Source organism: Peromyscus leucopus, chromosome 19 (genome assembly GCF_004664715.2).
Source record: "Peromyscus leucopus breed LL Stock chromosome 19, UCI_PerLeu_2.1, whole genome shotgun sequence".
Taxonomy (NCBI): Eukaryota; Metazoa; Chordata; class Mammalia; order Rodentia; family Cricetidae; genus Peromyscus; species Peromyscus leucopus.
Window position 1 is genome coordinate 28,087,751 of NC_051079.1, and position 288,358 is coordinate 28,376,108.

The following is a 288,358-nucleotide window of genomic DNA, read 5'->3' on the forward strand; positions in this document are numbered from 1 at the left end:
TTGCCAGCTTCAAAATAACCTCACAGATGCTTATTATTAATTATAAATGATTGGCCAATAGCTTAGGCTTGTTACTGACTAGCTCTTACAACTTATATTAACTCATTTTTATCAATCTACATGTTGCCACATGACTTGTGCCATTTACCCATTCTCTTGCTTGTCTTGCTCCCTCTCTGTCTGGCTGGTGACTTACCCTTCTTCTTCTTGCCAGCGTTCTCTCAGTCTTGATCTCCTGCCTAACCTCTTCCTGCCTACCCATTGGCCAGCTGGCTTTTTATTAAACCAATGAAAGCAATATATCTTCACAGTGCACAAAAGGATTATTCTACAGCAGTTGGCATGTATATAGTTTCTGTTTCAAAAGGTTGAGTAGATACATGAAAGAACTGCTTTTCAGTTTTCATCAAGAGGTTATAATTTTATTTTTGTGTCATTTTCTCTGATCCACTATTGTCATCCTACTGACCAGTGCTGCTTTCAGCCATATTTGCCCAACTGGCTCTATTTCCTTTCTCTTTTTGTGATATTCTAATTCAAGTCATAAAGGGATGTTTTCCAGGGAAGAGGCACTCACTGATCTAGAATTACATTACCTAGATGCTATTGATTTTTCCTTCTCATTTTTGGGGGAGAGAATAAAGACATATCCCCTTTGGCCTTAATGGCTTCAGTCCCAATTCCAGGTCTGAAGGAGAGATAAACTATTAAGGTCAAGCCCTGGCCAGGCTTGAACTACACACATGTGGGGTACAGATTATGAGCCACTTCTGACAGAGACATAAATACAAGTTTTATGTCTTCTGCACAGTGTGATGCTGGCTCAGGAGCCTTTGGCCCCTCTTCATTCCTTCTATTTAGTCTTCAAGAGTTCTGAGCTGGCAGAGTACTCACTACTCCCATTTCTCTTGGCACAGCCCCACAATCAGACTAGGCATTCAGTGTCCCTAGGTATGGTTGTCCATCTGTGTATATGCTGGTGTCCTTTCCTTACTTTTCAGCATAATGCCCTTTGGAAAATTAAACATTGCTTCCATGTAAAAACAGAACACTGGGAGGAAATCACACTTGTTTGTACATTATTGGAAATGTTGGGAGAAGTGGGGACATCTAAGCTAATCTTAAACCACATGTTGAGTCTTTGGACATAATGCTCAGTGTTGGTAGAGTGCATTTGCTGGAGCTTTTTGGAAAAAAAAAAAAAAAAAAAAAAAAAAAAAAAAAAAAAAAAAGCTATTTGGCAGGATATATCATGACCCTTGAAAGAAGATCCTCACCTTTTACCCACTAACTTTACTTCCAGGAATTTATGCTAAGGAAACAATTGGTGACACAGGCAGTGATCCTCTGCAAGGATGTGATGGCAGCACTATTTATACTAGCTAAAAGGGCATAGCAATCTGGATGTACACACAGAGAGAATAGCTACATAAATCAGGTATACCATGCAATAGAATGCTCGGTAGCCAATGAAAAATGTTCCAAAGCCTATTAAATGGCATTGGAAATCCCTATATTGGGTAACTTAAAAAAATAGCCCATTAGCCATGTATATAATATTATGATAAGATGTTAATAGTGATTATCAGTTTTGCAAAGTATATATAATTTCATTGCTATTTTGTTTTCAGTATTTTTCCATTTTTCTGCAAAGCCATAAATTGGTTATAAGAATTTAGAAAGATTAACTTACTTCACTCCATGCCTCCTTTGCTGTGGATTGAACCCAAGGCCTTGTACATCCTAGATAAACACACTACAGCGTACACCCCCAGCCCAAGATAAACTTTCTTTTTATTGGCGAGCCTATGTCTCCAGTAAGAGCACCCTCGATCTTATACAAGCTCTGTAACAGTGGTGTGAAAACTTGAAAGGGTCTGCTGCATCTCTATTGGGATTAGGAGGAGCCTGCTCAGGTAGCTCTATTCACAGCATGGCCAGCATGCCCTGGCCAGTGCATCACAAGTTCCATCATTCAAGTGAGTCATCGCAGAAGGGTGTCAAGCTAATGACATTACTACACACTGTACTTGAACTATCAGCTACAACCTCACAGGCTGCCAAGCCTTGGGCTTATCTTCCTAAACTGTTATTTTCTCACTGTGCATAATGTCAAAGGAACTGCCTAGGCTGACAAGTCCTTTTGAGGACACCATGGGCCAGCATACTACAGCTGATGCAAGCCTTCCAATTGGAGACAAACCAGCCCAGCAAGTGTCTCTTCCATGCTAAAGTTGAAGCTGGTACTGCTGTAGTTGGGCCTTGATGAAGGCTTTGGCAGGACTCCAGAAATATTTAGGGTAAAAAATATGCTGGGGTGTTCAGCTGGGTAATCAACTGGGAAATACCCAGCTGGCTGAGGGGTGTAAGAAATCTTTAAGGGTCATCTGCTAAAACTGGAGTTAGAAAGTTATTTCCTCCTGTTTTTAACCTTGATTGTTTGTTGTGTTTGGCTTTAGTAGTGGGAAAGGAATGGAGAATTTTTTATTGGAGGCTTTAGGGCCGAAGGTGAAACTGACCAATTTTTGTTGGCCTGGTTTGTTTGGGATTGTTATGGTGTGGGAGTTTTTGTTTGTTTGTTGTTAACGCTTGTCATTTTAATAAGTAACGGGTAACCAGTCGCTGCTGTAGTGAAGAGGATATTGATAATTATGCACAGATGGGCTATCATTGTCATCCCTGCACATCGTAAGTCCCTTGTGTATGTTGTATGAATTCCATCAAAGCTAAGAGAGTGTCTCTCAGTGTCTGTTAGATGATTGCCTCTATGTATACGACCCTTCTGTTGTTATAAGCATCTTCAGTATATAATAAAATGTGGACTGGTGTTGTTGATAGGGACATTTGTGATGTGTCCCTGAAGTATAAATGAAAGGCATAATAGCTTTAATAGTTGAAAACATCAGAAAAAGTACTGTGTAGTATGCAGTTTATTACTTCATGTACGCCAGCACAGTGGTAATAGATTTTAAATTGTGGTCATTTCATAGCAAATAAATGTTATTGCTATGACTAAAACAAACAAATAAAATGCTGTTAGACATTAGAAAGTGCAGTTAATATTTATGGCAGTTGACATGGGACTTGAAGAATCACTTCTTACAACAGTTATGAATGCCCTGAATTCCAACCTCACCCCCAGATAATTCAGACATGGTTTCCTGGCCAGGAACTGGTGAGACGTCTGAGGATGTAAAACAAGATTCAGAACCCCGTATTGTGTTCCCAGACTATGCTTCCCTTACAGATGACATAGGAAGCTAGAGGTGTTTCCTCAATATAGAAGTAATTTTAAACTACTTTGTAGATCCTTTTGAATTACCCTATGGTATTATAACAGGAACAGATTAGCCAGGCCTCTGAGCCCACGTTGTTCTCTTGACTCTCCCCTTGTTTCACTGTGTTTTCTGGTTTGGGCCCTGATTCAGGTGTTCCTTCCAGGCCTTACTGCCTAGCACGTTATATAGTGGGACAGAGAGAGGCCTGAGAAAGCATGACCTCAGGTGCTGGCCCAAGTGCCAAGGAAGACTGCACGGCATAGGTGATGGTCAGCTGTTCCTGGACCCAAAGTGAGAGTCCCCAGGAGTAGATGCTAGCTCACAGTATAGTCACTGACCTCCCTCTAATGATTCTTACTGTCTCTGTTGCTGGTTTTCTTCTTAACCTATTACATCTTGTCAAATATACTGTAAGCTCTTTAAAGCCAGAAACTTTGGCGAATTGTTCTTATTGTCTTGCTCATTCTGGGTGCTCACCAATGAGTCTTTGATAGATTGAAATCTACTCTTTGAATTTTATTTCTTCCCTTGCATGACTCCCATCTGCTGTATGAGTCTACCAGACAGGATAATAGAGGCTGGACTGTGGAGTCTATTGGAATTTACTATGTGTTGAGTCCTACTGTGTCTGCTGCTTTATTTCCATTCTTTGCAAATGTGGCAGGCATCTGAAGGAAACTCATAAATCAGTGATTAAGAGAATTGCTAATGTTGGGCCTGGGTCTGTGAAGCTTTTCAGGCCTGGAGGAGCAGAGGAATGCCTGCTTTGCAGACAGAGAACACTGACAGCGGGAGCCCAGGCTTTGGGTCGCGGCACTGAGTGAATCCTGGCCCAGTCACTTAAAGGCTGGCAAGCCTGGCCGTAGCCCAGGGTTTCACATCTGTGAGTGGAAGTTCTAGCAGTGCCTGTCTCTGGGCTTGTTTGGCAGCCTAATGAGAGCTGCTAGTTTACTCACTAGTTACCTCTTTAATCCCTACAGGAATTACTTAGACAACCCAGCTACCGTGAGAGGAACAAAACCTCCTCCCTTGTGGGATACATATGCTAGAAATATAATACTCAATGATGACATTTAATAAGTGTTTAATCAGATTCACTGGAAGATATGAACTTTGCACAGAGTTTTCTCTGAATGCTGCCACAGGCATTCATGTTACAGCACACACACACACTCACACACACACACACTCACTACCCGTATCAGGTCTAAACTGGTGTAATCCTAGCACAGTCCCTGATCTAGGACATGCATGTATTCCTGCTCAGTATCTGCAGCTGTCTTCCTGGACATTTCCTCCCCACCCCCCATAAAGAGCTTTATTTGGACAGTCCAGCAGCCAGCTAAGATTCGGGGCCTGAAGGTGGTTGTATGGCTAGCTAGTCTCCACATCATGTCAGCCATCTGTGTTTGCACTTTCTGTGACATTATGTAATTTCACCTAGGTGCTAAGATGTTTGCATAACCTGCGGAAATAAGTCAGATGGCCAACGTGGCCAACTAAAATCTACCAACCAGATTGTGATAATTTCAACCTTTCCTCTCAAAACGTTTGGTCAGCTGCCCATCGAAGTATAAAATGGACAAATTTGAGGTTTGGGCTCCTTTTTCAGAACTGTATTTTCACTGAGGCTGTTCTTTGAACATCAGAATCCACAACAAGAGAAAGACCAGGCCTGACAGCACAGCCCCAGGGAGCTGCACACAGCCCTAAGTGCTGTCTCTGGAAGGTGTGTGTCTGTCCTGCCTCTATTCCCTAGCACGTTCCTAATGCACACTCACATCTCCCATGGCACACAGCCCGTGTCGTTAAAAATGTAAACAGGAAATTGTTTTCTGGCTGAATGGCCTTTGTGGCCCAGAAAAATATTCATTTCTGCTGAGATGTAACTTTAAAAGCACGCAACAGTGAAGGCTAAAGGCTGGCCGAGAGTGAGGTCAGTGTGTAACAGAGCAATCAACAAAACACAGAGATGCAGATTCACGTGTGTGGGTCCAGCGCATGTTCACCAGTAGCCAGTGGTACAATAGATAGTAGAGAAGCTTGAGTCACCTAGAAAGCCCTTGTGACATGGGGTGAAAGGGCATGCTTGTGCATCCAGACATCAGGTAAAATGCACTCCTTGGAAGATGCAAAGGACCGGCCTGGAGCATGGAGACTAGGCAGCATGCCTCTGGCCCTCGGTGCTCCTGTGTTCTGCTGCAGCGCCCTCTCATTTGGCCTCCCATGAACCTCCTGCGCTCCCATCGTGGTTTCCCTGTGTGCTGATGAGTTTTCTGGTTGTTATGTCTTGCAGCCCCCCGAATCCAAGCCCAACTTCACCCCTCTCGCCATCATGGCCCATGTTCTCGGCGCCATCCAGCCCTATGCCCACCTCATCCACGTCCAGCGACTCATCCCCCGTCAGGTCTGTTGCAGGGTTGGTTTGATTTTCTGTTGCTGCTGTTGTTCTCTCATTGGCTTGGTCCTCTCTTCATGCAGTGTTCAGCCTCCTCGTCAACTTTGTTCCCTGCCATCCAAACCTGCACTTGCTTTTTGACAGGCCAGAAGAAGCAGTTCATGAAGACTCCAGGTAAAACTACGGATGGTGACTGACCTGTTCCCGTTTATGCAGAGCTGGTCAGGGACACTGGGGGCCTCCTCTGCTCTCATATGATTCCGTCCTAAGAAACGAAGCCAAGAGGCACAATACGCATGGCCTTGCATGGCATTTTTAATACTCTTTCTAACCCTTACCCACATTTCTGAATTAATCTGGTGCTTGGATTTGGGGAATGGGGATCTCCAAAAACAGCACTCCTGTGTTGAATTATTTTCAGAACCATGTGGACTCTCCATGTTTTGGTTGAAGACAACATCCTAGGGAGCAGTATTCACACACACACACACACACACACACACACACACACACACACACACGTCTTTCCTTGTCACATGTTTATCAGGTAATATCTGGCAGCATTTGCTTGTGGGTCAGGCCAATAGCCCTGAGCACTGACATCTAGTCACAGACCAAATCTGTGGAATGAGAGGAGAATATAACACAGACTAAAAGACTGAGACATGAAGCACTTGCTCTTTAGATTGCTCAGGGCTTCTGCCTTCCTACCCTCCACCCCATGTACTCCAGGAGTCTCCTGGCCTCCCAGCCCACTTTGGTCTCTGTAGATCGTGAACTCTGACTCTGAGTGCACATGGAAACGGGTACTACTTTTCTTTTTGAGGGTGAGTGGCTTGGCCTAGTTCTTCTCCCAGAAGACCATGCCTCTATCCTGTCTTGGAGAACTCCACAGCTAAGTGTCATGGGTTTGCTCTTGAGCTCTCTGTAGAAAAGAAACTCTTCAAATCCAGGGAAGGATGGAATAAAGATCCTACAGACTTCCTCTGCTGTTTGGGGCACTCGCTGGGGCAGCTCTCAGACTTGGCCTCCGCCCTCAACAGGCCAAAGCGCAGGGTCCAGGTAGAAGCATCCCAAGCATTCTTGATGTTGACGGGATTTTTGCACACTGCCCTTTCTCCTTAGGAGTGGGTCCATCAGCGAGGACAACCCCCTTTATAGAGCTGACTCTCACCGTTTAGGAAAGCTGTGCTCTCTCTATATGCAGGCACATGACTTCTTTCCCTCTGGGCATCTTCACATCGGTTGTGTCATTCGATACCCAGATGAGAAGTGGCCTGAAGCACACTGTGGAAAAAGAAAATGGCCACTTCATCGAATGAGTTCCGTGGCAGAGTCAGGAGTTCTTGCCGTCTGCCCAGCGTTTTTATTCTAGACCTGGGCAGGCCAGTTAAGTGTCTGTGCCATCCCAGCCCTCGGCTCTGCTGGATGAGACGTGGCTTTCCACCTAGTTTAGTTCTGGATGATGGCAAAGATGGCGGGGCCATGTATTGTTTTGTCCTCACCCCCTAGATAAAGTAAAAATTAGATCCTGTTTCTTGACACTTTAAACTATTTGTGAGTTATTTCTTAGGCAACTGCTAGGCACTTTAGGAGACATTTACTTTCTAGCACACCAGAAACCATATAGATTATTCCAGATAGGTCCCTCATTGACTCACAAGGACCTTGAGGGAACAACTACCATGCCTCATTTACTTAGTAAATAGTCTTGGGCATTAGGGGAATGGGGCTAGCCTAGACACAAGTCAATAGTCACTCAGTACTGCCCCCTCTGGCGTCTGTTAAAAGGGCACTATTGTGAAGATGTCCCACGATCCTTGTCATTTTGAAATAGACAAGCCACGATAGGGCTTGAATTTGGATGTCACTGAGTTACATGTTTATGCTAAGATAAACACAGATCAGAACCCTGCTGGAAAGATAGCCGACTAGGAGACCAGAGGTGGGCTATGGTCCCTAATGGCTGTTACAGTGTATAACCAAGAGGTGAGGGTACACATCCATGGTTCAGGTCTAGTGTTGCCTTTCTCCAAATTGACTGACAAAACATAAAACCTCAGATTTCTTTCCTTTGGCAAAGCTTTTAACAACAGATTATGAATGAGACCTAATTAGGAATCCTGGAAACCTACAGGGGTGGCTTCTTCTCTCCATCGAGTCTACTTTTTGAGCTTCTTGTTCTAAGCTCAGAAGTAGAGGTGCCTTTTACAGTGCAGAAGAGGTCGACACTGGAGGAAGCCCCCTTTGACACTTGCCCTTGCTTTTTCTATTTGCCCATCCACTTTCCAAGAAGCCCCCACATTGGACCCCTCATTTGTATTTGCACCCGGGCCCTGGGAAACTGCATTAATGATCAAGTCACCACAGGCTGGCTCCTCCCCCAGTAGCATGCACCACAGAGAGTGGGTTGTCATTCTGCAAAGCTTGCAAGGGCATTTGAGGGAAATTCCTCTGAGTGTTTTCCTGGCCCCGTTCCATGCTCAGAGGCAAAAATTAAAAGTGAACCAGCAGAAGGTTCCAGAGTTGCTCATGCCCTTGAAGGCCCAGCTGAGAGCTAAAGAATGCTGGGGTGGGAACTGCTAAAACCTCCCCCAGCTGTGTGCAGTTGCCGAGTGGGGAGCCAACCAACCCAGGGTGCTGCTTCAGTCACAACCACAGCTTCCCAACCCAAACCTTTCGTCGACGGGATCTCTCTGCTTCGGTAGGAACCCTTTTCGTAAAGCAAATGCCTTAGAAATTTTCAGAGGGAGCTGGCAGGTACTAGGCTTATAGCAATGGCAGACTTTTAACAAGACAGGACTTCCCCAGTTAGAGTTGGCAGATACGCAAACCAAATAAAAATCCAACCTACTCAGTTAAATTTGAATTGAAGATAAATTAAAAAGACATTTCTTAGTATATGGGTATATAAAAAGGATACATTATTTATATGAAATTCAGATTTGACTAGGTGTCCCTTACTTTCTGGTGACCTTACTTCTGGGGAATGGGAACACCCTCCTTTAAAAGCATGGCCTCTAAGGCTAGAGGTGCAGATTGGTGCTTGCTTACAATATCCATGGTACCCTAAGCTTGATCCCAGCACTATGAGTGTGCACGTGTGTGTGTGTGTGTGTGTGTGTGTGTGTGTGTGTGTGCAAACATACACAAGTCCTCCCCTTTCTGCACCCCCCTCTATTTTCTGTACACCATTAGACAGTCAGGGAAAGATCTTCCCATCAGCTGTCAGTTACCTGTTAGAGAAAAACACTCTCTTTACTTTTAATACATCTTTACTTTCAACACACTGTTTTCTTGGCATTTCATCACTAAATTGCAAAAATTTAATATTGGTGGAAAGTTAATCCCTTCTACTAATAGTTGTGGGTAATAGAGACCATGGCCCCTGCTGTCTGCTTGCCAGACAGTCCTACTGGTTTCCTGGGCGGCTCCTGTTCGGTCCTCTTACCTTGATTTCATAAGGTTAATGAGTAACCTCTAGGAAAACCGCATCCAGAGAGAGAAGAGACCGTCTCTGGTCTCTTCACACTGTGCCCACCTGGGCTGCTCTGTCCTCAGACGCGGCCCTCCCTGGTCTCAACCTTGGCTCCCCTGGCCTGGATTCTCCTTCTACCCTGCATGTTGTGCGAGGCTCCACAGGCTGGACAGTGTAATGCTTGGCTAGTTTAGCCCCTTTCACGGCCTCCTGGCTGCTCTCTACCCATGGTCAGGGCAGGAGGTGGGGAGAGAAGTGCACTTTTTGTCCACTGTGAAGAGCTATACATTGACTGCTGGGCCCTTGCCAGCCGACACGTGCATTTGTTGTTTACTGAGATTAGACCAGGAGAGCTGATTTCCAGCTGAACTGATGAAAACCAGAGGCTTTTCTCCCTCCTCCCCAGTGTCCCTGTCTTATTTTCTTCCTCTTTCCCAGCTCTCCCCTTCCCAACATCATCCCGTGGCTATGAGAAAACCAGCGAGAGCTACAGGAAACTGTTATTTCCCTGGCCACACACTCTGGATAACCACCAACTCTGCTCACCCTCCTCTACAACAGACTCTTTCGACCGTATGTCTTTCCATTTTCACGCACCCAAGACTGGAAGAAATAGTCCCACTCTTGAGTTGCCATCATCCATGACTCGTCCTTCCCAATGAGTCCTTGCACTAAGCAATAGCAGTTTCAGCAGACCCAAGACACCCCACCTCATCTGAGACCAGACCCCTCTTCAGCCACTAGAAATCAATGCACCCCAGGAGCTGGGGCATTACCAGTGCTGTGAGGCTCTCAGACTGTCAAGTGAAGAGAAATTTAATGACCCATCTCTTGACTGTGGCTTTTTAAAACCCATGCTTCTAAGTTCCAAAGTGTACTCCCTCAGATGACTTGGAGAGAGAAAGCCACTTGTGGCAAATAAAGACCAGCCCTTTTGACAGTTAGATGTCATTTTGACCATTGAAAAGTCTACGGACTGCTGAGAATAGTCGGGTGCCCAAGTCAAACTTGACAGAAAAGAGTGAAATTACCCTGTTCTTACAAATGACCGTGAAGACACACAGGCTTGCACCTTGTATGGCCTGTGATGGTCAAACTCTGCCCCTACTTTCTGGTAGATAACTTTTGACTGGAACACAGCCTCCCTGGTGTGTTTCCATGTTGTCCCTGGCTGCTGTGCGCAGCAGGGCAGCATGAAGTAGTTACGACAGAGACCACATGCCTTCAAGAGCTCAAAGATTGGCCCCGGTACCGCAAAAATGTGCCAGCCTCGACTCTAGCTGTGTGTAATAATCACTCGGGAAGTGACATACAAACACTTCAGTTTCAATTCTGTCGCTCAGAGTTCTATATGCAAGTTGATAGGACATTGAAATGCCCTCAAGGGCATTCTGATAACATGGAGAGAGAACTGTCAATAGTCACTGAACAAGAGAACCCCAAGCAGAACACAGACTCAACCTCTGCCCTCCCTTTCCCCCTCCTCTGCACACTCCCACACTGGTGCGCACACGTGTACTCACACACTACCTCACACTCCTCCTCCATCCTTGCCTGCCCTGGGGGCCAAAGAGTTCCAGCTCTGGAATGCTGCCCCACCAGCAATGGAGAACATCTGGGGGAACTCACGGCCACCCCCGCCTGGGCTGACACCTGGCTCTGCTGGAGTTTCTGCTGGATTCACTGGGTTTTGCCAGCTTGCAAGAGCACTGTTGGGACTATTCTGCAGAGCCCTGTGACCCCTTCCTCCCCCCAGCACTCTGTCTCTGAAAGCCCCTCCCTCCCTCCCAGGCCCAGCTGTCGTAACTCCCAGGTAGAGTTTCTCTGGGGCACAAGATGACCTTGGAGAGCTGTTGCTTCTTAAGAGTGTGGCCTTTTCCTGACTCTTACTCCGTTCTCTCCTGTGGCCTCTACGACTTCCCACCTCCTGCTTGGCCATCTGGCCGCCTTGTCCAGACTCTTCCCAGGAGGGGAGGACTAGGTGGCTTGCAAGAAAAGGGAAGAAGGAAGATGAACTCTCCGGTTTTCAGGGTGGAAAACAATGTTAAATAAACTCCCCTTTCTACACAGCACACCGTTCCGGAAGGCAAAGGCCTTGTACGCCTGCAAAGCCGAACACGACTCAGAGCTTTCGTTCACGGCAGGCACCATCTTCGATAACGGTGAGTTTCCCATCATCTCACAACAGTGGGGGGGGGGGAAGCAGATGAAGGAAGTTCCTACCTGGGGTAGGGGGAGTCTTTCCCCCAGGTCAGACTTCTGGAGGCGTTACCTTGGGTAGACCCACGTCGACACCTAGTCACTGAGGTGTTTGGAACTGTGAGTGAGATTGTACCTGGCCTTAGTGTTCCACATTTGTGCGCTAGATGATCAGAGACGGGAGAGGAATACAGGTTGGTGGCAGCTGGGCAGAGACATGGGTCGAGCTCAAGGTCACCTGTCCTGTCATTCTTTACCCTTGGGATCTGGGCCTGCATTGTTCTCAGCAGGCTCGGCTCACACCCCAGATAGCCAGGTGGCCAGTAAACCTCTTTCTGCTCCTTCTCCTCCTCCTCTTCCTCCCTTGAACTGGTGAGCACAGAGCAGAAAGCCCTTATGTGACATCACACCCCAGCAGTGGCCTGCTGTGGCATCCAGGTGCAAGAATGTATTGGGGCCCTCCATAAAACTGTGGTCCGGACCTCTGTGGTGCACCGTTTTCCCAGTTCTTTTCTGTCTTCCTCCCTAGAAACATAGTTGATAGTGAGAAGTGAAGTTGTGGTTTGGCATAATTATTTACCTAAGAGGAAAATCTGGACCCCTGTGCAGACACCAAGTTTCTGGGATGGCTGTTTTCCCTGGGTAAAGTTCTCCTTCAGGGTTAAAAGCAGTTCGTTCTGTTTGCTTCAAAGGAAGACAAAAAGGCAGCAGCCTGTTTCCAGGACCCAGATATTTGTTCTGGCTACCCCTTGCCTTAGGCGCAGTGAAGGCAAAGGTCACACCAATCTGACTGAGCACCCCTGCCTGGCCCTAGACCCGCCTCTCCCCACGTGACTGAGAAGCAGCAGAAGTATAGGGCAGCTGAGGTGCCTCTGCAGCACAGGAGCGCCTGACCCTAGAGCCAGGCCACAGTGCGTGTCCCAGCCTGACCACTTGTTCTGATGTGACCTCAAGGGGTGACGTCACTCCTCTGTGCCCTGGCTCTCCTCTCTGTCACAGCCGATAACACGCCCACTTTGCAGGGTGTGGTCCAATGACATCAAGCTGATATAAATTGTGGGTATAAAATAGTACTTGAGGAATAGGAGGTATGCAGTATGCTGTGCCTATTAGTGTCAAGAGCTTGTGTCCATCTTAGGAAAAGACCATGGCACTGCAGTCCATTAACAAGGATGGCTTTTCCTTTTTGGCTAGCATGGCCCAGCCTGGTGAACTGTCTATCAGCTAGCTGTAGGCACTGTTTATGTCTTTGGAACCTGTCGTCACAGAGTGCCTGGCACCAGGTGTATCCCACACCCTGCATTCTGCCCACCTATTAGTCGGGCTTGAGTAGACACAGTGGGAAACACAGCGCATAAGGCAGGGAGATTCCCAGCCCGGACCTCCTGGGTCAGCAGCAGCTAGGACAAAGTTGAAACTGCATGTGTGCTGATGAGGCTGTGGTCCACCTCCATGCTTCCCCGAGTCCAGAGCACCGTGCTGGAGCTTTGGCTCTGTGGACTGTCTTCCGGGTGCTTTGCAAATCAGAGCGCGGGAAATAGCTAGGGCAGCCACCTCTCCTGTCAGCAGCGGGTGCTCGAACACCTGGCAGAGCAGCATGCACGGCGGGTCTGCTGAAGACTGCCCCGAACCGTGTCGCGGTGAGTGTGCCCTGCCCAGACCAGCTGGAATAACATGGCACAGCTTTCCCCGACAGACAAATCAGAAGGGGGGTCACTGCTGGGGCAGCTGTGCTCCTGACATGGGTGAGTAGTGTATTCAGAGTGAAACAACCCTCACCGCAATCTAATTCCAGGGTATCACACCCCTTCCCACACACACCCCCAAATCACAAGGTGAGTACCATACCCTTTAGTAATCATGATGCTTTACCCCCAAACTTTGGATATTTCATACAAATAGAACTACATAGTTTGTGGTCTTTGTATTTTCTTTCTTTCTTTTTTTTTTAAATGATGTTTTGCAAAGTTAATCCATGTTGTAACGTATGTCTGCACTTTATTCCTTTTTATGGCCAAGTAGTATTTCATCATATGGCTATACCACAGTTTACTTAGACATCCACCAGTTAATGACGGGATAGCTTATTGTCGCTTTTTCACTGTTAAGAATGATATTCTGTTGACACCCGTGTTTGAGTGTTTTTAAAAGATAAGTTCTCCGGGGAATGCTGGGTCCCGTGGTAACTCTAGATGTACTGTTGGAGGAAATGCCAGACTGTTTTTACAAGGAGGTTGTACCACTCTGCATCCCCTCTTCCATGTTAAGTCCCATTTTTGAAATAGCTTAAGTAGTGAACAACAACAAAAAGTCAGGCCAACACCGCCCGCCCATGAGTGTGACTTGCCAGGACCTTCCTTTCCCAGCGGGGTGCTCTGCCCTGCAGGTGCTGGGACTACTCCCACCAGGTAGGTAACCTTCTCAGTTCCTCTAAAGACAGATGCACGTAGCAAGAAGGAAGTCTGGTTCCCTTCCCATGCTGTCCTGTGATCTCTAGGGTTCATTTCCCATTCCTTTGTACCTGCCCTCTGCCCATGCAACCTCCTCCCACAGAATAAAATAACATTTAACAGGAAATAGGAAAAATCAATCTCATCATGGAAGCTGTAGTGTGGCACAGTGAGTCATGTAGTAGACCGTTTTATCCATATATATTTACTTGCAAGTGTTCATTGCAAAGTGTCACTGGTCTGGGTCGAGGCGTCTGGCTTCTGCTACACTATCCATGCTGGCCCTCACTGGGTCTCCTCTTGGATAGCTTGTTGTTGCCCTGTGTCATGGAGATCCTGCAGCTTTGGATCTGCAGGCTGGGCCCCTTCACTTGCTCCAGCAGATCACAGATGGGGTGCATGTTGGGGTGGGCCAACTCATAACCCTGGTTCTGGGCCTGGGTAGTTGCAGGGTTGATGGGCCCACCAGCTGTCCCTTGTTCTCATCACCAGGGTGAGCTCTCCAGCATCGCCCTGACTAGTTCACCCCTTGCAGCAATGGGCAAGGGGCGGGGCCAGTTCTCCTCTTTTACACCCTCAGGGTTGGTTCTCCCACACCCGGGCTAGCAGGGCCAGTGCTACTGTGTTACCCAGGCAAGGTGCAGGGGCCACTCTCCTGAGTGCTGCAGCTGGTGAGGGGCAGGGACAGCTCTCCCACTCTTATGACCTCAGGGCCGGCTCTCCTACCTGCCACAGGTGGTGAGGGGCAGGAGGTGGGGAGGGCATCTCTCCCCCACCCACACTACCACATGGCAGATGAGGGGCAGGGCCAGATCTCCCAAGCTCATTCTCAGGCTGGTTCACCCACACCCTGTCAGCAGGGTCAGCTCTGCCTGTGCTGCCCAGGTAAGGTGCCAGGCAGCTGGTAAGGGGAGGATCGGCTCCCTCACCCACCACAGGCGGTAGGGGCAGAGTGGGGAGGACATCTTTCCCTCACCCTCACCATCACATGGCAGATGAGGGGGGTGTGGCCAGCTATACCACTCTCACACCCTCAGGGCCAGCTCACCCATGTGTCAGCTCTACTGTGCTGCCCAGGTGAGGAGCAGGGCTGCCTGCCCAAGTGCTACAGCCGATCAAGGGGAGGATCAGCTTCCTCGATAGCTGGAGGTCGTGGAGGGGGGGGGGGGTGTGGACATCTTTCCCTCGCCTCCACTGCTCCACCACAGACAAGGGAGGTGATAGCAGTCATGTCTTCCTCACACCCGCAGGGCTGGCTCACCTGTGCCCCTGGAGAATGTTTCTCCAGTCAGTTCCTTCCACCTTTTTTTTTGTGACGCAGGCTCTCTCTCGTTTCTCCTGTGTGCTGCAGACTCAAGGCCAGCTTCCAGCCAGTTCTCCCTCTGGCTCCCAGCTTTCCATAGGAGTTCTGGGATGTCAGAAGCACACTACCACCTTGACTTTTCACTTAGGTTCTGGGGATCAAACCCTGGTCTCAGGCTTGCACAGCAAGTGTTTTGTCCTTTGAGCTGTATCCCTGGCCCCTGGCAGAAGTTCTAACCCACTTTCTAGGCTGTTTTGCCGGGGAATATTTCACCAGGTTCTATCCTAGAGGAAAAATCCTCTTCTATTCTGTCAGAGAAATTAGGCAGTGTAGAAGAAAATAATTAAGATGTTAGGTGGAGAAGTGGCCTTTTCTGACTGTTCCCTCCTGTACTGACTCTGAAGAGATGAGGTAAAAGGCTGTGTAGCCTGGATGCTTACAGCAGCTGTCAGGTTAAAGCTTCCTCCTGACGGTTTTTGAATATGTAAGCTGTTGTCACGTGTGTGCTGTGTTTTGTGTGTGGAATAAGGAAGAGAAGGGAAGGGTGTGTGGGGGTGAAAGTCTGCTGTTTTGTAACCATTGATCTCTCAGCCTTGGATTCCAGGGGCCCAAACTTCGCCTCTGGGGCAGCAGCTTAGTCAGCTCCTAGACTCTACGTAGTGGAGGATTGATGTGCAGTACTGGGAAATATCTCCAGTGTTAGCTCTTGCCAGTGTACCAGGAAACTGTCCACCCTGCTAGGAGCACCTCAGACAGTAACTGGAAAGAGAAGTAATTTGTGTTCTCAGGAACATTAGTCACCCAGAAGCAGTGTGATTTGTGATACCTAGAAAATTCACGTGGCAGTTGCAAAAAAAATGGGTTCTTGGGATACTCTTTTCAAGTTTTGGGATGAGGATCTGGAAGACAGATCTGTAGGTTAACATGGTTGCCATGTGGACATGAGGCCCTGAGTCCCACCTCTAGTGTCCTCATCAAAAGCCAGGTGCGGTCATATCCCAGGAATCACAGTGCTGGGCAGGCAGGCGACAGGAGGGTCCCTACAGCTTGCTAGCATCCACTGTAGTTAAATCCATGGGTTCCAGGTTCAAGGAGAGGCCCTGTCTCAGGAAATAAGGTGGAGAACAGCGGAGGAAGACACCAATATTGGCCTCTGGCTTCTGCACACACAAGCATATGTGTGCACACACATCCATGCACACATGTGTGCCTGTGAACGCACACATTTGAGATGAGCTAGATTCTTTCATTGTGGTATGCGACGAAGCATCGTTGCCAAGCCAGGCTGTCCCAGGTCCCTTGCAGGTAGACGGCATCCTCACCAGAGAGACCACGAGCTGCCCAGGAGTGGGGTGACCCGAGAGCTTTTCAGGCTAGTCTCAGCTCCCCCACGGTTGCACTGCCACACCAGCATCCAGCCAGTTTTGCCTCGTCACCTGCATGTTCCCACCAGCTGCCGGGCAAGCCCTGCCAATCACTCTTGCCTCTGAACCCATGTCTGCATACGAGCTAGAGTGATCTCCCAAGTCCCGTCATGATAGTCCCCGTTTAGAGCACTTCCATGACCTCCTATTGCTCTCTGAGGTACCTCTGAGGCCCTCTGCGTCCCAGCCCTGCCCCCTGACCTCTCACCTTCACTTTATACACCACAGCTTTGGAGGACATGACCGTAAACTGCTGGTCAACTGCCTCTTTTTGTAATTAATGTTTCTCGGAGCATGGCCACTCATGCTTTTGTTTGTTTGTTTGTTTTCTATGACACCACAGGGAGTTGTCATATGCTGTGCCCGTTATAGGGCGTTTACAGACCACTGTTCTGAGACCACACCTAACTTTTCTGTGTCTTAGGGCCTCCTATCTGTGCTAAGCACTCCTGGCTGATACTGTGAGAACCTTTAAGTTGTAACTTTCCGAGTTCCTCCCCTCCCCCCAAATCCCATCTCTTCTCCCCTTCCCTTCCCCTCTCCCTCCCTCCTCTCTCTCTCCCTTTTTCCCTGTCACTATGTTTATTGATAAATTGCTGCTCCCCAGACATATTACAAGAACCTAGCACAGTGCCTGGCCCCTGATAGGAGCTCAGAAGTCATTTGTGTAATGAGTAAATGCCTGCTAATCACACAGGTCTGTAACTTTGTCCAGTGGAGGCTTCTTTCCTCTGGGGGTACCCAGCCATTGGAGATCGTAGTCACACACTTGCCCATTGTCCATAGTGAATTAGCAGAGAAGAAAGCGTGAGCTGAATATGCCGGGGACCTGTGGTGTACCTAAGGCTGTAGCAAAGACAGCAGTTGGACCCATGTCAGCAGCAGCTTATAGTTTACGTCCACTGGGCTAGATAGCCACCCAGGCAGCTCCTTGCAATGCACGGTGCTTGCAATGCACGGTGCGTACAGAGCACATTGACTGGTAGAGTGCAGCCTGCCAATCCCTAACTGAGTACTTCCCCAGTCAGCATACTGAGGCAGGCACAAGCAGAGTTCAGACGGTGGGCCGCGTGGTCAGATGTCCCAGGCCTGTCGTATGCCTCCACTGTCTACCAGCTGTGCAGTCCTTGGCAGGCTGCTTAGCCTTGGGGGCCCTCGGTTTTCCGTCTGTGGATGAGGAGAGCAGCAGAGCCAGCTCTGCGTTCCTACTGAAGCTAAGTCAGGTGGAGTGCCTGCTGGTAGTGTTCCTGCTACGTAGTGTGTGCTCAACCTGTTCACACCATCAAGAAGCACCTTCTCCTCTTGAGCCAAAGCAGGATGGGAGCGGGGGAGGGTTTGGTCTCTGGGTTCAAATTCTGGTTTTACTCTCATGACTGTGCAAATTAATCCGTCTGAAATTCTGAGCACGTGACACACACACACACACACACACACACACACACACACACACACACACACCCATGATACTCAGCCTCTCCACATGCTGGGTTGTGTCATAATGGATGATGCAGAGGGGAATCGCTGAAGGTTGTTGAACCGGATAGTTGATAACAAACCGAAATGTATTGAAAAGTCAGGTAGGAAAGCATTTTAGCAGTGTATTAATAGGACCATAAACGCTATGTGGGATATGTATGAATTTTCCCCAAATCAGGAGGTGGGAGGAGCAGGCAGAAGCAAGTCCACAATTCTGTTTATGAAGGAGTTACCGCTGAGCCATGTGAGGCCAGAGAAGGGATTGCAGCAGGATGGAGTGAGGCGTCTGGGCTCCCTCCTCCACCAGCCAACCACAACTCAGTTCTTAACTATCATTCTTAACTATCGCCTTCATTACAAAGGTATTTTGACACAGAAAAGTCGTAGCTTTTAATTTCTACAGGCCTGTTAAAATGCAGGTGCCTAGGGCCCAGGGATCTGTAGGTTCTGTAAGCATACAGTAGGGCTGGTGCATTGTCTAGCAGGAGGCTCTAAGGAACCCTGGCTCAAGGACTCTTAAGGGCTGCTTCATCCCCTGAAATCCATGACACATCTCTAGGTCTTCCTGGTCCCCTCTGGTCCTTCCCGTAGTCTGCAAATTCCACCCAGGTTTGTAGCCAGGCTCCTCGGTACTTGTGCCGTTTGAACAACTGTGGGAAGGAAGCAGACCCATCCATCCACCAAGCAGCTCTGCTGTAGAGTGGCAGAGCTCTTTTGGTTGTCTTTCTTTTAGTCAGATGGTTTTTTTTTTCTTTTTAACTTGTTTAATTGGTCTAATTTTGGTTCTGAACATCTAAGGTTTCCTGAAGCTTTGGTGGGTGCAGATACTAAGCCCTTGCCCAGACCGGCTGGTGGAAGGGCCCTGGGGTCCTCCTGTCTCCACCTCCCCATGCTGGGATAGTGGTGCACACTCCCACGGCTGGCCTTTCACGTGGTTTCTGACAAGCTGAACTCAGTCCTCACGCTTATGCACCAAGGGCTTTCTCCAATTTGCTGCCATCTCCTAGCCCCTTGGCCGTGTCTTACTGGAGGGAGGTCCTCACTTACAAACCGGCCCTGGGAGTTAATGATGCACTTGCAGTGTCTCCTTGAGCACCAGAAACCACAGAAACGATTCTGCCACCATTGTAGAGGTGTAGAACTGGAAATGGTCTTGACAGCCTCAGCTGGTAGCCAGGCAGAGGACAAGCCTCTTTGGTGTTCCTTACAGGCTGCCTAGAAAGACCCGTAGTAGCTGGAGAGGCCAGGCCACCCCTAAGTGCTGCAGACTCCTCCCTGTGTGGTTGCTGTGGCTCTGAGCAATCTAATGATAATCTGCTTAGGCTTCATTCTTCAGGCCTCGTGGTAGGAGGTTATGCAGAGTTTTGGAGGCCAGCTAATAGGTGTCTGACCATGTCCTCATCTAAGGAATGCCTCTACACACACACACACACACACACACACATTAGTCCTTCTAGAAGTCTCCGAGCCTGTGATTTTGTTTCCTCCCCGCTGGCCTCCGTCAGTTTCTGTTCTTCTTTCCCTACAAACCGAAACTAGAATTATACAGTAGTGGTGGGTCGGAAGTGCGTTTCTAAAACAAGCTCAGGAAGTCACTTAATTAGCCCGGGAAAGGCACAGGGGGAAATCCATTCTCTCCAAACAGTCTTGGATAATTGGGGTTTCCTAATTCGCTTAGAGTGAGTACCCTGTCCCACCCCAGAGTGACTTGTGCTTGTACAGCTGGTTCCCAAGTAGGAAGACCCCCACTTCCCCATACACACTCGTCACGGAGGCTCACAATCCCCTCTTCCCTCCCACTAGGCTGCACTTCACAGGCTCAGCCGGATTTCTCCATATCTTCGTTATTGGTGGTTTCCGGAGAGAGGGATCGTGACAGAACAGAACAGGGTCTATATATTCTGTGGATGTTGAAAAAAAAAATCCAAAGTTGCAGTAAAGGAAGCAGACAGACAGCTTTCTGGCTTGTTTATAGGCAAAGGAAAAGTTCTAGAGTGTAGAAAAGAAAAGTAAGGAAGGGCGTGGGTGGAGCAGAAGGGAAGCATTCCGAGTCTGCAGCGTGAAGGAAGGATCTGCAGGGAAAGGAGACGCAGTGGTGAGGATTTAAAGGTACAAAGCAGATAGGTCAAGCTGGGCTGGGTGGCTCATTCTGCTGCTCGCAGGACTCCTAAGGCTGAAGCAGGAAGATGGCTGTGAGTTCAAGTCTAGACTACCGATTAAGACCCTCTTTCACAAAGATAAAAACAACAATAAACAAACACACAAAGCAGATAACGAGTAAAGACTAGTTCTTAGCAAACCTTCAGGGGCGTGCCATTTGGTACATAGCCGATAGTGAGTAGGATGGGTTGATACAAATACTCGTGTTTGTGTGCAAGGGGGGGGTGGGGGGTGGGGGGGTGGAGCATCCCAACTGTTGACCTCTAACCTAAAAGAATGTAAAGCTGTTGCACGTAGTTTAAAACAGGAACTTCAGAAAATTCATTAAGCCCCTGAAACTGCATGTAAAAATGTGAATGTCCGAAGGTTTCCCTTTTGGTTGTGGCAAGAGTTCAGAACAACCTTATCAGAAGGGTTTCATTCCACAGAAGGTGAAGGACCTCTGTTTCCAGCCAGTCCTGGGATTACATAAGAAGCAATTGTACTCATTCCCCAAACTAACTTCCCACATCCTCCAATGCATAGCACACCCACCTCTTGCTCTGCCCATGACCTCATCTCCTCCTCACTCTCTCTCCCCTTCCTGTACAGTTCATCCATCTCAGGAGCCGGGCTGGTTGGAGGGGACTCTGAATGGAAAGACTGGCCTCATCCCAGAGAACTACGTGGAGTTCCTCTAACCTGGAGCCCCCGGCAGAGCTGCTGAGCTTTACGTGGTCTCCATGACAACTGCTGATTCTGGTGTTGTGGGCCACTTTTCATTGCCACTGAGAAAGCAGGGAGCCTGACTCTTGCTTCCTGCCAACACGAATGCATCTGGGAACTTGTGTCACGTCTCTCCACGATCATCTCCGCTGACGACACCACAGTGATGCTGCAAGAATCGAAAGTCAATGAGCAGAGGAGGCCGTTTGATTTGGATAACCTAGAGGAAGGCTTGCAAAGCTGTTTTCTCATGAGTACCCTAAACAGCGAGCCCTGATTTCGTTTCAACCATCATCCAAACCCCTAGGCTTCTGGAAGGAGGAGACAGGATGAGAATAGTCTTACAGAAAGGGCAACATCGCTGAGTTGGACAAGGCAGGTCCAAGATGCAGGCTGCCTCGACTGCTGTTTCCAGCCAACACTCTCTCTCTCTTCTTCCTCCTCCCAGAGACACAGTGCTGCAGGCAGCCGGGCCTGTCGCAAGCACACAGGATGAAGGGGTTGCCGCGCTGTTTACGGAAGGTCCAATCTCTCACCATCTCCTGAGCAGCTGTTGGCCTACACTCAGCAGATTTCAGTCCAGTCCTCTCATGCAAAGAAGCACATGCCCCTCACGTTCTCTGCCACTGAAGGCTTCCATCACTGCCATCACCTAGTAACCATAGCAACCCAACCTACTTTAAAACTAAGCCAAAAATAATACTTCTCTTTGTATGACAACCCCCTCTACCAGCTCTGGCGGTTTTTTTTTTTTTTTAATGGTCTTCCAACAATCTGAAGCAGAGGATTAGACCATTAGGGTGGTCTCTCTGGGGCAGACAGGAGAGCAACTGGGGACGGTTCCTTTTCTGGTAATGTCAACATCATCAGCATAGGTTTGGAGCAAACTTTAAGAACCTGTTGAGATTAAATCCCATACACAGTCAATACTTCTGTTCTTCGTGTAACGAGTATTTGCTTCAGAGGGCAAGATGCTGCCTCTCTCTAGGCTAGCATCTAACAGGTCCCCCTCAGTTCTCCCCCCACCCCCTCTCTGCTGCCTGCCTTTGCCCTTGCCAATAACCCCCAAACAGTTCCCTAGAATGCTTTTGCTACTGAGGTCCTGTGGAGTTTAGAGATGATTCTTGGGCCAAACCTATAGCCTGAATTTTAAAAGGACATTTGTATTCACTGCCACCCGGAAAAGAGGGAATCATTAACTAGGTTGTCCAGGCATGAGACTAATAGAGACCATTAAGAATCTGGAAGACACCAGATGTTGAGGCCTGGGGGCGAGGTTGGGTGCCTTCTAGGAGAGGGAATTCCCACTTAAAAGGCTCTGGGTTTTAACTGTTGTGCATGGGAGACCACATGGACATTTCAACGTCACATGACCTCCAAAGAACAGAATCATGGTATCTTCACAGATGAATGCCCTTATTAGAGGGACTCTGGACAGACAAGCTGCCCCACTCTCCAGGAGCCCCTTGGATGGCAGTGTTGCTCTGGAGTGTCTTTGGCTCTGGGGACTCCCTTAGGGTTCTATAATGAAGAAAAGAAAAACTTGAATTGTGTTGAATTACTGTATCTTTTGCTTTTTTTTTTTTAAGATAAACTTGTAAATAGAATGATTTGAAATATTATATGGTAAAGTTTTATATTTGATATTCTTTAAGCTAGTAGCTCCATACAGTTAGTATTTTGATTGCTGAACAAGTGTATTTAAAGGGTGCAAGAGAGGCAGGGTAGATGAGTCACGGTCATGTCCCCTCTCTGGCCCAGTGAAAGAATGTTTCCCTGTGATTCCTGTCGGAAGCCTGAAAAGTCCATTGTATTCAGTTTTCTTTATCTACGTGTGATTTCAGGCTTCAGAGTTCAGAAAGTGTTTTCAGGTAATGAATTTTCAAAGAACTCCCATCTAACAGTAAAGTGACACTCAGGATTTAAATCGGTGGGGCAAGGGGTGACGTGTTTGTTTGTTTTTGTTTGTTCTTCTCAGGTGTATTTCTTGGTACCCCAGGATGTCCAGACAAAAGGAGATGAGACAATTACTCCTTTTCTTCCACACGCCCTAAGGTTTTTTATAACTATAGCCTAGCTGGTATGGAAATGTGTCTCTCAGTGCTAAGAACAGAACAGGAAAGCCAGCGCTGTGCTTCTTAGTGTCGGTGCGCATTACTCCTCCTGTGGCTGGGTCTGCACTTCCCTCTCACCTCCAGATTCCCTGCAGCTCCAGAGGAAAAGAGTCTGCCACGAGGGATGGAGACTGCACCATCACGGTTTTTAGAGCGCCTGCAATGTTAACAGGCGTTCACTGTTGTGACTCAGTATTGACTTTACCAGCTACAGGATTGTACTGTTGTCCCCCAGGAACTCAGCCAGGAGGAAGACTCTGCCCTGCAGTCAGGGAACCAGGCTGAAGCAGAGCAAGGCGAACAGAGGACTCAGAACTGCCATTGACATTGATGCTGGGTGTGATGGCTCATGCCTTGTAGTCTTAGCACTTGTGAGGCAGAGGCAAGAGGACTGCTGAAGTCCTAAGCCAGCTGGGGTCGGGGGTGGGGAGAGGGATTGAAAACAGGAGGAAAGGAAACAGACGCAGGCAGGTTCCAAACCTATTCCCTGTGAGCTTGAGAACAAGGTTGGAAATAGGGCCTGAAGGACATGCACGCTCAAGTAGCATTGAAAGAGCCCAGCATGATACTTTTAATATGTCTGATGATTTAAATTGTCACCTGCCCCATCATGAGTGAAGTGTTCTTGTAGTCAGGGCTCAGCATGACTGCTTGGATACATATCCATCTCTCCTGAGCTGGCCTTGGTTTGAAGCTGCTCTCTGAGGCTGACCTCCTTCCAGTTTCCCTGAGGCCATGTGTGGCCTATGACAGATGGTCACTCTGGTTCCCTCTGTCCAGCTAGGCCTCCCTCCTCCTCATCAGCTAAAGAACTGGGGAGATGAATATGAGCCAAGTGAACTGGAAGATTACAAATGAAATGTACCCTTTCTGCTCGCTGAACACCCCCTCAGCTCCCATGAATAAGGAAAACTGGGGTAGAATGTGGGGAGTGAGTTATCAGAATGGGAGTCCATTGACTAGACTCACAAAGGTTTCCCTGGAGCATTGAGCTCCTCTTATAAGGCCCTGGGATTAGGCGGTTGGGACCTGAATTTGGGGGCATTATGATTGGCTTCACTCCACCTCGAGATACAAAGTTCCATAACTGAACAGTGCCATGCCTCAAGAAGGTAATAGGTTTCAGACCCCTGTCCCCAAGCAAGGAAAATCAGGACTTGCTCAAATGGATGAAAGTCAAGATCAATGTATAAGAGTAAACTCCATTTAGTGGACCCCCCCTCAGTAGTCTATAAGTCTTGGAGTCAGTTTTTAGTATTTCTAAAACCTATATGTGAAGGCTTGTGGGTGCTTTTTTACAGGGAAGCAAAAGAAAAACAGCATAAATACTTGCAGACTGGCACTGGTTGGTAGGACTGAACCATGCTGGTTTCTTGGGAATTGCAGGCACTTGCCCACAACTCCAGACATGAGTGTGCCATACCTGGATCTCAGAGAGAAATCTTTGTCAGCTGCATTTTCTTCCTGAAAATGGTAGTACCAATTATACCAAAAGCTGTTTCTCAGCCTTAGAGGTTTCCGAAGCATCCATTATCAAGGCATGGGGAAACAGAGTAAAGATGGTGAGATCGTCTGTTCATGGCTGGCTGTTGACACCTTTCATCCTCTGTCATCTGCTTCCAGAGACAAGGCTGCTCTTCTAGCTTCATAGCCATGGAGCTCCCAGGTGCACCAGTGACCACCCCGGCACCCCACATTTGCTCTGTCACTCACCACCTCTAGTAGATGAGGGAACCATGCATCTGCTTAGATACCTAACATTCAAAGGAATCTCCTGGGTGTCTGTGAAGGGAATTATCTGCCACTTCTGGCAAACTTGACAGTGATCACTTATGCTGACAGCCCTGCCCCATGGCCCTTTAATCAGCCAGGTGCCCCTCACACCCCACAGTGGTGTTTGAAAAATGTCTTTTGTACTCAAATATTTCTGCAGCCATGTTGATCTTGTGGTTGTCTGTGAGCATAGCATCAAAATGCCAAGAAGAGAGCAGTGAGCCTTGCACATTCCTCCAACACACCTGAGACGAGACTCCAACAAGTAATAATTAGCTTTCTTCCTTTTGCCGCCCACGGTACTTGTCTAACTTAAAGAGTTTCCCAAAGCAGACAGAGATTCCAGGTGTCACTCAGAGACAGCCCTGTGTTCATGGGAAGAAAAGCATAGATACAAATGCTCCAGGACTGGAAAGGGAAAGTGAACAACATTGAGGAGCCCCGGGTCTTTAAAGAGTGCTATGATACTGCTCTTATGAGTGAGCAGTAAGTATGTCTTATGAGGGGGTGAGGGGTGGAACTGGACTACCACTGGAAAAACTTCACAACTCATAATTTTTCACAAGTCTGTAGGATATTACAAAATGAAAATACCCTTCATGGCAGAATGTTTTATAGAGCAACTGAGCATAGTCCTAAACCATGGAAGATGAGTCAAGAACTATTGTGTCAAAATTAGTGTAGTTGGTGGGGACCAGAGTATGGGTAATTCTGAGTAACCTGGAGTAGCTTCAGCCAGGCTGGGACATTGTGTGTCATCCCACACCCACAGTTCCCATAGGCTTAACATCAACAAGACAAACAGCGTTCCTGGGGGGGTCAAGATGCCAGGACCAGTGTTGTGGCTGTGAAAACAGACATCTGGTGATTCCAAAAGCTGTGTGTGCATGTGTTCTTGTGTATGTGTCATGTGTAGCATATAACTACATGTGTTAAGATACAGCCTCACGTGTAGACATGCATGAGCTGGCACTTCCAAAGCTTTTACAGCCTTGGAGATTTGGAAGGAGGGTCTCAGAGGAATGAGAGGCTGATGATTTCCATGCAAAAGATCAAAGATATAAATGAAGTGCCATCTAAACCCCATGTTCATATTTATCACGTAGTTATCTGCAGCTGTGTACCTTGGTGACTTATTAAAAGTCATGTTAAAAACTCAAACCATAAATTCCCAATAGCTAATGCTAGGCTAGTGTTCAAAAGCACTCTAAAAGACATTTAGTCCATATTTGGGGAAATAAACTATTTGCATGTTTAATTCATCTTTTAGGCTACCTTTGAGTATACTGTACAGTGCTGTGTGATATAATATCAATAAAGTACTTATAAATGGCACTTTAATATTTTGAAAAATTATAAGTAACACACTGTTGTAAATTTCAGTATTGAATATTGACTGGTGCATAGACTCAAATTCTGTAATTAAAAAGTAACCTGCAGCTAGGATAGAACATTATCCTGTTGTTAAAAAACAACATTTTGCCATGGTCAGGCTTTTTTTTTAAAAAAAAAAAATGTGTTTCTGTGCCATTGTGCGTATCTATAAAGAAAATACAATTCCTGTTAAGCACCTCTGAAACTTGGCTTTTTTATGTTTGGTTTGTGTCTGTGGTAATCTCTATAAAGTGAGTGGAAGTATGACTTTTGAATTAAATGATTTTTCCATTTGATAATGTGTTCATTTCTTGAATTTCTGGTTAGTTTTGACACAACATATCTTAATTTCTTCTAATACGCACTGATCAAAGGTCACAAGTCTAGGCCCTTAGCAGTTCTGAATGTCAACTACAGGGTTGGCTTTTTATGAGCTGGGAGTGGCTCTGTGTTCCACTGGCCAAGAGGTCAAATGCTGCTATCCTTGAGTCGGCTACTCAGGCCTCTCACACAGTTAAGCCTCATGTTGTCATATCCCATATAAAACTAATAATTGTATCTCTTGGAACACATTATAAGTTTGAGCCTTCCAAACTTCAATCCTCTGAGTAGTTAACCTTTTCTAGAACTTGACGCAGAACACAAGCAGGCTGCCGGTGCTACTGAGTGTTCTTGTTTCTCGGGCCTCCCAGTGATGTCCTGAGTTGTGGCTTGGGATCCGGGTTTACAGTGAACGTCTAGTCTGAGTTCAAGTTCCAAAGACTCATGGATGCCTCTGAAGGAAGGGGATCTGGGGGCCTAGGGCAAAGCTTCTCACCAGATACTTGCCCTACATTGAGGAGGAGAGAGGGGGGGGATGTTCCTTTGGAGCCAGGATTTCAGGAGGAAGCTATTTGAATGTATGGATCACATGGGAGCACTCCACGCCGTCCTCTTCTGCCAAGCTTAGCCTTGGTTGAGCTCTGGGAACAGCACAAATGTCCCACATCTGTCGTCCTCCCTGGGTGTGCAGGGCCTCTAGAGCCACTGAAGTCTTGAAGCCTTACACGTGTGACATGTTTGGTCCTGAGCTGAGGCTTTCTGAGTCCATAAGCAGTTTGGGGAAGAACGGATTTATTTGGTGTACAGGTTCCCAACATAGTAGGTCATTAAGGGAAGCCAGGTCAGGAACTCAGTCAAGCAGGCGGTGAGGCAGAGACTGTGGAGATAAGCTGCTTACTAGCTCACTTGCTTTAGCTTCCTTAGCTACTTATCCAGCTCAGGCCCAGCTGCTAGGGATGGCGCCACCCACGGTGGGCTAGGTTCTCCTGCATCAACTAGCAATTAAGGAAATGCCCCCACAGGCCAGTCCGTTGAAGGCAATGCCTCCATTGAGCTTCCCTCTTCCAAAGTGACTCTCTTGTGTCAGGTTGACAAGAAGCAACCAGCCCAAGCACACAGTCTTATACTGTCACCAAGAGAGTGAAATGTGTGTCTCTGTTTCTGTCCCGTCTGACCTTGTCCTTTCCAACAGGCTTCCCAGTCACTCTGACTTTCGCGTGTCTTCACAACGTGAAAGGTCTTCATTTTTGGTTTGCCTTTAGCAGCCACCTGGAGCAGAACTCGAATGGCGTCACGTCCAGTGGCTTGCTGAGGCTGTGCTCATGTTAGTTCTGGCAGTGAGGCTGGTTGGTTGTAAGAGCGCTGTGGTTAGATATAGACTTGATTGACAGTTGAAACTAGGTGACTGTTTGTGGGTGAGAAGAAATATTTTCTCAGGCCCCAAATAAGTGCCAACTCTTGAGAATTATGCCATGTCTTTCTTCTTTCCTCAGGTCTTCCTCAGACTTCACTCAGATGCCACATGTCTCTCACTGCTTTTAATAGCACTGAGTTATGCTGCAACTAATTGTGTGCTGAACTAGCCATTGCCAAGCTGCCTTTGGCCTGCTCAGCAGCCAAGGGATGCCCTAACCAAGGCAGTAAGTAACTTCTCTGGTGGGCGAGACTCCTAGCCTGGGAGAGCTGTCCTAGGGGAAAGGGTACACATACCAAGGTACCGGAGTTCAGCCTTGGGATGCTCAGCCATTTGGGGACCAGAACCAGGATGGCTTTCCATTGAAATGATCAAAAACATATCTCACAGCAGTTGACTGTCACACTACATAGCTATCCAGTCTGCTATGTAATTGAGCCCTGGGAGCCTGGCCACAGCCTCTGCTAGTGAGGTCCAGCTGCCTAGAATATGCCTTCCTGAGCCCATCTAGCAATCCAGTGAAGATCTGAATTCATGGGGTTCTTTCTGGAGACATCAACTCCTATCTTACCATGTCCTGTGCCCACCCTGAAGTCCAAATGTGTGTTCTGGCACTATGGCCTGATGTCCCTTGCACATTTATTAATTTAAATATAGGGTAAGTGACCCCTGACAAAACTCATTTGCTCCTAGGCTCAGAGTAAAGGCTGTAGGACCAAGACTTTTCTGCCTGCCACTCAGGCCCGCAGAGCACCCCTCCCCCCAGGAACCCCTCCCCCAGTACCCCCTTCCCCCAGTGCCCCTCCCCCCAGCTGGTGATCTCAACTAGTGCTCACCACAGTGAACCCTCTGGATAACCCAATAACCAGGAGCTAAAAGCCCCTTTACTGTCCTCTGGGTTGCTGGTGACTCATCCTAAAGTAGAAGCCCATTCAAGAAAACTCAGAATCACCCCAAACATTAAAAGCGCTCCTTCCTAAGGACCCATCAAGGAAATTCCACTCTGTCCCATGGGACCTGGTCTGCTATCTGTCACTCTCGCTAAGGGAATTCTTGGAGTCTGACTGAAGTTTCCCATGGTGCAGCTGGCGCCCATTTCCGCACTGGCTTAACTCACTATTTTTATGCTTCCACCCAGTCGTTTCCTCTTGACCCACTCACATGTCAGGAGCCGCTAATGCTGGGAAAGGAGCACGCCCCTGGCCTTAGGGAACTCAGACAGGCTTCACCGAGGAAGCTGGCTGGGTCTTTGCTATGAGAGATAGAAGTAAGAACCAGAGAAAGCCTGGAGGAGGTGGCCTTCAAGTTGGACCTTGATACATGGAAAAGTGTCCCAGTCCTCCCAAGTGGGAAGGCATGAGGACCAAAGCATGACAGGGTGTTACTGAAGTAACTGCCTGGCCCACGATCAGGACAAATCTCTCTCACCCGTTAGTCCCACAGCCACTCAGACCCAACCGAGTAAACACACAGAGACTTATATTGCTTACAAACTGTATGGCCGTGGCAGACTTCTTGCTAACTGTTCTTATCTTATATCTTTTTTTTTTTTTTTTTTTTTGAGACAGGGTTTCTCTGTGTAGCTTTGTGACTTTCCTGGAACTCGATTTGGAGACCAGGCTGGCCTCAAACTCACAGAGATCCGCCTGCCTCTGCCTCCCGAGTGCTGGGATTAAAGGCGTGCGCCACCACCGCCCACCGTTCTTATGTCTTGAATTAACCCATTTCTTTAATCTATACTTTGCCACATGGCTCATGGCTTAGCGGTACTTTACATCCTGCTCCTCATCATGGCGGCTGGCAGCATCTCCTCCATTCTGCCTTCCTATTCCCCCAATTCTCCTCTCTGCTAGTCCCGCCTATACTTCCTGCCTGGCTACTGGCCAACCAGTGCTTTATTTATCAATAAATCATAGCAACATATATTCACAACACACAGGACATCCCACAGCAACAGGGTATGGCCAGGAGTCAGGTAACCTCAGTGAAACTGGACCGTGAGGAGACAGGGCTTTCTGGAAGTCGCAAATGACTCACCCTCACCTCCTCCCACCTTGCCATTGGGTTTCTCTTTTACTGCCAAGCGGACAAATATACTTTCTTGCTGGTCATAGTTAGCACCTTGCTAGATCCCCCACTAAATCCTCAAGACATACGAAGCACTGTCTAATATGTAATAGAAATGTTCATGGAGGCCACACAAGCTGGGATGAGGTGAACGGACAATTCCAGTGTAAGGCCTGTCTAGTTCTATAATCCTTGTGTCCTTTGAAAACCTTTTTTAGAAATCCCTTCATACGTGATCTTGTCTCAGTGTATGCACAGTAATTACGTCCCACACGGGACTGTTTCTAAGTTCGGTAGAGGGCTGTCCTTCCCTGTTTTTGCTTTGGCTCTCTCACCCCACCCCCATTTCTGTCTTCAATTTCCCTGTAAGTGATGTCAACAGCCTCCTCTTGGCCTTCTGGACCAAGAGCCTCTCAGAGAGCACAGCCTCTGGGGATGCTGGGCTTCGGCTCTGCAGCAGGATGAGAGCCGGGCATGTTCGGGGACAGCCTTCTTTCCTCTGGAAGCCTCTTATCCACTCATCCTGGGCTCAGGGCTCCCCAGTCGCTGAGCTTTCCACACATACTCTTGGTTTTCAGGTCAGCCCCCCAAGATTCCAGCTGCGATCGTCAGGCCTGCACTGTGGAGCGTCTACAGAGGCCCAGCCATGTTTGCCTGACTGGAAATATACTTGTGAAATTATTTTTAGATTTATTCTGAAAACTCTCCCTCTGCCACCCCCACCCTGACCCCCTACCCACCCCCGCAACCTGGCCCCAGCAGCTGAGGACAGAATGTCAGGCCAGGGAAACCCCACAGACGTGTGCCTTCTTGTGGGAGAACCACAGACGTGTTTCCAGTCAGCTCACCGCCTGTTCCACAAGGGAGCATTCTGTGGCGTTCTAACTCCTTGAGCGGAAAAGTCAGAACTAGTAAAGGCAGAAGGGGACCCACAGGAGACGTCAGCTAAGGTCCTGGGGCACAGAGAACTCCTGACTTGTACTGGGTTCCTCTCCTAGAGTGAAAAGCTAGTCCCTAATAGGCCTACCTCGGGTGTGAGGTCTACCTCAAGTATGGGGCCTGCCTCAGGTGTGGGGCCGACCTCAGGTGTGGGGCCTGCCTCAAGTATGGGGCCGGCCTCAGGTGTGGGGCCGACCTCAGGTGTGGGGCCGCCCTCAGGTGTGGGGCCGCCCTCAGGTGTGGGGTATACCTCAGGTGTGGGGCCTACCTCAGGTGTGGGGCCTGCCTCAGGTGTGGGGCTGACCTCAGGTGTGGGGCCTACCTCGGGTGTGGGGCCGACCTCAGGTGTGGGGCCGGCCTCAGGTGTGGGGCCTACCTCAGGTGTGGGGCCGACCTCAGGTGTGGGGTTGACCTCAGGTGTGGGGTTGACCTCAGGTGTGGGGTCGCCCTCAGGTGTGGGGTCGACCTCAGGTGTGGGGCCGCCTCAGGTGTGGGGCCTGCCTCAGGTGTGGGGCCTGCCTCAGGTGTGGGGCCTGCCTCAGGTGTGGGGCCGCCCTCAGGTGTGGGGTATACCTCAGGTGTGGGGGCCGGTGGGGCTGACCTCAGGTGTGGGGCCTGCCTCAGGTGTGGGGCCTACCTCAGGTGTGGGGCCGACCTCAGGTGTGGGGTTGACCTCAGGTGTGGGGTTGACCTCAGGTGTGGGGTCGACCTCAGGTGTGGGGTCGACCTCAGGTGTGGGGCCTACCTCAGGTGTGAGGCTGACCTCAGGTGTGGGGCTGACCTCAGGTGTGGGGCCTACCTCAGGTGTGGGGCCTACCTCAGGTATGGGGCCTGCCTCAGGTGTGGGGCCGGCCTCGGGTGTGGGGCCGGCCTCGGGTGTGGGGCCGGCCTCAGGTGTGGGGCTGGCCTCAAGTGTCAGAGAGGCCTGAAGAGGACAGAGCAGTTCTGGGTTCAGAGCACACTTGCACTGCTAGGCTTCACACTGACTCTTCCCCGAATCCACTTATTTAATTCTCAAATCGGCCCCGGTGAAACAGGTACCTGCTGTTATTCCATTATGCCCGTGAGGAAGTCAAATACCAGATTAGGCAACTCGTTCAAAGTCACACGGTTAATAAGTAACAAAGCAGAGCTAACCCCAGCTAACCCCAGCCCTGACACTCACAACATCCACAACTGTCACACTGGAGCAGGCCCAGCGGCCCCGCCCCCGCCAGGCCCTTCACTTCCCCACCCTGAGAGAATAGCTGTTCTTACCTGCTGACAGCCAGCACCCTTCCTACTGGTAAGAGCACCCCACTTGGGCCTCAGAGAGCCACATGCCCCTTACCCTCTGGTCCCAAAGGTTTGTGTGGCCTGGCATCAACTCAGCACCCAGCGGTGACCATGTGTTCTGGTGTGAGATGGAGTTTGATTGCTTCAGGAATGGATCCAGGGTCTACAGTCCCACAGCTTTGGCCTGGAGCAAGGTACACAGAAGCCAGCCCCGGACAGCATGAAACCTGTGAGGAAGCAAAGCGCCACGAGGCAGCCTCAAGTGGCTTCCCTGTATCACTTCTTCCTGTCACGCTCGTTATCTGAAGGTCCAGGATGAGGCCCTTTCCTTTCTGTAAACTGCATGTTGACACTGAAGAGTGCATCTGTTGGAGAAGTTGCCTCAGATAGCAAACAGAAACCTGTGTCTGTGGTGGTGGAAAGTGGACAAGCACTGTCCTGGTTTGAGCAACCCTGGAACGGGCTCACACAAAGGAGAGCCTCACGCCTGTCTCCGTGTAGCAAGCGAAGCTTAGTGTTACAGTTCCGACAAGGGGTCTCTTTTCTGAGCCAGGAGAGGCTGTGACTACATCTTCTGAGGACAGGGAGGCATGATGTCTGTCAGAGCCCTGGACAGGAAGGTTTTCCCAGCCCCAGCTGATTCCCCTTGTCACTGACTGATTGGCCCTGCAGGGGCGCCTCAGTGTTGAGCCAGCTGCACCCAGAGTTCTCACAGAGGATCCCGGGGGCAGCTCTAAGCAGGAATGGCAGTAAATCATGGCCAACCGTGAGGTGGAGTTGGGTGCCACAGAGCTCATCTCAGAGAACTGAGCACACCCTGAGGCCGCACCCAGACCTGCTCAGCAGTCCCAGGAACACAGGCCTGAGAAACTCCAGACACCCAGTTCAGACCTTCACCTTTCCTTGGGTGGGGCAGCGTAGCTGGGCCTCTAGAGGTACATGGGTGGTGTATCTCCTCAGCCTCCCTTGGAGGCCCTGCTGTGGCTGTGGTATGCTCGCAGTGTCATGACTGCCAAATAAAAGTAAAATTGCCAGCCTTGACAGGAAGGCCCACAGGCTGGGAGTGCTTCTGGTCCACCCAGGAGCCTGCTTTACTTAACAGAGTACTGTAACACCCTCAAGGCTGTGTGGTGTGTGTGTGTGTGTGTGTGTGTGTGTGTGTGTGTGTGTGTGGTGTGTGTGTGTATGGTGCGTGGTGTGTTTGTATGTGTGTGTGTGGTGTGTGTGTGTGTGGTGTGTGTTGGGGAGTGAGGTGTGTGTGTATGTGTGTGGTGTGTGTGTGTGGTATGTGTATGTGTGCGGTGTGGTGTGTGGGGGGTATGGTGTGTGTGCGTGTGTATGTGTGTGGTGTGTGTGTGTATGTGTGTGTGGTGTGGTGTGTGGTGTGTGTTCAGCAAAACTTCAAAACTCAGTCCCACACCTGAAGGAGGGAGGAAAAGGGAGAGAGGGGAATGGAAAGATGAAAGGAGACAGAAGGGGGATTAAAAGGAAGAGAGAGAAGAGATTAAAACTTCAGAAGCTCCTGTGGAGGGAAGGATGAACCCTAGCTCCTTAGCACTTAGGATTCTTCCCAAACCGGCCCCAACCTTTTTTTTGAAAGATTGCTCCCGAGCTATCAACTCTCCACCTCTTACATGGTATGGACCAATGCTTGTGTTGTTATTCGCTTAGCTTTTATGAGGCGTCTGTGGTATCCATGTCTAAGTGCTAGGTGCTGTCTTCCCGCTTGTGGACCAGAGGCTGAACTAGGCCTGAGTGCCCTTCATGTCTTTCACTCCAAGGGCCTGTCAGCTGCCATTGCCTCTTTGTGCCATTAACTTTCCTTCTGATTGGAGCAGATTGTTTTCTTTTGGGAAGCCCCCTCCTGCTCTTGGGACCCTTGGTTTCATGGGTTGACATCTGTATTAGTCAAGATTCTCTAGAATAACAGACTTTATAGAATGACTTTCTCTGTCTACACACACACACACACACACACACACACACACACACACACACACGAGATTTATTATAATGACTTACAGGTTGTGGATCAGATAATCTAGCAATGGCTAGCTATAAATGGAAAGTTCAAGAACCCAGTGGTTGCTCAGTTCAGGAGGCTGGATGTCTCAGCTGGTCTTTGATAGATATGGGAATCCTGAAGAAGTAGGCTCTAATGCCAGTGAAGGAATAGATGTGCTAGCAAGACAAGAGCGAGCAGACAGAGCAAAAGCTTCCTTCTTCCATGTCCTTATATAGGCCTCCAGCAGAAGGTGTGGTCCAGATTAAAGATCTGTGTCTTCCCGCCTCAAGATCTGGAATAGAATGATTCTTCCTACTTCAAATTAAGCAAAAATTCCCTCACTGGTGTGCCCCGCCCCCCCATTTTGGATTTTAGTTCATTCCAGATGTAGTCAGGTTGACAACCAAGACTAGCCAACACAGCATCAACCCTGGATCTAAGGTCAGTCACCATGTGGCTGGTCAGGCCTCTGAGATCATAAGACCTATCTAGTCAAACTGACTGGTTGATTCAGGAATGGGCATGGGTGTGAGGGAGATCAATTGGGGGTTTAAGGTCAGTCATAATAGACTTTCTCTGTCTGACTAATTGAATCATAAGGACAATTGGCAGTCATCTTGGCACTTGGATGGGGAAGCCTAGGGGAACACTGAGCAGCCTGGGTATAGTGCTGTGAAAAGCAAAGAACAGCACTCCTCATCACTGGAACAGATACTCCCCAGCTTTTCTAATACATCAGCCAGTAAATTCTCATTTTCTTCAACATGCATTGCTGTAGGGTTTTTCACTTGTGACCAGATTTCTAGGAAAAATACTGCAATCATCTCTATGGCTCTCCTGTGATGAGGATAGGACACTGGCCTTGCTGGAATGGAGTGTGGTTGAAGCATTAATCTATTTAATCTTTTTCAATAAAAAATCGGGAGTCAAATATTGAGGTAAGAACCTGAAAGATCAGAGAACAGGGAGCAGCCACAGTTGCTTCCTACCTCTACAGTTCCTCCATCCAAAAAGGCCAAGATCCTCTCTCAGCCCCGCCTTACTACTTCCTGTCTCCTCTCTGTCTACAGTTCTCCAAACCTCTATGGTCAGCCAGTGGCTGGCTCTGCCCTCTGACTCCAAGCAAGCTTTATTTGTTAGAACCACCAAAATATTGCACGACATATGGCTGTTTCTAACTATGAGACCTTCAGGCACACCTGTATCTTCTCTGAGTATCAGCTTCCTCAGCTTTAAATTGAATATAAAGAAGCTTACCTTCTGAGGTTACAATGAAGTAGCACTAATGTTGTGCACAAAGTTCCTTGTCCTTAGACTTCAGTATTGCAGTATGGAGTTCCCCAAAGCCTTGCAAAGAGTTGGGAATATCTAGATACTGATTATATTATTCATGGCCATGACTGTAATAGGCCAACCAGGGTTAGGAGGCATCTGGGCTGCATGAGTACTGCCCATTACTCCTTGGAGGACCATGCCACCATCATCTATTTCTCCACTTGATTCCCTGGCCAATCTCAAAAGGACTAGATGTAAACAGACATCTGTGCTGAAAGGTATCAAAATGACAGTGGTCTAGCCTAACACAGGACATGGACCAATCAGACTTTGGCTCCTGAAAAAGGGGAGATGTACTTTGAAATGGGGACAGAAGATAGAGAGCTCCTGGGATGGAGCTGGGAATGATGCCTGTGTCATGTAAGGTACACATCTGAAGACACAATGAGCCCTGTGTGCTGAGCAGGAGGCTTTGCAGACAACAGTCAGAGCCTTGGGAAGAGAAAAAGTCCTGACCCACTTTGCAATTCCCTAGAGGGACCAGTTGTGCATTGAGCCTAGAATCTAGAATCCCAAATGATCATTATGACCTTAAAACTAACAAGTTCATGTATTGGGTGAATGATTTCTGTTTCTTAAGACCAGAAGAGAGTTTCCTAGAACCTGGAGAAGTCTCAACTGGCAGCAGAGAGCTTCTAGTAGCTGGATGATTGGCCCAAGGTCATGTGGATTTTTCACGCTGAACATACATGCAAGGGTGTTAGATGAGCAGGGCCCATTACCTTCTCTCTCTGGGGCCTTACGATCTTACTTTTGGTGATGTCTGAAATGGCTTCCTAAGAAAGGTGAACCTGAGCATCTGAGCACTGGAAAATCTCAATCCCACTGCCACAAGCATGGTTCCAGGACCCTGGAGAGAAGGGTGTATCTGGAGAGGAGGGACAGGAAAGGTCATTCCACAGAAGCCTAGCTGGCCAGCCATCTGAACCGCAGAGTCAGCTCTGCCCATCCCTCCTCAGGCCCCAAACAAAGCCGATGAAACATATTCTTGGAATCCACAGAGGCCTGTTCATCCAGGCTCTCTACAACTAGCCAGTAAATGTGCAGGAATCTTGGAGCTGCTTGCTGGACTGCTAGGAGTTTGGAATCAGCGTTAGTGGGATACTTCATTTTGGCAGAGCCAAGACCACCAAATGCTACAGACCAGAGCTCCCCAGGAGCTGGTTGCTCAATGCTACCAGCACACTGTTGCTGAGTCTGCCTAGGTGCTGACCAGCTAGGCGACCCTTGAACTTGGCTTGGTCTACAGTCTAGATGGTTGTAATGTAAGAGGGGGAAGGGATGGAAGAACTGAGGGCAGTGCATAGAAATAGAAAGAAGCTGTAAATCCCTCATTTGGAGCAGTGCAGAGCTCCACAGCTGACTTGCTATGGAGATTAAAAACCAAAAAAAAAAAAAAAAAAAAAAACCCAAAAAACACCCCTTTTCCTAGTAAGATAGCATGCAGCCCTTGGAATCAACAGCTGGCTTGTGTTTATTTAAATCAGTCTTAACAGGACCTAGAATAAGGGATTTGTTCCCCCTCCCCCAAGGAAACTTCTTAGAACTCCGTGAGAGCTACAAGGAACTTCATGCAGAGCTTGTACATCAGAACACGCAGCAGAGAGGGTTCCCTCTTTGTAGCAGAGAGTCGGTTGGGAACCCAGCCAGATGGGAAATGCCACAAGCTACTTCCCAAAGGCCAGCGCAACTCTTAGTGACCACTCCAGGCTTCTTTGGGAGTGGAGGAACCATTCTTTCCTTTGGTAACTGCTGTGGGCAGGAGGCAGAAGGATGAAGTGATAAAGCCAGCGTGGTCCAATGTCCATGGGAGCCAGGCTTTGTCAGAGGCCCCGGCACACCCTGCCACCATAGAAAGCATTAGAGTTCTCAGGGCCTCCTTAAAACCAAACAGCTGTGTGTGTGTGTGTGTGTGTGTGTGTGTGTGTGTGTGTGTGTGCAGGATGCTGCCCTAGATTCTGTGTTTTCAGCAGGCATGTGAGGTGGGTATTAGTGGTCCTCAAAAGTAATTCCAAGGTCATTGTGGGGGGGACCATTAAAGCCAGACATGATTGATGTGTTAACACATGTGTTTTTCCTTTGATTAAACATTGAGATCTTCTGATTTGTTTTACAATATTATTAGGAAGTTTCCTTGGCTCACAGATGTATGAGTGAGAAGTTTCTTTATAGTGATTTACACACACGAGTAAGAATGGAAAAATCCATATTTACCTGGAGGATAAATCAGAGGGTAATGATGTGACAAAAGACCTCCCCAGAGTTTCCTCTGCATGATGACATGAATTTACTCACTGCAAGAAATTGACTTTCCAGTAACCCAATTGCCATAAAGTAGCTGAAGTCCACCAGGGCTCTGGCGGGATATGCATGGCCACAGCTCTCTCACTTTGCAGCTGATTGGAGTCCATGTAGTTTTTGGTCAAAGCGGAAACCATCACAAACACAGGCTGTCACGAAGAAAATCACCGATTCTGCTTTTACCTGTCCTGAATGGACTCACCTGAGCATCAGTAAAGCCCGGATGTTCACATACTCCATCTGCAAAAGGAAGGGCCATGTGCTCAGCTGGCCAATAATTCGAGATTTTAGTGAGCCCCTCCAGCTCTCAACATAGCTTTTGTAACTGTTTAGCCTCTCTGAACCATTATTTTAAAGTCAAGAAGGCGAGATGTGAAGGTAATTCCTATGTGTAGAGACATCAGGAGGATTAGGAAAAACAATCCACATGCACCCACCCCTACCCACCCCCCCACCCACCCCACCCCCGCGCGCGCGCGCACGTGCGCGCACACACACACACACACACACACACACACACACACACAACTTCAAGCATATGACATAAAAAGTTCAGAGACCACTAGTTAACTGTTTGAAAAGTTAATCTTGATGAACTTCTTTCTTTCCTTTTGTCTCCAAAGCAGGAACAATCATAATCCCAGAAGCAGAACTGTTTCAAGAATTAGATGAAATGATTTAACTATTCACATGCATCCAGAACTGTTGACCACCAAATATAAAGTAACTAGCTGAATAAAACATTTCTGAGTCTTAATAGTAAAGGTATGCAAGGAAGTTCTTTCTCATACAGGAGTTGAAAGCCAGCTGTGTGTAGAAGGAATGACAGGATCTCAATATTCCCAACCACAGTACTAGTAGCGCTTGAGTGAATCCAGAATCATCAATGGGTGATTCATATCAGATATTTGCATAATCTCAAAATATCTCTTTACAAAATATTCATCCATCCCGAAGAATAAAGTGCTGTGTGTCTTGTACACTGTAAAGATTTGTCACTTGAACTGATTTAATAAAACACTGATTGGCCAGTAGCCAGGCAGGGAGTATCGGCTGAGTGACCAAACGAAGGATGATGGGGAGGAGAAGGGTAGAGTCAGAAGTCTCCAGCCAGACACAGAGGGAGCAGGAGATGAACATGCCATGCTAATAAAGGTACCAACATGTGGCAGAGTGTAAATAAGGAACCCAGGTTAGCTTAAAATGTAAGAGTTAACTAGTAACAAGCCTGAGTTATCAGCCAAGTATTTATAATTCATATTCAGCTTCTGAGTAAGTTATTTGGGACTGGGCAATCAGGACAGAAAATATCCATTTACAATAAAGTAGTTACTTTGTACTGGAATCTAGCAGACACAGACTTTTTATTGTTTGAATTGTGATCTCCAGTCTGTCCTTGTACTCCTGGGCTCAAGAGATCCTCCTGCCTCAATCCTCCAAACACCCAGGACTATGTCTGTGAACTGCATGATAAGACTAAGTCCTAAATTTATTTTTTCTGTATATATGTACACGTGTGACTCAGAGTACACTTTGGGGTATCAGTTCTCTCCTTCCACCATGTGGGTTGTAGGGATAAAACTCAGGCCATCAGGCTTGGCGGCAAATACCTTTACCTTCTGAGCTATCTCATTGATCCTAGGACTAACTTTTAATGGGACAGACCAATAGTACGTACCTCCTAGGAGACTTTGAGGGGGACTTAAAAAACCCTTCCAAAAATGTATATTCTAAACAGCACCTGATAAAGACAAATCAGTGCAGAGATATTTAACAAAGTAACTGAGTTGTTCACTTCTAAAAATGTCAGATTTCAGAACAATTCTAATGCCCCAGGACATGAAAAATGGGTGCAATACATACGCTTGATTTCCACAGATAGAAAGAATATTATAGGGAAAACTGGCAAAAATCTGAGTAAGGATAATAGACTAGATAACTACACTGCATAAGTGTTCATCCTGTGATAGAGATAATTGCATTACAATTTGAAAGGGTAGAATTTTTAGCCAGACTGTTACAGAATATGTGTAACTAAGGGTAAACGGCATTCGTCTACAATTTCCTCTTAAGTAACAAGACAAAAAATTAAGGCGTGCTTAAGGGATGGCACAGCAGTTAAAAGCCAGTATTGCCCCTGTATCAGGCTCGAAGTTTGGTTGCCAGAACCCATGTCCAGCAGCTCACAGCTGCCTGTGACTCCAACTCCAGGGGATCTGATGCTTCTAGCCTCTGGGTGTGCCTGCACTCGCGGGCACAAACCTCAACACAGACACATAGTTAAAAATAAAAGAAATCTTTTAAAAACTAAAGAAAGATAGACGGTGCATGAAGCAAATGTAATCAGATACTAACATTGGACATATTTGGGCAAAGCGCATCTAGGAATTATTGAGGTTTATCACTTTTTTTTTGTAGCCTAATATCATGCTTAGGGAAGTATGCAGCCATGCCAAACAACTAATAGCATTTGTTGTTCTATCAGTTAATGTTGGGCACAGACACAGACTCTGTTCTCAAGAGTTTGGAAGCTAAAAACAAAATGAGTACAAAGTCAGGATGGGAACTCACTAGGAGACACTTTGAACTTTTAGGTTTTTTAGCGTGAAGTGTAAGTCTGCATCAGCCACTGTCATTCATCTTGATTAATTCCTCCTTGTGGTTCCAGGAGTGTGGTCCAGGTGGACTGTGTGGCCTTATGGAGTGTTCCCCTTGATGCTGCTTCTTAGCTCCTTGTGTCTGGAAAAGCTTCAGTGCACCAGACACTGGGTCTGGCTTCCAGCCCCAGAGAAGACTGCAAAAAGCCATTCCAGGCTAAGGGTTTAATCTTGGCTCTGTCTGTCAATTTGAGGATATAAGTATAAGAGGGTGCTTTTAGCAGCACAAAGTGCCCTGTGAATACATCAGCCATTTGCTGTGTGCCTTGTGGTGGGGTCTGTCACTTTGTGGTTAAGAAGGCAGGCTCCAGAATCAGCCAGACTGCTTACAAATCCCAGAATCACTACTTGACTAGAGAGGTGATTTGGGGTGAGCCATTTGACACCTCTGTCCTCTACTTTCCTCATCTATAAAATGGGGGTAAGAACCATTATATGGAATTCAACTCAGACAGATGGTGCAGCTGAAGAGCCTGCCTGCAAAGTGATGGGCTTTATGGCCAGGCATCGTTGAGTGTCTCCACTGTGATACTATCCTAAGATGACCCCGAACCAGAACAATTTCTCTAGGACATTTGGTGATCATCCTGGCACTTTCTTTTTCCTGTCTGGGCCAGCCTACCATCTCAAGACACACATTGCTGATTACTTTGAATGTTGAATTTTCTCCTGGCACTCAGTCCTTCTGGGATCCAGAAGGAAGAGCCAGGGAAGAGAGCCGGATCCTCTTCCCCATCTTAGGTTCCTGCTTGCCAGCTGAACCTTGGGAACTAAGGGGCTTCTTCAATCCTAGGGGAACACACCTCACCTGGGAGACACGCAGTTGGAGCCAGACCTTTAGTGCCAGCCCAGAGCTGTGTCCTCGGTGTGACATCTTGCCAGGGACCCCTGAGTCTCCACACACTCTGCTCCTGTGCAGGCGTGGGGAAGGCAGTGGCTTTGCTGCTGAGGTTGTGTAAATACACCCAGGATCTCAGAGCAGCACTTCCCCCACCAATCCACGGTGGCCTGAGCCAAACCTCAGCAATGGAAGCTGGACAAAAATGTGTCAGAGGAAAAATATGCCCTCCAAGTCCTCTCTCTCAAGTTCCACGCCCATAGTTCTGCCAGCCTGTTGGACATCTCTAGTTAGATGACCCGCGGTCATGTCCTCACCAAAACAACATGTCCACAGTGAGAGCGGACCCTTCTGTATCCCCTTTGTGCCAGCCAAAGTGAAGAACCCTGAATCCTGCCACCTCCACCCATCTGCCCCTTCAGTTAGCAGGTCCTCTCCATTGAGAATCCACAGTGACATAGGTCTTCCTCCCCGCTCTTTGGGCCTCACATGTTGACCACTGGGGCCTCAGGATCCTTTGCTGAACTCCCAATCTCTCTGAACGAGTCTCCTGCCTCCACTTCATCCCTGTTAGCTCTTTCTCTACAAGAAGAACATAACTATTACCCAACATGGTGAACCGTACATTGCTTCCCTTGCAACTCAGGAAGAGAGGGTGGAGTCTTCCATAGCCATGTTCATTCGGCCACCTCCCTGGCTTCCTCTGGCACTGATCACCCATCTCTCCAGCATCCCAGACTTCTCAACGGGCCCCCAACTGCTTCGTACCCATTTCTTACTAGCTTTTGAGTAAGGTCTTCCCCTCGTATGGACCCTTTTCTTCCATCATGTAACCTGGAAGAGTTCTACTTACCTTCAAATCCAAATTGAAAGCCTCCATTTTAGGAAGGCCATGGTCCTCCTTAGTCCTCTCTGCCCATGTTTTCAGCATGTTGTTTATTATAACTGGCTGTTAGTTTGCAGATGATTGTTTATGTATTTACACTGGATGCTTATATGGCATTCCAAGACTGTATGTTATTCCCCATGGACTTCTGTACTCCTGGAAAGAACAGAGTATTATTCGGGAAAGGGACCTATGTATCATACATCTGTGGTACCGGAGGGCAGCACAAACAGTTAGCATGGCACCTCCTAGACACTAGAATTCCCAGAGCCACCACAGCCCCTGAAGCAAAGGAGGCCTGGAGACTCGGCATGGTGGTGGCTGCCACCAGGGTGCTGGCCTCCTTTCAAAGGAGAAATGATCAGGAACTTGGAAGGAAACTCAGTGTGGAAGAAACGAGCACGAAGACAGTTAAGTGCCAGGGTCAGTCTAACCCTGGTACTAAATATCATGCGAAGATGACCCGGCATGGGAATGGCTGCCTCAGGAACCAGCATTTTAAGCTCCTGACCGCATGTTCTTGTCAGTGGCTCCTCTGACTAGGAGGTTGATTCTGCAGCAGGCCGTGAAGGGGCACTTCCTCTTTAGCCGAACGTGGAGTCTTTTTCCCTGGTGTCTTTCCTGACCTGTCATGTTCTCAGCAGATCTCTGAGGGATATCTTTTTTTTTTTTTGCCATAAAGAAGAAGAAAAAAAAAAAAAACCAATGTATTCTGAATTTGCAGGCCAGGGGAAACAGGGAATGGGCTTAACTGCCCGTGGTTTCAGAAACTCTTCTATTTCAGAGGAGCCACTGACAAGAACACGCGGTCAGGAGCTTAAAATGCTGGTACCTGAGGCAGCCGTTCCCACGCCGGGTCATCTTCGCATGATATTTAGTACCAGGGTTAGACTGACCCTGACACTCAACTGTCTTCGTGCTCATTTCTTCCACACTGAGTTTCCTTCCAAGTTCCTGATCATTTCTCCTTTGAAAGGCGGCCAGCGCCCTGGTGGCAGCCACCACCATGCGGAGTCTCCAGGCCTCCTTTGCTTCAGGGGCTGTGGTGGCTCTGGGAATTCTAGTGTCTGCCAGGTGCGGCAGACGCAGGGGGCAGGCCCCCATTCTGATGAGGCAGGCACCTCCTGCGCGGGATCTCATTTTTTTCTCCATCTGCACAGCTATTTGGGCCCCAGGCCCTGTGACTCACACAGTGGCTATCCATCTGCCCGTTTACTCCAGAAAGGGAAAAGGGCTTCTTTGCACGCAATGAGTCATCCTATGATAGATGAGTCAAGCCAACCTGCCTGACTCAGTCAGTAGCCGAGCTCAGTAATAGTGGGGCTTCCTTCCACATGAGGATGAATGGAACGTGTCTACTATCCCTCCACCCCTAAACCAACCCAAACTCCCACCTCCAGCCCACAGCGGGATGGGCTAAGGTTGCAGAGCCTCTAGCATCCTTTTCTGCGCTTGCAGACACCCTGATTGGCTGACGAGACAAGTGTGAGCCGGAGCATGCCAGCAATGAGCCCTCACAGCTCAGCCTCAGACTTGGCCCGTGAAAGGAACAGCTAGTCATCCACTGAGGCCAGAGTGGGAGGAGCGGACTGTTTCCAGGTTGAGGACCGTGGTGTTAAGATGGCTGCATTTGTATTCTCAGACAGTTGATTACCTGATGCAGAAGCATGAGGGATACAAAGGGAATACACTCACGGGAAATAAAACTTAAGATATAAAGAAGAACTAAACAGTGAGAAGCCCTGTTCCTACCTCAGTTCTGAGGACAGGGCTCGAGAAAGAGAGAGAAAGAAAATTAGTTTTCTAGGTTTAGTATAATGAAGTGCCAGGAACTTAAACAATGGAAATTTACTGTCGCCTGTCTCTAGAGGCTGGAGGCTGAGCTTGAGGCTGCAGCCTGTGAGGGAGGCTCTCTTCTCGCCTCTCCACTAGCTTCTGGTGTTTTGCTGTCAGACTTTGGTGGCCCTTGACTTGTAGAAACATCACCTGACCTCCATTTTTTTGTTTTCATTTGACTTTGTCTCTGTGTGCACGTCTGCGTCAGAACGTCCCTCTCTGTAAGGACTGATCATACTTCATTAGGGCCCGTCTTAGCGCCTTCATTTGAACTTGGTTCCTTCTGTAAAGACTCTGTCTCCAGGTGACACAATCCAACCTATGAGAGGCAAGGCTTTGTGTCTGTACTAGATTTTCCTGGCCTCATCTCAACCCTGTTCTGCCTCCAGCTTTTCCCTGTAAGGCTCCTTTTTAGTCACACATATTAGTTATACATTCCAGTGGGGTTTGTTGTGATATTTTCATCCATGCTCACAGTGTGCACTGATCGTACCCAACCACCCTCTTCCCAGGCCCTGTACCCTTCCCAGTCCCTGGTCATCACTGTCCTAAGGTCACATTGACCTGGTAAGTCTCACATGGAAGTGAGAAAGTGTGGTCCTTGTTTTTGTGTGTGTGTGTGTGTGTCTGGCCTGTTTCACTTAATGAAATGTTCTCCAGTTCTATTCCTTTAGTTCCAAGTGACAGGATTTTATGCTCCATTGTGAGTAAAATTCTATTGTTGATGCACGCATGCATGTATGCAAGTGTGTATGTTTGTACATGTATGCATGTGTGTGTATTTACATGCATGTGTGTATGCCTGCCTGTGTGTGCATGTGTGTCTGAATGTCTGTATGGATGCCTGCATAGTGTGTGTCTGTATGTGCATATGTATATACCTGTGTGTGTGTGTGTGTGTGTGTGTGTGTGTGTGTGTGGTCTGGGTGTGTTTGCATGTCTGTATGTGCACCTGCCTATGTGTATTTGTGTGTATGTCTGTGCACTCACAGCCCATCTTTTCTTTATCTACTCATCTATTGGTGAGACCCAGGCTGACTCTCTACTTTGACCATCTCATGTGTTAGTATGGAGGCCTGCCTGGTCCTTTCTAGACCTGCACTAAACTATAGCTGACCACCTGGGAGCATCACTGTTAATGGATCTTTATGCTGATGATTAAGGCCTTCCCATCTCTCCCTATAAAAGTTTCTGTGGATGTCCTTGAACACACACCCTCACACTTTCAAGGGAAGTATATCTGCAGCATACTTTCTTAAGTAGAATTGCTGGTTCTCAGGGTAAGAATATTTGGTTTAGATATTCATGAGACTCTTTAAATGATCCTCTTCGTCTGTGCCACACAGAGCTGCCTTTCTGACTCTGCTGACCAGAGACCATGTCCTCATCTCTGAATATGGTGGATCTGGATCCAGAGACTCTAGAACCTTCTTCATAACTGAGGCCAGGAGCTGGGATGACACTGGCGTGTAGAAATGTTAGGTAGGAGAGGGACATGGAGGGTGAGGAGCAGGCTGCCGACACAGGCCTGGTGTGGACATACTTGCCATTATGATTTTTTCCCAGATGCATTTCCTATGGGAATACCTGTTCGGCTTGGCAAATGCTAAGTTTCAGTTCGGCTTGTAGGACTCTGAGACTCTGTGTGGCATGAACACATGTGAAGTCAGCCAGTCAGAGGGCAATGAGGCATGTTCAAGAGAACTCCCCACTGAAGACTCGCAAAACTCCCCCAGGCTTTGCCTGTTGTTAGAGACTCACTCTCAGGTTACTTACCAGTAACTTACCCTTGCTCCTGGCTCTTTCCGGCCCTATTCTCACTAGTGCTCAGCATGTGAGCACCTGTGGTAAGGGAATCCAAGGTCTAGTCTTTGGTTACTGGAGAAGCTGAGGCACAAAGTGGGGAGGTGACCCGAGTTCGCATGAGGAGGAACAACAGAGACTGGGCATGAACTGTTCAGGCATCTGTTGGATGCCTAAGTGATGATTACAACAGACCCTACTCCTGCTCTCTGAATGCACAGAATCCGGTAAATTAGCCAGTCACGATGGGAATGATTTGCATTTGTAAAATATACACAAACAGGGAACTTATAAAAAACAGAAGCTGTGAGTGCTGTGAAGGGGACATCTGCGGGTGCTAAGTGTGTTGGACCAGAGGCTGTTCCAAGAGGACCTAACTGTAGGCTGTGCCCTGCAGAAGCCGCCACCCAGAAGGAGCACCACTTCAGAGGTGGCCTTTCACTTGGTCACCCTGCCTGAGGCAGGTAGGCAAAAAGCCATTCCTCTCAAAGGAGGAAGAGAGAAGGCCTCGGAGGTTGGGGAGGGACAGTCTCCCACTCAAGCCTGATGTAGGAACTTGAGGGACAGTTTGGAAGATTCTTCAGGTGACTAAAGGAATGTTCCCTGACTGCTCCAGCTCTCTGCCTCCTCTCTGGGAGGGGTCCAAATACCTTCACTCTACTTCATTGTTTAAAGAGAAAGCAAAAAACCCAGACAGGATGACTGGAGCTCTTCACTTACAGTCACTGCTTTCTCCCAGTCAGTGAGGGAGCCCTGCTGGCCTCTGCTCCAGCCAGGACAAAAACAACCGCAAAGAGGACTTTCGTGCATTCAGCCTGACATTTCTTAGACCCTGCTGGGTGTTTGTCGTCTTTCTTGAGTATGTGTGGAGGCTGGAGGACACCCTCGGGTTTTGTTCCTTTTACTTGAGATGGGGTCTCTCCCTGGCCTGGGACGTGTCTCAGAGTCTGCTTTCTACTGACCACAATTACCAGCTGATATGTCCCTGATACACTAGAGTGGAACTTGGAGCCATTCAGGACATTAATGCATGTCTGGGACCCAGAATGTCTGGCACTTGCTTCTGGGTCAGTGGCCCGGCAAGTGCACACTGGCCTATGTTACTAGATCTAGCAAGTGTGGAAGGGGAACTTTGTGAAAAATCATTTGAATTGGGCCTATAATTCCAGCACCATGAAGGCTGAAGGAGGAAGATCTTGGGTTCAAAGCCATCCAGGGCTACATGGAGACCCCATCTTGAAAGAAAAAGAGTTGTTATGGTTGGTGGGTATAGGGAGGCATGAGCTCTCTGGCCTCCATTTCACGTTGGTGCTGTGTGGGATCCACAAAATCTACCATTAAACCCAGATTCGGTGGCTTGCCAACGGGGCAGAAATGCACAGCCCACTGGGTTCTGTTTTAGCAGTCTGTGTCTCTGTGGGTTAGCCACACATGCTGTTCTTACCTGAGTTGACAAAGGAACAAACTTCATCAAGACCTGGGAATTCCCACATCCACCCCTGCTGTTTTTCCCAACCACTTCTTCTCCCTGAGAGGAGCTGCCACCCTGATATTATTATTATTATTATTATTATTATTATTATTATTATTATTATGACAGGGTCTCACAGTGTCACTCTGGCCAACCTGGAGGTTTTAATGTAAACCAGGCTGGTCTCGAACTCAGAGATCCACCTACCTCTCAGGCACTGGGATTAAATAAAGGCCCGTATCATCACACCTGCACTATCCCAACTTTTAACACCACAGATAGATTAATTTCTTCCTATTTTCATAGATGAATACTTTTAAAAAAAATCATGAACCAAGGCTGTTTTTTAATTTTAAAAATCAGAACATGAAAATTTTCTATTTTGCTAAGTTCTTTGTAAGCATATTTTTAGTTGTTGCATGATCCTATATCAAGAGCTACCATAATTTAGTTAATGATTGCTTTTTTGCTGCAAGTTAATCTTTTGTGGATAAGGCCTTTGATGCTGGCTAGGGAAGTCTGTAATGTACAGGGTACACTAGAAATCTCAGACATAAGGGGACGCTGCAGCCCACAGGAGAGCTTTCTTTACCAAATAAACCAATGCTCTGCTCTCCAGGCCTTTCAAATTATTGACAGCCCTCATACGCACTCTGAGATTTTCTGGGATAATTTGCTTTATTAAAGACATGGGTTATAAACATTCACCATAAGAAAAAATAAACGTTCACCATAATTTTTTTAAAATCAACTTTATTATTTTCGTTGTTTTTTTTTTTTTTTTTTTTTTTTTTTTTGAGGCAGGGTTTCTCTGTTCTCTGTGTAGCTTTAGAGCCTGTCCTGGAACTTGCTCTGTAGACCAGGCTGGCCTTGAACTTGCAGAGATCCATTTGCTTCTGCCTCCCGAGTGCTGGGATTAAAGGTGTGTGCCACCGCCTCCCGGCTTTAATCAACTTTATTAAAGTATAGTTTATAAGTGATTTCATGTACTCATTTTCATTAAAAAAGTTTAATGAGTTTTAACAAAACTCCTTTCTTGTAGCTTATCACTACCACACTCAGGATGTCACCTTTCTAGTATGCCTCAAAATGCTCTCCTACTTTGTCACCCATTAATTCCTGCCCCAAGCTCTGACCACAAGCAAACACAGATCTGCTTTCTGCAACTGTAGATTAGTTTGTCTTATCTAGCATCAGAAATAAACGGAATCAAACAATATGTGGCCTTTGTGTCTTGCTTGTTTCAGAATGTATTTTTGGGACGCACATCTTAGAATTCATTTTATGAATTAACTGTAGGTTGCTGCTTATGAACATTAGGTTGTTTGCAATATTTTTATTACTGTGAGCAAAGCTGCTATGAACATTTCATGTAAAAGCCATTGTGAGGGCTTATTTTTCCATTTCTCTTGACTAAATGTACAAATTTCAAACAGAAATCTAGCAGCACCTTGCCTCATAGGAGTTGGAGAGTGTTGGCAAATTCAGGGAGTCCAGGGTGGGATTTGTAGAACCGGGGCAGCTCCCCTAGTGGGCAGCCTTTATCTGAGAGTGGCTTGCCCACCGGATCCTCTCAGCTAATACAAGGACTATTATAAATGGCTGTCATTCCATCTATTGTGTTGTATGAGTCAGAGAAAAGTCGTCTTTTCCAGGGTCACCCACAGTTTATAGGAAGCTAAGCTGATTCAGGATGGATTTATTATGAATGAGAATAATGGTTAAGATTTATTAAACACTCAGGGTGCTGAACGCTATGAAGAAGGAACTGTTTTTCCCCATTTGGCAGAAGCCTGGAGCGGTTAGGCAACTTGCCTAAGACGGCAAACCTAGTAAACAGTAGAGCTAGCATTTGAAAGCTCTTGGGCCCAGGCGTGTTCATTCGGAATCCAGTACGCAGGCTATGCATTCTGACTCACACCTTTTACCTGGTAGGATTCATGGCAGCCCACGTTTAATGGTTGAAAGCTCTCCAGAGGTTATTTGGGAGTATACTCAGACTATTCAGTGTTTAATTATATAGAACTCATCAAAAGCAAGTCTTCATCCGTCCCCTGGCCTGCCTTAGAAAGAAAAAGGAAAATCTTCCTGCCAGGGCGCAGCTTCCAGTGCATCATAGACCCAGCCACTCATGAGACTCCATCCCGCCCTCAGCAAATATTTGCAGAGAGCTTTGTGGTGGACACTGCGGAAAGCCTCCCCTTCTGCCTCTGCGAGGCTGTGATGCGAGCCTAGGAGGAAGAGTCGGCAGCTGCGGGGCGGGAGGGCAGCTGCGAGCCAGTGCGGGCAAGGAGAGGCCGCAGGGCCTTCTGGGAGGGAGCCGCCCCTCACGCGGGGGCCATGTTGAGGCAGCCATCTTGCCGCCTTTGGAGACGCCAGTTCGATGGCCCTGGGCTGCACGGGAAGGAGAGAGCCCCGCGTGGAGTCCTGCCTTCTGCTGCTGCAGTTGTGTGAGGTACGGCTGGCTTCTCGATTTCATGGTTTGTGAGTGTGGTCTGAGCGGGATTTCCAGCTACCTGCGGCCGCTCGGGGCCCACGACCAGGCTGCTGCCCGGGTGAAGGCCCTGGTGGCCTTTGCGTGCTCCAACCCTGCTGCTGGTGATGCCGTGAGGTAACAGGGCCTTGGTTTTTCTTGGTAGCCTGGGGAGAGGATTTGCATCACCGTATGCAGGTGTTTACCACATGCAAAAACCCGCGCTTCCTTCTGACATCCCCCAAAGACAAGCTACAGTGAACAGGTCCCATTTTACAGGTGAAAGATCCGGGCGCCTAGACAGACCACTTAAGTTCCCATAACGAATGACCTGAAGTCTGAAATTTGACAAGTCTCCTTAAAAATCTTTCATAGGCAGGTGCATAAAGTAGATTGGTAACGGGTTTTCTTGGATTCTACTTTCGCAGGGGCAGAGGGGTAGGTCAGATTTTGGTTTTCATCACATACTAATCAATTAAAATATTTTTGGCCTAAAATACAACAACAACAACAAAAAACCTTCCCCCAAATTTATTGGGATGTAATTGGCAACATTTTATATAATTAAGTTGTATAATGTGATATTTTGTTATATTCATATGTCATAAAATGATAGCTACAACAGAGTTGCTTCTTTTGCCCCCAGCCTGTGTCGACCACTACTGTGGTTTTGCCTGTACAAAACTTGTGTCCAGCGTCTGACACTTAGCTTTTGAGATTCACCCAGGTCAAAGCATATAGTCCTTGTTCATTTACTCTTATTACTAAGCATTATTCAATTGTATGAATATATCACAGTTTATTCTATTGTGGGTGGATATTTTGGTTGTTGTGTAGAGTTTTGTTTTAAGCAATGATGCTAAAATGAATATTCATGTACGAGCTAACATATATGTATGGACATAGAATATTTTCTTTTGTGTTGGTACAAAGGTCTAGTTGATTGCCTAAATCACATTGTGCACATATATTTGACTTTTAAGAAACTACCATATAGAATATATTTCTCTTTATACACACACACACACACTCAAGACCCAGCCATACCACTCTTGGGCATATACCCAAAGAATGCTGATACATACCATAAAGATACATGCTCAGCTATGTTCATAGCAGCACTATTTGTAATAGCCAGAACCTGGAAACAACCTAGATGCCCATCAACGGAAGAATGGATGAAAAAAATGTGGTACATATACACAATGGAGTACTACTCGGCAGAGAAAAACAATGAAAGCATGAAATTTGCAGGCAAATGGATGGAACTAGAAAAAATCATCCTGAGTGAGGTAACCCAAACCCAGAAAGACAGTTATGGTATGTACTCACTCATTGGTGGATTCTAGATATAAAATGAACAATCAGACCACAACCCATAGATCCATAAAGGCTATATATATATTGAAAAAAAATAGCCAAATGAATGGAAACACATGAACTATGAACCAAAGGCTGAGGGGCTCCCAGCTGGATCAGGCCCTCTGAATAGGTGAGACAGTTGTTTGGCTTGATCAGTTTGGGAGGCATCTAGGCAGTGGGACCAAGTCCTGTGCTCATTGCATGAATTGGCTGTTTGAAACCAGGAACTTATACAGGGACACTTGGCTTAGTCTGGGAGGAAGGGACTGGACCTCCCTGGACTGAGTCTACCAAGTTGATCACAGTCCTCGGGGGAGGACTTGTCCTGGAGGAGGTAGGAATGGAGGGTGGGCTGGGGGTATGGGAGGGCGTGGGAGGGGAGAGAATAGGGGAACCTATGGCTGATATGTAGAACTGAATGGTATTGTAAAATAAAAAATATATATCACAAAAAAAAGAAACTACCATATAGAATATATTTCTCTTTATACACACACACACACACCACACACACACACACACACACACATTACATGATAGTAAAAGGGGGCCTGTGGGGGGAGAAAAGGTGTCCAAAGGGAGGAGAGAAAATGAAAGGATAGTAGGGAAAGACAAATTAGCACATGTTTTCTCTTTTATGTGGAGTCTATATTGAAATATATATATATATATACATATACATATATATATATATTTGTATACACACATTTATATTCATGATAGAGCAGACTATGTGAGGAGAAAAAAGGAGCCAGCAGGAGGTGGAAGGAGTGGTACGTGTACTATGGTGGGAGGGTGTATTGGTTAAGGTTCTCTAGGGAAACAGAACTGATAGAATGAAAATGTACACACACACACACACACACACACACACACACACACACACACGATTTATTAGAGTGGCTTACAGGTTATGGCCTGACTGTTTCACAATGCCTGTCAAATGGAAAGTCAAAGAATCCAGTAGTTGTTCAGTCCAGCAGGCCGATTGTCTCGGCTGCTCTTCAGTGTGCGCTACAGCCTTGAAGAAGTAGGCTCTAATGCCAGTGAAGGAGTGGACTTGCCAGGGAGAGTGAGGACAAGCAGACAAAGAGCAAGTGCTTGCTTCTGCATTGTGCTTTAGAGAGGCTGTTACCGGAAAGTGTGGTCCAGAGGAAAGGTGGGTTTCCCCACCTCAAAAGATCCTAATTTAGGGTGGATCTGCCCATTTCAAATGATTCTATCAAGAAAAATCCTTCCCAGGTGTACCCGCTGCTTGATTTTTAGTTAATTCCACATATGGTCACATTGACAACCAAGAATAGGTATCACAAAAGGCAAATATAAGAAAAGTAAAGTGATGCACATGAAGTGTCATAAGGCAAATATAAGAAAAGTAAAGTGATGCACATGAAGTGTCATAAAGAAACCCATTATTTTATACCCAGAAAACAATTAAAAATAAAACCCTGTCATATGTTTCCCTATAGTGATTGTACCATTGTGCATTCCTGTCAGTGGTCAATCAGAGTTTCCATTCCTGCACATGCTTGTTAACACTTGGTAAGGTCAGTCTTTCAAATTTGGAATTGTAATAGATAGGTAGTGGTTTATCATTTAATGTAGCCTGCATTTTCCTAGTGACTAATTGCCATTTTTTATAGTTTTCTATATCTGCACATTTCATGACTTCATTGTTCTTTACAGCTGAATAGTACTCATTGTGTATGTATAGATATAGATATCATATTTTTGTCATCCATTTATCAGTTGAAGGATATTTAGGTTGTTTCCATTTCCTAGCTATTGTGAATAGAGGGGCAAGTATCTGTGCAGTAGGATGTTGAGTCTTTTGGGCATATTCTGAGGAGTAGTATAGCTGGGTCATATAGTAGATTTATTTTTACTCTCTTGAGGGTTTTCTATACAGATTTCCAGAGTAGCAGGACCAGTTTGCAATCCCAACAATGGTGAATGAGGGTTCGGTTCCCTTTCCTCACACGTCCTCCCAGCATACGCTGTCAGGAGTTGTGTTGATCTTTGCATTCTGAGTGGGGTAAGATGAAATTTCAGTGTTGTTTCTATTTGCATTTCTCTAATTCCTCAATATGATGAGCATTTGAGCTATATGTTAGCAATCTTTATTTCTTCTTTTGAAAACTCTCTGTTCAAAACCATAAAAATATATATTATTTTATGCGTATGGATGTTTTGCCTACATATATGTCTGTACCATGTGTATACAGTGCCTGAAGAAAGCCAGAAGAGGGTGTTTAATCCCCTTGAAATGTAGATGAAGGTTATGAGTCACAATATGGTGCTGGGAATGGAACCCAGCTCCTCAGAAAGAGTTGCCACTGGCTTTTAGCCACTGAGCCACCTCTCTAGGCACCATAACTCATTTTTTGAATAGATCTTTTGCTTTCATGATTTGTTTTTTTAGCTTTATATAATCTGAATATTAATCCTCTGTCAACTGTATAGCTGGCAAAGATTTGGTCCCACTTTGGGATTCCTCTTCACTCAATTGATAGTTTTCTTATTTGTACAAAAGCTTTTTAGTTTTATGAGATTCCATTCATCAATTTTTGACCTTAATTCCTAGAAAAATTAAGCCTTATTAAGAAAGTCCTTGCCTACACCTATATCTTGTAGTGTTCTGCCTGGTTTCTTCTAGCAGTTTAAGCTTTCACATTGAGGTCTTTGATCTATTTGGAGTTAATTTTGTACAAGATGACAGATAAAGGTCTAATTTCCATATTCTACATGTAAACATCTAGTTTTTTCAACACCGTTTGTTGAAGATGCCATCTTTTCTCTAGTGTACACATTTGACATCTTTGTCAGTTGTCAGATAGCTATGATTGTGTACGCATGTTTGGGTCTTATGTTCTGGTTCATTGGTCTACAAGTCTGTTTTTTGTGCTGGTGCCATACTGTTTTTAATTACTATGGCTTTTTAATACGTCTTAAAATCTGGAACGGTAATCCCTCCAGCATTGTATTTTGTTTTGTTCAGGATTTCTTTGGCTATTTGACATCTTTTGTAGTTCCAAGATTCTGTGCATTTCTTGTATGTGTATGTGTTTCCTTGGTTTGGAGTTTCTTCTATAATGGTGATTATCTGGCCGATGACATTGACCTGGGATTCTTCTCCTTCATCTGTGCCTATAATTAAATACTTAGTCTTTTTAGGTATATGAGTGTTTGCGTGCATGCATGTCTGGGTACTATGTGTATGATTGATGTCCTTAGAAGCCAGAAGAGCTTGTCAGATAAATGAATTAGTCCACACAAGCAAAAATGAAAACTTTAAAGATGTACAGAAGGCAGTCCTTTCAGATCAGTTTTTCCCCTTTTGTAATGTATATTTAAGACTTCTCTGTCTTTTCATGGCTGGTAGCCCATTTCTTTTGTGTTGAATGACTGTCTTAGGGTTTCTATTGCTGTGAAGAGACACCATGACCACAATAACTTTTATAAAGGAAAACATTTAATTGGGGCTAGCTTACAGTTTCAGAGGTTTAGTCCATTATCATTATGGTAGAACATGGTGGCATGCAGGCAGAAATGGTGCTGGAGAAGCTGATAGTTCTACATCTTGACTGCAGGTAGCAGGTGGAGTCTGTGAGGGCCATAACTATTCAAACCACCATGATACCCCACTGTGTGCAGGTTATCTCACCCACGGAAGCCATCTCAATGCTTCTCTGTGTATTGATGACTATGACTAAAGTTGCTGTAATAGATGTTTTTGTGTGTATATGTTTTGAATTCCCATCTAAATACACACCAACCCATTGATTAAATGGTAAGAGTATGCTGCATTTTGTAAGAAACTACCCAATTGTCTTCCATCATGCCATAGCAATTGATTAGCAGCCAGCAGGAGTTTATATTGCTCCACTCTCTCTAGCTTTCGGTGGTGTAATTGTTCTGGATTTGGACCATTCTAAAAGTATGGAGTGCTATCTCATTTTTTTGCTTTAACATTTCTTGGGTAACCTATGATGGGGGCATTTTTCATTTACTCACCACCTTTATGCTTTCTTGGGTGCTTGGTCAACTTTTACACTGGTTGTCTATCTTATTTTTGAGTTTTAGGAGCCTTTGTGTTTTAAATATTCAATTAGGAAATGTCTCTTGCACATATTTTCCCCCAGTATATGGATTGTCTTTTCATATTGTCTCTAGCACAAGAGAAATTTAAATTTTAATGGTGTCTAGCTTATTCTCTTTTATGGATTTTGCCTTTGGTATCATATCATGTAGACTATCCTGTGTTTTTTAGTTTTTTAACTTGTATTTCACATTTAGTTTGGGGTCCATTTTGAGTTTGTATTTGTTAAAAATGTAAAGTTTGAGTCTAGATTTCTCTTTGGCATGTGATGCCCCATTATTTCCAACATCACTTATTGAATTCTTTCCTTTGCCGTGTAGCCTTTGTCCCTTGGTCAAACATCAGTGGACTGTATTTATGTGGGTCTAGTTCTTAGCTCTCTGTTTAGTTTAGATGACTATTAAAAATAATAATTTAAAAGATAATTTTACATATTTAGTGCCAGTACTACTCTATCTTGATTACCATAGCATAGATACATAATTAGTTTTTACATTGATCTGATACTCTAAGAATCAGTAAAGATGGTAATATTTTTGACTTTGCAGACAATATGGTCTCTGTTGGAATGACTTCATTTTTCAGTTGAAGGAAAGTTGTTTTGTTGATCCCTGTTGTATCCTGTAGCCCTGCTCAACTCAGTCATTAGTTCTAGTAAATTTTAAAAAAGTAATGTTTATTAAAGTAAAAGTCATATAACAAAGTCAACTACTCAAAAAATAAAGGTAACCTGATACATGTTATATAACAACCATTTATGCCTCATTCCAGGATATTTCTGTAAATGTAAAATCCTTACACATTAAGCAGTAACTCCTCATTTTCCTCTTACTCCAAGACCCTGACAATCATCATCCTATATTCCATCTATAGATTTAATCATTCTACATTTATCTGGTCAATGGAGTCAATCTACATGTCACTATGTCTGGCTTTTTAATCATGTTTTAGATATTGTTTCATCTTAAGTACAGGTCTGTACTTCATTCTTTCCCAGGCTGAGTAACAGTGTGTTGCTTGTATGTGCTGTGACTTCTTTATCCATTCATCCCCTTGAGGGACATTTGGGTTGTTTCTCCCTTTTGACTATTGTTAGGAATGCTGCCATGAATAAATATGCACATGCTTGCTTGGGCAGATGTTTTCAGTTCTTTTGGATATCTATCTACAAATGGAATAGTAGGTCAGATGGTCATTCTTTTCTACCTTTTGAAATTTAATAGTATCCTTTAAGATGTCATAAGAATTTTTACTTAAATGATTATACTTACAAATAATGAGCCTTGGTTTTTCCTTTGTGATTTAGATGTCTTTTTATTCCTATTTCTTACCTTATTACATAGTCTACAGTCCTCACATGTAATATTTGAATGGAAGTGGAAAGAGTACATATTTTTTTTTACTGATCTTAAGAGGAAAGTCGTATCTTTTTCCATTGAGCATGATGCTGAGAGATATCTTTTGGTAGGTGCCTTTTCAGAAGGTTGAGGAGGTCTTTATATTCACCCAATGCCTTTAAAAAATTAAATGTTGCATTTCATAAAATATTTATATCCATTTAACCAGTTTTCTCATTTGATTTTTTTACCATTGTGAATTATACTTTGTGTATGTGAATATGTGCATGTTGCTGCTAGCATGTGTGGAGGTTGGAGGAGAACTGGCTGGAATTGATTCTCTCCTACTATATAGATCCTGGGCATGGAACTCAGATGGGCAGGGTTGGTGCCAAGTGCCTTTACCTGCTGAGCTACTTTTCCAGCCTGGACTGATTTTTAATGTTAATATAACCCTGCATTTGTGGGATAACCTATTGGACATGGTGTACTCTCCTTTCAATTATATTAGATTTTATTGCAAAGACTTTGTTTAGAATTTTTGCCGTCTGTGTTCATAAGGGATACTAGCCTGTAGTTTTGTGTGACTTTTAATTTTTGTCTGTTGAATATAACTTATCAGGAGATTGATAAAGTGGCCTGCAGAGTTTCAGGATTAATTTGCATCCACCAAGCTGTGTAGTCATCACTGTAATCAGTTTTAGAACACTCCATCACCACTAAAAGTTTCTTCAAGTATTCACATTCATGGCCCTGATGCTATCCCCAGAAATAGGCAACGATGGAATAACTTTCTGGTTGTATACATTTGCTTTTTCTGGGCACCAAGTTCTTGAGGTTTATGTGTATTTACAAAGTGCATCTGTATTTTAGTTTTAGTGGCCACATATAATAATTCCATTGTATGCTTACCTGTTCCTCAACTGACAGACATTAGGTTGTTTTCATTTTTGGCTGTTTTGTTCCTATGCACGTTTGCATATAAGTCATTGAATGGTTACATGTTTTTATTGGAGTAGACAAACAAGCGGAAATGCCAAGTCATTGGGCCTTCACCATTAATTCCTTGAGGACAGACATGTGTTCATGGATTTTTAGTAATGCCTTGGTGGTCTCTGAGTGGGAACAGCTATATACTTGCCAACATAATGAATAGGTCATGAAACTGATCAGAAGTTATTTGTAACATGTTCTCATGTGAGCCTCTAGTTTTTATGAATACTGTCCTTCCCTCTTTAAGGAATTGTTTCTTTTTTTTTTTTTTTTTGAATTTTCTGCTTTTGCGTTTTGAGCTCACTTGTGACTGCTGTTCCTGCTCTTCTCTTTTAAAGTGCGCAACGGCGAATTGTTTCTTGATTCCTTGCAATCTTCTCAAATAACCCTGCAGATTTTACATGCCCTCCATTTGTGTCTCCATCAGAACCCCATAGATATATTCAGAAGTACTTTATGAGAAAAGCCACATAAGTAGAATAAAAGAGGCAGAGCCTTGTTTCCCTTGGCTCCAGTTAGCAGTGCTGCTGTGAATGTGTGTCCACAAGCTTTGGAGGAGCACCCAGTTTTAGTTCTTTTGTGTTTACATGTAGGAGCAAGTGACAGGGACAGATGAAAACAGCTTGAGAAACAGAAACAAAACCAAAAAATCCAGGCCAATATGATGGTTTAACAGGTAAAGGTGCTGGCTGCCAAGGTGGACAACCCGAGTTCGGTCCCTGGGACCCACACGGTGGAAAGAGAGCATCAACTCCTGAAAGGTGTCCTCTGATTTCCACAGGTGCGCCATGGCATGTGCACACCCACCTCTCCCAAAGAATGATAGAATACAAAAATCAGATCCAGGGTGATACATGGCACACAGCAGCACACGGTGGTGCATTAGTGCTGGGTGTCTTCTCTTTTGTCACTGTTACTTATGGAGTGTGTACAGTTTGCTTTGAACACAAGGCTACAGAAGAAGCCAAAACCAAACAGAAACATGTCCCATCCCGGTAAACAAAGGGAAGGAAACAGACGATTGACTTAAAACTTGAAGTTCTGATTCTCTTTGTAGTTCTTGAGGCTTCTGTTCCTGACACTGCCATTAAACCCCTGGGACTGCTGTTGCCTAGTGCTTCTGCCACTGTATTACCCTGATGATGGCTTATGGGATGAACATTGTGTAAATAGCCCTACTCCAATGGGCTGGATACAGTATACAACTGTTTAGGCATCTGATGTGGTCTAGATGAACTCCTTTGTTTAGAGATTCAGGTCTGGAAACAAGCAGGGTAGCATGTTCCCTTACCAAGCACTACCTCATTTTAACTAAGAAACAGGAAGCTTGATGGAGCCTGGAGGCAAGAGACTTTTAGCATAGAGAAGGTAGTATAAAAACTGTTGGGAGCCACTCACAAGATGAGCCAAAGTCTACAAACTGTTTAGCTGGTACAAAATGGCTCTCCATTTTCAAGTTAATCTTTTTAGACCCAAGGTTTAGATAGTGTTTTTGTTGTGGCTAAAGTAGGACCAGATTTGACTCGTATCACAGTTTCCATTTGTAAACAACTTTCCTCCTCAGCTAAACGGTCACTTTGCATCTTTTCGCCTGAAGGTTTGTTGATTTGCTTTGAGTGCTGTTAAATGACATAGAGATTCCTTGTATGTTTGAAAAACCAAAGGGTTTGCTAAAATCTCTCTGGAGTTAGTTTTTCACCCTCAGTCTCCTCAGGAGTCCAAAAATAATTAGCCCTGGAAACATACATACAAGTCCCATTATATAGACTGAGCAGGTTGTCCTTATATATATTTAGGAATGCTCACACATGCATGCTCGTACACACACACACACACACACACACACACACACGCATGCATATAACAATAGTTAATGAAGAAAAGAGGCCATGAATTTGAAGAAGAGCAAAGAGGGTTACATGGGAGAGTTTGAGGGAGGAAGAAGAATGGGAAATGATGAAACTACAGTCTCAAAAAAGAAAAGAATTAAGAAACTGACAATGGGATTGAGATCATGTCAGAAGACAAGGACTCAAAGGCTCAGCTGCTGTACTTAGGAGCTTCTCATTCCTCTGTCCCCAGAAGTAGTTAAGAACATGAACTCCAGAGCCAGGTGTCTATGTCAAGTTCTCCTCAGCCATTTCCAAGCTTTGTAAGTCTCAGAAGATTACTCAGATTTTCAAGCCATACTTCCCTCATATATGTGAGAATAAGAGTACTACTTTATAGGGCTGCAAAGATGAAGTAAGATAACATATTGTAGCATGTTATCTGACACATAGTAAGTGCTCAATGAAGCAGTAGACAAATGAAAAGCAGAAAATATCAGTTGTCTGTGAGGATGCCAGAGACTTGCTATCTGATACCTGATAACTAAAGGGCTTCATTACAGAGGTTTCCATTGTAATTTTAGAAATTGAGTTACTAACATTACTTGTCTTCATTTATTCATTGAGTGAAAATTAACTGGTATAGTACGTGTAAAGGTACTTTACAAAAGCAGGTTAATACTTGAAAGTAAACGGTATAACAAGAATGGGTATGGGTGGTTGGTTTGGCTTAGTAAGAACTCTCGCTCTGACACATGGATATCTGAGTTTGAATACCCAGAATCCATGTAAACAAGCTGATGTGGACATACATGCCTGTAACCCCAGCACTGCAGGGCAGTCAGGCAGGTCCTGGGAGCTCACTAGCCAGCCAGTCTAGCTGAACCAGTGAGCTTCCGAGTCACTGACAGACCTTGTCTTAGGGAATAAGGCAGAGAGCGATAGAGGAAGACAGTGGTGTTCCCTTCTGGCTTCTGCATGTGCATGCAAAAGTGTGGACACTGTAGACACTGGTGTCATATCAAGGCTATCTGTATTGCACCTTAAGATACCAAGAAAGGCGGTTCTGGACTGCCCAAGCTCCAAGTCTTAAATGTTTTAAGCATTGCCATTGTCCTTGTATTTATATAGTAGACCTGCAGCCAATAGCTGGACTACATAAGATAGATACAGAAAATGTACTTTTTAAGTTAGAATGCTTTTTTATCATAATGATAGCAGTATCCCGTGGAAAGGTATGGGAAACATGAGCATGTTTTAGAAGATACTGATAGATAGATGGATGGCTTTCCACTTCCACAGCCTTGATCTTCTGTATTGTACATTTGCTGTGCTTACTTATTTGCATTTCTAAGAGAAAGCTATTAATCTTTCTCCTAGATAACACTTGTTTACATAAAAATGTCATCTTTTGGAATAAAGGCTGTTATATTTGAAGCAGTTACAGGAGTCAGTTTCTCTTGCATTTAATATCCTGTGAAATCATAAGCACATGAGCATTGAAGACATGGGTGAGATAATCTTTTAGAGTTGTAGGCATCGGGGTTAAGCTCATTTTGAACAAATGTCATTTTCCTATGCACACACTAGCTGTCACATTGGCGTTTAAATGTCCACCTTATCGAGTTCTAAATGGGAACACTGTCAGTAGAGTGAGGAGAAAAAAAAAGTTGTAACTACATAAGTTCTATGAAAGCATGTTGGGAGTCACATAATGAAAAAGCAGATATTTTTATTATGATGTTTATCCATATTTGGCATTGCTGTAAATGGCTGACTAACATTTACTGCCAATTCAGTACAAATGTGTGGTTTGGGAATACCAGAACAGCAAATTTAAATGAAAAATAAAAGTTAAACATTTCCACACAAAATTTTACAGTCTGACATTTCACTGTGTAGGTAAAAAGACAGTTTTTAAACTACAGGTTATTCAGCATGAATAAAAAACTACAACTTTTATTTTTAAACAGGAGTCACTGGTTTTTAATTTTTACACATTTAAAAATTACTGTGATAAAAAATAATGAAAAAGCTTCTTAATAATGCCATACACAGTATAATATAGATTTGTCCCCATTATATAGCATTTGTTTAATATACAAAATAGAATATTGACACACTGAAATCTATATGTAGTTAAGCAGGTTATTTAGAAGGGTATTTTCATACAGCCATTTATCAGAAAATAAAATCCTTTCAGGCATGTTCTAGACAGAAGCCAACCCTTTCCTGAAAAACCTGGTTATCAGTTCTGATGGACCAGGCTGACTGAAAGTCTGGAAAGTGAGGAAACTTCCATCTGAAGTGGTTTGCAGTGTCTCCTGCACACTTTTATTTCACCTTCTAACACTGAAACCAGGCACATAAGAAACACATTCAACTACAGCTTATTGTTGGGTGACCAACCAAGATGTAAAGCTCACTGAAGGCTACCATGATCCTTGAATGTTGACAGAAGCAAGCATGATACTGCGGTTCATCCCATGGTGATACAGTCTCAGTACAGAAGACGGTTCATCCCATGGTAATACGGTCTCAGTACAGAAGAGGGGGCAAATACTGAGACGAGTGGCCAACTGGAATTGCTTGTCCTGTCCCATCCCTGCCCTGGCCCTACTCTGCAGTGCTGGGGAGGCTGGCTTCTTAACATGCTCACCAGAGTTCACCCTGCGCTCATTGTCAAGGACTGCACACACTAAACATGTCCCTTGTCCCTTTGGGGTGGTCTCACTTGTTGTTTTGTCTTTCCTAAGAGAAGGCTTACAATCCCTTCCCTTCCCAAAGCTTCCTGTCTTCTAACTTCTGCTTCTACAGTATCCCAAGTCAATGCCTAAAATACCCACAATGTCCCTTTTTGTCCTACCAGTAATTAAAGATAGTTTTCAAGATCTGTTGTAAGTCATGTAGACATTTCACCAACTCTCACTGAAGTTATTATAAATCTAAATAGTTTGGAATGGTATGAAACCACACACAGAAATCGAAGCTGCTCTCAAACAGTACCAAAGCTTTCTCACATCTACTCAATCAAAATGAGGATCGCTTTCTTCTTTCCTACAGAGCGAAGGCTCACTTTATCCATTTAATAGAAAGCTTCCTATTGTAGTTTTATGAATGTCTGTTGCCTTCTGTTAATAACAAAGCACATATATCTTTTTCTTTTCCTTTTTTCTTTTTTGGAGCTGTAATTTTTTTGAGAGCCAAGCTGGTTGGGACTGAAAGCAGATTTTTTGTGTGATGTGCTATTTGGTTTTAACCATATAACATTCCATAAATGTACAATAATCTATTTTTGAGAAGCTCATTTTGAAACTTAACACTGTCATTGATAATATTCAAGTGGTATTTCTTAGGCACCATAAATTTCACATCCAGCTGGGTTACAATTATCTTAAAGTACTTTGAGACCAATTTAAACCATTACAAAGTGAACATTCCCTTTTAGAGAGAATTAAAAAAGCAAAGGATTACATTTTTTTTATTAAATAATTTCTGCAAAATACTGAAAATAACAACATTCAAAAAGCATTCAAAGAAAACAAACATGTCCTCATTTTACTTGGAAATAAACTATTGTAGGATGGAAAGGATTAGTGTATTATTGATGACCTATGGGATTCTGTAGTATTTACATATTGCTGGTACCTCTATTCATATTATTGCCAAACTTCTAAAGCCTCTGTTTCTGTTAACCTGTGGGGAGGCTGCAATAACCCTGTTACTAGATGGTGCCTACCACTACATAAGCGCCATCTTTCTGTCCTCTTTATGTACGTTAGCGCAAGGGGGGATTTAATAAACTAACCCTGCACTGGCAGGGTCATGGTGGATAAAAATGGTTAGAATGGGAGGTGGGGAATTAGTCCCCTGGGATCTGATTGGGTCAAAGCCTCAACAACCCCCACTGCACACAGGGCCAGTTTCCATCTCCCTCTTCCTAGCTTAGAGCAAACCGGTTTTGACTTCCAAGACCACTGAAGCCTGTATGGATGCTCTCACACACTATAAATCATATAGGATATCCATCAACATTTCTTTGACCCCTACAAAAAATATATAACATGTCATGATAAAACAATCTCATCTAAAAATCATTCTTATTTTACACTATACAGCTATTTTACAATCATTTTAATAAATTGCATGTAAAGCTGCAGTAGCCCTTCCCTTCCCAGATTAGTGAATACCAATATGATATATATCTGAAACTATAACTAAATATAAAAATATATTAGAAGTTTCATATTTTTAATATTAGATTTTCAGTTTTCTATTACACAAATAATTTGGCCACCTTAAGTAGAAATCAAATTGTTTGTGGCTTAGTAAGTGTGTTAAGCTTTGAGTTTACAGAAAGTTGGTAAGGTGCACACAGAAAAGGCTACTACAGCTTCTGTTGTTTAAAATGAGAATTCTCAATGTGAAGAAGTTCACAAGACCTCTGTTAAATGCTATGGCACATGGAGGGATGTGTGGTTGGACAAACATGGATGCCTGACATTCAGTTCTAAATAACAAAAATCAGTAGCTGATTTCCTGTACCACCAGGAAAGCTAGACCAATTGGTGACAGGTGGGGATGTGAAAATGGGTGTCTAGCCATTCTTGATGTATTAGCGATTAGCTTGGGGGTAAAGTTTAATGAGAGAAGTAACTTGGGCTGATTTAAAACAATCTCTCTGCTTTGTCACATGATCTGGAATCATAAATTTGAAGCTGTTACACAAACCACTCCAGAAGGTCCTGAAAGAGTTGGTTATAAACTTTGTTGCCATCTCACCATTGTAGAGATGGAGCATTAGGTGAAAACTGGGCCTTTTGGTAGTTACTGTCTTACAATCAATCTTTTGTGACCATCATCCACAGTTTACCCAGAGGGTCACTGACTAGGTAGGTGCTCTACACCAGTTAGGACGGTAATCTGCACAACCTATCTAATTCTCCATGGAAGCAGATATATACAAAATAATAGCTTTTGACAGAAATACTGGAGATCTGAGTCAATTTTTGTGGTCTTCTGATAGCTAAGTGCCATCAGGGTAGAAGCACCAACCCATTTTCACACAGAAGATTAATGTTTAGAGTTTAGGAAAGCTATGAACTAGCTGCCCATCTTAAACAGCTGTACAATAACTTGAATACAAAAATTATTTAAGAAAAAAATGAGCAAGCATAGTTCACTGAATATAAAGGAAATTGTTAAAACCAGACAGTAATAGCTATAAAAGGCACAACTTCCCTTTTCTGATATACACTTGTAAACTTTTTTCAGGTTTCCATGCATAAATCAAAAATGCTATCTTAACTATACATGGGAAAAATACACCAACAGAAAGTCTAGAAGTTTTATCCAGCCAACTGAAAGTATGAGCAGAAAGCTGATCACATGGACTTTGGGCACTGGTGGTTTAGGTGCGGTCCTTCACCGATAGTGGAGATAGTGGCCATGCCTCCACGCAACTGTTTTTAGTTTCTGTGATACACCAACCAATACACTTCCCTGTCTGCTTCCCCATCACCTCCAAGTGATGGCTCAACTGCTTCTGTTGCCAAGTCTTGGCCCTCTAGAAACCACATGTAGTGCGTATTTAAAACAAAACAAGACAAAACCAAAAAGAACAACAAAACATCTACAAGACCAGTTGATAAGTTTGTACAGTAAAAGCTATAAATTCAACTTTCTTTAAGGCAACCTTTCTTAGTAAGGCAGTCATTTTTGATGAAACAGAAGCTTTTTGATGTTTCCATTCGTATATTTTGGTATCTGATTAGTGATGATTTCAGCTAACATCTCTGGGAATTCAATACTCATGGACTTATCCAAAAATGTTTGGAAGCAGTAGCTAAGGAGGTTCTCAACCACCTGCAAGAGAAGACACAGTCCGATGAGGCTTCAAAGCACAGCAGTGTGAGTGGCTTGTATCTGTTGCCCCTCCTTCCCCCCTCTTATCGAAAGTCGATTCTTTTGTCATACAGTATATCCTGACTACAGTTTCCCCTTCCTCTATTCCTCCTAGTTCTTCCTCCCCTCCCTCCTCCCTGGATCTACTCCCTTTCTGTCTCTCATTAGAAAAGAACAGGCTTCTAAGAGATAACAACCAAACATGACAGACTAAAATATAATAAGATAAAACAAAAGTTAGCATATTGGAGTTGAACAAGACAAAGAGCCCAAGAGAAGGAATAAGATTCAGGGACCCATTTGTTCACACACTCAGGAATCCCATAAAAAACACTAAACTGGAAATCATAATACATATGCAGAAGACCTGGTGTAGACTCTGTTCATGCTCTGTTGGCCTTTTTAAAAATTTGATCTAAAATATATCAGTATTTATTGGAATTCCCAGAGAAGAAAACTTATTGAAATAAAATGAGCACTTAAGTACAAAGACATTTTAAATTTCTTTGACCGTGTGCAGAATGAAAGCCTGGCACTTCCGGAATCCGAGCACTTAGCAGACTGAGGAGCAGGAGCAGGGGAACCTGTGACTTTGAGGCCAGCCTGGACCAGTACTGAAATACGGGAAATAAAACTAGTGTAATTTAACAGCTCTTTTGTGTAGAACAGGGAAATCTACTAAAAAAAAATAGGACTATTAAACTCTCTGATAACATGGTATTTTCATGGAAATGACTAGAATAGTAAGGAATAGTAAGACTTAAGAGAAATGTGTACAAAATTGAAGTCTACAAATTTAACTTGAATGATCACTAAAATATATAAACTGAGAGAGGTGGAATGACTTATTGGTATATAATTACATAATATATATGTGTGTGTATATATATGTATGTATGTGTATCTATATATATATATGTATATATATATATATAAAATGTACTAATTAAAACATATCTTATGTCCCACAAGATTATTATGTTTCTCTCTGTCTCTGTCTCTGTGTGTTTGAGACAGGATCTCTCTATGTCCTGGAGCTCATAGAGAGCCACTTGCCTCTACCTCAGCCTGTACTATGATTAAAGGCATGGGCACCACACCCAGCCTATGTTTTTCTTTTTGTTGTTGTTTTGGCTTTGTGTTTGATACTTACATCATGCATGGAGTCCAAAAGTTTTGTCAGTTGATAAAACCGCTGCCAATTCTGACTGGAGTTTCCTTCCCTTTTGACAATGGCTTTTCCAAGCTCTTTGATATAGGTCATTCGAATCTCATCAAATAACTCCTGGCTCTTCAGACCTTCCTTAGGAACTAAAAGGTAAGGTGAAGTTGGTTAAAGAATTTCCTTGCTGTAACTTGTCATGCACCAAGTAGGACATTTCATGCATACTTCATTGTTATAATGGACTTTTAATGCATTCTAAAATCCATGCATTTTCAAAGGACTGGGGGACTACAGCGAAGTGGAAGTCTAGGGTAATTGAGAACTGGGGGTCATAACCATGGGCAAGCCAATTGTTTTTTATCTTATAAAATGGGAGTTGGAAAAAAATGGGAGTTGGTGATGACAAGCCTCTTTTGAAGATTAAATAATAACTGATGATTTAGTTAACTTTGGCTGGTATTCTTCACTTTCAGTTACTTCTGTTTCCAGGTAGAAGGCTTTAGCAACAACTTCTATCCCACCAGCTACATAGTAAGCATATGTATCACATTGCTAGTTAATTAGAACTTAAACTTAGCAGGCACCATTAAAAACATGTTAGCATACTAAAATTTTATGATTATAAGAGGAAAGATGATCTTTACTTTGTCATCCCCTACATACAGGCCTTTCTAGGGAGCAAATATCTGTTTCTGTGCCCTTTTAAGAACTAGCCATACCTCTTGAAATCTGGATTGTAATATTGGGGTAACTTTTTTATTTTCATATTACTCTCCAATACTCAGTGGTACTAAGGGCTGATCATAGTCACTTGCTCTCGTGGTGTTACAATTTCTGTAGATGGCTACATTTCTCAAAGTGTGCTCCTACAAATACTGCTGTGGTAACATTGGTTAGGGGCAGGAAGAGTTGGGTAGTTTAATACAAAGATCTCTGAATGCCAGTACTTTTCAGAGACCCTAATCTGCATTCTCCAGATTTAGGGTTAGGTACTGTGTAATCCATGACTGTTGATGCCAGAGGGCAGACTGAGGAGCTGTGATAGAAGTTATAAAGTTGTAGATATTCACTGATGGCTCTTTGCACAAGTTTGCTATCCTATATATTGCGAAGTATCCTTTTACTACAGCTATTCAGTGTCTTCATTTCGTATTTTGTAAACACCATAAAGCTGGGAGATGTTTAAAAATCCTCTTTAAAATTATGCTTCCAGCATTCAGTTCATCTCCACTTTTCCTGACATTATGGATATATTTGAACTTATTTGGACTCCCTTATCTGGCATCTCTTACCATGACCCATCTTGTCCTCCTCTTGCCTTCCAGCTCCTACCTTCCACTTCTCATTGTGTCTTGTTGCACCCTCCACTGTGCCCACAAAAATTGGTAATCTGCATACTCTAGTTGTCATCCTTGAAATTAAGCATCTGTTTTTACCAGATTCCCCTTTGGGTTTATTATGTTTTTTTTTTTTAAGTTGTTTTTAGCCCACAAAGATATTTGTTATTTTCTATATAGGCAAATGTCAGTTTAAATGTATCTGTTTCCCACTCCCTTAGTCCTTTATTCCTTAATAAACGTGAGTTGCTACTTGCTTCGACCTAAGTTTATCCTGTAATAGTGTCTTGGTCAGAGTCCATGGTGGCGAGCACTTTCATCCTGGCTTCTAAGAAGCCTGCCGTGTTCTGGCTGTCTGTATTTACAGTGCTTGTTGACAAAACTGATTAGAACCTGCCTTGTCTCTAACTTCCTCTCCTCAGCATGCTTGTGCTTTGCTTCCTTTCTATATTGGCCTCTTTTTGCACCTTTGATGTTTTTTAATTTAAAAAATTGTATTTACTTAAAGGCACAGAGGATGTCAGATAGCAATCCATTTTTTAGTCACACAGTCGCATTTGGCTACCAGGATAATTATTTTGTGTAAGTCACGTCAGAGACTCCTGAGGATGCAAACACTCCGTTTACAACCTCCATACTGTACCAGCTGAGGTAGGAGCTGCTGAAAATACCACCAGGACAGGGGTGTCTACAGGCATATTAAGTGGTGTGTCAACTATCCCTGAGCTGGAGAGTTCAAAACAAACCTCACACAGCCTTCCATTGCAGTTTTTTGTTTCCCTTAAAGGAGCTGTTTAATACTTTATTGACAAGAAAAAACCAAAGTAGACCCAGTTTATTATTAATCATCATCTTCCTCTTCCTCCGTTTTTTTAAGCTTCACCATCTTTTTTACTGCATCTCCGCCCTCCCTCCATGCCTGCAGGCAATATTCTTTTCCTATTTTTCCTTCACTTCAGTGGGCTGTCCCTCATCCCACAGCTTCTCTGCAGTGCCACCAGGGAATTCAGCCCAGACATTCTCCTTTTTTTTCCTCTTTTACACTGGACTTTTTTATTTCCCTTTTAGGAGGGATGCAGGTTTTCATTTCTCTTTCTTGTCCACCTTTGTCCTGTCTGTAGTTTTTCATTTCTTAGCTGACATGCCTCCCATGAGCACATTTTACAAACAGCCGGAGGAACTGACTGAAGCTGGCAGTTTTGTACTAAGAATGCAGTTTTCTTTTTTGTTTCTGAGGATTGCCTTAGCTCATATGTAGTAGTTTCTCCTCTTTGCATAAACAAGGTGGGAGCAGAGAGAAGCCTTGATCTCCAGCCCTTGCCCCGAGATGTATTCCTGTTCTGATGAAGTACATCAGGTTTGGAGTTTATTCAAGCCAACAAAGATGGGAGACCCAGCAGCCCTGCCCTGCCCCTTGAGAGGAAGGGTGTGGGTTTTAGGTTTGGGAAAGTTGGGGTATCTTGCATGTGAGACAGACTTCCAACCCCTAGAATTTGGCCTAAGGCTTACTGCAGGCTGTCACATCAGCCTTCAGTTTTCATGAAATACTTCATGATTCTGTTTCCTTTGACAGTTTGAACTCTTTTAAGTGACTACTGTATCATCCACAGTATACACTTTCAACTAACCTATTTATCCTTCCACAATACACTATACCACTTCAACAGGCAATGTCAATGCCAGAGTAGTCCCAAATCTTCCCTTGTAACTGCTGTCGTTCACTTTACATATCCATGCATTTCAATAATCCAGTATTTGATTATTAATTAACTAAAAACACATTGTTTTGTGTGTGTTTGGGTGCTTTGCCTGATATGTGTGTGCCCCACAAGTCTATATGACAGAAGTCAGAAGAGGGCATAGGATCCCTGGGACTGGGGTTACAGACAGTTCTGAGCTGCCATGTGCTGCTGGGAACCAGTGAGCCATCTCTCCAGACCCCTGGTACCTGATTATTGTTACTCTCATAGTTATTTAATATTAAGACAAAAGTGACATTTTACCTCATGCATCCCTTTTCTAATATGCTTTCTTTCTTATGTAGCACATCCATAATTCTGACATATATTTTCCTTTCCTCTGAAAAACATTTTAAAATAGCTCATGTAAGATAGATGTAAAGGTGTTCACAAATTCCCTACCTTTTTTGTTTGTTTTTTTGAGAAAGTTTTTATTTTATCTATTACTTTCTTTCTTCAGATAGTCTTGATAGGTAGCCATGGCTGGCTTGAATTCCAGCCCTTGGCCTCTGGAGTGCTAGTATTCCAGGTGTCTGCTATCATGCCTGGCCCCATCTTCATTTCTGAGGGGTAATTCTGTTGGCTCTGTTGTCTGAGGTTGGTGGGGTCTATTTGTGTATTTGTTTTTGTTTTTCAACACTGTAAATATTTAACTTCAAATTCTTCTTATTTGCATGGTTTCTGATGTACGTTATAGAGTTGTTTTTTTTTTTTTTAAACTATGACTCTTTCAATATTTTTTTCATTTGTCTTTGGTTTTCTGTAATTTGAAGAGGATATGCCAAAATGAAGATTTTTTTTTGGGGGGGGGGGCTGGTGTTCTCTGAGCTTCCAAGACCCACATTTTGGTGCCTGTCTCTAATTTTAGAAATTTCTGAGCTTTTGGGACTTCTCCCTTTTTCCCTTCCCACTTCTGATGGTCTCCTCCAACCCTTTTAATTCTTTTTTTCTCTTTATAGTCTAGAAGTTTCTGTTGACCTCTGTTCACTGTTTCCTGGTTGCACTACAACTAATGATAATGCCTGTTGGAGCATTCTGAATCTGCATGCCAGCATCTTTTGTTTGTAGCATTTCCTTAGAGGAATGATTCCTTAGCAGTCTATGAATCTATTTCTATGTAGTGTCCTTAGCATAAACTGTAGTTATTTTAATTCCTACCTGATAACACCAATGGCTTGGGATCAGATTTAATGCTTGCTTTGTTTCTTGAAATTTGTGGCTTTTTATTGCCTTTTAGTATGGCCTTTCTTTTTGTTGAAAGCTAGACAAAAATTATCAGGACTGATGAAATTAGACATTTTGTGGGAGGCAGTATGTTAATCTGGCTAGGCTCTGGGTTATGTTTAATGTTGTTTATGGTACTGTGGTAGTTTGAATACAAATGGCCCCCATAGGCTCATATAATTTTGACTTTAGTTACCAGTGGAACTGTGAAAGGATTAGGAGGACTAGGAGGTGAGGCCTTGTTGGAGTGGGTGTGACCCTGTTAGAAGTGTGCCACTGTGGGGTAAGGTCTCCAAAGTCCACAACAGGCCCAGTCTTTGTCTGTCTGTCTGTCTCTCTCTGCTGCAGATCAGGATGTAGCTCTCAGCTACTTCTCCAGCACCACGCCTGCCTTTCTGCCCCCCCCCCATCATAATGGACTAAGCCTTTGAAGCTGTAAGCCAGGCCCCAATTAAATGCTTTCTCTTATGATTACGTTTCAGCTTTACTGACTCTGAACATTTCCTAGAAAACTATTTCCCTCTTTTCTTCCCTGTGAGTCAGGAGGGCTCTTATAAGGGGTCTAGTATCCTCTATTTGCTTTTTTCCAGGTCAGATATGGTCCTGATGAGCAGTTTCTCCTATAGGGCAGGCTTTGCTTTTCTTTGGAAAAACACTGTATGTACTTCCAATGCGTTCCTCCCCCTTTCTTACTGGAAGAAAAGTGAGTTTTCCTCTCCTCTTCACCACAAGTACCTGGTAGAATTTCTGAAGAAAGGCTGGACTGCTGGGCATGCTGAACATCAAACTATTCCTCATAGCCTCCCTCAGTTCCTTGGCATTGATGAACCTCCCTTTTGATTTTGTTAACTGTTCACAATTTATTAGAAAACAAAATCTCTAAACAGATAGCTCCCAATTTCTAATTCCATACTTCTTTTCATTCCTTTAAGAATACTGATTTGGTTTACACATTTTGGCAAATAATTATTCTGTCCTTACCCTTGATTTTATACTTTTTGTACAGTTGTTCACTTTTACCTCACTATTCTGTATTCCTATTGAGTTGGAAGGTCTTCAACAAAGAGAAGTGTATGTACCTTTTCTCTATTCCCTACAAGTGTGAAATCCAGTTGAAGTATTGAGTGAAAAGTCACTGAGCACGGGGTAGGGTTCAGTTCAGCTGTTTGTGCCGGGACTAAGAACTAACTGTTTTACCATAGGACAGACTGCTACCAAGTTTGCCTCTAAGCTAGCAGTGGGACCACTGTGAATGACATTCGGGGCTAGTGAGAAAAATCAAGGAAGTCAGAGGGGCCCTGAGAGAGGCTCTGGGAGAGGTTCTGGTGTTCTGTCCTGCCGTGCTGTCTCAGAAACCCTAATGATTCTTAGATTCTTTCTTTTAAAAATTACTCCTGATTCAAGTTTATTAACATGGAACCAAAAGTAAAACAACAAACAAGGTAGAACACATAATACCAAAATGAATTTTCAATATTCTACTTGTAGAGTACAATAATTTAATTGACAGATTTAACAATAAAATTCTGTCTGAAAAGATTCCTGTGGGGCAGAATCATAATCATCTCTGGCCCCTGTCCTCACTTTCCTTGTAAGAAAAAAAAATCAGTTTCCATGTTCATTTCTGTGTAATGAGCCATGTCCTGGTGAAACATCTCCTCTCCCTCATCCTTGATTTGGTCATTATGTTCTTTGCCATTTTCTCTTTATGGGTCATGAATTATTCTTGGGACATGCAAAAGTTCCTTTTAATAGCAAGTAACATATAATTATAAGAAAATACATCATGTGCAGTATATCAATGAGTGAATCAAGGCATTTGTAAATTTTTTAAAAAATGATATGTCTTCAGACCAGAAAGACAACTGAAAGTCAATGCTATCATTATTTTGATATTGTCATCTTTTAATCAAACATTAAGTAATATACCCGAGACAAAAAGGAATTCCCAAAGGTGGCAGTAGAATTGGAACTACACTTCAGGAAATGACTCAACTTCAAAATCCAATACATTTTTCTTCTTCCAACAGACTCAGTCATTCAGGTTCATGTGACTATGTATGTATGAATATGAACCTTTTCCATAACATTAATAAAACTGGCTTAAAGAAGTTCATCTAAAATATAATGGTCCCTTACATATAAAGACATATTTGACTCAGCTCTAGTAGGTGACAAAAGCTTTTTCTGAATTCTTTCTTATCAACGCCTAGATTCTTTTTTTTTTTTCATTTATTCAAACAACCAATATTTCATTGGGTACACCCTCCATGTTATGTTGTAGACTTGGTGATCTAGAGAAAGGATGGATACTTAGGACCTTGTAGTATTTATTTATTTTACATCCCTCCTGCAGTTTCCCCTCCCTCCTCCCTGTCCCCTCAACCCCCTTCCCACCCCCAGTTCACTCCTCCTCTTCTGTTTAGGAAAGAACAGGTCTCCCATGAGTATCAACAAAACATGGCACATCAAGTTGCAGTAAGACTAAGCACCTCCCCATGTAAAGGCTGGGCAAGGTGACCCAGACTGAAGAGTAGGGTCACAAAAGCCAGTAAAAGAGTTGGAGACAGGCATGTTCCTGCTGTTAGGAGTTCCACAAGAGGACCAGCTACACAACTGTAACATATATACAGAGTGTCTAGGTCAGTCCCATGCAGGCTCCTTGGTTGTAGGTTCAGTGTCTATGAGCCCCTATAAGCCCAGGTTAGTTGATTCTGTGAGTTTTCTTGTGGTGTCCTTAACCTCTCTCGCTCCTACAATCCTTTCTTCTCCTCTTCTGCATGATTTCCAGAACTCTGCCTTATGTTTGGTTGTGGGTCTGCATCTGTTTCCATTAGTTGCTAGATGACACCTCTCTGATGAGAATTGGGCTAGGCACCAATTTGGTCACAGATGGCCAGTTCAGGTTACATATCCCCTATTCCTAGGAGTCTTAGCTGGTGTTGTCCTTGTAGATTCCTGAGAGATTCATTGTTACTTGACTTTGAAATGCCACTCCCCACCCCTCTTCAGTATTCTCTTTCAGTACTCTCCCCATACACCCCTGCCCCAACCCCAACCTGATCACTCATGTTCCCATCCCCATCCTCCCACAGTCCACTTGTGAAATTTCTTCTATTTCCCCTTCCTAGGGAGATCCAGTGTCCCCCGTCCCCAAGAACCCTCCTTGTTACCTAGTCTTTTATGTGTCTGTGGACTGTTTTACAGCTAATATCCACTTATGAGTGAGTACATACCATATTGTCTTTTTAGGTCTGGATTACCTCACTGAGAATGAATTTTTCTAGTTCCAGCTACTTGTCTTGAAATTTCCTTGTTTTTAACAGTTGAGTAATACTCCATTATGTAAATGTATCACATTTTCTTTATTCATTCCTCAGTTTGAGGGACATCTAGGTTGTTTCCCGGTTCTGGCTATTACAAATAAAGCTGCTATGAACACAGCTGAGCAAGTGTCTTTGTGGAAAAAAATGAGCATACTTTGGGTATATGCCCAAGAGTGGTATAGCTGGGTCTTGTGGTAGACTGATTCCCAATTTTCTGAGAAACTGCCATACTAATTTCCAAAGTGGCTGTATAAGTTTACACTTCCATTAGAAGTGGAGGAGTGTTCCCCTTACTCCATGCCCTTGACAGGATGAGCTGTCACTTGTGATTTTGATCTTAACCATTCTGACATGTGTAAGATGAAATCTCAGTCATTTTGATTTGCATTTCCTTAATGGCTAAGAATGTTGAACATTTCTTTAAATGTTTCTTCTCAGCCAGTTGAGATTCCTCTGTTGAGAATTCTGTTTAGATCTGTATGCTATTTTTAATTGGATTATTTAGTTTGTTGGTGTCTAGTTTCTTGAGTTCTTTATATATTTTGGATATCAGCCTTCTGTCAGATGTGAAGTTGGTGGAAATATTTTTTCTATTTTGAGTGCTCCTATTGTCCTATTGATGGTGTCTTTTGCCTTAGAGAAGCTTTTCAGTTTCACGAGGTCCCAATTATTAATTGTTGATCTTAGTGCCTGCTATATTGGTGTTCTCTTCAGGAAGTGTCTCCTGCTAATGCATTCAAGGATATACTCTTCTCTCAGGTTCAGTGTATCTGGATTTATGTTGAAGTATTTGATCCACTTGGATTTGAGTATTGTGTAGGGTGATAGATATGGATCTATTTGCACTTACACATGCTGATGTCCAGTTGGACTAGCACCACTTGCTGAAGATGCATTCTTTTTTCCATTATGTAATTTTGGCTTCTTTGTCAAAAAATCAGGTGTCCATAGATGTGTAGATTTATGTCTGGGTCTTTGATTCCATTAATCCCCCTGTCTGTTTTTAATGCCAATACCATGCAGGTTTTTGTTTTTGTTTTTAAATCACTATAGCTCTGTAGTAGAGCTTGAAATCAGGGATGGTGATACCTCTGGAAGTTCTTTTATTGTACAGGATTATTTTAGTTATCCTGGGTTTTTGATTTTCCATATCAAGTTGAGTTTTGTTCTTTCAAGATCTGTAAAGAATTGTGTTGGGATTTTAATGGGGATTGCATTGAATATGTAGATTGCTTTTGGTAAGATGGCCTTTATTACTGTGTTAATCCTACCAATCCATGAACATGGAGAGGTTTCCATCTTCTGATATCTTCTCCAATTTCTTTCTTCAAAGACTTGAAGTTCTTGTCATAGAGGTCTTTCAATTGCTTGATTAGAGTTATACCAAGATATTTTTATATTATTTGAGACTATTGTAAAGGGTGTTGATTCCCTGATTTCTTTCTCACCCCATTTATTTGTATATAGGTGGGCTACTGATTTTTTTTTTTTGATTTAATCTTGTATCCAGCCACTTGACTAAAGGTGTTTATCAGCTGTAAGAGTTCCCTGGTAGAGTTTTGGGGGTCACTTATGTATACTATCATATCATCTGCAAATAATACTTTTTGTATCATCTTGATCTCCTTTAGTTTTCTTATTGCTCTAGCTAGACTTTCAAGTATTATATTGAATAGGTATTGAGAGAGTGGATAGCTTTACCTTGTTCCTGATTTTCGTGGAATTGCTTTAAGTTTCTCTCCATTTAATTTGTTGATGGGATCCCTCTTAAGAGATTAGCTTCTTTTCTCTTAATGTATATTTAAGGTTCATTGATGTCTTTCCTTGGCACAATAGAGTATCTCTTTTCAGTCTTGAATAATATACTATTATTTGGATGTATCAATTTATCCATTCACCTACTGGAGGACATCTCATTGCTCCCATGTTTTGTCAAATATAAATAGCTTGGCTATAAATATCCTTATTGATATAAGTTTTCGGTTACTTTGTATTTGATCAAGCAATTGCTACATCAAATGGTGAGACTATGTTTCGATTTTATAGGAAACTATCAAACTGTTTTCTGAAATGGTCATTCTACTTTGCAGTTCTTTTAGCAGTGAAGGAGAGTTCTGTGCTCTGTGTCCTTACCAGTATTTGGTGTGCTCAGTACTCTGGATTGGCTCATTCTAGATAGGTCTCTGCGGTGTGTGACAGGCAGCACCGTGTCATGCTGACTTTCTGTCTTTATCTCCTTTAGTAAGGCATCTTTGCATATTCTCAGTCCATAAAAACCAGGTTGCTGTTTTAGTTGTTGACTTTGAAGAGTTCCTTGTATATTTTAGAGAATGTCAGGTAAGACTGTCCTTTTATTACTTATTTAAGATGTCAAATAACTAATATAGATAAGAGTCTTTATATTTTTTTGAATTTTTCTAGTTTGATTATTTTTGCTAGATGAAAGCAATTTCATTAAAGTCTAAATGTCATTAGTCTTGTTCAAACTTTTGATTGCTTTGATAAACTGTTAGTTTTCTAGGCTTTTTTTCCATACATGGTAGTACTCACTAAAGACAAAAATAATGCAGTAGAGAAACAGAATTATTAGGGTTATCACCCTTTCTCGTCTTACACAGTGATGTACAGAAGATGGATGGGTAGAAGGAAAGACGATAGACACAGATCCTGAGGCCGATCTCATACTGATTTCTACAATACCTACTTATTTTACTAATATTGGCAACACTTAACATAGACATTTCTGACATTTTACCTTTCTGAAAATCATTCTGCTAGCCAAACACAGTGGAATTGTGTATAATTGGTATAATTACTACAATATATGCACAGAACAATAGTTTTAAAACTTCCACACCCCATGCATTTGCCATATTCAGATATGAAACTTAGAAGTGAGTAGTTGGTCCACCAACCTGAGGAGAGAAGCAGTAAGGTTTTCATACAGAGATACTCTTCATAGGATACCTGCAGTCTTTGTAATTCAGAGGAGATATACAGCATGTGTTTACATTGGTCATACATGCAGGGTAGAGTCATTCTTTGCCTGTGAGACACAAATACAAGTGTGAGTTAGAAAGAAATTGGGCTAGTCTAAAATAATAGCTAAATTTTGGTTTTCAAATTTGTGAGCTCCTAAGTGAAAGCGGACCTATTGCTGTCACTAATCTCTTACAGAACTAGAATGTTGGAGAACGGGAGAGAGACTAGTCAATAATACCCCTTTAGAGACACTAGGTTTGCCGGGCGTTGGTGGCGCACGCCTTTAATCCCAGCACTCGGAAGGCAGAGCCAGCCGGATCTCTGTGAGTTCGAGCCAGCCTGGGCTACCAAGTGAGCTCAGAAAGCGCAAAGTTACACAGAGAAACCTGTCTCGAAAAACAAAAAAAAAAAAAAAAAAAAAAAAAGAACACTAGGTTCTTGTTTCAGAACCGTGAATGCTTTGCTATACTCAGAACTCATTAAGCTATATAATTCTGGAGTGCCCACAGGCATGCTTTAATGGAATCATTAGGATTCAGTTATTTTTACAGATCTTCTAGTCTGCTTATTCCCTTTTAAATTATTTTATTTTTTGAGATTATAATATAATTACATCATTTCTCCCTTCCCTTCCCTCCCTCCAGACTCTCTCATATTCCCCTTCAAATTGATGGCTTCTTTTTGCATTAATAGTTGTTACATATATGTATATTTATTTATATTCCTAAATACATAAGTACAACCTGTTCAGTATGCATACTGACTGTCACTTGTGTGTATGTTTCTGGGGCTGATTAGTAGTACTGGATAAGCAATTGCTGTGCTCTTCCTGGGCAAGACTATTTATTGCTCCAGCTCTCAGCATTCCTTAGTTGCCTGTAGTTTTTTGTGTAGGGTTGAGGTCTTGTGAGCTTTTCTTCATCTATGTGAGCATGTCTTTTGTTTAGCTCCTTTTTAGGCAGGGGCACTAGTTGTCTTCATACATGGCAGATATTATTTCCTTTAGCATTTAAAGGTTATTACCAGTTACTTATTTAAATCAACATTTGGCATTTGACTAGTCAGATCTACAACATAGTTTTTTGATCTTACCATTTAAAAATCAGAAGCCCCCCCCCTCTGTTAAATAGTATCTCATCCTAAAAACAGTTGTGTGTGGAAGTTATGCTGAAGGGGCAGCATTAGCACTTGACATCTTCTCAGTCTTCATCATATTTTTTGAGACAGAGTTTCTTACTGAACCTGGAGCTTACTTATAGGCCACACTGTCTGTCCAGAAAGCCCCAGGGATCCTCCTGTCTGTAAGTCCCTAGTGTGTCTCCACTAGTAACACAGAAGCAGCTGAAGAGCAGGGACCATTTCTGCATTCTGATGGAGTTAGGGTGGAGCTCAGTCTGTAGACTGCTTTGCCTAGCACTGGGCCCAGGTTCAATCCTTATTCCCTTCCCTCTACCAAGACTAAGAATGTTATACGTTGTTATTTACCTCTAATTCAGGATGCTTATTTCTTGGCCCTAGAACAAAATCTAAAGTCTATTTCATGGACTGCGTGATTTTGTTTAGTCATTATGCACTCCTTTCAACTCTGCCATACCCTTGAGGGCCTTCTTTCAATTCCTCACCTGGGCCAAGCTTCTTGTGTGCTCCAGTTCTTCACACTTGTTTCTTCTGCCTTGAATGCACTATACTTCCACAGTGAATGATTAGAGCTATTAAAGCCCTCTGGGCTCCAAGACCTTCTTTATCTCCACACACACCCCTTCACACTATTTTATTATGGCTCCATGAATCCCCTCATCAGATTGTTCTAAGGGACCTTGTTTGTCTACTATTTTACTCCAACTTTTCATAATAGTGCTTGGCTCTTGATAAGTATGTAAATACCACTTAAAATATGGCAGGAGAAAATTACAAGTACCATTAGTAAAGAATCAAACAATATTAACTTTAACTGGGATGATTAACTGCTTCAGCTTAGACTTTCTCTACTACTTTCCCAGCTATCAGAAAATCTCTGCTGTATCCTGAGATGTGTGTCCCAGAAATTACCCAGTAGTAGCTCACAGAAGAGGTGTCTGGATTCTAGGGTTACCTGGTAACAATGGCTCTGGCATACTCCCTAAGAACCTCTCCTTAGAAGTACCTGGGCTATCTCATCCGGGCCCACTAAAACATCTCCGATAAAAGGAGCTTATGGATATCATTGCTCCAGCCTCTCCCATGAACTTTTAGCTCAAATAGATGCTTTTCTGTAACTCTACACATTTTTTTTTTTTTTAAAATCTGGTACACACAGTAAGGAATGCTTGCTACATTCTCGTACAGCCTCTTTAGGCTGTCCCAAATGCTCTCCAATTCCCTTTTCTCTAAACATTCCATTCATTAATCAGCATTAATTTCCAAACTTATTGCCATTCTGGACACATTTCAGGCAGTCACTCTTACTCACATGAAGTATAACTGAATGCTCTTCTGCTAATGGGGCTTTATGGGTTCATTACTTTTGGAGGAACTCTTAATAGAATCTATAAATGTACAATAAAGGATAATCTATTTTCTTCAGAGAATACTCCTTGGACTCTGTGTATGAACTTATGCACATTCTAGGAAAGGATAAGCTACTGGCCCAAAGGCTAGTGCTAAAAAATAGAAAGTAAGAACAACCAGGGCTATATGGAAGAGGTTATATTTAGTCTCACTGTGAACTAAGAGGGTATGGTTTGAAGAATGACCAGTTTAAGTGTCGACAAAGAACACTCAAAAGGAACAAACAGAAAGTAAGGATGCATTGGATGGCCCGTGGATCAGAACTGCACTTCAGGAGGAAAACATTAGTCGACACAAAGACAGTGACAATGGAGGTAGAAAACCAGTGAACAGAACAGCTGCGTGAGGCCGGAGGGTGAAGAGCTGCCATTATTCACGAAAACTGCATAGGCCTACAGGGTAAGACAGTGGCTGACTTATAAAACTGTGAGTTGTGATGGTTCTTCAGTTAAAAAAAATCACTGTTTCCTCATATACATTCTTCTTTTTTTAGACAGGGTCTCATGTGGCCCAGGCTGGCCTCAGACTTGCTATGTAACTATGGATAATCAAGAAGTTCTGATCTTCCTATGTCTACTTCTTCAGTGCTAAGGTTACAGGTATCCACACTGCACCCAGCTTCTGCTGTGCTAGGAATCAAATGGAAGGTTTCATACATGCTAGACAAACACTCTACCAACTGAGCTACATACATCCCTAGCACAGGTCTCACAGTCTTTCCAGGGCCTGGATGTTATAGCCTTGCCATGCAAACAGATACCTCTTGTCTCTGCATCTGTACCGCCTCACATCCACTCAGTGGGGACAGCCTCATTGCTTTTATTGACCCCACATGAGTTTTCTCATACTTATTTTGTTTTCTTGATTAGGGTTACATAATTCAAACAATAGTACAATAAGATTATTGTTATTATTGTTTCTTGCCACACTGTATTGATCTCAATACTCCAGAGATGCCCAAAGTGTAAAGGGTTTTTGTTTTTTATTTATTTTTTTAAAACATGGTCTTCTATTATGTAGCACAGGCTAGCCTGGAACTCAAAGAGATCCACTTGCCTCTGCCACTGGAGATCTGGGATTAAAGGTGTGTACCACCACATCCAGCTGGAGTAAAGGTATTTTTAAAGTTACCTTGAGACAGTAATAATGGTACATATATGCATATTCTTCATCTTACAATTACTCTGCCTCAAGCACTAATGAACAACTTTGCTTCAAGTTTGTTTAGATCCTAGATAGCTGGTAGGATTGATTCAGTACCACATTATTATGATAGCCCACTGGGAAAACATCAGCTGGTTGAAATACTGTGTGAATCTAACTTACTCATTAATGATCAGATCAGGAGCAAAACACAGCAGGTTTGCACTTGCTTGTCTGTATGATCTCCAACCCAGGGCAAATGCCATGAGGAACATCCATGAGTACTGCAGAAGGGTCATTTGGTCATCCAGGTGTAAGTTTCGGAATCCTAATTGAAAAGAAAGGTGTAAGGCAATACTTCAGTTGATCAGTTGGCCTTGTTTGGGGGTGGCCGTTAATAGATAGCATCTTTCACATCAACACCTAGGTACTCAGAACTTTTTAACAGTTTAACAAAATGTATAAATAGCTGTTTTTTTTTTTTTTTGTCCCTTTTGCCTATTTAAGTATCTTTTATATAGTAAAAGAGAAAGCCAAAGGTCTTGGCTTAGGATAAATTCTTAATAGATTTAGATTTTAAATTTCCTGATATCCATCTCCTTTCCTTTGCTAAAATGGTGGGGGTGATGGGAACTTAGCTTACTTATTCTTACTCTGCCGTGTGTAGCTATAAGCTTGCCAATCCCCTCTATCTGTAAAATCAGGACTGATGCTTAACATTGACTTCTACTACACCAAAATTCCAACATGAAACTTTTGTTTAAAAATGCCTTAGAATTTAGATGAAAATTTATATTACATGTGGCATTTCATTTAATGAAAAGCAAAAATGATTTGTGTTAGTAAATTTTGACAAATTCAACACACCCACTATTTATCAATTTCAAAAACAAACAAAACAAATGGAATTCCTAAATGTTCTCTTCCAGGTGTCAGAGTGAATGGAATTTGAGTTCATTCTGGTAATAGATGATCCTATCTAAAATGAAATGCTATGGGCGACCTGAAAATCAAGGAATAGTGTCTATGGTTGACTCTGGATCTCTCATTTGTCCTTATGAGCAAGAGAAGCAAGATTTGCTGTGAGATTAGGATGCTATACAACCTAGAGAGCCCTAGAGCAGCTTTATTTTTGGGGGGTGCTGCAGATTGACCCCGGGGTCTTGTACATGGTAAGCAAATGGCATACCACTGACTTAGTTATATACCAAGCCCAACCCAGAATGCGGCTTTTGTTTACAGGAAAACACAAACGTTCACGCTCTAGCCCCGCCGCCCTAGCCCCGCCGCCCGTTCATTCTTTGTGTCTCACCTGGTATTGCCTTTGCCCATTTCACCGCTGCAATCACCTGGCGCCCACCTAACATGTTGAGTGTGGACATGATTCTCCAAGCTGAGTCTGGAAGAGAGCTGTCATAGCCTGCATATAACACCTCAGGTTCAATCACCTCCAGCAGTGATATCAGGGTTGGGGTAAGTTGTGGTAATGTTGCAGGAACTACTGTTTTGTTAGGATTTTCAGAAGTGTCTTGTGAAACTCCTGTAGTGGCCTGCTGAATCCCTTTTATTTTTTTCTTTGTTTTTCGGGCTGTGGATATTGAGAAAAAAAAATAGAAATGTACTGAATTAACTTTGTAGCCCAAACCTTCTAATTACAAGAGGTGTTTAATTTCTGAAATTATTATTGAAAGAAGTAACCTATTTTAAATTTTTTGGTATGTGTGGTAGTTTGAATGTAATTGGCCCCATAATCTCATAGGGAGTGGCACTCTTAGGAGGTGTGGCTTTGAGGTCTTTTGCTTAAGCTTCGTTCAGTGGCTCAGTGTCGCAGTCGACTTGCCTGCAAGGTGTCCAACTCTCAGCTACTACTCCAGCACTGTGTCTGCTGTCATAATGACAATGGACTGAACCTCTGAAACTGTAAGCTAGCCAACAAAATAAAATGTTTTCTTTATAAGAGCTGCCATGGTCATGGTGTCTCTTCACAGCAATAGAAACCGTAAGACAGTATGTATATGTGAATGAATGTTTGTGCATGCACATGTGGGAGCATACACCTGTGTATTTGCTCAGGGTTGCTCAAGGCCAGGGGAAGAAGTTGGGTGTCCAACCCTCTTACTCCCCACCTTATTCTTTTGGAGGTAGGCTCTCTCATTGAACTTGGAGCTAGGCTAGCAGCCAGTAAGCCCAGCTACCCTCTGGTAGCCACCCTATCTCTCAAAGTGCTGGGGTTAATTTATGTGGGCACTGGGACCCACACCTGGGTCTTCATGCTTGCCTAGCAAGTGATCTTACCCACTGAGCCCTCTCTCCAGCTTCAGAATTCTTTTATTAGTAATTATGGTGACATGGCATGGAAAGGGAGAATTTGTTTGTAGAAGGGAAAGATCCATTGAAGTTCACTCCCATCATTTGTTTCCTTTAAAAGTAACCCAGTAGTTTACTGTTTGCCTTAAACTTCTGATCCTCCTGCCTCCTAAGTGCTAGATTGTATTGTTTTCCCTCTCATTTTTTAATTCTTTCAGAATTAAATATTAAAATATTTTGATATTTACTCCTTTTTCTAACTCCTCCCAGATCTATACCTTCTTCCCAACTCTATTCTCACCTATTTTTTTTTTTTAAACTGTAAGGTACAATTTGTGTTGCCCATTTGTTCTTGGATGTGCGGCCTTCCACTGGAGTGGGGTGACCTATCAGGGCCACACTCACCAGCTGTTTAGCTAGGGTGCAGGACTCTGTGTCTATTCCCTATCTCCATGCTGGGCTCTGGGCTGGCTTGAGCTTGCCCAGGTCTTCTTGTGCAGCTGTCCTAACGCCATGGCTGAACCACTGTTTTCTATAGTCGTCCACTGCCTCAGACTCTTATAGTCTTTCCACCCTCTTTCTACAATGATCCCCGAGCCTTCGGAGGAGGAGGAGGTTTGCTATAGATGTCCCATCTAAGACTGAGCATTTTGCATTGAATACAAACTGCATACATTTGAATTCTCTTTTGTAACCTTTGTAGTTTCAAGAAAGTAGACAACCGTTATTTTATTTAAAGAAATGTTTAATGTGTTAGCACTTGGCTGTCAATTTTAAACAATCTAGATGGACTGGGGAATTTGGACTCTATATTTAGCAACACTCTATGGAAGGCAGCACTGAGAGTCTCTTCTATGAAGGAAATGAATACCATTCTCTCAATATCAGCATCTTTTATTCAAATTTTAGCCTTTTAAAAAGGTTTTTTATTTTTAATTATATATATGCATTTATCTCTGTGTGGAGTATGCATACTTGACTGCATGTCAGATACCCTGGAACTGAGTTATAGGCAGTTGTGAGTTGTCAAATGTGGGTACTGGGAAGTGAACTTGGTTCCTCTGCCATTGATCCATTTCTCCAGTCCGAAGACTAATACAAATATGACCATGTCACTGTCATTCTTGTTTCTTTAATTCCTACTCATTGTCTATATTTACAATTCAGTGCTACTTCCTGAATGACTTCTGACCTTCAGGAAGATGACCTTCCCTATTAATCCTATAGCATTATTCCTTTTGTGGCATGCCACTCAATTTTGTGATTGATTTTGTGCCTAAATAGAAAGTAAGCTACTCAAACTCAGGTACTGAATTTGTATTCTCTTTATACTTGTTGAGTGCTTGCTAAATGAAGTACCATAATAACGATAAACACTAAAATGAGTTAGTAAGAATGCTGATTTCAGAGAGCTTGCTATTTCAACTACAGCATAATCCCAAACTTTTCCAGAGGAAAGTTTTTAAATGAGATTAAGTGTTGATTATATAACTTGTTATATAAACAGTGATATCAAATTCTAACTTACACGTAGTTTTAGTTTTCTTTTGTACTTAAACCACAAAGCCATCCCCTAATTCCTTTTTTTTTTTGCAGAGTTGTAATAAAACATATTTTTCAAGTAAAAGGTGTGGTTTTTTAAAATGCAAAAGAAAGAGAGAAACATGAAACAGATCTCATACACAATACTTTTCCAAACTTAGGGAATGGTTTTGAGTTTTAAAAAAAAGGAGTAAGATGGATGAAAACAAAGTTGCTTCGAGTTATGTAATTTTTAGTATTATGTAATTTATTTAATATATACTTTAGCTGTCCTAAATTCAATGTATATAACACAATTTATGTGATAAATTAACACATAAATGATAGAATCATGGAAAAAAATCCAAAATGTTTTACAATATATTCCACTGGACAATAATATAACATGATGCTAATTAAGCATATATAAACTGAGTTCACTGAATGATTCCATCTGCTTGCTTATATAAAAAGGAAAGGGATCAGTTTTCATGTGACAGCTAGATAGTTCCTTCTAGGTATTTCCATTACCTTCAAGGTTCATTCCTGCTTGAAGACATTTTCGATAGCGACATGCTGGGCAGTTTTTTCTTCGAATTTTATCAATGATGCAATCATTTCTTCCAGCACAAAGATAATTGTGCTGTCCTAAGAGAGATAAAAAGGGGCACTGTTAAAATTCCACAGATCTTTAAGGATATTTTTATGAGTAGCCTAGTTTCTTTATGTTTTTATTTTGAGCAGAATATGAACAAGATACAAAGTCACCGATTAAGGAAAGCATTGAAATAGGAAGGTAACAGTATGCTTGTCTACATGAATTACAGTGTTGAGAGGACTTGGTCTGGTCAACAAATTTAAAAGTTAATTCAAACAAGTTTTACTACAGTGTTTCATATATAGATGTGTACAAATCGTAAATATACTTTAAGATTAAGAGACAGAACTGTATCCTATAAACCCCCTTGTGCACAAAGTCAGCACTTTAAAAAACTGCTTTGTATAGTTCTTTCAACAGTTATAGATGGTGTCTGTAATAGTTGTTTTATTATTAATTCTGACCTATTGTTGAAGCGACTAGAGAGAAAGGCTTAAAAATATTTGGGAATTCCTAAGGAAAAAATGACTTTAATTCAACAGTCAACATTATACCTTCACATGTAGGTATAATGTGTTCATCCCAATTTTAGACAAAGTGAAACGTTACAGATTGCCAGTAACTGGCCACATAAATCACAAACTTGGCAAACTTACAAAGACTATTTAATAAGCTTTTAGAACATAAGGATGTTTAGAGTCACTTGTGGCCTCAAATACTGACTTAAAGAGTGCTAGTATCTAAGTTTTCTGGTACCCAGTATTGAAGAACTGCCGTTCTCTCCTGTCAAAAAATTTTAAAGACATTAAAAAGGAAAAGACTAAAAGTGTTTTTCATCTCTCACATGCACATTCTCCTTGTCTTCTTTTAATCTGAGTATTCAATGTTGATGAAAACAATTGAAAGATCCATTTGCCTGGGGAAAAAGTAGAAGTTTCCTACACAAGACTTGATTGTTTATATAGATATATCAATAATTAACATTCCGTGTTACTTATACTAGATGAGATGGCAAGGCATTGAGAAATGAAGGTCGTTTCTCAAGAATAAATCATATTTAAAGAAATGAGAAAGAATTACAATGATCAGCTTACCAGGCTGAATATAGCTAGCCCTGGTTTCTAAGAAGAGACTTCTTTTTCTTTGATGCCTAGGGCAACCTAAGACTTGGATTAAAAAATATTTATTTTTCCTGATATGATAAATCATGATGCTCTTTTAAAAATGAGTACAAGGTTAACTGTATCAGTTCAATCTTTTGGGAAGCTGAGGCTACAAGGTTGACTAATAGTTACACACTTAGCTTTATTTCAGGGCTACACTTCAATGCCAAATATCTGGGCTCTTTCAAATCCTTTCTGTATTCTGTAAGCTTCCTGGCTTCTTGGACACAAAATGGAAGAACTAACCCAATAAAATCCTATTATATGGGAGTGAAGAGAAGGCTCCACAGTTAAGAGCACTTGCTGCTGTTCCTTTCCCAGCATCCACATGGCAGCAGCTCACAACTGTCTGTAACTCCAGTTCCTGGGAATCAGATGCCTTCTGGCCTCTGTAGGTATCAGGCACGTATATGGTGTTCATGCAGGCAAACACTCATACACATAAAATAAAGCTAAATCCTTTTTAAAAATCCCATCATGCAGCAAAAGGAGAAACAACAGATTGCATCCACAGCTAAAGTGCTAAAATTTCACCCCCTAGGAACATCCTCACATCACTGTCTCACAGAATATCCCCACATTAGTGTCCTGTAGTTACTGGGAAAAAAATTACTTCTAAAGTAGAAGAAATTCAGTGTTTGTTCGATGTCCAACTAAAGGATTCAGCTATTCATATTATGCTGATACTGATTTCTTTGCCCAGGGTGGAGTGTAACTGAGAATCTTCAATAATAGTCTCAGGTTATCATAATAGTATGATGTTCAACTAGTTGATTCCTCCCTTATTATAAAACAAGAGATTGGAGTTAGTGTTAATATTTCACAAGGAATGGCCATGCACTACTAATAGTAATTTAACAACCATCCTTTTAAGACAGGTATCTGGAGTTCCTGTTTCCTGCCATCTGGTAAATTTCCTTTGAACTTCTCAATGTTAAGTAAGGAACCTTCAGATCACCCAAAGCCTCTTATTACTGCTGGTACTGGTACTTTGGGCTAAAATCTACTTTTAGCATGTGACTGTGGCTTGCCATTAATGATAGGTGGAGCAGTCAGACTAACAGATAGCCAGTGTATCTGTCTCCTGGTACAGAGTAGTGCCGTCCCTTCCTGTATCATACCAGGGCTGGCTTCTGTGACCAGTAAAATATTTCATAGACCCAACTGGGATGGGAAGTGGGAACACAACAAAGAGCATGTAGAACACGCAGACTACAAACTGTCCTGGGATAGGCATGAAGTAATACAGTCAGCTTAAACTTCTACAGTGTTTCTCAGCAGCAGTGTAGTCTAGTGGGGCGTGTATTAGTGGGATGCCCAAAAAACTGTCTGTGAAAACATTATCTTTTTGGAGTTTGTTCTCTTATGAAGGGTTGAAAAATATGTAAATCTTAGAGATAATTGTGTAGATGATGCAGTGTTCAACACCCCAGAAGTTACTCAGTGCATGGTAGTGATTAGTTAAATGTCTTGTGATTACTTTTATTTCAGCATCTACCTATATTATAAAGTGGCAGTGTCAAGGGCTTGTCATATGCATCTTTGAGAGTCAGTGTCCTGAGACAAAGACCTTACTTGGAGACTGCTTTGTTGGAATCCCAGCTTTGCCACTTCAAATCTTCCAACCTGACTTCTCATCCTAAGAGGAATCTAAGTGCTCACAGGGCCATAACTGATTTGCTATGTGTGTACTTCACACATGGAAAATGGAGTCATTGGTAACTGTCCACTTTATATTATTGACACTGGGGGTAAAATGAACCAAGAAGAAGGAACTGGCAGGGCATAGGAGCATATGGAAAGGAAATGGAGTACTCTCAGGATCTTAAATAAAAAAAAGAAAAGAAAATATCTATTCTCTGTACATCTTACATAAATAACAAATGTTTAAAACTTACTCAGATTTATGTTTGGGTATTTATAATGCCAATATGGGGGCTAAGTATAATTTCTAGTATGTGTTAAAAATGTGATGTTAAATATATAATATACCTGTCTTTTAAAAAAGAAATGCTACAAACTATGTGTAGGGATTTTACAAGTCTAGATAAAAATTTGAGTTAGAGTACCAAAATGGATGGAATTTTAGAGGTGGGAAGTGCCTTTTCTTACTAATCGTGGAATCTAGCCACCATGCTCTGCTGAAATCATTAAATGATAAACAGTTTTTTAAAATAGTGTAGCCAATACTAATTTTTACCTAAAAATAAGTGAAAGAGTTAATTTTAAATAAGAATTAAGAACAGTGGACGTAATGGTATTATATTTCAGAGGTAAATTTGGCTTTATTTTCTGGTTGACTTCTATTAAGATGCTTTTTGGTAAGGTATATAAAATATCTCTAATACTAATCTTTTCCCCTGGGTGTGCACCCACCAGCACATGGTCACCCTGAATCATTTTTACAGTACAATCACCTTCAAGATTACCTCTGAATGATAACCTCTGTACTTGGAATTGTTAATTCAGCCTTTACTCAAGTGGACTGTGACCTCTCTGAGGGCAGATCAGGTCTTAATGGTTTTTGTAGTATTCAGCATGACCTCCTACTCAGCAGAGAAAATGAAAGAATGCTGTTCCTCCCAGTTCTAGTGTCACTCATTTTTGTCTGACTGGTACAGCTGGTAGCTTTGAAACCAGCTTGGTTATAGGGAATGAACACCCACCGTTCTCGAACTGTCCAGACTTAGCAAACTGTCAGTTCACACAGCAGTATTCCTTACAATGTGTCCTTTAGTTCTTTCTCAGACTGGACTTTATCAATTTAGTCTAGTTCTGCTCCTTCCTCCTTTCCCTTCCTCTTCCCAATGAGCCTTAAGAGCTGCCATGCTTGCCCCTAAATTGATGTCTAGCCTTGGTGGACTTTGCATACAATAAGCAGTTCAAATTTTACTGTGAGAAATAGAAACAAAGTAAAGCAAAAATGAAACAAAATGAAACTCTTCAAAACACACACTACCTTCCACTGCTCTTTTGAAGAATACTTTACAACTCCCACAGGTTAACACCCCATAATGACATCCGGAAGCTTCATCAGAGCACACCAGGCAGAGTTTGGGAGGTGGTCCCGCTGCTGTTGAGGAGCTGGATGGAGGAGAGCTTACATCTGGTCTCATTCCAGGGCTAAATTAGGAAGAGGAGAAACAGTGTTAGGATTGTCACCACGATGAAAGGAATGTCAGAATATATTTGTTTTCCCTTTTCATTCCATGTTAGTATGTATACAATGAATCTAAGAAGCACCAGAATACCCTATCTAAATATATTTAAACATACTATTTTTCTATATAAAGTATGAAATGCAGGAGCTGGCAAAATTGCTCAGTGGTTAAGATCCACCTGCCCAGCAAACATAAGGACCTGAGTTCAAATCCCTACCACCTTATGCAAAGCAGGGCATAACTGTGCATGCCTATAATCCCAGCACTGGGGAACAGAGATAGGTGGCTATGAAGGGCTCCCGAGACAGCCAGCCTAACAGAAACAGTAAGGTTCCCAGTCAATGAGAGACCCTGTCTCAGGGCAGAAAGGTGGAGAGTCACAGAAGATACAGACCCTAGGAACTGCTTTGGTCTCTACCTACCTGCATACTCCCATGCATGTAAAACATAAACATACAATGATAATCAAAAAATAAAATATGAAGTGCAATAGCAAAATCTTTTTGTGGCTCCTAAACAGAATGATGTTGTAGTTCACTTAGAAAATAATGCATATTATTATATTTAAATAGCAGTTATATTCTAAGTGTGCAATTAGCAAGATATTTTTAAAAAATGGATTAGACCTGTAACTACCATTAAAAATCAAGAAAGACTATTTCTACCACGCCCCTCCCCCCAAATTCCTTCTATCTCTTTAATTGCTTAGGACACCAATCTTTTTTCCTCATAATTTTAAGATCTCACATTAATTAAGAATCATTATCATTCTATCCATGCTCTCTAGTATAGAAAAAAGTTACATACCAGCTCATAAATTGATCCTAGCTGAAATAACAGTTTCTTATGCCTTGGAGAAGATTATTCCAGAAACATTACTGTATATACTGGAAAAAAACTCTAATTTTCAACTTGGAGAAGGACCATCCTGCTCTCTCTCAATCAAAATACCTTTAGGCAAGCAATGTCAAGTGTGAGTCTGATGCTCTGACTAGACCCCACTTTCCATTTTGCAAACTTCTTACCACCACAGAATGTATAAGGTGTAGTGCTTATTAGTTTAAAGTTGTTAAACTTTCAATAAGAATAATGGATGTTTATCTTATTTCATATCAAGCAGTGATGTTGAATTGTCATAAGGAACAAGAGTTCCTTACACATGCTGACTCTGAAACTAAAATTACACACACACATATATGTATGTATGTACGTACGTATGTATGTAGCTAATTAAAAAGAATCTCCAGCTTCCTGCTTCAAATTACACTGCCTGTTCCTTATCTTCTTATGTGCTCTCAAACAGGCTTTCAAAAATATGGGCAGTATCAACTTGTTGGGTGTAGAACTCTTCATGTTAAAATATGTTGTTTATCACTTTCATAAGACAGTTCACAAACATAAACACATTCTCTCTGAACTTTGCTCACTTTATTCCCTAAGAGATAGCATTTTGGAATAAGCTGGAGTGGATGTGGACTGTCTCTTCATCCTTTATGCATGCTTTTATTTCAGCCCAGGACAGTACTAAATCTCAAATGCAAAAAAGATTAATACATTGACAACTACAATAATTTCTTTAGTTTGCTCTGTTACTTAGAAATAACAAGTAAATATCTTTCTGTTGCTAAATTTACTTAGGAATAAAAATTAAAAAGTATTAACTGTAGCTGGGAGCTGTTACTTATCCCTCTAATCCTAATACTCAAGAGGCTGAAACAGAAAGACTGCTATAAATTTGAGCCCAGTCAGGGATCTTCCAGTTCTGGGAAACCCTGTGAGACCCTGTCTCAAGAAACAAACAAACAAACAAAAAATGTACTGTAATTCTAGTAAGTCAGTCATTAACCCAAGGTTCACCCTAAATTTAATCCTCAAATGAAGCTTCCTGCATTTAGCCAACTGTCTGTTTACCTAGCGGCTTAATCAATAGGGCAGCATTCCCACCACTCAGTTCTGGGAATAGGCTCAAGGGTTTCACATTGTTCTCTGAGCACTGTCAATAGACTTTCTGCTTGTTTCCATATCACAAGGTATTGATTCCTTGCTAGATTTGGGCAAGTGGACTGACTGCATACTACTGAGAGCCTCTAAGAGAAGAGAAGCTCCTGAAATGACTGATGTGGTTGGGCATACCCTCTGGTTAATGCCGACTTGTAAAGCTATTGCTCTGGGCCAGAGTTCTCCATTGGAGTAGGAAGGTCCTGGGATGAGCACAGAGTGTAGCAATGTGCTAAGGGAGCAAAACTCCCTAGCTTCTGTTCTGAAGATGCTCCTATTCCTGCCCAGCCAATCTCTTCTCAACTGACATCTATTTTTAGGGAGCAGCAAGTTGCTTGTATATTTAGTTTATGGAAAATGAGCACATTGTTTAAAGATTTTTAAGGTCAATTCTACAGAGTTTCCGTTACCAGTTTTATATATGGTATTCACATATTTTGTAGTATATCATGGTATAAGAACAGTGCCATGAAGAGAATCTCATTTAGTCTCTCAATAACCTTGTGATAAGATGTCACCATCCCTAGGTGAGGTCATGAAAGAGTGGCATGTAGTTAATGAGGGAGAATACTGGTTTGTTTCAGATCTCAGCAGTCCCATTTGACAGCCTGTAAAGCTTCTGGAAAGTGTCTACTACTTTGAGCTTTAGTTTTCTCATCTGTAAGCTGAGAAGCATCACCCGTGAATATGTTCTGAAACCAAAATAACTCTAGTGTATAGTTCATCCTTGCAGCAAGGAATTGAAGCATACATGTTCATTACTTTCTTAAGAAAAACAGAAGACTTAAGTCTAAAGTCTAGTACAGTGTCTCCAAATTATCACACAGAATTTAGAATATATGAAAAACATGTTGAGACTACTTAAATATGATTAATAGATGGGAAAATGGAGTGAAGAATCTAGAACCCAACTCAGGCTTGGGGAATCATCTGAACTACATTAGATAAGAACTCAGTACATGGAAAGCTGCAAGTCATAGACATTAGTGTGGGAAAAAAGTCAGCTTTTATTACACAGAAGGAAACTGAAGCCCAAACAGATGAATACAGCTGGAAATGTTATTTGTATGATACTGCTGAAAGGGCTAAGGGTCAACAAAATGACTAGATCCCCAAGGAAAATAACAGATATCTTCTAATAAAAAGCTATGGCAGAAACTAAAGTTATATTGTAGTAACTGTGTATTTCACCTGCTTTTTCTTATGGCTACTATCAAGTGCTAATAGCATAAGTATGCTGTGGAATCTTTGTACACTGTAAATATTTATTACTCTCATTGATTAATAAAGAGCTGATTGACCTATAAGTAGGCAGGAAGAGATTGGGGCAGGAGAGTCAAACTAGGAGGATGCTGGGAAGAAGGGCGGAGTCTGAGAGTCGCAAGCCAGATGTGAAAGAAGCAACATGGGAAGTTCATAAATGAGGTAAACAAGCCTTGGGGTAGCACACAGATTAATAGAAATGGGTTAATTTAAGTTATAAGAGCTAGCTAAAAACAAGCCCATGCTATTGGCCAAGCATTTATAATTAATAAGTTTCTGGTTATTTGGGGAGTGGCTGTAGGGACAGAAAAGTCTACCTACACAAGTATTTATATCTTTTCCTATTTTGTCACATATTAAAAGATACATGTGTTGATATTTACATAATTAACCATTTTTTGCTTTCTCAAGGATGCTCAGTGGACTTGACCTTTTTTTAACTATGAGGTAATAGTCAATATAATGCTGAATATATGTTAAGTTCATAAGCGCAAATATCATCACAAAAATATTCTGATAGGGTCTTTGGGACTCCCATGGATGCTTAGAATACACTGTGAGAATTTGCTGTCATGGAGAACATGGGGTGATAACACGATAGCTTGGTAATAATTTAGTATCTTTAAATTCTCAATTGTTCTGTTTCTAAATGGGAAATTAATGAACGGAACAAAAAAATGGTATTATGTACTAAACCTGAGGCTTTTCTCTAAAGGATAAGGAGATATTAAACTTTTACAAACTCAAGTGTGGTGGTTGGCTTAGCCTTCAATTTAAGTGAATTTAATCAATAATTTTTCAATGTAGTGCAAGATATTCACCTCAGAAAACAAGTATTAACTACCATGGGAAAATCTTGGAAATACAGCTGCCTCACTGGTTTAATTTTTAACAACTACTAATGGAATAGGTGTATTCTCATCAGCTTGTCAGATTTGTTCAAATGCCACAAGGCAGTAGTTCTCAACAGGGGACAATTTTTTGTTCGTAGGGGAGATCTGGCAATGTCTGAAGACATTTTTATTTCTCACAAAATGGGGGAAAGCTACTTTTGTAAGAGATAAAGGTCCAAGATGCGATAAACACCCTCCAGTGTACAAAAACTCCCAATAACAGAATTACCTAGCTTCAGATGTCAGCAATGCTGAGGTTGAGGAAGCTTTGCTAAAAGCTTGCAGCACATAAATTGGTATGGGTAAATAAATAAAGTCTAACAGGAACCAGAAACATTAAAGTGTGTGGTGCTCATTCTCAATTGATGAAATCTAGATCACAATTCTTACAACTAAGACTCAGAATCTTGGAGAGGGAAGAGGAAGATTGTAACAACCAGAGGACATGGCATCTACTGTGAGGTAGTGTCTTCCATACGTACAGGAGAGCTGTGCCCATGAAATCTCAAGGATATGGTTTTCTAAATAAGACCTGAATAATGACAATACCAGTTGACATGCCAATGTGGAAGGAGGGTATCTCACAGGGTCCTACCCCTAGAGACAATCAGTCTTCCTGAGTGATATTCCCTCTAATTAGCTAACACCAAGTAGTCAGCCCTAAAAAGTATACATCTGAGCAACAGTAATGTACTCACGTTATATTTTATACACACACACACACCTGCCCGCACTCACCCAAGCACCAATAACTGAAGGAAAACAGACCATGAATTTGAGAGAGCAGAGGGCTGACATGGTGGAGTGGAGGGAGGAGAGAAATATTATAAACACTGTAGTCATATAAAAAATTCTCAAAACAGTAGTAAAATTTTTTAAAGGAATGATTGCTTTATTGAGGTAGCCACTGTTGTCTTTTAGTCCAGACAAATCCAAAGAAAGGTTCAAAATGGAGTTGAAGCCAGAGAATACGCAGGCCTGGCTATCAACGATAGAATTAGCTTGGGTCAATAATTTAATTTTTCCCTCTAGGGCCAGCAGTAAAAGGTGGATTTTACACATTCAAGTCACCTGCACTTTTCTTATCTTTGTTCACTAGGACAAATGTAAATACTCAGCTGCACACACCAGGTGACTGTATTTTCTGTCTCTGTTTATCTTTGCTTTACCCCAAAGATTACTGATTTGTTTAAGAATATGCTATGTAATAGCTTTCAAACCAAATGTAAAAGTACTCTAAGGGAAGATTTTCACCACATTTCTGTTCTATGGTTTCAGTAGGACACATTTTATCTTATTTTAGCAAGGCAAGAAAGACTGGTTATTTGTTCTCTGCTTTGCATTTATGGAGAGAGGTTTCAACTTTAGGTGTACATAAAGAAACTTTCTCTAAGGTTTTGATAAGGTAGGAGGGAAAAAACATGTTTCTTTTGAAATACTTAATTTCTCACTTGCTGCATGGATCAGAAAGTTATTTGGTGAGAATTCTGAAAACCAAATGATTTGTATCCATGATTAAAGGTGGGATGAGATCCAATTTTCTCTCCTAATTTTTCAGTTTAAGCTAAGAATTATAGGTTAATGTGGAATGAAATCATCTGTGATATATTATGTTCATTTATCAAATGAGCTGTTTGGATGTTGTCCATTTTTATGTAAAATATGAAATAAAGATCCTATCTCCACACTGTTTATCATTTACACCCATTTATGTATGTCAGAAGCTACAGTAACCAACCTATGGACAGTAATAGCCCCAAGGATTTTCAGTGAGGAGGGGCAAAAGTGGAGAGTTCCTCTCTGACTTTGGACACACCAAGGGCTTGTCACGGCAGTTCTCTGGGTTTAATCTGCTTGACCATAAAAATCAAAATCTTTAGCTAATATACACCAAATATGCAGGACACATTTTCCAAGTGGTTTTGAGTAGTAAAGGATACACTTTGATCTGTAAATGACTTTTGGGATCCTGTATATTTATTTGAGAATAAATGGTCACCCAAACTCTACTTCACAGAAAAACAATGTATTTTTTTTTCCTCATGAACAGTCCATCCTGAGTCCTTAGCCATTATGCTAAGTAATTTAGCTATTAACAACTGTGTCACCATTCATAGAGGAGAAAATATTACAAACTTTGTAAACTCCACACACCCCCTTTCTCAGGCTGTGTTCTCAGTTCTGTTAGCTTAATTTGCATTACAAAACTTGAGTTTTAGGGAGGAGCAAAGATGTTTTAAATAGTACATCAAGATGAAGATTGGTTAAGGACAGTTTTGGTAAAGAGGAAGATTGGTAAGGACACTTTTCATTACATGGTTATTTCTAGAATGAAGATTTTCTTTTCTTTCTCTTTGATGTTTCTTTACTATTCGGAACACACAGAATAATAAATGGTTTACTAGGACCTGAACTGTAAATGGCTTCATACAGAATTTTGAGCATGATATCTTCAGAGAAGGCAAGAATATGATGGAGACAATGATAAATTATTGCTGGCTTCAGACATATACCCTCATATCTTTGAAGTGTTTGTATTTCTACTTGAAATAGGATGGGAACTTGGTTTCACCTTTTTTAATCTGTAAAATAATTTCAAACAGCCAACAGTGTACATGTCTGAAATCATACCAATATTATAATCTTGCAACTAACACTTAGTAGCCAAGGCTGCCTATGAACTTGCAATCCTGCCCCAGCTTCCTCCTGAGAGATGAGAATATAGATGTATACCATCACATTCAGCTTTCTTGTCTGATTCTTAGAGATCTGATTCACTTACTATGCTTAGTAGCCCACACAGAAATAAAGAGATTTTTGCCAATTTTAGCCATTTCTCATATCCTACCTATAATTTTGTCATTGTTGTCTTGGACACAGTCTCATAGCCTAGACTCTATTTTTTATTCTTATATACTATGCCAATTTTCTCTTTCCTGTCCTCTCTATGGTCACCTTAAATATATGCTTTCACCTCTGCAGTGATTTGTCCTAAGTTGTCCTATTCTTAGCCTCTTCTCTTTCCATTCCAACCAATCTCTGTGCTGCCAAAACATCCATTCCTGTCCTAATTAAAAGTCTAGGGGCTTCTCCAATGTGTACAGTACAAGCACAATATGGCTCACAGTCTGGCCTCTTTCTTTTTTCCAATCGTATGTCTTTCTACAAACACAAACCATTTGGTGTGTCATTTCAGAGAACCTGTGTTGTATAAATATTTACAAAGTGCCTAGTGCATACCAACTTTTTCCTGGGAGTCTTTGCTGAGACCTGTTCCCCTATCCTGAAGCATGTACTGTGGCATTTCTGAACCCACAAGATTTTGGGACTCAAACATTGCCATTAAGATTTTACAGAGGTGGCCTTGGTACTTTGTGATGTGTATGTGTATGCTCTTCCTACTAGTAATTCCTTTGAAGAGATACAGAACCCATGTCTTGAGCCTCTTCATACAATGAGCCTCTTCTACCTGGTTCTAATAAAGATGTGAAGTATAAATATGCTAAATAAAATACCCTATCTTATCTGGGGAAGAATTTGAAGCGTAGGTGTTTATATAATTATGCCCAATAAAGGTGTAACCCTGCAGCTAAGTACTGCACAGTATTCTTTATGAAAGGGACTGAGTAGAACAGCATACATAATCTTATGATATGGACACTGTTGTCAACATTACAGATTTAGATACATTGAATTAATTAGGAAAGTCCAATCATGTCTTCCTGCTCCCCTACACACTTGTATGGTCTTTCCTACACTAAATTAACGTTGTGAACCAGTCTTCTACTTCCACTATGATAAGGTGACGAAACTGTGATCTTAAGATTGAGGAGCAATGCCTTCTACTTCATGTCTCAGTAACACAGAGTAAAAGCAGGAATTTCCCCGTGTTCACTTCTAATCCTAATTTGATTTTTTTTAAGGCAAAGAGTTGTTTTATAACTGTGTTAAATTTTCAAATATTCTCCAAACAAATGCCTATCCAGTTAGCTCCTAAAATTTCCAGAGGTATTTCTAAGAACAAAAGGAATGAAAAGGAATGGAATAGTATGTCTATATTTAGCACAAAAGAAGGAAAGAATCCCTCAGAACAAGCTTCGACTTCATTTAAGACCACATTCATTCTATCCCATCAAAGGCTAAAGCTTAATTCTCATGTTAGTGCGAGGTGCTAGTTTCTGAGATGCCAATCTACTAACAAATGAGTCTCTTTTAATCCTCCCCTTAGTCCCTCAATATTCACAGTAGTGACTGTGATAATAATATACATATCTGATAACTAGGGAGAGACACATTTATTAGAATTCTCACTAGTAGATCAAGAAATACACAGGTAGTCTTTTGAATGGATGAAAAAGCTACTTATAGGCTGAAAGGATTTTCAGTCAAACCTCGACACAATTCTGCAGTCACAGCAATAACCATATTGCAAATTACATATTTTAATTCCATATTATATTCCTAACTAGGAACTTACATACACAGTACTAAATTTAATTTACAGACTGAGAATAAAGAAATTAAGCTATTTGTTCACTGAGTTGAATCATAAAATACCACCTGGATTTGAATCCAGCTATGCCTGATAGTTGCTTAGTAAGGATTCGGAAGATAGTAGCCTTTAAAGTTAGTAAATTTTTTAAAATGATGTGGGCACCAAGAAGATACTACTGAGGTAAATATAAAAATTCAGTTCTAATTCATCCTCTCCTGTCTGTGAATAAAGTACAAATTATTTATAAAAGTACACTTGTAACTTACAGGTCCACAAACATCCAGGGTGTTTACATTTTCCTTAGATCCTTATTGTGTTGAATTACTGTAATCATGGTGAGCAGTATCAACGATCCAGAAGCAGAGACATGTCTTATGCACTCAGCACCATCCTTGCTCTCAGAGAAGCTCTGAAGTACACTGTACATTGGACTCATGTATTGGGCCCTGGAGTTTTTCAGAATACATCTTTAAATAAAATAAACTACTCCGCTAAGGTATCAAGTTGGATATGAGCAGTTACAGGGAAGTCATTTCTAAGCTAGAACAGAAATACTAAATAGTTAATTGAAGTAAAATGAAGTCAGTGTTACACAGCCTGAGCTGGAGGGGAATGGCTAATCAGACTGCCAGATCTGTGAGTGGAAAACACACCTACTATCAGAAAAGCATTAGGGGTATGTTAATTTGTTAACTGATGTTGAACAGACTGACAAAACCAAAAATTCTGATGCTTCAGTTTAAAGGTCATTAAAGTATCAGAATTTATATATCCGACTCAACTGTAAGATAATAGGTACCATTTATTTAGAAGTTTTCTGCTAGGTACTTGATACACAGATTCTGTGATCCCCGTAAGCAACCCCAGAGACAATGTCACTGTTGACATGTAAAAGTGTGGAAACTAAGACACAGGGATGTTTTGAAAGAACACCAGTCCCAGGGCACTCTCCATGTAATACACCAGTAGGAGGGAATATCTGAATCTGAACTCAAGATTTGAGGTTGACTGCCATTTCACTTTTAGCACATATCAAAAACAAATGTTTGGCTAACTACAGCAGAGTAACATAGAATATTGTATCCACTTTTAGGTGACTATGGTAGAGTAATGGTAATAACTGCAGGATGGAGGTCTCCTATTCTACAAAACTGTACTAAAGTCCTCTTGGTAAGTTATGTAAATGTCAAATTATATAGAGGAAAATAGTGCAGCGTGCACATGTTGCATGTTTATATATATTCTGATTTATATACTCACCCACATATATATTCTCAATAATTCAGAAGATATGCAATATAAGCTATCATGTAGTTTTACTTCTATAAATTTTGCAATCAAAAACAAATTTTTTGTTTCGAGTCCAAAAAAGTTTAGATTACTATTGTTCAAATTAGAATATTCCTATGACAATAATTTGTGTTTCTTCTAAATCTGAATTCACTAACATTAGAAACAACATGGGACTCGAAAAAAATTTAAAAATAGGTGTGATTTTTGTTGGAGCGTTTTACTGAATGTCAAGCTCCATGGGCACAGATGATGTTTCTTGAGAAGGCATTGTGCCTGGTAATGCAATGGGAATGTGCTATCTGCAGCTTTGAAAGTGGTAAGCATTTATAACCAAAGAACAGCAATTCTGCTGGCTTTTAACTATCCCCCCCAAAACTATTCAGAATATTTAAGAGTAAACCCAGGCGCTGGAAGGTTGGCTCAAGGATTAAGACTACTAGGTGCTTTTCCAGAGGACCCAGGTTCAGTTCCTTGCACCCACATGGTGGCTCACAGTCATCAGTAACTCTGGTTCTAGGGGTTCTGACCCTCTCATGACCTCCATGGGCACTAGGTATGCACATGGTACATATACATACATGCAGTCAAAACACCTATATACAAATTAATTCTTTTTAAAAAGCAAATGAAAGCTGGGCAGTGGTGGCACACACCTTTAATCCCAACACTTGGGAGGCAGAGGCAGGCATATCTCTGTGAGTTTGAGGCCAGCCTGGGCTACAGAGTGAATTTCAGGAAAGGTACCAAAACTACACAGAGAAACCCTGTCTTGACAAATCAAGGGGGAGGGGGGGAAAAGCAAATGAAATACTATAGTGTCTGAAAAAAACTATTAAAGCTCAAAGTATATATCTTCATAGACGTATTAAAAATCCTTTTTTAACTAAATCCTGTCCTGAAAAGTGTCATCAGAATGCCTTCTTATGTGAGTGGTTGGTTCTGTGCACAGGAAACAAAGCTACTAAACACTACACTGTTGATAGGACATTTTTGTCAACACCAGCTCCCAAACCTGAGACATTCTGAAAGTACAGTTCACTATTTAAAAACAGCCAAAGCAGTGTTTAAAACTGCAGCTTAAAAAAATCACTTAAAGTCACAATTTGAAATTACAAGTAATATACTTTAATAGCAACGAACATTTCACTATTTAGAGATTCGTGTTATAGCAAGCAGATGGAATGGCATGCTGGTTGCACTTTGAGAAGAAATGTTTAAAACCCCTTGTGGACTATGGAGAGCTCAGAAAAACTAGCTGCCATTAATGAAACAGTAAGGAGGAAGGCTGTTAGGAATTCATCTCCACGACTTCAGTAAAACATGGCTCTTTGAAGAAATGAGGTAACGGTTTCTTCTGAGTTCCTGAATTTAAAACAATATATGTAGAATGAGCTTACTGGGCAATGTTACCATGTTTACTATTTTCTACAGAAAAAACATTCTCGGATTTATCAAATAACTCAGCGAACTATGGTGTTACAGCCCTTCTGGTCTGGGGCAGGTTGAGCTATCTGTGTAGCCGTTGCTTTGCAGTTGTACATAAACTGTTTCCACATTGAAATGAGTGAATGTATAAAGTCCTGCAGTAGGCCATAATAAAGTAAAAAAACATTGCAGAAGTTGTCTTGGCAGGGGAGGTGAGAGGGGAGAAGGAACCAAAAGACAATGACTGTTCCAAAAATTTTATTCATGGTTTAAAACAGAATACAAAACCACTTGCTAAAACCTGGATCACACAATCGGAGGACAGGTCATTGATTTAGCATTTACATCTTTGACAACTGCACACCAAACATTTTACTGTTGGTAAGTGATTCTCTAATATCTTTAATATTGGAAACTGACAACCACCGTCTATAACATGAAAAGCATTACCAGGTGAACTGTAAACTGTTAGATGGACATTACTGCAGGAGTTTGGCTATACCGAGACTATTATTCAGTCTGAGTATTTATTACCTTGTTTGTTTTGAACTTTCCCAAGACTTTCTGTAAGAATCAAAGACTAAACTACACTTGGTGGCATATAACTGTAACGCCAGTACTTGAGAGGCTGAGTCGGGGGACTGCCCTGCTTTGAGGCTAATGTTGGCTACAGAATTACAGTGTATCATAACATTTGAACCTTTAGAATTAAGAGTACAGAGAGAAATGAAAAGAAAGTATTTTAAAATTACAATGGAGTGGTTAGGCAAGGCTCCTGATAAACATTAGGAAGGAATCTGTCCACTCGTCTTCTATGAATAGGGAAGAGGGTAGGAATATTCCCTGAGGACCATCCTTATTTGAGTGTTGGTTTTCCTCAGAGTGCTCAAGAATGTGACCAATGCAAGGAATAGTTTCTGTAATTACTGAAATAGACACAACTCTAAAGCCAAAAATAATGAGGAATGGTAACTTAGGGGAATTCAACAGGAGAGGAAACAATAGGCTCACATCTTGCCACTGCGGTGGAAAGTTGAAATCAGCTGGGTAACTGTATTTATGGGTTACAGGATCACATTCTGAATAGATGATTTAATTTTCTTCTTGCTAGCAACAAGAAATAGTATCATATACCATTAGAATGATACATGCCAAAGCAATTGCATTTTTTCAGCCAGGTAGGAAGAAAAAAATGGAATGAACTCTACAAAACTACCATCCTCATTCAGAAAGCCTAAAATACTTTTCTTATTTCTTTATATTCAATCCACAATCTATGCCAAGAATATTGTTTCAAATCCATTTAGAAATGTACATTGAGAAATAGTGAAAAAATCTACTAAATTAAGCTGGATTAGATAATAGTAAGAACATTTAGAAAATAAAGAAACCTCCATTCATCTGTCAGAGAAACCTAACTATCAAAATCAAAAGACTGATCAAGAGTTTGGTTAGAACATTTGTAGATTTCTTTTTTATAGAAATAGTAGGCTATGTTACAGGTGTCCAACTCTTATGTGAAAATCAGAATGTTGAATAAAATACATCTATTTATCCTTAAAAGTACTTGTGAGCAGACAATGAATTAAGCTATGTCTAAGAAAAAGAAAGCACTCCAAACACAGAAATTTTAGGCTTAGTCAAATCGGAGTTTCAAATTAAAGAACTGGAAACTCACTTGAAAAATGGACACTCTTTCCCCTACCTCAAATAAACAGCATAACACACATATACTTTAGAAACCAGGAACTCTAAATAGCTAGTAAACAAGTGAAAAAAGTCATTCAGCTTCATTAGTAATTCTGAAGTTTCAAATTTAAGCCACACTGAAAGTCCATTACATACCTAGCACCCTGGGAGAAATGAGACATTTGACAATAAGAGGGAATGAAGTTTAGGGGTACAATTAGTTTGGAAGACAGTTTGGCATTATCTTGTCAAGTCTGGTGATCCAGCAACTCCAACAGTGGACGAGTAGCCACAAAAAAAATTGTATACAACAAACCATGTAAAGATGTTGATAGTTGCATTTTTCACTGTGAACTCAAACTGGAAACTAATCAAATGCTCACAACTGTGAAATAGATGCCCTGCCTCTAAGGATATAGTTCTCTCATATGAACAAACCACAACAATCTTCAGTGTTGAGACAAAGAAACAATACAAAATGACATTGTATTCCTAAGAATTCACACACAACTCTTCTATTGATATGAAATCTCCAGACAAAGGTTTAAGTATAACATATAGAGTAGCTAAAAAGCAAGAAAAATAAGTATCCTATTTGTTAGGGTGGTGGTGATTTATTGTAGAATATTATTTTAAGATGTGTTACATTGTTTAACCTGTGGAACATTTGTTTAATGATGCAAAGATGTGTTGTATTGTTTTATGTTGCATTTGTTTAACTTTGTGAAGCTGTGTTACTTTGCTTGTCTAAAACACCTGATTGGTCTAATAAAAAGCTGACTGGCCAATAGCAAGGCAGGAGAAAGGATAGGCAGGGCTGGCAGACATAGAGATTAAATAGGAGGAAAAAGAAAGAAGCAAAAAAGAGATCAAGGAGAAAGAGAACAAGGAGAGGACACTAGGGGCCAGCCACCTAGCCACACAGCCAGATACACTGTAAGAGTGAAAGTAAGTAAGAAAAAGTAGAAGCCCAGAGGCAAAAGGTAGATGAGATAATTTAAGCTAAGAAAAACTGGCAAGAAACAAGCCAAGCTAAGGCCAGGCATTCATAAGAAAGAATAAGCCTCCATGTGTGATTTATTTGGGAGCTGGGTGGCAGACCCACAAAAAAGGAGTAAAGAGTCAAAAGAGTAAAAAACAAACAACAGTTATTTCCATGATGATAATCCTGTAGAGTCACTCTCGAACCCTCCAGGGTGTTGCTAGGATTGCTTGTTTCTGTTTCTTACCCTGACTAGGAATTACAAGACTGCAAGCTTCATAACTATTCTTATATATAAATGTTTGATTCACAGAATTTTATTAGTAGTAGTTTTTTGTTTTGTTTGGGGGTGTTTATTGATCTGAGACTAGGCTTCACTGTGTTGCCCTAGTTGGCCTGGAACTCTTGAGAGATTTGCCTGCCTCCCAAGTACTGAGATTTCTTCCCACCATGCTGGAATCCACTGAACTTTTACAATTCCAAATAAATAAGTGGGAAATCTCTACATTATCTCCTCTATCCTAGTTTTGATGACTTCCTTCCTTTTACGTCTTAGTCATTTTTTGTATTTTCTTTCTTGAGTTCCTAGCCTGGCCTTACTTTCCTATATTCTTTCCCATTTTCTATGTCTTTTATTTCTGGGTCATCTTATTTTTCTGTTTCTCCTGTTCTATTGACTTTTCATCTGTCACTGTCTTAGTCTCCAAGGGCTCAGTTGCAGTCTCAGCAGGTTTCTTTAAAAAGCACCACACTGTTATTTGATGAATACTATTCTTATGTCTGAACATAAAAATGATAGTTTGAGGGAAGTTTCCTTTTCCCTGAATGCTTTCTATTTTCTCCTAGAGGGATTTTTCTTTCTGTTTGATCTCTGTTGCAAACCCGGAAGCTCTCCTTTTGTTACCTCACTCATCCCCAGCCCTGTGTAGGCAGGAAAATTCAAGGGCTTTCTCTATGAAGATACAAACGGCAACAGTGGACAAAAGACAAGATTCTCCTCAGTTAAAGGTGGGGACCCTAACATTGGAAGTTCACCTTCTACTCCTTGCTGAAGGCAGAAGCTTGGTATGTATTAAGCAAGTTACAGCTCCAAATGAAGAGGAGCAAGGGGATGATAATGCAGTGTTAAAGGAAGCAGACTAAGTTAATGTCAACTTCCCTTTACATAAGACTTAGCTGAATCTGTTAACTCAATAATTAGAAGTGTTCTTTAATTTATGACGTTTTCTTTTTACTACTTTTAAAAACATGCATGCCAATAATAATATAAAAATAACTATTCACCACTAGTCTTTTAAGAGACATCTGTATACAAGGATCATAAACACCCCAAGTCTCATCTCTTTCAAATACAAAAAGGTAAGTCTTCAATTGCAAACTGTTCTAACAGAATATGTATCCTGTACTGTATATTTATAACCAGAGTTGAAATTACAATGACATTATTCAATATTAACTTGTTATTAAATATTCTTAAGTAGTATTCAAAAAGTACAATTGTTAGGAAAGACAAAAACTATTTCAAACAAGTTACTGTAGAATATAGACTTATATAATTTACAGTGAATAATATGTGCAAATGTCCTCAGTGTTTAAAGTCAACTGAAATGTTAGTGCTCTGGGCTTAACTTCAGTAGAGGTTCATAGTAAACAAAATGGAGAAGAGGGTAAAATATATTTTATCACACTGTATTCTGGCACACATCCAGCTGATGTTTGTCTAAGATGATGCAATGGTTGAGTCATAAGTAGCTCACTGATGCCATGTTCAAAAGTACAGCCACAGTCCAAACAGTAGGAATAACAGAAATATTAGGTAGGTAGAACTATATTATGCTTTAAGAATTTTAAATAACTTTCCTTTTAGTGATTTCACTTGACCTGTTAATGAATTGATGCTAACTCTCACTGTGGGGGGGGGGGGGGGGCTGTATCATGACTATTATTTATCTTACATATGACATATGCTCTCATGTGTGTGGGGGCTGGCAGGGCATACATGCTCTGTATCAATGACCTCATTATTTTATCTTGACATCATCTCTGAGAATGATTGTTTTAACATCTCCATTTTGAGGATAAAGGCAAGACTAGTAAACAAGTTCCAGGGGCCAAGGTCACCACCTTGGTATCTTCCTGGCAACAAGAAGCTATTTTCAAACTTACAGTCCAGGAGTTTATTGCCTTCTATTGGTGTTCTGCATGTTGATGCCATACGGATACAAAGGTTACCATGGACATATATTGATAGTCACCTTTGAAGAGAAGTTGGACATCTCAAGTAAAGGTTTATGGCAGTAAACTACCAAAACATTAACAACAAAAAGACCCCGCAAGCTGTTGGAGGACTGAATCAGAAAGTCCTGAGCAAAGGAACACGGGAAATAAGGTTCTGTATCAGAAGTCAGGAAACATGCTGTGTGCTTCAGACCATGCGTACAACTAGTAAGACAAGAGTTTGTCTTTATGAAGCATCAGTAGTTCACTGTGGAAGATGTAAGGAAATGTAAGTTATATATATTATGAAAGGTAGAGGGGGGCCTTAACAACCAGACACTAGCACAGTCTATAAACCGAGCAAATTAAAGTTTCCCAAATTTAAATTTGGGACATTTTCTGGATTAAGAGAGGACAAAATACTGTCAGATGTCAGATCCCAGTTGTGGTCAGAATAATGTTTTTTTTTTTTTTTTTTTTTTTTTTTTTTTAAATTTTGGTGCCAGGGTCTCTCTACAGACCAGGCTGGCCTCAAACTCACAGGAAATCTTCCTGCATCTGCGTCTCAAGTGCTGGGATTAAAGGCAGGCACTACCATACCAGGCTAAGATGAAATAGTCTTAAAATATGTCAAAATCAAAATAATGAAAAGAAAAATCATTGATACAGAGCAGCAATCTGTATTGGCCCTGGCTACTGAGCCCTCCAGCCACGACACACAATAGTGAAGATCATTGAGCAGTATCTGTTATATATGTGCATATATCAAGATAAAATAATGAGATTATTGACAGGAAAACAATTGAGAAAAAGAGAAACATTGTAGTCACTCTGTAGTATAAGAGTGACATTTTCTCCACGAATAGAAAGCATTTAGACTCTGATAATCAAGTAAGATTGTTTGCTAGGGACATGTTACCTAGTTGTGGGAAACTGACTTCTGGCATTTCTAAAGCAGTGTTAAGAGGGTGGCTTGTATATGGTTGGTCTCCATGAGTTACAATAGAAGCTGTGATTAATTAACTTTGCAGAGGCCTTTCTAGGGAGATTGAAGTTCTTTATGATGAGAAGTTCCCTCCCTCAAATGTGACATTACTTAAAATGCAGAAACTTACATGTTCAAAGATATGCAAAAATATTTTGTAGTAATTACAGTTTATTTGAATTGTTTTACCAAGGTAAAAAGTAGGAAGTTCAAAATCTTCCCATGTAACAAAAGGGATGTAATTTGTATTATCTTTCAAGTTGTAGGCTTTAAGATATTTTTTATAAATTTGTATTGATCTGCATTAGCAGCACAAAATAATGGGTTTTAATCATGACATTTGTCTTTCCAAGTCTGGTTTATTTTGCTTAGCATGATGATTTCTGCCCATTTCTATATAAGCAACACAATATCATTTTTTAGTGGCTGCATAATACTCAAAGAATACACACATGCACGCACACACATGCATGCACACGCACACACGCGCACACACACACACACACACAGACAGACACACAGACACACAGACACACACACACTCTATCTCTCCACTGGTGGGTGATTAGGCTGATTCTGTGACTTGGCTATTTTGAGTTGTAACAAAATAAACATGAGTTTGTAGGCACCTTTGTTGTATTCTGACTTTGATTCCTGTTGATATGTACTGAAGAGTGATAAGCTCGATCACACAGTTTCTGGTTCTTTTTGTTGTTGTTAAGAATCTCCATACTAATTTCTGCAGTGTTTGACCTAATTGGGAAGCTTTGGATCTGAGAGAACTTAGAGGAAGGAGTGTGGGGTAAGTATGATCAAAATACATTGTATGAGAGTCTCGAAGAATTAATAAAGTATTTTAAAAGAAATAAATATTACTGCAACTCAGAATAATCTCCACAATATAACAATATGTAAGGGGCACTCCGCCTGCCCTCCTTGCTAGCATTTGTTTCGAAAACAGCATGTGTACGTGTGTACACAGATACACATGTACTGACGTTGGGCATCTTCCTCAATCACTCCTCACCGTATTCTTTGAGACAGGCTCTCTCAATGGATTTGAAACTCACCAATTTGGCTAGATTACATGACCAGCAAGCAGCAGTGATCCCTGTATCTGCCTCTGCATCCCTGAGATTGTAGACACATCTCCACACTTGCCTTTTTCCCCATGGGTGCCAAAGAGGGACTCAGTCTTCACTATTGCAAGGCAAGTATTGAGTTCCTTGTTTTCTTTTATTTTTCAAGGTCCAATCGTTTCTTATTTTAAAGACTTATTTTTGACTGGACTCAGACTCAAGAGTAGAAACTCGAAGTGAGGACAGCCTATGTCTCTTGGCGGTCTGTTCCAGGTATTCTTTGGCTTCTTTCATTCTCTTGGCTAAAAGTTTAGCGTGCCCCACAGCCTCCTCCTCAGTTTTCGTAGTGCACTGTTTCTTCAGAGCAGTATGTTTGTGTTACAGGACATGTGGAGTAACAAAGACACTGATTCTTTGGTGCTTTGGTCTTGGGATTAACTTCTTTTTTAAGGGCTTTCTCACAGCATGTTGTTGGACATCACCTTCTTTAGAGAGGTTAGAAATGCTTTCAGATTCTGCTAGTTCTTTTGAGACTACTGAGCCCAAATAGTATCTGTCAGTTCAGGAATATCCTTCTTTCCCCTATGCTCCCCCCCCCTTTCAATAACCACATTGAGAACACTCAGATTGGCATCTATGAACAGACTCGTGCTTCCTCTCTTTAGTTCTCCTTGGTCTGTAGCAAGGATACTTCTTACTCAACATCAGGCACACTGTGCTCTGGGTCAAGATGCCTTGCTTCATGGGAAAATCTTGTTTGTTATTCCTGCCACTGATTCTGACCTCATGACCTTTCCACTCTTCACCCAGGATCTCAAGCACCTACTTCTGTGGCCATGTATTTCTCATAGAAAGTATGAGGTTTGCGTTCATCATCATTTTAATGGGTTTCTGACAGCCAGTGCCTGGAAAGGAGCTATTCAGCTTCATCTTGTCATAGTCAATCCTAGGAGGCACCACAAAAAAGTGCTTGTTTTCTTGATGGTACTCATCCTGACTAGGGTAATTTGCCGTTCTTAATGTCTAAAGACACTGAACATTTTTTCCCACAGATTTATTGTTCACTTGTACTGTTATAATTATTTTAAAAGTATTTGTTCCTGATGTTTAACTTTTTGAATTCTTCTAATATTTTGGATTTTACTCTTTGGTGACTAGCTGGTGAAGACTTCCTTCCACTCTGTAGGCTGTCTCTTTATGTTGAAAATTGATCCCTTTCCTATTCTGCCTCCTGATTTCATGCAATGCAACAGCAGTTTTCTATCACTTCTTGGATGTGCTGGTTAGTTTTATATTAACTTGACACAATCTAGAGTCATTTGGGAACAGGGTACCCCAATTGAGAAAATATCCCCACAAAACTGGCCTGTGGGCAAGCCTGTAGAGACATTGTCTTCACTGAAGGTTGATGTGGAAGGTCCTAGCTCATTGCAGGCAGTGATAGGCATTGGCACTTGGTTCTGGGTGAACAGGCTGAGCAAGCTACGGTGGGGGTGAGGGGAAGCAAGCCAGTAAGCAGGACTCCTCCATGGCTTCTGCTTCAGTTTCTGCCTTCAGATTCTTGTCCTGAGTTCCCTGGATGAAGAACTACAAGTTCTGAGATGAAATAAACCTTTTCCTCCCCAAGCTGCTTCCGGTCATGGTGTCTCATCATAGTAATAGAAATCTTAACTGAAACATTAGACTATTACAGTCCTTTTCAAAAAGTCCTTGCCTGTGCATCTATCCTTCAATGTTTCCCTCTGTGTTTTCCTGTAGTAGTATCAAACTTCAACTAGGTCTTTGATCCATTTTGAGTTTTGTACAGGGTAAGAAGTAAAAATCAAGTTTGAGTCTTTTACATGTGGATATTCAATTTTCCTAATAACTTGTTAAAGAGCATTTTTCTTCAGTGTGTGTTTTGGCCCCCATGTGGATCAGATGACTACTGCTAGCTATGTTACTGTCAGTTTATTTCTGGGTCCTCTGTTCTGGTTCATTGGTCCACGGGTTTTATTTTCACACCACTGTCATGGTGGTTTTGTTACTTTGGCCCTGTATTATAATTTGAAGTGAGGTACTTTGTTGTCCCTTAGTACTGTCCCCTTTTCCTTTAAGATTACTTTGGTCCTAGTTGTGGGAATAATGTCATAGGGGTTAGCTATGGGGCTTAACTGCATCAAATCTGTAGATGACTTTCAAGAATACAATCATGTTATTTCATTCATTATTTCTTGTATTTCTGATTGCATTTGGTGAATTAATTTGCTCAGCTGTCACAGCCCCTTTTGTTCCATGGTTAACATGAGTCTGGTCAGCAAAGCAGGAGCCCTATAGAGTTGGGGGATCCTAAGGCAATGAAATGATGGGGTTGGAGCTGCATGTGGCTGCCATCTTGAGCAAAAGAAGACAAGAGTAGGATACAAGGAACATACCTAAATGTAATAAAAGCAATAGACAGCAAGCTGATTGCCAACATCAACTAGATGGAGAGAAACTCAAAGCAATTCCACAAAAATCAGGAATGAGACAAGGTTGTCCACTCTCTCCATACCTGTTCAATATAGAACTTGAAGTTTTAGCTACAGCAATAAGGAAACCAAGGGAATACAAATTGGAAAGGACAAAGTCAAAGTATTCACAGATGATATGATAGTATACATAAGTGACCCCAAAAACTCTACTAGGGAATTCTGACAGCTAATAAACACCTTTAGTCAAGTGGCTAGATACAAAAATACCCCCACCCCCAAATCAGTATCCCTCCATTATACAAATGATAAATGGGCTGAGAAAGAATCAGGGAAACAACACCCTTCAAATAATATAAAATATCTTGGTGTAACTCTAACCAAGCAAGTGAAAGACCTGTATGACAAAAACTTCAAGTCTTTGAAGAAAGAAATTGCTGTAGATACCAGAAAATGGAAAGCTCTCCATGTTCATGGATTGGTAGGATTAACATAGTAATAATGGCCATCTTACCAAAAGCAATCTACATATTCAATGCAATCCCCATTAAAATCCCAACACAATTCTTTACAGATCTTGAAAGACTACTCAACTTCATACGGAAAACCAAAATAATCCAGGATAGCTAAAACAATCCTGTACAATAAAAGAATTTCCAGAGGTACGACCATCCCTGATTTCAAGCTCTACTACAGAACTATAGTAATAAAAACTGCATGGTTTGGCATAAAAACAGGTGGATTAATGGAATCAAATTGAAGACCCAGTCATAAATCTGAACACCTATGGACACCAGATTTTTGACAAATAAACCAAAATTACATAACGGAAGAAGAAAGCATCTTCAGCAAATGATGCTGGCATAACTGGATGTCAGCATGTGTTAGTACAAATAGATCCATATCTATCACCCTGCACAATATTCAAGTTCAAGTGGATCAAAGACCTCAACATAAACCCAGATACACTGAACCTGACAGAAGAGAAAGGGGAGAATAGCCTCTAGGGCATTGGCACAGGAGACAACTTCCTGAACAGGACACCAATAGCAAAGGCACTAAGTTCAACACTTAATAAACTAAAAGGTTTCTATAAGGCAAAAGACACTATCAATAGGACAAAATGGCTGCCTACAGAATGGGAGAAGACTTCACAAACCCTACATCCCATCCAACAAAGGGCTGATTTCCAAATTATAAATCTCAAGAAACTAGATATCAACAAGCCAAATAATCCAATTTAAAAACAGGGTAGAGATAAATAGAGAATTTTCAACAGAAAAATCTCAAATGGCCGAAAATCACTTAAAGAGATGTTCAACATCCTTAGCTATTAGGGAAATGCAAATTATTCTGAAATTTTATCTTAAACCTGTCAGAATGGCTAAGATCAAACACAAAGACAGCTCATGCTGGAGAGGATGTGGAACAAGGGGAACACTCCTCCATTGCTGGTGGGAGTGCAAACTTGTACAACTACTTTGGAAGTCAGTGTGGCAGTTTCTCAGAAAACTGGGCCTTAATCTATCACAAGACCCAGCTATACCACTCTTGGGCATTTACCCAAAGGATGATCAATCATACCACAAGGACACTTTCTTAACTATGTTCATAAATGTTCACAACAGCTTTATTTTTAATAGCCAGAATGTGGAAATAACCTAGATGTCCCTCAACCGAGGAATGAATAAAGAAAATGTGATACATTTACAAAAAGGGGTATTACTCGGCTGTTAAAACAAGGACACCAGGAAATTTGAAGGCAAATGGATGGAACTAGGAAAATTATCCTGAGTGAGGTAACCCAAACCAGAAGGTCAAAAATGGTATGTACTCACTCATAAGTGGATATTAGCTGTAAAACAAAGGATAACTATGCTACAATCCACAGACCCAGAGAGAGTAGGTAGCAAGGAGGGTTTATGGGGGGGGGAACACCTGGATCTCCCTGGGAAGGGGAAATAGAAGGAATTTCATGAGTGGACTGTGGGTAGGTGGGGATGGGAACATGAGTGATCAGGTTAGAGTGGGGGTGTTTATGAGAGAGTACTGAAAAGAGGGGAGGCATTTCAGGGTTAAGGTGTAAGGGAATCTCTTAGGAATCTAAAGGACAACACCAGCTAAGACTCTTAGGAATAGAGGATATGTAGCCTGAACTGGCCACCTCCTATCACCAGGCAAGACTTTAAATAGAAACCGACCCAGGTTTGACACACAATCTGTCCTGCCTATGGGATGTGCTGGGGTAAGGGTGGCCCAGAGACTGAGGTAGAGGCCAACCAATGAACAGTCTAGCCTAAAACCCATGCCAGGACAGTAAGCCCACCCCTGACGTAGCCTCAAGTACCAGGACCCACAGGCTGGATGACCCAGAGACCTAGGATAGAACCAAACATTACTGGAAGAAAAAATGTCAATGGTGGAGATTGAGAAATCCTGCAAAAGTGGGGGAAAGGATTGTAGGAGCCAGAGGGGTCAAAGACACCACAAGAAAACTCACAGAATCAACTAACCTGGAATCATAGGGGCTTACAGAGACTGAACTGACAACCAAGGAGCCTACCTGGGACTGATCTAGGCTCTCTGCATATATGTGACAGTTGTATAGTGGAACATTATCAGTGGGATCAAGTGCTGTCTCTAACTCCTTTGCTGGCTTTTGGGACTCTATTCCCCATACTGGGTTGCCTTGCCCAGCCTTAATACAAGGCTTGGTACTTAATCTTACTGCAACTTGATATGCGATGTTTTGTTGACATTCATGGGAGACCTGTTCTTTCCTAAACAGAAAAGGAGGAGGAGTGGATTGGGGGGGGTGAAAACAGTTGTGGGGCTGGGAGAAGGGGAGGGAGGGAGGAGAAACTGTTACCTGGGTGTAAAATAGATAGATAGATGATAGATAGATAGATAGATAGATAGATAGATAGATAGATAGATAGATAGATAGATAGATAGAGGATAGAGGATGGGAGTAAGCACTCTGCAAGGCTGCCCTAGCAGAGGACTCCCCTCTTTGCAGGCTCACCTTGAAGATTTCAAAGAAAACTAGAAGCAGTGTCGTCTCCTCTTTTCTTCTATTTTAAAAACAGATAAAATTTGCACCGGCAACTCACACCTTTAACTAGTGCCCTAAGTCTGAAGCCCAACTCTGATAATTATTTGAAGGGTATCACAGTGTCAAAGGGCTAATAATGTTCTTTACTTTTAAATGCCATTATACTAAGTGCATTTCTAATATCTACTAGAGGATACACAGTGACTCTTTGGGCAATTAATTTTATTATACAAACAAATATTAACCAATATAGATGTTGTACATCTTTTGGTACTCAAGGAACAGCTTGAAAAAGCTGTTCTCTCAAATTACATTCCCATTTAGAAACTTAGGTTAAACTAACCTTAAAGACTACAAATTGTTAATGTGAAAAGACGTTAATAAATTCAGGCAGGCAGCAGTGTATATTTGATAGGGATAACATGCTGCTCACATGCAATCCCTCAAACTTTTTTTTTTTCTCTAAATTTTCTTTTGTCCTTCAGTTTAGAGAATAAAGTCCTTCAGTTTGCTGTACAGCTCCACTGTCTGTCCTGTCTGCCTTTCTAGAAGAGCCTTCCTTTATGCACACAGCAAGGTGTGGCTTTTGAACTCTTGCCCAGTGGAGACTGTCTATCTGAAACCCCACATCCTACCTTGGGTAACATGACCAGTATTCACTGTGTGGTCCTTTAGTGTTCACCTCAGCCTGGGCTTTCAAAGAGGTTCTTAGCCATTCCAGGTAACAACTTTTTCTTTTAATGGTGTTTTTGAGATGGTCTCTCACTAGCCCAGGCAGGCCTTGAACTCTCAAAGTGTCTCCTTTTCAGCCTCTTAAATCCTGGGTTTACATGTGTGTAACACGGTGCCTGGCTGCCAGCTTGTCTGTTGGCTTTTCCTCTATCAGCTAACTTCTCAGCTAACACAGTTTGGAACTCTAATAAGATTTGAATGTGACTTCTGATAAAAGTTTTGAAAATGCCCACTGGCAGTATAAACTACAACACTCAATTATTAAAAAGCAGGATAAGGTTAAAGCCAGGCAATTGGTAAGTTTATTCAGTCCCAGCACTTGGGAGCTGAAGGCAGGAACATAAGGATTTCAAGTTCAACCTTATCTATGTAGTGAGTTTGAAGTTAGTCTGAGCTAAATGAGACCCTGTCTCAGAAAAACAAATGAACAAAAGAACCCCAAAAAACCACAACCCATACACACACACACACACACACACACACACACACACACACACACACACACACAGGACAAGTTCATAAACTCTGGCAATCCTATTTTTAGACACTGATATAATGATCACAATTTATTTTAATTATACCTTGATATCATATTTGCAACTTGGCCTATAAACTAAAATTTATTTGTAACACCCAAAATGAAGTGTCATCCAGGCTATATGCATATAAGCACAGAGTGTTGAAAATTTTGACTTGACTGAAGAACACATTCCAGAGAGATAAGAGACACACTGCTTTCCTGTTTTCAGGCTCATACTACAAATGTCTGTCTCATGTATTTAGTACCACATTTAGAATTTAATTACCATGGATAATGAAAATCACCTACATAGCTAATATGATACAGTGTTAAACACTTACTTAAAAGATTGTATAGCTCTCAATCAATCCACATCTGTCAGCAAAGGACTACACAGTAGAAGGTTTTGGAGCCTTTTGCCATTCCCTCTTGTATTTTATAATCCTTTAAAAAAAATCATTCTTAGTTCATGGCGATTGAAGGGCCAGATGGATCTGGGACTATAGTTTGTTAACTCCTGATGCAGAGTTAGTTGCATTACCATGAGGAATCACCACAGAACACTACATGAATATAAAGAAATTAAAGAGCTTAATAAATAAAAGATGTAGATAGAATGAGTCCTATATTTGCAGGTAGACACATTAGAAATGTGTGACTGTAAAGAAATAAAAATATGGTGATTACACAAAAATATGAGAATATTCGTGAAATAAAAAGTTGTACTAGCTAGTTTTATGTCAACTTGGCACAAGTTATGTCATTTGGGAAAAGGGATCCCAGTTAAGAAAATCCCCTCACCAGACTGGCCTGTGGGCAACTCTGGGGGTCCTTTTCTTGATTGTTGATTGATGTGAGAGGCCCCAGCTCACTATATAGTGGGGGCTGCCTCTGGTGGTCCTAGGTTCTACAAGAAAGCAGGCTTAGCAAGCCATGAGAGGCAAGCAATTGAGCAGCATGCCTCCAAGGCGTCTGCATTAACTCCTGACTCCAGGTTCCTGCCCTGTCCTGCCCTGACTGCTCTTGGTGACGGACTGGAAGCGTAAGATGAAATAAACCCTTTCCTTCCTAAGTTGCTTTGGGTCATGGTGTTTCATTACTGAAATAGAAACCTAATGAAGACTGGTATTTGACTTTGTTGCTATTTTTTTTTTTTAAATTGTGTATGCACGGCATATGTACGTGTGTGTGTGTGTGTGGTGTGTTGTGTGTGTGTGTGTGTGTGTGTGTAGGGCTAAGCAGGCCCATGCTTGTGTTGAGACTAAAGGAAGATGTCAGGTGTCCTATCTGCCTTATTCCCTGAGACAGGGTCTCTCACTGAACCTCAGCTAGGCTGCTGGCCACCAAACCTTAGTGATTCTCCTGCCTCTACCTACCACAGCACTGGGGTGATGGGTGGGTTCATGCAGGACCACACCCAGCTGGGATTCAGACTCAGCTCCTCATGCTGGGATTCAGACTCAGCTCCTCATGCTCGTTCAGCAAGCGGTCTTAGCACTGAGTCATCTCCCCAGCTCCTCCTCTGTGAGTTTTACATTAAACCTTATTCTTCTTTAAAAGAAGGTAGTAAGTTTAACTCTAAAAGACAACTTTACTGTACATCCTCCTATCTACCCACTCACATTTTCATGTGTTCATCTATTTAACTAGCTCTCCATCTAATAAAGATTTTGTGAACATGTACTTTTTGTTATAATATTGATAGCACAAATAATATACTAAACACTCTGACAGGGGCTATAGCTGTAGTTTACTGGTCAGAGTACTTGCCTTGCAAGTAGAAGTTCCCAAGTTCCATCTCTACTACTGCAAACAAATAAGCAACAAAAACTTGGAGAGCACAATTTAAAACTGTGTTATAAGTACAGAAAAAGGCTTTATGTATTAATAAGTATTTTCAGTGGATGGATGACAGAAAATAGTATCCCCATGCATTTCCTCCCTATGTATTCCACCCTTAGTGACATTTTATGCAAATTCCTAATTACTGCACAATCAGAGGTGTGAGAGAAAAAGCCTCCTATACTATTTTTTCTTTAGTTGAAATACCATGAGATAAATACTACGCTAGGGAAATGCCTTGTGTTGTGATGGTACAGACAGGAGCATCAGGGATAGTCTTGCTTGAAGATGTGCTATTTAATTAGGTTTTGGAGAATGAAGAAGGGATGGTAAGAGAGTAGGTTAGAGGCAGAGTGAAGGCTAAGGGTCTGGATTATAGAAAGGGACTGCAGCAGGAAAGAAAGAATTAAAAAGCAGTTTAGAAACTGTATCCGATATCTAGGACAATGGTGTCACAAACCTGTGGGAGTAACCAACCAATGTCTGATTTGACTTAAGGCTTACTCCATGAGATGGAACCTATACCTGACACTGCTTGGGTGACCAAGAACCATACTCTAGATAGCCCAGGGAGCTAGAGTAAAACCAATTTAAAAAAAGAAGAAAAAACATATTCAATAAAAAGCTTATCAAATCTCTTCTGTTTTTTGGAGGTGTCTCCCCTCCCATTGATTTCTTTTTCTTTTCAACTTGACATAAAGAGAGTTACCTGGGAAGAAGGAACCTCAATTGAGACAATGCCTCCATCAGACTGCTTGTGGGATTTAATGTGGAAGAGCCCAGCACACTATGGGTGGTACCACCCAAGCAGATAAATGGTCTTGGGGTATACAAGAAAGCAAATAGAGCAGGCCAGGGGGAGCAAGCCAATAAGCAGCACTCCCTCGTGGCTTCTGCTGCAGTTCCTGCCTCCAGGCTCCCTCCTTGATTGACTTGCTGCCATGACTTCTCTTTATGATAAACTACAACCTTAAGTGAAATAAACCTTTTCTCCCCAAGTTGCCTGTGATCATGGTCTTTATCTCAGCAACAGAAACCACAACATAAGCCACATAGAATGCCTAACTGACCTGAGAGGCAGTGAGGACTGTTCCGCTCTTTCTTATAAACAGTAGTGATCTGATCTTATCTGTATGCATGAAAGCTACAGGTACAGAACAGAAATCACTGGAGATGAGAAGGATGCCAGTCAAGATGTTTTGGTAATCCACTTAAAAATTCATTGTAGCTGGGCAGTGGGGGCGCACACCTTTAATCTGAGCACTCAGGAGGCAGAGGCAGGTGGATCTCTTAGTTTGAGGCCAGCCTGGTTTACAGAGTGAGTTCCAGGACACCCAAGGCTACACCAAGAAATCCTGTCTCAAAAAAATCATTGTAGCCTTCCTTAAGGTAGTAATGACAGGTAGTAATTGGGGAGCTGAGTGTATCTCAGTTGTAGAAAATTTGCCTTTCCTTTATAAGACCTTGGGATTGATCCTCACCCCCCTCCACACACTATGAGGGAATTATTCATATCTTCAACACTATGGGCAGAGGAGAAAAGGACAGTCGAGGACTGTCCAGATTGCAGCTTTGGGAAGGGGATTGACAGCACATAATGTACCTGCCCAGGTACTGGCTATATCAGCAAGAGGAAGTCGAGCTTCTGATAAGCAGGAAAAGCATTTTGGACATGATGAGCTTGAGAGGCCTGTTAGTAAGATAAGCTACTCAGTAGGTAGTTTTCCATACAGGTCAAGAGGTGAAAAGACCGCATTGGAGCTGGAGACAGTCAAGATGAAGGGGTCCTCGCTTCTGATCATTTGTCAACTGATCATTTGTCAGGGAGAGGAATGAGGAGACAGGAGAGGGCTAGGACAGAGCTCTGCAAACACTTAAGGTAGAGGAGCTTATAGAAAGGAGGCAGAGAACCAGAGAGCTGGACCCCAGAAGTCTTAGGAAGAAATCTTTCCAAACAGGTCGCTGATAGATAGCATGGAGCTACTGTACAGTAGGTCACCGGATAGTGTCCACTGAACTTAGTGACAAGAAGATGATTGGTAGCCTTAGAAAAGCCAGTGTCGATGAGCAGCGATAGAAACCAATGGTCCTCCAAGGTCAACCGACTGCCTCCCTCCTAAAGCCTTCCAAACACTGCTCTCCACCCCCTTTGCTGCCACTCCAGCTCATACTCATTATTTCTTATCGGACCTTTGGCAGTCACTCTTACAGTTACCTTGCTGTATGGTCTCTTTCTAAACCCCACCCCCAATATATATAGTTTATCCTACAGCCAACTCCAGCTGCCAGAGTAGTATTTCTCAGGTACAGCATGGAGCAGAACAGTCTGGCTCAGAAACATAATCGTTCCCTGCTGCCTTTATAAAGTTGTACAGCATCCCTCTCGGCTTCAGTGGGCGCTGTATTCTGCATCCTTACTATCCACACATACACATATGATTGGATCATTGCTGTTAGTAACACCTTAACAGTCCTCACTACCCTCAGCTCTGTTAGGACAATTGTATGTGGCTCACAAGGTCTCACGATATTGGTAAAACCTAAACACCTCTACATGATATTCAACCCCACCCCATTACTTGTCTCAATCTTCAAGTCCATTCATATCGCCTACAATTCAAAAATCTGCCTTAAAATTCTAGCTCTAAAAAATTATCTACATTTAAAGAGTCAAAATGTAAATTATGGTCATGCAGATGAGAATAATTTTCTTCTTAAGATATGGGTCTGGGTCTCCAAAAAGTCTGACAGACTGGATAAACAGCGTCTAACAGAAAACTTGTCATGAAATATATTCCTTGTTGTATTATGAAACACATGGCTAACAAAGGGTGGTGTATAAGCATTTAATAATGGATTTCATAATATTAATCTGTTACAGAAAACATTTCTATCCTGTTATCACTGTCTATTTTCAGCTCAGTAGAATGACAAGAAAAAGAAAAAAGGCACACACACACTTTCTATTTTAAAGAAACAATCATCTTGTAAGTGTGTGGTGCTTCCCAACTGGAAGCTAGTAGTCTAACAGACTAAACTGAACTAACTAGTGCCATGACTTCCCAGCTGTAGAATTATAATAAGACAATTGAACTCCAGATAGATCAGAGGCCTCTAGCAACTCCTAGAGGTGATAAAGATGATGTCACAGGCAAAGAAGGATACATTACATAATCATATACCATATTCCTTGTCTTTGTTACTGTTTGCTATTGCTTTCCAGTACTTTGCATAATCACATGTGTGTTACATAAATCTCATATAGTGCAGTGGTTATAGACTACACTTAGCAAAGATGCTTCCCATCTATACTTACTTTGTGCCTTGGGACTGCCCTATAATATATGGTTGCAAAGTAATCAATCCTAGGATCAGTCCTCAGAAGGTGATTCTGCACTTGTAACAACTATTAGAAACAAAAGATCACCTTGCCAGAACTGATACTTTGAAATTTTACCATGTTGAACTCAGAACTTCATGAAACAGCAAGAATGAACTATCCCAGATGTATTTTGTTGGCTTATAAAGGAATGCCAAAAGACTTGTTCTATTTTAATTAGAATTTCTCATGTTTTCAATTAGAGAAAAGTTACTTTCATTCATATTTTAGAAATCTAATGTTTTCTTGATTTTAGCAAGATGTTCTTTGAACCACAGAACAAACAGTATAGATGACTGTTATCATAGTGCTTAATTACTTGTCAGTCTCAGAACATTCTGAGGCTTTCCTGGAGGCCATCTCCCAGACTCTGCTTTGGGACGTCCTGTATCTAGTGAGGACTTCTGAGTTGGTGACTAGCTGTGAGATCCACTTTGCACTCACTATAGTCTTTCACACACGTAGTGATGGAACATGCACTCAATATGCTACATGTCCAGTCAAGCTCAGTACCTTGATTTATGTCCTTACACTGTCACCTCCTGTGGACAAATCTGGAGGTCTAACAACTATTTTTTAGAATAATTTACATAATCACCTATGCTCATTATGCTAATAAAGTATTAGCATAAGCAATGACACAGCGAATCAAACTTTGACCTACATGTGATGCATTCCCCCACCTGGGTGAATTGAGAGTTCTACAACCCAAGAAAGCCTGCAAATATTGGTACTGATAACAACAATAAAAAGCTCACTAAAATATACTATAGCCTCCAAAAATTATTTTCACATTTTAACACTGAGCAGATGTCTTAGGGTTTCTATTGCTGTGATGAAACACCATGACCAAAAGGCAAGTCGGGGAGGAAAGGGTCTATTTGGCTTAGACTTCCACATTGCTGTTCATCACTGAAGGAAGTCAGGACAGGAACTCAAACAGGGCAGGAACCTGGAGGCAGGAGCTGATGCAGAGGCCTTGGAGAGTCAGGCTTGCTTCTCCTGGCTTGCTCAGCCCACTTTCTTACAGATTAACCTAGGACCAGCAGTTCAGGGATGGCACCACCCACCATGTTCTGGCCCTCCCCCATTGATCACTAAATGGAGAAAATGCCTTAAAGCTGGATCTCATCTTGGCGTTTCCTCAGCTAAGGCTCCTTTCTCTGATGATTCTAGCTGGTGTCAAGTTGACACACAAAACCAGCCAGTACAACAGATAAAACGACCATCTAAACTGCAGTGTCCTTCGTGTGTATCTAGAAACTATATTAGTTTGTATTCACTGAAAAGTATACCAACTCATGGTGCTTTAATTTGTTCTAATAATCGAACCTGTCTCCCAGAGTATCACTGCATGGAACAGAGCATTTAAAAGTAAAAGAGCTATAATGTAAATTACTATATTACATCATGTTAAAAATCTTATTGTGAAAAACAAGTGCTTTTCTTAGATTTCAGGTTTTATACATTTGTAAATTTCAATGTGGTAAAATTCCAGTCTCCATTTTACCAGTAAACAGGTATGTCTATGACCTTACTTCCTATTCTACAGCAATCTTCAGAAATTTTCGAGTCAATAATTTGGTTCCATGAAATTCTCTGAGTATAGTGTTTCCTGAGTTGCAAAATAATTGGTAGATTATTCAGGAAGATCATTATCTTTTAACTGGTTTTTCAAACAAACAACAACAAAACTACCTAGAATCCTGGCTTCCACTTTTTATGTGGGAATGACACTCAGCTAGTGTAGGTAGTTAAAGTGGTTCATCAGCTCCAAACTAAGCTTTAGGTGGGATGTGTCTTTGCAGGCCAATACGAAGTATTTTCCTCTTTTTCAAGGTATCTATTTACTTTATCACTCAAAAAAGATGAAAAAATCCTCAGTTCCTAAATATTATACCTTCCCCCTCAAACAGTGCTAGGCAGTAAGTTGAATATATTAAAAAACAGGTCAGAGAAGCTCCCTGTATGACTCCAAGTACATTCGACAAGGGAAAGGGTAAGCTGATTGCAGAAATTCTTTTTAAATATTAAAATTGCCTTTAAAAAAAGTTAGAGAGTTTGAGTTCCAATGAAATTACTAATAACTTCTAAGACATTCCTGACTACTTTGTCAGCATTACAAGATCTTGTGAGGAACTTCATAAATTAGAGCAATTGTGCCTCCCCCTCAAATTTAAAGAAACGGAAATGAACAAGTTAAAAAGCATTTTCCTAACCCTGACTGTAAGTCACAAGCTTGATGCTGCCTGGAGCCAGCTGGCATTGGGCCCATTTACAGTGGTTGTTTACTCCCTGTCTACCAATCATTACAGAGAAAGAATGCTTACAGGCACAGTCGGAATGCCTTCCAAAATAGACCGACAGAGAAGAAGGCTTAAGAGCTTTATTAACTTTATAGGTATTATTTGGAATGTTCCAAAATCTTTGAATCCACTTTTCATAACTCGGCATTTTAAAGTAATCCTCAGTAAACAATCTTAAAATGAGCTCATTAGTGGAATGGGTAATTTTCTACATTTTAAGTAAATTTTAACTATAATTTTTTTAAAGATCCCAACATCTACCTTAAAACAGATTTTAATTTAAATAATTTGATTGAAATTGCTATTACTAGTTCTTAGCATAAACATAAGAGTAAGAAACCATGGCAGAATATATAGAAAATAGAAAAGTAAGCTCTGATTATCACGGAAGAAGTACATCAGAAAAACAACCGAGGGACTTGGTCAATGCCTAGCAGCTACAGTGATTGGTGTTAAGCCCTTGGAGAGCCTCTTTCATCCCCCATTGTCTAGTTTAATTCTGAGATAAACAGGTAATACAACCCTTTCTCCATTAGAGTATATCCCAAGTTTGTCTCCTCAAGGTTACATGCTATATTTAGTATCAGCAGCCATGGAAAACTTGAAAATATAACTTGTCTCAGCACTCAGTGAATGTTAAAATGAGTGACAGGCAGGCAGGAGGTTATGTCTCAGGTATTTCATAGTTATCACCTTAATCCTAGAATCCAATCAACAATGTAAACAAATTCTACCCAAAGGACGTTAGGAATAAAAAAAGACTTTTTAAGCCCTATGTATTCAGTGAAAAGATGATGAGTGTGTTATGTAGGAAAAGGAGGAAGCTTCTAAAACCTCTGAAGCACCCACAGCTCCTAACAGAAGATACACAGAACCACTGTGTAGTATCTGCCTTCGCTAGCTTCTTCATTATAATTTTCAGTAGGTTTTAGAACCCTATACATCTCTTACTGTACTATACACAAATCATTCCATGATATCTATGTTGTTGTACATAAGCAGTTATGTTTAATAACCAAGTCCAAAGGGCAAAACCAATCACTTTGCCAGTACCACAAGGATGCTGAGGTTTAATTTCTGAGCCCCTCAGAGCCTGGTGGGGTCTGGGTTGCTCTGCTCCCTGAGCACATCTTTTGTTAATTATCTTCAGTAATTTGGTGGTTCCAGCTCCTGCCATATGTTGGTCACAGTGTATCTGTTTCTGTTTTTACTTTTGTGTTCTTACTTGTGATTTGTTTCTTTCAAAAAGAGATCGCATGCTAATGTGGTTTACTTATTACTAAATTATAGTAAACTATTTTCTAAACATTTGTTTTCTGAAAAAAGCTTACAGCTAATTATATTTAGGTTAATTTTTCTTCCTCCCCCCCACCCTCGTCCCTCTCCCTCATCCCTTTTCTCCTTCTCTTATCACTTCTGCCCCCTGCTCCGGGATGGACTCCAAAGCTGTACATGCTAGGCAAGCCTGCACTATGGCACTGAACTACATCCCTAGCCCATTCCTTTTAGGAGATGAAAAATAAAGAATGTGCACCTAAAATGCTGGGAGTAACTGTAACACATACTGTATCGGTTATTTCTAAATTCTAACTAGGGTATAAAATTTAAATAAGACATTGATCAGTAGGTAAAAAAATAAAATAAAATTCTTCCTAGTGCTTCCAGTAGTTAGTAACTGAGCAGGTACAACATTCATGATCCTGAAAATGCTGTAATTAATAAACAAGATTGGAAAATACTTCCATGGTAGGACTATAGAGATGACTCAGTTGTTAAGAGCACTGGCTACTCTTTTCAGGGAACTTGGGTTTGATCCCCAGCACCCATATAACAGCTCACGACTGTCTGTAACTCTAGTTCTAGAGGACCCAATGCCTTTTTCTGGTCTCCCCAGGTACCAAGTATGCAGGAAGTGGACAGACAGACACACTTGCAGGCAAAATATCCAAACACATTAAATAATAAAATTACAAATACTACTGCATCAGCAGGGGTGCTTGCTAAGATCTGAAGGACTAAAGAAGCATCAATTATTCATTAAATGAGTTGAAAGTTTTCTATCTATAATGTATTATTAGTATATTTGCTACAGAAAAGCAAAGTGGTTTGTCGACACAAATGTTACAAACTTGAATTTGCACAAAGGAAATTGAAATTTGACTCGGTAAATACAATAATTATAACAGTAGTTCCACTTGTTAGGCACATTTCTAGCTTCTACTTTTCAATTTGGTAGTTGAATGAAAGAATATATATTTGCATAAAATTGAGTATCACAGCATGAAAAGCTAAAACTGGATAAATTTGAAAGATGAGTGTTTTACTCAATAAATGAAAAATTCTGAACAATTTTGGAAAAATTCTATAATCCTTAGGCTTGTAACTGAATTACTGAAAGTCAACTTAACCCGATCTCTTAAACTACAAATGGGGAATGCCACGCTTTGATTCTCCTTATCACCACCCACACTTCTTTCCTCTTTTAGTTTTGCAGAATACCACCTCTAAAATAGCATTTCTAACACTCAACAGAACACAAAAATGCTGTGCTAATATCTTAGTTGTCTTCCCTGAAAAATATATACTTTCACAGTTCCATTATACTGTAACCTCCTCTTCTTTTAAGTAGTATAGCTACCAGAAGTTCCTAAGGCATTTTTAGGCCCCTCTCATCTCCAGATCCCACCTTCTGTTGACAGTTATGACTTCCAGAATCAAAACTGAGTGTGAAACTTTGGTTAATGGCCGACAAAAACCCCCAAGACCCATAACAGAAACCAGCAGATGATGTGTTGACCAAACACCTGCCCAAGCCGAATGAGAAGTGCTGTCGTCTGCAGACAGCTGAGAAATTTTCTGTTTAGCTTGCATGTGTTCACTAAGCAGCCTGAGGTTCGGGTCTGTATCTCTTAACGCTCCATCTTGCTTACAGCACCACCATTCCCATTCACCACTTCAGTAAATGAAATGTTTACACATTTAAAATTTGCCCTTTCTCTTTATTAATCCTCTCAAACTTTCTGCTGACTTAAAAAATCTTATTTTATATGTATGGATGTTTTGTTTGCATGTTTCTCTGTGTGCCACATGAGTGCCTGGTATCAGGTATCAGGTCCAATGGAACTAGAATTACACATGGTTGTGAGCTGTCATGTGGGTGCTGGAAATCAAACCTGAGTTTTCTGGAAGAGCATCTAGTGCTCTTAGCCACTGAGCTATTTCCCCAGCCCTTACTGACATATTTAATAGATATTTAAAAACATTTATTCTACAGCATCCTCTCTAGCAGAGAGTCCCCCCACTTAATCCTATCTGGAGAACTTCAGGTCAGAAGAGGATGGTCACTGTCTACATTACAGGGTATACTGCGGCACTACATAAAGCAAGGTCTAAAACTAGCATACGGAAGTCTATACCTTTTTAAAGACTAAGTAACAGTCCAATAGAAAACAAAACAAAGTGCTATTTACAGTTGTAAAGAAAGAAGTAAGTGGGAATAAATGTCGTCATGAAGTTAAAGAAGTACACACCGGAAACCATAAAGCATCAAGGAAAGAAATCAAAGATGTAATGCAAAGGCTGAATATGTTCATGGAGGGAGTGAAAGCAGTAAAGATTTAGGGCAATCTATCAAAATGCCAAATTGTGGTAGTCATAGAAAAAGAAAATAACCCCAAAATTGATTGGGGGGGGGCACACCTAACCAACACTAAGAAACCAAGTTAGAGGCTTCATGACTGAATGCTGCACCTCAAATTCAGTAAAATAACATGGCACTGAGATAAAAAACAAAACAAACAAACAAACAAACCACCACCACAGAGGAGACTGACAACAGAACGGAGAACATAGAAAGAAACAAACTTCTGACAATAGCATCAGAAAATATATAAAAGACCTGGGAAACCTAGTTTACATATCCTCCCTGCTCCCTGCCAATAGAATTTAGCTAGGTGCTTTCATGATACACAAAAGTCAACTTAAAATAGGACAAAAGACCAATGATCAGAAACCATAACCTCAGAGAAGAATATAGAGGTAAAATGACTTGAAATTGGTCTTTGTAGTTATTGTTCTATACCATCAAATGTTCCTATTACAAAAGCAAAATTACTGGACTGGAAAGATGGCTCAGGGGTTAAGAGCACATGCTGGTTCTGAGTTCAATTCCTAGCAACCACATGGTGGTTCACAACCATCTGTAATGAGATCTGGTGCCCTCTTCTGGTGTGCAGGCATACATGCAGGCAGAACATTGCATACGTAATAAATAAATAAATCTTTAACAAAAGCAAAAGCACATAAATATAACTCCATTAAATTTAGTGTTACTCATAATAAAGGAGAAAACCTCAACAAAATAAAAAAGCAGCCCACAGACTAGTAAAATATTACTTGCAAACAAAGTATATGATAATGTGATAACATTTATAAAATCTAAAGGGAACTATTAGGGGGTTAGGGAAAAATCTGGTGCTAGGGAAATCTTCAGGAATCCACAAGGATGACAATAACTAGGACTCCTAGCAATAATGGAGAGGGTGCCTGAACTTACCTTCTCCTATAATCAGATTAGTGACTACTCTAATTGTCATCATAGAACCTACATTCAGTAACTGATGGAAGCAGATGCAGTGATCCACAACAAGCACTGGGCTGAGCTCCTAGACTTCAGCTGAAGAGAGGGAAGAGGAATCAGAGGAGCAAGTGAGGTCAAGATCATGATGGGAAAAATCACAGAGACAACTGACCTGAGCTGGTGGGAGCCCGTGGACTCTGGCCTGTCAGCTGGGGAACATGCACGGGACTGAACAAGCCCCTCTGAATGTGAATGACAGTTAAGTGGCTAGATCTGTTTGGGGAGCCCCTGGTAGTGGGACCAGGACTCATCCTGGGTGCACGAAATGGCTTTTTGGAACACATTCCCTAGGGTGGGATACCTTGTCCAGGCTTGACACAGGGGGGAGGGACTTGGTCCTGCCTCAACTTAGTATGCCAGATTTTGTTGACTCCACAAGGGAGAACTTACCCTCTCTGAGGATTTGATGGGGGTGGGTGGGACTGGAGTAGAGGGGCAGGAGGAGAGGGAGGGGGAACTGGGATTGGTATGTAAAATAAAACTTTCTTAAAAAAATTAATTAAAAAAAAATCTAACCCAGCATCATCCCTAACAATAGTATTTGTCCATGTTCTCACAGGTAAGAAAACTACAACCAATCAAAATGCAGAGCTGTGGAGCCTGGTCCCAATGGATACATCTGCACCTAAGGAACTTTGTGGAAGAGGGGGCTGAAGGACTGTAAGAGCCAGGGCATCAGAGAGTTTGCTATGAGATTGTTGTCTCCTAAGTAACGTCAGAAGCTCCCCCCATACAGATTTACCAACATGGCTATCCAAACATGAGCTGAACAAATACCGCACCAAAGGACATGCCAAAGTGGATGGGGAAAAGCCCAGGAGGCCTCAACCCTACACAAAGAAGTATATGCAACTGTGGGAAGCTGGGAACAGTTGAGATGGTCTTCCTGGGAAAAAGTATGCCAGTTGGTTGTCCAGTGCCCAATGGTCAGCCTGAAAACATACACACAATACATACAAATAACATTATATGAACTAAGCTGGTTATATTTAGGAATATAGACACACATATACATACACACACATACATGCAATAGCAATCAATGAGAAACGAGGCCATGAATTTGAAGGAGAGTTGGGAGGGGTTTGGAAGAAAGAAAAGGAATGGAAAAATGTAATTATAACCTCAAAAAGAAAAAAAAAGTGGACAATTCAATAGCAGAACAAATAACCCAGTTTTAAGAATGAGCAAAGACTCTATATATCCGTGCCCCTCCCCCATGACATTATAATTCTTTTGAGAAGCAGCAAGACTGCTATGAGTTTGAAACCAGCCTGGGCTAGCAAGAGAGAGCTAGTACCAAGGGAGGGGGGAAGAGAGGAGGAGAGAAAAACAACACAAAACAGGACAGACTAAGAGATACTACCTTACACCCTAAGGATGGCCGGCATAAATAAGAGACAGACAAATACTGGTGACCGTGTAGAGAAAAGGGCCCCTAAGTGACTGCTGGTCAGGGTGTAGATCGGCATGGCCATATGGAAGTCAGTGTGGACATTTCTAAACAGGTTACAAATGGAACTTCCCTAAGCTCCAGCAGCGATATCTGGGTGATGGAATTCACCTCTTGTAAAGATGATGGTACTGCCATGTTCACTGCAGTAGTACTCAGACAAGATCTGGAAACAGCCCAAGTGCCCACCAAACTGACAAACGGATAAAGAAAAGCTGCCACACAGCCCCAGACTACTAGTCAGCCATACAAAAATGATGCTGTGATGGTTGTAGTCTGATGGACCAAGAAGACACTGTGCTAAATAAAATAAGCAGATGCAGAACTTAAAGCTTTGCAGGTTCTCAAGATGGAAAAGGGTTTCAAATGTATATACAAGGGAGTAAGGACAATGGAGAAGTGGCCAAAGGATGTAAAATAACATGTAGAATGAACAAGTTAAGATTTCATGGACGATATGAAGTCTAAACTTATCAGGATTTTGTTTTATTAGATTTTTATTTAACAGATTTTTTTTGGGGGGGGTGGTTTCGAGGGTTTCTCTGTGTAGTTTTGGTGCCTGTCCTGGATCTCACTCTGAATACCAGGCTGGCCTTGAACTTACAGAGATCGGCCTGGCTCTGCCTCCCGAGTGCTGGGATTAAAGGTGTGTGCCACTACCGCCCGGCTGTTTAACAGATTTGAATTGCTATGTGACATACAATGTTATGTAAGATGGCAGACAGTAACCATTTTATCTTCTATGAGAATCTCCTTATATCCTGTGTTATAAGCCTCAAATATAGACACTAAAATTTATTCTGAATAAACTCCTGGTAATCTCTGACTTCTTTTTTGGTTCTTGGGATTAAACTAAGGGCCCTTACACATGCTAAGCAAGCCTTCTACTACTGGTTAAGCTCTTAACCCTTTTTTAAGTTTTAAAAGAGAAAGTAGCTAAGTAGCCCAGGCTGCCCCTCAGTTTTCTCCACGGTACAGGCAGGCTCTGAATGTTCAAGCTTCCTGCTTCAGCTTCCCAGAAGTACCCGAGATGACAGGCCAGAGTCATGAGGGCAGATTAAGTTGGGCTTTGAGCTTCCTTTGTTGGCCAGTCACTAAACTGAAGCCTAACTTAAAGGTTTTGTTGCCACATACAGTAACACTTCTGATCAGGAAAGAAGTATCTAATCTCCAAGGTGTCAAATGGTCCCTATCCTATTTAGTGAATGCACACCAACCCATCTGTGCATGGTTCTAGCCTCTCTGGTATCCAGGGACTCTTCAGGCCACCAACAAGTAGTCAGCAGTAACTGCAAGTGATACAGAAACACACGGCCTGTGGTCACTTGTCCCCAGCAGAGGCTGACAGCTGCTGCAGTAGGGGACCTGCACACGTTCATCCTGAACTCCAGTGAAAACAGGAACAAGGCAAAAGCATGCAGTCTACAGCAACACATCCTACACAAGGAACAGGGAGGAGGTAGAGTGACCAAGTGGTAAAGCAATTCTGGATGAACACGGCTTGGCAGTGAGCAGTGTACTGTATTTTTAACTCAGAAGTGGTTGAGATCTATTTTCCTAAGTGCACACCTTTTCTTCCTTGATTGTAGGAGGCAATATCCCTGAATGAAGACAGCGCAGGCAGCAGCAACCCAGGAACCTGCTTCCTCAAGTTAAATCTGTGGTCTGGATGACGGCATAAGCTAGACTCCCTTACAACTTCAGAGAGTCACAAAAGGAAAGGGAATAAAAGATAAAATTTCTGGAAGCTTTTTATGACTTATTTTCTAGAAAATGAAGAATCTTGATTTAGTCCTAAAGAAATTCTGTATTTCTAAACACAATGCATTCTTACAATCATTTGTGACTGGTCTGGGGAATACTCCATTTCAAGTCTTAAACAGAACACAAATTTATAGCATTCCTAATTTGTTTAGCTATAATCTCGAATGATATATTTCTGCATTTCACAGATTTTTCACTCTTTATTAGTATACAAGTAGTTCACTGAAAACACAGAAACTCTTGCTTTTTAAAACAAAATTGACAGACTTTCACTATTTAGTTGTTTAGGCTGTACTATAACCCCAGACTGGTGATCCCTAGTACAGCCTCCCAAGTAGCTGTGGGTATCCTGTGTTACTGTGCCTAGACAGAAACCTTCTTATCATTAGTTTTAATACTTGACATTTTAAATTTCCCTTTCTTTAAAAAACAAAACAAACCAAAACAAATCTCCCTGGGAAGGGGAAATACAGGTGATTTTGTGAGTGGACTTAGGTCAGGTGGGGATGGGAACAAGAGCAATCAGGTTGGGGGGGCAATAAGGGAGAGGACTGAAAGAAACTACTGAAAAGGGGGAGCATTTCAGGGTCAGATAATAACCCAGCACAAGGGAACTTCCCAGGATTCTACAAGGATAACCCCAGCTAAGATTCCTAGCAATAGCAGATATATAGCCTTAACTGGCTATCTTTTGTAACCAAATTGGTGCCTAGCCCAATTGTCATCAGAGAGGCTTCATCCAGCAATTGATGGAAACAGATGCAGACCCACAACCAAATATTAGGTGGAGTTCAGGGAATCCTGCAGAAGAGAGAGAGGAAGGATTGTGGGAGTTTGGAGGGGTCAAGGACCCCACAAGAAAACTCACAGAATCAACTAACCTTGGCTCATAGGAGTTCACAGACACTGAACAGACAACCAGGGAGCCTGCATGGGACTGACCTAGGCACTCTGTATATATGTTACAGTTGTAATAGCTTGGTCTTCTTGTGGGACTCTTAACAGTGGGAACAGGGGCTGTCTCTGACTTTTACTGGCTTTTGGGACCCTACTCCTCATACTGGGTTGCCTCACCCAACATTAATACATGGGGAGGTGCTTAGTCTTACTGCAACTTGATTTGCCATGTTTTGTTGATACTCATGGGAGACCTGTTCTTTCCAGAACAGAAAAGGAGGAAGAGTGGGTTGAGGAGGGGAGGGACTGGGAAAGGAGGAAGGAGAAATTGCATCAGGGATGTAAAAATACACACACACACACACACACACACACACACACACACACACACACACACACTAGTTGACCACTCAGTGAAAGGAAGAGATGTCAGGATATTTACAGTGCATACAAATATAAGCTTTAGAGACGACCTGAGGACAGGCCCTAAACAGAGACCACCACAACTGCATGAATGTACTACAAGCAAAGCACCTCTTATCTGAATTTCCTGGGTCCAGAAGTTTCAGGTTTCAGTTTTTCCACATTTCTGGAACATGCACACAGTTATGCTGGCTTAAAAACCTCTAAAACAAGGATATGAAATCTGAAATACTCCAGAATCTTAAACTATCATGTTAGCACTCAAAAGTATTTAGATTTTGGATTTCAGTTTAGGGATCAGCCCATATTAAAATATCTCACTTTCAACAACAATAAAAATACAAGATATAAAACAAAGTACAGACAATGCACAAGAAAAAAGAAACCAACAGAGAAATACTGCCTTGGAAAGCTTATGCATTGTAGTATTTCAAATATACACTGACATAAAGCAAGCAATGTCTAATGAAGTGAAATACTGGTATAATTTACATTGAAAATATTAATACAGCAAAGGAAAAGATGAAATGGAACCAACACAGAAATATTAAGGCAGGGAAGCATTAAAACTAAGTTCACTAGAAAGGCCAAATAGAAGCAGCAGCAGGAAGAGGGGACCATCAGTGATCTAGAGGTAGCTCCCTTGAGATTATGCAGCCAGAGGAACTGGGGAAAAGAATTAGGGGGAAAAGTACTGCACAGAGGCTTGGGGATCTGTGGGATGTCATTATAACTAAGATACAGCTATTGTCACAAAGAGAGGGAAAGCGTAACATCTGGAAAAATAACAACAAAACAGCCCCACATGTAATGGAACACATTCTAACACCCAACAAACTCCAAATATGTTAGAATTTAAAAGATCCACACTTAGGCACATCATAATAAAACTATCAAATCTATAAACAGAGACTCTGGTAGGCAAGAGGAGACAATTCATCATACACAAATACTGAGCAGCAGAACCTCAGAGAAGACAGCTGGGTAAGCTATTCAAAGTATGGAAAGAATGAACTGTCAGAGCCCCGCACTCATCGATGCTACACTTTCAAAGTGAAGGGGAAATTAGAATATTCTAATTCCGTTACTGCAAGAGTTTATCATTTACAGACCTGCCTTCCAGCAAATACTAACGAGAATCCTTCAAACTGAAATGAAAGAAGGAAATAACGATTTCATGTAAAGAACACCAGGCAAGAGCTGGGTAGACGAGCCAGTTGGTAAAACGCCTGGTGTATAAACATGAGCACCTAAGTTCAGACCCCAGAACCCAATGAAGAACTAGACATGGTGGCATACCGAACCTGTAACTACACAACTCTGGTGAAGAAGAGTGAATTCACTGGCCAGCCAGCTAGGTGAAACAATGAATTGATTCAGCTTTGCAGAGACACCCTGTCTCAAAATGAAAGGTGAAGAGCAAATACCCAAACACAGGAGACAGCATTGAACAAACACTGGACACTGGAAATACAAGAGGGAAAAAACTGAGCACTAGAATCAAATGTAACATTCCAGAATACCATGTGGGACACAATAAAACAGCAGGAAAGTCTATAGCTCTGAGTGTCACACAGGATAGACATGACAAATAATGTAATAATACATCACACAGTCTCACAAAATAGGAACAAACAGCTTAAAATCAATAAAAAGGAAAAAAATGACAAGATGAGTTCATCAATACATGAGGTAGCGCCTAAGAGGACAATATAAAGCATGAATGGAACAGATTGAGTCTTGGGGCTGGAGCTACAGTTCAGTAGTTAAGAATGCATACCATCCTTGCAGAGGACCTGAGTTTGATATCTGTGCCATGTTGGACAGCTCAAAACAGTCTGTAACTTGAGTTACGGGAGTGACATATCCACATGCAGACACACACACACAGACACACACACACACACAGACATACACACACACACACACACACACATACACATACACAGACAGAAATACACACTTTTTAAAATAATAGAATATGAATCTAGAAAAAAATATTTATAACTCTGTGGGAAAAAAAATAAAACCCCTGACAATCCTTAAGCCAATTTCACGGAAAGAAAGACACTTAAAAATAGAGCCAAAACTAAGAAATAACAAATGCCACTGAAATTCAGTGTTATTAGAAAATTACATGCCAATAGATTGAAACATCTTAAAGAAATAGTCAATTTTCTAGACATATATGACCTAACAAGAGAGCCAAAAAAGATATAAAAAATACAAATAGAACAACAATAAACAATGAGATCAGAGTAGCAGCAAATCTCCTAAGAAAGAAAAGTTCAAGCCTCGTGGATTATCTTCTAAAATTGACCAGACTTCTATAGAAGAACCAAATGCTTGTGTTCCTCAAAACTTTCCATAAATGATACTGCTTACCCTTTTCAAACCTCATTCTATGAACTAGTGTGACTCTGCAACCAACTGATAAGGCAGAAGCACAAACCCTGTAGACTAGTACTCTTGCTAAACCCCTACAAAAACCCTCAATAAAATACTTGCAAAGTGAATTCAATAGCACATTAAAAAGAACAAATACCATGATCAATTTGGTTTCATTCCAGGAATACAAGGACTAGTTAGCACACACAAATAAATGTAATAGAGAACATAATCAAGAATAAAATTTATATGGTCATTCAACAGATGCAGAAAGGGCCTTTGATAAAATCTTAAATACCTAAATAAATTTGATATAGATAGGTCATAAATAATAAAGACTATGTATGATCAACCTATAGCCAACATCTTACTGAATGGGGAATTAAAAGAAAAAAATTGTCTCTAAAATTAGCAACAAGACAAGGGTGTTCATTCTCATCACTCCCATTGACTATAGTACTTGGAATTTTAGCCAGACCCATTAGATTAGAGAAAAAAAAATGAAATGAAAAAGAAAGACAGAAGGAAGTTAATCTGCCCTGCTTATAGATGACACACTTATGTTCCTGGAAGACTCCAGAAATTCCACCAAGACAGTCTTGCAACTTATAAACAGGTTCAGCAAAGTCACAAGAAACAAACTCAGTACTTTTTCTATACACCAATAATGAATTTGCTGAGGAAGAAACTCGAAATAGCTGATAGAATGAGGGATAACTGACAGGAAGAAGAAATGAAGGAAGGAGAAAATAAGAATAAATGAAATTAGGAATAAACCTAACTAAGGAGGTAAAAGCAGTTACAATTTTTTTTAAAAAGGCTAATAAAATACTGAAGGAAGACACTGGAAAACACTGGAGATAGAAAGGCCTCTATGTTCTGGATTTGGGAGAATTAATATTTAAAATGACCACACCACCAAAAGTGACCTACAGATTGAGCAAACTTCCCATTAATTCTTCTAAGAACCAGTTTTAACAATCAGATGGAAACACAAAAAGACCTCAAATAACCAAAGCCATCTCTACTTGCTCACTTGTTTTAAGTTCGGTTTCTTGGCTTTGCCCGGTCTGGAACTCATTATGCAGACCAAGCTGGTCTCAAAGTTTTAATGATCTTCTGGCCCTTTCCTTCTGAGTGTTGGGATTACAGGTATGTATTACCACACAGGTCTGCCAAAGCAGTATTAATCATTAATCAATAAACGGAATAATATGAACATCACATCTCTGATTTCAAAATAAATTACACAGCCCATGGTAACAAAAACAGTACAGTACTGGTGCGCGCGCGCGCGCGCACACACACACACAGGCACACAGACCAATGGAATAAAACAGAGGACCCAGAAATAAATCCAAGTTGCTCCAGCCATGGGTTCTTTGGAGAAAGGTACTCTAACAAGAGGTGCCTGGGGAACTGGATAGTCACAGGCACAACGACTATTAAAACTATACTCGACTGCTTACCCTACAGAAAGAATCAACTCACAGTAGATTGAAGACCCCAAAATGAGAGACCCGTGGAACTATTAGAAGCACACAGGCAGACAGCACCTCAAGTGGTCAACAGAGGCCATTTCTGACTAGGATTCCAACAGCACAGGAAACAAAAGAACTGAAAAATCAGATTATAAAACTCCAAAAACCTTCTTCACAATACAGGAAACAATCAACTAAATGAAGAGAGAGTTCACAACATGAGAGAAAAATCCTTGCCTACTATTTGCACGACAAAGGATTAATACGCAGAGTATACAAAGACCTCAGAAAAAACTTAATATCAAAAGAACAAAGTAATCCCGTCAAAAAAAATTGTCTATCACCTCAACACTCACCTCTCCACAGTACAAATGGCCCCAACGTTACAAAACAATGCTCAATATCTTTGGCCAGCAGGGAAGTGAAAACGAAAACCACGCTGAGAGTCCATCTCACCCCAATCATAATGGCTTTTACTCAAAAATATGTGGAGAAAAAGGCATCCTTATATACTAATGGTGAGAGTGTAAATTAGTACAACAGTGTGCGTGTTTCCTTCAGATATAACGGCTACATGATCAAACATATCACTTCTGCATATCACACAAAGAAAATCAAGCCTGTGTATGGAAGAGATGCTTGAATACTTCCATGTAGTGTTGTACTATTCATAACAGCAGAGCTGTGGGATCAGCCTATGCATTCATCAACAGATGAATGGATAAAAGAACATAGTGTAACTCCATAATGGAGTTTTACTCAGGTGTAAGAAAAATACAATCATATCATTTGCAGAAAACCCAAAGGAACTAGAGAACAGGGGTTAATCAAAATAAGCCAGCCAGACAAAAGCAAGTGTTCCATGTTTTTTCCTCATACCTGAACACTTAAATTTACCATGAACATAGAAGAGAAGCTGGAGGGGAACCAGAAGCCACACGCTTCGTCTCTCTTACCTCTATCCATGTCTAGTGTAAACGACACCTTTTAGAGTTATCACTGAAAGGTATCATAAATGGGAGTGTTCTACAGCTGGTGAGATTCTTGTAACTATCACCTTTGCATTTATCTTTGCTACCATGGCCAAAGCAAACACTGTTTGCCTTACCCAACCTGCTGACTCCATCTCTTTTCCCATTTCGTTCCCTGACTCTCATCTACGACTAAACTGTGAATTTTAAAATCCTTTGCGGGGGTTCCCTAGGTTTTTACATATCTGGTCACTGGTAGGCTTATCTAACATGAACCCTTAAACTTTCCCATAAAATTTTAGATATAAAAATCGGGTAAACTAAAACTGACCTACAAGTGTTCTCTTACAGCCATCCCAAAGCTGCTTGCTCCATTCTGTTTCAAGTACAATTGCTGGCACACTATGTTTTTTTTTCCCCTGAGACAGAAGAGTTCCAGAATCCATCTCTCTTCTCCCTCCCTCCTACCAATGGGCACTTTACAGCAATGTTTATCCCACCAAGCAGGCACTTTGCAACAATATTTATCCTAAAGCCTAATCTCAATTTCTTCACTAAAATAGAATGAGGGTTAAGAAACCAACAAAAAAAAGGAGGGTGGGAAAGGCCCAATTTGATTTGTAAACTCTTAAAACAGCTATGTAAATAGTAACATGAAAACGGAAATGGAAGCATCTGATACACCCTGACACAACCACGGGGAACAGACTAGTGGTGACTCCTGGTATTGCAACTCCGCACAGCTGCATGAGAGCAGCTCTGTGGTTATGTTAGCTAGTACTGGGGTGTTTACTTATGGCCCAGGTATTCCATTTCTAGATTAAATTCCCTTGGGAAAAAACCTCAAGAGACATTTATTAGGAGACATTTTCATAGCATCATTATTCAAACCCAAAAACAAAACAAACAAAAACTCTGGTAATGATCCAAGTGTCCACTGAGAACAGACATGTACTATATTCATTAAAAAAACATGTCTGGTGGTCAGGCAGTGGTGGCGCACGCCTTTAATGCCAGCACCCAGGCGGCAGAGCCAGGTGGATCTCTGTAAGTTTGAGGCCAGCCTGGTCTACAGAGAGAGATCCAGGACAGACACCAAAACTACATGGGGAAACCAAACCCTGTCTCAGAAAAAAACAAAACAAAACAAACAAACAAAAAAAATCCATATCTGTACAAATACTTCAGTTTACATGAATGGATCTTAGGAACATAATGTTTATGACAAAAGCAAAGAAAACCACAAGGTTGTGACTGAGAAGGACTGAAAAATTATGTGTATAACAAATTAATCAGGTGACATAGTTTAATTTAAAGAATAATAGAATAAATTTCTGATTAATGCTTCTAATGATACTTAGGTCAATTTCAAAGCTTTTATAAATTTGAAACTACACAGAGATGTGAAGTAGTAAAGGTGAACTTGTGTGTATATACATCCCCTCCCCCCCAAAAAACATGGGCGCACTCAAACACACAAACACACCACACACACACACACACACACACACACACACACACTCAGACATATACCTGTGATCCCAGCATTTGGGAAGAGTTGAGGCAGGATGATCATGAATTGAGGTCAGCCTAAGCTATATAATAAACAAACACTAACATACCAGCAACACTGCAATAGCACTACGAGTTAATCAGCTTCCTCTAATGTATATCTGGTTAACTTTTGAGAAAAAAGTAGACTTCTTTTGACATGGAAAGATGACCATCATACTTTTTAAAAGGCTAAGTGCATAGGTACAGTCATATTTTTAAAATTATTATGTAAAAAATAGCAATAAACCAGCCCCTTCCTTCTACAGGAACTATTCCATCATACCTATTGCCTTTATGTGCCTCTTTATGTGCCCCTGTTGACTCAGGCTCTTGGCAGATTACCAAGACAAAGGCAAGCCAACAATGGTGGGCCTCCCTTAAGAGCAAGAACCCATTAGCCCAGCTACTTTGGTCTTTATTCTTAAATAACTAGGGACAGGGATTGTTTTGCAGTTGCAGGCTTCTCCTCCTGTTATGAAGGCTGCAAATCTTGGAATCGCATCCTAGGCACCAGCATTTATATTGGCACCTTCATTGTCCTTCAGAGTTATGGTTCCAAGTGTGGCTGGTCATCCAAATTTTCTGAGGAGTTTCTAAAAATACTCACATTCCTGAGCTTTACCTCTGCAAATTTGCACCTCTTGAATGGGAATGAGGAAGGCAGGAGAGATCATATTTAAAAAAAAATGATTTTCCTTCACTAATACCAGGAAGAGTGTGGTGCCATTAATTCACATTAGCCTTAAGTGGCCCACTGCCTGCGTCTTATGGACATCACAGTGTAGGAAAGGAGCAGCAGATGACTGGAGATGAGTAGTTGGGATGGAGAAAAAAAAAAACAACAAGCTAGTTATTGCTCCACGGAGGAGAAAATAGGTACATAAGGAGGCTCTGTTGCATCAATTACTTCTAGCCTTTTGCTAATGCCTAAAATTCCCTCATTATGATGACATTGCTTTCTTAAACTGTGTCAGTCAATAAAGAAGAAATATCCCTTAGTATTCAGCTTTTAGCTTCTAATGATAAGGCAGAAATCACTTGTTTGTTTGTTGGTTTGTTTTTAGACTGGCCATTGAGCTGGGCATGGCGGTGCATGCCTTTAGTTCCAGCACTCAGAAGGGATTTCTGTGAGTTCAAGGCCATCCTGATCTATACAGTTAGTTCCAAGATAGCCAGGGCTACATAGTAAGACCCTGTTTTGAAAAACAAGACTGAAAACTGGCCACTGAAACACTGAAGGTTAATGGAGGGCAGTGCCCTCCTACCAAAAGGAGGTACCAAGGTCTATGTGTGGGGGTCATGACTTATCAAGTCAGATTGTACAAGCTGACCCAGCCATGCATCAGGGCATCTAAGGAATAGTTCTGTCTGGGAGGAGAACTGGCTCAGAAGAAATAGAAATGCTAATGTGCATAAAAAGAACCATCTGAAGATACATGGTCCCTCTTTTTACACTAGTTTCTCATGATGATACCAAGTCCACTATATTTGTTTTTTTTAATTATTTAATAACCCGCTATCATGATCCATAGACAGACACAAGCCCTTTGAGACTGGGAAAAATATGATTTCTCTTTTCGACTCCTTGGCACCTAGCATAGCACTTTATTTTTATGACCCTCCATTTTAGAGTCTTGACTCCTACTTGTCCCTCAGACTTTTTCCAATTAACAGTCCTTCCCAAATTAAGATTCTTTCCTCAGCAGTCTCCTGCAGGATTGAAACAACAAACAAGCAAACAAACAAACAAACAAAAAAAAACATGTACTCATATAAAATGAGTATTGCTTGTCTGGGAAAAATATTCTTGTTTCCAAAATATTTGGAACAGCTGATGTTTCCCTTGACTAATAGATAGACATGGTCCTTCTAAAGCACTAAACTGGGAAATTTGTTCAAAAAAAAAAAAAAAAGAGCAAAGACTAAATCTACTCAAGCTGGTTTAACTCTTAAAAAAAAAAAAACAAGGGCTTTTATACAACACTTATCATCTACAATGGAACATTTTATTTGTCATTAATCAAAAATGACACCTAAACTTTCTTTCCTTAGAATACTGTAATTAAACAGTGACTAAGGTACAGAAAAATCAGCTGACATGTCTGTGTTCACAGAGAGATAACACCAGAGGAGACTCAGTAGAGTTTGGATTCCTTTGTGAGTATTTATCTGGTACCTGTCCTGATCTCCTGATCGAGGCTTTAAAAGCTCACCATTTCTGAGTGCAGATTCTAAGATCTCTGGACCCTTACATGCATTACATTAACTCGGTTTTATTCTGTATGAGTTTCACTGTCTCCCCCCACCTCCACTTTATTTATTTATTTATTTACTTGTTTGTTTATTTGTATTTCAAGACACGGTTTCTCTGTGTAGCCCTGGCTGTCCTGGAACTACCTCTGTAGACCAGGCTGTCTTAGAACTCAAAGATCTGCCTGCCTCTGCCTCCAGAGTGCTGGGATTAAAGGTGTGCTCCGTCACCATCCAGCTGGGTTTCACTTTCTTTTTTCATCCTTGTTGAAGGATGAATGGATTCAAATGTTTAGTCCCCACTCAATATGACAACTCTTTGTAATGCATGGGAAAGAAATCCATGCCATTTCATGTTTAGGTGGTTCTTTAAAACATTTAAAGACAATTAACGGTCAACTGTTCGTGTGTGGTATTATAATCTTTCCTGTCTTACATTATACTCTTTTTTTGTAAATGGGTGATAATTCTCAAATGTGGTATTAAGGTATATATCTAGTTGTGTCTAAAAGGGACCGGAATTCTTTTGAAAAACAAAATTCTAAATGTGGACTGTGTTAACATTACAACTCTCATGCTATCAATTATAGTGAATCCTACCCTAAGGAGATGTTGGGTTTATATCTCTTTAGTATGTGTCTCTAACATCTATTATCATAGGACAAAATCCACCAATGGTCACTTCCTTCTGAGGTCAAAATTAGTCAGATGTTCTTCTTTCATCCCTGACATATTTTCTCTTCCCGTTGTAAGGAAGCCATCAAGTCTATACCTTAAATGGATTGTGGGCAACAGGTTTCCAAGAATAAATTCAATTGTTTAAAAGGACATGGTAGATACTTGCCCTGCTCCCCCTTTTAAGTACACAGAGAATCAGAGGTTCAGTTCAGTCAGCCACTTTTGATGCCTACCAAAAAGATTATTTGACAAGCAGGACAGGGCTTTGAATCATGATAAAGCTAGAATCTGAACTTTCATTAGTATCTAACTTCTAAGCCCTTTTACCCTTTTGATTAGTGATTGATTGGCTTTTCACCTCAGGAAACTGACATGAACAATTAGAATGTCATAAACTAAAGAATACATTTTTTTTAATGCAACTAAATCCTCTAACTATTGTGACAAATTGGGAAGAAATGAAACCAAACAAAATAATCAAAACACACACCTTTTCTGGCATTCCTCTTTGCAGCATCATTTTATAGCTCTTCCATTTCCTGAATCCAGACACTGCGGTTTTCTTCCAATCAACCAACCAACCAACCAACCAGCCAATCAACCAACCAACCAACCAATCAATCAACCAACCAACCAACCAACCAACTAACAGAATGTGGTTGATGCTGACTTGTTAAAGTCTAAAATTCATTTTTACATGCTTCTTCTGGCTCTTTGAGAATTCTACTGTTTCAAAAGCTCAGCTAAGTAGGCAGACAGTTGCCATTTATTGCTAAAGCAAATCAAATTACTGACCATAAATACACTGACTTAATCCATCTGAGATCAATGAAGCCTGGCTAGATCAGAACTCATTAGTTAACCTGGAGATTCATAAATAATAATAAACGAATGCCATGTGAAAGCCACTACGTTTTTACCTGCTTTCTTACAGAGCAAATATGAGCTTATACAAATTATCAGACAAATCCACTTTGAACAACCAAGTAAACAAAAGGTTGCTTCTGAAAAGCTCCACATGGAAAAAACTTGATACTAAAGAGAATGACAAATCTTTGACTTAATAGAATAAGGCTGAAACATAGCCAAGTCTACCCAGAACTTCCAAAGGTTTCAATATGTGTATTAAATTTAGGTAATAACATGAACAGTTACATATTTGAAAACCTACATCAGGAAATAATAGCTTTTTTGTGTTAGCCACTGTATGGTTGCTGAGAACGAAAACTGAGGTCTTCTGCAAGAGCAGCAAGTATTCTCAACCACTAATCCCCCACGAGATTAATGTCTTTAAATTGTGGAATTTAATTTATATTGAAGCATAGGAAAAAATGTAAACAGTCCTTTAACGAGGCTGTATCATAATACTTTCAAAGAATTATTCTCTTTAAGAAGAAACTGAAGATATAAAAAGATCAGATAACAAGCAGTGAACTTATTTTGAATATTCCAAGAATTTGTGAAGCTAGGAGAGGCTTGCTCTTTTTCAGACTGTTATTCTAATTTACCTTCCCTCAAGTTCCTAAGAGGGTCAAGTAGTAGTGAGTGACTCTCCATAACTTATGTGGCGGAGTGGGGGGATGGAAGGAGTAGAAGAGGAGCCAGACAGGAAGCACTCCCTTTAACAAAACATCTATCACATATACATTTTTCAGTTCCCCTTCAAATTTAATTCAAAGTATAAATCTGATAACACTATCAGAAATTAAAGTCTCCAGTTGCTTAAGTATAATACTTACTTTGAAAGTTAAAATCACAATGAATTCATCTTAAGAACTACCACTGAGTAAGACTCATGAATAGTGGCTTGGTACAACGGGCAGAGGGCTGGCGAAGCATTGCAACAGTCAGGTGCTCTCTAATCTGAAGGCACATCACTAACAATAAGCACCTGTTTCCCGAGTGCTGTCTAAGTCCAGACTGTATCACATGGTTCACCAGCAGCATCTCCTTGGGCCCATTTCAAAGATGAAGAAACTGAGGGTTTATGGGTTGTAAATCTGATCAAGGTCAAACATATTTTAAACAGATTCATGCCTAGGAAGTCTGACCCACAATACGATACTAACTGCACCAGGTCTCAGCTTCCTCAAATGAAATGGTTAAATACCGAGGCTAGCTCCTGCTAGAATCCCATGGTTGTCTAACAGTGATAGAATACTCCTTAGTGATTTGTGTACTGGGCATACTAATGAAGACATACTCACTGACACACAAATCACCATGTACTCATTTTCTTCTAAATGCAGATAGAGAAGTAGTGAGATTAGTCTGCGCCCAAGAAGTCACTCTTGGTCAGTTTACCACCTCCCAGGCTCGCTCTTACTCTTGGACTTCCTCTTCAGTTCCTGGCAGAGCAAGCACTAAACAAAATGGTCCATCATCTCCACTGAAAAGACAATGAGACTGGACACCTTTTGAAAACCGTTTCCTACAAATGCTTCAAATGTTACATCCACACAACACAAACTGGAAGAGCACACCCCAACATTGACCATGCAGCCAATTCTGCAACTGTGAAAACTGTGGCCCCCCAACAGGAAGTACTCAATAGGGGTGCTGAGTGGTGTACTGTCAGTGATCCTTAGAATTCCAGTGTTCCCTAAAGGGAACAAAACGTATTTAAGGCAAACCCACGCTTTTTGCTTCTTCCTCACTGTGGACCTTGTTCAAGCAATTAATCTAAACTGAAGACCTTACATGCTAAGGGGCTAGAGTGAAAACATTCCTTGTTCTTACAAAGACTGGATGCAATTAAAATGAGAGGTCATACACAGGCACGTGCATGAGTGTGAGCGCACACACACACACACACACACACACACACACACACACACACACACACACCCAGTTTTAGAGGTACACGCCTGTAGTTCCAGCTGCTCAGCAGGCTGAGGCAAAGAAAGATCACCAGGAAAAAAACAAAAAAAACCAAAAAAACCCAGTGAGACCACATCTCAAAAATATCCAACAGACTTACAAATATATGCCCATATATACTTTCTATATAAGAAAGCAATATCTAAATAGACATCTACTGGGCACCTACTATGTGCTAATCACCCAGTCAGATGAAAAGAAAAAAAATCCTGCATTGTCAGTAGTTACTGTTAGAGTAGCAATAAAGGCCTATTAAGGAAAAAAATCCTTCCACTCAAGAGAATAGAATCTCTGGCCTGGCTGGCTGCCTAACATTCCAATTGGGCCAGGTCAATCATCGGTAAGGGACCACCCCTAGGAAGGTAGGCATACTTTATGCCAAAGAGATAGGAGGAATCATTTTTCCTTTAATGAGATAATGTACTTCTCCTTCCATGAAATCCCACCCCGACCACATCCTAAGGCATGCAGTTCCATGTCTATCCACTTACTTAATTATTTAGAAAATAATAATAATAACAATAATAATAATAATTTAGAAAAGTGTAACTTCTTTCCTTCTTTCTATTCCCTAAGCCCGCTCTCCCTATCACCATGTCTGATCTCCGTGCTGGCTTAAATGACAAGGCTTTCCCATCTTCATTTTCCTCCTCTAGGCAACTGCCAGAGATTTAGTCTGTCTGTCAGGGGGTTTCTTTTAAACTCAATATTCAAGCATCCTGGAGTTTGAGTCCATTCTAAAATTCTTTGATTAATGAGGCTAAGAGCCCTCTGATTTCCCCCCATATCATCTGGCACCATAGAGTGAACCTACCTTCCAGTAACATTACTACAGGATGCGAGAATGGATTGCTGTGGTTGAACAACACACGGGAAATGTACAAACTACGTGTCATTAAATTAATCTAAAAGGTTAAGTAATGTCCAAAGCAGAGTAAGAGCCTAGATTCCAAACTGAAAAAAAACTGTGTTATACGGCACATTGGTGTGTTAAAATCAACTTTGGGACTTATGGCAAGAAATTAATTTGTAATCATAATGTACGTGGTTTTTATTATAAAGAAAAGAAGAACCACCACCAAGCGACACTTGATTCCTTGTGAAAAGTTAAATTGGAATCTGGTGTGGTGACACACATCTGCAGTCCTAGCACAAGGGAGGGAGGTTGAGGCAAGAAAATTGTGAGTTTAATGCCAGCCTGGCCTACACAGAAAACATTAGTTGGACACATCTCGTAAGATTTTAATTACACAGAACTCTGACAGTGACCCAGTTTGGGAATCTAACCTTTGATCTACAGAGATGCATTGCGAAGAGTATTTATCAAAGCCTATGGTGGCATAAATCATCAAACAACCTGAATAGAACATTGTACAATTACTAAAAAAGAATGGGATCCACATCTATTGATCTGGAAGCCCAGGATATATCTGTTAGGTAAGAAAAGCCAGCTGCAGAGAAGTGGACAGATGATGGTCCCACTTTGATTTAACAGCATGGACTGCAATGACTCGTATGTGACTACTTATGACTGCGTGGTGACAGAGCAAGGCATGGGAGAGAGAGGAAGAAAGGAGTGAAGTGGGAGTTTAATAACCATTTTTGTTATAATTTACCAAAATAAATAATCCATTAAAAATGAAATGAGGCAGTTGCTAAAATAATTAAGAAGAGCCAATGCACAGATGACCTGTATAATCCACTTGCATTTGCAAGAGAATCTAGGGAAGGCTTGCTATGTATCATCTGGCATAAGGTGAGCAACACAACCAGACATTCTCCTGATTAGGGGAATACTACTGAAAGCAGTGTTCTAGGAAGACTGGCTGTAGTAAGCTGCAGAATGGATTAAAGAGAAGAAGGGACAATTAGGGAAACAGTTGGGCCTCTCTTGATAAGAATGATCAAAGTTTGAAGGGAGGATGTTGTCAGTTTTTCCCTGTTGTGCTGGCGTCTCAGGAGCAGGAATTAAACTCCTTCCTGGGCCAGAATCCCAACACATCTCAGTTTTCAAAGTCTCAGAAGGATATCATTATCTATTTCGATGTTTTAACCTATATTCCAAATTGAAAGTTTTTTTTTTTAAACTATAAACTAATCACTTGTTTTGTTGATGCATTTAGGACTTAAGTTTTGAGAATATCTGCATGTTTTAAGAATTGGATTCAACAGCAACCACTCATGTAACTATAAAACTCTGTGCCCTCTTTTTAGCCCAAGTTGATATAGTATCATGAAATACTTTCTCCTCGCCCCATTTTAAGATTTTTGTCTCTTAACTCTCCAGCTAGTCACTTGGGAGTTTTGGGGGGCTGCTTTCTGCATGCCTTCCCGAGCCCTGTCCTTGGTCCACCCCCACTTTTAACTTGAACACTAGAGAAGTTCATTCTTAAAAGATTTCATCTAATTTTCTTTAAATAGTTAGGCCCTACATGGCTTGGCTTTATTTAATTTATTATTACTACTATTATTATTGTCTGTCTTTCCCAAATTAAGACTTAATTATTCACCTGCAATACTTAGAAGATCCTTCTACTACCCTTTTAGGTTAATATGATATTCATTATCATGCAATAAATCAAACCCAAAACATCCCTAAGCTGAAGAAAGACAATTTAGAAATTGAGAGAAAATAAACCATTCCTCCTCTCCTAGAATAGTCAGTGTTTATAAGCATAACTATTCTTTCTTGCCTAATTTTCTAGTTAAGTCAATATAAGTGTGTACATCTGACAGGAGACTTAAATCCTGATAGCTATGCATATAAGGGACGCTCTAATTGACTTGGTGGGTTGCTTTTATAAACTGGAGGACTTGGGAAGTGTATTGTGGAAAGGAGCTGGGAAGTGAGAGAGAAAGAGAGTGGGGGCAGATAGGATTAAGATATATCACATACATTTATGAAAATTTCAGAGAATAAATAATAACTGTAAAGTTCTGTGGCAGGTTATATAGTAGGTAAAAAAAAGCAACCAGCCAAACCAAACACCCTCAAAAACATTTAGAAGTTCTGCTTGCCCTAATTTGTTAAATAATGAATGTATCTGAGTTCTTCTAAGAAACTGCAAGAATCAATCCAATTTAAAGCTTTAGAGTAAATTTAGTGACTGATAACAATTAAACATAGTTTACTTATGTATATTCTGTTTGCATCATTCTGTCTTAACACTGACTTTTTTTCTGTGTCAAGTTTCTTATTCACATATTTAGCATATATTTGTTCAGGACTTCCAATGTCCTGCACTCTTCTAGATGCTGGAATATAGGAGTGGAGCAAGCTCATAATAGAGAGGACTTAAAGATTCCTAAGTATGTCAAAGGGAAGGAAAGAGTGTTTGAAAGAAAGATGTTATAGTTGCAGACAGAGACAGGTCTCTCTTCTGCAAGTGATATCTAGGTGTGACCTAAATAAAGGGGGACAGGGAAGTATGTGGATATTTGGGGAAATATTTCAGACAAGACTTCTCCAGGCCCAGATCATGTATGTGCCAGGGGACCTAGAATGACAACCATATTCCTCTAGGGAATACAGAGATATCCCACGTGGTCTAGGAAATTCAGGTTTAAATTAGGAAACGAAGCATGAGGCTGCAATGATCACCTTGTTCTTGTACTGCACAGTGTGAGGGTAATAGTGTGGTCATACTACTTTATCCCATGGTGACTTAAGTCTGTCCTAACAAAGAGATCACTCTTTCCAGTTTTCATCCTTTTCCTAGCACACTTTCTCTTATTTCTCTTATTCCAAATAGCTGAATGGACTTGCGCTTCCCATTCATCCACACAGTTGCCTTCACTCACTCCTTCTCCCATGAAGGGACTAAGCCTTCTTCAGGTAAACACTTAAAAAGCAAATTGGGAGGAAGGTGGAGCAGGTTCGAAGGTCCCCACTCTGTTCTCCAGCAGGCTCTGATGGCTGTCTTCCTTCTAGCTGCATGTTGGTGCCCAGTGCCCAGCTCTACACGTATTTGCTGTTCAAGTGCAATTGGAAGACCCCTGTGATCCTCTAGTAGATACCGCCCTCAAGGATTTGCTTCCTGTAATATGTCTTTGGAACTCTTCCTTTTGCCAACATAATGACATCACCAGGCCTCTTACAGATGTCCCAGTACCCATGAGGAAGCTGAGGCATACAGAAATCAAACAGCCACTCACCAGACAGAAATTTAAAATTTTCATGTTCTTTTTTCGTAGCTTTCTAACTTTTCCTTCTGGTTTCCTTATTTTCTCTTTTGAACTTGCTTGTGGTTTTATTAGAGCAACACTGCTCTGTTTAATGACCCTTGTAGATGTAACCGTCTTGTTAAATAAGAAACACAGAGCCAATTGCAGAGTTAAAAGCCCAAGAGGTCAGAGCAGTAGCTAAGACCTGAGACTTAAAACTGCCTTTCTTACCCTTAGCTGCCGCTGCTGTCCTTCCCCTCAGAAAGAGGCCTACTTCCTGTGTGTCTGTCCTTTTATTGACTTTCTGTTCTGCCTTCTCATTGGTTGTAAACCCAACCACATGACCTCATCACTACCTGTCTATACAGACCTCAGTTGATGAGGACACAGAAGCTTCCAGTCTGAGGAAAATGGATCAGCTGAGGAACTGTCGAGGTGAGGAAGCTGTGACTTATTCTGCTTCTCTGATCTTCCAGGATTCACCACAATAATTGGCCTTAGGTTTTATTTTTATTAATAAGAACTTTTAAGATTCCTGCTACAGACACTATTTATTAAATGGTCATTTGTCCTCAGGAAGTTAGACTAGGAATTCTATGCATATTTTTCCTCTTCTTTGACATTTCTCCTATAGATTAGATTAAACTCTAGTGCCCAAAGACTTTAATACTGTCCCATCTGCTACATCACAATGATGGCTCTTTGTCCCCCTTTCTTGGCCACTGAAAATTGACATCATGTTTTCAGGAAGAATAGTAAATATTTAAGAAAATAGCTTGTTTTACATATAGTTATAAAAAAATGTTCTTAGACCATTCTCAATAAAGAAGTTCCCTTGAAAAAAATCTCAGTACTAACAAAGTGGTCACACAAAAGACATGCTACCTGAATGGTTTGGCAAGTGTCATGATTTCAAAGGCCAGGATCTACTCATCTTAACATTTTTGTCATCAATAAACAGAAAAATAAATAACAGTAAGACTTGAGATGAAAATTCTTGAGTTCTTAAATAGCAGTCAGTAAAAGCAAAAGTTCCCTTTTTAGATTTTGAAGAATAAAAGTAAAAATATTTGAATTTCATATTGAACCTGTAACTCAGACTATTTTATTAGTATAAATAACTTTGGTGCACTTGTTGCCATAGTGACTGCCAAATGGTTAATTCTCCAGGACATGGAGGAGCTGGAATGAGGGCCTCAAGTACTTTGGAAATTACTGGAGGAATTCACACTGTATTTACTCCATATCTGTAATCACCAAATTCCTTTCAAGTCCAAGCCAAAGATAGGCCCTACTTTCTTGAACATAAAATAAACACGAGAGAGAGAGAGAGAGAGAGAGAGAGAGAGAGAGAGAGAGAGAGAGAGAAATCAGGCTTAGAAGTAATCTTTACTTTTTCTGCACTACATTAAAAAAGAAATACATAAGCTGTTTACATAAATTCCTCTATAACTTAAGAGAAAACACAAACCAGGACTTACCCACTGAGCACCACCTTCTCCAGGGAGTACTAGGGAAGCATGGGCTATTCTACAAAAGCACCTGCATGAGCTTGGAATGGTGGAGTCTGCTGACGCACAGCTGGGGGCCGCCTTTTCTCAATAAGAGCCTATCTTATAGAGGGAGTGGTGGGGGACCTGGAGGGGGGTGGACACCCTAGCTGAACTCTTTTAAATAATCCCCAACAGAAACAAATGTTATAACCGGAGACAGGTCAATTTCTGAAAGTACTTCATTTCAAGCTAAGGAATAGAGGCGTTTTCTGATTAAGAATACTGATGTAGTACTACAGTTTAATGAGTTCAGTCTCCTTGTCTGCTTTACAAGGTGTCTCAAGATGGCTTCCGAAGAAGAGCAGTAACAACGCAGCCTCTCAAGGTGGGGGCTCACAAATAAACATTCATTCTGGGTTTGCTATTTGGAGGAAAAATATCTAAAAAATATCTATTCTACTCCTTCATAAACCCTGCTGGATTACAGATGAGATGTTTCACATAATGTTCTAATTAAGCTATTTCAATATTTCTATCTGTAAAACTCAGGTTTTATAATAATATATCTATAAATTTAAACTGCCATTTTTCCCATAATTGGCAACACACATGAATACACACATATAGATGTATATGTGTGTATACATATATGTATATATTAAATTTGTTTTTAGTGAAACTCTTTTTAAAAGATTATTTTATTTTTGATTATGTGCATGCATATGTGGGTAGGTTACACACATGTAAAGGTGCCTGAAGATACCAGAGGTGACGGATCCCACCGAAACTAGAATTATAGGTAGTTGTAAGCTGCATGATATAAATTCTGGGAATGGAACTCAAGTCCTCTGGAAGAGCAGTAAGTGCTCTTAACTTCTGAGACTTCTCTCCAGACCTTATTGCAGCTTTTTTTTTTTTTTTTTTTTTTTTTTAAACCATCAAAGAAAGAAGTTAGTAGATGTCTTTAGGCATGTTTTGTAGTCCTCCCAAATCTATGCACCTAGACAAAGTGTTGGTATTTATGATTCTTAAAATTGAAAGCTTCTTAATAACACACCATCTCTGCATACATGATTACTTACGAGTATCAGACAATAAAACCAGAAAGGGAACAGCCTCATGTTTATTAATAATGTGGTTGAAGTTATCAGTATAGCTACTAAATTTAAGACGGTATACCTAACTTGCAATAAAATCCATGGAAAAGGGTAACTGATAGAGGTACTCCTCTTCAACAAGACAAAACAAAACCTTGAAAAATAAATTAATATTAAGGTGATTGTCTGGGCTTTAAATACAGAAGCCTAGATAAAATGGATTCACGACCCTTTGTGGAAATGCAATAGTATGCACTAAAAGAGTTCCCAGTGCTTTTTGATAGACACTACCTATATTAGAGGCACAGATACCTTAACTATTAGCAAATGGGGCCATGCTAGTTTAAGCTGAGCAGAATTGCCAAAGCATTAAAACTACCACCTTGCATTTCGGTAAGAGTTTTTTAATTTTCAAGGTAAACTCACATTTACATATTTACTCAAGTTTTTAATGAGTACTATTTTTATTGTGTGTGCATATGTGCATGAAGGGGAGGTTGCCACAGCATCCCTGAAGGTGCTGGGTACTTTAAATGAAATCTGCAGGACACAGAAAGTGACTACACACATACATATAGAGCAGAGGCTTGGGCACAGCTCTCCTTTGCATTGTGTTCTAAGATTCACTGTTGGTGGACAATTAGTGTTTAAGGTCATTGAGGAATTTCTAACCCATCAAATATAAACTCATTCTTTTTCAGATCAGTATTAAAGTTTCTTCTTATTTTTTTCTTTAAATGTCTTAAATTTCCCACTTGTAAAATTCAGGTAACAGCTGCTTTTGTCCTACATGGATCCTGACAGTCTCAGAAACTTAATATAACAAGCAAAATAAAGAATGTCAAAGAATTAAGACATTAAATGAGATGAATTTATGATTGGTATTTATGACTCTTAAAATTGAAAGTTTCTTAGTAACACGCCATCTCTGCATACATGATTACTTACATATGAGAAGTGGATAGCATGAACTGTAGCATCGTATATGTAACACAGCGCTACCAAATAATTAGTGTCCAATCACCAGAGAAAATACTAACAAAATATATAGGAAAGAAAGGATCAGCGACTTTTAGGAAGTCACCGGTTAGTATTAGGTCTATTACTTACTGTTTTTAGACCTCTAGAAGAGCCCTGGATGCTGCGGCCTAGATAGCGGCCACTAGGGTGGTTCCAGGTAGCTGCACACTTACCGACGTGTGTGTGGTCTTCCCCTAAATCTGAATCCTGGCCATGAGCTCAGTCTCTTATGGGAAATAAGGCAATGGGAAGAGATCATCTCTTACCTAACACACAAAACAAGCTCTGAGAACTCAAGGGCCTACATCTTGAGTCCAACTATAACAATATTTACATTTTATGTGCTATCAAGAGTATCATTTCAAACCTGTATCTTATAAAAGTACAACTCTAAGTTCATTTTTTGTCTTGTACTTGGTTCAGGTTAGTGTTAGGACCCAAGTCTTTTTTTTTTCCCTCTCTATCATTACTGTTATTGAACACCTATATCAAATTATTGGAAAAGGATGTAGAGGGGGAAAACCCAAATTTCACATACTAAAATTAAGGAAGCCTGAACTCCCCATTATAAAACAAAACATAAAATGATGACAACATAAAAGTGTCCCTAGCAAACCAGTAAAGCATTACTCTTCATGTGACAGTCATAAGTTCATAAGTCACTGCATTGCTCCAACATGAAATAACAAATTATGAACTGCTCTGGATATCATTTCACAATAGCTTTCAAAATCTGGCTATCAAATATGCTTTCATAATAGCCATGGCTAAATATTATTATGGAAACTTATGAAATAAACTAGAATAAAGGCTAATTTATTATTTAAAATAAACATTATAATAAACTATAAGTTTTTAAGTTTCAAAAACTGCATACTTATTAAACTCTCAAATTAGTAACAAAAAAAATTGAGGGAAAGTCACGTGTAAACATGTAAGCCATGTAATTCAACCTTTCTCTTCTCCTTACACACACATGTATATACATATATATGTATATGTATGTATATTATGCCCCCATATGTGAATGGAAAAAAAAATAAAACAAGAGATACCTTATTAAACACATTGCATTACAGGAGCTATAAATCTTGTTGAAGATTGCTAAAGTGAAAAAAGTATTCTTAAGTATTTAAATTAATAGCCAGGTTACTCTAAATAAGTATGTTTAAGCACATAGTTCAATCAAGAAAAGCTACTAATATTTAAGTTGGCTCAGAGGTTAAATTAAGGGATGACGTGTTTTCATTCAAAATAATTAGTTTTAAGGACTCTATTGCAATATAAATAGTTTAAGTGGCTATCTAGTACTTACAGAATCCAATAATTTATGTTGCATATTTGCCTAACTTACTCAATATCCTAGCCAAAAAAAAAAACCCAAAAACCAAAACAGATAACCCATAGAAAGAATTGTACTCCATAGTCAGTTGATAATTTATTTGTAAAGTGCACTATGAAATATGAAATGGTTATAACAACATAAAAGGCACCATAATTATTTTAACTAAGTTCACATCATTAGATTTTCTTTAATAACAGCTTAAATTAAAAATGGGACAAATATGAAATTAATCTTGGCAGAAATAAAAGTATGATGTAAATTTTGTCCTTATTTTGGTAATGAAGCATCACAAGAAACACCCTAACTGGAAACATTAGTTCCTCTGCCCTTCGCATCTCCCACTAAAGCGTCACTTCAGTACTGAGGGTGACCCCCTTTGTAACATCTGAAGACTAACTGTTGATCCAACTGGTTGGTATGTGGAACTGTCCTAAAATTCTAGTTTCTCCCTCATTCCACGCATCTGTTACTTCTTTGTCCCTCCCCCATGGAGTGGGGGGAGGTTGAAGCCACTAGCTACAAGTAACTTTGTAATGTATAAAAAATTTAGTATGTAAAATAAAAAAAGACATCATCAAAGGTTTTACCCAAATGTCATTTAGCATAGAAATGATCACATGACTCAGAAGGAAGCAAGCAAGCACTTTAGAGATTTGTTTTTAAAAGGTAAGTTTCCCTTAGGAAAACTTGGAAAATACAAAACCAAGGTAGAAGAAAGGAAGAGCAGTTGGCTGAATGAAGCTAGATAAAGAAATCATTGATCTATTTCGTAAAGACCAAGGATTGATTGGTTTTTTTTTTTTCTGGTTGTAGCTTCATCCAATAAAACAGTCCTTAGAAATTATTTATACAATGGGATTTTGCATACCTCAGAAATATAGACAAATGCTTATTAATTTGGTAACTATACTCTATTAAACAATTACTTTTGACAAAAATATTACCAAGATGGCTTCAGAGCAGTAAATACTGCTCAACATAAACCTATTATGCCTGTTTAATTTACTCACACAGTGAGACCTAAAAACTCATAATAATTGAATATGTGCAACCATGAAAGAAAAAAAATATATTTGAAGAAATACGCTTCCCAATATAACCAGGCTAGAGTGCATTGCGACTTACATAACTCACCGAGAATTTAGAAGCTCTGTCTTTTCATACTGGCACTCAAGGAAAAGATAGCATTTGATACAATCTCTCCTCAGTAAAACCTCAAAAGGCCCTTAAAGCGATCTTTACCTTCTTACTAATTTATCTACTACAACGTGCATTTCATCTACATTTGTGCAAAGTATATTTAAGAACAAGTCGTAAAATTCATAACCGTTAATAATATATGGAAAATGGTCAAAGTATCTGTAGCAGAAATAGACAAAACAAAATAACGTTATGAATACAGTTAAATTGTCAATTAAAGTATACAGGGATTAGCCAAAGAAATATTACAAGAATTTCATTAAGAGGTGACTAATGGCTTGTTACACATTTCAGTATTAGTCATTCCATACTAAATTGATACACCTGAGTACACAATTGCTCAAATTTCTCATAAAATCAATCATACTGATCTTTAAAAAGAGGAAATGATTCTGCCATAAAGGTAACAACATGCAAGCACATAAGTATATTCTCAAAAGCAAATCACATCCAGAAATCATTTTATATAAATGGATCTCAAGAAACAGTAAGCTCAAAACGCCACTGGACACCTCCTGTCAGGATCTTCAGAAGGTGGGAAAAAGGTAAAACATTAAACAAGTACCTATCAAAAGAAAAGGCTAATTGTGACCCAAATAAGCCTACTTACTCTTTCCTTCATGTTTCATCTCCTTCTCAGAAAGATACCTAGCCTGACATTAATAAGCAAAATGAGAGAGGGACAAAATGTGTTTCACTCAGCCCACGTTCCTACAATTTTTCAATTTTATTACTTTTATAAAACTTGACACAGATATGACCAATCAAGAGAGATGTCTAAATCTACTTAAGTTTTAGTAGTGCCATTAAATACCCATTACCATAACCCTATACTCCAGGAAGACTCAGTCTGTAAGTCCATCTTGCATTATTCTTTTCTCTAACCATCTACCTCTCAGGAAAGGGTCAACTTGTAAAAAATTCACCAGTATCCCTAAAAGCTCTAACTCCACTGAAATCCCTTTAATTCTCTCCAGTTATGTTCTGCGATGTACACCATTTAATGCTGAGGTGAAACGTGGTAGGGGAAAATCAAACTATTCAGAAGCACGCTTGCTTCAATTATGCTTATGTTAATCTCACTGAACTTTAAAGTGTACTGTTATAATTGGAAGTTCACTTTACTAAGAATGGATCTGAGCATCAATAACCTTTACCACCAATGAACTTAAACCTTAAAAACAAAACAGGAAATCTTAATCATGATATTCATAACTTTACAATTTAATGTGCTAACCTGATGTCGGGGTGCACTGTTATCTTTGTAGAAACTGCTTTATCCAGAAATACAATATGAAGTAATTTTTAATTAACATTCTGGGGGGAAATATTTTAGTTATTTAAAAATTCAAATTAGTAAGTATGCCTTTTAAAAAAACTTCCAAGCGATGTTACTAGAGGCACTACTATTTTTCTATCTAAAGTCAGAGAGTATTCCATCAAGCTGTTGCCTCAGCATGTTGATTTAGTGGCTGGTGACTCAGGGTCACTGATGATAGCTAATGTTTGGCAACCACCATGCATCATATATAGAGAGCGACCAATTTTAGTTCTGCCAGGGCTGCTGCTTGGAAACAATAGAAGAATTCAATAATGGTCAGAAAGGAAACATTGTCCCAGTTTATTTGGGTGAAGCTTGGTTCTGGGCTATCACAGTTCCCAGTGCTAACGATAAAACTTTCAAGCATTGCCCATGTCCCGTTAGGGTATTCTACCGTGATAAAAGACACTAGTGATTAAAATCCAAATCAGATGTCAGTATAAAATTAATCACTTCCTGGACATGGAAGAACCTCTAAGTGCCACATCATCATAGCTTTGCCTACCTCTGTAAAGGCAGAGGCTCAACAGAGACGTGAACATTTTATAGGTCATTAAGTGTTAAAGGCAAAGCACTAAAATTATTGAACGATTTAAGGGTGAGCCTTATTGTTCATATCCCAGATTTTATAAGCCTTAATGAAAACTCATAGTGCACGCAAGTTCAGTTTTGGTTACATTATTTTTTTCTTATAATAAGAAATGAAAAGTTTTATGATGGTTTTCAGGGCAAGGAATTTCCTAAATGTGTTGTTTTTCCTTATATAATCACATGCTTATAAATCAATTTAATAGCTCTCTATAGATAATCAAATCAACTGTAATTACTCTTTTATGAAAGTCAACTAAATGAAAGCCATCATCAAAAGCTTAAGATTGGAAAATTTAAAATACAGAACATTTCTTAACATTTGAAAAACAGTTTATGCAATAAGAAACTATTTAAATTTCCTTGTTGGAAATAATCTTAAACCCCAAATTCAGAAGGGAAAGTCAAAATGTTTTCTCCAAAATAAGAGACAACTAATTTTTGAGTACTAGATTAGTAGCCACTACTAACAGTTAACTAATAGTAACTACCCATCTCGTAGGCTAAACAAGAACAAAGGTGATTTTTTCCCTCTTGATAAGCTATAATTAGAAAAATATGTCACAGTCTAAATCTAATTTTCCCCAATATAAGCTTCCTACACATGGAGGAAAGCAATGCCTTTTTGTATGTCAATGTCAGGATAACTGCCAGAGACAAGGAATGGTAAAGAGTTATAAGGATGTAGCTCAGTGAAAGACTACATTGGAAACATTCTTTGTAGGAGCTTTAAGTAAAATCTTCTCAAAGGACTAGTTAATAGGAACAGTAAGATCACTAATAGTTAAGAAAAAGCTAATGAGATTACATAAAGGACTCTGTTTTCTTCCAAAACAAACCAAACAAACCCCTAGTGATTAGTCAGCCTTCTATCACTACAATCCATTTCTTTTCTTTCACACCTAAAATAGACATACAAGCTAGCATTTACGGGACTTGAAGATGAGGGCACAGTGGAAAGAACCTAAGCCTACTAGTACATTTATCTTAACTTACATGTTTTTTTTTCCAATAATTTTATTCTGACGGACCTTTGTGAGGTTAGACAGAAATGTCAGTATATGTCTACCTTACTGAGAAAAAGAAGAGTCATACATGGTGCTTACTAACTGCAGCCTGAAAATTCTAATCATGAATTACCTATCAGAGTATCTGCAGGACCATCTGAAAGCAACATGCACCAGTTCCTTCCTTAAAGAGGCTGGGAAGCAGGCACCAATTGTCTGCTTTCCTGTACTCTAGGCTATGGTCTAGGTCACTACACATTGCATTGCTTTAACCATTCCAAAACTCAGAAGGTTCAGGTGGAATAACAGGGCTCAGTTTTACTACTTCCAATTCTTAACCCTTTACCTGAAAGGGAACACTTCACACAGGACACATATAACAAAGCACTTTTAACAATGCAAGCATTCCCTTCTAATAATGTATTCTAAAGCAGCTAAATTAATATGCACAATAAACGTATTATGTCTAGACATCATATTTTCTTGATTTCATGTCAGTTTTACTTAAGATACTTGTTACTGAGCAATTCTGACTTAAAGTATTCACATAAAATCTTCAATACTGACCAGTGAGAAACTATTACTATTTAACCAAACATCCAAAGTGCTTTTGCACAGGTTGAGTCCTTTAGATTTTCTAACATGCCTACTTTCAAAAGACCATTTCTACTCAGTAATTTGAAAAAGTATACAAGTCTCTAGAAAACACAATCTGATAAACGGATTTGAGATCTTAAGTGTATCATTCTGATGAAACAGAAAAGCATTAACTTACCTTGAATAGCCATTAGAAAACACTGATCGACCTGGGAAGTTCATAGTTCCCAGGGAAGCTAGGTTATCCTCTCCAGATCCCTGGCACCTATTCCAGTTTTCAGAACCAACAGGAATTGGTGGAATGACATTAAAAACAGGCTTCTGATCCTGCTGCTCAGAAAGGGATGCTGCGTTCATGTCATAGTGGTACATCTGTCCTCCAGAGGTACTCACACCATGAACAGAAATGGCAGAGATTTTATTACCAATTATATTTGTCCCAGAAAAGCTTGCCTGACAATAAACTGGGCCCAGTTTCTCTTGCTTAATTACCCCGGGGGTGCAAAGTTCAATGAAATCATCTTTTTCTGTTTTCACTTGGGGCAGCGTCACGCTGCTGGTGCTTGGTAGGATCGGATCTCCAGTATCCTTAATTTTAGGTTTAGTGTCCGGTAAAACAAAAGGCTTACAGTCCTCATTTGCATCCCCTTCCAAAAGGAATGGATCATCGTCTCCAGCCAAAGGAGAGAGCAAGTTTTCGTCTATCAACAGGTCTGACCTCCAAGGACTCTCATTTGTATCTTTACCTGGGGACCCAGCAGAAAACTCCAAATCCTGTAAGATGTCAAAGGTGCTTTGGTCTGTGGTATACAGCTTCACATTGCCACCATTGGTGCCAGGCTGGCTTTTTAGATTTTGCTGTTCTGAAGATGCATCAGAGTGAGTGTTGGGAAACTCCTTCTCTGGAGGGGCAGCACACCCACTAGCAGATGTTGAGCTCTTGGGGTTCTCTGGAACACTTGTTGACCTATTGAGGTTTGCAATACTTTCTTCCAGAAGCCGAAAGTCTGTTTCCCCAGAGGAAAGGTTAATCTGGCCCTGCTGTGGGTACCCCAAGTCATTTCCCATCACTTTTGTTTCTGTCTCCCCCATATATAGGCCCATGGACAGTGAGACGGCTTTGGACAAATCAGGCTGCTGCACATTGCTTGTTGAGCCTTTTGGAAATTCAAGAAGCCTCTGCTGCTGCTGCTGCTGCTGCTGCCGCTGCTGCTGCTGCTGCTGCTGCTGCTGCTTGGACTCTGTCTGAGAAGCAGCAGTCAGTGAGGACAAAGATGCAGACACCTTCACAGTAGCTCCTCCCCTTAGGCTTTTATGAAAGTCCATCACGTTCCCCCTCTCCAGGACAAGTAAACTGCTGGGGACTTCTCTACCAGGGGGAGCTAAGGATTCTTTGGAGTCCATTGGCAAATATTAACTAGAAAAGAGAGCGAGAGAGAGAGAGAGGGCATAATAAGCTATAAAATCACATTATCTCTGATCCGATTAGTGAGAGACAGCCTATTAAATGAACCCTTTAGGTAACTCCCAAATCAAAGTCTCCATTATCAGAAGAATAGTTTCTATCTTCTAAAATAAAGCTATATCCCCTGCTCCCATCCAGTGTGCTACATTTAAAACGCACAAAGCAGCTCATTTGCAAGGACAAAGTTATCCTGAATTGATTTGAATTTGGCTGTTTATCCTGTTCACTCCATGTGTAGCTTTGGCAACCACAGGAATTGTAATTTGTTATCAGTGATTATTCTAAAGGTTCAAGTTGATGTCAAAGTATCTAACTTTTTTTTTTTTTTTTTAATAAAAAGCATGATCCTTAAAATTCCAACCCCTTTTCAATCAGTGGTGACTGCCTTTCTGGAAACAAACATAAAACATTTGATAAACGCTATCCTAGAATTGTTTGTACCTTATGATTCGCAATTCCATCTTGTGCCAATCTCCCTACATCTAACCCTTTCAAGGTACAACCTCCTGGTGAATTATGCATATTTTATTTGAAAAAACCAAGCAATGCTGTTCTTCTTATCTCGTCATAGGCTAGGGAAATGCTCTTATTTTTTTAACCTTCATTTCCCACTGTAAGTACCTGTTTAGTAACCTCAACCTTCAAACGTTGGATATAAGAAATGATATATGCTGTATATAGCCTAAAATGTATATTTTAAAAAGCAGAGTAGAATCTGTACTGCTTCTTTACTACAGTTTAAACTTATTTAAATAGTTAAACAGAGCAGAACTTACCAAACTCCTAACACCAAAATTAATTGCGTTATATTTCTTTCTAAAAATTGCTTAATGCACTCAATACAAAATATTTTATCTCTAGATTTAAGATTTTTTTCTTTCCAAATATTGGGATACTAGGGAAAATAGAAAAACTGGACTGTGGAATCACATATAAATTCAAGTAAAACCCATCCAAGAAAATGCTCAGAAATATTTTCTCTGCAGTTTTCAACCTTCACTTATTTAAAAACTGTATTTCTTCAGATCGTTAGTATATTATTAATAAACAAAATGTTTTAAGAGGTTGGCAAAGACTACGGTAAGTATATTTGGGTAAACTTTTCCTGTACCAAGACACTAAGAACTATGACCATCTTCACTGAAAGGGGAATGTAAGGAAGGTGGAGAGGGTGGAACCTGCCCTAGGAATCTTCCCTGTACATGGTTTCTCTCTCAGAACCCACCCAGGTCCTGTGCATCCTACAAGGATCTCTAGCCATGAGATAGCAAATAGCCCCTAGTGAATTTCCACACCCGCTTTTTTTTTTCCTTGACAGCTACCTTTCAAGCCTGAAACCATAACAATACTTCATAAAAACGAGATGCTCCCTTAAGCGACATATATACCCCAGTTAAAACTGTAAATAACCCTGGGACAGTGGTTGGCCCTCACGAACTATGCCAAGGGTCTTAAGTGGTAAGGCCGCAATGATCGAGCCTGCAACCTCAAACATCAAAGGAGCACTTGTCAAAAATCCCTGCACAAAATAAAACTGCGGCCAGGGAGGGTCTCTTTCTAAAAAGGGACCACTCAGAAAAGTCGGGCGCGAAATCGTGCCCCAAAGCTAGTGCACAAGTCGTCCGGGGGGTGGGGTGGGGTGGGGGGGAGAAGGAGGGAGAAAGGTGCGAGTTGAAGGGAGAAATGTGTCCAGACCTGTTGAGTTCTCTGCGGCACGCCCACTTCTAGCAGATAAGGCCGGGCGGGCGAAGTCTGGGCTGCAGGCTGCGAGCCCCGAGTCCACCCCACAAGCCCGCAGCCCGCAGCCGCGCGCGCCCTGAGCCTGCCGATCTCAGACGCCGCTCTGCCTTCCCCCCCCTCTCCCCGCCCCGGGAAAAGCGGGGGGTCCGGGCGGTCCCCGAGGACAGCGAAGAACGGAGGGCTCGCGGCAAAAGCAAAACCAAAAAGGACGCCAGACTCCCGCCGCCGGGGCGCGTGAGGCTTCCACCGCGGGGCAGCGCACCGGCCAGGGATGGCGGTGCGGGGAGAGGAAGCGCCGGCGCTGTCACCGCCGAGGCCCTTTCGTCACCGTCACCCTGCCCTAGCCAGCCTCCACCTCCAACCCCGGGCTGACAAAAGTTTGCCAAGTCCCGCCGCCCCGGCTGCCGAGCCCCTCGGGGAGCGCCGCCAGCAGCCAGCCCGGCTCACCTCGGCGCGGGCGCCCGCTGCCCAGCCCCCGCTCAGCTCACCTCGGCACCCGCGCGCTCGCTCGCTTGCTCGCTGGCTCGCCCGCCCGCCCGCCCGCGGCTCCCACCGCAGCGGGATAAACAAGTCAGCGTGCGGACGCGGGAGGCGCGCGTGTCACGGAGAAGGAAGTCAACAGTCGCCCCCTCTTCTCCATGGGGGGAGGGGAGAGCCCCTAAGCGCGGAAAGTCGCCCGCTCGCGGCTGACAAGCCGAGCCCCGCGCCGCTCCCGTCTCCCGCGCGCGTCCCCCGTCCCGGCGCCGCGCCGCCCGGCTGCGGCGTCTCGTTCCACCCACTTAGAATCCGTCCCCGACGGGCGGGCGGCGACTCGGGCTCCAGGCACTGACTCGAGCTCGCAAAATGGAGGAGGCGGAGGTGGAAGGGGAGGGGGGGGGAGCGCGGACACGCGAAAGGGCCGCCCGGCCGCGGCAGGCGAGCGGGACCGAGCGAGGGGCGGGCGGAGGCGGCGCCACGGCGCGCACACACTCGCATACACGCGCTCCCACTCCACCCCCGGCCGCTCCCCGCCCGAGGGGCCGCGCCGCGGCCGCGGGGAACGGTGCAACCTGTTGGCGACTGTCGGCAACTGCAAGGGCGCCCGCCGCCCTCGCCCCCTCGGCCAGCGTGCGGGGGGCCCCCGCCGGCCCGGCCCCGACGGCGCCTGCCAGCCCACAGCTCCAGGCATCGCCTCCGCACCGGGCGAGCGCGGCTTCGCCATCGCCACCCGAGGAAAAGAGAAAAAAAAGTGCGGCAGCGGGGTGCCGACCTGGCCTGGGAGGGAAAGCGAGTTTCTTTAGTTTCTCTTCTCCCTGTGCTCCTGCCCGCCCCCGCCCAGCTCCGCGCCTTGGAACCGCTCCGCTCGGGAACCCGCCCCGTGGGGTCCGCCGCCAGAGCCCCCAAGGGTGACAGGCAGCCGGCCGAGCCGCACGGGTGGTCCGCGCCCGCCAAGCGCCGAGTTGCGCGAAGTGTGTCACACGAGCAGAGGGGGGCTCCCGGGATGGCACGGAAACGGTGCAGCAGAGCAGCGCCGCGGCCGCTCTCGGGGGGCCGGACGGCAGACACGCCCTCTGGGGGAAGCTTGGGGAGGGGAGGGCAGAGGAGAGGGTCAGCGCATACGTACTGTGAGCCCTGGTGGGGGGGGACTCGCGTGCCGGCAGGTCCCCCACCCCCGCATCGTCTGGGCGGCCCCGTCTGCAGCAGCCGTGCGCGCGCGCTCACACCGGGAGAAGTTGCAAAGCAGAACCCACCCTCCCCCGCGCCCCGACCGTCCCCCACCCTCTTCCCCGAGTCTGCGAGGCGGCGGCGGCGGCGGCGGCGGCAGCAGGAGGCGCCGCCTGCCAAGTTCAACCCCCACCACTCCCTCCCCGCCTGCCAGCGCGCTCACACTCGGAGGAAGTTGCACGCCGAATGCAAAACCTCTAGCGAGCAGGATTTTCTTTGCACTTTAAAAATTGTGATTAAGGAAGCATGGGGGGGTGGGGGTGGGAGGTGGTAGTGGTGGTGGTGGTGGGGTGCAGGCTTAGAAGCAAGTTGCAGACGGAATAGTAAGTTGCCGGAGAAGTCCGCCCTCTTCTTACCCCAAACTCCTGACCTCTCCTTCCACCCCCTTCGGGGCCCGCTTCCAAGCTCCCCGCCGAGGCCCCTCCCCCGAATCTTGACATTTGCAGCCCCAGGCTGGGTGCCTTGCCCAGCCTTCTGGGTTCCAGGGACCCCTCTGGCCCTCCCAATCAAACAAGACACGCAGCTTTCAGCTCTAAAACGGCAGCGTGGAGCTCCCTTCAAGCTGTTCCCGGTCCGCGCCTCCTCCGGGGTCTCCAAGAGAAAACACGTGGCCGGTCCCCCCCGAGGGCAGGAGAGGGGCTTGGGGCGAGGGTGACAGCGCGGCCGCGCGCAGGAGCGGCCCCTTGGGTGCCAGCCGCGTTGGGCGAGGCAGGCTGGGGCGACAAGGGACCCTGCCTCCTGCACGCTGGGGTTTGGGGCACTGGGAGCAAAGGTGTGGCGGTGCAGCCTGAGGGTGCGGGGAAGTAACTTTTGTCACCCCCCACCCCACACCCAACACACACAGGTGACAGCACTCGGCACTTGTGACAATTTAGCCGAGGCTGCCGCGCGGACTCCACCTCATCCCCGCCCGGGCGCGCGCGACTGCCGCCGCCTCGCCCCGCTCGCCCCGCTCGCCCCGGGACTCCAAGGGCGGCCGCCGCTGCCTGACCCCCCTTGGAGAGCCCTGATTGGGGGAAGCGCGTGCCGGAAGCCGCGCGCCGCCATCTTGGTAAAGCGCGGTGACGCCGCGCGGCCACCATCTTGGCCGAGGCGCTCCACGGCGTCCAAGCGAGACGCCCCCTCCTCGGCTGGGAAGTGTAAAGCGCTGCCCGGCGCGGCCAGCGGGAGAACGTGGCTGCAAAGCAAGCGGGTCCCCTGGGCAGGGGTGCTCCGCCGTCGCTGCCTCCGTGGGATCCCGGGGGCCGCCATCTTGGCAAAGGAACCGAAGCTGGGCGCCTCGTCCAGGAAAACCTCTACCGTCGTGGACCCCCTCCCGCCAGAAGAGTGCGTGTGAAGAGCCCTTGAGCCACTTGGGGTTAACGGGGAAAACAAAAACGAACAAGCCTTTTAAGTCGAGAAGAGAGACCCCTTCCTTCCCAAGGAGGATCCAGTCAACCGGGCTCATAGTGGGCACGGAACTTAAACCCATGACTCTGCTACTTTCCTTGCTTGCCAGTTTGCACAGCCTCTGAGGGAGGCTCAAGTACTGGAATCAGAGGACTTGGGAATTTGGTTCCCTAACTACCAACAAGATTCCCGGGAGGCGGGTACTCAAGCCTACAATAAAACTCATGCTAATATGATTATCTTTGATGTCTGCCTTAAAAACAACAACAACCAAGGATTGTGCATGTATATTATATTCTTAGGTATACCTTCATACCATAAACCTTCTAAATACCTGAGTTACTTATCTAAAGAATCTACTTCATTTTCTTGCATGTTTGAGTTGTAAATGATAGGTTTTTAAAAATAATTTATGATTTTACAAGAATTTCCACTTAATGTGTTCCCTCTTTTGCACGCCTAATAGTTCTTAATGTAGATGAATACCTCATTTTAAATTTAAAATTGGAAGTATTTTCAACTGAACAAAAATATGAACTTTTCCTGTTTTTTTTTTTTTTCTTTGTAGTGGCCTAACTATGCCTTAGTTTGTTACTTCAATAGAAAAAAAAAAAACCTCAGGCCTTAATCTGCCATATTTATTTAAAAGTATGCTTAAACTATCAATAATTGATCATATTTGCACAGTAAGAAAAATAGTTACGAGTTTTGCTTAACATTCATTGACCCTTCTGCCTAATTTGGCTGGAAGTGTTGAATGAAATGTTATTGTATTTTACTTCTTGGGAAGTGCTAGGGCCCAAATGGGGGACCTCCCACCTGCTCAGAAAGTGCTCTGCCAGTGTGCAGTGTCACGTTGTCTTAGTTAGGGTTGTTATTGCTATGATGAAACGTGATAACCAAAAGCAACCTGAGGAGGAAAGCGTTTCTTTCACAGATTCACATAAACAGTTCGTTATGAAAAACAGTGAATACAGGAACTCAAGCAGAGCAGGAACCTCAAGTCATAAACTGATGCCATAGAGGAGTGTTGCTTACTGGCTTGTTCCTTATGAGTTATTCAGCTTACTTTCTTATTATCAGCCCAGGGATGGCACCTCTCACTATGTGCTGGGCCCATTTTTTTTTTTTTAATCCAACAAAGACCTTATCTACCTTTATCATTATGTTAAAACCCTGGAACAGAGGTACCACATATATTGGGCTTTGAGTAAAATTTTACAGAGTTATAATAACACTGAGTCAATTAGTCAACTTGAGTTAAGTTGGCTAAATGACTTAATAAAAAGTTTATGAACATTACTCAAGACCTTCATGCTTATTTCCATGGATTTTAAGTTCCAAGCACACTGTACCCATGAACAACTAGATCAATTATGTTTTTACAGTATCCTGCACAGTTTGATAACATCTTACAATGACAGTTCATTTGTTGTGTGCACATTTATTATATTCTTATTCTTGACTGGAATATCAGCCTGAAAGACAGAGACCCAATCTTTCCTGTTCAACAATATATCTCTAGTGCATAGTTGATGCTCAGTAGGTGTTAGTAGAGTGAAATGATGAATATGAATTGAATATCATGTCCTAAGACAAAACATTAATAATCCCGAGCTTCAACCAAATCACCATTTACATTGCTGTAGCATTTGGGCTTCAGAGGTTGCTCAGAAAGTAACAGCACTTTCTGCTCAAACAAGTCCTCAGAACCCACATAAAGTCTAGCATGGCATCAGCTGCCTGTGACACCACACAGGTATGGGGTGGAGTGGGTTGTTGGGCAGAGACAGGAAAATCACTGGGGTGTGCTGGTCTCTTGTTAAGCTTCAGATACAGTGAGAGACCCTGTCTCATGGGAATAAGAGAGAGATAGAGCAGGATACCCGAGATCCTCCTCTGGCCTCCGTGTGATCTCACCAATATATTATGTAATCCTGCGCACGCACGCACGCACGCACGCACGCACGCACGCACGCACGCACACACACACACACACAAAGAGAGAGAGAGAGAGAGAGAGAGAGAGAGAGAGAGAGAATAAGTAAAGCACTATACAAGCACGATTTAAGTGAGTTTTTCCTTTCTGCTTATCTGTTTTATTATCTCCATTCTCAAGGGAATAATCCAAGTCACAGGCCAGATGATCCCCTCAAAAAGCATCAATCATATGAAGCTCCTGCTCCAGCATATACAATGCCTCTCTATTACAGTGATATGAAGGTTCCAAGTTCCATTTTTCTGTTTACGTCCATCATCTTCTGTCTGTCCCTTTATAGAAGGCAAAGCCTTCTAGCAGTTGTGATTAGTCTTGTATTTAAACTTGGCATAGTTATTTAATATTGAAAGGAAGAGAATCATAAAAACTGGTAACTTGCAAGCTTTTTATTTTCCAAGACCTAAAACCCATCACTGAATGTTTAGTTGCCCCACCTTAGGATGAGGGTCTAAAATTTTATGAGTTCTATGTTATCTTCCCTGTGTGGTCTATTCCCGCACTGTATTGGGACTAAAGCCAGTCTCTCTATAGGGGGCTGTAATCCTGAGAAAGCTCTCAACTCACTATATCTTATCTTTGACCATTTGTAAAATGGGAATAAAATAGTAGTGACTTAAATTACAAAGATTAAAAAAGTTTAATATATATGAGATAGAAATTCATGAGACATACTCATTTATCATTGACAATTATTAGACATTTTAATTTCAATTTTCCCTAATTCTTAAAAAGTAGAGAAGGAAATTAAAGACATTTATAGAGTAAATCAGATTTTTACTCGTCCCTGATTCTTTCCTCCTGCCTCACTCCAGTCTTTTGAAATATCTTCTACCCACACTCCTTGACTGAAATTGTTTATAGTATCTTTCCAGTTAGATTGTGTAAAAGAATGACTTCCTTTCATACTTATAGTTCATCCTTAATATGAAAACAAGTTTGAGGGGGAAAGCACAAGAGGCTGTGGATAGCTCAGCTGGTGGCAGGAGAAATGTATGGAGTAACCTTGGCTCTATGTTCACCACTGCCTGGACACCCGGGGTAAGTGTCATATAAAGACTAGATGACTTGGATTTATTGGGATGCATTGACTAACTTTTGTTGGAAAAGATTATTCAAGAAAAGGCTCCTGATAGCCCACCTCTACCATTGGTTGGCACATATTTTCCTTTACAAATGGACACATCTTTGAAACTTATTTTCTTATAGCTACAACCTTTTTCATGGCTCTGCTTCCTTTTATTTGTTTCTTTTACCCATCCCTTAAATCTATGATGTTAAATGTAAACTGAAGCCAAAGAAGTTTTTGTTAATGAATAGTTTTGAAAATAATAACTATATGGTAATCCAACACAACTTTTCTTATTGGCTGTCAAAACTTACTTTAAAATATTTCTCGAAGCCATCATAGCAACTAAATGCCACTCTAACATTTGACTCTGGAGACACATTCTTTGGGTGTTACAGGTAAGTAGTTCAAGAGAAACCCAGCTAAACTTGAAAATCCCATTTCTGTGTGCTTTAATATTTTCATTTGCAAGAGACATGTTTGTTATTATTTTTTTTTTTTTAAAAAAAAATGAGTATCTCAAACTCTTGATCAGAATCAGTTCTACTTTGGTATGTGTTTCTTTTCCTGATTGGAATTAACATAGAAACTTGGAAATGCTACATGGTTACATCTTTCCTCCCCACCCCACCCCCCCTTTTTTTTTTTTTTTTTTTTTTTTTTTTTTTTTTTTTTTTTTGCCTCTTTGCTTTTCTCATAAACAACTTAAAATACCAGCTTCTGTTCCTGTGTATGAAGTGTTTGTGGCTGTCCTGGTTAAGTCTACGTCCTCTATATGAGCAGAACTTGAAGCAATAAGAGATTAAAGGTGAGGTAAAACATCAGCTGATAAATTAGATATATGTTGCTATAAGCAGAGATCTAATGTTTTAAATGTTTGGAAACATTAGAGCAAGCACACAGAGTAATTGCAACAATTAGACGTACATTGTTTTTCATTTGTGGCATTTGTGGCTGGCCATTATGTCATTAGCTTTCTTCCTTTTCTGATTTAATCTCTTCTGCCCCATGCTCCTTTGGTAGACAGTGTTGCAGTCTGCCCTATTTGTTGCTGGCATTGCTCAGCTCAGTTTTGAGAGGCTTTCCTTCTGTTTTAGCTCTCACACCTCACTTACTTGTTTAGATTATGATATATTTGTTTTATTTGAAGCTAAATTGGAGGTCAGATTTGTACATACTTCATATTTTAAAGCTGAAGTTTATTAAAGATTTTTAACATAGATTTAAGCACAAGTGTTAAAAGGAGACACATGCAAGAGCCGTTTAACACATGCACAGGCAGGTGTGGACTTCTTAAGAGGCAGTAGAGTCTGTAAGTTCTTTATACCACATTCTAAAATGCTACAAAGCTATATTTGCTATATTTTATAAAATATTTTCAATAATAGTATCAATATTATTTTTTTTCTATCCTCTTGTTTAATTTTCAAACTAAGGTCTGTATTTGAAACTGAACTCACAGTTTATACACTTGAATGGATTTGGGTCAGTCATGCAGCCTTTCAGTTTGTAGCAGAAGGGAATATCTACCCATCTATCTCACAGGACGTAGGAGATTTTAAACTTCAAGAATTATTCAGAAAAGAGGATGGCATACATAATGTTTGCATCATTAGAAAGTTACGACAAAAATACCAATTATCTTTACCCCTCTTCATTCATGCCCTAGTGCAAAGGGCAATAAAGTTTGAGGCAAGTTTTAACACAAAGCGGCTTCGTCTTGTGTCAGAGCTAGCTGTACAAGCTTGTAAAAGCTGCCTGTTAACTGTTTGAAGATTTTGTTAGTTACTAATCATGGTCATTATTAAAAATGAATTGTAAACTTACAACTAAACATTTCAACAGCAATGTTAATAAATGCTCAGGAGTGATTTACTTTCTATTTCACTATTATTTGATGTTTGTAGTATAGTGGACATCTTCTGGTATGTTATAGCATATGGACCCCTAGTCTCTGCCTTCAAAAGTGTTATTTGGGTAGTTTGAAATCAACCATGGTGATGTTTTTGCACCATAGAAGTTGGAAAAGCTATACAGTAGATCTTTATGTGTTTTGTTGATATTCAGTCTTCAGTGCTAGGGGATATTTTGATAATGAAGATGAAATTTCAAGTTATGTTTTTTTTTTATGAATAAGTATTTCTCCAGTACTCGAAAACCATTATCTGGTTCATATTCACTGATGGATTTTTTTTTTTACTATCAATATATATCTTTGTTCCTTCACTATTAGCACATTCACTGGTACAAAAATATCAGTCAACAATCAGGTTAGAAGTTTAACAGTATCTGTTTTGCTGAACCGAATATGTATCAAACATATATTTATTTGTAGTCTGACTTTACCAAAGGAGTATTGACCATAGGCTGGCTATCAACACAAGCCAGGAAAAGATTATTGAAATCAGTCTTTGGTAATCAGTTGGCCATATAGAAGTTACTCTTAAAGAGTATTGTATACATTATTATGTTTTATAAATTGTGTGACATATGTCCTTTATATTGATGAATTTATATAAACAGACTTCCCTCTCACCTAAATGGCAATGGAAATGACAAGAGATTGGATGGCTGAAGCCTTTGGAAGATGAAAAGAAAACAAGCCAATCATGGTAAAAGAAATATCTGGCCAGGCAATGGTGGTGCACACCTTTAATCCCAGTACTTGGGAGGCAGAGGCAGGAGGATCTCCGACTTTGAGGCCAGCCTAGTCTAGAGAGTGAGTTCCAGGACAGCCAGGGCTACACAGAGAAATCTTGTCTTGGGAAAAAAAGAAAGAAAGAAAAAGTAAAGAAACATCTGGATGGGAATGGAGGTGGGGAGGAACACAGAGGAGTTGGGAGAGGGGAAACCATAATTAGGCTACACTGTATGAAAAAAATCTATTTTTTAAGAAAAGAAACAGACTTAGAGGAACATTTTATGCTGGGGATTGGGAGTGCTGTCAGTCGAAGTCCGAGAAGGGTCAACAGTGGAGATGGTAGGAAAGGAGTCCAAAGGAGGGGTGCAATAAGAAAGAAATCTGGCAGTTCTAGGGTTTCAGAATGTCTCTGAAGCACATGAGAAAGGCTTTGTTTCTTAGTTGTTGAATTGTGAATTTCCTCATTCACCTACCTTAGGACCCTAATGACCTGAGAAAGAGCCTCAGCTATTACTACCAAGGGCTGACACTTTGAAGATTCCCTTTGGATATGTTAATTTATTTCAGTTTTCTGATAGTTAAATACCTTACAGTTGGCTTAAATGGATTACAGACTATTAATAGAAGATCAGATCAGGATGTAGCATGGTGGTAGAGTACTTTTCTATCATGTATAAGACCAAGGTTTAATTTTCAACAATGTATAATTAAGTTTCTTTTCAACTAATCTAATGGAAGGGGTTTTCTCAGCTAATTTCCTCTCCCATTCATGCTTGTATTCATTCCTGCAACTTAGTATACCTTCAACAAAGTAACATCTCTTAAATGTTAAGCCTTAGCTTAAGGTTGCAGGCACATAAAATGATTATGGGTTCAATTATTATGTTTCTAAAACCAAAATATATAAATACTCATCAATTAAAAAGATTGTGGTAGAATCCCTATTCTAGAGGAATTGGAGGTAGAGAGTGACATGTCCTTATCCCACATAGAGGACTTGTAGGAATGTGGCAGTCACTGCATGAGCACTATAATATGCATCAAGGAGTCACCTGAGTATCAGAGGTAGGAAAGCTGGTGTGAACACAAAAATGGTGGCCAGGCAGGATTGCTTGCAGGATTGCTTACTGATTTGAGTGATGAATCTCATTCAAGTGGTTTGGCTATTTCTCAAGAAGAGGCACTCAAAATAGAAGATTGCCATTATTATTCAATGAGGGCATTAAAAAATACATTTATAAGACACCACCCAACCATTAAAGCAAGTTTGTTGGTTTACTTAAAGTTCACTTTCAGGCATGGCTAGATGTGAGCCCATGTCAAATGGGCTTGAATTCTATCTCTTAGCTTTAATTTCCCTGCTTTTGTTTTATTCTTGGGAAAGGTATTTCTGACTGGTGGATGGTGAGACCTATATTAACATGTCCTACAGTAGTCAAGAGTTCTCTCTGGCAATGATCTCCCTTGTCCTCTTGCTGAAAGAGACTATTTTGCTTTCGTTGGGCTGCATGAACCAATAACCATGATCAAGGGATATACTGCATGTGCATTCTGTATGGCAAACCCTAGATCAGTTATTAATGCCTGAAGGGCTAGTGTGAGGGAGGGGGGAGAAGAGAGGGAGAGGACACAGACAGAGAGACAGAGAGGTGTCTCATTTGGGGGCTTTTAAAATGGGAATAAAATGGATGTTGGGCATGCAGAAGTCAACAGACATTCAACTTTGCAGTTATAGTTATTTATCAAAATTTAACAGTGACCTAAACATCACACTTAACATTTTACCTGAAGTGTTTGTTACAGTGGAAAGAACCCTGAAAACTAGGTACAGTTGTCACAAGTGCTATTGGTTTCACTTCCTGACATTAATAGGAATCAGATGTTCATTTGTACTTTGAAATTTCAGATAGTACACAAATGAATTGACTATTGCTTTGGAGAAAGAATGCCTCTATTTCACTGGGCTCTTTTCAAGTGATGTAGTGTTTTAAGCTAGCTTTATAGTCTTCCACAGAAGGAATTGGTCTTGATTGACTATGTTTCAACAAACATGAGGGGTGCAGACGGCTGCTGTGAGCCTCTGCCTGCCCATTCTGCTTTCTGTCTTGACAAGCTGAATGTCATGCAAATGTCTCCAGCCTTGGCACTAGACAGGCAGGAAGCCAGAACCAGTAATAGAAGCAGGAGGCAGTCTGTGAATACTTGCTGATTAATTTTAGCTCCATAGGCTTGATGGGTTTTCCATCCCTATAATTATCATCAGCAAATAGTTATTGAATGATGTCCAGCATATTTTTATTCTTCTTTCTTTGGTCCTAATTTTCTTTTTCTATTTTACCTCTCAGTGTGAGTTCATCACACGTATTTCTGTTCCTCAGACCCAGAGTCTCCCGTGATCAGTGGGTAGGGACTCAGTTACATTCCTCCTACAAGATTATTTATACAACATTATCTGCTGTTTATTATCTATCTATCTATCTATCTATCTATCTATCTATCTATCTATCTACCTTCTATCACTTACCTACCTATATAAATGATCTTTGTTATGAGATGGCTCAAATACTCTCTGAAGTGGTAGGAGATTAAATTGCATGTGTGGAAGATAAGATAGGTGACTGAATAACTATTCTGTTCTGGCTGCTATATTAGTAGATCATATCAGCTTTATAAGTTGGCTTTTTTATTAGAAATGATGCACAACAAGGCTGTAAGTTCTTACTGGACTTGATCTGTGGAGGAAATGGAGAACAGGGGTGAAGGTATGAGTTATGAATGTAATAACTGTCAAAAGACCTTCTAGAAGAGAGATGATGGGCACCCAAACAAAATGGTTACCTTTGTGTGTGTGACATTAGATGGATGAACTGCGATACCTTTTCTGTCTTGATTTTTTAAAGTAATAGGTATTAAAAATGGTATAAACTTATTATCAGAGAGAGACATGTAGAGGAGAATGATACATAAATTGCCACCCCTCTGTAGTCCCAATTTACATATATAATTAGTGTGTAAGAGTCAGTACTTCCTTAAGCCTTTTGTCGGGTCATGGGTTCATTCATGTATAACCCAATAGTTTTTATATTAATTAAAAAAAGTATTATTGTGTGTATAATGTGTAAGTATAGGTATATGTGCCATGGTGTGTGTGTGTGTGTGTGTGTGTGTCCAACTCTGTGAAATGGTGGTTCTCTCCTTCCATATTTATATGGGTGGATTCAGGGTATTGATCTCAGGTCACCAGGCTTGACTGGCAGAAATATTTACCTGATTAGCCTGTTTTTCTTTAAATAAAGTAGGCTTTTATTGCATGCATTTTTGAACTTCATTAAATGTCTTGGGGTTTTTGTGTCAAAATTTCTAGGGTAATTGTAAATTATAATGCAATATTACTGCATATTTAAATTATTTCCAATTTTTCACTATAGTAAGCCATGCTAAGATGAATATCTTTGTATTTATACTTTTACATCATTATGCAAGTACTTCTATAGTAAAGAACTGGGATGTGGCTCACATAATGACTAAGTAATCACTGTGCTGTGCTGGTGGAAAGGCTTGTCCATTCCAGCCTATTTTTTTTTTTCTCTTGTCTTCCTTTGGGTAATCTTGAAAAATCCAGTTAGAAGAGCTATGAGTGGATATACAGAACAAGCTCTACCTGACCATCCCTGCATCTGATTTAGTCATGCCTCTACTGGGTCCATCCTTATGTGAGAAGTAAGTCAAAGAAGAGGGTTTATTGAAGTGGGAAAAGAAACCCACAAGGGATCATTTAGGAACAGCATAATGGTTTGGTTGAGCAAGCTTCAACCTGTCAGGGTGCCATGGCCCTGTGGTGGGATGTTGTTGCTTTCCCACCAAGAATCTGCTTTCCACATATGACATCAGATCTACATTTCTTGTTGCAAAGTATTATAACTTAATTCCATGTGTTCGTGGTACTATAACCATCTCTCACCTTGTGAGTGGGACAGATCCAGCTTCTCAGGACATTAGTGCAGAGTTAGGCACAGAGCAGGGGCAAATGAACCTTTTTTTTCTAGGCTTTATGGGACTACTTAGAAGCTTATATTAAAAAAAAACAAATGAAACAAAAATAAAAACAAAATATTGCATGCAAGCTTGGAACAGCTGGATTCTACCACTTAGAGACACTATTGAAATAAAGTAGGAAAAAAAGAGAGAAGAAAAGAAAATCTGGTGATAGGATCCTCATTCTCTAGTGTACCCTGAGTCTAGATTGTTCTGGACCTGACTGCCACACACTTCAGTAAATGACAGTAGTATGTCTCCCTTTTTCTTCTTCCCCCTTTCCCTTCCTCCTTTTTTCTTCTCCTTTTCTTCCTTTAAACTTTTTTTTCCATTTTACTCCAGCCAATTGGAGTTAGATCTCTAAACTTTTGCCTCTAAAAGAACACTGGTTGCAGAACCAACGGTGTAGAACACAAGAACGCCACTCCCCCTGGAGCAGAGAGGCAGCCCACGGTTGCTGGGCATCTAAGATGACCTCAAATTGGATTAGAGTTTCCTCTTAATGATTAATGGGTTGAGATGGGTAAACTCCTTTATTTAGAACATGTGCATAGCAAGGTTTTCAGTCTGAAGTTAATTTTCTGATTCTGGTTATATTGGCCTCAGAGTTTCACTTTTAAAAAGGAATGATATAGGGAAGTGCTTCTCCATTAGGGGTATATTTCAAAAGAAACAGGATAAACAAAACCATGGTGATTCATGCCAATGGATTATTTAGCTTCAGTATAAAACCCTTGAGTTATTAATCTGCTTTATGTATCTTTCCAGGTTTATATTTTATTGTTTTGTTTACAGAAGACTTGACAATACACTAACTTGCACTTTATCTGTAGATATGATCTACTGGGGTTATACAATAAAATATTAATGTTTGTTTACCCTAAACCAAAGCCTGAAAGCTCTACTGATATGAAAATCAATACCGTAGTTTAATTCTATCTGCAATCTTTATGCAAACACTATTTGTATTTTATTTACACAAACTTTACATTTCTTTATATTTGTAACAGAAGCATTTGGTATGGGTGATAAGGTAGTTATAATCATTCAACATTTATTTGTTTATGAATAGCTCCAACTCAATCTGAGGTAGATTTCAGACTACGTATCTGATCAGGCGTGTATCCCTGACAAATCATTTCACTTCTCTGGGTTTTTGTTTCCTTATCTGAGGAATAATGTAGCAAGAGTATTTGCTTTACAAGATACTTGTACAGAATAAATAAGATATTCCCTACAAAGCCTTTAGCAATTGCTGGCACTGAGCAGTACAGAGTAAAGCAACCGTTATTCCTACAAAATGTGAGAAGGCCAGCACCACATACCCCAAATAAAGTATACATGATCATGACATCAGCTCCCTTCACATGAAGCTCTGTCTTCCTCATATCATCAGCTGAGGTGTGAGGCTATTGAGTACCTGCTGAAGATTCTGTAAAAGAAACCCAGGCACTGGCTGGGAATTTGAATTTTCCACATATGATTTCCCATGCCTATTATCACATCTACAGAGTCTCGTAAGTGTATAAGCTACACAAGTTATGTATTTCTGCAGTTTTATCATTATGGAACCTAAGAAGACTAGAGATTTCACTATCCAACTGAGCATGGTCAAATAAAGACAGATATTTAAAAGCACACAAGTCGATCATGTGCTCTTTAGCCAGCAACATCCTACAGCTAAAAGAAATAAAAGCACAAGGAAATGGAATGATTTGTTTGAAGTCTCACCGACTTGCTAAAGACCCAAAATGAACATGAAAACATTCTAATTCCTGGTCAAGTAGTTCACACAGGATACATAATGATATATCTTCAGATAGCACTGTTTACCTAGCATGAATTTATTGCCAGTGACGTGTTAATCTGCAAATTCACTTGTTTACTTTTATCAGTGCTCTGAAAACCCTTGCCCTGAAAGATCAAAGTTTGTACAGTGGAGTGGACTCTGCACTGGACTTCAGGACAGGGTTCGTGCCTCTCCACCCCTCCCCTCAACTGCATGATCGTAAGTCACATTTCCTCCTTACGACAGTTTCCCTTTCTCTGCTGCTTAGGTCTCTGGACTTCCCCTCCTTATTGCTCTTAACCCATTTAGAGGTATTGCCCTTCTGTATCCTCGGGAGACAGACTTCAGGGCTCTCCGTGAATCCCACTAATCTACAAATGTTCAAGTCCATTCTATAAATGACCACTATGTAAGTGGTTGTTATAGCACACTGCTTAAGGAATAACAAGAGTTATGTACGTTTGGTGCAGGTGCATGTTTTTCTTTGTGAGTGTATGTGTGTACAAGTTTGTGCAGGTGAGTGTGCATATGAAGCCTAGAGGTCAACATTGAACATCTTCCTTATGTTTTTGAGAGAGGGTCTCTCACTGAACATGGAGCTGGCCAATTCAGCTACACAGGTTGGCCAGCAAGCCCCAGAGAGGGAGCCTCCTGTCTCTTTCTCTCCAGTGCTGGGATTCCAGGCTCCGTGTCCAGCTCTTTTACATGGATTCTGGGGGGGGGGGTTAAGCTGATGCTTCCTTATGCTTAGGAAGCCAGCACTTTACCAACTGAGCAATCTCCCATGCTCTGATACACCATTATTTTCCCTGAGTACTTTTGGTCTGTGATTAGTTGAGTTCACAGAATTCATGGATACAGTGGACCAACTGTAATGATGGGCATCTTCCTACCTATGGCTGCAAAGCTTTGGCTAGCACCCCATGAATTCCTATTGTTTGCCTCTATGATGGCGCTGAAGATGAAGGTAAGTAAAATAAGCCGTTGTTCTTGTGAGTCTCTCAGAATAGAAAGGTCAGAGAAATAAAGGGAGGAGGAGCCAATAAAGACAGCTGTGGTAGGAGCGCTTGGGTGGGAGGGTGAAGACAGAGGAGATGGATGAGTTGAACATTCCCTGGTGGATGGGGACCCACAACCACAATCTGAAGCTAAAGGTAGGAAAGCTCATGTTGAGGAGCAGCACTGTACCAATCACACTGGCTTGGGTGGGGGTGAAACTAGAAAGAACCAGGCTCTGCACGTTCCTCAGGGTATGACTTTCTGGTTACCTCAGCTTCCTCATCAGTTATAACAGGCAGAGGTCTGGATTCCCTTTCGAGCTGTTGTGAGCAGTCATTGAGATCACGCATGCTCATGTTAGCAGAACACTAGGCATTAAATTGTTAAAGTAGTGGTAGTAGTAACACTAGTTTGCTTTCACCAAACCTGTTGTTTTCTTCCTTTCTTCCAGGGACAAGGACATATTTATAAACTGATATCCCATTTTGTTGTTGTTGCTATCATCATCATCATCATCATCATCATCATCATCATCATTTTTGAGACCGGGTTTCTCTGTGTAGCCCTGGCTATCCTAGAACTCTCTCTCGGTAGACCAGGTTGGCCTCAAACTAAGAGATTCACTTGCCTTTGCCTCCTGAGTGTTGGGATTAATAAGCCTGGGCCACTACCGCCTGGCTACATTTTGTTATTTTTTAAAAGGATGTGTGTGTGTGTGTGTGTGTGTGTGTGTGTGCCAATGTGACACAGCTAGAGTTAATCTAAGAAGAGGAGGAAACCACATTTGAGAAAATACCCTCCTTAATAAGATTGGCATGTAGACAAGGTTGTGGGTCATCTTCTTAGCTAGTCATTGATGCGGTGCCAATCCTGAAAAGGAGGCCTCAGGTTATATGAGAAGGCACAGGGAAAGAGGAGGAGCAAGCCAGTAAGCAGCACTCCTCCATGGCTTCTGCTTCAGTTCCTGCCTCCAAGTTCCTGCCTTGAACTCTTGTCCTGATTTCCTCAGTTATGGAATGTGGCTTGAATGTGAACCCTTTCCCAGTTGGCTTTCAGTGTGTCATGGAGTTTCATCACAGAGATAGAAAAGTGACTCATACTGTAGGAATGCTGCTAAGTGTCCCATGATGCACAGGGTGATCCACTACCACAGACAATTATCCAAGTTGCAGCCAGTGCTGAGGTCAAGTCCTGCCCTAGATGTAACCTGTTCACCACTACTTTTCATCAATCATCAAGAAACAAGAATCATCAAGAATGCTTCATCATTTACCTACAAAAGCATTTCCTTTGGGCATGTTACACGTTTTTACATAGTTTACCACCTCCTTTGGATAAGAAAGTTTTCTAGAGTTTTTGGTACAACTATTCAAATGGTCTTGTGAAAATATTGGAATTTGTGTGGAGGTGGTCGTGGGGGACCTGGACACACGCATGCAGTTTCCTACTCTATCACTGTCTATCTACTTTATGCCTTTGAGACTGGGTACCTCCTTGAGCCTGGAGCTAGGATGGTTTGGCAACCTCAGTGGTGCTCTTGTCTGTGCTGCCTACAGTGCTGGGGTTAAAGGTGCCTGTGCCCATGCCTGGCTTTTCACATGGATGCTAGGATTCAAACTCAGGTCCTCATGCTCACACAGGATGGCACTCTTATCCACTGAGCCGTCTTTCCACCCCAGGGGGGGAAAATCATCCTTTTTAATAGATGGATAACAGGATAAAAATGTATGTATTATGCTGGAATTGAACTCAGGACCTTGCACATGCTAAGTTGGTGCTCTGCAAATGAGCTGTTCTCCCCGCTGTATGGTGATTTTAGTGATAGTCACCTCCAAAGGCATTCACTTGCCTCTAGTTTCAGCTCATTTTTTTTCCCTCATGAAGAAGAGAAGCTTTGACTGCCTTGGCTAGCTCCATCACCAGAGAGATGCAAATGGCCAGCTTTGGGGAGGAAGGAGCCAGTTGACTTTGAGCTCCCAAAATTTTACTAACACTTCTGTCCGAGCTGGGTCAGTACCAAGATAGCTCACAGGTGTCTGTGAGTTTGTCTCTTTTTTTTATGAGGCTCAACTTCAAGTAGCGTTTCTAAGTTGCAGTATTAATAAGTCTCACCCCTCGGTCTCTGTTTTCTTTCTTCTAGAAACAACGTAGTGGTTAAGCAGCTGGCTCTGGGGTGAGACTGCCTGGGTTGGAGTCTGGTGCTGTTACTTGTTGCTATGCGACCAACCTTCACAAGTTTTTCAGTGTTTGAGTGCCTCAGATCCCTTTATTGGTAAGATGGGGAGGACAGACTGCCTGACTCAGAGGTATAGTCAGGATCCAGTCTGTTCCTCAGTGTAGAGCGTTTACACCCCAGCTTCTTGTCTGTGTCTCAGCCCTCCACACAGTCCCATAACTGGATGTGAGGTCATGAAAATTCAGCAATAGTCAAAGATTTCCAAACGCTCCAAGACGGAAAATTCAAAAATCAAGTTTGTAATGACTCTGAGGTGTTTCTCCCAGCACCGGCCCACATTACATCATGTGACTTCACTGCAGTCTTGCTTCTGAACATACCACACAGAAGGTCAACAACACTCCCTAAAACATCCTGACTAAAGATTTGAGACTATAGTACATTATACATAAGATTGTTTTTATTTCCAAGTTTTCACTTCTTATAGAAACATAATCATCTAATTAGAGAAAGCAAAGACTTTTAATATTTTCCTACCACAATATCTCAGCATATAAAAATCCAATCAGCATAATTTAGGCTTGTATTCAAATGGTCTTGTCAAAATATTGGAATTTGTGTGGAGGTGGTCGTGGGGGATCTGGACATACACATGCAGTTTCCTACTCTATCACTGTCTATCTACTTGCTTTTTGAATTATTTGGTTTTTAAACTTGCTATTTGAATTATTTGCTTGAATTTCACAGAAAGTATCCAATAAGTTTCAGTTTGGAATTAGGACAGAATTTCCAACAATTTCTGAAGTGGTGTTAAACATACTTTGTGTTATATATTTATGCAAACCAGTGCTCCCAGCACCAATGATTATAAAAATCCAAATATTGATCAGCTCTGAAAATTGAAGATGCTCTTCAGTTGATAGCATCAAGTATTCAGCTAAGATTGAATTATTTATGTAAAAATAAGCACATTCATCTCATTAACATGCCAATCTGCTTTTTTAAAAATAAATTACAAAATTATATGTATACAGAAAATTGAAAATTTCTTTATGATTTCATGTCTACAAATGTTTGATCTGTATACATATTTTATATACCTGGGGTTGTGTGAAAATGGGAAAAATGTAAGCAGCCCTGACTTAGAACAGCGTCAGCTGTCACTCAATGGAGTCATTCTTGTTTCCTTTGAGGGATAACTTACTTGCCCACCGGACTCCCATACTCTCCTAAACTGTAGGTGTGGTATGTACTAGGAAGAAATGCATGTTCCCACAGGGCAGGTGACATGGTCAGGGGCAAGGCTAGAAAGGTCAAGGTGGGGAGCTGAAATCGTCACTGATGATCAGTCCTGCCTCTTTGTTAGCTTCCAGTGACTGAGTCTCCCTTCCCCTTCCTTCCCCAGTGCACTGGTCTCCTCAGGTCCCTAGCATTTTCCCCCAACTGTCACTGTCACTCCAAGGGCATCCCTCCCTGCTTTGCTTTGAACTTTTTGTGCTACTTTGCATGGCCATCCCTTAAACACTGATTTCCATTCAAATCACCCAAGGAGTTTGTTTAAAGTGCAGCTCTCCACGCCCCACCTCAAACCTCCCACCTAAGGGCAGAGTCCAGGACTCCTTATCGGAGGCACTACGACTTACTACGTAAGAACATGCCAGGCCACAGAAGCTCTTCACTAGTTGTGACCAAATCATTTAACTGTCTAATTGTCCCATCCTCATTTGTAAAACAACTCTGAAAGAGAAGCTATTTTGGACTTCAGAGCTGGAAGGGAGAAGAAACCAACCCATCCCACAAAATAAATGACTACACACCTAGCAGAGGTCTCTGTGCCTTACTGACATTGTCTTCGTTTGTTAAGTTGCAGCTTCATTTTTAGCTTGATGCCTTAAGATGCTATTAAATCAAAACAATAAGATCATTTTTGAAGAATAAAATTGGAGAACTCACACTTATCAACTTTAAAACTTACTACAAAGCTACATGGATCAAAACAGTGTGGCTTAAGAACAGACATTTAGATGATGGGACAGAACTAAGGGTCCAGAAGCATATGTCTTGGCTCAACTGATTTTTGACATAAATGCTAAGACCTCTGACCTTTCTCAACAAATGGTTCTAAGAGAACTGGACAGACATATGCAAACTAGAATATTCAAAAATAAACTCAGTGGATTGCAGACTTAAGTGAACAGGTGAAAGTATAAAATTCTTAGGAGAAAGCATACAGGTAAGTCTCTGTGACCTTGGATCATATAAGGGTTAGATGTGATACCTAAAACTGACTCAAACAAAGTCAATAGTCAAACTGAATTTTGTCAAAATTAAAAATCTCTTCTACCTCAATAGAAATCATGAAGAAAATAAAATGTTGACCCACAGAAGGATGCAACAATTGCAAATGTGTATCTGATAGAGTCTAGATCTATTATATATAAAGAACTGTTGTTACTTGACAGTAAAAGGACAACATATATTTTAAAGGGGCAAATGACTTGCACAGAGTTGTCTAAAGAAGACATACAAGTGACTAATAAACATATAAATGATATTAAAAGATGCTCAACCTTATTAGCTGTGAATTGACACAGGAGATATTGCTCTATATGCATTAGGCTAGGAATGTTTTTAGAAGAGGAACATAATGTTTTGGTGAAGATGTGGAGAAAATGGAGTTCTCCCACAGTGATAATAGAGTTCCACAATGGTTCAGCCTTATGGAAAATGGGTTACTAGGTCCCTCAAAAATTTAAACCTGGGGTTACTGTATGATTTTAACAAGTTCCCTGGGGAGTCTAAGAGATTCCCTCAAACAATATGGGTTACTGCCCTTTGTTGCTTCCCAGAACTTGAAGGTAAAACTATTACTGAAGACACATACATTTCATAGACAGGATATGGAGGAACTGAACTGGATCTGACCTGGAAGCCTCTTCCCTGAGGACTATCTCTCATAGTATAAGAAGGTGCTATGTTTGCAAACTGCCAAGAGAAGAGCAATTAATATTACTACTTAGATGTAAAGCCAATAAACCACAACAATGGCCAGATATCTCCAAGGGTACAATAGTGGCACTTATATATTGGAGTAACCAACTGATGGGGGAATGCCTTTCTCTATGCTGTAAAATATGTTGCTCTGATTGGCTGATAAATAAAGCTTTTTGGCCTATGGCAAGGCAGCTTACAGGCAGGTAGAAAATCCAAACAGATAGACAGGAAGAGAAAGGAGAGGCAATGTAGACATCAGCTGTCACCGAAGGAACAACATGCCAGCAGACCAGTAAGCCATGGCCATGCAGCAACTTATAGATTAATATAAATGGCTTAATTTAAGATATAAAAGGTAGCTAGCAAGAAGCTTGAGCCATAGGCCATGGCCATGCAATTTGTAATTGATATAAGCCTCTATGTGTTTACTTGGGTCTGAGCGGTTGCAGAACTAGGTGGGACACAAGCATTTTATAAATGGCTGTGGGACCTTGGTGCCAGGCAAGACCAGGAAAATTTCAGTTACAACCAACAGCTGTTTAATTGAACTCAATGACTGCTCAACTGGAAGGAGTTTATGTCTGGTACTATAAACCTATCCAACTATCCATGGCTGGTGAGGTCATGGACCCAAGAGGATGATCTAGTACTGCCACTTTCCTAGCCATTGGAATTTCTAGATGCATTCTAAATATGTATTATATCCACAAATAACTAGGTGCTCACCCTTAATCAAAAAAATCTAGTTTTTGCAGCAGATGGAGAGTATTATAGAAAACTAAAACTGGTCAACATATGGAGAACAACTGATTATGGGGTGCCAATCTCATAACCTCTCCACTGAAGGTTCAGGGAACATCATGGAGGAGGGAGATTGAAAGATTCTAAGAGCCTGGGGGACCAAGACATTTGCTGTGATAGAGCATCTTTCATACATGACAGAAAAGCTACATCCTCGAAATCTAAACAATATGGTTGCTCAAACAAGATCTGCACAATGACAAATACCAGTTGACATGCCAACATGGCAGGGGAACTCTCACATGCCCCCAACATGTCCAGATGAAGACCTACAGGCAATCTGGCTGCTGAGAGAGGGAGAATCAGTCTTCTCCAGAGACAAGGCTCTTCATAGGTTATCTATCCCAAGTGGTCAGTCCTAAACACACAACCATACAAGCAACACTAGATGAACTCAACAACAAGCTGTATGTATGTGTCTTAGGGTTTCTATTGCTGTGACAGAGCACCATGACCAAAAAAGCAAGTTAGGGAGGAAAGGGTTTCCTTGACGTACACTTCCACATTACTGTTCATCACTGAAGGAAGTCAGGACAGAAACTCAAGTAGAGTGGGATCCTGAGGCAGGAGCTGATGCAGAAGCCATGGAGGAGTGCTGCTTACTAGCTTGCTCCCTATGTCTCTCTCAACCTGATTTCTTACAGAACCTAGGACCACCATCCCAGGAGTGGCACCACCCACTATTGGCTGGGTCCTCCTCCATCAATCACTAACTAAGAAAATGCCTTATAGCTGCATATTTTGGAGGCATTTTCTCAATTGAGGTTCTCTTCTTTCAGGTAACTCTAGCCGTGTCAAGCTGATATAAGACTAGCCAGCACAGTATGCATGTAAGTAAGTATGTATGTATGTATGTATATGTATATATGTAATAATAATTAAAGAAGTCATGAATTTGAGAGTGAGAGGATGTGAGAAAGAGTTGATAGAGAGAGGGAGGAGTGGAAATGATGCACATACAGTACTCTTTTAAAAAATAGAAAAATACAAAAAATGAGTTTTTTTGAGTGAAGTTATACATCTCTACAAAACATATTATAGTTGAGTATTCACAATGACACTATTCCTATTAGTCAAATGGTTATAACTTAAATGTCTGTCAAGTGATGAATGAGAAAACAAATGTGGTTCATACAGCAGATACTCTAGATCAATAGATATGAATGATGTGCTGACCAGAGCATGCAGGGACAAATCTTTAACACATTGTTCTAAGTCAGTGGTTCTCAATTTGTGGGTTGCTACCCCTTTGAGGGTCAGATGACCTTTTTACAGGGGTCACATATCAGATACTTACATTATGATTCATAACAGTAGCAAAATTACAGTTATGAAGTAGCCACAAAAATTATATGGCTGGGGGTCACCACAACATGAGGAACTGTATTAAACCATCATAGTATTAGGGAGGTTGAGAACCACTGTTCTAAGTGGATGAAGCCAAATAAAAATGACCACGTACAGTGTGATTCCAGTTACCTTCCAGCACCTAATAGGAGATTATAGAATTTGGGATTTCCTCTCTTTGTTCCCATGCAGTGCTACATTTGAATGCACAGCCTTGTGCATACTGGGCAAGTCCCCTACCACTGAGCTATGTACCCAGCTATCTGGGATTGCCTCTGCTAGTAAGAAGGCTATGGTCAATATGGAGGTGGATAGCATTGTAACCAAAGGACACTACGAGCTGATGATCTGCTGGCATGCCATTCCTAGCAGAGATGGATGTATTGGGTTATGTCCTCAAGACATTAGAAAGGGATTTACCTGATTTCTCCCCACACCCTCCACTGATTGAATTTCCTCTTGTGAGATGCTGTGCTAGACTGGTTAAATGCCAGACTGATTTACACCGTATGGATCCAGCTCTTATCTCTATCACTTACTAGCTTTGTGTTCCGAAGTTACATAATCTTTTGCTCTCTAATATGAAGGGGATTTGGCTATACTTTCTACTTAATAGACTTATTTTAAGGCTTAAACAAACTAATCACATAGATGGATTTATACTGTGCCTAGTAGAACAAATAATAATAATAAAGATTAACCACCATGGTTGCTGTTACTGTTTCTGTATGGATGCTATTTATGTTATAGATGAGAAAATAGACTACATTTGGCATTTCTCTTCACCATTGAAAATTACCTGAGCAAAGTACAATGATCTACATATAAAATGTCATAATGAAGCTCCATACACTAATTATAAAATAAAGAGAAAATTAGTAAGTTGGGCTTACTAGTGTGTCAGTCACTTGAACTTGGAGTATAAGTCTGGCAGAGAACAAGGACAATGTGTTGACAGATTGGGATTCCTGGTCCTGCTAAGCTGTGGATGAAAGCCACAGCCATAGCAACGTCATCAAAGTCACAGATATCACCTTATGAAGCCCCTGCAGGCTACTCCTGCCCTAAAGATGCCATCTCATGAACTTTAGGAGGAGATGCTACAAAGGAAGGGCCACAAGGGCCCTTATGGTCACATGGTGGAAGCTGCGGGCCTAATCTCCAGATCTGTATTACGCCCCTTTCTAAAATCCTTCACAGACTTCTTCCTTGGGTGAAACTGAAGTGGTCCTGGGATCCCAGGGTGCCCCCTGACTGTCTCCTGTCTGTCTTTCAGCTTCCTATTCTACCTCCCTTGGCTTACTATGCTCGCACCCAGAAGTTGGCAAACCACAGCCAAGTTTTTTTTAGCGTTTTATTAGGACATAGCACACCCCTATGTTTATGAATCTCAGGTGGCTGCTTTCACAGAGCTGAATGGCAGAGCTAGGCTATACAGACAGAAACCATATGGCCCACAGTGTGAGCACATGGTAACATTTAATGAAACCTGGGAAATGAGGTCTGGTTGAGGGTCCAAGAAGAAGGAATGGCTTTGGTCATCAGCTAAGAATTTTTGCTGTAAAATAAAAGTTATGTGTATGGGGGCAGGGGCACCGAAGCCCTCAGTGACTCTCATACTGACTATCATACTCCCATGCCCATCAAAGATCCTCGGAACACACTCCTGCAGGGCTTATGACTTCTGGACACACTTTGCAGAAACACCGACTCCACTGCTTTGATTAAGGTGACTTTTGTAGTTTTGATTGCTCTTCCACCTACATGCTGCAGACATTCCCCTACCACAGTGCTTAAAGAACATGCAATAGAAAGCTGATAACTCTTCACCACCTGATGTTGTACCCCAATCCACTTCTTAATCATAAGTAATGGTGATAATTGTAGCTGACACATGCTACTCACATACAGCACTGTCCTATCTAATGTTCTCAGAGGAGGGAAGCACATGCCATCTATGTTATAGATGAGAAAACTAAGGAAAAGAGAAGTGATGTGATTTGCCCAAGGTGTGCGATAATAAATAATGAGTGACTGAGCTAGACTTAAACAGTAGCTCTGACAACAGAGTACCAGTTAATTGGAAGTGTGTCTCCTCCCACTTTTCCTGTTGCAAACAAGAGGTGAAATGGAACTGTATGCACCTTCTTTGCAATGGAACATCCATGATTTTGGAACCTATTGAATGTTAAATCAGAACACACTATCAGGGATGCCCGAGACTGCACATCTGTCATATCTGTCAATCACATATATACATTCTCTAAGAAAGAAACTCTCCTGAGAATATGTTTTAAGGGAAGAAAAGGAAATATAATAATAAGAAACATTGGAGACAATCTTACTATTAACCAAAGGACAGTTAAGTCATCAGGCTTGGTAGCAAGCACCTTTACCTGCTGAGTCATCCCACTAGCCTTGAGTTTGGAATACTACTTAGCAATTCCTAGTTAGCCATCACTGCTGGTTGTGTGTGTGTGTGCCTTGACTCATCCATCAGCTTGCTTTCACAAAGATGTGGAGAAGTGTGATGGTTAGTGTTAATTGTCAAGCTGACAGGAACTGGATCACTTGGGAGAGGGGTTGCTGGGCATGCCTGGGGGAGATTATCTTGATATTGATATCAATAGCTGTGGGAAGACCTATCTTAATTGTGGATAAGACCATTCCCTGGATCTTGGCCTGACTAAGTGAAGAATGGGAACTGAGCACTGTATACATTCATCATTGTTCTCTGTTCTTGATTATGGTTGTACTGATTTCACTATGATGGACTACCTGGAAATGTGAGCCCAAACAAGCCCCTTCTCCTCCAAGTGGCTTTTCTCAGGGTATTTTGTCACAGAAATTGGAAAAGAAACTAAGACACAGAGAGAGAGAGGAGGAGAACATTTGATCTCTTGTTTTTATAGGGTGTACTGTTTGATCCCTTCAAGAAAGAAGACTGGAAAAGGTTAGAACGTGGTTTAGAATAACAGAGTGCCAGGACCAGGCAGGAACTGGCTCAAGAGTTTCTGGGGAGCAAAGTAAGGCCAGATCCCTGCCCAGTACTGTCATTTGGTTCTGCTTCCCAACAGGGCTTAGGACCCTCCAGGGAAAGATGGACACCTTTCAAATCATTGTAGGAAAAACTGGGGTGCTCCCAAGTGGAGGAGCGGTGGAAAGGAGCACACCATGGAGAAGACCTAAAGTGGCAGTGTGATTCCAGGAAGGGAGGCTGATGTTGGCAGTGGACAGGATGACAGTCTGCAGGCTGAGACTAGAGCTTGTCTGGACTCAGCTACCCCTGGGAGCATTTGAGAAAGAGTTGACCCTGCAGCCTTGGGAAAGAGTACCGTGGGTATGATTTGGAAGAAGGATGGGTTATATGAAATAGTGACACCTCGGGGTTCACACAGCTTTTCAGTGGCCTCCAGGGAGGAGACTTAGCTTTGAGTAATAGTTAGATTAGCTGTCCTGGAGGTGGAAATGGTAGCAGCAAAGACAAGTGGAGCAGAGTTAACACTGGAGTCTAGCCATAGTCTACGAGTCGGGGTAGGTCTATTTAAGGAAGACCTGCTGTGAGCCACCAGAGCGCCTGAGATTGAGTACATTTTCCTCCTAAGGGCAGTACCATGTGCTCTGTCTCACTCTGCTGAGCAGGGAGGTGATGAGAGGCTCTAGCTTAGACATTCAGCAGGCATTCTGAATTCACCAGCTCGGGTCCTGCAGGACTTCCTGGTAGCAGTGAGTGAGTGTGGTGGCGTCCGAGACCGGGACAGACTCCTCGTCCCAAATGCTGTCTTAGGGGAAGCATGTGAGCCTGGGCCCGTGGACTCCTGCTTTGGTGAGGACACTCAACAGAATTATTCCTGGCCACATGTTAGCACCTCTGGGCATTTCCAGAAATACTTAAGGGAAAAGAATTCATTAAAGGCTGAGGTGATACAGGGACACCCATAACTGGTGAAGTGTGAGGTGTTTTGGAAGAGATTATTTAAACGACTCTGGCCAGAGGTTATTAAAAGCGTATGCTTCCCCATGGGGTCAATGCTTTTCTTTAAGGAGTTGGACGTCTGTGGCCACTAGCTCTGACAATTCCGAGGGTTTGGTCTGAAAGGACTTTATTTTCCTCAGAGTCAAGAACACCACAGCCAGTGTTAACGGTAGACAGTTAGGAGGCTCCTGCTCTAGGGAGCCTCTCCATCTGCCATCTCTCGACTACGGCATCTTTTATGCATATTTCGCCTTCCCTTTCTCCCTTGTGAGCTATAATGGCTGATGTGTGGTACGGAAGCTGGCCGAAGATGACACATGACTGGCAGTAGCTGGATCCAGTGTCTGGTGGAGGAGGAGGAGGCCTCCGGTCCACCATGGCTTAGTAGAAAGGCTAATTGTGAAAGGCCACTGAAGGGTGACAGGGAACTTCCTGGAATCTGTTAATAATATAACTCAAAGGTGGCACAAATGACTCATGCCATTATTAATACGCCTCGAGCCATTTGGCCCCAAGATTAGAGTTTCATTCAGCGCATCCTTCAGAGGGAGACAGAGGGGAAACCATCACTGCTGACACAGCAGACATGTGGAGGAGGGGAGATCCTCATGCGCCCATTTCTCATACAGTAACTGGTGAACCAGCAGCAAACATAAATGTCATCTTCCTTTCCTGGTGCAGGCTGAGTAAAGCCACGCCCGAGAAAGACCTTGGCCCTGACTAGTATCCCGAGCTAACAAATATCGAGCCAAGGACTTAAAGATCAGCTAAATGATCTGACCTGAAAGCCTGTCTGCCTCCCTTCCCCCCCTCCCTCCGGTTCACTCCCCTGGTCATCTGTCTTCACTCTCTCCACCATCGAACCTCTGCTGATCCATGGGGATGCTTGAGGATGCCAATGATATTCATCTAACTATGAAAGCTGATTTTTTTTTATAGAAAGAATTTAAGTATCAAGGGGATTTGCCAAAACTAGCCCAAGCATTTTCCAGAGAATCTCGTCATATCATTTGTAATAAGGCATTTATTAGTTGGCATAATGGAAAGGGAAAACCTTATTTACAATGGGTCTAAAGGAGATGAATGAATTGCTATAGGTTCTAGAAAGAAGGATCAATAAAATACAGTTAACTTTGAAAAGTATTTGATTGCTTGCTGTTTTTCGGCCCTTTGTTAAACAGCTCATAGGTAGGAAGATCCATTTCCGGGATCAGGAAGGTGGTTTGAACTGACAGGAGAAGGCAGTCTACTACTTTGAAATCGCGTTTCACCACCCACGACTAATAATTTTTTTCATGACTTTTCAGTGCCATAAAGTGAAAAAGGGATAACTGAAACAAACTCATAAAAAAGTTGAAACACAACAAAACAGCACCCCTCTCTCTCCTTCAGATGACCCTCCCCTCCAAGCTAGACAACTCTCCTGCTTGCAAACTCAGCTGGACACACAGCCTTGCCTCCATTCAGAGAGGTCCTGTGAGACCCTAAGTGGTGCTGGACCTAAAACCATCAGTGGCCCCCCACTTCACAGGGTGCCAAAGCAGAGCTGTGCCTCTCCCTGCTGCCTTGCTGGTTCCAGTGACTCACATCTGCTTCAGTGCCTACAATCGTCATTCTTCAAACTTTCTCGGCCCCTGCCCACCTCACAGCCTTACCCTTGGTGTTCTTTGGGGTGCCTAGATGGCTACATAGCCTGCTCCTTTATTCAGAGCTCTGCTCAATAGATTCTCCCCACAAAAGTGACCCCCATCCTTCTCTAGGTCTTTGCCATGTTTTGTTTTTGTTCAAAGCACTGTCCACATAACATGTTTTACACCAACACACACACACACACACACACACACACACACACACACACACACACACACACGGATTGATGTGCTGTCAGTTCTTATTTCATTTGCTGTTTGCATCGACTCCAGTAGCACCCAGTACACACTTGCTGAATAAATGAAACTGAGATACTCAGAGCAACACATTTCTTTTTAGATAAGCCCACACAAAAAAAGTTGCCTCCGCTTCTCAGTTTAAACGGTTCAGCGCTCATCAAAAATCTTGTGATAATTTTTTTTCAGATGCTCTGACCTCTGTGTGACCTTCATCTAACTTCATTAGAACTCACATTGTCCAGTTGTAGAATGAGAATCAAGGTACCACTTACCTTCCTCCCAGATACTTCAAGGAAGCAGGATCTGAGACGTCTTCCTTGCCAGGAAGACTGCAGATGATCAGGCTGCAATGGGAACCCCAGGAGGGTGGGAGCTGGGCTGCTCCCCTCTCCATCCTTGCACAGAGTAGGCGCTCATGCACTGTTTATCAGAGTGCATATCTGCGGGACCCACACTGCACCTGGTCCTGCACCAGTTGTCACGGAAGCCAGCCCCTCCACTGGGCTAACCGCTCTCAGAGCAAAGAACCAAATCTGGCTTCGATGTGACGCAGGCTGCTTTTTCTAGAAGAAGCTAAACTCGCCCCACGTTTGATGAGCAAGCACCCACTGGTGCTTTCTTTCCTTTGAGGGCACAGCAGAGAATTTCACACAAGAGAACTTTTCAGATCAGAGGATTCTGTCTCTCGGGTCTAACTTTTTTTCCAGAGACCCTGACTAAATGCAGTGACTCTCCTCTTTGGGGTGATTTTCCTGGTTCTGCTCAGATACTGATTCAGCAGATACTCCCCGAGTTAGACCCATCACTACAGGGCTACAGCCTCCAGCTGCATCATGCTCAAGAGGGATCTGAAGAGTCGATAATACACAGATGTCTACCCACCTCTTTTTTTCTCGTCTTAGTCCCTTCTTGACTAATCTTCTCTTCCACCCTCACTCACACCCCAGCGCTCCTCTCAGACCCATGGGCATTTTCTGGTCCTATGGGTCCTGAGAATACTGCAAGCCCTCCAAGCTTCAACCATTTGGTATCAGAACATCTGTTTTCTCTTTCGCTCTACCGTTTAGAGAAGCATGTTGTAATTTCCTCAGCAGAAGTGAAAGTGATCAGTGTCTACCCATGGGTCTGTGCAGGCCCTAAAAAGAGCTAGAAGGAACCAGAAAGGAGGTGGTGGTGGGGACCTGAGAGAGGAGTTAGAGCAAACCTCACAGCTCTACCCACTTGGTGGAAGGAAATGAAAATGGCATTCAGTTTTATTATTGATTATAATTCTCTGTCATCAAACAGGTGCTAGTTAAATTTTCATTTTGATTTTACACATTACTTTAAACTGATACTTCCTCATTTGCCTGAAGAGAATCTATGCAAGGGTGCACAATTTCATTTGTTAATCTGGAAATGAACAAAATATTACCAGGCCTTTTGTTGCTTCTGAACATAAGGCCGAAGTTTGTGTAGGGTCCTGGTCACCATTTAGGTTGTAAACAGGTATGTCATTTTAAGCACATCTGTAACAGTTACTGATAAGCATTGCATCTCAGATTTTGATGTAGAAATTTTATTTAAAACCTAAAGTTAGGGTGTTCATGGAAAAATGAAGTGCCCTAAGGACTGGCCCTAAGGTGCTCCCACATTGTGACTTTGGAGAGATGAGGACCCAGCAGAGGACACCTACAAGCAGTAGTTCGTCTGTGATTCTAAACATGACAGTCCTGGACCACCAGACCTGCATCTCCAGGAAAGTGAGGAATGCAAGTTATCTGGCCTCTCTCTAGCCATGCTAATGCAGAAGTCCCAGCAATGAGCTCTGCAGTGCGCATTTGAACAAAGCCTCCCTGTGATTCTGTTGCATGTTGAAGTCTGAGATCCACTGGGCTTATGAAATAGGAGACAGGCTAAAGGTACACGGTGTAAGAGAAGCCAGGGAAGCAGTGTTTCTAGGGGAATAAATCAGCAATATTGGATGCAAGTGATATGCAGGCTGGGCTGAGGCTTGTGAGCTTCCCATTGGGTAAATTACCAATGGTGTTAGTCAATCCAATGGAGCTTCTGCTAAAACCAATTTGAGTTGAGGATAGAGAAGAGTAACAACTGGGTTTGTTTGTTTGTTTGTTTGCTTGCTTGCTTGCTTGCTTGGAGGAAGGATCTTACTACATAGCCCAGGCTGGCTCAAACTCAAAGAAATCCACCTGCCTCTTCCTCCTGAGTGCTAGGATTAGAAGTGTGTGCCACCATGTCTGGTCCCAAAGGCCAGATTTTGATGGACTCAAGAAGGAATATAAGTAGAACAATCAGAAACTATAAATGCATGCGATTCTTATCATAAGTTTGATTCTAAAATGAGTCTGGTCATCTTCATTCTGTCTGGTATTTAAATGAGCCACCAATGTTCATTACAAATTTCTCTCCCTCCACCTACTCCAGGCCAACTGTATTTACAATCAACTTGTCAATCTGAGTGTTCTGCAATTGGGACTTGAGTCCATTCTGCTCTCTTGACAGGAGTGTGGGCAACCCAGACTGAGTTAAAGGCTGTAGTTACAATTCTTCTTTTGCAATGGTTTTCAGGACATAGTGCCTAAACAGCCAGCTCACATGCAAGTTTCCTTATTACTTTTTGTTTGTTTGCTTTTGTTTCTTCAAGACAGGGTTTCTCTGTGTAATTTTGGTGCCTGTCCTAGATCTCCTTCTATAGACCAGGCTGGCCTTGAACTCACAGATATCTGCCTGACTCTGCCTCCCAAGTGCTGAGATTAAAGGTGTATGTCACCACTACCCAGCTTCATTGTTACTTTTAAACCTCTGGGGAAGCGTCTATGAGGAGGAGCGATGGGTGGACCGACAGATGAATATGAGAAAGAGATAAAGATGGGCAAAGTCCAGGGGTGGAGGAAGGAGCAAGCTGATGAGAGGAAGAATGAGAAAGGGCATGAAATGGCCAAACAATAAATAACCACACTGTGTTAGGTAGTGAACATAAAGGCAAGGACGCAGTCCCTGGGCAGAGTAGAAGAACATGATGAATCTGAGGAGATTAATCAAGGCTCCCAGAACTGTCAAGAGAAGGGATTCACCAAGACTGGGGCTGTGGTGTCCATCCCCTGATGATGACTAACAGAAGCTTAGGTCATAGTCCACATTAATTCTTTCTGAGGAAGAGATTTTCAAACAAGAAAACACATAACATAAAAGACTACGAAGAAAACTCAAGTTCAGCAGACACAAATTCAGGGAAGAAAAAGGGAGTTTGGAGCATGAAGAGGGAGGATGACTGTCTGAATGGATTGCTCTGCAGAGCGAGGAGACGTAAATCCAGAATGATAACTTCAGACATTTATCACCTTAAGATCAGCTGTGCCTATGTAAATCCCATTCCATCTCCTTCTGTGGCAGCTCTTAAGAGCACAGTAGAAAAGAGAAAAGAAAACAATTGAAAAGGACCTAAACTGAAGAGGAAATACTGGTAAGAAAACAAAGCCTGAGAAAGAATTAATATACACCTTCCATACACTGTCCTAATTGGAAAGAAAATCGAAGTCAAATGGATTGTTGGTAGTTCCTGGACAGAAGCTGTCAGTTGGTCTCTCATTTTCCTGCCCACCAAGCATAGAAAAAAAAATGACCGATGCTAAAACTCTGTAGTTTCCAGAAACTAACCCAGAACTTTTGTGGATGTTAACATTAAAGTCTAAAGAAACTCAGTCCAGCAGAGTCACATGATATGGACAAGGACTTTGCCAATATGCTACTGCAAACATCATGTCAAGTCTCTTAAAATCAGGCTCTTCTTCTATTCTTACTAAGTTGTAAATGGTCTCCATTTCTTCAGCAACAATTGCCACTTGATTCTGGTAACATTTACTTCATAGTACAGTTGCACATGTACCGGAAAATGATCCTTGTCATCAGGGAAACAATTCAACATAGAAGTTATTCTGTGTCCACCAGCTACTGCAGCAACAAGTTTCTGTCCAGTTCCCATGGATATTTATGTAAATCATGGACGTCCTTAACAATGCTGCCATTTAATCAGCCTGGAGAATGAGCTGGAAACCAGTTCTACTGAATTTAGAATTCAGTGTAACTGGAGAGACTGGGTGAGACCCTTCTGATGGGCCGTGATGTCAAGAGCACTGGCTCAGCTCTAAGCCCACAAGCCAATGCACATCCACTGTCCTGGGCTGGCTGGCACTTCTGAAGGCCACCGTCACTTACCACTTTGACCATTTTCTGTTGTAAGCTACTAACAGTCACCCTGAATTCTAAAGCCATCTACCCAACTGCATACCCTTCACATCCTAGATGGGTACCCAGCAAGCATCTCAGACTGAACTGCTGGCTCATTTCCACTCCTAGCAAAACACAATGCTTTTTCTCATGCAGTCTCCTCTTTCACTTCATAGAAGCTTCAAGCTGTATCTTTTCAATTGTTTAGACCAAAAGTCTTAGAATTACCCCGATTTTTCTCTTTTGCCTATATCTCACACCCCATCGGTTAGTGGATCCCGTTGTATCTGACTTCAAGATAACATCCAGAACTACCATGTATTCCCTTCATTACTATTACCATGGCCAATGATGATCATCTCTTTCCTAGGCCACCAACATACTCCTTGGTGTTGGCCATGCACCTACCTTCACCTTTGAAAGTGTTCTGCTCCACACTGCAGGAAGTGGGATGACCTGAAAATTCATCCCAGGCCTAAAAGAAGGTTTTGCACCTCCCAGCCAAAGCCAAAGTCCTGCCTACCACTGCCCACCACTGCCCACCTGGCCCTGCAACGTCTAGACACCTTCCTCCTCCGAGCCTCCCCTCATTCTGTGTCTGTCCCCAGGCACAGTTCCTTTGCCCACACACTCTCTCAGCCATTTTTATGTCCCTCACTATCACCTCCAGGTCTTCGCTCAAGCCCTGTGCCGTCAGAGAGATTGTCCTACTTACATTTCTATTTACCCCGATGACAAGGGGACTCTTCTAGTCCTGTGCTCCCCCCCCCGCCCCCATTTTGCTTTTCTCTGTGGAACGTACCACTACCTGAAAGGTTAACACTTTATCAAAGATACTTGACTTACTGTCTCTATGCCTTCCATCCCGGCTAGAGCCCAAACTCTCAAGGGCAGGCTCTTTCATCTGTGTTGTGAGTGCTGTGTGTATAACACCCAAAACAGTTCTGGTGTGTGGGTAGCTCAAGAAGCATGACTGAATGGATGGATGGACCCACTTACTCTGGCCTCATTGGCACTGATTCTAAGCAGCTAAGCTGGTAAAGATGAGTGTCATCCAAGATAAATGAACAGAATGAAGCCAGGCCCCGTTGCCAAAGCAAAATAGAAAATTAAGGTAATAACCAATAAATTAGGACAAAGGAGCTTTTTCACTTGTTATAGGATCCTATGGAATCAGGGACTGGAAGGAAATTGGAGACCAGGCTCAGTCCTATCTCCTGGCAGGAAGAAAGATGGGCACAGTAAACCATGCAAAGTGGACCTTTGCTGTGTCCAGGGCATTGGCAGAAGCATTGTGTTTCCAGGGTTGGAAAAATTCCCCTTTGATGGTAAATAACTCACACTGGGCATTCCTTCCCAAACACACCCTTGAATCAGTTAGCTAAGGGTATGGCTGTCTGTGGTGACTGCCATCTCCTTTTAGTTCTATAGGGCAGGCCAGGAAAATAGTGCCATGGAAAGGCCACCAAAAGTGGTGAAGATGTCAGCCTTAGCTGAGGGTACTTCTCTTGGGACGCATTTTCTGTTGTAAGTTACTAACAGTGTCCTGTTGTGTTTCCATGGGAAGTAACTGCTAGCTCATTTGCCGATTCAACATTTATACACTATTGGCCGGATTCTGTTAGTTACAGCACACCCACACACAAAACTGAAAATAAGCTGGGGGTAGTGGCGCACGCCTTTAATCCCAGCGCTTGGGAGGCAGAGGCAGAGGCAGGTGGATCTCTGGGAGTTCAAGGCCAGCCAGAACTTCATAGTGAGGCCCTGTCTTAGAACCCTTCCCGACAAATAAAACAAAAACAAACAAACAAACAAACAACAACAACAACACACACACACAAAAAGAAAAAAAACACTTGCACAGGTAAAATTTTCTAGTTTCACAGAAAACCTGTTTTCTCCTAAAATATGACGCATAGAAATAGAACCCCAATAGCAAGTTTGGGGTGACAGAAAGAGCTGCAGCAGAGAGGAGGTAGGTTAGACAGTGGGTAGGGCACAGAGCTGGAATTCTGTCTCCAGGAATCTCTTGTGTGAGTGTGAGGCAAATGATGCAGTGTGTCCAGCCCACTGCTTTGCAGGATGAGCTTTTCAGGGAAGAAGGAATTCTGCATTTTTAAAAATAAATAATAACATCCTTTAATCCCAGGGTTTTGTGTAGTTAAAATGCATCTAGCCTGAAGTCTTAAGTTTGGTGATCTCTGCCATCCTCCCCTCCTATCCATTCCCCTCCTCCCCACCATCCTTTTAAAAGTGTTTTTTTTTTTTTTTTTTTTTTTTTTGTTTTTCGAGGCAGGGTTTCTCTGGGTAGCTTTGCACCTTTCCTGGAGCTCACTTGGTAGCCCAGGCTGGCCTCGAACTCACAGAGATCTGCCTGCCTCTGCCTCCCGAGTGCTGGGATTAAAGGCGTGCGCCACCAACGCCCGGCTAAAAGTGTTTTTTGTAATGAATTTTTAGTTAGTATACACAATGACTTTTGTGATATCTTTGTAACTTCCACAGTGCTCCTCTCCCCTCCTCCTCCTGTCTTGCTAGCCCTTGTCCTCTCAAATAGTCCTGTGTGTGCGCAGATAAACATACATGCATGCATATATCTTAATAGGTATATGTATGCATATGTAAAAGTAAGCTATCTTTTGCTTTTCTCTTTCTCTGTTACCCTTGTTTGTTCCCATATATTTCTTCTTCCCCTGATACAATCACCTTTTTTACTTTCACATCATTGCATATATTGTGTTTACCTCTTGAGTCTGCATATGAGAGAAAACGTGAAGTATTTAACTTTTTGAATGTAGCCTTTTTCATTTAGCACGATCTCCACTTCCAACCATTTTCCTGTAATGTCATTGCTTTATTCTTGTTTATGGCTGAAAAAACCTCCATTGTGTGCGGGAGACACTCTTGAACTGTTTATCTATTAATGGACATCTAGGCTGTTCCCCTCCATCTGTTTAGAAATTGTATTTTGTTTTATTTCTCTTTTTTCTCATTCTCCCCTTTTATTCCAGCCACACATTTACCCATGTCTTTCTTTTTGTCTTTTTTCTCTCCTTTTAAAATTTTATTCTTTTCTTTCCTTTGCTCATTTTAGATCTCATTTCCTTTCCTGCTTTCTTTCTTCTTCTCTTCTTCCCTCAGTAAGCCACTTGACATTTCAACAGGCAACAGTTTTATGGGTTGGTATTAACACCTCTTCTGACTAGCCAGGCATTGCAGCCTGATGTGAACGATGATAAGGTGGCTTTTAGGCCTCACATGGAAGGTAGCCAAATAGATGGCTATTACTTAATGATGCCCAGAGTCGAACAGGAAGCTTCCTGCAGATTGCGTCATGAATTCCTGGCCTTCTTGTTGGCATGAAATGGATTTGTGAAACTGGCTTTTGACATCCAGATTCTTTCCTGATTAATATTAGAGTATCAAAGGTATCTCTCTAAATTTGGAAAATCTTGCTAATACTATGAAATAAAAAAAAAACTTTCCATAACTTGCAGAAAATCATTGCAAATGATTTATGTATACATAGGTGCTTCAATAGGAAATGGGCAAGTTTGTGCACAGGTAATTCATAACAAGAGGGGAAATATGCCAACAGAGATCCTTAAGCTCAGCAATGACAGAGATTCCACTTGAAAGGGTCCTTCCCTCCTTTCTCCCTCCTTCCTGCTCTGTCTCCCCAATCTTCATTAGTAAACAGTCTCTTATAATGTAGCCCAGGCTGGCTTTGAACTTGAGATGCCCTAAGATAAAAGACTCAAAAGGTCATTTTTAAAAGAAAATTTATTCTGTTTAGCAAAGAATGATGCTTTAACTTAGCCTGAAAAAAATGCCTTTAACATATCCTCTCCTTTAACTTTTAATCTTATCGTGTACATTTAAAACTGACTTTAAAAACATTTTTCTCTCAATGATCCATTTTGCCAAACAACACATCATGTGATCTTAATTTTTTTTTTCAGTTATCTTAAAATTCTAGGTTATAGAGGAATGAGGAATTGCTTAAAACTTTTTCTCCTTTGTAACTGGCAGATGATAATTACACATATCTATGGCATTCGGTGTCATAGTTCAATGCTTACGTTTATTTTGTAATGATAAGATCAGAGTGATGATTGGCTTATTAACAGGCCGCTGTAGCAGATAGTCACTGTCCTGTGCTGTTGGACACATGAGCTCATTCCTCCTGTCTCTCTTCGGAAGTATCTTTTTCAGAGTGAAGCTTTCTGTGATCTGTATTCCATCAGACTGGCTTCCTGGTTTTCCTCTTTACTACTGAGTCCTGCTGAAATGCTCAGAACAGTGGTGGCCTTGCCTTTATTTAAGTATTTGCTTTGAAACAGGAAGAAATCGGGTCTCCTTTGAGATCTCCCCCGCCTCTCTCTCCTGATACCATGGGAACCTAAGCCCACAGGATTTACAGTGGAGCTGAACCTGGGCTCAGTCTTAGCTTTGGTGTTGAACCCAAGCATCCTTGTATAAATTCTTCATCCTCCTGAACCTCGATGCTCTCATCTGTAAAACAGGCCTGATAACAACACCTCTTTCATAAGCTCTTGGTGAGCTTTTGGCAGAGAACCTAACGTGGTAAGATCAATAAATAGCTGAACTAATGAGAATGATAATGAAAGCCCAGCAAAGTGAAAGAACTTCTCAGAGTGTGGAGGTGAACTCAGTACACTACCCATACTCACATGGTTAAACAAAGTCTACCCAGCATGGTGGGGCACACCCTTAAATCCAGTACCCAGGAGGCACAGGCAGGAAGATCTCTGTGAAGCTTGGTCTATATAGTGAGACATTGACTTAAAAAACAAACAAACAAACAACAAACAAACAAATAAACAAAACAACTGTATAATCTCATATGCACTGGTAAGAAAAGAACTTATTCTCAGTTGGGGTCCAGCTCCCTTGGAGTCCCCTTGATCAGAACAATGTGGAATAAGCTCTTATTCTGGTGAATAGCCAAGCTATAAAAATCTTTCATAAATTTAAATACAGTAGATTGAGGGAGGCAGAGCAGAACAGAGAACAACAGTTGGAATGACAGGGGAGGCAAACACACATCAAGGTCTATGTACAGTTTTGATACAATGTGGGTCAGCGTCTAATAATATTCCACAGATGATGAGAGGTAACCTTGACAACCCAGCGGATGCAGGCACCAAAAGACTGAGAGGTTCAGACAGACACAGGAGCAAACAGGAGCTATTTTTCTTGGCTTACTGCTAGCTTATACTCTTCACTTTGCAGAAAATTTCTTATGGCTTGTAAACCAAATACTCTTACTTAATCCACAAACATCCACTAAATACTGGTAGTATATCTAGAAAGTAAACTAGGCTCTGGGGCCAGGAAGGTACTCTCTACCTGCACAAAGCTTCCCAGGGAGCTCCCACTCACAATCAACCAGGATGCCACTTCGCCTGTGTAGCAGCCCTGCTGGGTCCACACAAAGCCAATGATTGATTGTGATTGGTATAATGTTATAACAGCAATAGCAACAGCAATACTAAGGATGAGAAGGAATGGGCTAGGTGGTTTTTTTTTTTTTTACAGTGGCAGTCAGTCTCCGTACAACACATTTTTCTGTCTTAATCATGTGATATATTCAGGGAGATTTGCAGAGATACCAACTCCACAGAGCGCTGATCCCCTGCCATCCAGCTGCCTTGACTACTGACTGCAGCAGCGATGTAGACCATGGAGAATGGAGTGATGGCTCTGATGTGCGTGCCATTAGAGTTCACCAGCATGACCTCATCACATGGCCTCCCTTGAGGTTGAGATCAGGGTGAGCCAAATTAAATGTGTGCTTAGAGTGTCAAATCCTATGAGGATTTCACCATGTGATTCACGGAGTTGTAGGGCTGACCCTCGGGTGACTTTACCCCTTCTGATGGTGGGGTTTGAGCCCAGCACATTGTATGCTCGGCCAGCACTCTACTAGCACTAAACAACATCCGCAACCACTGGTTGATGCCTTCAAAGAACAAATGACCTCCTATACTTCGACCTTAGGATGTTATGAGTTTCACCCTAGTGCCAATCTCTCTGGAGGTGGGTAGGAAACGTAGTACTTCTGGTATTTAGGAAGAGGAGGTCAGTTGGATATTGTCTAGCAACTTAAGTGTGAAGCCTCATCTGTGACATGTCACTTCCCTCTGCCCCCGCCACCCCCCCCCCCAAGACATAACAAATTTGTTCCATTGGTGTTTGATTGTTACCTTGACGGAGCTGGAGTCACCACAGGAACAAGCTCTGGGCATGTCTCTGAATGCTGTCTAGTTCAGATTAGTTGCAGCGAGGAGACCCACCCTAAATATGGAGGCACCATCCCAGGGGCTGCCATCTGGACTTTAAAAAGGAGAAGGTAAGTTGAACGTGAGCATTCATCACTCTCCTCCCTGGCTGAGGACTCAGTTGTAGCTTTACACTCCTGCCATCGTGCCTCCCCAGCCACGATGGACTGTCCCTTGAACTGTCAATCAGCGCAAACCATTCCTTTCTTGAGTAGCTTTTGTCCCAGCGATAGAAGTAATACATCTGCTGTCAATCAAGTCTAATGCTAGGCACGCTCCCGGTCCTAGCTACTCACTCATTCTCACAGCAACCACTTCGAGGACATGCCAAGGATGAGACGGTCCAGTTTTCAAAATGAGCAAACCAAGGTTTAGGGAAATTCGAGAACTTGCCCAGGATCATCATTTATACGATTTGAACTCATATCTGGTAACAATGCTCACACCTGTTTCATATTCCACTTTTATCAAGTCAGCCCAACCCAGTGAACTAGTTGGAGTAAAGAGTACTGTCTGGCAACTTGTCGGAAGTACACAGCAGCTCCTCTGTCAGTGGCTTCAAGCTTGACGCTGATAAAAACTGATTTTTGTAGTTGTTGTTACCGTTCTATGTGTACATGTTTGCCCATGTGAGTACATGTAGAGATGAGGTTGATGTTGGAATATCTTCCTCAATCGCTTCTTCACCTTGTTATTATTATTATTGTTGTTGTTGTGTTGTGTGTGTGTCTTAGTATGATTACTATTGCTGTGATGAAATACCATGACCAAAGCAGCTTGGAGAGGAAATGGTTTCTTTGGCTCAACTTCCATATCATTGTTTATCATTGAAGGAACTCAGGACAGGAACTCAGACAGAGCAAGAATCTGGAGGCAGAAGCTGATGCAGAGGCCATGGAGGGGTGCTGCTTACTGGCTTTCTCATCATGTCCTGCTTTCTTATAGCCTCCAGGACCACCAGTGTAGGCATGGCCCCACCTACAATGGACTGGACCCTCCCCCATCAATCACTAATTAAGGAAATGCCTTTTGGGCTTGCCTATAGCCCAATTTTATGGAGACATTTTCTCAATTGAGGCTCCCTTTTCTCTGATAACTCTAGCTTGTGTTGGCATACAGCTAGGCAGACAGTGTGCATGTATATACACACGCTTATGAGAAGGCGGAGGTCAGAAGATGACATTGGGTGTCCTGCTCTATCATTCTTTGCTTATTCTCCATTCCTTATAGCACTGGAGTTACAGGTAAGCATGGCCACGTCCAGCTTATGTGAGTAATGGGGGTTCTTTCAAAGTCAGGCTTTCATGATTGTATTCTTGCCTACTATAGTAGCTACTTTTCTATTGCTGTGACCAAACACTGTGACCAAGGCAACTTATAAGAGTGTTTAATGGGCTTACAGTTTTGGAGAGTTAGAGTCAATATGGCAGAACAAAAGATATCAGCAGGAACAGCTGAGAGTTCAGATCTTGACTCACAAGTGGGAGGCAGAGAGCACATTGGGAATGACATGAGTCTTTTGAACCTCAAAGCCCACCCCAATGGCATACCTCCTCCAACAAGGCCACACCTCCTAATCCTTCCAAAACAGTTCCACCAAATGAGCCTAGGAGGGATGTTCTCATTCAAGCCACCACATACACCTAGCCATCTTCCCAGCCCCTTCACCTATTTTTGGAGTCAGAAACTCTCACTCTACCTAGAGCTCCTTGTTTTGGTTAGACTGTTGGCCAACACGTCTCAGCCTCCACCATCAGCACAGGGTATGCAGATATACATTGCTATACCTGGCTTTTTCATGGGTTCTGGGGATCTGAACTCAGGTCCTCCTGCTTGTGCAGCAAACACCTTACCCACTGAGCTATTTCCCTTGTCCCACATTGTGGTTTTATCTTGTGTTTCCAGATAATAACGGAGGGTCATCTGTAAACAAAAGATGTAAGATAGAGAATATATATATATTCACACACACATAAAATTTAGTAATTAGATATGGGTTGTCCTCAGTTCTTTTCGCCATAGACAAGATGCAGAGTCAAGGCAAATCCTTTCCTCTCGGGTTTGTTTTAACTATCTGCTAACAGGTGAATCAGACCCTCTAAGGACACACAAAATTCTATGTGGACAGGCAAAATTAGGTAAGATCATAAGGAAGGAAAATGCTTTTTTTAAAAACATCAAAATATTCTGCAGCAAATCTCAAACATTGGAATTCCCAAATGAAATAAAGACACAACGCTTGGCTGCTAATGCTTTTGAAAATAATTGAACATTACATTTTCAACACTGAGACATAGACTAATTCCCTAATCATACATAAGTATAAGATCAATTAACTAGAGACACAGCAAGAGTTTTCCATGTAAATTTGGCTGTGATTGAGTATTCTTTGCTGAAACTGTTCATGTGTTTATTTGGAGTTTATTGGGTAGAAAATATGGAGTGAGTGTGAGTAGAAACAAACTTTGCCTCTTCTTGAGGCCACCAATGGCTGAGTGGGACATAAAGACAATGGATGCTCCTTACAAAGTCACTGGGGGAGACTAATTAGCTCAATTAAGGGGAGGATTGCTTGAATCATCATTATAGATGAAGTCATGTATGCCAGAAGTGCATTAAAAATGTCATGGGTTTTTTTTTGGTGGAAACATTTGGCAAGAATATTGTTGAGAAAAGAAAACTTTCTACTTGTATAGTGGGATCTTACTATGAAGAGATGAATATGCCAGCTAACTACTGGATGTCTGCAGAAAGGGTTAGCTTTATATTTCAAACCTGCTTTCCCTCTACAGGAAAGACTAATGTAAAATCAACGATAAGCTGTGGTAAATAAGTATGGGGTAGGAAACAATGAAATGAATCTAATATGTAATACTGTACCACGAGGATTATTAAAATAGAGTTCAATTTATACTTGCTTTTATAAGTATGCCAAGAGGGAAATAGAAAACTCTGAAATCCATATAATACAGGCCACAAACTATGCCTATCTGTTTGTGTAAAATGCTCCAGACCTTTTATTAAAAATTCCTCAGCTATTGTCCAATGTAGGAGTAAATAATGCACATTTTGGAGTTTTGTTTGCATTTATGGTTACTGACTACAGCATCCTCAAAATCGTCCAAGTTTTTCCTTTTCAATCTTCCTTTAGCTTCTTTGTCCTTTCCCCTCAGTTCCATCTCTTTCTCTGAATTTTTTAGATTTTTTTCAGCCTCCCCCTAAAAGGAAATCAAAAGAAGAGAAGTTGGGTGCGCTCTAACCTGGATCCCTCTTGTATCACACACGTGATGCTCCTATTAATGGCACCAAAGGCAAGACAAGATGTCAGGGACCCAGAGGCTAAAAGCATCTCCAATCAGCTAGCAAGTCCTTCAGAGGGTGTCTTAAAGGGGTTAGGCTTTGACTGATGCAAAAATGTTAATCTTTTTGCTTCTTCTTGCAGTAACAAAACACTTGGAATAACCTGAGGGAAATATTCTTTCTTCTGGAGCTGAAGGAGCATAAAAGGTAGGCTTTCTCAATCTGCAGAATTCAGTTGAGATAAAAAAAAAAAGTTGAGTGTGTGTGTGTGTGTGTGTGTGTGTGTGTGTGTGTGAGAGAGAGAGAGAGAGAGAGAGACAGAGAGACAGAGAGACAGAGAGACAGAGACAGAGACAGAGACAGAGAGTGTATGTTTCACTTCCTGGAGCTTGCCAAGTGTGCTAGAGAGATCTGCTTTTCTCATCCTCTCCAGAGATATGTGATTCCAAGCCCTCCCACATGCCTCACTTTCAATGTGGATTCTGGGGATGAAAATCAGGTCCTGTGTTTACAAGGCAAGAACTTCATTGGCTGAGCCATCCCCCAATCCATTGAAGTGCTTTATTAAGAGTTATGATGATCATTGCCTAGTTGTATAACATCCCCTATGCTGTCATAGACCTAAATGAGACTTAGGGCCTCAGAGGCTCAGGAAATATGATATCTGAGTCTCCCAGGGACCATACTCCACCCAGTCCATCTGCTCTGTGACTGTCCACCATCTTGCATTGCTGATGAGCATCTCACAGGCAGAAATAAGTTCTCCAGCCAAGTCAGGCAGCACATGCTTACAATCCTAGCACTGGGGGCGGGGGGACTGAGGCATGAGGATAGTGAGTTTAAGGTCAGCCTGGGATACATAGCAAGACCATGTTCCCAAAAACAAAGCAAAGAAAGGAAGTCATTTCTCCCCTGACTGAGCTAGGAATCTCATAGCACTTTGCAGAATGTGCCTCTTCATACTCCTCCTGGATCAATGATGGCATTTTCTCTAGTGCTGCACACTTCCTGTTAGTTCCTGCCATCTCTCCAAAACTAAAACCCGCCACTCAGTATCACTCTTACAGTTCTTACATTCTTACAGTGTTGGTTTTCTGAAAGTTGAGAGTTAATGAATTGCTCTAGAGTCATGGAAAAACTACAAAGGACCAAAAGGATGTGTGGAGTGTTCTGACCTGGGCCTGTTGCTCATGAGTCTTGATCAGGTCTTTGCAGTAGTTCTGGGAACTCTCTGAGATCTGTGACCGTGCCTGGCTCAGGCTGCCTCTGCTCCTTCCTGCAGAGTCTAGAGCTGCTTCGGGAACATTGTGATTCTCAGTCATTCTACCTGTCAAGCAGGGAATGACCATCCCTCCTTTGGCCATTTCTTCTGCTGGGTGCTTTGAATATGGATATGAACGAGGCAGAACTCTCTCTCTCGCTGCCGAGCCTTGGATAAAAGGGTAATATTTTAACACACCTGTCTGTGGTGCTGTCGTCTCTGAACAAAGCAATAGAAACAGAAGTTTCCACTAAAGACAGGGTTACAGATACTGAAGGCAAATCTGCTTCTGATGTCTCTCTCGGTAGCCTGGCAGCACACAGTGTTTTCTCTATTCAGTAATAATGACAACACCAGCAACAAATGATTATGGGTACTTAACCCAGACTGAGCTCTGTACCAAGTACTTTGTGTATGTTCTATAACTGAATTCGCACGACTCCCTATATAAGAGGTTTTTCTTTCATTGTATTGATGAAGAAATCAGAACTCAAAGCTTATGTCCCCTACTCTCACAGCCGCCTCATGGCTGGTAAGTGGAAATAATTGCTCTGATCTCTGGCTGGTTAGAATGTAAAGATCAGACCTACACACATGTTCCATTGTGTCTGTCTTCCCTTCCTTAAGGACAAAGGCATTTTGTCAAGAAAACACAACATATCAAAAAGTGGTTTGAGTCTGTAACTTATGAGAAACAAAATTTGGAACACTGATTTATTTTTTTTAACTAGTCATTGACTGTCTTAGTTAGGGGTTCTATTGCTGTGAAGAGACACGGTGACATAGCAGCCCTTACAAAGGAAAACATTTAATTGGGTCTGGCTTATAGTTTTAGAGGTTTAGTCCATTATCATCATGGTGGACATGGCAGCGTGCAGGCAGACATGGTGCTGGAGAAGGAGCTGAGAGTTCTACATCTGGATTGTCAAGTGGTAGGAAGTGACTGTGAGCCACTAGGCGTGGTTTGAGCTTCTGAGACCTCAAAGCCCACCCCATAGTGATGCACATCATCCAACAAAGCCACACCTACTCCAACAATGCCACACTTCCTAATAGTGCCACTACCTATGGACCTATGGAGGCCATTTTTTTTTTATTCAAACCACCACACTGACCAAAAGATGCAAGTATTATATCTCTATTGTGTGAGTGAGAAACTTGGGACCCCTAGTAGGTCACAGTGGTAAGAGGGACAGCCTGTGGATAGAACTATACCTCACACAGTACTCTCTCTTGTGTGGTGAGGGAGCCTCTAGGAACTTCAGGGAGACAGTTTCTGTTTCATGTTGTCACCAGCACATTATGGCCTCTCTGTACCCATCCAAAATGGTGTGATAATACCACACTGGTAAGCAGAACAATGAACTGACAGGAAACTAAGAAACCTTACCTTGCCTAGGTCTTTCTTTCCTGGAGATTGTAGAGAAACACTCTGTCTACTAGCTTTTACATCCCTCTACACCCATGATCTGTCAGGATATTTGACAACGTCAGAGCCATTTTCTGTGTGGTTATAAATTGGGGCTGAGTGGTTGCTACTGCCTGTGGTAAGTAAAAGTATTGGTGTGTGTGTGTCCTGCTAACATTCTCTACAAACAGGATTCTTCCTAGCAAAGAATTACTTGGTCCATGAAATGTTGCTTTAAAGCAAGGTTCTGCCCTTCTCACACAAGCATTCTTAATACCTTCAAAAGTATAAAAATTAGACCTTCGAACAGGCATGATGTCTAAATCACACACTCAAGATGTAGAAGACCACTGAAACAAGAGAATGACCTTACTTATTTATTTGAATATGATTTTTTTTTAAAAAAAGTATTTCTCCCACTTCCAGAGAGAAAAGACTATAGAGTATCATAAATGAAAAATAAGTTATACCACAATTAATACAATATCAACCGGGGTTCTGTTTTCAGAACAAAACAGAACGATGCAGCCATGTTTTGCAGGCAGTGATGTCAGAGTCAAACAGATGGGCACAGAGAAGATGGAAACAATTTCCTGTAAACTGTAAGAAATATGAAATGAGGGGTTGGGGATTTAGCTCAGTGGTAGAGCGCTTGCCTAGCAAGCGCAAGGCCCTGGGTTCGGTCCTCAGCTCTGTTAAAAAAAAAAAAGAAAAGAAATATGAAATGAGGTTAAAGGAAACCTTTTCTTTAGTGGCTCCTTCTGAGGCTTTGAGTGGTACTTCTGCTTTGAGACAGTTCCACTTACATGGCACACCATCCTCACTTTCTTCTCTTTGCTTTTCAGTAGGGGGACACATACGGATAACCAAAATTTCATCATGTTTTGTTCTCAAGCATCTAGAGACATACATTGGGAGGAAGATAAGTGTCCCTGCTTAGAAGTTTGGGCTCTGCTTGTAGACTGATGGTATCTCTTGGGACTCAGCAATGGTAGTCCATTCCTTCTGCATCCTGGCCTCCACTTCAGTCTTCTCCTCAGCTTATATTCTCAGCAGAGAAAAGGCTCTTCTCATCCAGAATCATTCACCAATCTTCACCAGGCAGGAACATGTACAGTGGGGAATCAGAGAGTCCCTACCTTGTGGGGCTCACAGTCCAGCATGGGGGAGAGGCAGCTGACCATCCACAGATGACTATTGAACTGTGTGTGATGGATGCGATGGGGAGGATGATCCAGACCTGAGGAGAACACTCTAGAGGACTGTGCCAAGCTCTCAAATCAGTGAGATGGGGACGGAAAACAGTGGGTGAGGATGAGGCAGGTTGGGAGGGTTCTTCCCTTGTGAACTGAGATGGGAAGGATCAATGAGTGGTTCAGGGAGTGTGTGTCCAGGCAACACAGGCCATCCCGAAGCTCCTGTTGCTTTCATGTAAACATACTTCAAGACCTTAGAACCCCTTTGGCTCCTGCTACTGCTGGCCTTGTTTCCTAATATTTTCCCCTTCTCGCTTGTAAGAGAGGGATGATTAGGTCGGTTAATTTTCATTCTAGGCTTATTTGACTCTTAAGTTATTTCTCTTTCTGATGTTAGTATCATTTTTTTTTTTTTCTGGACAGTAGCCGGGAACCTGAGACAACATGCTTTCTACTCCTGCATTCTCTGGAAGGTTTTCTGACTATTGCCACATGATAGTCCCTCTTTCATATGGAAAAAGATGGAACTTTGGATCAATGTCCCACTGGGCTTTCCAACTGGTATATATAATTTACCCTAGTTACACTGAAAGGATGAGAGGAAAGCATAAGACATCCTCTGTCACCTTATGTCTCACCCCACATCAATTATTTTGAGAGTTTCAGGGCCATACTCACCTTCCCCCACACCTTCTACCTACCACCTTCACTGAGCAGGGATGTGGGTGGATCTGTCTGTCTGTGATTCTTAAAATAAGGCATAGTCTTATTTGGACATCTTGAACAATTCGTGTGTGTGTGTGGGGGGGGGTGAACCTCTTATAACAGAAGGCTAAGAAATACTGTGGACACTATCTGATTATAAATACTATTTTGACTAGAAAATAGAAGGGATATTGCCATAAAACAACTTTGGGGGTTAGGGAAATAACACATCCATCAAAGCTTGCCACACAACCTTGTGGACCTGAGTTCAGATCCCCAGCATCCATGTAAAAGCCAGGCACAGTGGCTTGTCTCTGCAACCCCAGTGCTAGAGGTGGGGGTAGGAGTGAGACAAGAAGATCCTTGAAGTTCATTGGTCAATCAGCCTGGCTGAACTGAAGGAAACTCCAGGTTCAGTGAGAGACCCTGTCTTAGAGGATAAGGTGGAAAGTGATTAAGGAAGACACTTGACATCTCTCTTGGGTCTCCACATTTTCACACACACACACACACACACACACACACACACACACACACAGCACGCACATATGTGTATGTGTGTGTGCATGTGTGTGTGTGTGTGTGTATGTGTATGTGTCTTATTTATTCATCTTCATGGAAGTCAGAGGACAACTAATGGGAATCAGTTCCTTCCTTCTACCATATGAGTCATGACACTTGAACTCAGGTCCTCAGACTTGGTGGCAAACCCCTTTACCCTCTGGATCACCTTATTCCCAAGCACAGTTTTTGACTTATTTATTGTAGCTTTATCATATTACATTGTAACCAGTACTGTTGTCATTATCATTATCATTCTGACTCTCATTTTAAGTTGCCTAGTAGAGTCGATTATCTGGGTAATTCATTCATTTATTCATCCACCCATGCCCCACCCCAATAAGAGAGTCTTGGTTCCCAAGTTACTTTAGTAAATTCATTTTGTCTATGATTCTTCTTCTTCTTTTTGTTTGTTTGTTTGTTTGTTTCAAGACAGAGTTTCTCTGTGTAACAGCCCTGGCTGTCCTGGAACTCACTTTGTAGACCAGGCTGGCCTCAAACTCATAGGGATCCACCTGCCTCTGCCTCCTGAGTGCTACGACCCCAGATCAGACTACTAGCAAGAGGGTGCCTGGACTGGTTTACCCTGGTAATCAGATTGGTGACTACCCTAACTGTCATCACATAGCCTTCATCCAGTAACTGATGGAAGCAGATGCAGAGATCCACAGTCAAGCACCAGGCCGAGCTCCGGGAGTTCAGTAGAAGAGAGGGAAGAGGGATTATATGAGCAAGGGGGACTCACGATCCTGATGGGGAAATCTACAGAGACAACTGAACCAAGCTCATATGAACTCACGAACTTTAGACCGACAGCTGTGGAACCTGTATGGGACCAGACTAGACCTTTTGCATACAGGAGACAGCTGTGTAGTTGGGTCTATTTGAGGGGCCCCTGGCAGTGTGATCAGGATCTACCTCTAGTGTATGAGCTGGCTTTTTGGAGCCCATTACCTATGGTCAGACACCTTGCTCACCCTTGATGCAGCAGGGAGGGGCTTGGTCCAGCCTCAACTGAATGTGCCAGGCTTAGCTGTCCCCACAATGGGAGAACTTACCCTATTGGAGGAGGAGATAAGGAATGGGGGGTGAGAAAAGTAGGGGGGAGCAGAAGGAGGGATGAGAGGGGGATCTGTGATTGGTATGTAAAATTAATAATAATAATAATAATAATAATACAAAACAAAACAAAAAGGCATGCACCACCATGTCCAGTTACAGCCAGATTCTTCTCAATGACTTGAATTCTTTTTTTTAAGATTTATTTATTTTAAAAATTATATGTATGTATGTGTCTGTGTAGAGGTGTGTGTACTGCCTGTTGAGGCCAGAAGAAGGTATTGGATCCTTCTGGAGTTGGAATTACAGGAGGTGTGGTAAGCTGTCCCACTTGGGTGGTGGAAAGGAAATTGAGGTCATTTGTAAGATCAGCGGATGCTCCTTATCACTGAGCTGTCTCTCAGTCCATGGCTTGAATTCTTAAGCTACATACAGTTGTGAGAACAATGGTGGCTTGGAGCAAGATGAATGAGTACACACAAAGGCAAAGAGGTGGGCAGTCATTTGGCAGTAACTTTTGAAATAAGAGACTAACAAAGGCATTTAACTATTTCAGAGATTTATGTGACTTGCCCTGGGAAAAACCCAATGTCTTGAACAAGGACATTTTATGAGAAGCCACACATAATGAAAGTTGCCTATTTAAGGAATGTGTGCACATGAGGGTGAGGAGAAATTAGCTCAAGAATAACACTGAGAAAAAAAAAAAGGAGAACATCACTAGGAGGAAGGTGGAGAGTAAACATATCCCACCATGCTTCAGTGCAGAGGCAGAAGTGAGGGTGTAGGGGGAAGAGGGGCCGATTCATCTCTGAAGAAATCTCTGTAGTCCCTCCAGAGTCCCTTCAAGTGGGAGGGGGTGAACCCCTTATAACCCTGCTGCCCCATGCCCTGAGAGCACCAACTCTGATTTTGTTTCTCTGTGAAACCCTCCTTATTTCTCAAGACAGTGAAGGAACAGACTCTCACGCCCGTTCTTCCCACCTTCACCTCTCTGTTGGGATTGTTTTATTGGGTGTGATGTATTTATATAGGTTTCTAATCTGACCATAGATTAGAACAGACAGGAGTTTTATTTAGCTCATCTTTCAGTTTTCAAAATCTCGCACAGACATCTACAAATACTTAAATATGTGGGAAATAGAGGAAAATAAAGGAGTGGTTTGGTATCGTTCTCAGACAGAAATAAATGAGATATTAATTGTCCAACCAACTGACCAACAAATATCATTGTTTTCTACATGTTGACTACTGTGGTAGAACACATCTCTTTTCCTTGAGGCTGGATCCCCATAGTGAGATTAGTGAGTAGGGTGGGGAGGTGAAATCAGCACTAAAGAGGTAAACAGTGGTTACACAGCATTGTGGGTGTAATTGATGCCACTGAATGATGTACATAATCCCTACCAAAGCAGCATGTTTTATAGTACATATATTTTACTAACACTAAACTTTCAAAATAAGAGTAGACACTGCATATTCCTCTTACATGAACCCAAAGGTAGGCAAAGTGATCTATAATGCTGGAAATATGGAAGCACGTGATTGGGTCTGAGGGACTTTCACAGGAAAGGTGCATAGGGAAACTTGCATAGCAGACCTTGGGCGTGTTTTATGTATTGTTTGGGTTGATGATTACCTAGGTATATACAATTGTCAAAATTCACTGAGATGGATACTTAAGACCCACGTTTTTCATTGTAAATCATTTCATAACAAGAAGTAAAACTAAAGAGAGGAGATAAGAGAGTTAGGTGAACAAGAGGGGGCCAGCAAATCTCACTCCAGATCAGGGTCAGGGTCAGGGTCAGGGTGGGCTTCTCAAGGAGTCTAAGCATACATGACATTGTACATTTACATAGTTGAGGGGTAAACAGAGAGGTGTAGATAAGCAGTGTGCCCACTCTGCCACTCATCTGCTTCTTAAATGCTTTCATGCATATACTTAACTATTTGATGGTTAATATTGTTAATTCGGTGGAATAAGAATCACCATTGAAGCACACTCCTGGGTGTACCTACCTGTGCGTTTCCAAAAGGTTTCACTGAGCAAGAAAGAACCACTAGGAATATGGTCGGTACTATCCCATGGACTGGGGTCCTAGATGTTATAAAAAGAGACAGTGAGCGGAGTTCCAGCATCCATCCCCCACTGCCTGCCTGCCTGTCTCTGCATCATGCTGTTGACCGCATTCTGTTGATGCCGCTGCCATCTGTAATGACCGCATTCTGTTGATGCTGCTGCCATCTGTGGCTGCCATCTGAACCCAGATCTGTAGGCTTTCCAGGGTGGACTGACCTCATTCTATCTCCAGGAATCCCCCAGGCCTTCAGTGCCAGACTGGTATTGCTGAGGCATCTAAGTTCAGGGTCTCAGCTTCTCCAGTGTGTAGATGGTATTGTTGGATTACCCAGTCCCTATTGCATAAACCAATCACCTAAATCAGTCTTTATAATATATGCTCATTTTATTGGCTCTGTACCTCTGAAGAACCCTGACTAATACACCATCCATGAATGTACACTTAAAATAGGCACATAAAACTGCCAGACTAGTCTTTTTGATAGGTCAATCAGGTGGGCACTCTTACGTGCTTAAAGTTCTCCTTTGGCTTCCTGCTGTTCTTGGAATACAGTTCCAAGTCTTTACTAGGATCTAAAGGACCAAGAACATCCTAAATCTTGTGGCTGCTATGCCTTGCATCCTGGACTCTTCTCCAGAGCAGAAGGACTTCTTATTCCTGCTGGAGGGAGAGCTTCTACCTGGCCTCACCTTTCAGTGAGAGTTAGAGTCAGCCTGAGTTTAAAATCCAAAGCCTACTTTCTTTGACTCTATTTGGAACAATACCAAGAGAAGCATCTCTGTTCATAAGTCCCTGTTTGATTGACAGAGGCTGTGCTGTGATGAAATGGTAGCCCAGCCTCTCTCTCTCTCTGCCTAGTCTTCCTTCCTCTACTTCTCCCTGTCTTCCTGCTTACCGTCCTCCCTAATGCTGGTGATCCACAGATCCCAGGGAACCAACTGGAAACATTCCCTAACTGACATCACACCATTTTTACCTCTAACCCAAGCATAGTAGGGTTTACCACCCTCCTGAACCGTGTGCTCCTCCTGGATTGAACTCTTGTGCCCTGAGTCAGGACATCCCTGATCTTTACCTAGCTAGTTCCCACCTACCTTTCAGATTCCAGTAACAAAGGCAATTTCCTCAGGGGGATTACTCCTGACCCAGGGCTAAGTTCTCACCACTGTTAAATATTCTCATACCTGTCCTCACCCAGCCATTTACTTCTAATCATTAAGAAGTTACACAGTTAAGTCAAGTCTGTGTTTCCTTCTAGAAATATCTAAATTGCCAGTACTTGTGCCAGTACTTGCCGTGGCTTCAGAGGAAGCTGTCAGCCCACAGTGGAGACATGAGTTAGGCCCACAGATGATTGGGAAATTCCACATTCCCCAGCAGCTGCAGGTATTGCTGTAGACCTCAGGAGTGGACTAGTCCTGAATTGATGGCTACTATTTTATAAATGTCACACACACACTACCACACAAAAGAGTTTTAGCTATCCTACATAGGAGGTTATACATATTCCAGAAGCCATGGATTACCAAATTAAAAGCCCAGCACTAGGTGTAGGAAACTTCCCCTCAAGCTGTTGTTGGTCAGAAGCATCCCAGAGCCTTCCAGAACAAGACAGGCTATTGCCATACCTTGATTAGTAAGACACTATTGCTGAATACAGCACACTCGAGTCACAGGAAATGGAGAAATCAAGCTTGTGCCAACCAGGAAGCTTCTTCCCTGCTGAATATCTTTCGTACTACTGCAAGGTGTTACGCAGAATGCTGAGGGGAAAAAATCAAGTCTTACTCAGCTGTGAACCCTGTGACCTGCAATAACGAATGGCATGGCGAGATATGCCCATGGGTGCAATAACGGCACAAATATCATGGGTAATCACATTCCTGGTTGGGTTTGAGGCCTCCTCTACAGGAGGAAGCACATGTCTGGTGCTGAAAATCTGGCCAAGAATGAATGGTTGGGGAGCACACAGGCCCAAGGCATGAACCTACTATTATTCTGCTAAATGGACATAATATCAAACTTAAATTCTTATCTGTCTACTCAAATACTAAAAAACCCTCAGACCTCATGAAAAAGGATTCTTGGTGTAGTGGATGGTGGTTAATGCAGCAGCTCACAACTGGTCAAAGAACAGAGAATCATTGTGGAGCGCTCAGCCACAAATGAGATGTCTATATCGCACTCTCTCCCCAAGGCTCAGGGACGACTGTGGAGAGGGAATGGAGAGACCTGAAGAGCTGGAAGTTGGGGAAGACTGGAGTGCAGCAGTGTTTTCTCGCTGGGACAGGGTCACTGCACTCATGAACTCACAGAGGCTGTGGCTGGGAGGTGGGGTGGGTCAGGAGGGAGTTAATGAGAGAAGTTGGGAGTGGATATGATCAAAATACATTGAATGAAATTCTCTAGAATTTCACTGGATAATACTCTCTTAAACTTAGCACTCATGTGGCAGCAATAGGAGGATTGCAAATTTGAGGCCAGCCTGAGCTACATATTGGCATTCTGTCTGCAAGGGCTGGGAATATAGCTTAGTTGGTAGAGCATGTACACAGGCTCTAGATTCAACCCTTCAATCCCCAACACTCACACACACACACACACACACACTTCGAGACAAGGTGTGTGTGTGTGTGTGTGTGTGTGTGAGAGAGAGGGGGGGGAGGGGAGAGATAGGAGAAAGAGAAATAGAAACACCTCGAGGGTGGTGATTTGTGAGCCTTCTCAACTGTCTTTCTTTTTAGCACTGACCAAACTGCCTCAAGTATGATGGATGATTAGTAAATATATTTGCTGATCAATCACTAAAATTTTATTTTCCTTGCTCTTAGGAACAGGTAAGAAGTACAACGATAAGGGTCTCCAAATAAATGTAGCTAACATCAACTTGTTTCTCCATACTTGGGAGAAAACAGAATACAATAACAATGAAAGGAACAAGCGAGCATCTTAAAGAGACAAAGAGTGGAGTTCTTGGTGTCCACTCCATCCTCTGAGGCCCCTGATTATTTCAGCCACGTTACAACCGAGGAAAGGGTGATCTCAGGAGAGACTGGTAAATTATCTCTTTCTTAACATGGGTCCAGAGCTTCCCCAAACATTCACAATGTGTCAGTTAAAATCAGGCTCGATTCAAACTGTCATATCCTTCTCTGAATACTCCTAAGGGTTCAGATTTCACATGCAAATTGTGCATCTTTTTGAGATGTGATCTAGCATGCAATTTTATAACCAACTCAAAAAAAAAAACCCTAGAAATGCCTCAAAATCTAGAATTCATAAAATAAAAGGTTAATAAAGTCTAAAAATTAAACAACTTTGCACAGAAACACTATGTGGGGAGATAAGTACCAACAGTGCCCCAGAAAACATCCTATTCATCAGTTCATATTAGAGTGTGTTTCTTTCTCTGGTAGATGAGGAATGATTGGATGCTGGCAAGAAAAGGACCAAAAGCTCAATAGAAATGGGCGTGAAAGGGCTGTCAACCACATTGAGATGTGCAAGAGCCTAAGCTTCCCTGTGAAGAAAAACTACACCAGCTTGTCGCTTTCTTCTTATTGACCCAACAAGAACGAAAGTGCCCCATCACTAATTCCTTGGTAAGGTGGTTGGGAAACAGACACTCCCATTCCCTCCTTACAGCTATAAAATTCATTAAACTCCTGCGGAGGAATATTTGACTGTTTTAATTGTCAGTATATGCCCTCATTATCCCAGCAATCTACGTTTAAGATTTTTTCCTACCCAGTTTGACTTGCTTTTCTGTAACTTGAAGTGGTATTTTCTTTTGGAAGACATATCTCAGGTAACACAGGTTGGACCCAAACTTACTATTGTACCCAAGATGACCTTGAATTCCTCATCCTCCTGCCTCTACCATCCAAGTGCTGGGATTACAGGCTTGAGTTGCCATGGATTATATTCTCATTTTTAATTTTTTCCCATGTCAATTTTTATAAGCTACATTTTGAAGAATTTGTCCAGTTAATACAAGACATCAAATATTATTGGCACCGAGTTGTGTACTTTCTCATTATCATTGTAATATAATACTATATACTCTTTCAGCCTTGATATTGGTAATTTATATTCTCTTTCTTCCTTAATGGTCTTCCTAGTATTTGTCATTTTTGTTAATGTTTTCATAAAAATAAGCCCTTTGTTTTAATAAATATGGCAAGTGTTTGAAAAACTCAACATCAGTATTCATTTGGGAACAAAAAAAATCAGAAGATGCAACTATATACGAGCATGACAATTTTATAAAGTGACAATTTCAAATACTAGTAAGGACTAGGTTCAGCTGGGACTGGGAGACACTGGTGATGGGAATGCAAATTGGCATTTGGAAGAGTATTCACTTCTTATAAAGTTGAACACAGACTTTCTATACAATCCACCAATACCACTCCTGGGTATTCAGGCAAAAGAAACTGAAACACATCCACATGGATGCCTGTGTGGTCTAATTTTGGTTGTCAGCTTGACCACATCTGGCATCAACTAAAACCCAAACATCTGGGCATGCCTGTGAGCGATTTCTTGATTGGATCATTTGAGGTGGGAAGATCTACCCTAAATCTGGGCCATACCTTCTGGTGGCAGACCACATAAAAGGACATGGAAAAAGGAAGGTTTTGCTTTTTGCCTGCCTGTCCTCGCTCTCACTGGCAAGTTTATTTATCCTGTTGCTGAGACATTCTTTTCTGGTATTAGGACCTACTTCTTCAGGATTCCAATGTAGACTGAAGATCAATTGAGACATACAGCCTTGTGAACTGAACAATTACTAGATTATTTGTCTTTCTGTTGAGAGACAGCCATTGTTGAACTAACCAGACCAGAGCCTATATGCCATTCTAATAAATGCCCTTAATGTGTGTAAACGCGCGCGCATGCGCGCGCACACACACACACACACACACACACAAAATCAGTTCTATTTCTTTAGAGAACCCTGACTACATAGCCTGTTTTTTCAAGGTAAGGTGAAGAATATGTTCAAAATATATCATATATCTGTATAAAAATGTCCTTATATAACCCACATAACTTTTTTAAAAAGATATTTTTCATTAACATAATAAAATATGTATCCATGTAAGACAAGATTTTATGTAGGCCATTACATTGAGAAATAATGTTGTTACTTTGTTCAAGATATTAAAGACTATTAGCCAAATCAAGGCAAAAGAAGGTATTGAAATGAAAGTCTGATGGAAATGTTCATAGCATATTATTTGTAAGCTCCCAAACCTGAGACTAATGCTTACCTAGGTAGTGACCACAAGAACAAACTATTGGACATCCATTGTCCTAGCTGGCTTCTTTGATACTGTGATAAAACACTGACCTAATGCAACTTGTGGGAGGGAAGGGTTTATTTCACTTACAGTTTCCAGTCCATCATGGAGGGAAGACAAAGGCGGGAACTCGGAGTCGGGGACTGAAGCAGAAGTCATGGAGGAACACTGCTTTCTGTCTTGCTGCCCATGGCTTGCTTAGCTTGCTTTCTTATACAGCCCAGAACCACCTGCACAAGGGTGGCTCCACCCACAATGGGCTGGGGCTGGGGCTACCCATATCAACCATTAATTAAGAAAATATCCCCAGCTGTGTCCATAGGCCAACCCATGGGAGGCAATTCCTCAACTGATACTCTTTCTTGCCAGGTGACCCTAGTTTGCGTCAAGTTGACAAGAAAAAAACAAAACAAAACAAAACACATCAGTGCATCATATAACACACTGAATCCTACTCAACCCTAGAAATAAACTAAGTGTGAGTGAATCCTGAGAGCATCAGGACCACACTAAAGAAGATGCTATTTCATGTGTAAGGCACAAGAAGACTGTAGGAATGCTGAGAATAATTGCTCTACGCTGTAGTTGCCATTGGTGATGACATAGATGTATGTTTGTCATTTGTCTAAAATACTACCTTAAGAGGGTGGAGAGATGACCCAGAAGGTAGAGGCATTTGCCACCAGGTCTGATGACCTGACTTCTGACCCCACAGGTAGAGAAACAAATGCTTTAGGTTGTACTCAGATCTCTCCATGTGCACACTGTGCATATCGTTTAATTGAGTTTTGTGCCTCTTGTTTTGGCCTTTTCTTTTAAATTCTTGTTTGTTGTTTGATTCTGAGGTACGGTTTCAGGGAGCCCAGGCTAGCTTTGAATTCTTTTTTCTTTTTCTTTTCTTCTCTTTCTTTTTTTTTTTTTTTTTTTTTTTTTGAGACAGGTTTTCTGTATGTAGCCCCAGCTATCCTGGAACTTGCTCTGTAGACCAGGCTGGCCTCAAACTCAAGAGATCCTCATGCCTCTGCCTCCCAAGTGCTGGGATTAAAGGCGTGTGCCACTACTGCCTGACTTGAATTCTTTTCTAGCCAAGGTTGTACTCGAACTTCTGAACTTCCTGACTCCATTTCCTGAGGGCTCAGAGCAACAGCATGGCATTTTTAAATCTATTTACCTTTCAGTTAGCTGACTTTTAAAATAGTTTTTGTTGTTTCTATTTTGCTTTGCATTTGAGAAAGAAATCTTGCTATGTAGTTTACACTGGCCTGAAACTTGAAATCTTCCTGTTAGAATTGTTGGCTTATGCTACCATACCTACTGGTATTTACAGGTATATGGTGCCTGGTGTGTGCAATTGTGTTTGTGGAGGTTAAAGCTCATCCTCCAGTGTCAATCCTCAGAAGCTGTCCACCTTGTTTTTGAGACAGGGTCTCTCCCTGACTTGGAACTTGCCAACTCGGCCCTTTTGGCTGTCAATGAGTTCTGTTGACTCACCTGTCTCCACCTCCCCAAACTGGGATTACAAGTACTCCACCACTCCTCAATTTTTATGTGGCTTCTGGGCATGGAATTTGGGTTGTCATGCTTCTAAGTCCTCCTCGCTTTTCCTCATGCTACATGCAACTGATCCGTCTCCCCAGGCCCTCATTATGGCTTCTTAAGGTAGAAATAGATTGCTCATTTTAAAGCTTTTTGATGCTTTTGTAAACATTTAAATTCATGAATCCTATTTTCTGCTGTGTTAGCTACATTTTCACTACCATCCACTTTGGAATGTTTCCTAACTTCCTTTATAATGTCTTCCTTCTTCCATGTGTTATTTAAAAATGCATCACTTAGTTCTAAAATATTTTGGGATTTCCTGGCTATTGTTGGCTTTTGAGTTCTACCTTGAGTTCAGCGTATTCAGGGAATGTGTTAGGAATGGTTTCAATCTTTTGAAATGTATTGGGACTTATTTTGCAATTTAATGTCTGGTGTGTCTTGGTGTAACATTCTATCATGCTCACCTGAAAAGAATATATTTCTGCAATGGTTTGCCTGGTCTATAAATACCATGTAGGTCAAGGTGATTGATAGTGTTTGGATATTCTATATAATTATCTGTTCTATCCATTACCGTCCACTCTCCTGCATGCACTGTCAGTTCCTGAGGGCGGGCTTAAGATCTCCAACTCTAATTATAAACTTGCCTAATTCTTTCTTTAAGTCTAGAAGCTTTTGCATCCCTTGTTTTGAACTTGTTTTAAAGTTAACAGACACCTAAACTTTCTGTGTCCTCCTGAGGAGACCACCCTTTAGTCACTTTGAAATGTCTGACCTTGTCCCTGACACCACAGCCTGTTGAATCATCTCTGATATGATTATAGCCAGAGTGGCTTCCTGATGCACACAACTTATATAGTAGTTTTTAAACTGTTGTGCTTTTAACATCATTTTATGAGTAAAGCACATGTGTTGTAGAGAACATTTAAGTTTCTTTTAAAGCTACTTTGAAAGTCACTGCTTTTTAAATGAGCTCAATCTATTTATTTTTAGTGTAATTATTGATAAGGTTGTGAGCAAGTCTATTATCTGGTCATTCATTCCCTGTGTCTGTCTCTCTGGGTTCTTCTATTTTTTCTTTCTGTTTCCTGTTGACCTAATCCAATACTAAATGATTCATTTAATTCCCCAATTCACTCTTCAGCTTTTCTCTGGGAACTAAAATGTGTACTATTTATTAATGGCCATTTATTAAGAATTAATGTTATACTACTCAGTTCTAAATACCTAGAAAACTCCTATTCCCACCATGTCCTTGATACTCTCCTTTCAATATAGCATCCACCTGACATATAGAACATGCTGAATATTTAATGAATGTATGGATGACAGGTTAGGGTATAGTGTCCTCAAGCAAGGAAGTGGCACATTAGAACTTTGAGTACAGCAAACCTTGGTCCATTCATGAAGTCTAAGGTTAGAGGCATTTCTATGGCTTCACTGAGGTAAATAATCATTTTAAATTACACACTTACTTAGGATCTCTGGAGTTCAGCTGTAGCTGGCTAGGAAGATTATGAGCTTAGAGGAAGACTGTTCCAAGTTATAGAAAACAAGCCAAACTGGTTTAAGATAAGACAATTTGAAAATGGCCGATTTCTTTTCTTTTCTTTTTTCTTTTTTTTTTCATTTTTCGAGATAGGGTTTCTCTGTGTAGCTTTTGGAGCCTATCCTGGAACTCACTTTGTAGACCAGGCTGGCCTCAAACTCAGGGAGATTCATTTGCCCCTGCCTCCAGAGTGCTGGGATTAAAGACATGTGCCACTGTCAGGGCATGGCTGATTTCTTAAGTGAGAGATTTAGGAGCTCAAATAATCCCCTCTTTCTAAATTTCCTTCGCTTCTTTCACATCTGCTCGTGGCTGCCGCTCTCCCTGGGCTGGCTTCAGTCTTTCTGCTAGAGACAGACCCTCCCAACATAACAGGAGGGATGTTTTCCTGCAATCTCCCAATTTACATTATTTTCAATGTAGAAAAACGACTAGCTGCTGATTGCCTGAGCTTAGGTCACATACTCTTCCCTGAGCCAATCATTGCATATCAAGAAATGTACTGTAACAAAAAATTAGTCATAGGCTCTCTTACTGGACAGTGAGGTAGTAACAGACATTCCTAAAGGAATCTAATGTAGTAATAGACGAACTTCTCTAAGGAGTCTGAAGAAAGCAAATGGAAAGAATACACCCAGCGGACAATAACTGGCCACCCTAGGCTACTGTAATCTCTTGAAGTCCTGGCTCCCACCATCTTCTCTGGGATGTTAGTCTAATCATTTTCATTCTTCTACTGTATCCTTTCCTCTGTACAGTGACCTTTGAGCTTTCTTCTGTCTCTGAAAACTCAATATGAATGCCTCTGAAGAGTGGGATGAATTAATTAATAAATATTTATATTATGCAAATGTAACGTAGTAGTGAATACAAGTTAGCTCAAATTTCAACACTGATAGATCTCAAAAACATAGTGATGACTGAAAACTGCAACTCAAAAAGGATTATAGACTAAATTATACCGCTTAAATAAAATTCTAGAACACAAACTAAAAATATAGAAATGTAGGTTAAAATTTAACTATGAAGATATAGTAGAAGTGGGATAGGAAAAGGTACATAGGGCTTTAACTCTGTCTGGAACATTTTGCTTCTGAAAAATATAAAAATTATATAGCTGGTGAGATTTCTCAGGTAAAGGTAAATGTATTTGCTGCCAAGCCTGATGGACTGAGTTTGATCTCCTGGACCAACGTGGTAGAAGAGAATTGACTCCTGCAATTGACATGTGACCTCACTTGCACACACACACACACACACACACACACACACACACACACACACTACTGTAATAAAAACTTTAAAGTATGAGACAATTGGTTAACGTATTATTGATAAAGATAAGTGAGAGGGTTTTGGGCCTTGCTGTTATATTCTAAGCTTTCTATATGCTTAAAATATTTCAAAACAACTTCAAAAGCTGTCATTGTAGTATTGTTCACCCATCTTAGAACCCTACACAATATCTCATTTAATCTGCATTAGTTATCTCTTGAAGGTCTCAATTTCTTGTCACAGAGGCCTCTGCATGGGGTTGCTTGTGTCTGCAAACGCAACCACTGGTGAGTGATAATTGGCCCAACTGACGGTTCACAGCACCATTGGCAGGAAGGGACAGATATATTTTCTATATGCTTGGGTCTAGACTCCTCCATTATCAACCTCTGTTACCAGAGTGGTTCTGTAATGAACCATACACTGAAATGTCATAATTACCCAGAGTCTGTAGTGTACTCTAGGATCTACTCTTGGTACATTGTATGTGCTTGAAAGCATGTATATCTCTACAGTATTGTGCAGAATATTTTTACCGCCCTAAAATCCTCCTGTCCTACTCTGTAGAAAGCAATGATATTTTTGCTGTCTGCAAAGTTGCCCTTTCCCCAGAATGGCGTATGGTTGAAATCTTCCAGTCTGTAATCTCCTGGAGAGGCTCCTTTCATTTAGTGATAAATATTTTAGCTCTGAAAATCTCAGCTTTTGTTATCTGCAGTTTATACATTAGGAGATGAAGACACAGGAACTTGTTCTAGTTCTGATCTAGGAAGTACCTCATCCTGGATACAGCCCCAGGCAATCTGGTTCTGGAATCTGTGCTCTTAGCCACTGCTACACTGTGTCTAATGAACAGTGGATTGAAGACATACCTGGATTAACAGCGTTGCTAGGTGCTGCTACCAGGAAGCGTAAGAAAACTACACAGAGGGTTGTAGAGCTAAAGACATCGAAAACTCCACTTCTCATTGGAATGCATGGGAAGAATCAGCGCAGCAGAAACCATAGACCTGAGTCTCTACACTAGAGGTGGAGCCTGGAAGGCATCTCAGTAAGATCAGAAGGGATATCCAAGCAGAGGTCCAAATGTAAACAAAATGCCCTGTAACTCCGAGTCACTGCACACACATTCATTAGTAGGAGCCAGCTCCAGACTATGGGAGGGAGTGCAGCAACAGAGGCCAGGAATGCCATCCCAGGGCAGATGAAAATCTGGAAGGATCTCTAGGAAGCACATGACATTTCAGAGCTGAAGAGGAATGAGGCAGATCTGAGGAAGGAGCCTGAGTGTCAGGGACTAACATGGGGACTGTCTAGTAGAGGAGAGGGAAACAGTGTATGGGCTGGAGATGGGCACATGGAGATGGGCAGTCATGTGGCTGCTCTTGCAATTGCCTTCCTGAGTATTCTTGTCAGAGAAATCTGAGCACACATTCTAGTGCCCATTTTCTAGGAGAGACACTGATGCTTTACCTGCTTGTGATCTGGTTCCTACTGGCGAATCCTTTTGCTCTAGAACAGAAAGATAATCTATGACTGTCAACTGCTAACACTTCCCAAATTGCACAGTTTTTGAGAACTTCCCTGCAGCAGTGAAGTTAAAAAAGCAGTGACCTTAAAAAAAAATCTTCCTAGGTGCTAAAAATAGAAGAGTGAAATCACTCATTATTAGCTGGGTCTTGCCTTAAAAAGTCTTCAGATAGATTCCTGGAATGGTGGAGTAGGAGAGAAAATAGCCTCCTCTGTTTTAAAAATACATGAGGATGTGAGAAGTAGCTGATGCAGTCAGGTTTCCCCAGAAGAGCCCCACGGGAAACCTGTGGAAGGTGTGCTGTGTCTCTGGCCAGGGACTCATAGCGAGAGATGGGATGGTTTCCACAGAGGTCTCTTACAGTGATTGACAGTACCAGCTTCCAGTGAGGTCCAGCAGGAGGCCAAGCCCCACGAGTAGGTCTGTAGGACAGGGGTTTGCTCTCAAATGCCTATAGCCTCTATGGTTGTTTAAATGAGATGTCTCCCATGGTCTGGACAGTTGAATAGTTAGTCTCTAGTTGGTGGTTCTTGGGGAGGCTTGGGGAGACTTAGGAGGTATGGCCTTGCTGGAGCAAGTAAGTCACTAGGGGCAGACTTTGATGTTTTACAAAGACTCACATCAATTCTAGTTCTCTCTCTCTCTCTCTCTCTCTCTCTCTCTCTCTCTCTCTCTCTCTCTCTCTCTCTCTCTCCCTCCCTCCCTCCCTCCCTCCTCCCCCCCTCTCTCCCCCTTCTCTCTGTTTCCTACTTGTGGTTCAAGATGTGAGTTCCCTGCAGGAATGTGAGTTCCCAGCTGTTCTTGCTGTCATGCCCGGTGCTTGCTGCCACACTTTCTCACCATGATGGTGAGGGCGCCTTATCCTTCTGGAATCATAAGCCCTACATAGACCCGTCCTTCTACAGGTTGCTTTGGTCATGGCATTTTTTCACAGCAGTAGAAAAATAAGTAAGACAGCCTCTTCAGAAAGCAACAGCAGGGCATAGTAAAACCTCGGCTTAAGTTCCCAGCATCAAATTTCTGTCAGTTGTCTGTCAATGCCACACAGCAGCCAGCTGTGATGAAAGAAAGTTAGAGGGTATATTTGGGATAAAGTGACATAAAAAGTGGTCTGTCTAGAGTGGACTAGAATTAATTTTGGCAGACTATAGAGGGGCATTCTAAATGGTGGTCTTCCAGGGCAGCTGGAACCAAGTAGACCCAGTCCATAGGACTGCCAATTTGGAGAAGCGGGCACGGCAATGCTATTAAAAATGGCTGATGCTTGCTTCCCGTTCACTGTGCATTAAGATAAAGTGGGCAGAGAACAAAAAAAGGTGGTTTTATATATGAGCTTGATGAGGGAGGTCAGTGGAGGGAGACATTCCCAAGTGGACACGCTAGTAATGAAAGATCTAGTGCTTCTCATTGCGGTAGATGTATAAAGCATGTGACTATGTGGTATGAATATCAGCAGAAATTTATGTATTTCACTATGTTTGATAGTTTTCTTGAGTGATGCTAAAGAGACCCACAAGATTCCCATGATATAGAGAGGGAAACTGAGGTACATAATCACTCACTGACCTGTGCTAGGCTGCCACGACATGGATAAAACCTTGTCAAAGTCAAAGTAGATCATCCATGGAATGACCAAAGAGTTCTGTGTGGTTTACATATTTATAAGAGATTTAATAAGCTTAAGAGCATTATGTATGCTTATTCAATCAATGAATTGTTCTTGAAAACATTAACATGAAGACTAAGGAGATGCCGCTGAAGGTAAAGGTGATTGCTGCCAAGTGTGATGATCTGTGTTTGATCCCCAGGACCCACTATTGAGAGTTGTCTTCTGACCATATATGCCCTGTGGCATGTGCACATATGTGTACCCCTCACATTCCCACCCTTATGCCAAATAAATAAATGAAAATGTAAAAAAAAATTAAGATAATATATGAAGCTGGTTATGTTTTGTTTTTTACTCTTTGCAGGCCTGCCACTCAGCTCCCAAATAAATCACACGGAGGCTTATTCTTTTTTATGAATGCTGGCCCTTCAGTTGGCTTGTTTCTAGCCAGCTTTTCTTAACTTAAATTATCCTATTTATCTTTTGCCTCTGGGCTTTTATCCTTTTCTATTTTCTCTCTCTCTCTCTCTCTCTCTCTCTCTCTCTCTCTCTCTCTCTCTCTCTCTCTCTCTTTCTTTTCTTTCTCCCTGGCTTGCTGTATAGCTAGGTGGCTGGTCCCTGATGCCCTCCTCTCCTCCTTTTCTTGCTCCCAGATCCTTCCTCCCAGATTTCTTCTCCTACTTACTCTCTCTGCCTGCCAGCCCTGCTTATCCTTTCTCCTGCCTTGCTGTTGACTGTTCATTTCTTTATTAGACCAATCAGGTGTTTTAAATGGGCAAAGTAACACAGCTTCACAAAGCTAAACAAATGCAACATAAAAGAATGCAACACGTCTTTGCATCATTATGTTCCACAGCATAAACAAAAGTAACACATCTTAAAATAATATTCTACAACAGATATCAAACTAACATTATCATTAGAAAGTCTAAGTTGAAAGTTCCTGATTTGGATGACAAGGTGTGATACTTTGATTGTAATTGGCCCCCATAAACTCATAGGGAGTGTCTCTATTAGAGGTGTGGCTTTCTTGGAGTAGGTGTGGCCTTGTTGGAGGAAGTGTGCCACTGTGCAGGTTGGCTTTGAGGTTTCCTATGCTCAAGATACCACCCAGGGTATGGGTCCACTTCCTGTTGCCTACAAGATGTAGGACTCTCAGCTACCTCTCCAGCATCATGTCGGGCCACTCAGTGTCATGCCCCACCATGATGATAATGGACTGAACCTCTGAACTGTAAGTGACCCACCCCAATTAAATGTTTTCTTTATAAAAGTTGGGTCATGTCATCTCTTCACAGCAATAGAAACCCTAACTAAGACACAAGGAGAGAACACATTCTTGTCATCAGGGCCTCCGGCTTTGTCACTCAATTTCCCCCCCTTCCCCGTTTCAGCATCTCTTCCCAGGTATCCCATGATCCCAACCCCCATCCTAAACCTTGGCTCTAATCAGATTCCTTTTCTGCTGAGACATTTTAATTGTCCATTATCTTATGACTCAAATCAAAAGTTCTAACAAAGTTTTGGGGTCACAACATCATTAGGTTGTAGCTGATATACACTTAACTTCATCCTAAGGATACTTCAAATATTTTAACACAATTTAGTAAATTTAAAAAAAAATTTAGAAACAAAAAATTATTTAAATAAAAATTTTTAGAGCTGGAGAGACATCTCATTAGCTAAGGACTAAGAGCCCACAGTGATCTTGCACAGGTCACAGGTTCAAGTCACACACACACACACATTGTGTGGCTCACAACCCCTCTGTGACTCTAGGGGATATGACACCTTCTTCTGGACTCTGTGGGCTCTGCACACACCCACACCCACACCCATATACACATTATTGAAAATAAAATAAATCTTTAACAAGTAAAAATAAAAATAATTATTTTTTGTTTTTTGAGACAGTCTCTTTTATTCCAGGCTACCTTCAAATTGCCTTTGAGCTTCTGATCTTCCTGATGTTACTCCTCCTCCCCCTGCCCCCGCCCCGAGTGTTTTACAGGCGGGCCCCATGACACTCAGTTTAAATAGTGCTAGGGATTGAACCAAGGACTTTGTGCAGGCTAGGCAAGCAAGCACTCTCCCAACAAAGCTACAGCTCCAACCCCCTAAATAAAAACAATCCTTACACTCTCACATAATTGAGGTAGACATCATAGTTTAGGAAGCACATGTATACACATGCCACTTGATCTGGACAGCAGCCATAAAAGCCAGGGAGGCAGGTACGATCATTTCTATATTTTAAAAATAAACTTTAAGTTTTAGAATATATTCAGATTAACATTAAAGCTGAAAGACAGTAAGAATTCCAAGCACTCTATACCTGCTCTCCCCTATTATAATATCAACATTTACATTACTATGGAGCATTTGACACATTAATGATCCAATATGGATGCCCAGCATTAGCAGAAGTTTATACATTACTGTCTTGTTTTGTACTTAATGTTTCTTTTCTGGTTTAGAATTCTGTCTTGAAAGTCACATTTCACTTAGATGTCATGTCTACTAGGACATCATTTGGCTGTGACAGTTTTCAGACTTCCTTTTCTTTCATGAATAGTATAATTTTGAGGAGGATTGGCTAGGCCTTTTGTAGACCATCCCTCAGGACTTTCCTACTGTTTTCCTCCTGCTCATACTGAGGTTGTATATTTTATGAAGACCACAGAGAAGTTTCTTTCTCATCACACAACTGCCATTTGGCACCACTGCCATGGCTCTTCACTGATGGTACTAGTGCCAATCATTGGTGGAGGTACCTGTAGCTCCCATGACCTATTATTGTCTTTGAAAGTCCCTAGGCATGGCTTACACTTAAGGGGTGTGGATTTGTGTTTACCTCTTTGATGGCATCTACATGAGCTATTTACAATTCTGCATGGGAGCTTTGTCTCCTCTCACTTGCTTATTTATTACTTCATTATTTTCATGTATGTGAACTTAGACATTGCATGCCTTGGAATATAGTTTATACTGCTATATTGAAACAATTAGAATTTTCACCACAGGAAGCTATTGAAATTGACTTTGGTGTACCTTTGACAAGTTCATCTTGCATATTCATTATCCCAATCCTAGGAAAATCTGTTTCTCCTGAAAGCCCTGGTCCCCTTTGTTGGAGAATTATCTTTAGAAACCAAGATCTACGAAGGTAGCACAATGGTTAAGGGAGCTTACTGCTCTTGGGGATGTGGTTCCCAGCACCCACATGGTGACTCACAACTGTAAGTCTAGTTCCAGGGGATCTGATGCCCTCTTCTGGCTCCCACAGATTCCTGCACATATGTGGTGCACAAGTATGTATACATACACATGGTGTGTGTGTGTGTGTGTGTGTGTGTGTGTGTGTGTGTGTACATAAATCAGAAGTAAATGAATTTTAAGAAAGAGAAACCAAGGTCTAGGCACTAATACAGTTTCTGCTTCCAGAATATGACCCTGGTACCTACATCCTCTCTCAGCTGGAAATGGATTATTCCCATTTTATACATTAGAATGGTGAGATCCCAGGAGCTTTTAGCTGTCTTATAAAAACATCAAAATCAAGAATCTCACTGTCTTTGGACAGTTCTCCCTCAACTGTCTATGTCAAGAAGTAGTTCTGTGTTCCTTCTTATGCTCAGTCCTCTGTACTGCCCTGCTCTGCTCCCAGCAGAGTCAGCTCCTTCCCTGTGCTCCTACTGTAGTTTGTTAATGATACCAGAAAACATGCATGGCAGCATGGCATGATGGAGTTAGCATATGACTCTTCTGCCTTGTGCTGGTCACTTAACCACACCTCCCAGGCACTCAACACGTTTGCTGACCTGTTTGCACCTGTGCAGGTATTATTCTTGGAATTTGAAGAGCAAGGGGAGCCATGAAGGAGACACATGTAGCATGTCTTGTCTTTTCCTACTTCTACCATGCCTCTTCCCATTTGGAGTTCTTGGAGACAAGGCCACAGTATACCCAGAGTCATGTAGGCAAGGGTCAACACATGACTGCCTTTATATCAACTGGGGTCTTGTTAGTATGTGGGACTCTTCCCACAACTTCTACTCTAGAAGTCTGGTTTCAGGATGTCTGGGGCAGGGCTGCAGCTCTGTATTTAACATCTTCTTCCCCTTGAGTAAAGAGTCAAGTAATGTTGAAGTAGCATTCTGCAATTGCATATTGATAATTCCTATACAACACAGCCTTGCCAACTCAATCTGAAATAGATGAATTTTTTTAAAAAAAAAATTCTACTAGGACTTAAGTCTCATTCCATCATGCACACATAAGACAACGAAAATACATAAACAAGTATGGAGAGGGCAACACAAAGGGACCTCTTTCATAACCCCAAACTCTCTTTCCAAGGTTAAACTGGGCCAAAGCAAGCTTCAAGGCGACAGTTTAGAGTTGGATAACTAGGCTTTCTGTCTGGTCTCTGTGCTCAGGGTTTATTTGAAGCTCCCTCATACTGTGCTGAGGTTCTGAGAAATCCCAGAGAACAAAGGCCTCAGTTAACAGGCCTGGCCTGTCAATCATTGCACCTGTTCCAGATTGGCTTAGCAGGGAGACCTGGTTCATCTGCTACTGGCCAAGGTTGTTCCACAGGAAACGTGTTTTCTAGTAACAGCCTCTTCAGAAGTAATCTGTAGAAGAAATTTCTTCCTCTTTTTTCCCTCTTCCTTACTGCTACCCTGTCTCTATCCCCCCCCCCGTCTTTCTCTTTCTTTTTTCTATTCCCTCCCTTCCTTCCTAAATACTCAGAAAACTCATTTATTCAACTAAGCCCATTGGTTAAGTTGTGTTAAATCTGACTTTTAGAACATATTAAGTGAAATGTAATTGTTTTTGAGAGACGGTTTCACTATGTAGGCCAGGCTGGCCTTGAACTCACAGAGATACCTGATTCTGTCACCTGAGTGCTGGGCACGTGACAGCCTGGTATAAACGAATTGTAATTTAAGGCATGTACGGAGAGCGACACACATACAAGCTGAAAACATGAAAGGAAATGTCGATAAGATGAGGTCTTTCAAGGTCAGGGAGCAGAGAGCAAACTCCACAACCAGTGTGAACCCACTGCTTCTGGTGCTTCTGATGACTTTCATTTTGTGTTGTGAAAACACACCCTTCCCCTCCACTAGCTTATTTAGTTCCTTATTTTGCTTAACAGGATGGGTTTTTCCCTACCAGAGAAGAGTAAACAAACATGTTGGTCCCACCACAAATGACTGACCATATGAAGTATTTATTTTTGTGATGATGATGTTGTCAGTGACAATGACATTAAACAATGACAATAGAAAAAGTCAAATACTAGCTTTGCAGTTGCTGACATACCATACTCTCATGCACTGTCTGTTCTGGGTAGGTTTTCAGTTTAACAGAAGCCAGGATCAGCTGGGAAAAGGGAACTTCCAACAGAGAAAATGCCTCTATCAGAACGGCCGGAGCAGTTGGTCCTGGGTTCTATGAGAAAGCAGGTTGAGTAAGCCGTGGGGAGCAAGTCAGTCAGCAGCACCCCTCCATGGCCTCTGCTTCAGTTCCTGCCTCTAGGTGCCTGCCCTGACTTGCTTCAGGCGAGGCTACAAGCTATAAGGTGAAATAATCCTTTCTCCCCAAGTTAGTTTTGGTCATGGTGTTGAGCACAGCAGGAGAAAGCCAACTAAGTCACTGTCTCAGAAAGCTGGGAAAGAGCATTATTACTATACCCATTCTCAGAGAGGTTAACTAACCTGTCCACAGCCACGCTGCTAATGAGCAGAAGACTGAGCTGGATGCTAAGGCACAGCAGGCAGCATGCTCTTACCGTTTACTCTGTAGTGCCCCCAACAATTTTGAAATGCATGTTGATGCTGATGATAACAATAAGGACAGAGAAAGGGGAAATGCTAAATACTCAAAGTTCTCTCCAATTTTTAATACTCTATTACTGAATTGAAGATATATTCAGGTTTAGAGATGCCTACTTCTTAAGAATGGATTTGTCTCCCCCCACCAACCCTGGCTTTTTTTTCTTACTTTCTAGGATAACTTTATAGCAACATCAGCAAGGATTTGTTAATTTTGGAGGAAAATATGCTGTTCTTTGCAAGCAAGTATGTTAAGTAGTCATTACTCTGGCAACTCTGGTTGCAAGTCCCCTTAAAGGCAGAACTTTCCACTCTGTGGAACAGCTTTTCTTTCCAAACTTCTGGTTTCAAAGTACACTAGAAGGACTTAAATAGCTCAGAAACCCAGGAACACAGCATAACCTTCCATGGACCCTCCTGACCCAATGGACAGCCAGGCAACTGGTTGCACCTCAAGCTCTCAGGCATTGCTCTTTTCTGCCTGTGCTATGTTCTTAAGAAATAAATGCTGTGGAGCATCAGCCAGTGTGGTCTCTTTGCAGGAACATGCCTCTTCTAGGTTTGGTTTTTGATGCTTCTGGAATGAAACCTATTTCCATCATTCATTTGGGATTTTAACATACAGCATGTCTCTGAATTTTACATTCATGAATGGAGTGGGCAGAAAGCCATGTTGTAATGATATATCCCATCAATCCTTCTTTACAAAGGGAGTGTGCTTACCTACAGTGAGATATTCTCTCCATTGCCTGGTTAGGGGCCTATTTTAATAATGTGCCGTTTTCTACTTCATATAAAATTATTATTCTGTGTCACCAAGTGTTTAGGGCATACTTCCTGTACTGGCTAGATTTTGGTAACTTGACACAAGCTAGGGTCATCTAGGAAGAAGGAACATTAACCGAGGAATTGCTTCCATATGATTGGCCTGTAGACAAGTCTATAGGGCATTTTTTTAAATTAATAATTGATGTGGGAGGGTCCTGCCTACTACAGGCAGTGCCCGCCCTGAGCAGGTGGTCCTAGGCTGCATAGAAGTTCAAGCTGAGCAAGCCATGAGGAGCAAGCCAGTAAGCAACATTCTTCCAAGGCCCCCACATCCCTGCTTTGAGTTCCTGCCTTGGCTTCCCTCAGTGATAGAATATGATTGGGCCATGTAAGCCAAATGAAACCTTTCTTATCCAGAGGTACTGTTTTTTCATGATGTTTTATCACAGGAATAGATAGCCAACTAGAAGATTTCCTTCTGGTCATTAGCTTGGCCCTTAGGAAGCTCATAGTTTGTTCCAGAAGGCGTAAAACCAAGAGTAATTTAATTTTCATCACTGACACATGCTTTACTCTAAAATAAATAGCAGATAAATGGATGCTTTAGGGTCTTTACAAGGAGGCAAAGTCATAGCCCCCATCTCCACCTGGGCTAGTTGATTTCACTCTTTTATTCCATAGTTGTATAAATAAATATATCCCCCATCGAACCTACAGAATGCATGTTACTTACCACAGGGTGTGCATAACTGCAAAATGCATGCTGCTTATCACAGGGGTCTGCATAACAGAATATCAAGGCATGTGTTCAAGAAACTGGACTAATTGACCATGAATCCACGTTGGTTCATCTGCCACTGCCACCATTAGACTGCCCTCTAATCTTGTCTCTGGAATACTTGCTAGCAAATATAACTAAGCACAAATTAAACAGGGATAAAGACACCACATCTCTGTCTTCAGAGTCGTTACAAGCTCAAAGTTCAAAAGTAAACACTGTTTTATTGTTTTCATGTTAGGGAACGAAAGGCGTTTTAACTTGGTTGTTAAAATAATCTCAGTCTGAGCACAGCGACAGTAGGGAGCAAACCGCTCATTTGCTCACTCCCTTGTTCATTGCATACACTTATCCCCTACCTGTGTTAGGCCAGGGACCCTATAGGCACCACCCACAGGAACACACAGTTGCAGGTAACCCTGAAGCGTAGTGGGCCACCTCCATATTACATGCACTGCACGGTGTCAGGAGCCTGTCCAAGGGCCTGGCATTTAAACAAGTCTCCAGAAAGAATCAAGCTGCTGCTGAGCCCAGGAAGTTTGCCCAGTGTACAAGGGTGAGCAGGGGAAAGGGAGGCAGGGACGAGCTGGCTAGGTGGAAACCGAGTCACCTGATAAGACAGAGCAGAGGGGGCCTTGGAAATTGTGCCGGCGTGGAGCACAGCCTCTCAGGAGGAGGAAGTTTGCAAAGGGAAGCTTCTATTTTATTTTATTTTTTTCTCGCTGTGTGTATGAGCGCTGGCTGGACAGTTATGGCTCTGTTTTGTTTTCTTTGTACACACTTTCTCCTACATCATCCTGCCGTCGCATTGCAGGAGTTTTCAAGTTCTTGATTGTAACCTTTCCAAACAGGTCAGAAGTCCCTATAGCAGGAAGAGAAACTTACACAGTCCAGGAACTTTGTACCTCAGATCAGAGAGAAAACTCAGAATAGAACTGCCAAACTGGCAGAGTTCCTGGTGCTGAAATCAGTGTGAATTTGTCAAACTTAAAAAAAAAAAAGAAGAAGAAGAAGAAAGAAATTATGTAACTTGGCTTTGAGAAACACTTTTTTATCCTTTTTGGGTGTTGGGCCTCCCTTCTCTGCCTAGTGCGAGGAAATGTCACCATTTAAAGTCAACCCAGAGTAAGGCCTCCCTCCTCAGGCCTGGTCTAATGGTCTTATTGATGCAGGTTCTCTTGGTGAGTGCAGATACAGTAATAGAATGACTCCAGTAGCAGCTCACAGTGAGGAGTGGGAGAAACCTCTGTGTTACTGGTCTCAGTGTGTACTGGGGCTGTAATTTTATAGTTGCTGATAGGCTAAAATGAACAACAAAATTAGCCTCAGTGATGTATTTTATGTAACCAAAATGTATCCACAACATTATCCTTTCAACATGGAGTCCATGCTTCCTTTTCACGCTAAGTCTTCCAAAGCTGGCATACCTTTTATACTTGCAATGCTCTGTAGCAGCCACATGTCCCTTAGGAGACAGCTACATGGGTTAGTAGCTATGTTAGTGGACAGCTTGGGCCTAGAGTCTACACTAAGACCTCTGGGGGTACTAGGGGAGGGTGAGGTTGAGAATCCTCTTTTTCCTTTGGGGGGCCAACCCCTGCCCCTTTCTCCTAAATATAAGCTTGCTAGGGAGCCACCCAAGCCAGGGTGAGAGGAGAGAACGGCCACATGCAGGCTGGAGCTTGCCCAGCATGCCCTTGGGGCCACGGCAGCTCGGTGCTCTCCAGAGTGGAAGCATCTTGGTTGTCAGAGCCTGCTAATACCATCATGGACTTCCTGTGCCTGCAGTAGTGGAAGCATGCGTCATCAAAGAGAAAAAAAGAAAGACTCATTTAATGCAGCTTTAGCTTTCTTTGGAGAAGCGTTTCAAGGGACTAGTAACAGGGTTCTGGGATACAAGAAGACGTTCAGTAGAGATCAAAGAGTCTCGAATGTTGGAATTGGAAGAGACTTTGGGGGAAAAATACATTCCCCGAGACTGAGACCCACAAGATTTAAGGGGCTTTATCAACCATACAACCGGAGAGTGACAGTCCAGGTTCTAAAATGTTGTTCTCTCAAATCCTAATCCTAAATCAGATGTCTTGGGCTAATACAACAAGGCTAAAAAACGACACAGCACTGGAAGAGCAGACATCTGATTTAAGGTAGGGCCGAATCTGTCTGATTAGAGTAGAGGCCTTCACATTATCTTCCCAGACACCGTCTTCCCAATGTCCTCTATCCAACAAGCACGCAGCCTACTGACGTGGTTTTGTTTGAGGGGCTAAGGGTGGGCATGGGCTTTCTTTTCTCACACATGCTTGCTTATCCTGACCAGCCCAGGAGGTCAGTTACTTTGGGCTACATCAGCGAGAAGAGAGACAAATAAGAAGGATCCAGGAAGCTATGGAGAGAAAGCAAAAGCGTCTGAGCTAATCCTCGGCTGCTGGAGACCAACTAGAACTGCCCTGTGAAGACAGGGCCTGAGTTGGGGCAGCTGTGGGCTCCTGCCACTGCCTCCATTTGGCTTGATTAGCCTCCTCTGAGAGAGTCCACTTCAACCTTAAGAGCTGAGCCTACGGTTTCCTGGACACAGCCTTGCAGAACCATGGGTTAAAAAGGTTTCTGGTTTGGAGTGAATTTTACAAGCGGGGAGGGTGTGGTAAGTATAAACAAGTGATTTGATTACCAGCCCCTGAACTGATTTATTTTCAACAGCGACAACAAAGTCATAGGAACCAGTGACAGGAGTCAAGTGATTGCCCCTCCATGTGAGAGGTGGAGAGGAGGAGGCAAAATGCTCCTATTTCACATCATGGCTTCCAGCCAGACAGCAAGGCAGGAAGCTGTGAAACTCAAGGTCTCCCAGGCTATTATTTCTCTTTGTTATTATTTCTGAAACAAGACCTGGGCAGAATCAATTCAGCCTCAGAAAGACTATTACTTTAATTTTCTACATGAAATTGTCAGGATGCCCGAGATAGAAGAGAAGACAGGCGACAATCATCTAGGCAGAAATTAAACGAACACATTAAATGAAGCAAAGGACATCTGTATTAGCAAACTCCAGTCATGAGACAAAATATGCCTTTTGGCACAAACTCTTTGGATTTAAAAAAACAAAACAAAACAAAAAATAAAAACAAAAACCAGGAACACAAACGATGATGTAATGTCCATGCAAACAAACTCTCCTTGAAGCCTTAGGAAATCAATGCTAGATTGATCGAGAATTAATTTTATTTTGATGCAAATGGATTTTGAAAGCTCTTAATTAGACTTTGTCCTAAAATAAGTGATTTTTCCATAAAAATTTAATTTACATTCTTCCCTCCTTAAGTCACTGACATACTTTTTTTTTTCAAATGGGGAAGCCAGGCTGCCTAGCAATGGTGAAGGACTATTTTATGAACGTGTTTTCCACTGGCCACAGATATCCAGTCTCTACCAGATGTGAGAAGAACAGCCCAGCCCAAGAGTCCAAGGAAGTTGGTGATATTTATATGAATGAGTTCCCCTGGCTGGCTAATATTTATGTACTTCATGGGCTGGTGGAATGTGACCTCACCATGGAGTTCTCAGCCTTTGGCTAGTGCATGTGGGATATGGCATCTGCACGTGCCCAGGTGTTCTTTGTGGTTATTTTATCATGAAAGAGAAAAATAAATCTATTTTCATCACCCCCCTTTTTTTTTTTTTTACACATTGCTAACCTCACACCATCCTAAACACATCATTTATGGTCTGTTCCCTTTGGCCACTGTATGGTCCCTTTCTTGGGGACTGATTCTGAATTTATGCTCTGCTCTTCAAGTCAAAATCAACCTTCTATATGTCCCAGTCTCTTCTGATGTTATGTGACAAGAGCTGGTTTGATCTATGGCCTTTCAGAACTAGGAGAGATGTCTTAGCTCCTGTAGTTCAGTGGCCTCATTTTATATACATGAGAACTAAATTTTAAAAAAGTGCTTAGTTCAATAATCATTTAATAAGAACCTACTTTGCACCAGAAGCCGCACATAAAATTAAGAAACAGTTCTTACTGTGATTGTTTTATGGGACTGTATTCACACATTGGTAATTGGGATATTTTAAGTGCAAATATAGACATGTGTTTAGGGTATTAGGATGCCCAGAAAAGGTCATGGCTCAGGAGACAATTTCCTGGAGATGACATCTGGCCAAGTTGTAAAGGATGAGATGGAAATAGCAAGATAAATACTGCATGAAGCCAGTGTGGTGGCACACACCTTTAATCCTGGCACTTGGGAGGCAGTCAGGTGGATCCTTGTAAGTTGGAGACCAGCCTGGTTTATATAGAGAGTTCCAGGACAGCCAGGGTTACATAGTGAGACCCTGTCTCAAAAATAAAATAAAATAAAATAAAATAAAATAAAATAAAATAAAATAAAATAAAATAAAATAAAATAAAATAATAAAATAAATACTGCATGAGCAAAGGCAAGGACTGCTTTAGGGAAAAGCATGAGGAAAGCCCTAACAAGTGGGCTCAGTCTGGTGTGTGCATGAGTAGGAGCTACATCTTGCTTGGGAACTCTGTGTTGCTAGGATGAATGTGAGCCCAGGATGAGAGAAGTTGCAGAAGCACACGGAGGGCCTTGCATTTGATCCTGCAGGCTATGGGAGTGGCAGGCTGTGGGAAAAGCAGCTGGGTGTGATGAGGAGTTTCAAGCAGAGTTGTGGCTAGATTTGCATTTTAGCTAGAGTGCCTTGGGAGCTGTGTGGAAAACAGATCTGAGAATATACCAGAGGAGAATAGTCTTTTCCTTCTGCTTCCAGAAGTCCATCAGTTTCATACCATGATTCCTCCATGATCCAGCTGGAAGCAGATGCATTAGTGACCCTGAGGGAATCCCTTGGCTTCCCAGGTATCTGCTGTTTCTGCCAGGTGGGCAGCCATTCCTTTATCTAATGGTGATAACATCTGGTTTCCTTTTGGGGAGTCATTTCTATTCCTCTTTTAATGTGAGCATTCAGGGCAGGTAACTTCTCTCCCCAGACTTCAAGGGCTTGTAACTAACTGCCTTAGGCCTTGCGAATTTGTGCTTTTTATCCCTTCCAGGGAAGTCACTGTTCTGTGGTGGTCATGTGATGCAGGCCAGGATGGTGAGACCAAGTTCTCCTCCAGATGTCTCTGTTATGTGCATACACTTTTGGTCCATATCAGTTTCATCAGCTATATCTTTGCAGAAGAGTTCTCCCAAATACATCAAGAGATGCTTCTGAATTTTCCAATGCCATAGGTAGACGAGATTCCAAGTGTCATGGTAGCCGTGTGGGCCACGCCTTTTGGGAAGTTAGTTATAGCTCATGGATGACTGTTTTCTACTTTGATTAGCCTTCAAGCCCCACCCTGACCTTCAGATCCAATGGACTATGGCAACATAAACTCACTAGAAGATTAGCTATGCATAGAAGATTAGCTTTCTTGTTAGATTACAAAACACATAAGCCTTAGGTTTAAAGGACCTCAAAAGCTCATTCTGCTTCTGGGATCCTGACTCTCTTGTCGCCTGAGTCCCAGGCCAGGTCAGAGGGAGCCACTCAATGTTTACCAATGCACTGATGGGATGGTTAAGTGAGCCCTTTCTCAGGTCCTTCTTATGCTAGAGTTTGGAACCCTAAGAAGCACAGCTGTTGTCCAAGACAAAACTGGTCAGCAGAGTTGAATTTCCCTGTTCAGATCACCCCAGGCAGTACTTACACTGAACAAGGGTGTTTGATAAGGTAAAGACAAATAGGGACAGACTGGTACCAGGCCAGATCTAGAGGACTGCAACAGAAGCCATCTTCCTTTCCACTCACCAACTGCTACGGGTTTACTGGAAAAGTTTTGAAAACTCACTGAAGCAAGAAGAAAAATAAAAAAGATGTTAACAGTTTTATTGTATTGACTTTGGGGCTTCTATTCCATGCAAATGCATGCATACATACATACCTAAACACACAGAGAACCCAGGACACTGGAAACTAACTCACTTGCTTTATCCCTGGCTTTTTCCACTGCACAGAGTATCTTGGGCTCTCCCCCATATGCATATCTTTCTTAAGTAGGCTGGAATAACCTCCAAACTGTTCCAAGATGCCCTTATCTGACTCCCACGTTTCCAAATGCATGCCAGCCGCCTGAGAGCAGTATTCAGTTGGCCACTGTTCCAGGGAACATCTGCCTGCTGGGCTGCCTCTTTCGCCTCCTTTGGCAGTGGCCAAGTGATCCATTGAACCGAGGAAAAGTACCGAGCCAAGGTCATGGACAAACCCCAGGCTGGAAGGATGAGGAAGTACTTTTCACTTGTAGACAGCCCTCACAGCAATTCTGCCTGTTTTGCTGTTGATGATTCAAATAGGGGTCTGGTCTCCCCAGCCTGCTACTCCTTGCTTTAAAATGCCCTGTGACTGCCCACCGAGTTTAGAAAAAAACTCAAATCTTTATTGCTTCCTGGGTTACTTGACCCCTGAGGACATTGCTGGTGACATCTTCACTTCCTGCCTTCCGAGATGACTTTTAAAGTTCTTAGTCATCTTACAGCATTGTTTACCTGTTGGGGATCTGCTCCCACCTTTTAAAGGATTCCTATATGGAGGAGAGAGGAATAAGGAAATTGTCAACAGAATGGTAGGCCTAGCCAGGAAGAAGAGAGACAGAAACACAGGACAGCTTCGGGAGGACCTGGGTCAATACCCAACGGCCCAGAACTCTATTCAAGAGGGCTTTTTATAACAATGCTAGATACAGCCAAGTGTAGACCCTTCCAAACACCTGATCTAATCATCCTCTTATGCAGTCCTCCTGGTAAAGCAAGCTCAGATCTCACTAGGAAATGTCTGTGGGCTCCCACATTCACCCATTATTCTTTAGAGATCGATGTGCCCTGAGTGTCCATATGGAGAAGCTTGTATTTGTTCCTGGTAGTGTGCCTCATACTGAACTCAGCACAATTACAAATCCTTTCAACCTAAGAGACTGGACACTTAGGTCTTATCTCCCCCACCAGACTGCAGGCTCCATGGAAGTAGGGAGAGGTCTAGGGTATCCGTTGGGTGAATACTGTATCAGTTAATAAATGGCAGAGGACATTGCCATCACTGTTACTTGGGTGAAGAAAGAATGTGTATGGAGAGGAATCAGCATCACCGTGTCTCTCCTCATCTTTTTGCCTGCTACCAGCTCAGGAGGACCCCAGCTCCCCCTGACACCTCTGTTGAGCAAAACCTCAGGCAAGTTCCCATACTTCTTTGTCAGGCTTCTGTCTTCAGTTCCTCTGCCAGAGTCAGAAGGTAGAGAGTCCTGCAGACAAAAGTCGCTGTGGTTCAGCCTCTCTCTCCCTGGCCTGGTAAGGCTTATCCTGTGAAGCAGATCGAGAGGAAACTGCAGGAATGGAGTGTGTTTGCACACTCTCTGCTTGGGGGCTCTGCTTTCCAGCCTTCCCTCTTGGATGCTCTCTCTGTGACAGTCACAGCTCTTCACAGTGCAGGCCTCAGAGGATTTCCCGTCTAGGTGTTTAGAGGGTGGCGCAACCCTCTGCTGCCTGGGCTGTGGGTTTTTGTCCCTTGCTGCTGAAGAGCAGCTTGAATGCATTTCTGAAGCATCCCCACCTAGTTACTGAGAACGATGGCCTCTCCCATAGCTACGAAACCTCTCTCTTGGCTTTACACAGTCGCTTTTAGGCTCAGAAAGCACAGATGACTCTTCTATTGGAGAGGAAACCCCAGGTTCTTTGCCAAACATTCAAGGCCTTTCTGGCCCAAGCTTCCTCTCCCATGTCCCCTACCAGCAGGTTACTGTGTAGGAAATCTCTGTTTTGACACATGTCATTCCCCGACGCCCATGACATCGTTTAGTTTTAGTTTTTGGATAGTGCTGTTCCCCCTTTTCCAGCTGCCTGTCCCCTCCTCTCCATGCTGGAGCCCCCCATCTATCCCATTTCTCTGGGAACAGCCTAAGTCCCTTCTCTCTGTCTTCCCAGTTATCTTGTACAGAGCCAACAGCCTTCCTCTATCCCTGCTAATGTGACTTCTCGGCAGCATGCCGCCCTCTTGACCTCCTCTCTTCTTTGGTCTCTATACTTCCCACCTGATCTTCCCTACCTTCTCGTCAGGGCATCCTTTTCTATCCAGGCATTCAATGTAGGCATTTCTGCAAAGATGGCCCTTAGGCACTTTCTTCTCATTTCCAACCTGTTTTCAAGTGACTCACACACTTGTATTCCCATCTCAGGTCTTTCCTCTAAAGGCTTCTGTCGCTCTCACACTCTTGGATCTTTAGTTGTTTCTCACCCCTAGGATCTTTCCTCGTCATTGTCATCCACTGAGGCATGGAATCCGGAGCTCAGGACATCGTCTCAGACCTCTTTGTTACAGATTCTGGCTCTCACATATGTATGTCATACTATTTGAGGTCTCTGTGTACACAAGACCTCACTTTCTAAAAATATCTCCACGTCCTGGGAAGTTGAGACCGTTTGTCACACAGCACACCATGTCTCTAGCTTTACCACAGTGTCACAGGGGTATACCACCTGGGATGTAGACAGCAGACAGATACTCAGGAAGGAGAGGCGAGCTCTGTGTGATTCTTTATTACTGCCTAATCTCGGTGTCTAATCTAGACAAATCGGAGAGGATGCCAAGTCCTTTCCTGCCTTCGGTGCCCTGACTCTAACCAACAGAGAATCATTAGGCTTTCACATTTTCAGATGCATGCACAGCAATGGGACTGACTTCAGAACAGTGGTTTTGTTCCTTATAGAGGAGTTGGGACAGGAAACAAATACTTCTTCATTTTCACCCCCAAGCTAAGTCATGGTGCAACACATTCAGTCATCGGCACGAAATAAGGCTGAGTCCATTCTGTCGCTGTGTGAAGGGTTACGTAAGGGGAGTGCCGTGAGGGAAATAAGAAGCTAACCACAGGCATGGGAAGAGGGTTTATGCATGACATTTGATGAACAAGTAGAGATGGTTTTAATATAAAGAAACGTCAGATAGAGAGATGTGAATTTTACACATAATTATGGGAGATTTTTAAAAAGTGTATGCAGAAAAACACCTTCCATTTCTCATAGTTGGGAAGCAGGGATGTAACTAGTTCAACTCCCCCGCCAATCCCAGCTAGGGTTTTCTGGTGTAGCTTTGCCCCTTTCCTGGAACTCACTCTGTAGCCCAGGCTGGCCTTGAACTCACAGAGATCCGCCTGCCTCTGCCTCCCAAGTGCTGGGATTAAAGGTGTGTGCCACCACCACCTCGCACTAGTCCAACTCTTGACATCATTCTGTACAAGAGGCCAACAGATGTAAATATAGCTTTATTTCTGAGTATCCCCGGGGATGAGGCATTCACCTCGCCATCTTATAACACATCTCATAGTGGGGAAGCTTTCCTAATGCCTAAGCATGAGTTTTCCCAGGTACATTTAGCTTCTAATAGTCATTCTCCCCCACTTTGTTCTTGAGTGTAGACAGGCTGAATTTGATGACTTTCCCATGGAGGCTGTCTGAGATGGCTCTTGGTCTCTCAGAATTGTGTTTGCGGTTCATTTATTCACCAAATCTCCTTAGGTGCTAAAATTATTAAAATTTATAATTAGAAAATTATTAACTTAGGTGCTAAAAAATTAAAGGCATAATGACATTACTAGAGCCCTTGCCTTGTATGACCAATGCTTCCACAATGTCTGGCAAATATAAGGAAGTCAATGAATATTAATTTAATGAATGGTGGATATTAATTTAATGAATGAACAGTAGAGGCTATCATTCTTCATTAGTGATGCTTAATCTGGTTGGGAGAAAATATAGGACACAGAGAGATATAACAGATGAGAAAAAGATAATAAATACACTAGAAAACAGCAGAAAATATCAACAGGAAATTAATAGAAAAAACCCAGCTAAAATCATCTGACATAGCACTCCATCAATCTCACACATCATCAAGGACACACAAATTAAAGTGACAAGGTGCCATTTCACACTGAGGTGACTGACTGGCAAGACCGAAGAGTCTGACAGTGCCAAAGATTGATGAGGATCTGGAGGGCTGGGACACTAATGCAGTGTGGTGGGTGGATAATTGACAAGCCATTTTGAAGAGCCATTTGGCATGGTTTGTAAAATTAGAAAGCACAGGACATTTGACTCAGCAAGTCTTGTCTCTGGGCTTACGCTTCAGAGAGATTATTTCAGGTGTGCAGAAGTGGGCACTGAGTTGAAGCATTTAAAAACGTGTGTGTGGTGTGTGTATGTATTTGTGTGTGTGTGTGTGTGTGTGTGTGTGTGTGTGTGTGTGTGTGTGTGTGTGTGTAGGCCAGAGGTTGCCATCAGATATCTTCCTCTATCACTTGCCATCTTATGTTTTGAAACAGGGTTTCTCACTGAACCAGGAGCTCATCAAATTCAGCTCAACTAGCTCGCCAATGAGATTCGGGATCCACTTCTCTTTCCCTATCCCCAGATCTCTAGATTTATGTCATTGAGCCTAGCATTTATGTGAGTTCTGAGAATCTGAACTCACATCCTTATACTCAAGTGCCAAGCATTTACCAACTGTGGCATCCCCTCAGATGCACAGCATTATTTTAATAGCAAGGAGCTGTGACTAATACAAACTTTCATTTATGGGAGAATTGGTAAACAAACTGTGAAGGAACAGTCAAAGCAATGCTCACCATGTAGCAGTGAAGCCAAAGGGACTAGACAAAACATGCATAAATCTCAAATGCTATAATAAGCTTTTTAAAAAAACCAAGTTGAGGAAGGTTATAATACTATTTGGACAAAATATATAAGAAAGCAGTCATAGAGAGCAAGCCAGTAAGCAGCACTCCTCTGTGGTTTCTGCTACAGTTCCTGCCTCTAGATTCCTACTTGAACTTCTGCCATGGCCTCTCTTGATGATGGGCTGTAGCCTATAATGTGCAATAAACCCTCTCCTCCCCAAGTTGTTTTCGTCGTGATTTTTAATGAAGAAGCCAACCAGTCCAAAAAACTACTAGGGACTGATTTTCTTTTTCTTCCTGTGGATACTGTAAGTATGGGAGCAGTTTTCCTGATTGGTCTCCCCATCAACACTAGAGATAAAAGGTTAGGGCAAGGCTTCTCTTGCAGTAGATGACACCTTAGGGCTGGTTTCTTTGTATCTGCATCTGGTGCCTCCAGTATTTTGCTTTAGTGTGATAATTTGAGGAAATTGTGTACTTTTATTCTTGAAGAGTGCACTCCACCTTTGCTTCTGTGAAAGCCCACAGCTGAGTGACGTGTTTTTAATCACAAGAGCCCTCACATTTTATTATTTTAATTAGCTAAAATGATCTGGCACTTTATTTTTTCATATAAAACCTTTGAAGAGTAATCATTGTTCTTTGTTCTTAGAATAGTGTTTCAGGAGAATGAATAGGAAGAGCAGTTTCCATAGAATCTGTAGAATTCCATAGAATCCTGCTCATGACTATAACCCAACTGATAATCAAGCCCATTAAGAGATATGTTAACTAACGGGGAGTTTATCTACAGAACTATTTAAATATATCCCATGTTGCTGACTGTCCACTTGGGACTAGGAAGATTTTAGAATTATAGAGAAGATAGAAGAGATTTCTTGGAAGCAAATAAAATAACCTATTAGGTCAAAATGGTCTTACTGGGAGTCCCTGTGGGGTTTGCATTAAGCATGGCCATATAGCAAATACAGATTGAAGCAATTAGCCACTTCCAACTTTATGCAAGCAGTAGCAATGGGAAACAGGCCAAGAGGGATGATTAAGGATTAAACAACACCATGGGAACCTGATCAGGAGCTCCCAGAGTTTACTGCCAGCACACACACGCTATTTCTACATCACCACCTCCTTGATTGTGAAAGGCAGTGTGGGGGGGTACTCTTCTGAGACCCCACCCCTTAACTCCACATACAGCTTAAGGGAAAGTTGAGGAAGAGAAGGATTCTGTCTCTACCAGCTTCTAACAGGGAACCTAGCCAAGAGAGGCAGGAAGAAGCATGCTCATTTCCAACCTTTCTGGCAAGCTCTAGCAAGAGTCGAAGCCCTGCCAATTCTATTTTTTAATACGGCTTTAAAAAGGGTCGTGTCTCCACATGCAGAGGGAAGCTCACAGAGGACGGTGTGAATTTAAGCAGCACAACAATTTTTTTTTAAATTAAAAAAAAAAAAAGCCTTAAACTTTGCCTGGCTGTCCAGATCTTTACTTGACAGGTGGTAGATCCAAATTAGGGTGAGAAACTAGAGAAATGCTTTCTTTGGTAGCGATGGGTGTGTCACCCAGCTCCATCTCTGTTACTACCAGTCCTGGGCTGGACCTGTGGAAAGAGCTGAAGTTTAGGTGGAACAATCCTGCCAGGGGTGATAGCTTGAATCAGATCACTGTTAAGAGAGAACAAGAGCCAGTGGGATGCAAGAGTGAGGAGAGCTAGACAGAATAAAGGCAATGTCACCTGCACCATTTGCTGAGATGAGAGCTCTGGGCAATGAGCAACAAGGCTCATTCTGCTTCCTGAGGGCAGGGATGGTGGTTGTTTTGTCATAGTCCTACATAATCTCTGCTGGGCCTTACGGTATCACAACTATTTTTATTAAAATATAATTATATAATTTTCTCTTTCCTCCCTTCAACCCCTCCAACACACAACCCTCAATCTCAAATTCATGGCCTCTTTTTCTGTAATCTATATATATTATATATATTTCTTATATGTAATATATACTTATTTTTATATATTAAATTACATAAATTAAACATATATGCTTAAATATATAAGTACAATCTGCTCCATTCATTTAGTGATATATATATATAATTTCAAGGCTGACCACTTGGTATTGGATAATCAGTTAGGGGGTTCTCTCTAAGGAAAACTATTTCTCTTGCTCTCAGCATTCCTGAGTTGCCTATAGTTGCCTGACTAGGGGTGGAGCCCCCCCAAATTTCCCCCTTCCAATTAACATCTGTATTTTTTGTAGTACTTGTTTAGGTCTTGTTTGGGCAGCCATATTGTTGAGGCATCATGGGTGAAGCTTACCTGCTGTTTCTAGGAGACAGGATCTCACAGCAGCTTTCTTAGTCCTCTGGCTTATACAATGTTTCTGCCTCTTCTACTGTGATGTTTCCTGACTCCACAAACATTTTTTTCTAAAGACCCAGATTGTTTAAACTTGTCTTAGGTCACCAGCTCAGGAAATCTGAGTCCCAAGTGTATGCAAAGCTTGACGGTACTGCTGTTGCAAGAGTCTACTCAATGGATCTAGGACTCATCTCTTGATAAGGGGAAGAGAGGAGAGAACAAAGAGGGAGAGACTTAGCCTTCAGTGACATCTTACTTCTCTATTTACTCAGTGCTCACCCACCTATTTGTGTCCACAGCTGTACTCATCCTGGCAGGAGTGACAATCCTCTAAAGAGACAAGTTGTACCCCTCCCTTTGGCCACCAGACAATTGAAACAAATGTCCTCAGGAATCTCATGCTGGGAGAAGGAAAAGACCAAAGAAGCCTGGTGCCAGCCAGAGGAAGAACTGGTCTCTTGGAAAGAGATTTCATATAGTTCTGACAAGTAGCCAGGCCACCTTGCAGGACAGACTGGAGCCCAGACAATGACTGGCCGGACCACACCTTGACCAGGACTACTTAGTTGTGTGTACCTCTTACCCTCATTTAAACCAAAGCCTAGGGACAGTTCTCCAAAGACGAACTTGGGAGGTTCTCTGGACCTGCTTATTTGACTCTCTTCCCAATGTGCCCATACTGAATCCATCTCCTTCCTTGGCTTTTCCCTATTATTTAGCTCTTTATTTGGCCATGATTGCTTGTTAGGGTTCCTAGGATACTAACAACTCCAATAACACTGTCACTGAACACTTACTACATATTTAAGTTTATTTTTTTAAATCTCATTTGCTTATTACTTTAACTTGCAAGATGGATACTACTACTCCATTTCATGGGTAAAGAAACAGGTTGAAAGTCCACACAGTAGATTAGTGACAGATTGGGGTTGGACCTTGAATTCCCCCGACCCCAGAACTGCTTCTTTGTTGCCTATTCTGCTTCCCAAGGAGGGCTTTCTGGAATAAGCTAGACTTGTTGCCACCAGTCTGTGAATATTTGCCAGTTCAATGGCTTCCTAAATTATTAACAAAAAAATAACATTTACTTTTGCAATAAAAATTGGTACTTAAATGAAACACTCATTTGCTTAGGGCTACATATAGCAACCTTTTTCTATTTTTTTTTTAACTCAAAATCATCTAGGTCAGAAATTCAAACAATCAAAACAGATAAGCATAGAAAGCCCATTCCCTTCTGTCCATGATGCCTAGGGCAGTGGCTGCTGCTGGGTTCCCTATCTGTGCAGGACTATGGTTTCTATACCATCCTTTCCTCTAGCTAGAGGACTTGGGAGCTGCATCTCGGCACACATGTTCTTTTCAGTTGTTTAACTACTGCTTAGAGACTACTGTGTGGGCACATTTGACCTTATTTACAGAGTCCTTAATGGATGGGCACTTTAGTTTCTTCCCTGGTCTTGTGCCATCACAGACCAGGCTTCAGTTAGCATCCTTATCCCTCTGCTTCCATAAAGTGGTTTCAGTGAGGTCAAGTTTATGGAGTGAAAATTGGGGGGTCCATTTTGAGGGACCCACAGATCCTAACCATGCTCAGTTGACTGACTACTGAGCACATGGTGCATGAGTATGATAGACAAGGAGATGTGAAGCACTGTGGTCCCGGCCCCAGCTCTTCAACTCCTGGCCTGGGTAACCTTGGGTGAGTTATTTAACATTTTAAAACCAGAATTGACTACCAGTTAAATGGAAGAGTAGTAATGCTTCATTGAACTAGGTATATGCTAGGTAGTGATGTTTTTACGTTCAAGACTCAAGTGATGTTAAGATAAAGGAACTATTATAAGGGAAGATGGTCATACCCATAAGTAATTGATTGAGTCATGGTTTCCTCCAGCTTATTTTCTAATCATATCTTCACAAGGGGATGCATGGATTAGTGAGACGATATTGGAGAGGTAGTAGGATGGGCAGAGATGGAGCACAGAGAGATATGGAGAGGAAGTGTGTGTCGGGGGGTGGGGGGTGGTGGGGGTGGTTAGTAGCATAGTGTGTGGCCTTCACAGGGTGTGGCCGCAGTGGTGATGTGATCCCGTTTGAGTCTGATGAGATTTCCTTACGATTTCATTTCTATGAGAGGAAGGCTGGGAACAGAGCGTCAAGTGTTTCTGGAGATCTATTACATTGTTTAGTCCAGATTAATGGAACCTGAGGGAGGGAGGTGCAGGTTTGTTTGTTTGTTTATTTATTTATTTTAGACAAGGAGTCAAATGCTACTGAGAAAGGAAGCTGTAATGAGAATGAAAAATCAGCCTTCCATGTGAGGAAGCCAAAACAAAGGGGTGGAGTTAACTAGGGAACATGACCTTGGCTATGAACAACAGACTAGAGCTGCCAAGGAAATTCTTTCCCAGAAAGTTAAGTACAATGTTTGAGCTAGACTGGCTTCCCAGTGAGTGAATGGATTCCTGCTGACTCAGTACTCTTGCTCTTCATGTATTATCTCATTTAATTCACCCACTGCTGCATGGAGTAGGTGGGATTATTGTCCCTATTTAACCAGTGAGAAAACAGAGGCATCAAGAGGAGATGTGGCTTCCCTGGGGTCTGTGCTCTCATCTACTACATTTAGTAAGATGAGGTGGTGGGGTTTCTTCCATGGAGAGCGCGGTCAAGACAACAGAGATTTGGATCTGTATCCTGGCTCTGCAACCATCCCACCAGATGGGAAAGCTTGAAGAATATCTTCCTAGCTCCAAGCCTGCATGTTGTCTGTAAAATGGAACAGGAGTAGAGGCCAACTTATGGACGGGGGTTAGATGAGATCATTACTATCCAACCCTGAGCAGAGAGGCTGGCCCATGTCAGTGCTTGAGAAGTACATTAATAACCAAAAACACATATACACACATTTTAAACTGGTGCCAAACTCACAATGTTTAAGATTAGGCCCTTTATGTTGTGATCATAAATATTTATAGAGTAATGAATATCAAAGTGTCTCCTGCCCAGACAGTGAATAAATGTAGCAGAGCCATGTGCCATTAGTTCCATCAAAGCCAATAGCACTTCTGTAGAATCTTTTTTACTAGTAACCCCCTGGACTCCATCTCACTTCAGATTTATTTCTCATCTGACTGAGCTGTGAAGTCCACGAGGAAGGATCCAACTGCAGTCTATACATTATTAGCTAAATAGAGAGAGATAAAGGAAACTGAAAAGAATTACCATAGCTCATAGAATCTATCCTTGGTGGGTCCTGATAGAAGAATTTGTTCTAGTGTTCAAAAAGAAAAAAATACAAGTTGTAGAAGCATATATATGAGAACTAGCATTTCATCCTAAAGTGATGCTCTTAATGTGAGCCCCTGTTATGATACAATGCACACAAATCCAGCTGCACAAGCGTAGTTCACTCAGCTGTCCTGTGAAGGACAACGCTGTCATGATTCTTCAACTAATAAAGAAACTGAGGCTCAGAAGGAAATATGACTTGGACAAAGCAGCTTACCCTAGTCTCCAAACCCGGCAGTGAAAACATGGAAATATTACAGAGGCCCTGTATTCAAATAGCTGTACTAAATAGTCAAGAAGATCCTATAATTAATTATTTAAAAATATTCTAGGGGTTCGGTGGAAATAGTTCAATGGGTAGCAAGGAGTTTGAGTCTCCAACACCTATGTAAATTCTGGGTGAGTATTACAGCCTGTTTATAATTTTTTATACTTGGAGGTGGAGAGAGGATCCTTGGAACAAGCTGCCTAGTAAGACTAGCCTACCTGGCTAGCTCTGGATTCAAATGAGAGACTCTGACTCAATATACGAAGTGGAGAGGAATAAAGGAACACACATGACATTAAACGCTGCCTTCCCCATGCACTCGCATGCATATGCACATGCGCCTGCCCACATACATGCAAACACACCTGTTCATGCAACACACATAGACATGTGCAAAAAAGGAGTTACCCTATACATAGTTATGGCTGAGGGGATTGTGTGATGTATGGTTGTTGTAATCTAGGTTACCTTGGAGGTTTGTAGTTCAGGCTGGCTTCAAATTCATAGCAACCTGTAGCATGAATCTCAAAAGGTCTTATTAATAAAAACAAACTCGGTGCCAGTTATTGGGGTGAATGCTGGAAGATCAGAGAAGCAGAACAAGCCACAGCTACTTCACCTTGCCAATTCCTCAGCTGATTCTGTTTCCACAGACTGGAAGCCTCTGAGTTCTCATCCAGAATGGATCTCAGCTGAACTGCTGCTAGAAGCCTAAAAGCTTAACCAGCTCTAGTTCCTGGTCCTCACACCTTATATACCTTTCTGCTTCCTGCCATCATTTCTTGGGATTAAAGGTGTGTGTCACCATGCCTGGCTGTTCCCAGTGTGGCTTTGAACTCACAGAGATCCAGACAGATCTCCGCCTTCGGAATGCTAGGATTAAAGGTGTGCATGCCATCATTTTCTGGCCTTTATATCTAATGGCTGCTCTGTTCTCTGATCCCAGATAAGTTTATTAGTGTTCACAATATATTGGGGAACACAATATCACCACAGCAACTTTCTTGTCTTAAGTCTCCTGAGTGCTGGGATTACAGGTGTGAGCTGCCATGGCTTTGTTAGGATTTTTATTGTATGACGTGACGGTCCATGGAAATAGTTTCTTGGCGTAGTTCAAATGATATGCTATGGTGGTTTGAGTGAGAATGCCCCCCCCATAGGCTTGTATATTTGAATGCTTGGCCTCCAGTGGGTAGAACTGTTTGAGGAGGATTAGAAGATGTGGCCTTGTTGGAGGAGGTGTGTCACTGGGGATGGGCTTTGAGGTTTCAAAAATTCATGCCATATCCAGCGTCTCTCTTTCTCAGTCTGCTGCTTGTGGATCAAGATATAAAGCTGTCATTTACTGCTCCAGTACCATGCCTGTCTGCTTCCCACCATGATCATGGACTAACCCTATGAAACTATAAGCAATCCCCCAGTTGAAGGCTTTTCCTTTCTAAGAGTTGCCTTGGTCATTGTGTCTCTTCACCGCAATGGAGACTAAGACATGCGCTTTCTCATTTACATGCTCTAACAAACTTTAAAAAAGTATGATGGTGTGATTCTTTTGAAAACCTGAAACAACAAGAGACAATAGATCCAATGACTCCATGCACCCTGTCATGACCCGCCTCCATCATGTGAAGTTCCTTACCTGTGAAGCTGGCCCAGGAGCCTGCCCTCACTCAAGATCACTCAGCAAGACTCCTCAGGGGTCCCCTTTCCATGCCATGTGACCGGTCTCCTGCCTGAGAACAGTAGACAAGGAGGAAGAAAACTGCTGCATACCAGTGGTTCACAGAGAGAGCACCTAGAGGATGGATTCAGCAGCAGCTGAGAACCACGGTCTGCAATGGTCAGAGAGGCAGCTTGGACGCCAGCTGGGATTCAGGCCTGCTGCAAACAGGAGGCAGTTGGGATCTGGAGGCCCCCTCTAGGTCTCCCTGGTGGCCGTCTCCCTGTGTCTTATCCCACCTAAAACCACCAGCTGTAGTGCCAGATTCATCTCTGCCATAGTTTTCTTTCTATTGCTGTGATAAACACCATGACCAACAGCAATCTGGAGGAGAAAAGAGCTTATTTGGCTTACACTGCCACATCATAGTCTATCATTGAGGAAAGTCGGGCAGGAACTCATGCAGGAAACTTGAGGTAGGAAGTGAAGCAGAGACCATGGAGGAATGCCGCTTTACTGACTGGCTCTCTCTGGCTTTCTCAGCTACCTTTTTTTCTGCTATGAAGACCCATCTGCCTGTGGATGGCTCAGCATATAATGGGCTGGGCCCTCCTACATCAGCTAGCCATTAAGAAAAAGGCCGCATAGACACGGACACAGGCCAGTCTGATCTGAGAAATTCTTTCAGTTGAGGCTTCCTCTCCCAGGTGACTCTAGGTTTGTGTCAAGTTGATAGTTGACACTGTCTATGGCAATTGCCTACTTTGCTCTAAAATGGGCCTCAGCTATCCATACATATAAGCACACTTTTCCAGTGTCTTCCTCATTATGACTCTGTTCTTTGGGAGGATATCTCTTCTCTCTTGGCCTCTTATGAACAATGACTTCCCTGGAGTCTCCCTCTCTTCCCCTCCTGTGTTCATGGCACAGGGCATGAGTTTAATGCCAGGTATTGTCCTTGCTTCTCTTGCATTGTCTGTATCGCCTGTCCGTCTGGATATGGACTTGACTCTCATCATTGATCTAGGTACCCAGGAAAAGATGGGGAACACAGTAAGTGTTCAATAAATGTTTGACAAATAAAAAAGAAGGACAAGAACTCCCAACCAAACTCTAGGCTACATGATTGGAGCTGCACTATGGTCTATGGCAGTGAAAGCACTGCTAGCTGCCAGACCATCAGGGCTCTCCATTAACAACACATTTGAATAAAAAACTTCAATACACCCATGGAATGGGCAGTTATTAGAGCTCCTTGGAAAAAGGCTATTCAAAATTTTAAAATACCCTTAGAGAAGAATTCCAGGAGAAAAAGAAAATTAAGTTGGCGTTTGCTATTTCCTCGGAATGTCCTAATGAGGTTGCCTAGCTGATACCTCCAATACCTTCCCCTTTGTCTCCCATCCAAGTGTTAACTAGGCCCCGACCCTGTTTAGCTTCTGAGATCAGATAAAGTCTGGCATGTTCATGGTGGTATGAGCATAGACTATTGTCCTCTTTGTGGAGTCTCTTCCTGGCAGCATTTCCAATAATATTGTTGTGATAACAGTATGGAGCAAGTATCAGAAGAGGGACGTATTTAATTACCCTGAGAATCCCTTCACAGAGTTTGAAAAGTTGCCATGGTAACATACCTCTTGGGTACTTTGCTATTATTTATTGTGGAAAATGAGCATAGAATCTGGATATTCATTAACAGTTCTAAGAAAAATGGAGTGGATGAGAGGGTATAAAAGCCAGAGCAAAGATGTAGTACATTTTACTTATTTAAGGCATCCCCTCTGTGATCAACAACATAGTCTAAGACTGGGAGTATCTGAATCCTAATCCCAAGTCTAGATTTAGAGAATACTGGTAATGGCTGTGACTAGCTGGGGCAGAGACTGGGCTTGGAAGGACCAGTTGTAAGTTCAGCACTGACTTGATGGCTGAGAACTGACTTTAGCTTCAGTGCTGTTATGATGACTATCAGACTAATTCGGGCACACAGTAGGTCTATTTTTTAAAATATGGACCATGCAGTCAGATGATGGAAGAGCTATGGTTAAATTATATTGATTAGGAAAAATGAAAATCTTCATCTTTTGTAATTTAATAGAGTCCACATAGATTTCCTTCATCCATCCATTCATTCACTCACTCACTTACTCACATTCAAATGTGAAATTATAGCCTGTGAGGACATGTAGTAACTAGGTACCATGTGCCAGGCACGAATTTAATACTCAGCATACAGGCATGCCTCACTCTTCGCAGTGGTGTAAGACCATAAGAACAACCATGAACAGTATAGTGACCACCATAGTGGGGGAAATCACAGTTGTTCTGTGTAGAAAATCTCTCTCTCTCTCTCTCTCTCTCTCTCTCTCTCTCTCTCTCTCTCTCTCTCTCTCTCTCTGTTTTTTGAGACAGGGTCTCTCTGTGTAGTTTTGGTGCCTGTCCTGGATCTTGCTCTGTAGACCAGGCTGGCCCTGAACTCACAGAGATCTGCCTGGCTCTGCCTCCCATGTGCTGGGATTAAAGGTGTGTGCCATCACTGCCCAGCTTTAGAACATCTCTCATTGTCAACCATGAATGCAGAGGGAAATGAAGGTAAAGCTGATCTAGTTAATGCACAGTGATTTAGAAATTAGAGATACTGGGCATTAGTGTAAAACACTTACAGAAAGCAGGGTAAACATTCATGTCACTTAACAGGTATTTTTTTTTTCTTGGATATTGGCAATTGTCTATTGCTGTGGGATGATCTTTTTGCACAACGTGAAGATGTGTCTCTGCCTAAGGTGCCTTCTTACTGGTTTAATAAAGAGATGAATAGCCAATAGCTAGGTAGGAGAGACTTCCAGAGACAGAGAGGAACTCAGGAAGAATCTGGGGTACTTGGATTAAGCCAAACAAACACAGATAGAGTCAGACATAGAGAATGGAGGATAGGTAAAGAGCCATGTGGCAGAATGTAGATGAATAGAAATGGGTTAATTTAAGTTATAAGAGTTAGTTGGAAACAAGCCTAAGCTAAGGCCAAGCTTTCATAATTAATAATATCTCTTCCTGTCATTGTTAGAAATTCCTGCTACAGTCGATTCTAAGCTGGGATCAGCTCCTAATGTTTTCTCTTTGCTCTTTCTATGTCTTTTTTTTCTATGACTTTTTTTTTCTTTTTTTCTTTTGGTTAACTTGATATAAGCCAGGGTCTTCTTGGAAGAGAGAATTTCAGTTGATAAAATTCTCCATTAAATTGTCCTATAGGTAAGTCCTGGGAGCATTCTCTTGATTAATGACAGCAGTGCCACCCCTGGCAGGTGGCCCTAGGTTGTATAAGAAAGCAGTGTGAGCAAGCCACGAGGAGCAGGCCAGTAAGCACCACTTCTCCATGGCCTCTGCTTCAGTTCCTGTTCCCGGGTTCCTACCTTGAGTTCCTGAATGATGGGTTACAACTGTGCTCTGAAATAGACCTTCTCTTCCCCAAGTCGTTTTTGTTCATGTTGTTTATCACAGCTATGGAAACCAAGACATGGCCCCTCCCTCTAAGATTTGGTCTCCCTTTTTATCATACTCACTTTGCACATTTGTGCCCCTGAGTTTGCCTTCATTGAGTTCTTCTGAATGCGTAGCCATAGCCTATGCCGTGGTGAATGAAGTCCACATTTTGTGGTTAGCTCTTTCTTGTCTAATTCCACCTGAGTTTGATTTGAATTTTTCTTTCCAGCCTAGTTGCTTTTCCTCCCTTTGCTGTACTTTATCTTTTGTAGCTGTTTTCTTTCAGTTCTCTATAAAATATCACATGGGTTTATTTCTGAGGATGGGCGTCATGACTCCTGTGTTGTGCCCTACATGTGAGAGGTCATCAACAGACATCGGAAGGAGGGGTATCATTTGTAACTAACCGATCATGACGTGACTAGCTTTTATGAGATCATTTGTGACCACAAAGCAAGCAGCTCACAGTTTATAAAATGGCTCATGGGTCATATACTGTGGTAATTGAGATTTCAATTGTGTTGTTGGAGGGCTGGTCTTATTTAACCATAAAACGACAACCAAAGCTCACTTGTTGCCGGAACCATGTAGAGCAGTGACTGACCTCACATGAAAAGGACCACTTGAGAATGCTTCAGGAATGCTTAGCAGATTCAAGCTCACTTGGTAGGGTCAGGGGTTTCTTGGAGAAGGTGACATACAAGTAGAGATGGGTGGGGTTTAATCTTGAGAAGGAGGGATGTAGGAAAGTTTTTTTTTTTTTTTTCCAGGCAGGGAGAAAAATATGCAAAGCTCCAAATGCAAGAGAGCTCACAAGGCTGGGGTGGGAGCTATGGCTGTTTTATGCCGACTGTGGGAGCGGATCCTGTGTTCCATCTTCTTGGCCTTGTCTAGCCACACAGGCTGTTGCTCTTGGTTACCAGGCTTGCTGGCTGCTTTGGTTGGTAACCTCAAATGCTCTGTTTTGGTATGCTCACTTGAAGCAGCCACTGAGGACAGTCAACTGCCTCCCCTAGATCAAGAGACCCATCCTTGGGATCTGGAAAACAAGCACCAGGAAAATGAAACCAAATCAAGTAAAATGAATTTAGTTATCGGTTTGTATTATACCAGACATAGACAAGACTAATGATTTAGATACAAAAATTCTAAGCACAGAATGGCAGTAAAAGTAGAAAGAGAATCTCTTTCACAGCGTTCCTTCAAGTGTGTGTGTGTGTGTGTGTGTGTGTGTGTGTGTGTGTGTGTGTGTGCGTGCTTGTTTGTGTGGGTTTATATGAGTGAGAGTGTACGTGTACAAATGTGTATACGGAGGCCAGAGGACAACCTGGTAACTGTCCACTTTTATTTTGAGACAGTGTCCCTCACTGGCCTGGAACTGGCCAAGTAGGGTAGCTGGCTGGCCAATGAGTCGGCAGTCCCTACTTCCCACTGATGGGACTGTGTGTGTGTGTCCCACCCCACTAGGCTTTGTTCTGGGGATCCAGCTCAGGTCCTCAAGGCACCTGCCTGACTGAACTATTTCCTCATACCCTGATCTGAACCTTTAAATGATAAACTGTTATGAATAATCAAGTTAAATATGGAGTATAATCTTTTATTTAGTTAAGATTGGAATGGTTATTATAAAGCACTCAGCCTAAATTGAGGGTAGAGATAATCTCAGTTAACTTTCATGTCTTTACAGGGCCACTGTTAATGATTTCCACTTCACTGATGAGAAAACTGAGATCAAATCACTACAGGGCCATAGGACTCACACTCACTTACTAGCCCTTAATCCCCTACATCACTAGGAGAGTTTATCTTTTTTCTTTTTCTGTATCTCCACTTTCTTTTATGAAATTTAAGGAGTAACAAAGGTCAAACCCGTGACCACATGAATCTAATTGGCTAATTGTTCTAAATTATTCTTTTCTTTTTTAAAAAATTTAATATTATTTAAAACAATTTTAAATATATTTTGATCATATTCTTACCCTCCCATGAGTTTTCTCAGACCTTCTCTTCCTCCCTACCCACCCAATTTTAAGTTATTTCTCAAAAAGCAAGCCAAGAACCCAATACTACAACAAAATGCTCCAAACCTAGAAAACAAAAATACACCACCCATCCCCCAAAAAAGAGAAAAAGAAAAAAACAAAACAAAACCAAAACACAACAGTGGGGTTCATTATTTGTTGGTTAACCACTTACTCCTGAGTATGAGATCTGCCCTGGAGTGGTTGATATACCCAGTGTCATTTCATTGCAGAAAATAGATTTTTCCCTAGGAATCTTAGCCAATAACATTAAATGCAGATGTAAAATCCAAACATAACTATAATGCTGCTTTATGGGTGACTCAAGAGAGGTGCTTGCTGAAGATGGAGCAGGAAGAGTCCATCATTTCAGAAAATCTGGGAGTTCTCAAGAATAGCAGTTTAAAGAAAAGTTTGGAGAAACTGAGTAGAATTTCAGACATGAACAATCAAATCAAGATTCCATTAGGAAAACAAAACAATGAGATTATCTCAATTATTGAATTAACAATGAGATTTCACCATCTACATCCCAGCTATGAGTAAGACATTTATTTGAATTAGATAAGAAGATATAATGTCATTTGGAGGAGGCCCAGTAAATTTAATAACAGAGATAAATGAAACTGACAATGATCTCACACTTTATAAATCTAAACACTGGACCAAGGTTACACACAGGGGCCTCAGCATGTGATGAATGAGTTTAAATGCAGCTTTTTACGTGAATGGAGGAAGGGCAGAGTTTGTTTTCTTTCTCTCTTTTTTTTTTTTAACATCAAAACTAAGAATGAACTAATCCAATTCCATTTAAACCAAAGTGCAGGAGCAAGAAATAACCTTGACCCTTCCCTGCTCACATAGCAGCTACACTGGAAATTTAATCACTAACTGAGTTGTGTAACTCACCTATGACAAATGGTAAAGTACTTTCAGTGTGGCAATCTGCCTGAGTAATTCCTTCATAAGAGTGGGATGGGGGAAGCTTCCTTCACTGGCCCACAGTCAATCTGTCCCCAAGCCTGACTGCTGAAATCGCTTCTGCTTTAGGGAAAAACATAGGGATAATTCTCAGTTTGACAGGGACATCTCAGGATCCTCTGTTTTCTTCCACTCCAGGTCAACCCTGCTTTGCCCTTTCCAGGATGCAGCAGTACAGCCCCACATCCTGTCCTCAGTATTAGCAGAGAATGACAGATCCTGCATGGTGGTCTGCTCCCTACCTCCTGTGCAGCCCTACTGCATGCCTGCCCCTCATTCTTCTATCTAGGCACCAATGTTCAGTTGCACATATGGGCATGTTGAATGCTATCAGTCTGCCATTCGTTCCTGATGAAGCTTCATGTTCTAAGACTCCCAAGTTACGTGAAACTGTGTTCCCATCCCACATTTCCATAGCATCCTATACTTCCTGGCAGGAAACATGCTTCTTCCACCTTCTCTATTAGCTATGAGGGTTGGGGAGGGCTGGTGTACAGCCCACCATGACTGCTGCTGCATCCCACCACCCCATACAATACCTGCATGTTGCTTACCCTTGCTGTCACAGAAGGGGTGGTTGCATGCTTCGTTTTCTCTTTAAAGAAAGTAGTGTAAGTTATTTAAGATAAATACAATCCTATAAAGAAAAACAATACCACACATTCCCATGTAGTAACTACAGGATAAGGAGTGGAAACACCTATACCAATTAAGTCCCTGCTTATTACTCTTTGATCACATTTCCTCTCCAAACACAACCAGAACAGTAGTCTCCCCACAACCATAGCTTCAGTTACCTGTGGTTAACTTCAGACTTCACTCACTAATAATTATTTTTGGTTGAGAACAGAGACTCCTTATGTTTTATTGTAGAATATTGTTGTAATTGCTTATTTTGTTATCAATACTGATAGTCTATTGTTGTGCCTAATTTATGAATTGAACTTTACCATGGTGTGTGTGCTTAGGAAAAAAAAAAACAGTAAATGCAGAGTTCAATAAATCTTTAGCTTTAGGCATTCACTGAAGGTCATAGAACATATTTTCTGTGGAGAAATGGGAACTATTATAGTCTGAATTTAGTCAGTATTATTTTCCTACATTTAAAAAGCATTTTTGCCATACTAGCGCATAGAGTGGTTTCTATAATTTGTATAAGCATCTACACACATTTTATATAAAAGGCATGCTTTGGTAATTAGCTTCTTTGTTTCAACATTCATGTTGTTGGTGAGAGGTTATCTTGACTGCTATGTAGTACTTCATTGTATGGAAACAGACTATTAATCTGCTTTCTTCTTTTGAGTCATTTTTTGAAGATTTGCATCATGAAACACCACAAATGCCCTTGTACCTGCAAAGGATTTTCAAAATTTTAGATTATAGTATACAATACACTGGCCCTCTTCATTGTTTACCTGTCAAAAAGATCTGTCCTGAGACTCTGAAATCTATATGAGATGCTGATAACAACCTAACTCATGGCATTATGAATTCACGGAAAGCAGTGTAGAATCAGGACAAGAACACAGATTCATCAGGAAAATGCCATAATGAAACTTAATTTTTAATGGTGAATATATACTTATAATAAAAATTATAATTAAAGAGGAAATACAGAGAAAGTTGATGCAGATGCCGACAGATACCTTCCAAGACTCACTCAGATACTTTGCAGTTCTCATTTTGTAAAGCTGGAGCAACAGTCTCTCTCCATCTGCCTAGCTCAGAAGGTCATCATGGTGGTGGCATGGAGTGATGCTGCTGAGATGGTTTGGGGACTACATGCACTATGCAACATCCGCAGTCAGGATGTATTCCCCAAGCATAATAGTGCAAAAGGGTTTCGGAGAAACACCCCATCAACATGAAGATAAAATAATTCAGGATCACTTCTGTTAGAATTGTTGCCTCTAAGTCAGGTCTTATCTACACTCAATGGGGGATATTTGACAAATGACACCCCACCCCTAAAACCCAACTGGGAGAGAATTGGGTTCTGGAGAGAAATACTTTGGGATCTGTGGTTTTCTACTGCTGAGAAAAGCCTACTGAACATGCTGAAATGGTTTGGTCTGCTTTTAAAAAGGTGTTTTCCAAAGGGTTTGTCTTCATTCTAAGATGTATGTTTAGGTAGGAGTGTGGCAATGGTTGAAAGGGCAGGTGAGACGGTTAACAACCTGACTCAAATCTTGGCTCTGCTTTCTTTCTCTTCACTGAGAGGGTGGTTAGTCACCCTAAGGGTGCTGCTGGGACAATTCAATGTGCAAATGTCTACAAATTGGCTTTCTTGGCCCTTGGAAGCCAGGCTGAGATTTCCCAATAGGTGAGTCAAGCTTTCTAGATGGCTGTTCCTCTCACCTAATCACAGTTACCTCAGCTGAACTCGTCTTCACTTTCTAGACATGTCAGTGCACTGTTCTGTGGGGACCTGCTACTACTTACTGAAATTCCGAGAACCTAGGAAGCTATGGTCACTGAGCAAAGAATGGTGTCATGCCTAAACACTTCCAAATGTTCAAATGTTTGGGGCCTGTGATTGACTCTGGCTCAGAAACCAAGAAAGGACAGCCTGATTAATTTGTCTGATTAATAACCAAGAAACTAAAGATAGTTTCAAAGTAATTAATAAAGCCCAGTATTAATCATTATTCCCAATCTTAAGCCAAAAACAAGAGCAGATAAGATTAAAAAGCAATGTAGAACTCGGGGTTCTGAACTACTGTTTTTTGCAGATATACTACCCATATCTGTTTGTTCATCAGAATCCTGTTTTATTCTTATGCTTATGATGAGTCAAAGATTCATTGACCTTATATGTTACAGACTGATATCTAGGTTCCTGGGAACAGGCTAGCTTTGCAAGTACATGCTTCTCTCCATAAACACCTCTGTATCAATGTGTTTCTACCTTTCCATCTAGGAGGAGGTAGGAGAGAAGCAGAGAGGAGGATGGCAGAACAATGTCCTTTTTATTCTGATAATCTTGGGAAGCTTCCTGACGTTCACATGCCTGGAAAAGGTATATAGAGATGAGCACATGGAATTTTGCTGTCATGAATTTCATTCATTGTTCTGTGTCCTCCACTTAATCACTTAAAGAGGTAATTAAACCTCGGCTACATGGCACCATAGCTTATGGCTTGGGAACCAGATTCCTTATTTAAATTCTTGGTCGTGCTACTTGTAAGTTGTGTGATCTTGGACACATTTCTTAAGCTCTTTGTATCTCAATTCTTCATGTATAAAATGAGGATGAAAATACTGTTTCACAGGGTCATTGTTTGGACTAGATAAACTAATGATCTATCTATCTATCTATCTATCTATCTATCTATCTATCTATCTATCATCTATCTATCTGCCACTTATCTATTTGTCTTTTAAGAGTGACTGGTCCATTTTAATCATTTGCTATTATTATTACTCTCAGCTAGAGACAAAAGTTGGCACTAAAAATAGTAATCCTGTAAAATTTGTTAGTCAGAGATGTGTGGATAATTTTATTCCTCTTCTGGGTTAAGAAAAGACTTGAAAACAAAGCAAAATATTGAGGCGCTAATCTTTTTGACTGTGACATATAGTTCAAATTTGGTAGGCTGATAGGATGAGTTTGGAGTGCAAACACACTAAGTGATGTCTAATGGTAAAGAAAAGAAACACTATTATAAATCTCTAAATAAGCTGTCCCCTGCAAATGGAAGCCATTGCAGTCATTTTAGTTTGCCACTGAGTTCAGCCAATGACGTCCAAGCAGTACAAATGGATCATAATAGAAAAGTCTACACATAATGTACTGTTCTACATTCAAAGAGTGCAGTTCCTTACATGGCTATTCCCCGAAATTTTCAGAGGGATGATGCATAGAATGAGGAGGAGGTTATTAAGCTAAAAACAAACAACAGTAAAACAGAGGAAGAATTGCCAGGGCCAAAAGAATTGAAGGGAAATCATTAAATATTATAGGTAATAGGAATCTCATTAACTGTCTTGCTTCATGAGAAGACCTAGTCTATCATAGTTTTGATTCACAGATAAAAAAAAAAACTCTGTGTGTGTGTGTGTGTGTGTGTGTGTGTGTGTGTGTGTGTGAGAGAGAGAGAGAGAGAGAGAGAGAGAGAGAGAGAGAGAGAGAGAGAGAGAGAGAGAGGACTTACATGTTTTCTCAATAGCCTATTGTTCAGCAGTGCTCCCAAGAAAATGACTTTTGTGTAACATAAATTCCTCAGGCTGCAGCCAAATCCTCTAAATGATAGTGCTGCGAATATAGGGAGAGCTACATAACTAGAATTCTTGAGGAATGGGTTAGTTTACTACTGCACTCTTATTGTTCTCCTGAGCTTGGACTCAGAAGAAAACCTACCTCAAGCTTTCTGCTAAGACTCACCACACCCGTGTGTGTGTGTGTGTGTGTGTGTGTGTGTGTGTGTGTGTGTGTGTGTGTATGCTGTGAAGTGCTGTAGAAAGAAATGGTTTTAATCTTTGAATGATTCATAGATCACTAGGAGGACTTAAGACTGAGCAGGACTGTGAATGCAGAGCTGTAATATGGCTTGATTGTGTACCCATTATACCCTATCTTGGAAATAGTGCTTTCTGTGGGGTGAGGGATAGAAAAACCTTCAATACAAGAGAGAGACTTACTTCTGGAAGGTGAAACCAGGAGGCAGAATGCCCCTCAAATAATACAGAAAATTTGAAGATTGTAATGTGAGTTCCAGTTTATATAAAATTTCTATAGATAGTATAGAAATTTGCCACACACTATAAAATTCACCCACTGAAAGCATGCAATTAAATTGAATGCTCATAGTATGCTCACAGAATTGTTAACATCTCAATTTATATTATAATATTTTTGTCACTCCAAAGAAACTCTATACCTACTAGAGACCACACTTCATTCTCTCCCCCCACTTATTCCAACTTATATAACCATTAATTTTTCTATTGATTGTCGTATTCTGGACAGTTCACACAAGTGACATCATGCAAAATGTGAGCTTGTGACTGACCTCTTGGACTTAGTATGATGTTTCTAAGCTTCATTGATGTTTTTCAATATATCAGTACTTCGTTTATTTTATATATGAGTAATATCCTTTCATATTGACACACATTTTGTTTATGATTTTATCAGTTGGTGGCGTTTAGACTGCCTCCACTCTTGGCTTATCACAAGTGATGCTTCTGTGAACACTCATGTGTTTTTGTGGGTAAAGTGTTTATTTCTGTTAGGCACATATGAGGAGTGTTCCTTGATCATATGATACTTCTGTGTTTACCATTGTGAGGAACTGTCAAACTATTTTTGAGAGTGGCCATATCATTTTACACACCCACCATGAAGTATGAGAGTTCAGACTGCCACATCCTTGCCTAACTTTTATTATCTTTTTGTTATAGCCACCCTAAAAAAGGCCTGGTTCTGATTTTAATGTGTGTATTGCAAAATGATACTGAGCAGTTTTTCATGGATTTACTAGATATTTCTATATCTTCTTTGAAGAAATGTTTTTAAATTTTTTGTTCACTTTTGAAATTGGACCAGTTTTAAATTTTGAGTTGTACTGAGTTGTAATGACTTCTTTTTTTAAAAAAAATATTTATTATAAGAAACTTGCAAATAAAATAAACATCACACCCAAATTAACCAGACCCAATGTCTACACATCTCAATGAATGTCTATGCTGTTAGGATACCCATTCTGAAGCCATGGAGCTTCACATTAGATTTTATGCTTTCACTATAATTTTTAAATATAAAGTTTATATGTAAAATTTTCTATAAAAGTTCTTCAGAAGGAGAGGAACATAGGATTTACATATTTGTATACATAGGATATATAAAGATTTTTTTTCCATTTTGAAGTGATTTTCTTTTTTGGGAGGGGTTGTTCTCTTTGATGCTTAACAATTTAAAATTTTTCATTGCTACATATTCATTATGCACAGTGGTGGGTTTCATAAGGACATTTTTCTACAAGTATATCATGTATTTTGGCCAAGCTCCACCCTCCCTTTCTTCCCAACTTTTACTTCCTATTTTTTCTATTCATTCCCTGTCTTATTTCCATTTTCATGCTCTATGTACACAATCAAGTTTATAAATTTATGTAAAACCTAATATGCACAAATGAGAGGAAACATGTGATATTTATCTCCTTCAATCTGACTTCCTTTACTTAAAAGGGTGATCTCCAGTTGCATACATTTGCCTTCAAACAACAGATTTTTTTTCTTCTTAATGGCTGAATAAAATTCCACTGTGTATGCATACCACATTATCTGCATCCATACACTTGTTGACAGATATCTTCGCTGATTCCATAATGTGGTTATTGTGACACTGCTGCAGGAACATCTTAATATCAATGATGTACATGTTTATGGGTGTTATGTTGATTTCAATCCTATGCATCTATGTGCGAGAACGGGATAGCTAAGACACATAGTAACCATGTCTACGTTTTCCTGCAAACTATTACACATTGCCTGAGCGAGAAGCCTCCAGGGTCAACAAACAGATCTGGTAAGAATCCCAGCTGTACTCAACCAATCAAGTCTCTGATTACCCATCTATGAGCAGAAGTAATAATGTGCTTGCCTTACAGGGTTCTGTGAGAGTGAAATGATAGCCCTGAAGCATACAGCCTGCTGTATCCTTTATCACAGGGCAGTCAGCTGGTTAAAATCTTCGGAGGGAATTAAGTGCATCAGTCCCGTGGGTGTGATCTGACCCATGTAGTGGAGCTGTGTGGCTAATATGCCTTTCCAGTGGAAGCTGGGGACAGAATATTGAACGACTGAGTGGGTGCAGTGAGTGCCTCCTTGGTAACATTCTGGAATCTCAACCATTTCTCATCTGAGCCTTCTGGGTGGAGGTCAGACCACCCTGATAAGAGAGGGATGCTGTCCTTTTGAGGGATCATCGGTAACACCGCTTAAAAACAGCGAGCCGAGTCACATTTTTCTATTTCCACACCAAGCAACTAGTTTGGCTGATTTAGAGATGATATTTTTCTCCCTGTGTGTGCCAAGTTTACTCAGCTTAGTGTTTAGCTAGCACTGGAGGGAATGCTGAAGTCCCGCTGCCTGGCTTCCAATTCTAACTCCTCTGCTTACCATTTGAAAAAGTTACATAACCATTGGGAGCCTCAGCTACCTCTGAAATGGAAGCATGAATTGTGCCTGCACTGGAGGGCTGCTGAGGAGCTTCTGTGGCCCAGAGGACATACCACACAGCTTAGTCCCTAGCACACCCACCCGCACAAAGAAGTCACTTCCAGCTGTTAGCCTTGGAGAGACTTTGGTTTCTGGTTATGAGAGGCTGAAATCCCAAAGCATTAGTTTCATTCAACTCTTGATAATCTTCCAAGGATAATGAGAAACAAAGGGCATATAAAACACCCATTTAGTGACATTTTATTGTAAACTACAGTTAATAGGATTGCCAAATTTTCCATCACTCCCAAGAAGCCATAAATGAGAAAACAAAACAAACCCTCTCTGTGCCTCTCTCCCCCCCTCTCGCCCCCCTCTTGCACGCTTTCTCTCTCCTCTCCCCACTTCCCCGCACTCTGTGTGTGTGTGTGTGTGTGTGTGTGTGTGTGTGTGTAATTTGGGGATGATTGAAATTTAGCAAGTTTAGTCTGAGTTTACAGAACATGAAACAAATCAATGTCCAGACTATTTCTATTATTCCCAATGAAGGTGAATGGTCAATTAGTTCTTTACTCATAGTATTTTCGATCCTTAGAGGATTTCTTGTTTCAGGACTCCTGAAGTCATTCTTTTTAAAATTAATTTATTGGCATATATAAACAGGATAAAACAGTGGGCTTCTTTATAGTATTTTTGTATATGCATATAACATTCATTGAGTTCTTTCAAGGAGTTTATTGTTTACTCATTCTTTCTTATCCCCTTGACTTCCCTTCTCTCTCTCTCTCTCTCTCTCTCTCTCTCTCTCTCTCTCTCTCTCTTCCCTCCCTCTTTCCCCCTTCCTCCCTCCATCCTCCTCTTCCTCCTTTTTCTTGTGCATTGGCGGTCTCATATCTCTGTATCAAATGGAAGTATTTTTCTTGTAGGGCTGATGGGTGTGTGAAATATAATATCTCGATTCTTCAGTACTCTGCCTGGGCATGTGGCCGCACTCACTACATTTTGTTATGGCTGCTATTGCTCAGAAGCATTCTTTATCTTAGCCTCACTGGCATGGTTTTCTAGTTTTGGCTTTCCAGATTCAGTACTGAGAGCAATTTGCCATACTTTTTTCCATAGTTCTTTCTCTGAAGACTGGCTAGCAGCTGTCAGCAATGGGACAGCATGAAGGTTGCTAATAAATGATCTGTTTATGCGACTCTTTAGGAGCCCAGGCTCCCAAACTAGCTTCTGGCTGGCTTCTTAGATGAGAATTGATTCCTAGCTGGGATGTGCTCAGGGAGCTGGTGAGTGTCTGCTAAGATCCCTGGTTGACCCTGTCATGTTAGACCTGTCCCTAGGGGCCTGGGGCAATGCCTTCACTGTGCAAAAGACAGCTAAGGCCAAGTAACAGCAAGACACCATTTCACTTCTTAAAAGGCCAATGTGAATGTCTCCAGTCTTCCACACTGACTTGGGAGGTACATGGACCTCTAAGGCTCAGTGGGTTGAACCAGTGCATGATCATCAGCTGGCTGGCCTTCTGTGAAAAGTGTTATGGTGATCTGCCTCTCCATCTTGGGAGGCAGAGATGGGAGGATCCTGACTCTGAGCCTAGCCTGAGCTACACTGTGAGACCCTTTTGTTTGGCCTTACCATAAACTGAAAGAGCCAAGTAACCCTGGCCTGAAACACGAGCCAAAATTAACTTTTCTATCTTGTTTTGTTTTTGTTTTTGAAGCCAGGACATTTATTTTATGACTGATTGAAATCCTCATGATGAACTGGATGCTGTAATAGCTGCCCTCTTGGGTGAAGGTGTTGTCCCTTCATGGAATCTATGTCTAAATCTTCAATAGACAGTTTTTAGGTTCCTCATCCGCCCAGTCCCAGTACTGTTTCATTTTTAATCCTGGGCACTCCAGTTATATTTTCTCTTGTGCTTGGCAGGGTAACCACATTTGCTGAAGGTGGTAGACCATAGGGCCTCAGTGGTGGCACAACATGATGCTTTCCAAAGGATGATGTTCCTTTCGTCATCTTTTACTGCCATCTGAGGCCAAAGAGCTTTTCTTTTAACTTGTTTATCACAAATGTTTTGAAACAGTGACAAGAAGCTAATCATTTGTTATTTGGACTTTGTGTCTAGACATTAGATTTATTTAAATACATAATACAATTTATATAAATGGTCCTTATATATTGCTTATTTATTTTATTTTATCAATGTTATAATCATGCTGTAGTTATTCAAATTACTTTTTTTTTTGTCTGAAATGTCATTTTTTTTTTTTTTGCATCAAATTATCTCCTCATGGTACTGGCAATCAAAGTCAGAGCCTGGTGCATTCTAGGCAAATGCTATACCACTAAGCTAAACCAATACCTCCTGTAAATTCTTTTTAAATTATGGTAAACACATACACCATGGCATTTACCATGCTTTAAGCTCACACTTCAATGATACTAGCACATTCTGCATGTTGTTGTGTGACTGACACTGCCATCCATTTCCAGAATTTCATCAGGTGAACCTGAAACTCTGAATAGACACAGCTCCCATCCTTTCAAATCCCCATCTCTTAGCAACCACCATCCCACTTCTGTCTGCTTGAATTTATCTGCTCCAGCTACCTTCTGTGAGTGTAATAGTGCAGTTTGTCTCTTGAATGGCTTTTTTCACCTAATATAACATCCCCAAGGTCCATCCATCTTGTAGTACGTGTCAGAATTTTCTTTCCTTTCCAGGTTAAATAATATTATGCCCTGTGTATATGCACCACATTTTAAACTTAAGAAATACTAACATTTTGGTGTATGCATCCATTTGTCATGGACATTTGAATTCTTCTATGTTTTGTAAACTGTAAATGATGCTCTAAGGAACACAAATGCAAGTATCTCTTTGAGGTTACCAGACTCTGTGATGCAAGTATCTCTTTGAGGTTACCAGACTCTGTGATCATAGATATTGTATTATTAGTTCTTATGACTTCTGACTGAAGGCAGAGATCTTTCTCACCTTGATGATAAATGCAAGACACAAACCATGGCAGAATCTTTCATTTAATCATTCAGGCACTTACAGGTACATTCATCCCAACATTTCTTTGATCACCAAGTAGGTGATCATGCTAGGAGCTGTAGCTCTGAGGCAGTATTCTAGTTGGCTATTTGTATGCAGAAAATTTTCATATGTGTAGTTACTTTTCTTTTTTCTCAAGTGCCTCTAAGTTTAGAAACAAAAGGTTACAGACAAGTCTACCACTAGTTTGAGCTATACCACACTCATCTTACTAAAGAGACATTTGCTCGTTCGTTTTCATTGCTGCTGTATTCATAATAGTCAGAAAATGTCATGATATCCATTGACTGATGAATGGATCATGAAAATGTGATGCATTTATACAATGGAACATTATTCAGCTATTAAGAAAAATGAAAATTATGAAATTTGTAGGTAAATGGATGAAGCTAGAAACAACCATCCTGAAATAACTCAGGTCCAGAAAGACAAACATTGCATGCTTTCTCTTGTGTGTGTGTGTGTGTGTGTGTGTGTGTGTGTGTGTGTGTATGTTGGTTGGTTTTATGTCAACTTGACACAAGCTAGAGTCATTTTTGAAGAAGAAACCTCAGTTGAGAAAATACCCCCACCCAACTGGCCTGTGGGGTATTTTTTTGATTGGTGATTGATGTGGCAAATCCCAGATCATTGTGGGTGATGCTATTCATGGCCTGGTGGTCCTGGGTGCTATAAGAAAGCAGGCTGATCTATGAGTATAACAGAATGTCATCAGGAGTCATTTTATCATTACAGTTTTCTTTTCTTTCTTAGTATTTAGTTTCATACTAGGTCCCTGGGCTCTCTAGTCTCTTTTAGTCAGCCAAGTAGTGTTGGGTGTAGGTTCTATCTTGTAGAGCAGGACTTTAGTCAAATTAATTATTGGTTGGTTACTCCCACAAGCTTTGTGCCACCATCTTGCAGGCAAGACACCACTGTAGATCAAAGGGCTGGCTTGTTGTTTACGTTTCTTTTTTGTAGCATACAGAGTACCTTCCAGCACAAAAGACACTGAAACATAGGGGTCAAGGTTCTGTGTAGGCACCAGCTCAGCTTCTCCATGTTCAGTGAGTTGTGTAGGTGTTGTCTTCAGCAATGGGAGCTTGTTATCAGTTTGTGGAGAGCAACTGATAGTCTTGGCAACAGCCAGAGGTGGTGAAAGATTTTAAGAAAACAGCATTTCCAAATATAACATACACATATTAGCTCACAGAGGACAGACAGCAAACTCAAGCCAGACAAAATTCCAGAACAATGGAGGGGGAGTGGGCACAGAGTCCTACTCCTAGCCAAGAAGCTAGTCTCAAATGATAGCTGCTGGGAGAAGAAAAAAATCAGGTTTCTTTAGTGGACTGATACCGGGTATATCAACCACACTCTAATGCAGATTCCATGCTCAGGAGTAGTTGGCCGACACAAATCAGACTCCTTCCTTCCTTCCTTCCTTCCTTCCTTCCTTCCTTCCTTCCTCTTCCTTCCTTCCTTCTTTCTTTCTTGAGAAAGAACATAAAGTTGTATGGATAAGGAGTTGTGAAGCATCTGGGAGGAGTAGGGGGTTGAGAGAGAATATGATAAAGATATATTATATTAATTTTCAAATAATAAAAAATAATAAAACAACAACAGACTTATTTCTCCAGGTATTTGGATAGTATTCTGGCCTTAGGTATATCCAGAAACTTTGCCTAAGTCCAAGATGAGCACATTTCTCAGAAAAGATACTTTTCTGCCAGCAGATTATCAAAACTATTCTTAAGACTTAGTAAGAATTAGGAGTCTGTGGAGGTAAACATTCATGAGTAAATTCTGTAAACACCCATGGTCATTATCTTTTAAAGCTCAGAAAAACATTTGGATGTACTTTTTGCCTTTAAAAAATTTAGATTTAATTATTTTTGAAATTGTGTGTGTGTGTGTGTGTGTGTGTGTGTGTGTGTGTGTGTGTATCTGCAGAGGCCAGAGAAGTCAGTGGCTGTCAGGAAACTATCTTGGGTCCTTTGCAAGAGAAGTGTTTATGTTCTTAACTGCTAAGTCATCTCCTTCTCTCCTTGCCCCATTTGTCTTCTGTTGTTGTTGAAAAGAGTATTTCATTTTTACTTCAAACAAACCATAAACAAATCTCTGCAGTAGAAGCACCTTCCAGATCCATGTCTTCGAACTCAGGGGCAGCTGTCCCGTTGAGGTGAGCCTAGGCCATGTCTCTGGGGAGGAACATCACTAGCAGCCAGACTGCTGAGTGGGAATCCCGGCTCACACACCAGCTGTCTGTCTGTCTGTGGGCCCAGAACTTAATACCCCAAACCCTAATATCTATAATTCTGAACTTCCCCATTAACAAAACAAGGTGAACAGTGGCCCTAGATTGCTGTTCAGATTTCATGAGCTAATATTCCTGATAGGCTTGCTTGTCCCAGGCCCAGCACAGACGGAGTCACCGTGCTCCCTATTGCAGTGCCACAAGCCCTAGTGGAACCCCCTGGATCTGCCACTCTCCATCTCCGCTGGCCTTCCACTCATGCTCTTTTTTCCCACGGGAAATTTTCCAACACAAACCTACTTAGCCTTCCGAGCTGTATGTACTCTCTATGTTTTGTCATAGACATTTTCGTTATAAAGATTCTTGCCAATTCTGGCTTCAGATTTCTTTCCTGATCTCCATGAATTCTCTATTCAGACACTTTCCTGGAGGCCAATCACTTTGCGCTGTTATTCCCTCACTAAGCTGGGGACCGCATGAACAGTACCTGTCCCCTGGGAGCTCCAAAGGATCTCTAGTAAAAGAAAAAGAAACGAAGACCTGGGTGTTGTATTAACTTCCGCTGGAGAGCCAGTCCCACACCTTGGAGGGCCTCAAGTTCAGGGCTCCATACAATAGGTCCTTATACAGTAACCAGGAGAGGGCTTGCGCTGCTCTTTTTTTTTTTTTTTTTTTTTTCTCTGTCTGTGTTGTGTTGTCTGTCTGTGTGTGTGTGTGTGTGTGTGTGTAATGCTTATCTTGAAACTCAAGCACTGTTTTGTTGCTACCAAAGGGCAACCACATATAATTCATTACCTTCTTAGGGCATTGAGCCAGCTTTCAGATGGAGCCATGGAAATTTCCAGAGGGTGTTCTCACCAATGAGCAGGGAGCAAGAGTGTCTACAGCATGCTAGATTTTCTTGCCTCTTTTCTGCTTCAGTCCACTGTCCTAATCCACATTGGTAGTCCTCTGATGTAACTACCCGTGTATTTGTCTTTCTTTCATCCCCAAATGAGCGGTAATTAGCTACTGGAGTTGCTTATTGGATACCTTTTCAGAATTGCTGTGTTCTTCTCACTGATAAGACCCTTCTATCTGATTTCTATCCAATCCTTCAATTTCTGTAAAAAAGCATTTCCTCTTGGATGTATTGCAAGCATCATGGCTATAACAGTAAATCTTTTTCTGAGTGATTTTCTGTGCTAAACACTGTGTGGGTGTCCCTTTTGGGCTGTGCCATTTATATTTTACCACTACCCTGTGAAACAGAAGTTGTCAATACCCCATTTGCAACAGAGGAAATTGAGGCATGGAGAAAGTTCAGGAAATACAGGAAGAAAGAGACAAAACAGGAACTCAAGCTCAGGTCTGCATAGCTCCAAGGGCTGTGCTCTTGGCCAGGAGACTCAGTATGGTTTGAGTTACTGTACTGTCTCTGTCAAAAGCTCCAGGCACATTAAAAAATACATATGGTATTCAAAGTGACTTCACTACTATGATGTTAGCAAACTGTGCTTTCCATATTACATCTGACCTTGTACTACACAAAATGAATCCAAATTCATTTAATATATTTATTTACTGTGTGTGTGTGTGTGTGTGTGTATGTGTGTGTGTGTGTGTATGCTCACATTGTTGTGCTGGTGTGGAGGTCAGAAGACAGCTGTAGCCCATTGGTTCTCTCCTTCAATCATGTGGGTTCCAGGGACTGGACTGGGTTGTCATGGGTGGCAGCAAGGACCATTACACACACACTGACCCATTTCACTGACCCTCCTTGCATTGTGTCTTTCATGTGAAGGACAAATGGAAAAGAAATACTTCAGTTTTTTTCTCCTCTGGTTTTTGGAATCAGATATATTTTTTCTTTGGGATGTACAGCTGAAGGCTGGGAAATTGTTTATTGGAGCTTTGCTGGTTCTATGATATCAGAATTAATCTGATGATTTTGTTTTGGATGGGAGTTACTTTAGTCTTTTTGATTCCAGAGCTGGCTGTCAAGCCTTCTTCACACCAGTTGTGTAGTTAAAAAAAAAATACTGTCTTAGTTAGGGGTTTTTATCGCTGTGAAGAGACGCCATGACCATTGCAACTCTTACAAGGAAAAGATTTAATTGAGGTGACTTGCTTTCAGTTTCAGAGGTTCAGTCTGTTATCATCATGGCAGGGAGCATGGTGGTATGCAGGCAGACGTGGTACTGGCTACATCTTGGCTTGCAGGCAGCAGGAAGTTGACTGAGACACTGGGCAGTATCCTGAGCATAGGAAATCTTAAAGCCTCCCCCACCATGACACATTTCCTTCAACAAGGCCACACCCACTCCAACGAAGTCACACCTCCTGATAGGCCACTCCCTATGAGATTACAGGGGCCAATTACATTCAAACTACCACAAATACCTTAGGATACGAGAAGCTTTGAAGGATAGCCCTGCACTCAAATCCATTGTTATTAAACAACATAATTTGGTCTCTAAACTTCCTCCACTGCTACCCTGTGTGTGTGTGTGTGTGTGTGTGTGTGTGTGTGTGTGTGTGTGTGTGTGCGCATGTATTCTTGCATCTCATAAAGGAGTTTGGAAGTTTATAGCTTTTGTTTTTATTCCAAATTCTGAGACTGAAAATTTGTAAACATAACATTTTTTTTTGACTTTTTAATAAAATTGTTTTCTGTGTAAAATCTATGGTGGGAGCAACTTAATACTTCCTAGGGGCAATAGTAAGAGACGCTAAAAGATTTTAAGCTCATATTTATTCATTTATCATATACTTATTAGGGATCACATACATGCAAGGTAGTATGCTCAGCACTGGGGTATGGCTGTGGCTCAGAAGTAAAACTGCTGCTGTCACTAAATCGAGGGTGTATGTAAATACACTTAGGCGTTTCAAACAAAGTCAAGTTGGTACTGGAACAGAGAGAAAGAGCCACCTCACCAATGTTGCTAACACATGGCTGGCTAAGGCTCTGATGTAACCAGTGGAAGAAGCAGTGTTCTCTTGTTGTTTGCTATAATTTGTTCCAGGAAAGCATGTCCAACGTTTTCTACCTAGCTGGTATCAATAGCAACTACAGTTTGTTGTGAGATATTTGTGTACTGTGTGAAGATGTATTGGTGTGATTGGTGTAATAAAAAGGTGAACTGCCAATAGCCAGGCAGGAAGGTATAGGCAGGACTTCCAGGTAGAGAGAGAGAGAGAGAGAGAGAGAGCGAGCTCTGGGAAGAAAAAAGGAGAGTCACCAGGTAGACTTGGAGGAAGCAGGATGGGCAGTATAGAGATGAAGGTAACAAGCCTTGTGGAAGAACATAGATTAAAATATGTGCTAGTTTCAGTAATAAGAATGAGTTAGGAACAAGCCTAAGCTAAGGCCAAGCTTTTATAGTTAATAATAAGTCTCCATGTCATTATTGCAAGCTGGCAGTCCTGACAAAAAAGTATTACTACATCTGTCAGGAGAGATCTCCTGAGGATCTTGGCTGCAGACATGAGAGAAAAAGCCAGAAAAGACTACAGGACAGATGATGTGTATGCTGATCCCTCTGCATGGGAACAGCTCTGAGACTAGATGAGACATGATAAATCTTGTTAGCTACAGAGTCCTCATGGCTTATTGTTACATGACATTCTTTCATATGGCATGGATAGAGATTTATATTACAGTTTGGTCATGCAGTCCAAATAGACTATACATGCCTTTCACCTGCTCAAACATAAAACAAAACAAAACAAAACAAATCATCTTTAGCTGACTTGTGCACACCACATATTCCATACTTGTGTTAATGCAGATGTGTATGTTACCTTTAAAAGTTGGTGTGTTTTCAGACAAGAAGACTAGACACCAGTGAAAGAAAATTGCACAGGTGATGCAGCCTCTCAGAATGCCTCTGTTGCAGTTTCCTCAAAATCCTGCATCAAGAACAACTTCAAAGCTGCTAAGTGAGATGGTCCAGCTTCACAGACTACTCCATCCAAGACTTTAGATAAGCTCTACACTTCCCATCACACAGAGACTAAACAAAAAGTAATAAATCTAGCTCTTCTAGGACTTGACCATTATCCCAATTTACTCAGGGTCCCCTAAAGATGATTTTACCCCCAGACAACCAAAAGCAGTCTAGAGAACACAGGGCTCACATTCCCAAAAGGTGGGTGGGTGGTTTCTGGTTGATCAGTGGATGTTTGTCATTGTTTAGGGAGGTTGGTTACAAGTTGTTATTGGTCATGGTCATGGAGGAGACTAAACAAGAAGGTTAGATTCAAGGATCTTTTTCTAAAAAGATAAAAACAGGGGGATGTAGAAATGATAGGATAAAGTGGTAGATTGTTGAATCTACTTTTAAACTAAAAAACAACTATTAATCTCTAATATTTTTTACATTGGTATGGATTTTTATATAGTGATACAAATTTAAGGTTATGTTTGTTTTAACATACTGTATATATGTTTCTACTCTTTTTTAAAAGTATTGTACCTATGCAGGTCATTTTAAAATTTAATGTAAAGTTCTAGTCCTTAAAGGCTATTATTACAAACTGTTTATGATAATTAGGAAACATAGGTTAGTTAGTACAATCAAACTTGTAGTCATATAGGTATTTTCTATGTCAAAGAGAGATATATTTTAGATAGATGGTCTTCAAACACTTCAAAGACCTACAGAATATGACATTTAAGATATTTTAATAACCTAAGGCTTTTCATGACAGCGAGATCTGCTCCTGGCAATACCAATGTACTTCATAAAAGTATGATGGGCATCAAAAAACCTCCAAATGGTGTTTGCTTTCTCTGTGGCAAAAGCTAGCCATTTTGGCAAGAAATTGCCCTTGCCTCGACTGTTGACAGTATGCTGTCCAAATTGGGCAAGCAGACACAAAAGAAAGTGACTGACAAACTTTGTCAAGATAGGGTAGGACAGTCCTTAAACTTTTCTGCTTCACAGAAAAGTCTGTCAGATATTATAGGCCTGTAGGCTGAAGATGGGTGCCTCAGTGTTACAGAGAAACCTTGGGTGACTTCCAGACAGCCAGATTTCTCTGTCATTTCTATAGTTTTAGAAGTTGTTTGTTATACACTTCCTGTTTACTCAGGCAATATTATATCCTTCTTGGGTCTTTGATGGTATTAAAGACTAGATAATTATAGCTACAGTTCTCCTTGTTACCAAATTAAAGAAAAGAAACCTTTAATCAGAGATGTAAAGTTTGTAAGGTTGAAAAACATAAAAGCTTAAGTTGCTTATCTAAGAAAAATGTTTTAAGGTCTGAAAAGATATTTTTAGGATGGTAACACAAGTTATGATAAAAATGGTTTATGTAAAAAACTTTAAATTCATCAAGATAGGATAGATAATAGAGTATTTTTTTCTGAATATACCAAATACAAATGGACTGGACATTATGAATGTAATTCTTAGCTGATAATTGCTCTTATTGTATATAGTTTTACTATGTTAGAGTTAAAAACTTTCCTTTTTTTTTAGACAAAAAGGGGAAATATGGAATATTTGCACACTGTGTGAAGATGTATTGCTCTGATTGGTGTAATAAAAACCTGAACTGCCAATAGCTAGGCAGGAAAGTATGGGCAGGACTTGGGGCAGAGAGAGAACTCTGGGAAGAAGAAAGGCAGAGTTGCCAGTCAGATTCGGAGGAAGCAGAATGGGTAGTATAGAGATGAGGTAATGAGTCTTATGGAAGAATGTGGATATATGGATTTATTTGAGTTATAAGAACTATCTAGGAACAAGCCTAAGCTAAGGCTGAGCTTTTATAGTTAATAAGTCTCCATGTCATTATTTGTGGGATGGTTGTCCTGAAGAAAAAGTATTATTATAAGAGTTAATGCTTCATTACTTTCTCTCTCTCTCTTTTTTTTCTTGTGCAACTTGATCCATTCTTGGTTTGCTTTGATTTTATTTTCAGTCAGAAACATAGAAGGAACCACAAGCCTATTTGTTTACCCTCTGAGCAACAAGCCATTGATGACTGTTAAGAAGAGGGTGGGACCCTGAGGAAAGTGACCCTGATAACACTAGAGGACTCTGGGCACTCACCCAGGTTCTGGGAAGACAGCTTTTGGATGACTGGGACAGGCTTGCTATGAGGCAAGAGCTCTAGAAGAGTCAAGAGAAATGGGCACTAAAGGTGGTGCTTTTGACTGCCCACGTGTGAACAAGAAAAAGGAACATTGGGAGCAGACCTTCTCGGGTTCAGTTCCAAATGCCAGCTTAGACTGGATGGAGGCAGAATCTGTGGTGCTATCTGAGCAGGCCTGAGTCTTTTCTAGGACATTAGTGGTAACAGATAAAACCTTGTAAACACTGGAAACCCCCAAGTGTGACACAGCACCCAGAGTGTGCATCACAACAATCTCACTGTGCTGAATCAGTGAATCACAACCTGTAAGATGAAGAACTACTCCAGAGTCTCACATTAGCTCAGAATTTAGCAATAGGTTACATTTTTAAATCAGGGAAACTTGGCTTGATAGCGGCTGCTCATGACAGGAGGCCTGACCCAAGGCTCAACATGAAACAGTAAAGCTGTGTGGCTCCAGAACGCTTGAGAACAGCAGTGGACTGCTGGAGATGAGCAGGGTGGCTTCACAGGGCCACCTGCCCTGAGATTGAATTTTAAGGGTCTCTTTTCTCTAGTTTGCTCTATACTTGTAGTCTTGTACATCTGTAGAGTTTCCTGGTGTCTGGAATTACCTCAAATGAATTTTTTTTTTTGGCAAATGTCTGGGTTTTGGAAAGAGTTTGAACATGTTTTGCCCCACATGTCCTCTCCTTAAACACACCCACATGCACTTTAAGAGGAATTCATCCATATGGTATATTCATCAGCAGTTCACTCATCAAAGTTGCTATTGTGTCAAAAGCATTTGATTTCTAAGTTGCCATTTAAGTTGTTCCAAAAAAAAGCCTGTGAGATTATTTTCTTGAGCTACAATATAGATTTGGTAAAAGAAAGACAATGTGATTTTTTTTTTTTAGTTTGAACTTAACATTGGTGTTGCTCAAAAATTTTAAGCTTGCTAGAATTCATTCTCTTAAAACTAGTGTGACCTTTGCCACCCATTCCTACTTACAGGATAATGATGATGGCAATGATTAATGATGGCGATTGTGGTTACTTGATAGAGCAGGCTTGGGCTATTTCCTGATTGTTCCTGGAAACCCACCACCCAATAATTATGACTGCAGAAGTAGAGCAGGCATAAGAACTGGGAATTGGCTTTTGTAAAGGATATTTGATTTGCAGGCAGAAAACATAGGCTGTGAACAGTCTTTCTCAGAAAAAGAGATTGGAGTAGCGCCCACTCAATCTTCTCCCGACAGAAGTTCCAGGGTTAGATGACCAATAGCTGACTTGATAGCTCCCACCCAGAGACTTGGTTTTTGATCTCCAACTCTTAAAAGAAGATGAAGCCCTGGCCTAACCTTATGTGCTAAATGCAGGCTGGAACATGTGTCCAATGTCTGAGTATGCATTTGGTACCATTTTGACCAATTATCACAGACAGAGTAAAGGAATAGTCTGTGGCATCCTTCAGAAGTAAGTAAAATGAACTGGCAGCTGGTCTTGACCCCACAGTTTGATCTTAGTTAAATGTGGTCAAAGATTAGTCCTATTATTTTGGCGGGCAAAATAAAGGGCTGGGGAATTGTATTTAGGTATTAGATAAATAGGGAAGAAACTAAGTTTTAGTATCTCTTACTTTAACTTCATTTCTTCTAGAAAGTATGATTTCTTCTGTACTGTATCGAAATCCCAAGGCACCATGAACTTCAAGCAGGCCATGCCCTCTTAGTGGATGGAGGTTTTTAAACAGCTTTAGTGTCAAGAAACTATCACTGTAAGGGATCAGTTGTAGCAAACACAAGCAAGTTGCAAGCTCATGGCTATTAAGTGTTTATTTCTCAAGGATGCCATGAAAGATACATCATTTCCTGAGCAATCTTCCTTCCTTCCTTCCTTCCTCCCTCCCTCCCTTCCTTTATTTTTTATTTTTATTTTTTTTTTGAAACAAGGTGTCTCTTTGTAAGGTTGGCTGTCCTAGAACTCACTCTGTAGACCAGGCTGGCATCAAACTCACAGAGATCCCCCTGCCTTTGTCCCCCACCACTCCTAGTGCTGGGATTAAAGGTATGTACCACCACTGCCTGGCTTTGAGCAATCTTTATAATTAATCTAGGTCTACACTTCTTTTAGAGATTCCAGTACTTTCCATAAGACCAACAGAACTGTAAAAACAGCTCAAACATTTCATAAAAACAGCAACAATGACTTTGATTTTGAAAAAAATGCAAATGGTGCTTGTTTAAAAGAGAGGAGAGAAGGCATACCTTTTAGACACCAAAACTCACTGTCTCAGTAAAAAAAAAAATTGCCAGGTAGCTGGCTGAGCCCAACTTACTTCATGAAAAACTTTTAGGATCAATTAGGTTCAAACTTTGTGAAAAAGCTTGACTTATTCTTCCATTGGTTTGGTTACTGATCTGGTAGAGAGTGCTAAATGAATGGGGGTAAAGGTAAATGTCTTAGTTAGGGTTTCTATTGCTGTTATAAAACACCACAACCAAAGGCAACTTGGGGAGGAAAGGGTTTGCTTCAGCTTACAGCTTTCAGGTTACACCCCCTTCACCGAGGGAACTCAAACAGGGCAGGCACCTGGAAGCAGGAGCTGATGCAGAGGCCTTGGAGGGGTGCTGTTTACTAGCTTGCTTCACATGGCTTGCTCAATCTGCTTTCTTATAGAACCCAGGACCATTAGCCCAGGGATGGCCTCAAACTCACAGAGATCCTCCTGCCTCTGCCTCTTGAGTGCTGCCTCCCGGCTGTATTATACTATTTTTAAGATAGTGAGATTTTTATCACATTTTGTGTGATTGGAAGCCATTATTTCCTTTGGGCAGTCCTTTAAAAGATACTAATGGGCTGAAGATATGGATTCTTGTTTTTAGAGTGCTGGCCTAGCATGCACAAAGGCCTGGTTTTGGTCTCTAAGACTACAGACATTAGGTGTGGTGGTGCATGTCTGTGATCCTAGCACTCAATATCAGGTGGCTGGTGGCTGCAGTGAGATCAGAAGTACAAGGTTATCCTGAACTACATTTAGAACTAGAGGTCAGATAGGCTGCATGAGATGCTATCTCCAAAAACTGAACAAGAGGCTGGAGAGGTGGCTCAGTAGCTAAGAGCACTTGCTGCTCTTTCAGAGGATCTGGGTGCAGTTCCCAGGACCCACATGGTGTCTCACAAATGTCTGTGTAACTCCAGTTCTAGGGAATCCAGTGCCCTCTTCTGGCCTCTGTGGCCACCAGGCACATATGTGGTACATATACATACGTTTACATAAACACTGGTATACACAAAATAAAAATAAACAGATCTTTAAAAATTGAATAAATGCATTTTTAATGTTCCGAGGAATCGTCTTATTTTCCTTGAACTTATTTTGTTCTTCTCATCTCTGCCATTTCTAAATAAAAATTTAAAAATCCTGTATATATATATGTGTATATATATATCTTAGTTATTGTTTATTGTTACTTCATTTGCATTTCATTACTTTTTTAAGTACACACATATAGCCATAAGCTAGGAAACGTTGTCATATCCTCTTACAATATAGCAAGTCATTAGATCCCGGTTGTATGACAAAAAAAAAAAAAAAAAAAAAAAACGAGGCTACAGAATATTCTATTACCACAGACACTTTCCTTCATCCACTTGTTCATTCAGCAAGCATTTGGGGATCAACTATGTGTGTTAGGTGTTGCTGTAGGTGCCGAGGACTTTGAAATGGATAAGACAGGGGTCCATGTGCAGATGGAGTTTTTTCTATGGCACTAAACAGTAGACAAAAATCCATCCAAATACACCACCGAGGAAATCACCCTGAGTTTAGAACTGAAATGACGTGAAGGGATGGGGTACCTATCCTACTACTCAATACAGAATGGTCCTGGAAAACCCCCATAGACAGTAAGCTGAGGTGCATTCTGCCCTACTGTGACTGTGACTGCAGGTACTGAACTGAAAGGCACAAGGTCCTCCCTTCAACCTAGAATTCTACCATGTAAAACCATTGGATCTTCATAAGCCAGGAGCTTGACATACGATACACGAAACCTGTGATGATACAGCACATGAAGCCTGAATTCCAAGAATTTGGGAGGCAGAGGCAGGAGGATTAGAACTCAATGTCAACCTGAACTCTGTATCCAGAGTTTCACATGCTGCATATCCTTCCAAAATTGGATTACATACATTTTCTATATTTAAAATTTGAGAAGAGACCAAGCGAGACAGAACTAGACGTCTCCTCTGGCCATTCCCTCCCTCGCCCTAGCTTCCTGGGCATGCTGTTACTGACGGAAGCATACTTAAGAAGCGGCGTTCTTACTGAGAGGTAGAAAGCATGTGCTGTGGGTTTCCCGGTGAATTTAACCCCTTCTCTCCCTCCTCTTTATCCAGGCCTGCAGCAGCAAGAAGATATGGAACACAGGTCATTAAAAGGCAGACACGGAAAATGCTGCCTCACTAAAAAGATGGAGTTCTGGAATGACTGCCACAGGTAGATTTTCTGTGTGAACTCGCTAGGAACGGCAAGCCCAGGTATTTGACTAAACTTTTGGGTGAGCCTGTGAGAGTTTCTGGGTGACACTAGCATTTGAGTTGCAGGCAGAGAAGAGGAGATGGCCCTCCCCATCGTGAGGAGCACCACCTCTTCTGCTGAGCACCTGGATTGAAAGAAAAGGTAGAGGGAAGAAGAATTTTCCTTTCCTAGTGCAACTGAGCAGGGACCCTGGTCGTCTACTCTGGCCTTCACACAATTGGTGTTCCTGCTCCCTTGTCTTTCAGACGAGACTGGAATCTACACCTTTGGTTTTTGCTTTCTAGGTCTTCAGACTTGGACTTGAACACACACAATTTATTCTCCTGGTTCTCCAGCCTTTGAATCTAGAGCGAAGAACTACCATTTGCTTTTCTGGGTGGGTGTCCTGATTGCAAATGGTAGATTTTAAGATCACTCAACTTCCAGAATGGCATGTGTAAATTCTTTGAAATAGTATATGTGTGCATGTGTATGTTCTGTTTTCTTAATTAATTAATTAACTATTAGTTAATGCACACCAATGAAAAGAGATTCTTACTGGATCAATAACAGGCTCTCACATTGACTGTAGGAAGAAAGGAGTTGAGATGGTCTGTGGCTTGGCCAATCAGATTCTGCCATCTCTCTTACGTAAAGCCTGCCGTCAATTCCAGCAGAAACATGACGGCTCTGGTATGTGCCCATTGCTGCCAGTGTGGCTCTCATGGGCACTGGCACACAGCAGGCTCACCTCCCTGAGGCAATGACCTTTGATAGTGAGGAGAGCCGTAGCAGCTCTGTTCCAGTCAGGAAGGGAATTCGGGAGTAAAGATAAAATTCAAGTTCTGGGAGTTTGTGGACCTGGTGCCGAGTTCAGCTCTGCCTTGCTCTTCCGCAATCTGTCAAAGCCATGGTATCTTCTTCACCACAACATCTGAGTGAACTGCATGGGGGTCTGTGATGATACATTACTGAAAAGACAGGAAATTATCCAGATGATTTAGGTCAGGCATCTATAATATAATCTTCAACTCTACAAAAAAAAAGGCTGTCTCCTAGCAATGGAGCCTATTTATTAGTTAAGACTGAATAATAATAATAATAATAAAAAGTGATGTAAGGCAGAGACCAATTGTGTCCCAGAGTCTAAATGTTCTTACTGACAAGAAATAGCCCAGATGAATTGTGACAGGTAACGATGAACTGAATGTGTCTGAATACTTTTGAACCTCACATGACAGAATATATATATGTATCTGAGAGTTCCCGATGTCAGTTCCTTTTTACCCAGTTCCTTTTAGATGAAGCTAGCTATCCAGGAGGCCGTGGCTGGGCAGGACTTTGACATGTTAACAGTACAGAAATTTGGGTCAGAGCCCTGAGGCCAAAGCTCAGGTGAGCTGTATACAGCTGGACACTTGGACAGTATTTCAATCTTTTTTCTTTTTAATTTTTTGAGACAGGGTCCCATGGAGCACATAAGTGGCCTCAAATTTGCTACGTTGTCAAGGATAACTTTGAACTTGTGATCCACCTTGGCTCCACTACCAGAATGTTGGGATTACAGGCTTCTGCCACCTTACCTGGTTTATATAAACCTGGGGATGGAACCCAAGGGTCCTGTCCATGGCAAATGAGCACTCTCCCAGCTGAGCTACGTCTGGAGCACCCAGAAAGCACAATGCTTGGCACAGAGGGCATGCTCAGAGTGAGTGGAAGCTGGTCTCTTCACCATCCCCCAGCACCACTGCTACAATCAGCTACTTGGTCAGATACTGAAGAGTAACTGGGCTTCTGGTTTGATAGAACTGTCGGGCTGGATGGGTACAACTGGGCTTTGATGGCTTGAGTGTATAGATGCAGGGAGAGGCAGAAGGAGAAAGGACACAGGTTGTGTGTTACCATGAACTTGGGTTTGATTTTCAGCTTGGCTTCTGACTGGTTAAATGGCTATAGGGAACTGGCTGGCCTGAGTGGGTTAGTCTACAGAATGGGATAACAATTCTTAGGATTCAGGGATGATTAAGTGTCACGTGGCATTCAAATAGTTTCAGGCACATGGATACTTAGTTATTATTAGTTCCTATACCCAGTGGGAACTGGGCAAGCTCAAGGGAAAGACAAAGGAAAAACTTTAATCTGCCTTTGCAGTGTAAAACACCTGGCTAGAAGTGGCTGGTTCTAGGAATTCAGCTAATCCAAACAGCCTGGCTAAATCCCAGCTCAGCTGATCTGGCCACTGTGTCATTCAGCTCAGCAGAAAAACCCACAGCAGTGTCCCAGAGCGAAGCAAAGCCTGTGAGAACCTCCAGGACTCTCTTCAAATCAAGGCCTCACTGTTAGCAGTCCATTGCTGAAACAGCGGAGACACAACTGACTGGGTATTGTCTATTTCCTCAGCATAGTCCACAGTTTCCTGGCACGCTTCCTCAGTCACCTTAACTCCCAACCAAGAATCGTGACGGCAGCATGCCTTCAGGATGACGATGTCTCAATGCCTCTGGCTTTGGCTTCTCTGCTGCCAGCCAGTTCTTATGGCTTGGGTGGCATCTGCTCTGGCTAGATCAGCCTGGCTGGGGAGAGGCTGAAAAAGAGAGTGGGAATACAGAGGTAGTCTGCCGAGGAAGCCTTGACTGAGGCATGGTCTTGGGGCAGGGGCAGACCTGACTGCTTTGAAGTTCTTAAGGGTCATGGAGGCTGCTACTGTAGCATTAGGGTAGTAAAAAGCTGGAAGCCCCGAATGTCTCTGCACAGGGATGAGACTCAATGATAGCATAACGCATCTCTCTTCCCAGAGGAAGGATGATGCTGTAAGGGAAACAGGATGCACTGGATGGCATGTTACAACCTCTGTGTACAAATAAAGCTGGCTTACAGTTACTATCTATTGTTCCAGGGGCCATGCTAAGTGCCTCCAACTACTGTGCTAACTAATTTGAGTCACACAAAAACCTGAAGCACGTGTGTGATATTTCCCCGGCGGACTAAAGACATTTAGCAAAAAGGAGAGAAGGCTAAAAAACCTCGCCCTACACATCCTCTCCCATGTGTCTGCTTCGTTTGTTTGAAAATGTATGTGAACTAGCTGAACTTGTTTGGCGGTGTCTATTCAATTACTGGATTTAATTTGTGTTGTCTGACAGCTTTAAAAAAAAAAAAAAGAAAAACAGCTTCGCGGAACCCTCAGGGCCCACACACACACAGCACGCACTGGAGACCAAGCGGGAAAAGGCACCATAAAATACCGAGAAAAACCTTTTTTTTTTTTTTCACAAAAAGTACATTTCCAAGGCCTTTAGTGACATGGACACACTTAACGGAATCCGTACTCGGGAGGAGGAAAGGGATCGAAATGGCAAACAGAACAAACAACTCATGTTCCAAGGGTTGCAAATAAAAACAATGTACCAGAAGATGGCTGGATTAAAATGCCCTTTTATAGACAACAAATGGGTATAAATCCCAGAGGGCCAGAGAGTGCCTATTAATTGTTATTATTTATAAAACGTTGAAAGTGCACAGGGCGCTTCAGGGCCATGTCCAGATAGTGAGTGAGTGTGCCTGGAGGTCTCTGCTTGTTTATGCGTGCCTTCCCCAGGCAGGAAAGCTAATCTGCTTGCCAGCTCACCACAGAGCAGATTGCAACAGGGCACAGGTGTTTAAAAATAACGTCTGAAACTAGGTAACTTTCATAGGTTAATTTTGGTACAGAGCAGGAATTAAGTGGTCCTTGATTCTATCAATGCAACCTAACATTGTCATAAAACAGACAGGACAGAGACTATAGCAGGTGTAGGAATTGCCCTTAATTCCACTGTCAGAGGATTTCTGTCTGTCAGGTGGTGCTGGCAATTATTACTATTTATGAAATACTGACAATACACCGGGAACTTGAGGGCCACGTACAATGTACCTTATGCTCTTGTGATTTGCCCTTGAAAGGCTCCCCTTGTAATGCTCTAACAGTCAGAGAAGTTCAAAGACATTGTTAAATTGGATAAACTCTCGGGACAAAAGATGGAATGCCAAACTGGCACAATTACATTGATAAATTGAATACATCAGTGTATATTAAATAACTTGAAGCCACAAAGACTTGGTGCCTTTCTCAAAGGACTCTACATCCTATGTGATCTAGAGACTTCTAAACTGTCCAGGAACATTAATTCTTATCTTAACCTTTTTAAAAATATGTTCTATAATTTTATTTTATGTGTATGAGTTTTCTCCCTGTATGTATATCTGTGTACCACATACATGCCTGGTGGCTGGAGGTGAGAAGTGGCATGGATTCCCTGGACCTGGAGCTATGGATGGTTGTGAGCTGCCAGGTGGGTGCTGGGAACCTAACCAGAGTCCTGTGTAAGAGCAGCAAGTACTCTTAACCTCTGAGCCGTCATCCCAACCCCTTAATTCCTATCCAATAGAAAACGTTTTGGAAATTATGAAAAGGAGAAAATCCACACATACATTTTATGTGCAACAAGCATGATTTTATGTATTCTAAATTTAAAGGATAACATGTGAAGAACAATAATAGATCATTTTCACTTAATAACAGATTATGCATTCGAAAACCATAAATCAAATATTAGGGAGATAAACTCTACTTCACATGGAAGAGATAAGGTGAGTATAACAGACTCCCGAGTTTATCACTGAGTTAACTTACTGAAGGAAAGAAAAACAAATGTATGATTTGTATCAACTAAAACCAAAAACTTATTAGTCTCAACAAAAAGCATGTTCAGCACTCTTAGAAGGCTAGAGATATGGATTATGTTCTTTTACTTAATAAAGTTTATTTCCAGTAAGTAAGTGTTTGTGCCTCATCCTTTAGCGTAGTTCCCTTTAAGAGAAAAGGCAGGTTTCCTGCTGCCACAAGAGGTCTTGGCTAAAGCCAAGGGCAGACTAATCAGATTAAAGGTTAAAGGGGCATGCTTTCCTTCCATTTATTCATCCAGCTTCTCTGCAAGCTTCCACTTGTCTGCCCATTGTCTTGTGACTCCTAGAGCTGTCCCCTGGGGAAAGGACACTTTTTACCCCATTTTCTTTAGACTTAACCACAGGCTTGTTTAGGGCAATGGGTAGGAACAGAAGTGGCTGTGTGCCAGTTCTGAGCAAAAGCCTCAGCACCCACGGTGCGGATTTGCAGGCTCCCAGGGCTTTCCCCTGTTATGGGAATGAGGTGTTCTTGATTGGAGCTGTCTCCTCAGGTTATATACCAGGGTAAGGAAAAAGGCAGACACAGGAGCAGAACTGCAGCTGGGTCTATTCAACATGTCACAGGAGCAAGAGATGGACTTCGTTTGACATCACTGAGTGCAAGGGAATTGTTAGTCACCACAGTGTAAGTTAGGGAGAGCTAGCTAATACAGAAAGAAAGAAGTGTCTCACCTGTACATTTGATCATCCATCCAACAAACCTAATTCCATGTATTAGAACCGGCAAGTAAACTAAGTAAAATAAGTACATATGAGGTCAATGCTTTTTTTTAAATTTTTTTTTTAACAAAAAGCCAGTCAGAAAGAAGATAATAATTATTCCTACTAGCATGAAATCTACTAAGTATATAGAAATTCATTGTATTACTAAAAATGTGAATAATACAGTGGGGAAAAAGCCTTTAAAATAATAATGAAAGACATTCAAAGCAGAAAACAGTTATTTACTTTTAGATGAGATAATAGTATATCAGAAAGATAAACTATCCCATTTAATCTATAAATGTGTTAGGATACACTAAAAAACAATTCTACTCAGATTCTTTTGTGTATAGTGATGGGAACGAACCTAGGATTGTATCCCTTGTTCAGTGAGCACTCTATCACTGGGATGTCCCAAGCCTTTTGCTCAGATTTTTAAGAAAATGTAATTAAAAAAAATACTTAAAATTTTATTGGAGTAAAAATAGTTTATGAATGACTTACAAGCATGAGTAGAAGGAAATCTTATATTATCAGATATTAAAATACCCATCCAAGAGATAACACCAAAATTAGGGGCACGGGGGTGTACCACAGCCACCAAAACAAAGCGTCCACACCAACTAAAGACAACTCGGACAATTAAGACAGGACAGAGAACTCTGACTCTTCTGTATAGGTGGTGGGAGCTTAAGTATGACAAAGAGTGCATCACAGGTCACCATCTAGCAGCTCCCGTTGGGACAGTTGGCTCACCATGGGGACACTAACTTGGATCATTGCTTCACATATGACTGTGGACTCATCATGAATTAAAGTTCAAGGCAGAACTACACAGTCCATGGAACGTGAGGTAGGAGGATGTCTCGGTGATGTAAAGACAAGGAAAGGTGACCTACAGATAAGGACACCCCCCCACAGTTTCAAAAAGCATAAATCGTAACACAAAATATTGATGGCTTTGAGTTCATGAACATTAAAGCTTCCTGTTTGAGGAAGGCTAATTTGCTACACTGATAACAATGGATAGAAAATTATAAATGCTTAAGTTGTGTGGATAACACACGCAGAAACCCCATTAGAGGAAAAGAAGGAGGACTGAAGAAGAATTCAAATCACTACTATACAGAAGTGCTACCTCACGTCCTATGTGACCTGAGAAGTGTACGTTAAAGCAATAGAGCTCAAAGATGCAAGAGGTCCATCTTTCAAATGCTGGTGGAGATGTGGGGCAGAAGAACCTCGCCATTCTTAGTGGGTTATTGTGGCCTTTCTGGAAAGTATCTGGTAACCACTTAGCAAAATAAAGGCTATAGACATGTTTGATATATAACTCGGCAATTCTCCTACAGATAGGTATTTCAGATAATCTCTTGCCTGGCTTCTTAAAGAGAGTACACAGAAATATTTATTGCACTTTTACTTGGAGTTTTGGAGTATTGGAAGCAGCCCACGAGTCCAATACTGGAGGGAATAGATATGTTGAGGACACACACACGAGTTTTAGAAATAGCGTTGAGAAGGATTGAATTAGATGCATACACAGCAACATAGGGCATGTTGTGAACCTCAAAACATAGGATCTCATGAAAGAAGGAATGTCTTAGTTAGGGTTGCTATTGCTATGCTGACCATAACCATATGACATGGTTATGACACCATAACCTAAAGCAAGATGGTGAAGAAAGGGCTTATTTGGCTTAAACTTTCACATCGTAGTCTATCACTGAAAGGAATCAGGACAGGAACTCAAACAGGGCTGGAACTTGGGGGCAGTAGCTGATTCAGAGGCCATGGAGGGGTCTACTTACTGGCTTGCTCATCATGGATTGTTCAGCCTGCTTTCTTATAGAACTCAGGGCTGGCCCCACTCATAATGGGCTGGCCCCTCCCCCATCAATCACTAATTGAGAAAATGCCTTAAAGGCTTGTCCATTCTATGGAAGCATTTTCTCAAAGTTCTCTCCTTTCAGATGACTATAGCTTGTGTCAAGCTGACAGACAACTAAGCCAGCACAAGCAAGTTCAATGATGAGAAAGATGATAATTTCATATAATTTTGAAAACACATTACAAAATAATACCTGTGTTTTTTTCTCTCTTTCTCTCTCCCTCATCACCCTCCCCTGCCCTGGGATGATTGACTAAGGTGGAGTGGAATCCAAAGAAGTACAGAAAGTCATCCTGAAGCCCATACCAATACCCAGAGGTGATGGCAGTGGATATTTTATATCTATATGATAGCTTTATATGACCGTAATAATGGTTGTCAATTCTAGATCACATTCTGTGGGCTGGGTGATATGTGATATTCAAAATACCTAACATACATCATTCCCTTTACCCTTATAACTTCAGGAAGCCAACTTCAGTAATTTAAGAAGACAATGAAACAGTGAAGAGATAGCCAACCAAATAGGAGCAAATATTTGATACGAGGTTAGTATCTAGAATATATAAAGAACTAAAAAAAAATGCCAAACACCCCCCAAAAATAATTAATAAATAGACAAATGAATTAGACATTTCTCAAAAGAAGAAATACAATTAGCCAGCAAATAAATTTAAAATGTTCAACATCCTTAACCATGAGGGAAATTCAAATCAAAACCACATTGAAATTCCATCTTATCTCAGCAATTTCCTAGCTGGTAAGGCTGTGGGGAAAGAATAACCTTTATTGCTGCTGGTGAAAATATGAATTATTCCATCCACTATGGAAATAAATACAGAAGGCTCTAAAACACTAAGAATAGAGCCACTGTATGATTCAGCTTTACCATTTTCAATTTTGTATATGCACATAACACACACATATGTAAGTAGGGATCATCATGTCAAGTGAAAAAAGCCAGATACATAGTAGAAAAGTATACTTTTTCTTCCATATGCAGAATTATGATTAAATATACACACATGCATGCACACTCACACGTGCAGACACACATATACATATTTGCACTCACATACTTACACACACATGCACAAGCATGCTAACACACATATATACACACACACTCACATGTACTCTTACACACACACACACACACACACACACACACACACACACACACACACACCTATCTTTAAAGCAGAATGGGAGAAGGAGAAGACCAGTAGGCTGGGAGAGGAAAACGAGAAAGTGAAGTGTGTGGTGAATAAAGTACAATAATAGACATGTATGAAAATGTTGTAATATAAACTATTATTTTATATGACAATTAAATAAAAAAAGACAAAAAATGAATGAGACTTATAGATTAAACAATCTGTCCAAGGTAATCCAGCCAGTCAGAGAACAGATTTACTGATGTTGTCTTAAGCACAACACTAGGTTGTTTTATCCAGAATTAAAGCTGTGTGATAGTTAGAGATCACGTTTCTTATTCCAATCATGAGATGACACCACACCACTGCTTAATAGCAGATTATTTTTCATTTAACCGTGTAACGAATCTCTTCACATTAGTCAGCATAC

At 41.7% G+C, this 288,358-nt stretch overlaps 2 protein-coding genes and 1 long non-coding RNA gene across 9 annotated transcripts in view; 2 read left to right on the forward strand and 1 right to left on the reverse strand.

The window, feature by feature from the left end:
- Window positions 1-26,337, forward strand: part of Arhgap26 (Rho GTPase activating protein 26) — a 400,407-nt gene extending 374,070 nt beyond the window's left edge. Inside the window, exons 21-24 of one of the 3 annotated variants that reach the window (XM_037197112.1) lie at window positions 5,575-5,685; window positions 5,821-5,850; window positions 11,225-11,316; window positions 20,758-26,337. In XM_037197112.1, the coding sequence (XP_037053007.1) occupies window positions 5,575-5,685; window positions 5,821-5,850; window positions 11,225-11,316; window positions 20,758-20,846 (322 nt within the window). In that variant the 3' untranslated portion in view covers window positions 20,847-26,337. The remainder of the gene's footprint in view (window positions 1-5,574; window positions 5,686-5,820; window positions 5,851-11,224; window positions 11,317-20,757) is intronic. The other 2 variants (XM_037197113.1, XM_037197114.1) reach the window with 2 other exon arrangements.
- A 23,277-nt stretch (window positions 26,338-49,614) lies between these two features.
- On the forward strand, window positions 49,615-101,928 carry LOC119086257. The gene is made up of 3 exons (XR_005089494.1): window positions 49,615-49,735; window positions 99,233-99,309; window positions 101,136-101,928. It is a non-coding gene; the product is annotated as an uncharacterized LOC119086257 (long non-coding RNA).
- Window positions 61,086-190,348, reverse strand: Nr3c1 (nuclear receptor subfamily 3 group C member 1). Of its 5 annotated transcripts, none has more exons than XM_028859434.2 (9): window positions 189,586-190,348; window positions 157,482-158,720; window positions 89,286-89,452; window positions 85,100-85,216; window positions 82,053-82,328; window positions 80,924-81,068; window positions 76,984-77,114; window positions 66,431-66,588; window positions 61,086-65,238 (listed from the first exon to the last, which is right to left on the reverse strand). In XM_028859434.2, the coding sequence occupies exons 2-9, from the start codon at window positions 158,705-158,707 to the stop codon at window positions 65,086-65,088; spliced, it is 2,373 nt and encodes a 790-aa protein (XP_028715267.1). In that variant the 5' UTR covers window positions 158,708-158,720; window positions 189,586-190,348; the 3' UTR covers window positions 61,086-65,085. The 5 variants fall into 5 exon arrangements, with proteins under 5 accessions (XP_028715267.1, XP_028715265.1, XP_028715270.1 ...); XM_028859432.2 differs by lacking the exon at window positions 189,586-190,348 and adding an exon at window positions 162,112-162,234; XM_028859437.2 differs by lacking the exon at window positions 189,586-190,348 and adding an exon at window positions 162,112-162,233 and having other exon boundaries at window positions 89,289-89,452.
- Window positions 190,349-288,358: the final 98,010 nt, after the last annotated feature.

What these genes read in the sequence shown, in the direction of transcription:
- Nr3c1 (XM_028859434.2), bottom strand. Translation starts at nt 158,707, where the DNA reads ATGGACTCCAAAGAATCCTTAGCTCCCCCTGGTAGAGAAGTCCCCAGC. An exon ending in CCTGATCTGATCATTAATGA is followed by an intron (nt 77,115 to 80,923) that starts GTAAGTTAGATT and finishes TGTGTCTCACAG; the next exon opens with GCAAAGAATGACTCTACCCT. An exon ending in CTTACTGCTTCTCTCCTCAG is followed by an intron (nt 66,589 to 76,983) that starts GTTGGTGGACCA and finishes CTTACCTTTTAG; the next exon opens with TTCCTAAGGAAGGTCTGAAG.